This window comes from Pseudonaja textilis, chromosome 3 (genome assembly GCF_049901715.1).
Source record: "Pseudonaja textilis isolate UNSWEBS1 chromosome 3, rPseTex1.2, whole genome shotgun sequence".
Classification (NCBI taxonomy): Eukaryota; Metazoa; Chordata; class Lepidosauria; order Squamata; family Elapidae; genus Pseudonaja; species Pseudonaja textilis.
Window position 1 is genome coordinate 129,838,387 of NC_141992.1, and position 288,358 is coordinate 130,126,744.

At 39.7% G+C, this 288,358-nt stretch overlaps 3 protein-coding genes across 5 annotated transcripts; all 3 read right to left on the bottom strand.

Annotated features, from left to right (window-relative positions):
* Positions 1-5,544: 5,544 nt before the first annotated feature.
* On the bottom strand, positions 5,545-29,648 carry LOC113436595 (MARVEL domain-containing protein 3-like). Its single transcript, XM_026701082.2, has 4 exons — positions 29,285-29,648; positions 26,805-27,031; positions 23,813-23,973; positions 5,545-6,822 (listed from the first exon to the last, which is right to left on the bottom strand). The coding sequence occupies exons 2-4, from the start codon at positions 26,906-26,908 to the stop codon at positions 6,131-6,133; spliced, it is 957 nt and encodes a 318-aa protein (XP_026556867.1). The 5' UTR covers positions 26,909-27,031; positions 29,285-29,648; the 3' UTR covers positions 5,545-6,130.
* Positions 29,649-57,664: 28,016 nt separating this feature from the next.
* BCL2 (BCL2 apoptosis regulator) lies at positions 57,665-224,971 on the bottom strand. Of its 3 annotated transcripts, XR_003374113.2 has the most exons (5): positions 224,887-224,971; positions 224,201-224,510; positions 223,088-223,937; positions 62,430-62,655; positions 57,665-61,214 (listed from the first exon to the last, which is right to left on the bottom strand). XR_003374113.2 is itself a non-coding variant. In XM_026701083.2 (3 exons), the coding sequence occupies exons 2-3, from the start codon at positions 223,619-223,621 to the stop codon at positions 62,521-62,523; spliced, it is 669 nt and encodes a 222-aa protein (XP_026556868.1). In that variant the 5' UTR covers positions 223,622-223,937; positions 224,201-224,688; the 3' UTR covers positions 57,665-62,520. The 3 variants fall into 3 exon arrangements, 1 of the variants encoding a protein (XP_026556868.1); XR_003374112.2 differs by lacking the exon at positions 224,887-224,971 and having other exon boundaries at positions 61,955-62,655; positions 224,201-224,688; XM_026701083.2 differs by lacking the exon at positions 224,887-224,971 and having other exon boundaries at positions 57,665-62,655; positions 224,201-224,688.
* Positions 224,972-255,439: 30,468 nt separating this feature from the next.
* KDSR (3-ketodihydrosphingosine reductase) lies at positions 255,440-282,412 on the bottom strand. Its single transcript, XM_026701084.2, has 10 exons — positions 282,074-282,412; positions 275,459-275,548; positions 272,599-272,655; positions 269,275-269,340; positions 269,079-269,174; positions 266,855-267,046; positions 265,936-266,019; positions 257,998-258,081; positions 257,304-257,405; positions 255,440-256,597 (listed from the first exon to the last, which is right to left on the bottom strand). Exons 1-10 carry the CDS (start codon positions 282,197-282,199, stop codon positions 256,487-256,489), a joined length of 1,008 nt encoding a protein of 335 aa, XP_026556869.2. The 5' UTR covers positions 282,200-282,412; the 3' UTR covers positions 255,440-256,486.
* Between the last annotated feature and the right edge of the window lie 5,946 nt (positions 282,413-288,358).

A 288,358-nucleotide genomic window follows, 5' to 3' on the forward strand; every position in this document is an offset into this window, starting at 1 on the left:
GCTAGGAAACAAACTCCTCTGCATTTGGAACAGATTTCTTTTCAGGTGGGGAGGGGGAGTAGAACTTCACATCAGAGTGTGTTAATAATATGCGAAATACTAATGCTCTGATGGTCATTTCGAAAAATCCTTTCTTAGCATCTAGAAGCCAAGAGTGCCAAATTTCAAGTTTGTAGGCTTTACAGTTCTGGAGATTTTGTGAAGATGCATGAGTGATATTTCGCTTTATATCTATCTATCTATCTATCTATCTATCTATCTATCTATCTATCTATCTATCTATCTATCATTATCTATCTATGAAATATTTATATATATATATGTGTGTGTATGTATGGTATTCAGCTTTGTTCGGGTATTTATTTGTTCAGAATCTTATCTGCCATCTGCTTATCTGTGAACAGACGAACACAATACAGAAGCCTGATGATGGCAGGTGAGATTCTGCCAAAACGTTGCTACAACTTTAAAAGCACAACTATAATGACATGGGAAAATACCAGAACAAAGCTGAATACCATACATGTGAGTACCCGCGAAAACTTAAGAAAACAAATATCTCTATATATCATATACATATATGAAATATATAGATATATATCATATACATATATGAAATATATATATATATATATATATATATATATATATATATATATATATATAGAGAGAGAGAGAGAGAGAGAGAGAGAGAGAGAGAGAGAGAGACAGAGAGACAGAGATCATTGATTTGCCTAATGACCATGGTTAAAACGCTTGTAAATTCGGGTATGACTTAACAACCTTGGCTTGGAAATTCTGGACCAAATCGTGGTTGTTAAATCCCACCATCCCTGGTACCACCTGCTTTAATAGAAATGCAAAGCAAAAAGTTGAGGTAACTTTTTTGTATTCTACTGCACTAAAAAAAAAGAACCCACTGCTTTTCCCCTCTATTTGCACTTTTCCCCTTTTCTATTTTTTTTCTGATTTTTGTTTCTATTCATATTTGTTGTACCTTATCATAAAACTTAAATTTTGCAAAAAACAAAACAAAACCCAGTCCACTAATGTTGGAACTATTAATTTTTCATTCTGGAACTTTTCAAAGTTGATATATTTTGCACAATAATAAAAAAAAACCCTGCCTTGCCAAACATCATTCAGTTGAATGGCAACTTCCAGTAGCCCCAGCTGGAAATTGAATGGACTGGCCCAAGGTCACTCAGATGACTTTGTGCCTCAGGTAGAACTAGAACGCAGTTCTCTGAATTTCAGGCTTGGTGTCTTAACCCCTAAACTGAAGTAGTTCTCGCTGCAATCATCAAAAGTAAAATAATAAAACACAGTAGTTAACAACAGATAACTTTTTTATTAAGTAAATGTATATGCTCGATATCACTATTGGAGTGAATGTGGGCAATTTACAGAACGATACAAGTTCAATATAAAAACAGTTAAAATTAAGAATTTAATAGAGACTAAAACCAAGGAGAAGGATGTCACAGGATCTTGTCTGACAATGACCTCCAGCATAGACCATCCCCAACAGGAAAAGCCAAGTGTTAAGACCAGAAGGATGGCTGCAGATCTCATCTCTGGTGGCAGAATGTTTCAAAGAGCAGAGGCCACAAAGGAAAACCCTCTTGTCCTAGAGTAGACCCTGCAAGCCAAAATGTTCTCACCTAAGCTCCCCAAAATCATGAAGCAGACTCTTCATCCCAACCTTTTTATTTAGGCTAAAGTGAACTCCTCTCCAGCAAAGTCCCGGCAAACAGTCTTTCAAGAGATTTCACAACTACAGATCTTTATCAGGCTTGTAGAGTTGCCAGGCCGATATCTTCCAAGCACCATTCTGTAGCAGACAATACTTGGCAAGGAGTCAGGAACAGATCTTCACCTAAATGAAATGAACTAATTGTCTCCTGCAAACACCACTCTCCTTTCACTACTCTTTATTTCCTATGGGAGGGGCCATTCACCGTCCACCTGTGCCTTTACTCCTGAGTCGACCCTTGTTCCTTAACTGTTCCCTTCTGGCAGCTCTGCACATGCACACACTGGGAACAGGCTCCAGCTGTTCTTCTGCACCACTGATCTCCAATTCCAAAGGCAGCTGATAACTATCAGATGGCCCTGGCTCCATCTCTGCCTCTGACACAGAGCACTTGTCAGAGCCTTCCCCAGACTCCAGATCTGGCCCATGTTCCTCCCCAACCTCCTCACTGTCTGAATCTGCTGCCAGCTCTGCTGGCCGCTGGCGGGCTACAACACAAAAATTCCTTGACTGATCGTAGCAAGCTCCTTCCACTAGAGCAAGTGGCGAGGGCTGATACTATTGGGGAAAGATGTTCCTCAGATATTCTGAACCCATTTCATGAAGGGCTTTAATAACCAACACTTTTAATTGGACCTGAAAGTAAACTGGAAGCAAGCCATTGCAGCTCATGCAAAGCGGTGTTACTTGTGACATCGTAGGCCTTCCAGAACTGTCTGTGCCCACTGCATTCTGCACCAGTTGTAGCCTGCGAATACTCTTCAAACGTAGCCCATGTGGAGCATATTGCTGTTATCCAGCTGTTAACATAGAGATAACTGATGGTAAAATGAACTGTTGATCTCATTACATTAGCACTACGGTGGCTTGATTTGCTTTTAATAGGGATTAAATCATACACACAATTCAAAAGAATTTTGCTACGACAAGCTTTGTTTTGAAACTTAGCTAGTTTCCTGGGAGACAACCAGGGAAAGGAAGCAAGCAAACATTATAGAAGGCTCTCTAGAAGCCCTAATAAAGCAGAAGATGAAGCAAAGTCTTAACAGCTCCCACAAATTGAGGACAGGTTCTTTTTATAAATATGATTTTCCTGACTACCTTAGAGAACCACTGATGTAACAGGATAAATTATATTAGCCTTGCTAAAGGCCCTGCAGCATTGTGAACGTGTAATCAAAATGATCAAAGAAACGCTTCTAAATTTGATTTTGGGATTCTAGATCCATACTCTCTTGTTCAATGATTAATAATATAGGCGTCTCACCTCATAGACTGAAACAAAAAACTGAAATACCAAGTTTCCCCGAAAATAAGATCCTGCCTTATTTTATTTTATTTTTTGCCACCAAATAAGGCACCAGGTGTTATTTTCAGGGGATGTCGTCCATTGACTCAACTCACTTGCCCGCATTGCCCCTGGCCTCCTTTTTGCTGACAGGAACTTCTTCTGCAGCGCCAAAGCCGGCAAGGCTTTTCCTGAAGGCCACTGCAACCGATAACAGAGCTCCAGATCGATCTGGAGCTCTATTATTGGCTGCAGAAGTCTTCAGGAAAGTCTTGCCAGCTGCAGAAGAAATGGGCCGGCAAGGAAGGTGTCAGGGTGCGTGAGGCCTGGCTGCAACTGTCTGAAGCTAAGTAGTAGGGCAGCTCCATCCCCTCATCCCCACCTTAGCTTAATTTTTACCCGTGCCCCCTGGAGTGGGTGGGGTCTTAATTAGGGCTTATTTTGTGGGGAGGGCTTTTATTGGGCACACATGTAAAAATCAAGCTAGGACTTACTTTTGTGGTAGGTCGTATTTTGGGGGAAATGCAGTAATTAAAGCGTGCCCTTTACTCAATTCTGTTCTCTCGATCCTCCATGGCTAGGATTGCAAAGTACATAATCTTAGTTTCCCCACATGTGAAACAGTGCATGATCCTTACAGATGCAGCAAAACTTTCTTTGTGATCCTTAGACCTACAAGAGTCTCTGATGTTTAGTAGCAAACAGCAATGTTACAGTGGTTTTTGGGGGGGACATAATGTTCCTTGGATAAATAATACCCTCACCATAAAAACTGAATAATAATGAGACCATTGTTTCCTAATTTTCCTGCTTGGAACTGCTTCTAAAAGATGTCCTGCTGCATTGCAGCTTCACCTCAGACAGGCATCATAATTTAATGCAGTGGTTCCCAAACTTTTTCAGTCCACCCCTCCCTTTGTGCTACAAACTCATCCTTGGTGTCCCCCACCCAGGGGTGGGATTTAAATTTCTGTGGGCGTGGCTTAATTTGAGGGCATGGCTTGCTGGTCACATGACTGGATAGGTGTGGTTTGGTGGTCATGTGACTGGGTGGGCATGGCCAGGTGACTGGCAAACCAAATACAAGTGGTCCTCACTTAATGGTCAGTTGTTTAGCAAGTGTTCTAATTTATGACTGGCCTCCCCAGAGCTACTTGACCTGTTTTTGGAGTTTTGGCAGCCATGCACACACATATACACATACTCCCTTCCAACCCTGCTGGAGCAGGTCATTGGACTAGAATCGGCAAAGCATCTCTGATTAGATTCTAGTAGTGAATAAAATCTAATCAGAAATGTTTTGCCGATTCTTGTTGATTTGTTTTATTTTTATTTCTTTATTTTATGTTGCTGAATTGCTTTGACATGTGTGTCCCTTCTTGTGTACAACCCAGAAGGTTTTGTTATTCTTTGCAGCAAAAATTACCGACCTCTGGCTTTGCTTGACTTTTCAAACGTGCCACCACTGCTGCAGGTCCACCCCATTGAGCCCACTGCACCAGAAGGACCTGCCCAAGCAAGTCCGAGCAAAGCAGGGGACCAAGTCAATGGGGTGAGCCTGAGAGAGGGAAAGAGAGAGAGAGAAAAGAAAGAGAGAGAGAAAAAGAGAAGGAAGAAAAGAAAGAGAAAAAGAAAAGAAAAGAAAAGGGGACAGATGAAGAAAGAGGGAGGGATGGAAGGGACAGAAAGAAAAAGAAATAAAGAAGGAGGGAGGAGAAAGATAATGACATATCTATTCTAGTCCAATCACCTGCTCCAGCAGGGTTAGAAGGGAGTGTGTGTGTGTGTGCGTGTGTGTGTTCTCCTTGTAATTTACCAATACATTTTGGTTTTGCCTTTTTCAGAATTGGCACTTTAAAACATTGGGGAAAAGTAATTTTTAGGGTGGAGATCTGGTCCAATGGATCTTGTTTAAAGCCTCAACAAAATGTAAGAGCTTCCTAATAGTCTTGACCATGTTTCGTCCACAAAACCTTTAATAGAACCCAAAGATGTTTCAATGTGGAAAAGGGCCTCAGTCTAAACTAGGCCTCATTTCAATCTGATACATCATCTCTCTCTCTCTCTCTCTCTCTCTCCCTCCCTCCCTCTCAGACTGGCTTTGCTCTACTTTCCCAATGTGCCTGTGGGGCCGGCGCTTTGAACATGAATGGATAGATGGAGGGATGGATGGATAGAGAGAGAGACACAGAGAGAGACAGGTAGGTAGGTAGATAGATGGGTAGGTAGGTAGATAGATGTATAAGTTTCAGTGGGCCATGGGAGCCTTGTCAAAGCAATCAGTGCCAGCCCCAAATCTGTGTCAATTACTAGTGAGAACTGCACTTAACCCAATAACAAGCCTAGATCATATAGCTGGTGATTTGTCTCAAGCACTTGAAGAGCACAAAGGCAGGCAAGATGTACTATACCGATGAACTTAAACGATAGAGAACTAATGCCCAGATTTCCTATTCAATGAGGCACTGAGAAAGAAGACATTTCTGAATATAATAAAATTGATGGGTCAACACCATTAAGTTTCCATCTGGAGCCAGTAACTGATTTCTGGGCCATTTACAAGTATAATCAATACATACTTAAAAGAACTGATCTTCCACATATTCACTCTTTGCAATAATTATCTCCCTGTCTTGATGGTTAGATATCTTCAAGGCAAGTTAAGCTCTCAGCTGATTTCAGGCACACATCTAGATGGAATTTTAAGACAATGATACAGAAGAACTCTTAGTGAAAAAAAAAACATATATCCAGGCAAAAAACCCTGAAAATCATTTCTGCAATTCCTTCCCTTTTTCTGTAAAGATGGAAGTAAGTTCCTAGCTAGGAATAATATTTTTTAAAAACATATCTTTGATATTATATTATACAACTCTCCTCTGTGCAAAAAAAAAAATCTTTTTGGGGAGGGGGGTCTGGCTTTATTAAGATACCTGGTGTAGGTCAGGGGTGTCAAATTCGCGTTGTCACAGTGGCATCACATAAGGTATCACATTTTCCCCCCTTTCACCAAACCAGGTGTGGGCATGGCCAGCGTGTGATGCATCCGGCCAGTGGGCCGCAAGTTTGACTCCCCTGGTGTAAGATTACACAAGTGTGCCCACAGTCCTTTCGGTGGGTATGCTTTCTTTCTTCCTGTAGGGTTTGGGATGGTCGTCTTCCCTGTAGGTCCTCTCAAGGTTATAACGACTGTTGTCCCGCTGCTTTTGAAACAAGCGGACCTCCCGAATGGTGAGAATGCAGACCACCAAGCTTCCAAAATAGAGGCAAGCAGCCACCAGGCCGAAAAGGGCCACGGATGCATCCCCGCCTTGCACGCTGCAATTCGTTGAGGTGTAACCTCGCCTTGCGTATAGTCTTTCTCTCTTTAGGCACACATCCGTGGCGTTGACTTGAATGATGAAGTGGAGATAGAGGCCAACAGCCGCTATATAACCAAGGCAGGCGAGGATGTCGAAGAGACACTCGGCGGCAAGCAGTCCAAGGGAAAGGCGATGAAGAGGCTTTGCTCCACCAATGAGAAACAGAAGCGTTAGGCACATCATTGTCAGGCTGAAGGCTATCCCTCCATATACAGAAGGGGCTCTCATCTGGCTGTACTGCCTATCCAGCTCGGTCACCTCTTGGAGTTCAGTCCCCTGAAATGGACTATACATTGAGTCGAGGCTGAAAGAGCCTAGGCCGCCCAGAGAAGTGAGACCAGAGACCCCCGCCTGGGTTGCTCCTATGCAGATCAGCACCAAAATGTTGACAGTGACTTCGACAACCTGCAAGACACCTGCGGGAGGAAAAGAAGGAAAGAGATGGGGGAATGAACGCCGCCGTGAAGCCATTGGCTGTGGCTGTCATTCTGTAAAAATACAACAATATCGTATAATTGGGCAGTTTATTATTGCTACAGCTCTACCGTATTTCTCCTCCTGCAGAACTTCGAGGTGGGTACTTATAGATACAAGTATCTCCTATAACAGAAAGTTAATGGATTGAATAACTGCTACTGGCACTTACTGCTAAAGATCAAAGATGGAAGGATTTTATATTTGGCTGCTGTCTCCTTGTTTAGTAAAACTGCTACATACGCTGTAGAAATTGAGATGGCATGTCCTGGATACTAGGCTCATCTAAATAGACTCATTTGCGTGCTGTCCACTCACAGATACAATCTGCACTTTATTCTGTGAATAGAACAATACAGAACCACATAATAGGATCTCTTGGCCCTAACTGGGCTGAGCCCACATATTTTAACTTTTTTTTTTCAGATTAACTGTACTATAACATGTTACATATGTTGCTACAATTCAACAGATGAATTCTTGACAACTTCTTGGTTATGTGAGAGCTTCACACTCTCAGAGCAGTTCATCTGACAGGTTCATTCTCAAGTGACTCAATATCACACGTTTACTTCCCCAAAGTTCCAAAAATTTAAAGCTTTATATGTAACGTACAAAAGGATGAGGAAACATCAATATGTACGACAGAGAAAGTACTGCAAAGGGTGAAACTAATCTACCACTGAACAATAAACGAATGAAAAAGCAACACAAAATTGGTGAAATTGCCAGCTCATTAAAAGAAAAAGTCCTTTATAATTTGCTGAATCTCTATAGGACCACAGGAACAAAACCCAGGCAATTTACACACCTCTGACCTTAGAGGAGGAAAGTTAATGTGAGAAGGTTTCTTCATCCTAATCAGAGTAAGAATAGCTTCCAGAGGAAACTACCAGAGGAAACTATCCCAGTGTCAGACATTCTAGGGCAGTGATGGCTAACCTTTTCAGCACCAAGTGCCCAGTATCCCCAAAATGCAATATAGGGCATGCACCCAGCCCCTGTGCATGCGCACACCCCATGCATGTGGGTTACCCCCACATGCATGAGCATGTCCGCCCCTATGCCCTGCCCCTGCACATGCCCCCTGCCCCCACATATGTACCCCCCATGCATGTCTGCACGTCCCCCATACATACACCCCGCCCCACACACCAGAGGTGGTATTCAGCAGGTTCTGACCAGTGCTGGAGAACCAGTAGCAGAAAAGTTAAGTAGTTCAGAGAACTGGCAAATACCACCTCTGACTGGAGATTTTACAGTATCCTTCCCCTGCCATGCCCACCAAGCCATGCCTTCAGAACCAGTAGTAAAAAATACTGAATCCCACCACTGCCCCACACACGCCCAGCAGAGACCTGAAGACCAGCTGGCCGGTGGGGGGCATGTGCATGCATGCACAACGGAGCTGAGCTGGGACGATGGGTCACGTGCCCAGAGAGAGGGCCCTGCGTGCCACCTCTGGCACATGTGCCATAGGTTTGCCATCACGGTTCTAGGGGTAATAAGTGTGCAGATGAGAGCCAGAGAAAATATATTTTGGAAACGGCTGTGATTCAATGCAGACTTACGACCACAATTGAGCCCCAAATTTTTGTTGCTAAGTGAAACATTTGTTACATGAATTTTCTCCATTCGATGGCCTTGGGGGACACAGCTGTTAAGTGAATTATTGCAGTTGTCAAGTAAGTAACAGGGTTGTTAAGTGAATCTGGCTTCCCCATTGACCTGGTTTCTAGGAAGTTCAGAAAAGGGGATCACATGACCGCAGGATACTCAACCGTTACGAGTCAGTTGCCAAGCATCCGAATTTTGATCACTTGACTATGGAGATACTGCAATGGTTGTAAGTATGAAAAATGGTCATAAGTCAACTTTTTTCAGTGCCACTGAAACTTTGAACAGTGACTAAATGAACTAAATGACTAAATGTGGTCTTCTATCCCCACACATTGCTTCCTGGGAAGACTTACACAAGCCTTAGAACTGATATAAACTATACTTTCTACTTCCTCTCCACCCCGTCTACCTTTGTTTGCAAAGAGAAGCAAACAGAGAGAAGGAAGAGAAATATTTTTCTCCACACTCCCCAGGGCCTTGCAGAGTATGAATAGCTTGGAACTTCTTTATATTCAGTTATGCAGGAGATCTTTTATTAGGAATTGGAAATGCGTATGACCCATTGTCTGTTGGGAGTTTAATTGCGTACATTATGATCAAAGAGCACACATTTCAATATCACATGCAATAGCATCTTGCTTTCCATCTTGGGGCCACATCACATTCAGCTCCTATAATGACATACAACTTAACCAGTACACAATTCTGTTACTTATCAGATAAATTAACAGACTGAAATTCTATGGAATGTTTGCCATCTTTTCTCAGTTAGCTAGATGCAGCAGGGATAGTTACAATATTGTAACTACTATAAATCCACTAATGCAGGAGTGTAAAAATTATGTTCCTGGCGTCCCAAAGCACCTGCAAAAATCAATGCTAAATTTGAATTGTTGATGTGATAGAAAGGGAATTTATTAAATATACAGAGAATGGTTGTATTGAAGTAATTTAAATGTAATTTCATTCTGGGTTTTTTGTTTTTATCTCTCACTTTTGAAAATGCCAGCCCTCACTCACAACTTAAAGAAAGAGTGAGTTCTGAAACCCAAAAGAGATTGTAAGATTCTGGAATGAAACAATAACAAGATTAAAGAAGACACGAGCAGAAGCTCTTACCTACGGTAATAATTTCAAAACTGAAAAAAACATGACTAATTTTTAGTTTGCATAATTTGAAAAGGTTGGATGAATCTAAGCAAAATCAGCAACCAGTGAAAAAAAAAAGAGAAAAATAAACCTGAATAATTATACTACAAATTTATTACCCATTGTGCTTAAGACTAAGTATAAATTGAAGGCTGTAATAGCTGCAGAGATTACATTCTGGAAACTTTATGCAAACTCAGTTTAATGTAAGTGCACTCGAGGCCTTTCCCATTAAAACTACATAGAGCCACGCTTAAGAGTTAAGCACTGGGGCAGATTAAGCTAAGTGAAATGTCCTGCCATTATTATACCTCAATCAAAACTTAAAAGAGAGCGTGATTTCCAAATGATTTCTTTACTTTCTCTGGTAAGAAAAGCTTGTTAAACTGGTCTTGGATTTGATTAATTGCTGCTAAGCAAAGGTTAGCATTAATTTGCTTCTTTTTTAAAACCATCTTCTAGAGTGGCTACTTTTTAAAAGTTTTTCAACTTCAACAGTTGGATGGATTTTTTTTTGTTTAAAGTTAATGTTTTTTTTAATGTTCCATGCCAAGACACTGCATTTTTAAAAAAAACTATAATTGTGATATTTCTCCCTTCCTTCAATCTTCAGTATTGGTAGCGCTCAATTTAGGACTATAATTGAGTCCAGAAATTCTGTTGCTAAATGAAACATTTGTTAAGTGAGTTTACGACCTTTCTTTCTTGCCACAGTTATTAAGTGAATTGCTGTAGCTGTTAAATTACTCAAACTGCACTTTTGGCAGCTATAAGACACACATAATAGCAAGACAATATGATCTAATGATCTAAGTGCTAGAGCCCACTGTAACTACATAGCCAAAAAGGCATTAAGAGTTGTTAACCTAATCCTACATAGCTTTTTCTCTGCTAATATCACACTACTAACTAGAGCAGGGGTGGGCAAACTTTTTGGCTCGGGGGCCTCATTGACTTTTAAAATTGGACAGACGGGCTGGGTCAGCACAAGATATGATACATATAAAAAACTGCATTTGTTAACAGTACATATCAAACATAAACAGAAAAAAGATCCTTTTTTCTTATAAGTCCTATAAGATTTTATCCCATTATCCCAAACTCTTCTTGCTGGGGATCATGGGCACTGTAGTTGAGATGCTTTGAAAAGGCTTGGGGGGGGGTATCAATGCAGAAACCGCAAAATCCACCCCCTGTCAGTCAGTCAGACCCTACCTTGAACAGCGATCAAGAGAGGTTTTCTCCTGAGTAAGCACCCCTGGCGTAAACCCCGCGCGTTTTCACGGTTAGCATGGTCAAGCGGACACTCTCGCAAAACTGTTCGTGGCTGGAAACAGAGCCCAGTCCACGAAGGGTGGGAATTGTGGAAATCCGAGCGCAATTCTCTCCAACAGTCCGGATTGACAGCGAAAGATTCTTAAGAAAGAAGGGACAAAATGAACGTGCGGAGAACGGCATATGACATCATCGGAGCTGTCACTACACACGCACAAACATGTACACAAGAAATAACTAGGGTACCTTGGAGAGCCGGGCACCCCCAGATCTCCTCCCGAGCAGCCCTGCAAACACGCTCCCCAGCCAGCCACAGCAAGACCATTCCCCATTCCCCACCCCCCAACACCCCACTCCCTTTGGCATAAATAAAGGCAAGAGGTCGGTCGTCAGCCCTGGAGAACCGAGTAACACACCTCCCCTTGCAAAAAGGGGGAGACCCAAAACACACACGCGAGCCCCAGATGTCAGATACCACCGCACTGGTCCTGAATACGAGAAATCTGCCCAGCAAGCGCTGAAGCTGCTGCCCACCGCCCCGGGGTCAATGCTCTCCAGGGATGGAGAGGCAGTGCGCATCCACGCCCAGACGCCCCAAACTCTCCCTTTGCCAGCGTGGAAGGCAGGAAGCCAGCAAGGCAGGCAGACCCTGCAAGGCTCCCGAGCATGCTGCCCTGTCCATCAGTCTGTCCCCGCCCGTAGTCACCCGCGCCTGCCCGCTGCTCTGCGGTTGCCAGCGGGGTTTCCCTGTTGCCTTGGGCACGCACCAGCTCCTTGAAGGGCAGCTGGCGAGTCTCTCTCCGGCAGGTTGACTGTCCTCCGTTCCCCTCTGCTGTTGTCTGCCCCACTCAGCCACCAAGCTGTCGTCCGGCCCAGATCTGTTGTTTCCCGGCTCCCGCTTGGGTGCTCCAACCGGGCGCCCCAATCTTCGGCGGGCCAGATTAAAAAGACAAACGGGCCAGATGTGACCCGCGGGCCGTAGTTTGCCCACCCCTGAACTAGAGCATAGAAAACATTTGCTAGACCAATACTCGAATACAGTTCATCAGTCTGGAACCCACATTATGTACCTGATTTTAGCACAGTTGAGAAAGCCCAGAAATATTTCACAAGAAGTGTTCTCCGCTCCTCTACTCGTTGTAGAATACCTTATGCCACCAGACTTGAAATTCTAGACCTAGAAAGCTTTGAATTACACTGTCTCCAGTCTGATCTTAGTATATAAAATCATACATTGCAATGTCCTACTTGTCAGTGAATACTTCAGCTTCAACTATAACAACACAACAGCAAACAATAGATACAAACTCAAGGTTAACCGCACCAGACTTGATTGCAGGAAATACGACTTCAGCAACAGAGTGGTCAATGTCTGGACTACTCTACCTGACTCTGTGGTTTCTTCCCCAAACCCCAAAATCTTAGACTGTCTACTATTGACCTCACCCCTTTCCTAAGAGGTCTGTAGGGGGCATGCATAAGCGCACCAACGTGCCTACCGTCCCTGTCCTATTGTTTCTTTTATTTTTCTTATATGTACACATTTCATGTATTCATAACTGTGTATATACTTATACCTATTATCTTGTAAGCGATTGACAAATCAAAATAAATAAATAAATAAAATATTATTTTGCTGTAGACGAAAGAGTTTTTTATCTACTACCCAGCTCAGGATCCCATGTAGCTTTTTTGTCCTCTGCTGCTTGCCATCCTATTCCTTACTTTTTCCTTCAGTAAGTGTTCTTTCAAAAGGCCTGATTCCTTAACTGGGTAGCACAACAATAATCTGCAACCCTTGTCTGAATTTATTAATGTTTTTTTTGCCACCCATCTCATTATCCAAAGCAACTTTGGGCGGCTGAGTCATAGAGAATTTACCAGTCACTCTTTGTGCCTAGATGTAGAGCAGGGATCCACAAACTTGGCAACTTTAAGACTAAGCTGGCTGAGGAAATCTGGGAGTTAAAGTCCACAAGTCTTAAAGTTGCCAAGTTTGGAGACCTCTGATGTAGAGACACACAATTACAATTACAACTACAACTAAATGGTAGAACGGAAATCCTACTTTTTTTTTAACTCTCTGGAAGCCAAGAAACCACCAACTTTTCCTAAATGATTTATGTTAAAGGGAGTTACATTAAACTAGATGAATCTGGATCCACTCCCTATGTAAGCTGTACTCTTTCATACAATCCCTCCAAGCAAGTTAAAATGTTGAAAACTCCAAGACCTGATGCCAACTTCTATCAAAGGCTTCAGCTGTGGTAAAAAATTGCAGGGCTAAGAAAGTTCAAATAAGGCCTTGACACGACAATAGCAGCAATATTTAGCCCCACAGTGATTTTTATTAGTGCCAAAATGCATCCCTAGTTCAAAGAGGTCCATCAGTGATTCATGTGTGTTGAACTGCTTGTTGAAGATAGGCATGTTGAGCATTTAAAAAGAAACCTCTCAAAAGGCAGCATTTCTCAAACACCGTGGACTATTAAATTTTCAGAAAATGTGAGAGCCAGTTAAACAAACCCCTGCTCCGTTTTAAGAAATCAGGGTCCATCTGTTTTAGTACAATTATTATATAGGTAGTCCTCGACGTACAGCCACAAAATGAGTCCAAAATTTCTATTGCCAAGTGAGACAGTTGTTAAATGAGTTTTGTCCCATTTTACAATCTCTCATTCTTGCTACAGTTGTTAGGCGAGTCGTTGCAGTTGCTTAGTTCGTAACATGGTGGCTAAATGAACCTGGCCCGAATTGGGGGATAACACAGCCATCTCTTTCTTACCAAAGGCATGGAAACTTGAGGTTGAATTTGCTACCAGTTCTAGGCAAGCCACCTGAGGTGGAGCTGGATTTGGTGAGCATTTCTGGTCTGGCCAATTGGCAAATGAAAGGAGTTGTTTGTTTAAAACATTCCTGTAGTTGCCAACCTTATAACCAACTCTGGGGAGGGGTTTCCCTGATCAAGATGTAAAAAAAAGTACACAAAACCCGTAATACAACTATAAAACTAGGCACATTAAAAACAATAAAAACCTAGGCAGCAAGAGAAGGCAGAGCGTTATTGTGGGGGGTTTTTTGGAAGAAGGGCACTGATCAAAGCCAACAGGGACGTGATCTTGTTAACAATTGACTGGATAGACTTGACAGAATCAAGATGAGAAGGTCAGAAAGATTACTAGAGTCATCTAGGCAAAAAAAGATCTGCCCACATATATTGAAGAATGATGAGTACCATTGTTTTCCCATCTGGTGGCTGCGGGGTAGCAGGTTGGGGAAAGCTTGGGTAGAGCAGGGGTCCCCAACCACCGGTCCCCGGACCGGGACCGGTCCATGGAACAATTTCTACCGGGCTGCCGGTTTGCTAGGCGCCGCCATCTTGTTTTGATGAAAAAGTGCTTCCGGTGAGCTTTTCCGGGTAGAAAGCGGCGTTTGGGTGCTGAAAGAATCCTTGCGCCTTAGTTTCATCGAGGGGGGGGCGGCTTCGAACAAAACTGAGGCGTGAGGATTCTTTCAGCACGCATGGCAAGGTGGGCCGAGCGACTGTCCCGAAGCCGTCGCGAAGCTCATCGACACAGGTACAAAGGAGGAGTTGAAGGTGGCGGGGAGAAGTGGGGGATGGCTGGCTGGTCGGTCGCTTGGCTCACCTTGCCATGCGTGCCGATGCCGGTACCGGGCCGCAGATGATTTTGTGATGCCGGTACCGGGCCGCGGCACAAAAAAGGTTGAGGGCCACTGGGATAGAGGGAAGAAAGGAAAGAGAATAAAGATAACACCAAGTATATGATACAGAACGATGAGTGGTATTTAATTTAGCATGTCCATCAGAAGAATTAGCAAGCAATCCAATTTAAAACTGTTTTGCTTGCGTTTTGGCTACATGTAATCAGTGGTGGGATTCAAATTTTTTTACTACCGGTTCTGTGGGCATGGCTTGGTGGGCAAGGCAGAAGAAGGATACTGTAAAATCTCCATTCCCCTCCTCCCCCTCACTAACCTGCTTTCCAGCTCTATTTTCCTGTGCTGGGCAACAAAAGAAGACCCAGCCAATCAGATGGGACTTGGGAGGCAGAGAATAGATGGGGGGCGGGGCCAGTCAGAGGCAGTATTTGCCGGTTCTCTGAACTACTCAAAATTTCCGCTACCGGTTCTCCAGAACTGGTCAGAATCTGCTGAATACCACCTCTGATGTACATGTCCTCAGAAACAAACTATAATTAACAATGGGCTCATGTAGCAACTCAAAGGGCAAAAGGTAATTATTCAAAGAAAATCTAGATAGATAGATAGATAGATAGATAGATAGATAGATAGATAGATAGATAGATAGATAGATAGATAGATAGATAGATAGATATATCTACCTATCTATATACACACATACACACAGAGAAATGCAAACATAAACAAAAGTATTATAATTTGAATGGAACTATCTCACCAGAGTAAGGTCTATGATAAAATAATCCTTACCCTTACTCAGTTTGTGGTCCAGCAATCTTTTCTAGAAAGCAATCTTTCCTTTCCTTTCCTCTGATTATACTTAACCCCAACTTATACTAGATAAACTTTTCAAACAAGAGTTGCTTTTAATATAAGATTATCCTCTGCCAAATGAGCCACGTGGCTTATTATTGTGCAGCATATTGCCAGTTGATATGTCCAGGATATGTATGTGAACATGAACACAATAAACTGGCAAGTAAGCTACTAATGTCAGCATAAGCCCATCATGTCATCATGGCATTTTTAAACAGAAATCTTACCTAGGAACTTGGTAATACTGATAGTCTTCAACTTATGGCCACAATTCAGCCACAATTTTTTGTTGCTAAATGAGACATTTGTTAAGTTAGTTTTGCCCCATTTGTTAAGTGAATCTAGCTTCCCCATTGATTCTGCTTGTCAGAAGGTTGCAAAAGGTGATCAGTTGACCCCAGGACACTGCAACCGTCATAAATATGAATCAGTAGCCAAGCGTCAGAATTTTGATGCCATGGCCATGGGGAGGTTGCAATTGACAAAATGACGAATGATGAAAAAAACAAACAGTCATTAGTCAACTTTTTTCAGCGCCTTTATAACTTTGGACAGTCATTAAATGAACTGTTGCAAGTCTGTCCAGGTAGTCCTCGACGTACGACCACAATTAAAATTTACATTGCTAAGTGAGACATTGGTTAAGTGAGTTTTGCCCAGCTTTACGGCTTTTCTTGCCTCAGTTGTTAACTGAATCACTGCAGTGGTTAAATTAATAACACGGGTTGTGAAGGGGATCTGGCTTCCCCATTGACTTCACCCGTCAGAAGGTGGCAAAGAGGGATCATACGATCTTGGGACACTGCAACGGTCATAAATATGAACCAGTTGTCAAGCATCTGAATGCAAATCAGGTGGCTGTGGGGATGCTGCGACAGTCGTAAGTGTGAAAAACGGTCATCAGTCACTTTTTTCAGTGCCACTGTAACTCTGTAAGGTCACTATGTGAACTGCTTGTAAGTCGAGGGCTACCTGAACTCTGTAAATTAACTTCGTTCAGTCTCTAAAATATGGGACCACAACTTCTATGGCCGACAGCCAGCATCACCAGAGATGCTGCAAAGCAGAGGTGGTATTCAGCAGGTTCTGACCAGTTCTGGAGAACCGGTAGCGGAAATTTTGAGTAGTTTGGAGAACCGGCAAATACCGCCTCTGACTGGCCTCACCCCATCTGTTCTCTGCCTCCCAAGTCCCAGCTGATTGACTGGGTCATCTTTTGTTGCCCTGCACAGGAGAATAGAGCTGGAAAGCAGGTTAACGTGGGGGAGGGGAATGGAGATTTTGTAGTAACCTTCCCCTGCCATGCCTACCAAGCCAAGCCATGCCCACCAAACCACACCCACCAAACCACGCCGACAGAACCGGTAGTAAAAAAATTTGAATCCCACCACTGCTGCAACTGTACTGTAGACAACACATCCTGAGGGCACAGGTTGGAGAAGTCTGGTCCAAACAGTAGCACTTTCTGTCCTGGAATCCAAGAAGTTTGGCATCTGCTCAAGAGTTAAAGGCCGTTTGATTATTCCTTTCAAAACGGCGATTCAAGTCAGCTAGCTTCTACAAAGCCTGTCGGCGGGAATCAAGAGGCCAGCTAGCTGTCTGCTATTTTCCTGGCAACAAATATTGATAGCACTTAATTCCCAGAGGTGGCTCATGTACAAAAGCCTAGTCTCAGGGTAAGCTAAAGCAATCTTGTTAGATAAAGAAATTGGAAGAGGAGGAGGTAAAAGGCTTAAGTGGGAGAAGAGCTTCAAATGTGAAATAATTAGAATGGAGCTGAAGGTTATACAGCTGACTTAACAAGAATTAAATCCAAATTCTGCAGGAAAGGAACGGAAACATATGAAATGCTTAATATCGGTTTGGACTGGCATTTCTATTTTTGATCAGCGTAGGTGGAAGAAGGCATCCAAACGGCATATAAAGCTTCACAAACAGGAGAAGAACCTGTTAAAATGTTATTTAATTTGTTCAAGAAGAAAAGAGATCAGAGATGGATCAAAGCACGGATTCGTGTTCAGGTCACATTTCCCCAACTCTCTCTCCCTCTGCTTAAAATCGCTTAGATTACACTTCTATCATTTCACCCAGCAGGGACAAAAATGCTTTAATATTTGACCACCAGATAGAACAAAGAGTAAACAGTAAATTGTGTGTGTATGAGTAGCTTTGTATAAAGACTTTATTCTAATCAAAGGAAAACAGTATTTAAATTATCACGGTTTGTTCAATAGATATTCCACCCTATCTTATATACACTCCGATTACAACCACTCCCCAGATATACATAATATATACATACTTTTGTTTTATAATGAAAAGGTTATGTACTCTTTCTGGGTGTGAGAAGATTTTCCTTATGAAAAATAAAAATCTATGATAAGCCAATTGCAGCTAGAAAAATGGCTATAGATTGCAGGAAGAAGCCAATAAATAGGTTAGTTGGTTTCAGTCCTAAGTTACAACAGCATCATTTAACAGAAACACTTCCAAAATAAATTAAATCATCCCAAGTCTAAAACACACACATATGCACGCACACACATGATTACACAGGCGAGTTTATTACAAATTAGTGTATTCCAGTGGAGGGGGAGAAACCCATTTATAGCTGTTTTCTAATGTTCTTTGCTGATGAAATTCAATTTACTGACTTGCTAATTTGCAAATGACCTTGTTGAGAAAAGAAGGAAAGAGTGGAAATGAAGCACAGCCATGGTACTTTTATGAGAATTCAATTTAGACAATTGCTAAACTACAGTTCATCAAGATATTCAGTCAAATACATCATTAACAGGACCTACAAATCTTAAGTCAAAAGTAAAGATCTCTGCAGAAATCAAACCTATCTAAAGCATGCCACAAGAAGACAAGTGAATATGTGCATATTAATCCCATTGTCGGATAGCTGTACCCATCCATAGATGGCAACCTTCATTACTGTTTCAGGGGAAATATGAAGTCTGCCCAGCTTGCTGATTGAAAAATCAAAAGGGGAGTGAATAATTTAAGAGCAGCTGTTGCAAAGGAGATGTTGAGATAGAGCTGATTGAAGAAGGGACCACTAAGAGTACCATCTCAGTTTCTCTGGAGTTACTAAAGGTGTAACAGAAGCCTAATTCAACTGAAAAAAAAGTAATATCAATCTTTTAATCATAGTAAGGGCATGGAGAATCCATTTAAATTGTTCAGTTATCAAGTTCCATGTACTAGGTATGTAATCCAAGGGGATATTATCCTCTGAAAAATTTAGCTTTTGTTGCACAGACTCATTTTATATTCCCCAATTTCCTCCCCAAAATTATTAAGTGTAGGACACTGTAAAAATTTATGTTTTAAGGAAGACTGATATTGGAACATTGGAAAGTTAAATGTATGACCTCATTCAGTCAATGAATTGAAGACCTAATTATGCTTGCTGCTCATAAGTGGTTGCCTATAGACACAGATATAAATGGAAAAATATAAATAAATATAATATAATAAATATAATAAAATACAGGATCCTATAAAATACAATATCTTAAAAAAATACAATGGTTATAGAAGTGTATCAAAAATGTATATATACATATACTATTTATGTAATATTTACATTATAGGTATACCTTACGACTATAGTTTGAGACCAGAATTTCTAATGTTAAGTCAAGATGCTCACAAGGTGACGTCTCCACATGACTGGATTCAGTTTTACAATTGTTTTTACAGTAATTGTTAAATGAATCACAGGGTCATAAGTCCAAAGTTTGCAGACATTAATCAAATTGCATGATCTTAAATTGTACTCTGTCCTGAACTGTTGTTTTTTTTGCCAGAAACCAGGAATAAAAGTAGTAAATTGTGATCACGTGACTGTAGGATCTGGCAACCAGTTGTAAACATGAACCGGTTGCCAAGCACCCAAAATGCAGTCACATGACCACAAGGGGGTGATGCAGCATTTCCTGCTCTGATCCCCTTACTTCTAAGATCAATATCCTTATGCTATTTTCATTAAAAAAAAAACTTTTTCTGTATAAAAATGCATTTACATTTAAGCTTCTTGAATCTACTTCAAATCTTATTCCCGCCTCCCAAAGGGAGGGTGGGGGAAAAAATGTTCTTGTTTGACCCTCAGCTTTATGGAAAAGCTAAAACAAAACACCAGAGGCCATTTTTAACATTGAATTACAGAAAATCATCTTATTGTCCTTGAAAAAGAAAACTAATATGCAATCATACATGTGACTACTAAGAAGTTGTCCTCTTTGAGTTCAACAGAGCTTATTTTAAGGAATCTGATATTGATATGCAGTATTTGTAATACTTTGAAAGGTTTTCCTTTTCTTGCGGTGTTATTAAATTACTGAAAATATTCTTCGTTCCACCAATAGTACACCCTGAGGCTTGTACTCATTCTGTCAAGAACAGATTCGTTAAGTAAACAAAATTAGACCATTAAATATGGTTATTTTTGTTTAAATATGGTTTAAAAGATCACTCAAAATACAATATAGATATGGAGAGAGAGATCATATAATGTTTCAAAATGGTGTTTAAAAAAACCCCAGGAGATGTGAAAGACCATTTAATGAAATTCCTAGATCCGTTTCGATTTCTGAATATATCAGGGAAGAAGTTTGAAAAATGGTCAATTGTCTTTGGAGGGATCATATAATTCTTTATGAAGTAGTATATATTTATTAATCTGTTACTGGACTGTATCCATTAGGATCTTTACTACCATATAACTGAACACTAGATTAAAATACACAACACCAAGTCCCCAATGCTCCATTTTTTCATAAAGCTGAACAATGAGATCTGAAGAACTTTTATGCTCTCATTGTTGTGGACTCATAATTCACATCATTTATTGGACTATTGACAGCTGTAGTTCAGCAACATCTAAAACAGGAGCCCCAAGACTCTTCAGCTCATTGACTCTTTGTGAAGTTTCAGATTGTTCACTGACCCCCAAAACATTTATATGAAAATAATTCAATAAATATTACTTTAGCTAAAGGTACTTCAAATAACGACAACAACAGTAATGGATAGTTCCATCAACTCTTGGGTTGTATATTGACCTCTTTGGAGAAGTCTGATTTAAAAGATCACAGGTTTCCTACCCCTTTCTAAAAAATATAACAACATTTAATCATGTGCTCTTCTAGAAAGTATTATGTAGCTACTCTTAGTATATAGTAATTCAATACTACCTAAATCTATAGCTTCGATTACTCTTCTTGGATTCAATTTAGTTCTGTCTATGCTCGCATTATCTATACAAGCCTTCCTCTTTCTGGTAGAAATTTAATATACTTCTATTCACCCCAATCTTAACTTCTGACAATGAAACAGGCTAATCTAAGACATTTCATTCCCCATGATGGTAGAGAAAATTATTACATTCCCTCTCAAGGAAAATCACATTAAAAAAAGAAACCAAAACAATAAAGAGTAAACTATAACTGAGGATGCTGTTGGAGAGAACTCTCCAGAGTTCTAATTAGCCCAAAGTGGCAGAGTTATGCAAGCCAATATTTTTATGGAGAACTTGAGATCATCTAAGTGAGCCTTCCCAATATGTAATTTCAAAATGTAGTAATTGAATGAACAACCATGACTATACTAAACTTCCTCAGTTCCCCAGTCAGTATGGTCAAGGCCGATAATGACTAGATTTTGAAGTCACTTATTAGAAAGGTACATTTAGATGATTCCAAATTGTCTACAAAAATCATTGGCTTGTATAATTCTCAGGAACTCAGGAAATTTAAATGTCCCCTCAGGAGGGGCCCTAAGAGCAGCCTAAACTATCTATTTGCTTGATGCAAGATGGACATGATAGCATCTTTGCCAGATGGCCAATTAGATATCTCTAAGAGAAAAGAAATATGGGTAGTTCTCGACTTACAACCAAAATTGAGCCCAAAATTTATGTTGCTAAGTGAGGCATTCATTAAGTGAGCCTTGCCCCATTTTGCTTGTCAGAAGGGGCCCCAGGATACTGCAACTGTTCATCAATATGAACCGGTCGCCAAACACACACATTTTGATCACGTAACCATGGGGATTCTACAAAGGTCATAAGAGGGGAAAATGGTCGTACGTCGCTTTTTTCAGTGCTTTCGTAACTGTAACGGCCACTAAATGAACAGTTGTAAGTCAAGGACTACCTGTACTTCCTTCACAGCCGGTATCTGTTAACAAAGGAATGCTTGAAATCTCAACTTGCTTCTACTTAAGATGCTAGGAACATTGATGAAATAACCAAGAAAACGACAAATAGCTGAGATTCAACTGGCATGTGGGTGATGAATAGCACTCTAGAGAGGTAAAATTTCAAAAAAGCTTTTCTAATCTATAATAGTCTCTATATTAGATTATTCTTCTCCCAGAAATACATGCGATCCCCACTCTGCTTTAACTCTATAATTATCTGGGTTCCAACTAGCTGACAATGGTAATCCATCTCACGCTTTGCCTTGCTTTCTGTTTTTTTCTTTGTAGTTTTTTTTGGTTTTAATATTAATTTGCACTTCGTTTTTATCCTAAAGTCTCCTGAGCTTGCAATATTATAACCTGCAATATTCAGTTATATATTATTTTTATTTAAAAAGACAAATTGTGCTTTGCATGTTGAAAAACACCATCTTTATTTATGAAATGTATGTCTTGACTGTTGGGCCTTCATCATTAGCCAAGCTGTGATCAGTTTAACGGTAATTTCATCAAATTTGGTTGGTTCTGAAATCCAACCAGACAGACACAGACTTCAGAGAGTAACTAGAACTACAGAAAAAACAACTGCCTTCAATCGAGGACCTGTATACTGCACGAGTCAAAAAGAGGGCTGTGAAAATATTTACAGACCCCTCACATCCCGGACATAAACTGTTTCAACTCCTTCCCTCAAAATGACGCTATAGAGCACTGCACACCAGAACAACTAAGACACAAGGACAGTTTTTTCTCAAACGCCATCACTCTGCTAAACAAATAATTCCCTCAACACTGTCCAACAATTTACAAAGTCTGCATTACTATTACTATTAATCTTCTCATCACTCCTTATCACCAATCCCCCCCCACTTGTGATTGTATGACTGTAACTTTGTTGCTTATATACTAACAACTTTATTGACTTGTTTCCTGGTATGATTTGATTGCTTATTGTATCCTATAGCTATTATTAAGTATTGTACTTATGATTCTTGACTCTTGATGAATGTATCTTTTCTTTTATGTACACTGAGAGCATTTGCACCAAGACAAATTCTTTGTGTGTCCAATCACACTTGACCAATAAAGAATTAATTCATTCATTCTTTCTATCTATCTATCTATCTATCTATCTATCTATCTATCTATCTATCTATCTATCCATCCATCCATCCATCCATCCATCCACCCACCCACCCACCCACCCACCTATCTACTGTATCTATCTATCATCTATCTATCTCTGAGGTGTTATGTTTGGTGCCTTACAGTCAGAAAAGCAGGCTATAACTCAACAGCTGATGTGACAGAGACAACGAAAAGTAACCAAACCATGTTAATATTTCATGACTAGCCATGAACCCCACACACAGTTTTTACAACCGTTAAGACTGAGAGGAAAAAAAAAACCAGAAGTCAAGAAAAGAAAAAAAGGAAGAATCTCATGCCAGTTTAAGATCAGGGAAGAACATGAAATATATAATCATACTGCATTCCCAAATAAGAGACTAATAAAAAAAAATTGCCTATTAGCATTGCATCTCATGTGAAAATTTGCAGCTATTTTAGACCATTTGTTTATAAGACAATTTTTACTCCAGGATATAAATTTAAATGACGTTTCCTTCTGTTCTCTACTCTGCCTTTAAAAAGTTCAGGCGGTTTTCTTTCTCCTCCCTTCTGTCTTATTCTACAAAAGCTTGCCGTAATAGAAGATAGAATCTTTATAAGCCCCTTTGAATACAAGTTAATACGGGTAGCCCTCGACTTACAGCAGTTCATTTAGTGACCGTTCAAAGCCACAACATCACTGAAAAGAGTGACTTATGACCATTTTTAACACTTATGACCACTGCAGCATTCCCCCATGGTCATGTGATCAGACAGTTGGCAACCGACTCACGTTTATGATGGTTGCGGTGTCCCAGGACCATACGATTGCTTTTTGCAACCTTCAGACAAAAGAAGTCAAGGAGTAAACCACTTAATAACAGGGGCAAGAAAGGACGTAAAATGGGGGCAAAACTCACTTAATGAACGTCTCGCTCAACAACATAAATGTTGGGCTCAATTGTGGTTGTAAGTTGAGGCCTACCTGTAATGAAACGGATACAGGAAAAAAAAAAAGCCTTGCATTACCTCTGCGGGAGCACAGGTTTGAACATTGCTCCGAAAAAGTCTTTTTGGGAGGATAGTAGGGAGACGGGGGATTGTAGCTGTCCCTTGGTCCCAGGTGGTTTGGCTCTGGGTCTTCAAAAGCCGAGAAAGATCTGGAATGTTCCGTTGTTCCTTGCGACAACCTACGGACAGAAAGGAAATGTTATGATCTAGGCTTCCCCAACAGCAGGAAGCCAACTCCTCGCCCCCTTTTATTTCGTTTAAAGTGAATTCCTCTCCAGCAAAGTCCCAGCAAAAAGTCTTTCATGAGATTTCACAATTACAGACATTTATCAGGCTTGAAGAGCTGCCAGGTCGATATCTTTCGAATGTCACACTGTAGCAGACAATACTAGGCAAGAATGCAGGAACAGATCTTCACCCAAATGAACTAATTGTCCCCTGCAAACACCCCACTCCCCTTGCACTCCTCTTTTATTCCCTATGGGAGGGACCATTCACCTTCCACCTGTGGCTTTACTTCCTAGTCAACCCTTGTTCCTTAGCTGTTCCCTTCTCCTGGCAGCTCTGCTCATGTGCACACTGGGAACAGGCTCCAGCTGTTCTTCTGCCTCACTGATGTCCGACTCCGAAGGCAGCTGATAACTGTCAGATGGCCCTAGCTCCATCTCTTCCTCCGATGCAGACCACTTGTCAGAGCCTTCCCCAGACTCCAGGACTGGCCCATGTTCCTCCCTAGCCTCCTCACTGTCCAAATCTGCTGCCAGCTCTGCAGGCCACAACAGAAAACCTGGATGTCTCTGTGATAGATCAGCATGTTAGAACGATCAGCAATTTCCCCTCCTTTCAGCAATACACTGGCAGCATTCCTCCCAGTCAACTCCCTGAATATACTGGGAGATTATTTCAAAATTTGGAAATGACTCCACCAAATCTGTGACACAGGGCTACTGTCACAAACTTCTGTTTTCCTGCAGAGGGACAAACAAAATTGGAAGGCTATTTATGTGTTACCTCCGTTGGGAGGAAGTTGGTGTTTACCAGAGGATAAACTTACCCACGTTGTGGGGGATATTCCCTAGGAGATGTTAAGCAAACTTTTTATCCTAGGTCAAAGTTGAATCTGGGCAGGTTTATGGGTGAAACGTTATGGTGCATTAGAGATCTCTGCAAGAGGCTTCTTAAGTAGAGACAACATAGTGGTGGAATTAACGGAAATTTCTTTGGAGGAAATTAGGGAGCACCCATTTGTGCTCTGAAAGAACTGCTCCTTGGGAGAGTTCGTTTCTTGTGATCAATTGTGGGTCAGGGTTTGGGCGCTAAGGGATTTACAAGGTGTTCCTAATTGCTGTGCAGCCTTCATGGATATTTGACTAGCAAGAGCCTAAACTTCTTAGACATTGGACGATTTAATTATTTTGCAAGCTAAAAGAGATATTCTCAATGGCAGTAAAGATCAAAGACTCAGGGTGCCTTCTTTTTGAAATTAAGAAAAGCGGGGAAATCAGCTACCTTAAAAGGATTTCAATTTAAAAGCAAAAAGCTTAACAAGATCATGATCTAAGAAAGTTTCCAATGAACAAAGGGGACAGTGATTTAAAAAAACAAAAACAGAATGAATATTTTTTCCAACTGCCTTGGAAAACGGTAAAATTAATTAGACTAGCAGACTGGAGTTTTGTGGGAATGTTGATTATTTATTCTAAGGAGAATAGTAATTGGTTGATTTTACAAAATAAGATGAAGCTAATATGAGCTAACTTGTGAGACTGTAACTTCAGAAAATTGGGACTAAAATGTTAACGATAGAGAGAAGCAAAAGAGTACCAGTACTATAATTGGTGTACTTTCATTTTCCCACCATGGCAATGACAAGGAAAGTTGCCAAATTGGGGGAAAGGATGCAGGGGGTTCACTAGAGCAACTTACAGATAAGGACATTTCACCAGATTTATTACAGAAAATGGTTGAAGAATTTTGCATAAATGACTGCAATAATTAAAAAACAACAACAGGAAATGGAAGAATGATTTGCAGGTATAACAAAAAATATTGAAATAAAAAAAACCCTGAAAAATCTATAAGGCAACTGCCTGCAGACCTAAACTGTGTTACTGATAAAGTAGAAAGTAAGACAGAAATCATAAATAGAGAGTTGAAGATGGAGTTGGAAAATTTGGCGTTATTGGAGCGGAGAGAAAAAGTATGTTGCTTCAGATTTAAGATAATTCCACAAAAAATGGAGAGGATACCAGGGATATGTGATGTTTGTGTTTGTGTGTGTGTGTGTGTGTGTGTGTGATGTGTGTGTGTGTGTAAAATATATTTGCTGCCAAGACACACTTAACTTCCAAGCTCTTCCCCCTACTGGAGCTTCAAGTATCTATTGGTACCAATGTATAATTTTCTCTCCTAGATCTTAACTTCCATGAAGATGATGATTAGGGAAGGACCATGTTAGGTACGATTCTCTTACCACATCTTGCAAAGACCAAAATATTCCACTCTCTAAGCTGGACAATTAAGTTTAGGAGAAGGGAGGGGGAAACCCACCTTGCATTCATGTTTGCAAGTGTTTTTCTGTTTAAAGGCCTGTGGGAAGAACTTTTAAAGAGAAAGCTATCCCCTTCCCTGTGTAGTACATATCCTGAAATCGGATATGCTGTGAATTAAGCTTAGAAAAATCACTGGCACTGCCACTAATGGAAACTCCCACTCAAGCTTAAGTATAATGTCGGGGTACAGATTTCAAGACATCACTCCCCCCGCCCAGCTATACATGCAAAGCTATTCAGTTTAAAAAAGTATGCTTTGGCCCATTAAATGAGGTTTTTTTGGTTTGGGAAAACACTTTGCTCTTTCCCTATTCTTCCTGACAGGACATTATCAACACTGATCTACTACTTATCAGCAGTTTGGTTGGAAACCTTTAACAGGAGTAAATTGCATACAAATGAGAGGGGAAGAGAGAGCATTAAAACTGTTCCAGTCAAAGGATGATTTCTAAACTTACCTTCCACCTGAGGAATTTGGTGGCCTACTTCTCTTATCAAAATAATTGGGGTTCTCCCTGGGAATGTAGCCTCTGTCTTGATGAAATTTCCCAGAATGGGGCATCTTCTATTATGCTGAAGTTATCTACAAGTAGAGTTCGCTTCTGCTTCAATTTGATGAATGGCTAACATTCAGTCAACAATTTTGTTACTCGGTTAGAAACACAAAATAAGGCACGAAGATGATCTATAAAAAAAGAAAGTGACAGCAGTAGGTTTTAATACTTGCTATATAGTATAGGTGAGCATCCTTTCCCAATTCAACGCCATCCCAAAATTTTGGATAGCAGCTCCCCAAAATACATTCTTTGTCAATTTGGTCAATAACAATAGAATATTAGACCAAAACATTTAGAGGGCACCAGGTTGGGGAACAAAATGTACAGTGAGGTAGGGAGTTGCTAAACTTAAAAGATTGGAATTGCTAAACTAAACAATTCGATCAATTTATACCGCTATAAATCTCAAAAAGCAAAGGAATACAACAAATGGCAAAAATCAAAGGAACACAATCTTCAAATGTTGCTGTTTTAAGAGATCAGCAAAATTTATGGAATATAGTTAGTCCTCAACTTATAACCACAACTGAGCCCAAAATTTCCATTGCCAAGTGAGACGGTTTTAAGTCAGTTTTCCTCCATTTTATGACCTTTCGTGACACAAGTGTTAAGTGAATCACAGCAGTTGTTCAGTTAATGACACGATTGTTAAGTGAATCTGGCATCCCCACTGACTTTGCTTGTCAGAAAGTCACAAAAGGTTAATCACATGACCTCAAGGCACTTCAACCATCATAAATGAGTGTCAACTGCCAAGGGTCCTGAACTTTGACCATGGCGGTACTGCAATAGTTGTAAGCGTGAAAAACGGCCATAAGTCCCTTTTTTTCAATGCAGTTGTAACTTCAAACAGTCACTAAATGAATTGTTGTAAGTCGAGAACTATCGGTAGAGTGATCCTTATAACCTTGCGGGGGGGGGGAATCATTTAAAATGTTTTAAAATTACATCGTTTATAGGAAAATGGATTATTTTAGCAACGTCTGCTGTATCTCTTCTTGGGAAAGTATATTTCTCTTTAAGGAAGGATTTTAGTTCAGTCAGCTACACCCATCAACTGGTTCGCACATGCACAGTGCACCTTTCATTCCTCCTTTATTTCAGAGCTAATGTGTTAACTGTATCATGTTCAAGAAAAGGAGGAATCTCTGTTTCGGGCATATAGCTAACATGGAAATGACCAGACAATGCTACAGGCACACAGGGAGTGTGTGATAGTAATAGCGATTCCAATCTTCTGCATTGCAGCTCTGTCTATCTTTTTTATTTATCAAAATCCACAGAATTAGAGGCCACTCCGGGTCCCTGCTGCCTTAGGAATGGCTGGGTTTTACTCTATCTGGATTTTGATCCTTTAGATATCCATTAAAAATGAGCGTAGGCTCAGAAATAAATGTACTGACTGAACCAAGGCAGCTTATGATGTCAACGCTTCTGCTGAATTATCTTAGGTTTTACTCTAAATGTACTGTAAATTATGTTAGTTTTTAATGGACTGTACCCAGCTTTGGACTGTTTTATATTATGTTCACAATTTTATAAACGAATTGACAAAAACAGCCTAATCCCATAAGATTTATCTTCATTTTTGACTGTGTTGCCAAGAATGGTAAATCCAAGAGCATATTCAGGTATGACTTTGCAATGGGACAAAGCTGTCCATGTTCCTGATGTGGTCGAAATCCCATCTCTCATCAGCTCCAGCCAATAGTCAGAGATGATACCGTTTTAGCCCAACTGTGATACCACAAATTGCCATCTGAGATGCAGGACTACAATAGACCACAATAGATACATCCTCAACCTACGACCACATTTGAGACCAAAATTTTATGTTGCTAAGTGAAACATCCATTAAGTGAGTTTTGCCCCCCTTTACAACTTCTCTTGCCACATTTGCTAAGTGAATCACTGCAGTTGTTCAATTAGTAACACGGTTGTTAAGTGAATCTGGTTAATTTTTGCTCGTCAGAAGATTGCAAAAGGCAGATCGCACTGCAACCGTCATAAACGTGAGTCAGTTGCAAGGCATCTGAATGTGAATCCTGTGACCCTGGGGATGCCACAACGGGTCGCAAGCGTGAAAAACCAGTCTTATGTTGAGTCACTTCTGTTCAGTGGCGTTGTAACTTCAAACAGTCGCTAAGCGAGCTGTTGTAATAAGCTGAGGACTACTACCTGTAGCGGTTTAAAGGGATCGCATTCAAGCAGAACAAAAAGCCCCGTAAGTTTCTGGGGCGTTTTAAGAAGGGCTGTTTACAAATCCCAGATCTTCAAAGCCAAGGTGGGGAGGAGACTTACGTGAAGACAGCCAGCCTCCTTTACCACACAAAGATCCGAAGTTGTTTGTGTGCCCGATCGGCCTTAATTTCCCAACTCACCCCAGAGCTGCTGAAGGGCCTCGTCCCCACGTTCAGCAACGCGGCGCCGGAGTTCACGGGAACTTTTTCAGGGATCGGGCGCAGCTTTGGTCTCTTCCCAGCCGAGAAGCCTTCCGAAGGGAGCTCGGCGTTTCCTGGTTCCTGGGGGAAGGTGAAACTTCGCTTGGCCACGTACAGCCCGCCCTCCGAGCCTCGCCAACCTGCCGAGGTCGGGAAGGGTCAAGTTTCAGGCCGCGGCGACCGGAGTTTCGGAGTCGTTCAAAAGCAAATGGGAGCGACCTGCCCAACCTGAGGAGGCGGAGCGCGGCGGGCGGAGCGCCCGCAGGTGGCCGCTTCTCCGGGCTGCTGTGGCGAAAAGAGCCCCCGCGGAAGAGAAATAACGTCCCAAAGTGTCAAAGGGAGTGTGTGTCTGTGGGTGTGTTTCCCGTTGGCTTTCTTGGGAGAGAATGAAGGGCTTTTTTTGTTGGTGACAAGACGGGGCGGTATTAGGTGGTCCTCCACTTACGACCACAATTGAGCGCCCCCTCCCCATTTCTCTTGTTAAGTGAGACCTTTGGGAAGTGAATTTCGCCCCTTTTGACCTTTCTTAGCCTCCTTCGTTCAGTTAATCACTGGAGTCGATGACTTAGCAACATGGTTGTTCAGGGAATCTGACTTCCCCAGAAGGTTGGAAAAGTGGATTGCCTGACCTTGGGAAGCTGCAACGGTCATAAGTAGGAACCAGTTGCCATGCCCCTGAATTTTGGTTTCATGATCTTGGGGGATGCTGCAAAGGTTGTAACAATGAAAAACGGTCAGAAGTCACTTTTTTCAGAGCTGTTGTAACTTTGAATGGTCACTAAACAAATTGTTTGTGAGTCAAGGACTGCCTATATTGGTAATGTCTGGGAGAACCTGGTTGGAGGGCTCCTTAGGCTACCTGGCTGGCTGTACTCCTCCGTAAGGACCTAAGATTGATGGTTTGATCTGCAGAAGACTGGCTCAAGTTTCATATGATATAAAGGCTGTATTTTCTCAGCCCTTGGATCCCCGAATTAGCCCATATTCTGGGTCTGCACAATATGGTCAACTCAACGAAAAGATAAGCAAACATGTTAGGTCACAAAAATAAACCAAACAAGACTGCTACGTTTGGCAAATATAGTCATTATGTGTTAGGTTATATATATTTAAAGCGGTGTTTCTCAATCTTGGCAACTTAAAAGACTTGTGGACTTCAATTCCCACAATTCCTCAGCTATCAATCACAGCTGGCTAGGGAATTCTGGGGATTGAAGTCCATACATCTTAAAAGTTGCCAAGGTTGAAGAAACACTGAGACAAAGCATGAACATAGCCAAATTTGTTTTATCAAGCTTGTCCATTTTAACTGAATGCTTAGCTTATTGCCCCTTCTTATATGCATCAAAATCTACAAGATAGATACTTTTCTGTCTTTCCCAGGAATACAATTTACTGTTGAAATTATACTTATCTTTATTTTTTTTTAAATGTACAGAAGTAAAATCAATAAAGTCATCAAATATTTGTCATTTTCAGCAACTGAAACCCCAAAAGGATTGCGTTTTGTGGAGGTATTTCTTTGTATAAATATTGTTCTATGGGTTGAATTTATAAAGAGTTACAGCGCAGCAAAGATTGTTGTTCATAGGAAATACCAACGTTAATTATGTATGAAATTAACCATGTAAATAAATCTAGACATTGAACTGGTGTCTGTCAGCCGAATGGGGTTAGATGTGGAATGACAGCCTTCAGCTCAACCCCGAGGAAGGCTGAGTATTTTTGGGTTTAGGGGCTTTGGGTTCCGAGGGACTTAACCCTCTCAGGTTCTGGATGGACTGGTACTGTCCCAAAAAGTGTGCAAACTGAGGGTTCTCCTGAACTTAGGTTCCTGCTCAAGGAGCTGGTGACAGTTATGGCCAGGATACCCTTTGTGCTATATGCCACTTGCAACTATTCTTGAACCAGGAGGCTCCGTTCTCATTCATGGGCTGGTCACCTCCTGAATGGATTACTGAAATGTGCTCTACATGGGCCTGCTCTCGAACATCTGGAACTGCAGCTGGTGCAAATGTGACAGTGTGGGCAATCACGTGTGCTTTTCTCCATCAGCACATATTACACGTCTGCTCTGCAAGCTGCATTGGCTGCCATATGCTTCTGTAGTCAGTTCAAGGGGTTGGGGGTGAGATATAAAGCCCTACAGGGCACAGGGCAAGGATATTTATTTCAATTCAGAATAGAGATGGAAGGGACCTTGGAGGTCTTCTAGTCCAACCCCCTGTTCAAGCCATTTCAGACAAGTGGCTGTCCAATCTCTTTTTAAAAACCTCCAGTGATGAAGCACCCACAACTTCTGAAGGCAAGCTGCTCCACTGGTTAATTCTTCTCCCTGTTAGGAAGTTTCTCCTAAATTCCAGTTTGTTTCTCTCCTTGATTAGTTTCTTGTCTTCTGGTGCTTTAGAAAATAAGTTGACCCCCTGTCCCTCAAATACTTTGGAATATTGGGGAGCGGGGGGGGAATCACCTCTTTCTGTTTACATCTTTTTGTCCGGTCAGGTTTGGCATGAGAGGCGTGCTATGGGTCCTGTCTACAAAGCAGGGTGTCATCTGAGGGAACTTAGGAAGAGAGATCCCACCCTCTGAAATATCTTTTCCCCCAGAGGTTAGATCGACCCTGATCTTGTGGGTCTTCAGAAAGCTCTGAAGATGTGACATTGCCCTCACGCCTGGGGCTTTGAGGGCGATGAAGGATATTTACAATTCTTGTTCGAATGTGACGTTTCAATTGGATTTGCTGCTGTTTACGAATGCTTTTTGAGCTCTAATGTGGTTTTTATGGATCGGTTTGTTATGTGACTTATGTTTGTTTCGTATTGATTTGTTGAACCTTTGAAGCTGTTTTTACTATTGTGCTTCACTCAGAGTCACTTATGTGAGATGGTGGCTATATTGAATGAATGATTAAATAAATAAACCCAGTGTGTACATATTTGCCTATAGAACACTCCATAGAAAACATGGGTAGGTTTGCAATTGTTCGGATCCTCCTCAATCTCCTTTTAAAAGCAAATGCCAAAATTTAATTATATAAGTGAGAGTTCCATGAACAGACTCTTTACTGTTTGCATCCTTTTAAGAGTCACCCTAACCTGCCTCATGTATTGTGTGTGTGATTGTATATGTGGTTGTATGGTGCATGTGTGTGTGTGAGTGAGAGAGAGAGAGAGCATGCAGAGCAAAGCTTTTTGTCTTAGCCTGCACCTACTGATGCATTAATATAAAAATATAACTCTAAATTAAACAATCTGCTGAACTTCTCACTGTTCTAAATACAGGGAAAACATCAGTGTATTTTGAAATACAAGGAGGGGCAAAAACATAACACCTTTGCCAGGCAAAAGTAATCAGGAAAAATTAGAAGAAACAGGATAATCTATCATATCAAATATAAATGTATGTTCTGGGAAAATTATGAAGGATCAGCAGACATCTGGTCAAATTCAATCCGATGCTTAACCATTTTCTAAAACTGTAAATTTAAACGCTTCCCATCTCAGTGTTCCTCCGGAGAAACAACAGATCACCAGGTCACCATTGCAGCAACCTTTGGATTTTAAAAATGAGGGCAACAGAGGAGGTGCTTTCATGGTTCTTGGAAAAATGTAACTCCAAACAGTTGTAATAAGAGAGCAAGGGAGTCGGGGAACAATATAATAGATGATACCTTTCATTAGTACAATACCAAGCTGGAAATTACAGAAAATACTTTGGTTTGCCTCTTCCAAATTGCAGATGAAATTAACTACAAACTGAGATATAAATAAGGAAATAAATCCTGAATGTGAATGTATTCATGCCAAGAAAAGTTCAAGTAATCATAAAATCATAGGACTGGAAGGGATAAAATCTTCTCGTCTAACCTCTTTCATCCTACGGGACGAATCCTTATAGCACTCCAGACAAACGGTTGTCCTATCTTTTCTGGAAAACTTCCAATGATGGAGCACCCACAACTCTTATGAAGCAAGCTGTTCCACTGGTTAATCGTCCTCACTGTCAGTTGAGAGATTGGTCAATTTTCTCTGGTACTGAGTTATTACTAACAAGTTACACTCAAATTACACTGGACCAGATGTAACATTGTAGGGGACGTGATTAGACTCTGCCATCATGTTGCTAGAGAAGATTATGGAGACAAAATTAGTCTCTTGGTTTACCACAGCGCAAATATGTACCTGCATGTTTATATTTATATGTTGTGGTATAACTCATTGTTAGCAGGTTATTTTGACTTAGATCAAGGATGGGAAACCCCAGGAAAATCCCAAGTGTATTTAGATAAATTCAGAGAGAATTTTGAAGGATGGGTGAAAGAATGATTTGTCTCTCAGAGACCCCCTGTTCCTTATTGATAAAGAAAACTATCACAAAATGTGTTATAAGACTGCTGATTATTTATTTGGATGGTTTTAGCTGTCAAGGAGTTAAGTCTCCAAGGACTCTGCTCCTGAAATCCAACCAGCCACTGGTTAATACCAAACAGATACATAAAACTAATTATTGCAGCCTGCTGTAGAAAGTTAGCACCCACCCGTCTCCTAGAAGAAAGAAATAGTCTAGGAAATATTAAAAAGGCAGAATATTTCCCCTTCAAGAGAAATAGAAATCTTAAGGGACAGAGAAACTCAGCCCCAGCAGATATTTTGGTGACAGCTTATTTACAAGACAAAAGATCTTCAGCTCCAGGATGATAGGATTAGCCCTCACTCAAGATCCAAACCAGGACAAAGCCATTAAGCCATAATAGGAATTGCCCAAAGCCTCTTCATTACATCACCCAGCAAGATTCAACCAAGCTTGGGACTCAAGACAACCTACAAAGTTACCCCTGCATGGCCCCAGAATACCCTTCCCACAGGAAAGGGAAGCAAGCTCAAAGCCCAAGAGAGTTTCTCTCTCTCTCCCCCTCCCTCTCCTCCCCCTCCCCTTCCCTCTCATGTGCTCTATTACCCAGGACTTCAAACCATGTGGCCCTATCCACCATTAAACCATCTTTCCAAACAGCTTCCATGTTTCCATTGTCTTTCTTCCCACTTGGAACTGAACCCAGACGGACTTTTCTTCCAACTCTGCCGATGGCTTGTGATCAGCCTAGTTTCTCCTATATCATTTTACTTCACATGTTATCCAGGCAGATGACATAAAAAGTTTGCACTTGCTTAGCTGATAAGGAGCTGAGAATAGAGGCTAGTTTACATTCTCAGAAGAACTCTCACAGCCGAAGAGCAGGTGCAGGTGGCTAATCTCAGTACTGAGTGCTGGGCTGGCATTAGAAAGTGGGAGCTCTGGGAAAGAGACCTTCAGGGGGAAAAGAGTTGGAAATGGAAGTGGTGGCTTGCAGCTAAAGGACTGAAAGGGGCTTAGCTAGCCATTTGCTCTTGAACTTGGGTGTTGGTTTTAATAAAACCCAGGGAAACCCAGATTAGTTTGTACAAAGTGGGAAGGTTGCTGAGAAGAATAAAATGGGTGTTAGCTAAAGAAGTGGGAAGAGGAGGAGGAGGAAGGGTAGGTATGGGTATAGGAGTCATTGGGCATTTCTGTACAGCAGACCAGAAAACTCACCTTGGTTAGGTGTAAAAAAAGAGAATATTAAGGTTTGTCAAAAGCTAGCAGAGAAGGAGCTGCCTGGTAAAAGTAAATTGATCAGTTAGTTAACTCTAGTAGATGTTTTTGTATCGAGTAACATTTGCCAGGTAGACACATAGCTTAATTTTATCATATATTTATATTATAACATTCCGTAAGTGGTTTAGATCTAGCCAAAGAAATTCAGGAGGCACTTTTGCACAGCTGGAAGGAGAGAATAATTTGCAAGGAATGCAAAACTATTGGTGAGGCTTGGGGTTGGGAAAGTGATCATTCTGGTAAGGTGTAGCTGAAATGTCTTCTTGCTATTTCTGAACTACACAAAACTGGGGGGACGAAATGGACCGAGCAGAGTCAGAACAGGGAATAGCCATACAGGAGTCCCGATCACATAGAAGTTTATATACAAACAGCCGTTTAATACTCAGGCCTGTTGACTGCAATTATCCTTGCCGATGCAGAAACGTGCAGTATGGGGCATGACTAAAATACTTAAGAATTCTTAAGTATTAACAATTAAAGTAGAATTCCCATTCTTAAGAGGTTCTTAAAGGGAGTGTGCATAAGCGCACCAGCGTGCCTACCATCCCTGTCTTACTGACCCCATTTTTCTATATTTACTTCCTTTGTTCCTGTTTATATTCATACTTTTTATCTTGTACAATGCTTGATAAACAAATAAAATAATTAAAATAAAATAAAATAAGTAAATATATGCCTAATAGGTAGGCTGAGCAATGCAACTTTAATCCAGCGATAATGTGAATAACGTGGAACATTCTTCACACAAACTGCAATATTCAGACATGAAGAGGGTTATAGTGCAGCAGGCCTTCTCCCATTCCCTTATGGAATCAGAAATGGTATTCAGCAGGTTCCGACCAGTTCTGGAAAACCTGTAGTGGAAATTTTTGAGTAGTTTGGAGAACCGGCAAATACCACCTCTGACTGGAGATTTTACAGTGTCCTTCCCCTGCCATGCCCACTAAGCCACGCCCACGGAACCAGTAGTAAAAAAATGTTGAATCCCACCACTGTATGGAATGAACTATGGCTATTTTGGGTTTCCCCAAAGAACGGATGAAAATAGACGGACAGTCATGCATGCACTCAGTCTGTATGGTTCATGTGTTGCAAGCTTGATCTGATCTTCAAAGTCCTTCAAATTGTGTGCACTTATTCAATATTATGCTTTTAACCTCAGTAGAAATATTGTAAAGAAGATCCAATTGTGACATCTAGTGGCACCGTTTTGACATAGAACAATGAAACGTTTCTTTCTGTTTTTATTCACATGGAAATCAACACTAAGTGCTTTCTTATATGAAAAAGGCACGGCAAATTTAAAATCACAGAATAGTTTTTAGTCACTGGAGCTGATTCCAGCCCACAACCGTAAAACATCCTTTCACAAAATTCCAGGGAGGTTTGTGAATGTGTGTGAAATGACCAGATAACATACAGAATCCTAGTACGTTTTAGGTACTGGTGTTCAGAGTGTTTTCATTTATTTAACTTGCAATAATATTATTCTAACCTTACAAATGTTCATTTTAAGCTATATTAATATTTTAAAAATATCGGTGATGTTCAAGACCAGTCATGACTTAATTTGCCTCTGATTAGCAGTGAGAAAACAGCATTGCAAATAAGTGCTTTATATTCTTCAGAAGGTACAATTAGCTCTAATTTCTGTTTCTAGTGTCAACAGGGTCAAACCCTACGGGGGGGAAAAAAAGAGAGGGAACAAGTGGGCCAGTCCAAACATTAGACAGGGAGGTAGCTAACTTTGGTGACAGATACTGAATGGAGATGACAAGGTATTAGAGCAGCTGTCTCCAGCTCTTATGGCTTAGCAGCCTGGCGGGGTGGGGGAAACTGGCCCATGAAAGCAGTGGGCCAGCCTGTGTGTGTGCATACCCCACTTCCAAACCAGCCATGTCCTGTCAGTGGGCCGTGGGTCAGTAGTGGGGGATCCCTGTATTAAGAGGACAAAACTCAATGTACCTTACAGTCTGGCCAGTGCTTTTAATGCTCTTCAATGGTACTGTTGGAAGAATTATCCTTCTGGGTTCAGTTCCAAGCGGGGGGGGGAAAGACACTGGAAACATGGAGGCTGTTTGGAAAGACGGTTTAATGGTGGACAGGACCACATGGCTTGGAGCTCCAAAGTGAAAAGGGATGATCACATGCTTCAAGATGTTGGGTGAAAGAAAAGAAGAACCAAGATGCTGAGAGACCCTTATATACCCTCTGTTGGGCCCCACCTTAGTGTTTCCTGTTCCTGTGTAAAAAATGTATCCCATTGGTTGTCAGACTCCCAGGAACGGGGGTCTTAGCTAACTTTGTAGGCTTTGTCTGGACCACATGGCTTCCCCTGAGTGCTGGCTGATGCAATCTTCCCAGGCCAGGTGGTGAGATGGGTAGAAGCCTTTGTTATGTAGAATACTCTGGCCCAGGCCTTAATGGCTCATTAGCAAAGGTGTGTGTGTGGGGGGGTGAGTTTCTACTTTTAGGGGAACTATTCTGCCTTTTTAATATTTCCTAGGATATTTCATTTTTCTAGGAGAGGGGTGGGTGCTAACTTTGTATAGTACAAAGAGGGCACCATCCATTGTCAGAAATAAACTAAAATTCAGGCAGCAATTGTGTTTGGTTTATGGAATGGAAGAAAGGATACCACTTTGTCTCAGACAGAAAAATCACTCAACAGCTCTGAATGAGGAGATGCAGAATACTTTTGGTTATTCCTGGGGAAACTACACGAAGTACCTTTATATATACTGATATAGGACAAGGGAAAGAAATCTGTAAATTTTCCATTGCTTTGGACCAGGATTCCATATTTCCTTGATACTGGCTAAGTTGCTAAAGCTGTTAAGAACTGAAGTCGAGAAGTACTGCAGAATAACACGTGTCTGTAAGACAGGGTTCTTCAACTTGACAGCTTTAAGATGTGTGGACTTCAACTCCCAGAATTCCTCCTCCAGTCATTTTAGCTCAGGAATTCTGGGAGTTGAAGTCCACAAGTCTTAAACTTGTCAAGTTTGAAGGTCCTTGCTGTAAAATTTATGGCATAATTCAAATATGCTAATGCTAGTTTAGTGAACTAAGTAAATATATACTTGACTATAATATATATATGTGGATCTTTGGTTATTCGGGTTTTCTCCCGCGTAAGATTGGCAGTATCTAGGCAATGTTTCGATGAAGTCTCATTCATCATCTTCAGGCTTCTTTCTTCAGCTCTGTGCTTCTCAGAGTGATGTGAGATTGCAGCTGCTTCTTCCTTTTAACTGCTAGTGGGGGTGTGACTTGATTGGGTGGGGGCTTGGCTGTGTTCTGATTGGGTGGGGGTGTGTTCTCATTGGTAGGGGGTTTGGCTGTGTTCTGATTGGCTGGAGGCGTGTTCTGTTCAGGTGGGGGCTTGGTTGTGCTCAGGTTAGTCTTAGTTGCTGGGGGATTTGAGCTGGTGAGCTGTGATCTTGCTGTTTGGCTTCGAGTTCGTGGTCGTGCTGCATCTTCATAGTGGGTGTCGGTTTGCTTCATGAACACAGAACACAGAACACAGCCAAGCCCCCACCCAATCAAGTCACACCCCCACTAGCAGTTAAAAGGAAGAAGCAGCTGCAATCTCACATCACTCTGAGAAGCACAGAGCCGAAGAAAGAAGCCTGAAGATGATGAATGAGACTTCATCGAAACGTTGCCTAGATACTGCCAATCTTACGTGGGAGAAAACCCGAATAACCAAAGATCCATATATATTTCTGAGGTTCTCGCGGGTATTTGTATGTGGATCTTTGGTTGTTCGGGTTTTCTCCCGCGTAAGATTCGAAGTATCTAGGCAACGTTTCGATGAAGTCTCATTCATCATCTTCAGGCTTCTGTCTCCGGCTCTGTGCTTCTCAGAGTAATGGAGATTGCAGCTGCTTCCTCCTTTTAACTGCCAGTGGGGGTGGGACTTGATTGGGTGGGGGCTTGGCTGTGTTCTGATTGGGTGGGGTGTGTTCTCATTGGTAGGGGGTTTGGCTGTGTTCTGATTGGTTGGGGGGTTAGCCGTGTTCTGATTGGTTGGAGGCGTGTTCTGTTCAGGTGGGGGCTTGTGTGACTCAATCAAAAAAGAAGAAACGACCTCTTCCCTGGTCCAACACCTCAAAGCCACAGGACATGAAATTGATTTTAAAAATACCAGAACCATCGCCAAAACCGAACACTTCAACAGCAGAATAATCAGAGAAGCCATAGAGATGAAAAACGCCCATACAGCATGAACAAAGCGAGATGACACCTCCGCCTTCCAGCCATTTGGAAACCCGCCCTCATGAACAGGCAGTACCTAACATGGAGAAGGACACCAGACCCACACCCATGAGAGCCACACAAGATGCCACCACCACACTTCCATGTAGAAAACAGACTCACACCCACTCAGAAGATGAGACACGACCATGGACCAGAAGCTGCACTGCAGCTGCATCACTACCCACTTCAAACCCCTCCGAGCCATACATGAAGCAAACCGACAGCACACTATGAAGATGCAGCACGACCACGAACTCGAAGCCAAACAGCAAGATCACAGCTCACCAGCTCAAATCCCCAGCAACTAAGACTAACCTGAGCACAACCAAGCCCCCACCTGAACAGAACACGCCTCCAACCAATCAGAACACGTAACCCCCAACCAATCAGAACACAGCCAAACCCCCTACCAATGAGAACACACCCCCACCCAATCAGAACACAGCCAAGCCCCACCCAATCAAGTCCCACCCCACTGGCAGTTAAAAGGAGGAAGCAGCTGCAATCTCCATTACTCTGAGAAGCACAGAGCCGGAGACAGAAGCCTGAAGATGATGAATGAGACTTCATCGAACGTTGCCTAGATACTTGAATCTTACGCGGGAGAAAACCCGAACAACCAAAGATCCATATATATATATATATATATATATATATATATATATATATATATATATGTATATGTATATGTATATGTATATGTATATGTATATGTGTGTACACACACACACACACACACACACACACACACACATATATATATATATATATATATATATATATATATATATGGATCTTTGGTTGTTCGGGTTTTCTCCCGCGTAAGATTCAAGTATCTAGGCAACGTTTCGATGAAGTCTCATTCATCATCTTCAGGCTTCTGTCTCCGGCTCTGTGCATCTCAGAGTGATGTGAGATTGCAGCTGCTTCTTCCTTTAACTGCCAGTGGGGTGGGACCTGACTGGGTGGGGCTTGGCTGTGTTCTGACTGGGTGGGGTGTGTTCTCATTGGTAGGGGTTTGGCTGTGCTCTGATTGGTTGGGGTTAGCCGTGTTCTGATTGGTTGGAGGCGTGTTCTGTTCAGGTGGGGGCTTGGTTGTGCTCAGGTTAGTCTTAGTTGCTGGGGGATTCGAGCCGGTGAGCTGTGATCTTGCTGTTTGGCTTCGAGTTCGTGGTCGCGCTGCATCTTCATAGTGGGTGTCGGTTTGCTTCATGTATGGCTTGGAGGGGTCCGAAGTGGGTAGTGATGCAGCTGCCGTGCAGCTTCTGGTCCATGGTCGTGTCTCATCTTCTGAGTGGGTGTGAGTCTGTTTTCTACATGGAAGTGTGGTGGTGGCATCTTGTGTGGCTCTCATGGGTGTGGGTCTGGTGTCCTTCTTCATGTTAGGTACTCGTCTGTTCATGAGGGCGGGCTTCCAAATGGCTGGAAGGCGGGAGGTGTCATCTCGTTTGTTCATGCTGTGTGGGCGTTTTTCCATCTTTATGGCCTCTCTGATTATTCTGCTGTTGAAGTGTTCGGCCTTGGCGATAGTTCTGGTATTTTTAAAATCAATTTCATGTCCTGTGGCTTTGAGGTGTTGGACCAGGGACATGCCCATGGATAACTTCGTATAGTATCTTTTATCTTTCTCACCACTATCTCTTTGAAGATTATATCAACTCCTTCGGCATATATATAGTTTATAGTTTATAGTTTATATAATATATAAACTAGAAAGTGAACTCAGCTTGAGGGGAGCTTTACTTCAAAAAAATGATATCTTTGTTGGACAGCAACCATCCCAGATGGGAGGAAGGTTCAAGTAAGGAATCCGTCTAGGACCCTGGGCTCACTACATAAATGCAAGAAGGCTATATCTGAAACTACCCCCCATTTAAAAACCTTAGAGCTTTATATAGTCTTTCTCAGGCAAATATTGCCAGTTTGGAGAGATTCCTGTATTATAGGCAGTAATAATAAATTATCTACTTTGAACTTTCCTCCCCTAGGTCTGGTTGTTTGCATGAGACAATCTCAGAAGTCTAGAATAGATTAAAATTCTATTTGTGCATCTGAAATCCAGTGTATCTGTATTGTTTAAAAAAAAAAACCCTGGGTTAACACTGCTATGGTTCTTGGTTGATATTATTATGATTAATAACTTAGCATGGTTTTTAGTTATCAGTGAGCCCTAATGTTGGTTGCTTTGTTTTTAGCTTAATCAAACATCCAAATTACCCTTTAAGGATGAATATTGATTTCCATATAAATAAAAATACAAAGAAAGAAATGTTCATTGTTGCAATGTACCATATTAGCTGAGAGATATCAAAATTATACCCATGAGCAAATTTTGTATTCTCAGTGTGTGTTGTGGACATTCTTTTGAAATCGCCATGTTTTGGAGAAGTGACATGGCCAATTACAAAACAGATGTTTGCCAGTAGTTGAATTCTTTTTATTCTCAGTAAGTGGGCACATATCTAAACAAAATACTGACTGGAGCCAACCACTGTTTTGTTTTCTGGGAAAGCCTGTGGAATGCCTGGAAATAGCAAATGTTTCTTTTTTTAAAATAAAATAAAGAGAACGTTACAGACTTGACACTTTCCGTTGCTGTAGGTTGTCTTCAGATTTTTTAAAAAATAAAATAAAATAATAAAAACGTAAAATCAGATGAGGCAAACATTGAGGTACATATTGCCAGGTTGTTCTTCAAATCATATCTTTTTAAAAAATAACTTAGCTGTACGGATGAATAGAGAAAAGATATTGGCAAAGTAATAGTAATAATCAAAGCATCTTTACTTGACAAAAACGAAATCATTAGGCAAAATGCCACAGCAAATCATATCTGATTAAAAGGATAATCAATTATTTTACAAATCTACTCCTCCCGTTACCAGGTATACGTTCATGTTGTACCACTAGGAGGCGCCAACTGTGAAGGATTCCATTTTACTATAGGAAAAATTTCCCATTCTTTTATATGGTGGGTATCAGAGGGGTGTTCTGTGTGCAAAATATTCGCTTGTGATTAAAGTCTAAATAAAATCTAATCTATGATATATGATAGGAGATGCTCAGTGCAGAAAGTGATACAACAGGGACAAATATAGAAAGCGATCAAGGTGGAATGATTTGTTCTGTTTCTCTCCAATCTTTTTGTCCATGTAGTCTCAAACAAATACAAAATGATTCAATTAACATATATGCATAGTCATCATGCAAGCTGTTTTTTGATGAAACAATGTGGTTCAAAAAGTGCAAAAAGAATAAGAGATATTAATGAAAACAAAGATATGAAATTCATTTAAAAAATCAAAATGAAAGGAATAACGTTGACACTAACACCATATCTGTTCCACACCCTTCTATATTTCAAACTATCCATGCTTCCGACATGCCCATGGATAACTTCGTATGGTATCTTTTATCTTTCTCACCACTATCTCTTTGAAGATTATATCAACTCCTTCGGCAACAACTTTGTCTGTCTTTCCTTTCTTCTAGAACCATTTTATTCTTTCTTCACATATTTGTTTTGCAATGTGGACATTGTTTCTTCTCTGTGTGACCAAGCCACCCAACATACTTCTTTCAAAACTAAAGTGTTGAATCCGTGTTTATTTACTCTTGTCTTTTAATCATACTTATTAAGTAAATGATTTTCAGTACATATTCCTCTTGTTCCATATAACGAAGTGGGCAGAAACATATTCTTATCTACAGCCGTTACTGCCTCTTTTAACACATGTCTTATGCAGCAGTCACCCATAAGTAGTCCTCAGTTTATGTCCATTTGCTCAGCAACCATTCAAAATTATAGTGGTGCAGGAAAAATGGACATACAACTGGTCATCAAGGTTCTAGTCATCACAGAACCCCTTGATCAGACAATTGTGACTCAGGCAACTCATGGGGAGTTGCAGTCACAGGATCACTGTTTGCAGCTTATCCTGCTAGTTTCAAACAAGCAAAGTATGGGAAAGCTGGTTTGGAGTGTTGCAAGTTACTCCACTAAGTTACTCCCACTTTTTTCTCTTACTCACACACATACACATCGCTTGCAGGCAGCCTCCAATGGTTCCCTCAGGCCCTCCCCTGTCCTCTCTCAACTTCACTACACCCTCTCCTCCCTGTAACATCCCCATGGGATTCCCACCTCTTCCTGCTTAACAACACACATATCTTGAGCAGTGACGGTATTCAATTTTTTTTACTACTGGTTCTATGGGCATGGCTTGGTGGGCCTGGTGTGGCTTGGTAGGTGTGGTATGGCTTGTGGGCATGGCAGGGGAAGGATACTGTAAAATCCCCATTTCCACCCCACTCCAGGGGAAGTGTACTGCAGAATCTCCATTTCTATCCCATTCCAGGGGAAGGATACTATAAAATCTCCATTCCCTCCCTACCCCACTAACCTGCTTTCCAGCTCCGTTCTGCTGTGCAGGGCAACCAAAGAAGACCCAGCTGATCAGCTGGGACTTGGGAGGCAGAGAAGAGATGGGGGCAGGGCCAGTCAGAGGTGGGATTTGCCAGTTCTCCGAACTATTCAAAATTTCCACCACTGGTTCAGCAGAACCTGTCAGAACTGGCTGAACATTACATCTGCTCTTGAGGTTATTGTGGAAACTGGGGCTGCCTGGGATTTCCATTGGTAAGCAATGCAGTCAAGATGGCTTAACAACCGCCTCAACTTACTGATCAAAATTCTGGTTCTCTTTGCCATCGAAGTTCTGTGGATCCACAAGAAGCATTACAGCTGAAATACAAACAAATACTCGATCTGAACTGCTCAAAATTCTCCCCAGATGAAGGCAAGATCTTGAGATTACCCATATGTTCTCCATCTAGCTGTTTTTGGTGTGTAGTGCGCAGAATACTACATCTCTTGGGAGATGTAATGACAGGATTCTATCGTGCTGGGAGTGACAGGATTCTATCGTGCTCTCAGTCATTAATATCATCTTTTGGGGGGGACGACAACTTCTCTTTTTAATCACTCTGCAGCTTTTTTTTCTTCTAGTGCTTGTTAGGATTGAAAAACCTTCAGAACTGCAAGTTGGGTTTTCTCTTCTATCCATTTGGAAATAAATAAATGTATATGCTTGCGGTTTTGTAAGAGGTTTTTTTTAAAAAAATAATAATGTACAGCTATTGCAAAAGGATGATTTCAGAAATGTTTTTTAAAAAACAGATTAAGGTTGAGATGAATTTGAATTAAAGCAAGATTATGAAATCAATTTAGAAGAAGCTCTCCCATGGGAAAACTCTCTTTCCTTATATTGCAAACTAATAAAAAAAATACTTTGAAAGTTTGATATTAGAGGGAACCAGATGGCTACTTTAAAGGAAACACTTGACACTTAGGTAAAGATGTTTTTGCAGTATTTGACTCTATAATAGAACTAAAAGGTGTTATTGAAGAGGAAAAAAACCATTGATCAAAATCAAAGCCTTATTGAATAAAATTGACTCTAAGGTGGATTTAAAACTACAACTTAAAAGAAAGAGATGAAAATGTTGGATTTACTGTTAGAATTGGATTCTGACTTACTGTAATAACTGAACATGATATAGAGGTAACATATCAAAATAGTGATGTGGAATTTTTTTTTTGTATTGGACTATATCATTCTCAAAGATCCATCTCATCCTGGGCACTCATTTTTTTGAACCATTACCATCTGGCAGATGGTACAGGATAATAGAAACAAAGACAAATAGGCTGAAAAACAGCTTCTATCCCAGGGCAGTAACTCTATTGAATTGAAGTGCAATATTCATGCAGTATCAGGGGTTTTCAATTCAATGTATAGAATGAAGGTGTATATTTGTGTTTATTTTCATAGTCATGATGTTCACTGAAGATGGTATTTAATTTCGTTGTAGGAGGTGCAATGACAATAAAGTAAAGTAAACTAAACTATAAGGCATTTAAAGGACTTTAACAAAAATGACAATAATTTTGAGATGAGACAAAGAGACAATGGGAAAGTAGATGATGGTTAAAATAATGATTTGTTACTTCTGGTGATGCCTTATCATTCCCTTTTTGACTGGGATTGGGTGATGATTATGTTTAATTGGCTGCAATGGATGAATAGTTCAAGTTATTTTTTAAAGTTATTGTTAACTGGGATTGGATTTTAATTATTTGAAGAGAAGGACTAAGGGGATTTTTGTAATGGAAATGTAGGTATAAATCCCTACATTGTTATTTCTGTTAACCTTTTGCTGATTAATAAGTAGAAGATTTAGACATGGGTTTATAGAAATGGAATGAAGAAATACTCAGTTGCATTTTAAGAGGTAATGATAAGATGTTAATGACTGTAGATGCTGGAGATAAAGGGGGAAATTTCCTCTTTTAATCCCTCCCCCTTTTCACAGACACACAGACACACACACTGTATTTTGGTTTCTTTTTGTGGGGGATCTCTTTCTTTCTGTCTTCTTATACTTAAAAAAAAACAATTTTTAATTTTAAATAATCCTCTTCTTAACCTTATGGGTGGTGCTAGTCTTCCTCAGTCGTGGAGACCAAGGAATTTCTCCATAATATCTTAGCTCTTCCTAGCACTTCACTCTTCTAGAAAGTGAGCTCTGATAGTGTTTTTGGAATTTGTTTGGAGCCACACCGTCAGCTTAAGAGCCACAGCCCCAAGCCCTCCTATGACCACTGGGACCTTTGACTTTCCACTTCCTCTCTAGTTTCACTTTCAGGCCCTGGTATTTCTCCAACTTCTCATACTCCTCCTTCCTGATGTTGCTGTCACTTGGCACCACTACATCTATAACCACTACTGCCTTCTGGTCAACAGAACAGAAACAGAATAACAGGGCTGGAAAACATAATCACCGAACCGGTAGTAACACCTGTTGAATCCCACTCCTTCTATTCCAACTCCCTGCTCAGGCGGGAAAACCCTATACCCATTTCAGTTAAATGGTTGTCCAAATCTCTTCTTAAAAACCTCCAGTGTTGGAGCATTTACAATTTCTGGAGGTAAGTCTGATTAATTGTTCTAACTATCAGGAAATTTCTCCTCAATTCTAGGTTGCTTCTGTCTATCCATTGCTTCTTTGAATGCTTTGGAGAATGGGTTGATTCCCTCTTCTTAGTGGCAGTCCCTGAGATATTGGAACACTGCTATCATGTCACCTCTAATCTACCACAATGTCTGGTTGGTTAGCCAGGACCTATCCTGTCCATTTTTGAGTTCTCTCTGCACTATGTGGACCTCAGGTTCTGTCTATGGTGGTAGATCCTTTTCTCTATGAATCTGGTCTTAAAGCTTGTTCTTGGACTGTCATGATCAGTGCCTCAGTACTGCCTTTTAGTCCAGCCCTTTCCGGGCATTGGTAGGATTTCTGTCACCTCAGATACCTGAGGATCGTGCCAGAGCAAATCCTCTGCTTGATCTTCATGCTGTGTCTCATTCTCAGGCATTCTCTTAGCAGCTCAATTTTGGAGGCCGTTTTATTTCTCCGATATAATTCTTCATAAAATTATGGTAAACAAAATAGTAACCCAAGAACTACCTTTATTACCTTTCTATCAGAATTTACACCTCTTAAGATTTCTCCATTTTTTTTGTTTATCTTTATATTCTACCAAGATTTTAATTATTCATCATTTATGAATTATAATTTAGCTATAAATAACTAAATGCAAATATTGTTAAAATCTCTTAAAAGGCCTTGCTGAAAAGGAAGGCAATTTGACTCATTTCCTGAAAGCGTAGGGCTAAATGCAGCTCCCAAGGGAATGTGTTACATTGCTTGGGGACAGCCCAATGCAGTGTGTCAATCAAAAAACCAATTCATACTACTCTCCTTTGGATAAACAATAAAGGTAATCCTCAATTTACACTGAAAAAAGTGAGTTATGACTGTTTTTCACACTTATGACCATTGCAGCATCCCCATGGTCATGTGATCCAAAATTTTACAAGTTTTTGACATGCCAAGACCAAAAGATTGTCACTGCTGCAGAGCAAGCCCATCCCTTCAATCCCAGCCGTGTGTGTGTGTGTGTGTGTGTGTGTGTGTGTAGGTAGCCAAAATAACATCTTTCTGGGCTGCAGGCAGTTAGGGATGGTAGGAACAAGATAGTGAAAGTCACTCAGAAGGTTTTCCTTCTTGCTTTTTCATGTCAATGTAGCAATTACCACAGATAATTGGCTGACCCATTTTCAATCAGTAATAATTTGAATAATTTTACTCAAAGGAGGGATCACACACATTCATTTATCATTTTGCTGACAAACTTTGAGAATGATTGACTTAGGTCTCAATGGCATTAATTGACTATATTTACTTGAATTAAAAATAACACTGAATTTAACCCAATTTCCCCCTACTCACCACCCATCAACCAAAGGAAGAATGGATAGAAAAAGATATTTAAAAAATGACAAAAGTTCTATGCGATGCCCGGATCTTGTCGATCTGGGGTTTTCAACTTGATATCTGAAGATTATCTCTTTGAACATTTTTGTTTGTGACATCCTTTAATTATGGATACTTGCTAAAGGCCACATTCCAGTCAATAATGGGCGTGAGAATGACTCTTTTATCAACGTTGGGGTCTTTTTTTGCCATTAAATTTAAATTGACATCTACAGAATTATCAAATCTATCAATTTTACCCTTGAAGCTCTCTATAGGCTGAGGATGATTAAACATCCACCCATCAAGCTTCTCTGTGGCATTTTAAAAGTGGGTCTAGGCACCTCTTTTTTCCCACCCCTTGTCAGAGTGATTTGAGTCTCTATTGAAAAAGTTACAATGGAGAAGTTAGTTCCCATGTTCACTATTAAAATGGGATTGTTTCTGGGACAAAAGGACTGAGTGATTTTTGCCCGTTAACTCAGCAGCAGCTCGAGATGTTTCCAGAAGGTTGGACAGAGAGATACATACAAGGTGATAGTTTAATAGTTTGCTTAGGTCTTAATGGGCCCGCTGCAGCTTCTGTTTATTTTCTGTTTTCAGTTTCCCACTGTGGGATGATTTAATAAGCCAAATGCTTATCCAGTACAATAGGCGTCAGACCATGGGCAGCATAGAGTTCCTTGCTTCTGTTATTTTCTGTAATAAATCAGACAACATATTACTCACCGTTATTTTAATTAAGAACCTGTATTTTCAAATATTTTCCGCAAGGAGGGCATGTCAGTTGTGTGACTTCAATGCAAAAAAGGTTGTGGAAATCACAACAGTGCCCCCTCCCCCCAGCCATTCCTTCTCCTATTAGATGGCATTTTTGGTGGTCTCTGAACAATAACTCACATGATCCCTTTGATTGGCCGTGCTGCATAGGGCTGAAATGAATTTTTTTGGCAATTTGTTAAAAATATACATTTCTGAACCGTATTTCTCCCTCAAATTACAGGACAGATCAAGTCCTTGGTTTGTGTTGTTGTATACACACAGTACGGTTTTTCATGGAGATAGTGTGTGTGTTATGCTAGCCTGAACTACTATCCCAAACATTTCTCCTCTTGCCATTGTGGAAATAAGCTATACCTGTTGATTCATTCAGCATCTGAACACGGAAATATAGACACTTGGTTGTGTATACATTGTAGAGGTTTTAGCTTTTGGCTGACCTTAGCACTGCGTTTACAAAACAGTATATTCCTATGCCTGTTGGAAAATGTGCATCACCATGAATTTATGACATAAAGTTCATTCCCAGTTCCAAGCTCAAGTAAGGAATTCCAAAGGTTTTTCCTACAGTTCCCTACTTCCCCCATAACTATATCAATAATCATTCCATAAGTCTTGGATATGTTGCTTTGGTTTATGCACATAGTTCCAAAACAAGGGAGAGGGAAAAAAAAAAGACCTTTAGCATTCAACTCTTGACATTTTTGAGCGCTTAGGGACATTTTTGTCTGCTGTAAAGAGTTCTTTTTCAGATGCAACTTGGAATCGTAAGTGGTGCACCTGTCAAGTGAGGCTCAGCTGCCTTTACGCTTGGAACCCTGATGGTGGAATGCTTTCCCTAAAGAGGAACATTTGGTACTTCCATCGCTGTCTTTCCACCATCAGGTTTCCCCAGGCATTTAAATACCCATAATCTACTTAGATTGCAGTGTTGAATTATTTTAGTTTTTTGTGCTTTCTATTGCTGAACGCCCCTCTTTTATTTTTCTCATAGTTCTATAACTGGCATAACGATCCTTATTAGATAGCTCAGTGATGGCAACCCTTTTTGTTGTGGTGTGAAAGAGTGCATGCGCGCAATAGCACACTTGCGTGTGTGCCGGCACCCACAATGCAATGCACCATGCTTCCCTACGCATGCAATACTCCCACCCACCCCTTACCTGCACTGTGCATGCACGCACCTCCCAACTGATTATCGGCCCATTTGAGGCTGTTTTCGCCCTCCTGGAGTCTCAAGAGAAACCTCTAGAACCTCGGGAGGCTGAAAACGGGCCTGTTTCGGCACTTCCGGTATTTCTGGAAGGCCCATTTTTCAGCCTCCCAAGGCTGCAGAGGTTTTCCTTGAGCCTCCGGGAGGGCAAAAACAGCCTCAAACAGGCTGAAAATCAAGGGAGGTGTGCACATGTGCAGTGCAGGTAAGTTTGGCTGGGGCTTGTGTGCCCGGACAAATGGCTCTGCATGCCATCAGTGGCACGCATGCCATAGGTTCGCCATCATGGAGATAGCTCATATGCAGACATAAGATTTCCCTTCTGCATACAGGTAGTCCTTGACTTACAACAGTTCCTTTAGTGCACGTTTGAAGTTACAACTGAAAAAAGCGACTTAGGACTACTGCAGCATCCCCATAGTCCTGTGATCAAAATTCAAATTCCTGGTAACCGACTCATAGTTATGACCATTGCTGTATCCAAAGGTCAGGTGATCCCCTTTTGCGATAAGCAAAGTCAATGGGGAAGCCAGATTCACTTAACAACCGGGTTACTAACTCAACAACTTCAGTGATTCGCTTAACAACTGTGGCAAAAAAAGGTTGTAAAATAGGGCAAAATTCAGTGAACTGTTTCACTTAGCAACAGACATATTGGGCTCAATTGTGGTTGTAAGTCAAGGACTACCTCCATACAGTACTACTGTTTTGAGGCCTGTTTTCTTGTTCGCTATCTCCACCAACTTGCAGATATATCGTTTCATAGTTTGATTATTTTTCCCTGTTTTCTTGCAAAGTATTATCTTCATTGCATTTTTTTTAAAAAAAGACCTGGTTCCCACCAAATATAGCTTCTGAGTCGTATACAAGTTCTAGTCTTTCCAATGTGCGTGTTTCATCTAGAGATCAAAGAAGCCATTATCTGTCTTCCAGTCATCTCCTTTATGTCTATATTCAGAGAGTTCTCAACATGAAGAGTTAATTCCTAGGCACTTAACTGTGAAGTTATGATCCAAGGCAGGATTATACTGGCTGCTGGGTCTATCATTAGTCTCCTACGGCGATGGAAAACTGGAGGATCTTAACTGGAGCAACATTTCTTTAGTGAATCGTGTGATCCAAATGTTTTAAGAGTAGACTTGCTGAAAAAAAAGAGAGTAGTTTCTCTAGACAATGTTTTTTTTTCTCTGTGTGTTGATACTTGTGACCAGGTGTGGTCATCTGCCCAAGCTGTGCCATGGCCACCACGTGGTAGGGAAAGCTAGGAGAGCGACCGGGACAAGCGGGTGACCCGGTTCGGGGGCGTGGCCAGCCAGGGGTTGCCACCAGTTCTGCAACACATGCCAAATCACCGCTACCGGTTCTCCCGAATAGGTGTGAACCAGTTGAATACCACCTCTGGCGTGGGCAACCAATGAACACTGACTGTTTAGAGTTGAGCCATGGATTTAACTAGGGCAGTGATGGCAAACCTTTTTGTTGTGGTGTGCCGAAAGCACGCATGCGCGCAATAGCACACACGTGTAGGTGCCAGCACCCACAATGCAATGCACTCCGCCCCCTGCACATGCACCCCCACCCCCTTACCTGCACTTTGTATGCACGCACCTCCCAAATGATTTTTGCCCCGTTTGAGGCTGTTTTCACCCTCCTGGAGGCTTGAGGGAAGCTTTTGGAGCCTCAGGAGGCTGAAAATGGTCCCGTTTCGCCACTTCCGGTATTTTTGGAAGGCCTATTTTTCAGCCTCTCGAGGCTGCAGGTGCTTCCCACGAGCCTCCGGGAGAGTGAAAACAGCCTCAAACAGCCCAAAAATCAGCGGGGAGGTGTGCGTATGTGCAGCACAGGTAAATTTGGCTGGGGCTTGCGTGCCCGCACAAATGGCTCTGCGTGCCACACGGAACGCAGATTTGCCATCACGGAACTAGGGCATGCCATTTCACAACTGATTTTTCTGCACACTCCTACTCTACCCTTCTTTAGTAACACCAAGTTTAATGAAGTCCTTGTAGACTGGATGGGAGGAGAATATCGACAGACATTTATTTATGGATGGGCAACAACAGAATGCCTCTTCCATCCCACTCTCAAAAAAATTTATCGTGAGCATTTCTGCCTTTGGCAAATGCATTAGAGCAATCAAATTAGCCTAGGCAGAAAATGGCTTTCTAAGAGAATGCACTTTCTTAATAATTGCAGGTACAAATATAGATATCTAGAAAGAGAGACAGACAATATATTTTTTGATTAGCTTCCGTCTCAGGGATTGGACGGAATCCTTTTCTGTTCACAAGTGGCTGGCTGCCAAGTCGGTTATCTGACTCGATGAAAAACTCTGGCTCCCCCCCCCCCCCAAATCTGAACGATGTCTGCTTTTGCACAAACCCATTAAATGCAGCTGTACTTAAAATGTATAACAGCATTGGTTTAAAAACAGTCTGAAGTTAATAACAGGTCTCTCCTCTTCCCTCTGATCTCTTTGATTATAGCTGCAATACACTCACATCTTGTGAAGTGTTTTCGTTCCTCTCTCTGGCAGCCCCACCATCTTTTTCCTCCTTCTTTTTCTTCTCTGAAAGCTGTCCTGCTTACTGTCAAATCTACAAACCATTATGGCACTTCAGATAATTTTCCTTCCTTTAGCTAAAATGCAAAAAAAAGGGGGGGGTTGGTGGTGGTTTCTTTGGGGGTGGGAAAAGTACATCTCACTCATTGCAAAAGCCAAGTATCTCTGGGTATTTACATGAGCTCTGGCTGCTCCTAATGTTTGATATTCCCAGATGTTTTCAGATGCTACCACACGTTCACCCAATCTCTTCAAATCCGAAGAACATCCATTCATTTTTCAGCTTCACATACATTTCTATAAATCCCAGCTAGATTTTCCCTGGGCTCATCTGCAAATCTTGCCTGCCCTGGCACAAAGATACCCAACTAACCATTTGTTTAAGAAGTGACAAGTTGAAGCTGCACTGCCTAGTCCATTGCAACAGTGCGCTTCCTCCATCATTTCTTACTCTGCATCAAATGCAGTCTGCATGGGGTACTTCGTTATGTAGTAGGCAATTATTTTATTTCAACGACTAATTGATAGAACCAGTCAACTAATGCAACATGTGAGCCAAAGGGTAAACATGGATATGCAACTGAATTATCAGGGATTCCAACACAGAATTTGTCCAGTAGGTTGCAGAAAAATATAATCAATTATTTTAAGTGTAAGCAGTTTACCATTTTTTTTCTAACTTGGTAAACTATTTCTCCACCCCTGATCATTTCATTCTTCTGTTCTGACCCCAAGTTTTATAATGGGATTCAATTTTTTTTAAACTATCGGTTCTGTGGGTGTGGCATGGCTTGGTGGGCGTGGCTTGGTGGGCATGGCAGGGGAAGGATACTGCAAAATCCCATTCCCTCCCCACCCCACTAACCTGCTTTCCAGCTCCGTTCTCCTGTGCAGGCCAGCAAAATAAGACCCAGCTGATCATCTGGGACTTGGGAGGCAGAGTATAGATGGGCCAGTCAGAGGTGGTATTTGTGGGTTCTCCGAACTACTCAAAATTTCCGCTACCGGTTCTCCAGCACTGGTCAGAACCTTCTGAATACCACCTCTGGTTATTACAGTGCCTTTATGCATGTATAACTCCAGTGCAACTATTACATGGAAAACAGACCTCGAAAAGCTTCATAAGAATGTTGTTGGAAATCTCAGACATAACATATGGTGCATGTACATCTTTCTCAGTTCAAGCCATGTTTAAATGTTTAAAGTCAAAGAGATTTTGTTATAGTCGTAGATGGGAGAAGCATTTGTGTTTTGTTAAAAATTGAACTGAACAATGGAAAGTGCATGGGAGCTTCCAAAGGGAGGGAACTTTTTATCTAATGTTCCTTCGGAGACAAAACAGCTGTTTCTGCAAATTCAGAACATTGAAAAATCAAGAAAACCCATCTTGTAAAATTCAGGAACTTGGACAGGAGGAAGTCAGTAATGAGGAGAGGATGTTAAGAAGGGAGAGAAACCTTCACCTGCTTTATCCATACACATTGAGGGAATTCAATGTTAAAGACTCCAGATGTTGAGCAAAATATGGATTCAGAGGAACTTCCCGCCTGTTTCCCTCAGTTACATCCATTTGCAGGCTCACGAGAGAGCAGTTTGATTTTCTGCCAATCCCAGTTTTTTTGCATAACTGTAAATGGAAAATGATTATGGAGTCAAAGTTCCTATCAAACAATTATTAAGATGAGAGACATCATTGTCTGCCTGGTAAAATTCACGGGGGTTGATCATTTGGGAGTTTAAAATATGAAGTATTTCTTGGTCCAGAATTTTGATAGTTATTTAAAAGTGTAGCTTTGTGTTTAGGATAAAAAGACTAAGGAATACCTAGGGAAGTTTCAGCATTCAGCAGGACCAGCTGGAGACGGAGGGCTTAAGCAGCAATTTCTGCAGACTGGGGAGAAGTAGAGGAATCAGAGATATACATATATACCAGAGGTGGTATTCAGCAGGTTCTGACCAGTTCTGGAGAACCGGTAGCAGAAATTTTGAGTAGTTCGGAGAACCGGCAAATACCAATTCTGACTGGAGATTTTACAGTATCCTTCCCCGCCACGCCCACCAAGCCACACCCAAGAACCGGTAGTAAAAAATTTTGAATCCCATCACTGATATATACTGGATGCCCTTGTGCACCCCAACTCTGCTGTCATTGGGTGCAATAGACAAAGGTGTCCCATCCTTAATGCTGAAGTAAGATGAGGAATTGAAGTTCGCTTATCTTACCTGGCATAAGATGTGTTTGAATGGCCTTGTGTTATGATCTTCAACTAAGGAGAAATTCAAGAGGGCTCAGTTGCTTTAAATGTAGAAAGCACCGTATTTATTTTGCCAACTCCAACTAAAAGGTTCCCCAGTCAGAAAAATAACACTGAGCAACCTCAGTTTTCATCAGCCTTGTGCTCTCTAAATATATTGTGAGTACATCTCACACAGTACATTGCCAACCCGTATAATTGTTGAGAATTCTAAGGAATTTTCCTTTAACCTATTTGAATGACATCTGGATGAGATAGGTGGAAAGACAATTTGATCTTGGCTATGGATGTTTCTTCTAGTCAAGCAAGAATGTGGGAATGGAAATTGCCTCAAAAGCCTAGTCAACAGGAAAGATGGTTCTTTTTAGATAGGATATATGAACATCTTTTTTTTTCTAAGCTATTTAACACAGATACGACTAATTGGAGGGCAGACTCTATTAAAGCCATAATGAGAATTTCATTGCAAATGATTTTGCTCTATAACTTTTTAGCAATCTGGGCCTAGTATCAGCTCTTGCATAATTGGATAGCCGCCAAGACCATTATAAACAGTGTCAGGCTAGGCATCCTATAATCATATGGCTTTCTTCCAGTGTAGCCTAATGATCTACTTTGGGTCTCAAATCATAGTTAACTGGAACCTTTAAGCAAATGGCATCTACTCTGGAATCAAAAGGCCCCAAAGAAGGCAATGTTCTAAGGTTTTCTTCAGTCTGAAATTGGCCATAAGTGATTTCAAGGATTAATTATTACATAGAACACTGACATCATTTAAGAGTTTCCATATGACTTCTAGTGCAAACAGAGGAAAATATACTGTGAGATTCCCTAAAAAAAGAATTTGCTCTGATAGACTTCTCCAAGTGGATCTCTAGAACTAGATAACTCTTCTATACTTGTGAAGCTACAGTTGACTTTTTTTTAATGGTCATCCCAATTCTGGCTCACTCAGTAGCAATTTCAGTTGCATTTGTGGTCAGCAAAAGCTACATGTTTATCTTCAAGTAGAATGCCATTATTTTATTTAAAATCTATAATTTATCTCTCTGTTACTAATTAGATTGCATTCATGATGTAACTGTCCTATAATAAATGATTTTGTAATCTAAACGGCAGAAAAAAATGCAGGATATAATTAAATCAATAAATTACCCTGTTCGAGCATTGTTGACTTTGTGAATATTACAAAATCAAACTATCACCCAAACTAACTGACTTTGCTTATTGGACTTATATACCATGTACCACAGTGCTTTACTACTCTGGGTAGTTTATATCTAAGAGAGAGCAGTCTTCCTCATCAACCTTCCAGATTAGTTGGGTACTGAAGACTTAAAACATCAAAAAGGCAGCAGACTGAGGAAGTCTGCTGTATGCAGTTATAAATTATATGTATCATATCTTAAACTGATCCATATAATTAGAGGCTAAACTGACTGAAAGCACATGTGATCTGTTTCTTACAATTTTAGATGAATGTTATTGCCAAGCGGAAATTGTTATCTTAGTTGTAAGTATCAAACAACAAAACTTCTTGTTAACTGGGGGAGGGGAAATATCACCATCAACCAATGTGCTTTTCTAATCAAAAATAGCTGGCTCCAGAAAAAGCTGTATGGCTGCTTGATTTCTGATGAAATATTTAAAGTTATTTCAATAAATGCAAATAATCAAGCTGATATACAATAACCCAAAACCGATTGGATCCGTATACATGTAGCCCTTGACGTATGACTATAATTGAGCCTGGAATTGTGGCCATTAAATTGTGCCAGTCATTAAGTGAGTCATCATATGACTGCAACCAATTTTGTCCTTTTGGGGGGGGGGTGTTGTTAAGTGAACATGGCAGTCATTAAGCAAATACATGTTCTGCAATCGGTGGGTTTTGTCGGATGTTTACTGCCAGTTTCTGGCAAAATTCTTTGCAGAAAGCTGGTAATTAGCATCCCCTTAGAGTTGCTTCAACAACCCTCAAAAACAGGGCTATCAAACTCACGGCCCGTACAGCAGATGTGTTGTGTGCTGGCCATGCCCATGTCCAGTTCAGCGAAGGGGGAAAAAGTCATGTGATGCCACCGTGATGACACAAGTTTGACACCCCCGCTTTAAAAGGATGCAAATTACCAGCTGTCTCTAAGGAATATAAATCCTTCCATTCCTCACTATCCTGTCAGAGCTGAAGAAGCTCCTTGGATGAGAAGCGAAATGTCTTCAAAAGAAAAAACAAACAAGGAAGTCCAGTTGCCTCCTGAAAAAGCACCTTTGGGATACAGTTGGATGACTTAAGCACTCCCATCCTAAGCTATGGCGACAATACTGCTGAGTGGATGAATACTGTAATCAAAAGACTCCAGTGCAAATCTCAGCCTTCCCATGAGCCCATAATTTAGGCTGGAAAGAATGTCTGTCAACACAATTCTATTCAACCCTTCAGAAGTTCAGTTCAACATGACTTTTACATCAGCAAGCGGACATAAGACTAGAGGCTGAATTTCTGTTTTCCAGACACAATGAGAAATACTCCACAAGATGAGATGAGAGGGAAATGGGATGAACATTGCAAAGCAGAGGTGGGATTCTACCAGTTCGCACCTATTCGCTAGAACCGGTTGTTAACATTCTAAGCAGTTTGGAGAACCGGTTGTTAGAAGAAATTACTGGCCTAATCCTGTAAGGAAGGCAGGAAGGAAACATTCTGGTGTTGCTTATAGAAACTGCCTCTCCGTTAACCCTTATTACATTCTTGGTAGGACTAGACTTCCTGTCTCAGGAATGTCTCTGGAGTTTTTTCCCCCTCCTTTAATGGTACTTTGTTTCTATGGAGTGACAATTCAAAGTTACAATGGCACTGAAAAAAGTGACATGACCAGTTTTCACCCTTACGACTGTTGCAGCATCTCCACAGTCATGAGAGGCCAGGCGAAGAGATGCGTGCCTCGATGTGAGTGATATTGAGTTGGCCACACCCAGCCAAAAACATGACCACCAAGCCATGTCCACCCAGTCACATGACCACCAAGCCATGCCCACCACCTAAGCCACACCCACAGAACCGGTTCTTAAAAATTTGAATCCCACCCGTTGCAAAGCGTAAGCAGATGAAAATATCGAAATGTTACATCATCTTCAGCTCTAAAAGCTGTGTTTTGCAGGATTTTCCTCTTAAATTAAAACAAAGTACCAAAGAAAAACAGGAAGGATTATCAATCATGGTGAAACAACTGAGAAGATAGGCAAAATCAAGCTTTTATGTACATTTAACATCTCTAAAATACGTTCAACTTGAATAGTACAGTATATTAACAATCCTTATAGCCAGTGCAGCCACAGTATTATACAATTTGCAGCAATCAAGGGGTGAGAAGGGGGGTACACACTACTGGCCATCTATTAAAGACAGAGACTATTGACAGACATTCGGACTCCTCAGGTATGTAGACACTTACGATACCAAGAAGCCCAAGGGGACAAAAACAATAGGGAAACATCCAGCAGTAGCTTCAATTTACATGCTAGCAATGTGAAGCAGTTCTGAAAAACTATCTCAGCATTGGGCAATACAAGAAAATGAACTTTGTTCCAATAATTACTATTTTCTAGCAGCATAGCCATTCCTAGCTCCGATAGCGTTCTATTTTGACAATGTAAACGTTTCATTCAAAAACACTCTGTTCTTACAGGATGGTGCTTGAGGCCTGTAGTTCAATCTGGAAATTGAGAAGAGAATGTGCTGAGAAGGCTCCATGCTCTCTTGTCCCATAAGCCATTACGCTGAGGTGCTCGCGCACAACCTCTTTTGGAGGAACGTCATTATTCTGCCCTCGCCAACAGAACAGGACTCCATGCTGGCTGAGGAATTCTGAGAGTTGAAGTCTACCAGTCTTAAAAGTTGGCAATTTTTGGAGAGGCCCCTGCTATAGATGATGGATATCCCCATATTTCTATTCTAGCCACACCAATCAAGCCATTTCTTGAAAGGGTGGACACATCAAAGTATTTCACTTGGCTCATTTATAATGACTTTTTTGCATATGAGGTGAGGCACTACACCAGATCTGGAGTTCTTACTACCGCCCAATAGTGAGAATGGTAGGGCAGTAACTTGTTACTATTGCTTAGATCCATCTCATTCCTTGCCTCATGTTTTTCCATGACATATTTGAAAGCATGCAGCTTCTGATACAGCAATGACCACACATTATTTTTTGTCATTCTCTTCAACAGCATTCTAAGACTTGCCCTAGGGGTGATATTAAGGAACCTAGTTCAAACATACATGTTTATTACTATTCTGACTGTGACGTGCATCACAAATTAATCGTATTCATATTTTCCGGTACCAGGAGAGTTCTGACACTGAAGGGACAGTCTGATCTTATGCACAATTTTCTGTCAGTTAGGTTGGGTGAGCTAGTCTCAGCTTAGGATATGTGAACCAGTTCTTTGGTAAAACATTAAGCCTGGTGAATCACTGCACCTTGGAGTTTCAAGGACCTGAAGCTTGTTTGTGGAATGCAAACTTGCAAAGGCACAGCTTTTGTGGGCATTCCTTCTCTACACCAAATATTTTAGCTGAAGGCTAATTGGAAAAAAACATTGTGTGGTTTTCTTAGATGTTTTTGACTCTTTGGACATTTCAGTCGTTTTTAGGCACACTTCCAATGCCTGCAATCCTACAGAATCTAAATGCACCTGACTTATACAGAATTGCTATTTATAAATCTACAATTTTAATATATGTTAATAAACATTTTTAGGTTTAGCAAAGCTAAATAAAGTGAAGCCATAACACACATTGCCCAGTATCTAGAATTCAATCACATGTCTCTATATGTTTCTTTCTGCTATGAAATGAAAGCGCTTATTTCACGGATGCTCTTGAAATGCTGGATGCAAAGGCCATAATTGTATATAGTAGCTATAGCCACGTTAACATGCATAAAAACTCTGGGCTCAGCCTACCAGAAAGTTCTCATGTGCATACTCCATTGGCAGGAGAAGAAGCAGAGAAAAAGTGGCTTTCTGATGGACTTGGGCCATTTACTTTTTAAAGCAGCTTTGAAAACATGGTATGAACTATAGCAACCTTCCCCAACCATGGTATTTTTCAGATGTGATGGGGCTTCAATTCCCAGAATTCCCTTTGATTATGGGGGATCCAAGGTTGGGGAAGACTGAACCACATTTTAAGTTTAAAAGTACTACTTTTTTGAGACCAGCCTTTCCAGCTTGGTGCCCAACTATTGTTTTGGGACTACAACTACAATCACTAAGCAGCACACCAATGGCAGCTGGTTATTATTTCTTTATTAAACTTACATGCTGGCTTTCCAGTCAGTAAGAACTCTGAAGGTGATTATGGTATCTAACCCATGTTAGCAAGTACCAGGTTAGAGAAGGCTGACCTCCTTAGTTTTTGTTTTTTTTGCATATAATGCCACAAAATCAAGTTAATTCACTTCTTACATATGTTGTATCTGTTAATTATTTTGCTACATTCTTTTGAGTTCAAAGCTTTTGATGACTGTACTTCAGTCCTGACATTTTATCACTGAATTAATATTATTTCATAACTTCTACTACTTTACAGTTTTACAGACATTTTTTTAAAAAATGGAAAGGAAAGCTTTAAAAAAATAAACAAGATAAAAAATTCATTCACGTCAAATATGTCCATCTCATTTAATTTAACCTTTTGATCCTTTCAGTCTTTGATTTTCATCCTGGAATCTATTATGCCCCTCATGTAACAGCTCACTCGCAAATCTGAAATACGTTGCCTAGGATCCAAGGGACAAATTATAAGTTGCTATCTTTGAACTTGATGAGTCCTTCCTCTGCAACATCCCAGACACCTTTGCAAGCATAATCAAAGCATTGCAGAAATTCTCCAGTGTTGAACCCAACAGCAAAATCCGGAACAACTACAGAAGTCTAGCTGTGCACACACACTGCTTTTCACTGTGGCCAGTTATTTAATCTGCTGATATAAATGGACAGCTTGCAGTTTCGTTAAGATGGAACAATGGACCTCTGGAACGAGTACCACACCTGCTTTTGTCAGGGTGACAACCAGATCTGAATGTAATCATCCTGAAAATTTTCCTTCTTCAGGGACTAAGTCCAGCTCAGGCAGTCCAACAAATCGCCATCGATGCTGCTGTTAAACAACTTCATGAACAGAGTCCGCTGAATTCTTGGTTACATTCGTAGATATTGCCAGCTTTTTATTTTGAGGGTTTAAGGGTATAATGCCCAGTAAACCTCCACACACACACATACACACTCGGGAAGGCTCAGGATCTTTGACGTCACCACTGCTTCATTTATTTGCCTTCTGTTATCTGAGCCTAATTTGAACCAAGGGCCAGAAGGAGAAGTCAAGATAAGGGGAGGCAGCTACAGCTTCTTTTTGCTTCATTGGTACTTGGTATTCTTTGGATAGTAGATGAATTCACAGGAACAGTAAACAAGTGACAGGTGCTCAAGACGGTTGGGGTGGGAAACCTTCAACGTAAACCTGGGTTGATGCCTGATGGTGTTGAGTTAAGGTGCCAGCAGCTCTGCCTATAAGCCACCTAGGTATTTATAATCAAAGAACCCAAGTGTATGTGTTTCATATTCATTTTGCTTAAAGTTATTGTAACGAATTTTCCATTCCCTTTCCTTTCCAGATTTCCATGCAAAAACACTTGGCATCCCAAAGGGTTGAATGTCTATGAGTCATACCAGATGGAGGCGTTGGACCATTTCTTTATCTTCTTTTCTTTTCGAAGACATCTGAAGGAACAAATAGTGTGCATCACTTCTGAGGCAAATACACTTCCAATCTGGGACAGGCCCAGGGCTAAGAAGGCAATTTGGGTGCTAATTTTGATACAAAGAGGAAGTCATACCTAATCTCCGCCAGCTGATCACTTCTCCTGGCCAAATGAACCTTGAGCCTGTTTTTGACTTTTGAGATGTTACTAATTAAAGAAAATTGCATTTAAGACCCTAAGAAAAATTAACCAAGGAAGGCAGGCTCTATTGTGAGCCAACCCTCGCTCCACTGGGAATGTGAGCCATGGCTGATTTTGAGGCTCCAGTTCTGCAAGGCAGGCACAGGCACTTTCGGTTTTCCTGATAATTGCACGAAAAACGGCAATTTTTCAGATGAAATATTAAATGAAACTGTTTCTGCCCATTCCAACGTATTTCATTTCAGCCTTCTAAATCACAGTTTGAGGACCCACAAATAGCTTCCTTGCAATGGCCAATTGTGGTATGTAATGGCACAGCACTCGTGTAACAAAATACTGCATGAATCACTATTTCCAGCTGTTGCTCTGCTGGGCATTTTTCCAAAAACAGCTGTCGGCTGTAGGGGCAGAGGGTTGAACCATATGGTCTTATTACTGGCCTGAATCTGGCATTGTTTCTCATTCTGAATAAGTACCATGCCGAACCACCAAATCATTGTCTGCTCATCCTGTTGCCTTTTTAAGTCACCCTATTCATAAGCAGCTCTGAAATCTTACCTACAAAATTATGCCACTGTATCATCACTCTTCCTAAGGGTCACGTATGTCTCCATACCTACAGCTCTTCAGCCTATTGTGATAAAATAGTCTGTGGAATGATACTTTCCAAGGAAGCCGAAGATCTTTGGAATCTTCATTAAAAAATATACAATGCTTGTGTTCCAGAATTTTAGGAAAATAGCGGGTTAAATGTAAAATACTTTTAATAAATAACTCCTCTGCAATGTAAAAAATAAATGAATATTCCCTTTGGCAGTAATAGCAGATATATATATTATATGTGTGTATGTGTGTGCGCGTACATTTATGTATACACACAAATATGTGTGTGTGCTTGCCCGCTCATGTGCATGCATAAATATATGCACACACGTGTGTCTGTGTACATCCAAACACACCTGAACACATATATAGAAAGATACTTGGCTCATAAAATAATAGCATTATTTGACAAGGGGGGAGGGAAAAACACCTCATATTATTTTCTTCTTTCAACACTCTTTTTTCAGTTTCTGAAATCAAGGTTTCCCATTAGTCCATCACGAATTGGATGAAGTTGAAAGTCACTTATGTCCCAGGTAAGCCCCCAGCGTGATGCAGGCGCCCACCACTGCCAGACTAAGGATCGTCTTCAGAGGCAGCCATGACAAATCAAACAAAGGCCTAATGTTGTTGCTGTACAGCTCCACAAAGGCATCCTGTGTAAAAGAAAAGGGTAGGGAAAATGATGAGAAACATAGGAGAGTGCTTGCTTATAAAACATGAACAAGCATAGTTAATCTTTGCAACCATTAAAACCAAACCAGCCCACAAAACAAGTATCAAAAGTGACCCGTTCATTCTCATTCTGGGGAATCTGTTCATTTGTGGAAGAAGCTCCTACTAGGTACATCAAAAGAATCACTGGCCTTTCATCTAAGACTGAGCCACTGGCATTCATAACTGTCAATCAATAAAATAAGGGCCAGTGTGTATAAACTGTACAGATGCAGAGAGATAACAAGACGTCCATAACAAAGAACATTTATTGGTTCATCAGGTATCCTCATAACTCACGTTTGTGATGAAGTTCTTCTTTAATGACCAATCCCTTTGTATATCTGCCTTGTAGTAAAAGATGGTTATCTCCCAACCCATCTTGTAACGATAGAAAGAAGGTGCCATGAGTAAGAGAGTTCAGGCAAGAGTGAGGAAAACCTCCCCCAACCCTTCGAGGGTCAATTTAGTGACCAATCAGGATTACAGATGTGGCCACGTGACATGAACTACATTTCCCAGGATACCTTTAACTACATTTACCATGATGCATTCCCTTAAGGGGACAGCTCATAATTCCTAAGTAATTATTCAATTCCCATAGACTGGCTGGGACAGCACAGTCTAGTGGTTAAGGCACTAGCTAGAAACCAGGAGACCATTAATACTAGTCTTGACTTAAGTAAGTGCATCTTGGGCCAGTGGGTTGGTAATCTTGGGCCAGTCACACTCTCTCAGCCCTAGGAAAGAGGCAACGGAAACCACTTCTGAAATTTTATCAAGATTACTGCAGGGACTTATCCAGGCAGTTGCTTGGTATCTAATATCTGGAATGGAGAAGGGGAAGAAGAGGAGGAAGAAGAGGAAGAGGAGGAGGAGGAGGAGGAGGAGAAGAAGGAGGAGGAGGAGGAGGAGGAAGAAGTTAAGAGTGTTGATCTGAGGAAGCTTTTGTGTTGTATATTGTATTACAGGTAGTCCTTGGCTTACAACCATTCATTTAGTGACCATTCAAAATTACAAAGAAATTGGAAAGAAACAGTGATTTATGACCGTTTTTCACATTTAAGACTGTTGCAGCATCTCCCTGGTCATGTGATCAAAATTCAGATGCTTGGCAACTGGTTCATATTTACAACAGTTACAGTGCACAGTGAAGAAGAAGAATTAATCTATTAGATTTGGATGCTTCCATTGGACAATGAAGCTGGCATGATAATCTGGTTAAATTTTAGCTTCCAATGTTTATTCCACAAAAATTCTCTGAACCAAACATTTCTTCTATATTGTATAGCTTTTCTAAACTTCCCACCCTCCCAGGTAGGTTTTCTGGAATCACCTCTTTTTCCAAGTCACGCTTGTTATCCAACAGCAAATGCCTTCTTGAAACCAGACGTTCTTATTTGCTGCTATTGCTACCAAAATTGTATTATATCTACCCAAATGGATACAGAAATGCAAGGTTGTCTTTGGGAATTAAATCCAACAACTATTTCCCACATCCGAGTTCTGGTTTAGACCTCTGAACAGCGTTGCTGCTCAGGTAATCCAAGGAGCTTTGACAATGTGCTTTACCAGCAAGGTAATAAATACAAATGATGAGAATAAATCTTCTCTCCACTTCAGCTGCTCAACTCCTTCTCCTCTGCCCACTCTCCTGATTGAGAGAAACATCAATCGCTTTTAGAAGTGACAGCTGTTCTAAAGATGAGCATGTTACAAGTTTCATCAACTCTGCTAAATGCCTAAGCAAGCCATTATTCTTGCTGGCACATTTAACAGCAGACACAAGATGGCGCATCATCCTTCTTATGCCATGCCACTCAAAAGCTAGTGAATTAAAATCTGAAGGAGAAATGCTGCCATAAAGAAACAGTCAATTTTTAAAATTTATCTTCCCAAAAGGGGAAACAAATAACAAGCAGGCTAGCTTGCATTCTGGTTTTTTGGGGGGGAGGAAAAAGAAACCACTACATAAATGACTTTTGTGATCACCTTATAAGCAACTGCATCCTCTTTGTGGATGACGTAAAACTATTCAACACCACCTACAATGCTATTGTCCTTCAAAGCAATTATGTGATGATTATGATTATGTGTCTGAATGGTCAAACAAATGGCAACTCCAAATCTCGACTAACGAATATTCTGTCCTACACATTGGTACAAAAAAAATCAGTACACCAAATACAAACTAGGCAGATATGACTTTGTTGATGATACTCACTCTGTCAAGGACTTTGGAGTTCTCATATCAAATGACCTAAGCGCCAGAGCTCACTGTAACAGCATTGCCAAAAAGGCATTAAGAGTTGCAAATCTAATCTTACGAAGCTTCTCCTCCGGAAATATCGAATTGCTAACTAGAGCATACAAAACTTTTGCGAGACAAATACTTGAATACAGCTCATCAGTCTGGAATCCACACTGCATATTGAACATTAATACAATCGAGTGAGTCCAGAAGTATTTCACGAGAAGAGTACTATACTCCTCTACTCGCAACAGAATACCCTATATCACCAGGCTCAAGATTTTGGGCTTGGACAGCCTTGAACTATGCCACCTACGGTTAGACTTAAGCGTAGCACACAAAATTATCTGCTATGATGTCCTACCAGTCAATGACTACTTCAGCTTCAACCACAACAATACAAGAGCACACAACAGATACAAACTCAATGTAAACCACTTCAAACTCGATTGCAGAAAGTACGACTTCAGCAACAGAGTGGTCAATGCCTGGAATGCACTACCTGACTCTGTAGTTACATCCTCAAATCCTCACTCCTTTAACCTCAAACTATCCACTATTGACCTCACCCCATTCCTAAGGGGCATGCATAAGTGCACCATCGTGCCTACCATCCCTGTCCTATTGTCCCCATTTATTTGTACCTATTTCTTGTATTCTTACTCATGTTTATACCTATATCTATTATCTTGTAAGCGATTGACAAATCAAATAAATAAATAAATTAAAATTATATCTTTCATACCAGGAATAGGAGCCCTTAATACCCCTAAAATGAACTGAAATCAAAAGTACCTACATATCCTTGTTTGTAGCATCTATGTGTAATCTCTCATTAGCAATTTTTAAATAAAAGAATTCTACCAATGACAGTACAAAGTTAAATACCTTTTTTTCTCTACGTTTGCTTTTGAAGGCATCAAGAAACAGAATGGGCAAAGGTTTAGTATTCTAAAACAACACTATATTTTATATATTGTCAAGGGCATTCCTGTACCTTTTAAAGCTTGAGGGCTGATTATGATAGAGATGTGCAATCCAAGCTATATGCTTGCTGACAAGTAACAGGATTCAAGCCACAAGTACCATACTATCCAAACTGTCCAAACCAAATTCCAGCTTCTCCTTAGCCGACAGTCTACAGGTTTACTGTGCTATTAATTATCTAGAAGATTCATCCTGGATCTAACTGAATGCAATTATGGTATGGTGCAAAGTGGGAGATTCTTATAGGATTTACTATGTAATTATTTTCATCTATGATGTTGATGTTCTGATGTCTAAATAATGAACAAGCCGTGCAGCCTTGTGATAAAGATGTGTATAAATGTCATTGTGTACCCTAGTTGCTGTTGTATAGAACAGCCTTTTTGTGCTTTTGATTACATTTTTGACTCCTGGTAGTTGGTTGTCTGCACTTTTCTTGGCAAGGTTGCTTGGGATTGGTTGCCTTTTTCCTAGGGCTGAGAGAGAGTGACTGGACCAGGTCAACCAATTGGCTCTAAGGTGAGCATAGACTAGATTTCACAGCCTTCTGGTTTCTAGCTTTTGCCTGAACCAAATTGTCCCTCTATAGCTTCTTTACTACTTAAAAAAACTGTGAAACTCTGAATTTATTCTTCCAAGGTGCATCAGAAATCCATGAATGTTGTGTCTATCTATAACCTTTTTAAAGCAGCTGCATCTCTTCCTGGGAAGTACTTAGGAACTCAATCATTATACATATAGGTGAGCTACCACAGACCACAACTTTCACATCGATTCATAACATTTTTCATTTAGTTGGTTCTAGCCATGAAAAACTTCTTTTAATTTCCTGGTACTCCTGCTTTCCTGAAATCAGTAGAAGCTAGCTACCCCATTTCATGGTTCTACTTATTACAAAGTCAAATCCAATAAAAGGACTTTTAAATGGGGACCCCAGAACTACTGTATGTGCTGTATGTTCTTCTACAGAGTCCTAATTCTTTGCAGAGAAATTAAGGTATTCCTTTTTCAAGCTGCCTTTTGTTTCCTGCTTATAATCTTGGCCTGATGTTTTCCTACACTTTTTCCAGTTTACTGGTTCACATATGCAAGTTATTTATAAGGCTAAGACTAGAGTAAGTGTTCATTAATCAAATGATGTTTCAAGATCTTCCGCTTTAATCATGAGGCTTGTTCATGATGTTTGGTCAAACCTAGTGAACAAGCTTCATGATTAAAGCGGGAGATCCTGAATTCAAGTCCCACTTTAGCCATAAAAGTCAAATGGGTGACCAGTCACACCCTCTCACCCCAACCCATCTCATAGGGTTGTTGTTGTGGAAAAACTAGGAGGAGGAAGGTGTGTTGGATATGTTTTCCGCCTTGAGTTATTTGTAAAAATTAATAAATATATACCCCACTTCTATTATTTTTACATTTACATTTAATTGCATTTTACATTTATTATATTATTATTTATATATCTGTGTATGGGCGAGTGGGTGGGTGTACTTGCAGGAGTGGGATTCTACCAGTTTGTACCTATTCTGAAGAACCGGTTGTTAACATTCTAAGCAGTTCAGAGAACTGGTTGTTAAAAGAAATTACTGGCTTAATCCTGTGAGGAAGGCAGGAAGGAAACATTCTGGTGTTGCTTACAGAAACTGCCTCTCCATTAACCTTTATTACATTCTTGGCAGGACTAGACTTCCTGTCTCTGGAACTTCTTTGGAGTTTTTTTCCCCTCCTTTGCTAGTACTTTGCTTGTGTGGAGTGACCATTCAAAGGTACAATGGCACTGAAAAAAGTGACATGACTATTTTTCACAATTACAACTGTTGCAGCACCCCACAGTCATGAGAGGCCAGGCGAGGAGATGCGTGCCTCGATGTGAGTGATATTGAGTTGGCCACATCCAGCCACTAACATGACCACCAAGCCACGCCCACCAACTAAGCCACATCCACAGAACCGGTTGTTAAAAATTTTGAATCCCACCCCTGTGTACTTGCCTCATTGATGCTAATTTAATTAAAGAAATGCTTTAAAATGTGAAATTATTGCCTTGCTCTTCTGGACTCTGCAATTTGTGCGTTGTGATGCAGCATAAATTGTTTTATTGGGTTGACACAGAGTCAGTTTGACTGATGGAAATCCATCTTATCTATACCTTCCCCCTTCTTCATATCCAAACCACATCCACACGCTCTGGATTTGACGAGGAAAAGGCGATTAGGGGGTGAGGGTGGATTGTACTCATAGCACCTGCTAGCTCTTTCTTAAATCAAATTCTTCTGTGTTAGGATTGTGCTGCAGCTGTGTGAACTTTGCAGGAGGACCCTGCTTCTTTAAGGAACTGATGAGAGGTGCTGAGGAAGCAACCCTCCCCCCAATGCTGCAAGTCACCTTTTCTTAATTCAGTCTGGATTGCTGCATAGCTCTTAATCATTTGACCAGTCAGCCTATTTTCTATCCAGTGGCTCTGTTGCTGGGTTGCAAAATGGATTGAGTTCTCTGCATAATCTGGCTAACAGATGCCTCATATTACATCCCTTTCCTGAATCATTAATATTGATACCCTAATGTACAATATGGAGTACAAGCAAATTGTGCAGAACTTCAATGCCCTTGCTGCAGACTTTTCCCCATTGATGATTTTATTTAGCACTTTGTTCCAATCAGGAAGTGGAAGATCTTGATGAAGAAGAAAAGCCAGGCTGATTTTACGGTTCAAATGAATTCGCAGCGAGGGGACAAAAGCATTAACTCCCGGATTCCTACTTCAATGAGAACTCATTACAGCATTGATTTTAATATTTTTGTGATACCTCTGTGCCCCATTAATCGCAATCACAAACGTGTGGTTTGTACCTAGCCTGAAGGCATGCACACCAAAGATGCACTGTGTATTGACACAAAGAGTGTGTCAAAGCTCAGAATTCTGGCAATGTATAAGAAACATCAGCAGAAAATACACAATGGGAAATTGCTGTTCCTACTGACAATAAAAACATCAATGTCTACATTATGGCTGCTGCTGCTCCATATATTTGGAAGTAAATATTTTATGGGTCCTTCCTTTCCTCTTTGGTGCTTTCTCAAACATCCTGATTAGACTTATTTCCGAAACTTGTTTGAACAGCCTGTCACTATTTGTTTAAGTCTGAAACCTGATTTAAACAAACATTCCCACTTACAGTATTTTATGCTTTACACCAACAGACAGAAGTCAGAAGCGGAGAAAGGTGATTTGGGAAGGGAAGCTGCAAAACCTCCAGCATCTAAAGTCAAGTAAATTCTAATCTGTTATTGTTTCATTATGCTTCTTTCATTATTCTTAGGCTGGTCATAAAAAAAACCACTTCCTATCAAATGACATTACTGGTCCCTTTTACTTTAAAATAACTCTTGCTACGCCTGGCACTGGCCTTAAGGCTTTCCAATCTCATTTCTTGGAGATCCCAGGGAATCAACATCAGGTGATCTGTCTATCAAAGATAGGCTATACATTAGTAGAGTGGTATTATGTAGATTTTGGATGATTTGCAGTAACTGGAAGAATTCATTATTCATAATTGCATAAGAGTGACAGCAACCCCTTGTCTATGGCTGCCCAAATGTTAAAACTGTTAAATAAAATGTGGAATAAATAATAGTAGATTTTTAAGTGGAAGAACCAAACAAATTTATGGGGTCAAATATTCATTTGTACCAAGAGTAATGGTTCTTGGGGTTTTAATAATAATAATAATAATAAAAGAATGAAATGGAATTGACAGTGAAGTGTACCCCTGCCACTCTGCATACACGCTACAATCTTTTCCAACAAGGACTAATGCCATTACAGAAGCATTACCACAAGGATTAATGCCACTGTTATAATGTGAGACGCAAACGTGTCAAGTGAAAGCAACATCAGCTTGATTCATAGTACAGATATTCGGCTGAATGCTGCAGAATCAGTAAAGTCTTATTAAATTCAATGGAGCTAATCCCCAAATAAGCCTAGTGTCTTAGATGTCTTTATTGTGTTCACAGAATACATTTAACTGATTCAGATAAAGACATTGTGCCTAACATATTTGATCAGTATTAACTCTGGTTATTTGGGGGGGGGGGTTACTACATTGCGCAAATTTAGCCATGTTTTGGTAGTTTATGGTTCAATGATTGTGTGAACTCTCAAAATGAGTTAATTTAGCAGCTAGATTAAGTGTGTTGCCAGAATACCACTGCAAACAGTTTATAACAGTGCTATGTTAATTGGGTATCTGTGATCTAGGCAGGACTGGACTTTTGGAGATTAGAGGTGAGAAGTGAACATTCAGCCTTTTCTTTTATAATAACCAGTCCAATCCAAAAGTACGAAGGAATTCCTAGAAGATTCACATTCAGATAAATCAGCCATCAACTTACACACTGAGATAAAGTAGATTTACATACCATTCAAAAGAGACAATAAAAAAGCTAAGAAGGAAACAAAAGACCAGAACACACCATTTCCAGTAATCTACCTCCAGATAAGCAAGGATTAACACCAGACAAACTATCAAGCAGAAAATAGTACATGAATCAACTACCGAAAGAGAAAATCACATCCCACTAACACTGACAGAGCAAGCTACTGTATATAAACAGGGAGCCAAACCACACTTACTAGTACTGATGTTTTTACCTAGTCAGGTAATGAAATGTCTGCAACCAAACAAACAAGCTCAGAGCACAAAGGGCTCCACTTTATAATCAACCCATCCAGTTGCAAGGGAAGTGGAATGGACCTAAAAGTAACCTTGCTAGAAATCCCACCATCCCTTTCTTCATAACATGTTGCAAACTATGATTCTATGCCATTTATTAAAGGCTCTTAAGTTCATTGAAAGGGCTACTGCATTCCTAAGACCAAATTTAAATAACAATCGCAAAAGAATCTCCATTATTTGCACAAGCTCTTTCATATACAATCACAAATTAATGTGTTCTTATTACAAAGGGCCTGTACCTGAATATGTCAAAGACCTTGGATAAGCGCATGATGATTTTTACTAAGCGGGTACGGTACATAGTTACAGTAGATGGCAGTATCTAGCCAAAGTTGGTTAGCTTAAAAAAAAGTTAGTCTGCCCTGATTTGTACTTGGATGGGAAACCATCAGGAAATCCTAGGACTCTGGACTGGGTTGGAAAGTGGTGTGGTGGCCTAGAGGTGGAGCTCTTGCCTCACGATCAGGAGGCTGTGAGTTCGATCCTAGGTAGAGGCTAATATTTGGAACAGACTCTCCTGCTCAAGTAGGAGGTTGGACCAGATGACCTCCAAGGTCCCTTCTAACTCTATGTTACTCTGTTCTATTCTAAATCCCAGAAGGCACATAACGGCGAATGGCTGCTTTTTGTTGCTTAGAAAACAGCACAGACTTGCTTCCTTAGGAGTTGAGCTTAAATCAAGTGAGACTGCATTTACTAAATGTCTTTAGGACTGAAGTTCTGTGTTAAAAATGTGGAGCGTATCCTCTATGTGTAGTTTAGCCCCTGACATTTCTAGCTAATGCTACCTCAATGGACCAATCTCAGTTTCATACCTTCTCTTATGACTGGTGCTCAGATTGCTACCACAGGCTAAAATGCAGCTAGACTCCCAGTTTGCAAAGCCTCAGCCTATTAGCTGCACTTCAGTGCTCTGTTACAGATCCGCACCAAACATAAAACTGGAGACGGAGTTAAATAAATGGTTTCCTTGGTGCTGCAGTTTGCATTTATGAGTGGGTGTTGGGCAGAGTTTTACACCCAGAGGAAGCTGACTTCCTTTTTTTTTCTTTTCTTTTCTACCTGAATCAAACAGATGGTGAGGAAGTGATTTTATTTCCCTCATTATCACTGGTCTAACAGGATATCCTTTTTGACCACACTGTGCTGAATGAAGAGCTGGCAAGCCTTCCAAGGCTTGATGGAACACAACCGCTCACTCGCTTGCCTTGTAACGCTTTCTTGCTGCCTGCTCTATGATTCACAAGCAAACACACTACTCATGCCAACTTTCCCATAAGGATCGGGTGATACTACCCTTACGTTCACACCCATGAGTCCAAATGGGTGAATGAGGGTGTAATGTGATCCATGGGGCTAGACTGTGTGAGAAGGAGAAAGAAAACCCTTCCTTCCCAGATCATACATTCCTGCAGAAAAAAGCTGATTTGTACATTGGTTCTCCTTACACTCCTGTGAATATATCTGTCTATTTCATATTGCTTGTCTGGCTGGTCTTGAATTGCTTTATAACAGGAGTCTCCAACGTTTTGGATCTCAGAGACCGCCAGAATCATAATTTTAAATCCTGCGGACCACTATTATGAATTTTGATTGATGGTGGCTTGCTGACGTTAGTGGGAAAGTCGGTCCCATATTCCAGAGCTGCAGTAGACACAGGACTGACCCTCTGGTCATCCCGAAGCAGCGGCTCCTCCACCCGGGTGCACCGGCCTGCCATGGACTGGAGGAGCTGCTCCAGCTCTTCAAGTCTTGTGATTACTGCAGCTCTGGAATATGGGATCGACTTTCCCACCAATGTCAGCAAGCCATCCCAGGGCAGGTTTCCCTCCCCCGCCACTGGTCTTACCTTCCAGTTCCAGCTTGCATGGCTCTACTCAAGATAAGGTTTGCACTCAGCAGAAGGGTGGGGGCCAGCAGGTGGGTGGGCCATGTGGGTGGTGCAGCCGTGTGTTCCGACGCAGCCTGGATTAATTGCTTTGGGGGAGTGCGTTGGGGGGGACATTTCTCTGCAGGTCACCAACATTTTCTCATGGTCCACCAGTGGTCCCCAGCCCACCGGTTGGCGACCACTGTTTTATAACACAGAGCTGCATTTAAAAAGTACAGGTCGTCCTCGACTTAACAACCACAATTGAGCCCAAAATTCAGGTTGTTAACATTTGTTAAGTGAGTTTCCTCCCCGTTTTACAACTTTTCTTGCCACAGTGAACCACCGCCGCTGTTAATTCAGTAACATGGTTGTTCGAGGAATCTGGTTTCCCCGCTGGCTTTGCTTGTCAGAAGGCCGTAAAAGGGAATCACATAACCCCGGAACACAGCAATGGTCATAAATATGAACCAGTTACCAAGCCTCTGAATTTTGATCACATGACTACAGGGATGCTGCAATGTTGTAAGTGTGAAAAACAATCAGAAGTCCCTTTTTTCAGTACCGTTGGAACTTTGAATGGTCACTAAATGAACTGTTGTAAGTCGAGGACTACTTCTATAAGACTCTGTGTCAACTCATAAGATAACATGCTCAATTGTTTTTGCTTTACACAGGTCACCTTCAAGAAGTGAGAGGAGCCGAATGTCAACTCATAAAACATTCCTATGCCTGCTTTAGTAGTTGTCATTAAAAAAAGGAGAGGGAGGAAGGAAATCTGGAAGAGCAGTGCAGGAGTTTGAAAGTGAAAATACATTCCAACTCTTATCTTGAAAATATTGTAACTAAAGTAAACTAAAGCTTTTGCCCTCAAATATATTTAATTGGAGAACGTGAATGATGACACCCAGCCCATGAACGTGCTCAACTGTAGAATCTAGTTTATGAGACACGCAGGGGGGAGGGGGGAAACAGGGACACAGGTGACTGTAAATTATGTATGCCAGAGTTGGCTTCATACAGGGCAGTGCCAGTATGTTGCCTCTAATAAATCTTTTGAAGTTTTTTGAAGTTTGGCTCGAGAATCATGATTTAATTGGAGCGATTGCTGGAATCCTGACATTCTGTGAGTAATCTGTGGACTCAGAAGAGCAGTGCACAAATGGCCCAGGAAGGTGATTTCATACCATACCAAACTATTTTATCTACACAGATGAAAACAGATTTTTAAAATATTTCAGAATGTGGACATTCAACATAAAATACAGGGAGTCTTCAACTTACAACAGTTCACTTAGTGACTGTTCAAAGTTACGACACTGAAAAAAGGGTCTTATGACCTTTTTTCAGACTTATGATCATTGTAGCACCTCCATGGGTCATGTGATTTACATTCAGATGTTTGACAACTGATTCACATTTATGACGATGGCAGTGTCCCGGGAGTCTGTGATCCACTTTTGCAAACTTCTGACAAGCAAAGTCAATCAGGAAACCAGATCCACTTAACTGGGTTACTAATTTAACAACTGCAGTGATTCACTTAGCAAATGTGGAAGAAAAGTCGTAAAAGGGGGCACAACTCACTTAAACAATTTTCTCACTTAGCGATGTAAATGTTGGGCTCAGTTGCGATAGTTGCTAGCAAATTTAAGCAACAAAACATTTTCTTGCTTTGAACGTTTTTTTAATAAAAGTGAAATACGGGGAGTCTTTGACTCATTCATTTAACTGATGTTACAGTGGCACTGAAAAAAGTGATTTACAACCAGTTCTTGCACTTACAACCATCACAGCATCCACGCGGTCACGTGATCAAAATTTGGGCCCTGGGCACAACTGGCATCCGTTAACGATGCTTGCCCGATCATAGGGTCACATGATCACCATCTCCAAACCACCCCAGCTGGCTTCCAGCAAGCAAAGTTCAATGCAGAATTCGTTTTTAACAACCACACAGTTCATTAATAACTGCCACGATTTACTTAACAAGCAGGGCAAATAAAAGTTTAAATTGAAACGAAATAAAATCGGTCGCCGCTCACTTGACAACTGCTTGCTTGCCGACAGAAATTCTGATCCTAATTGTGGTCGTAAGTCGAGGACTACCCTCACCGGTCCACATGGCATCCACAGGGAAAGGTATAAAACTGGCAAAAGATGTTTTTCGCCACCACAATGGGGTCCAAACTGTGCCTCTTTTGTAGGCGTGTCAGTGTCCCGTGTCTCTATACCAGTAATGGCGAACCTTTTCAGCACCAAGTGCCCAAACTGGAATGTACGTGCATGCACATGCATGTGTGTGTGCCGAGCACTGGAAACCCAAAGACCAGCTGGCCGGTGTGTGCATGCCTCTTTTTTGGCCCTTTTGGGCCATTTGGGGGGCTGTTTTCAGGCTATTTTTCAGGTTGTTTTGGGCCATTTTCTGGTGCTCCATCACCCGCAAAGACCAGCTGACCAGAAACCAGAAGAGCAGCTGGCGACAGAGCGTGTGCCCACAGAGAGACCTCTATGTGCCATCTCTGGCATGCATGCCATAGATTCGCCATCATGGCTGTTAGGAATTTGTCCACCAATTAGTTGGGTTGGCAATATATAAATCAACAATGTATGTTTGTAGCTTTAAGACAAAATCACTGTATTGATTCATACTATATTCCGATTGGTTGATTATATTGCAAATTATCATAGGAGGGAGCTAGTGATCATAGCTTGCTCTCTCTGACATTCTGTCTCTTTGACATTGCTATCTAAAGTTCTCTGTTGTATTTATGCTGTGCTTATACTTTGATATTTTTGTTTACTGTAAATGACAAAGGCAACCGGAAAGAAGACTTTGTAGCTGGATATTCTTTGGACTGTAAAACGTATATGACCTGGACCGTTTGTTCAACTGTGCTATTTCTTAAAGTAAACTTTAACTCAATTCAGTGTATCTGTGTGTGGCTGAATAATTATTCATAACTCCTCTCATAAACGTTTCCATGTGCATATCCTTGTTACTCAAGGGTTATTCTGTACATATCATAACAACGGCTATATACAAAGGGGCCGGGCTTCTTCAATCACATTGTGGTTTTTGCCAGTTTTATAAAAACCACCTACAAAAGAGGCATAGCTTGACCCCATTGTAGTGGCTATCACCTGACCTTTCATTTTATTTATTTATTTGTCAACAGGTTACAAGATAATAAACATAAGTATAAATACAGGAAATGGGTACGAATAATTGGGGATAACAGAACAGGGATGGTAGGAACAATTGTGCGCTGATGCACGCCCCTCACAGACCTCTTAGGAAAGGGGTGAGGTCAATAGTGGTTAGTTTGAGGGAAAAGGAGCGTGGATTGGGGGATGTGACAACAGAGTCAGGTAATGTGTTCCAGGCATTGACCACTCTTGTTGCTGAAGTTGTACTTTCTGCAATCAAGTTTGGTATGCTGTACATTGAGTTTGTATCTGTTGTGTGCTCTTGTATTGTTGTAGTTGAAGGTGAAAAAGTCATTGATTGGTAGTACATTAAAGCAGATTATTTTATAAACTATGCTTATGTCAAACTGTAAGCTGCGTAGTTCTAGGTTGTCCAAATTCAAAACCTGAAGCCTGGAGGTGTAGGGTATTCTGTTGTGAACAGAGGAGTGTACCTTCCTTTATCACATCCTCTACAGACATTGGTGCCAATCCGTGTAACTGGAAAGTCCTCTGTTGAACAACTCTGTGCCTCCAGCACAAGAAGTTGGAGGACAGCCCTTTGATAAGTTTCTACCTTTAGGCTTCATGTGCAAGATGCCATAGGAGACAGGGTAAGAAATTCAGAAATGTCTATGGTTTCTGATTACATAACTCCAGGGAACTTGCGTTGCCGTTGTTCCGTGGAAGCAACATTATATAACACTTCAGGGCTACTAGATGAGAGCAAGGAACCTGCACTGTTTGGAGAGGCTGAAATTTCTTGATTATGAGTGGTGGGCAGGGGGTGAATATCCTTCTGATAGTCTGAGAACACCACCCCCCACTAACACGCACACACTCTGGTCTGATGCTGGCTAAACCAAGCCCGCCTGGGAAACGTTACAGCAATTAGTCTTGGCGTCTCCAACTTAATTCACTTACACACTGTTTTGCAATATCGGAGAGACAGCTCCCGTGGGGGGAGAAGCGTTCTTTTCCCCCCCCACCCCTTTTTGTTTCCTTTCTTGGAAAAGCCACCTCAAAAATGAGATTATATATCTGACACTAGGATAGCAGCTGCAACAGTATTAAGAAATCAGCAGTTAATCATGGTTGTCTAGGATGAAAATCCACTTGGTGGGGTCAACGTTAACCCCAAAAATTTAACAGCAGCAACACACACACACACACACACACACACACACACACACACACACAAAGCAATGCACACACACATACGCATAAACACAGAATGAATAAATACATGTTATTACAATTCTGTTTTGCATGGGATCGCAGAAAGATAACAATTTCCAGATCAATGCTAAACTACAGGTATGACTATTATGACTATTGCAGTATCCCTCTGGTCAGTGATCAAAACTTGGATGTTTGGCAATTGGTTCATATTTATATTTATGACCTAGGGTCATGTGATCACCTTTTGCAATCTTCTGACAAGCAAACTCAATGAGGAAGCCAGTTTCATCTAACAACCATGGTAGTCACTTAACAACTATGGAAAGGAAGGTCATAAAATGTGGTAAAATTCACTTAATGAATGTCCCACTTAGCAACAGAAATTTGGGGGTCAATTGTGGTTGTAGGTTGAGGATTACCTGTATTGACTTGGCAGGGTTTTTTTTCCCCCCCAGATGTAAAACTGCAGGTAAGAATTTTTCTTCTCTTGAATAAATTCTTGCTTCTTACGTTTTTAGAAAATGCCAGCACTTACCACCTTCAAATGATCATAAAAATAGTAAATTTGCAGAGCAATTTAAGAAATGAGAACTGAAAGTCTCTATTAAGTCAAATGTCTCCAAAGTAGTTTGGGTTCATAGTTGCTGTCAGCAGGCTGCTGCTGCAGCAAGAATGGGGTTTATTCATTAAATATATTCAAGGTTTATTGCTGGCCACTGCCCATAACTGCAGACCGTTTACTATCTAAGACAAAGCTAGAATAAAATTTTGAAAGCTCCCCGCCCTGAGTTTTAGTAGCATAGGCAGAAAATTATTTTTTTAAAACTACTGGATGCATAATTAAAGATCCAATGAAAAATAATTCCACTCTCCCTTTTTTGCTTTCAAAAATTAGACAAGATCATGAGATAGTCCTTCCAAACTTGTTTGACAAGCGAATTCTAGTTATCTGAAAAAGTTTCGTCTCATTCCAATAATTTGCCATACAGAAGAAAAACATAAACTTGATATCCCTGTTAAATTTCTGGAACCAATTAATGTAGAATGACATTAATGTAAATAAGTCAACAGCAATAGGGCATTAAAAATAATAATAAAAAAGCAATCACAATAGTGTTGTATTCCTAATAAAAATGGCTGAGATTGAGCAATAAAAAATAATGTAGAATGGAACAGATCTAGTCAGAGGGGGCAGTATTATTAACAGACAGAGAAGAATCTGTGACTTGAGTCATTCCTTACCACTTACTTCTCAGCATATTCTACTATATTGTACCTTCCTTAACAGGCCAGTCCCAACCATGCCCCATCCTTAAACACCTAAATAATCCATTTACCTACACCAGGCCATAAACTCATTTAAAACTCCAATTCATCACATCATTTTTCCCTATTAATACTACCCTGCCACTGGACCTCCAAAACATTTTATTCGCTGTACCACAGAAGAAAACAGAAAACATATGAACATGGAAATCTCAATACAATTAAGGGATATATAAATGAAAATCCTAATACTGAACATTGTGTACCCTAACGTGTCATTCTGTTTTTGTCTGCTCTTTTTAAAAACGTATTTAATTACATATTCCCTATTAACATTTAGAATTGTAACCAAACTATTTTTCTTTATAAAAATATTTTCTTAGGAGAGGACTATGGCTTAATTGCCTTGCATATGAAGAGTCCCAAATTCAATTTCCAGGCAGGGTTAGGAAAACATTCCAGTCCAAAACTATAAAAAGCAACTGCAAATAATTGCAGAATGAACTAGACTGGCCCCTGATTGGATTTTTTAAAAGGCTGCTTTCAGTAACACCGGGAAGAATCTCTCATTAATTGCTGATGTCTTATAAAACACAATTCAAAGAGCTGATCTTTCTTCTTCTTCCTAGAGATCTTCCCTGCTGGCCACAATGCATCTCTAAGCAATACTTTACCTTGCAACAAATCCTATCTACATTTAAGCAACAGCACAATGCATTGAACCTTAAAGAGCTTATAGATGGGTGGAGACACAGCCAAATATCTCGGCTTACTCAAATGAAGCTATTCTAAGATAAGGAAGGAGTTCTACTGCTACTATACCTAGTTTTGCTACTCCACCTAACAGGGCTGTGTGTGGAAATCATTGCAGGCAGCCCATACCGACAGAAATGAAATAATAAGAGCAATGTATTGGATGATAGTCATCAACAGTATGTGGCTATCCCGGGGCTTTTTCAGCAAATCTGCTGCCCATAGACACTATAGAGCAGTGATGGCTAACCTTTTCATCATCACATGCCAAAAGCATGTGTGTGTGTGTATATGTGCCTGCACCCGTAATGCAATGCACGTGTGACCGCTGCCACCTGTGCGTGAATACCCCGTGCATGCACCACATGCCTCTGCACAAGCGCACACAATCCCCCGCACACCCCGCCCCCTGCACATACACGCAGATCTCCCCCTGTGTCTCCTCCCGCGCATGCGCGGCAGATACCTGACAATCAGCTGGCTGGTGGGGGTCACACACGCATGCGCAGTGGAACTGTTCCAGGCGACAGCTTGTGTGGCAGCAGAAATGGCTCTGTGTGCCAATTCTGACACGCATGCCATAGGTTTGCCATCAAAGCTATAGAGCATAGATAGATAGATAGATAAATTTATTGTCATTGTACTCAGAAACCTGAGAACAATGAAATAAGGTGCTCTTCCGCAACATACAACTGAACAACACCAAAAAAACATATACAAATAACAATGTAAAACAAATTAAAACAATAACAGTTAAAAACTGTACAACCAGGATATATATATGTTAAGACTCATAACTCTACATTTAACCTGATCACAGCACTTGGGTAAAAGCTATGTTTAAATCTATAGAGCATGTCATTTCCCTATCAACATTTAATTGGGGAATCTGGTTGTTTTACTGAAGAGTGCGGAACACGGTATCCATTTTTCATTCATAAGGGGAGAAATATTACAGTATTCAGCCTTGGTTTCTGGCACAAATGTCATGGGAACAGTTCCTGGGATTCGCCCCCAGTATCCAAGGCTGGGGAGCAACCAAAAACAATTGTACGAACACACTCTTGTTTTCTTTTCACTCAAGGACAGAACTTATCTTGTGGCTAGATTCTTGACCACTCTTCTGTGACTTATATCATAACCACACTTCCAGAGGCCTTGTTTACTGACACCCCAGACATAAAATAAAATTACAGCATAGGTTGATTAGAGAAACTCCTTGAACTTCTCTTCTGTTGTGGTTTATGAACATGATTTCCAGCTATCGGTTGCAGCTATCGGTTTCAACTTAGAAGAAAAAGATATGTGGAATTATTAAACACAAAGCATCTGTGTTACAAGCATTATGACTGTTTTTTAAAAATGGTTAGTAGAAATACATACCATTTCACCAAAACAATTCTAACAATCTACTTTACAATTATTCTCTTTTCTCTCTCTCTCTCTCTCCTCTCTTCTACCATTGTTCTGACTGCCAGCTTTTGGGAATACGAACCTGCCTTTTTTAAAACTTATCTTATTTGGCAATGTACCACACATCGCACTGGGGCTGTATAAATGAATAACAACAGCAGATGGAATGCCATCAGACACTGTAAACAGAATACAGATCAACATCCTGTAATAATAGACTGTGGTGCATATGGAAACTGAAAACTCTGCATTTGTTATTCAAATGGCCCCATCAATTATTTGCATTTATATTTGTAATCCACCGGGTATGACTGTTATATTTATTCATATGGTACCTTCTAAGACAACTGAAGACTGGCTTGCAAAAGTGAGCAATGAATTATTCCTCTGCATTTATGGGTTAGCAAGAACATAGATTGCTCTTCAGTGTTGGCTGACTTTTACTTTTGGAAGAACGAACTCTTTAGAATTGTCCCCCATTTTAATAGTATTGCAGCAAATCAGCTAAAACATCACCAAGCTTCTATCAGAGTCTGAATTTAACATTAAATCATAGCTCCTTTTTATCTCTGGATGTAATATTAAACTCTATCTACTGCTATGTGAAAAGTCTTGGGGTTGGGTGGTTTTTTTTTTTTTTTTTTGCACTCTGTTTCAGCTTTCAGTTAATGCCACTTGCTTTTTTGTTCAAACCTGGGAAAAATCAAGTTAATTGTAATTTCAGTTGTCTGAATAAGCATGTTTAAAATGGAAAATTAAACTATAGATCCCAGTTCAGATAAAATTAGGTTTGAACAATAGCATCAAGATTGTAGCCCACAATGGCAGAATCATATCTACTGCTGACAGAGGCACCCAACTGTGCTTGTCTTTGCTAGCTTTCTTTGCTGTTCTCTCTCTCACACACACAAACATACACAGTCAGGGACACACAGTCAGTGTGTCCAGTTTGCACCTATTCGCTAGAACTGGTTGTTAACATTCTTAGCAGTTCAGAGAACCGGTTGTTAGAAGAAATTACTGGTCTAATCCTGTAAGGAAGGCAGGAAGGAAACATTCTGGTGTTGCTTACAGAAAGTGCCTCTCCGTTAACCCTTTTTACATTCTTGGCAGGAATAGACTTCCTGTCTCAGGAATGTCTCTGGAGTTTTTTTTTCCCTTCTTTGCTGGTACTTTGCTTGTGTGGAGTGACAATTCAAAGTTACAATGGCCCTGAAAAAAGTGACTTATAACCATTTTTCACACTTACAACTATTGCAGCATCCCCACAGTCACGAGAGACCAGGCGAGGAGATCTGTGCCTCGATGTGATGTTGAGTCGGCCATGCCCAGCCAAATAAGATGACCACGAAGCCACGCACAGCCAGTCACATGACCACCAAGCCACACCCACCACCTAAGCCATGCCCACAGAACCAGTTGTTAAAAAAATTGAATCCCACCCCTGCACACAGTCACATCCCATTGATACTACACACAGAGTTATCACTTCAGATTGTTAAGAACAAGTTGGAGCAGTGACTCTCTATTGAGTCAACTTTACGTGGCACTCATTTTTTGTACTATTAGAGCGTAGGCCAAGATCTGGCCCTGCAGCTTTGGACTATAACCCTGATGCTATTATTCAGTTTTGCTCTTGGTCGAAAAAAGATGGTGTATTCCTATAGTTTCATACTAAATCTCAACCACAAAAGAAGAATGTCCACAACAGGCATCTACGTATCAATGCTTTACATTTCAGCAAAAGTTAACATTAATATTGTATATTTATACACCTACCTTCCAATACAGCTAGTGATAAATCAGGTATTTCATGTGTACTTTTACTGACCTTACTTAAATCTGGATCTTTTTCTAATTAAAATAGCACACCTCTTTGCTCCGAGTCAGAAACAGTAAAAGGCAAAGCATTGATATGTAGATGCAAAGCTACCTTGAAAATACGCCTCAACAAGGAACAGATTAAGACATCTCAATTTTTAGTTCAATGGACATTAAAAGTAGAATATCCGGAAAAAGTATTTGAAAGTGCATGTGTCAAAACAGAACTAGAGATGACTTGAAAAAGAACTGATGCAGTTCCCATCTTCAAAAAAAAGGGGGGAAAAACAGATCCAGGAAAGAGACTAATCAGCCTAACATCAATACTTGGGAAAATCATGGAAAAGATAATAAAAAACAGATCTGCAAACATTTAGAAACAAAGTTAAAACTAGAGGTTTGTTAAAAACAGATCATGCCAAAGCAATCCTATTTCATTACTTGACAAAGTGACTAAATTAGTAGAACAGAGAAATGCTGTGGTCATAGTATACTTAGACTTCAGTAAGGCATTCAACAAAGTAGACCACAACCTACTTCTTGGTAAGCTAGAAAAATGTGGGATAGACAGCACCAGATGGATTTGCAATTGGCTGACAAACCATACTCAACAAGTAGGTCTTAATGATACTATATCTACATGAAGGGAAGTGGGGTACCACAAGGCTCCGTCTTAGCCCAGTAATCTTCAATATCTTCATAAATTACTTAGACGAGGGAATAGAAGGGGAACTCATCAAATTTGCAGGTGACACTAAGCTGGCAGGAATAGCCAACACCGCAGAAGACAAGCTCAATATCCCAAAGGATTTTGACAGACTTGAACAATGGGCACTATCAAAAAAAAAAGACATTTAATGTGGAGAAAAGCAAGGTTTTACACTTAGGCAGGAAAAACCAAATGTACAAATAGAGATTAGCTAAACCTGGCCCCCAAACAGTAGAGGAATCTTGAGAGTCCTAGTGGACGATCACTTAAATATGAGCCAGCAATGTGCGTCAGCAGTCAAAAAAGTTAATACAATCCTTGGTTGCATAATCAGAAGCATGGAATCAAAATTACATGAAGTATTAGTACTACTTTAAAAACCTTGGTAAGACCACATCTGAAATACTGCATCCAGTTTTGGTCACCACATTACAAAAAAGATGTTGAGACTTTGGAAAAAGTGCAGAGAAGAGAAAGTAAGATGATTTAGCCTGGAGACTAAAATATATGAAGAATGATATATGAAGAACAAGAAAAGAAGGACTAGGGGTGATACGATAACAGTGTTCCATATTCGAGGGACTGCCACAAAGAAGGGGGGTGAACTTATTTTCCAAACCATCAAAGGGCAAGACAAGAAATAATAGATGGAAACTAATCAAGGAGAGAAGCAGCCTGGAATAAAGGAGAAATTTACTAACGGAGAAAACAATTCACCAATGGAACAACTTGCCTTCAGAAGTTGTGGTTGCTTCATCATCTGAGGTTTTTAAGAAGAGACTGGATAGTCACTTATCTGAAATGGTATAGGATCTCCTACTTCTGCTTCTGATTTTTAGAGTGGGTGAAAATGGAGCATGTTCACCAATGCTACATGTACAGGTCTCCTGTTCTCTAAGTAAAGACTGGATATAAAAACAGTCTTGTACAAGAATAAATGCTATTGTTCATAGTAAAAGATAACGTATCTGTTTCTGGTTTTTTTGATGGATTGGTAGACTTACATATTACTGGAAAAAAGCCCAAGTATGCATATCACAATCATGTCCTTAGAGGAACAAATAAGGATATGTGTAGCAGAATTTAAACCTGCCATTTTGATCTTCCAGCTAAATTTGATTATCTTGGCAAGAGAACATGGTGTAATTTATCTTATTTGTTTGGCTTCCACCACTGTGAATAAAATGTTAGTATTAGATATCAGATCAAAAAGAGGGCAAGACGCAAAAAAACAAAAATAGGATATAAACCAGAAATTAAAGCAGCAATATATATCAAGATAGTTTCAGAAGTAGTTTCTGCGTAACATGAACCCATGCAATTTTATAGTTTAGAGGTTTTTCATCAAGAAAACTTCGTGTACTAAAACCTTCAAGTCTGCCCAGATAAATCCTTTATATGATTGTAGCTGACAACCTTTGATTCTTCTTATATAAAATATTATCTGACAGCCCTTAGTAACTTTAATAATAGGTAGACAGGCAGGGTATGTGTCACTTGTAATGGGCATTAATCCACTGCAGCTGAAAGATACCGAAATCTATAATATATTATATATCATTTAAATGCATATACACCCTGAATATTTGCATCTCAAAAACAACTAGTACATCTGATACCTATGGGGTCAAGCCAATTTGAATCAAGATATCAAAAAGAAAAACTATTTTCTAAACATGCCATATTTTCATCATCTTGACATCACTTTATGATGGGCAGGTTGTAAGAAATATTTTATGTATGTAACCAGAGAGAGAGAGAGAGAGAGAGAGAGAGAAATGGCAAGATACAGAAGAAACAGACATAATGTAAAAGGTATGTTCTATTGCTGGGTTTTTCTGTCACATCTGTGCTAACTATCAGAAGTGAAGTCTCACATTTTAAGATTACTTTTGTGTTTAGCTAGTCATGGGAAAAAGAATGCTGGATTAAATGGATCTTGGTCTGATTTGGCAAGGCAATTTTCTATGTTTCTTTTTGCTCAGCGCTATTTGATTACAATGCCAAATTTGCTCTTTGCAGCTTGACATTGAACATTCCAAGGAATTAACTAATGTGATTCAGATTTCACAACAACAGAAAACTATTTATGACCTCAGATTGACAACAATATAATGGGAATTCAGAAATCTAATTAGACAACAAAGAGTACCTTAAAAGGAGGGGGAAAGGGGATTTGCCTGGCAGCATTGTTTTACAGAAATAAGAACAAAAGAAGTGCCTGTTTTGCCAAGCCTTTCCCTCCATTCGGTATTAATTGTAAAACGAAAATGTAGTACATTGCACTCATTCTTTGCAGCTAATTAACCATTCACAACTATGATTATATCACAGTATACACCTGTAGAGAAAGAAAGCACAAAAATCCATGGCTAAAAATGTAGAATATCATAGAGGCCGAAGGAGGTTTGGTGCAAGTGTTCTAAGAGTCTTGGAATACTGGATAATCTTAGGGAAATATTTTTATCATGTTTAAGGTGAGGGTTGAAAAATTTCATGCTTACATATTAGCTTATGATTCCCAACCTAAGTCTCATAATACAGAATTTGGTTCTCAACACTCCATCTAGATAGAGGGCCATTATGTCTGGGGCTGATTCATGGCATACCCAAAGTACAGGTGAAGTAATAATTGTTTCTTTCCATAGGGAAAACTGGGAGTATCTCTGTACAAGTGGAATTTGGGATCTCTCAACACTTTCACCCTTGATGCTTGCAAATGCCTGGCTATAAATCTGGTGCAAAGGCCATACAAAAGTTTATAATGTAAACATTAATTACATTAATTTTAGTGACACAAACTACCAGCATCAACAATGTAAGTTTTAACCTATTGAATCATTTATATGTTGCCAATAATGGTGGGGGGGAGGAGCATTCTAACCGCACAAATGCAAAATAATTGTAATACAGTATAGGTAGGAATGAGTAAACTAAGGGCAGAATAAAGGAATCCTTTTGCGGACTTTACTCCACTAGTATAGCCAACTTTACGGGATGGCACTCATCTCTGTTTCAAGGCCATTGAGACAGCGCTATATGAAGACATTTCCGTAGCCAGCTGTCAGCTTTGGAAGCCATATTAGTACCAGAGTTTTTCTGGAATGCTGACACCAGTGTGATGTCACGGAGCACTGTTACTTTCCCACCAAAAAGATACCTATTTATTTACTCACATTTGCTTGTTTTTGAACTGCTAGGTTGGCAGGAGCTGGGGAGAGGAGGGGAACTCATCCCATGGCATGATGCACGGGTCTTGAACTCTGGTTGCTGGCTTTCCAGCTTATAAGCCCCGCGCCTTTAACCAATGAGTCACTGCACTATCCAAGGACAGCATACTCACACATTTTGTTTTATATGACAAGTGAACAATAAAACCAAAATCCTTTGTTACTTTTTCTTTTCTCAAATGTAACTAACTATAAGAAATCAAGACAATATAGGCTAGGTCTTCCAGGAACAAGAAAGCCTAGATCCATGATGGCGAGCCCTCTCTGTGGGCATGCATGCTGGCCAGCTGGTCTTCACAGGTGCCAAAGCACTGGAAAATGCCCCCCCAAACGGCCAAAAAACAGGCCATTTTGGGGCCTTTTCCAGGCCAAAAACATCCTGAAAACCGGCCTGAAAATGGCCAAAAACAAGCCAAAAACGACAAAAAACCAGGCATGCGTGCACTGGCCAGCTGGTTGGTCTTCAGGTTTTTGGTGCTCTGGCATGTGCACCTGCATGCGAATGCACCAGCGGTGGGATTCAAAAAATTTTTTTACTACCGGTTCTGTGGGCATGGCTTGGTGGGTGTGGCTTGGCTTGGTGGGTGTGGCAGAAGGTTACTGCAAAATCCCATTCCCTTCTCACCCCACTAACCTGCTTTCCAGCTCCGTTCTCTTGTGCAGAGCAACAAAGGAAGACCCAGCCGATCAGCTGGGATTTGGGAGGCAGATAATAGATGGGGGCGGGTCCAGTCAGAGGTGGTATTTGCTGGTTCTCTGAACTACTCCAAATTTCCGCTACCGGTTCTCCAGAACTGGTCAGAACCTGCTGAATACCACCTCTGGAATGCACGCGCATTCCAGTGTGGGCACTTGGTACCAAAAGGGTTCACTATTACTGGCTTAGATTAACAAAATAAACCACATTGTAGAGTTCTAGGGCAAGCTGATTATGTAAACAGGTAATTGCACTCAGGGGTTGCTAAGTGTGGGACAATTTAAAAGTATTCTTTCATTTCTTCCTAATCATAAAATATCATGTAGCAGACCCACAAGTAAATCGCAATATACAAACAAACAAACAAAAAAAACCCCCACAAACACAAACATCCCAATTATCTTTTTTTAAAGTGAGAAAGCTATACAAAAGTTTCCAGGTTAAGTTTGTCTCGGGAGAAGATGAGCTACCCACCACCAAGAAGGTTCTACCCACCCTTTCTTAGAAAATAGTGTTGGCTTTTGTTTATTACCTTGAAACAGGAGTGTCTGGCAAAGATACATAAAGGGAAGACTGGCAAATAAAAAGAACAGAGGTGTAAAAACGCTTTGCCTAAATGTCGTGTTGAAGAAACTTTGCTGAAATAGATAATGTTGGAAGTGGGGGAGGGAGTAAGAGCTGGACGATTGTAGGCTATGATGGGAAGGAGAAGACAGAAGCCAAACAGTCCTCCAGGGGCCCATTAATAGTGAGTGCTGAAGTTTAGGAATTTTTTTTTTCTAATTTCTAATCAGATCCGAACTACCATGAACATACCCACTGACACTGACAGGGCAAGCCACTTGCATATAAGCAGAGAGCAAACTCCACTCCCATCTAGTAATGATGATGTTACCTATAGTTGGGTAATGAAACATCTGCAAGAAAACAATCAACTTCAGAGAGCACCAAGGACCTCTCAGACTTGACCCAATGGTTCCAGGATAAGAATATTAATTTTCAGAAGTGTCTTTGAGATTTCTGAGATGATATACATCAGGGATATCAAACTCGATTTCACTGAGGGCTGCATCAGGGTTGTGTTTGACCTTGGGGGCTGGGTGGGTATGGCCAGGGTGGGCGTGGCCACCTCGACGTCACTCGTGTTGGGGGTGCCTGTGGTGGCCCGAGCACTCTGCCAGCGAAAACGGAGCTCGGGAGGCTGCGATGGCTTCCTGCAACGTTTTCACTAGTAGAGGCACTGTGGACAGGTCTTTCATTGTTTCCAGGGCGGCCCAGCGGGCCGGATCTAAGCACCTTGCGGGTCGGATCTGGCCCATGGACTTGGAGTTTGACACTCTTGATGTACACAAAGTGTTTTCACTGATCAACAGAGGCATATTAAAGCTAAGCATCTCTACAGCCTATTTCAAAACAAAGCCCAGATGTGAGGAACGTGTACGTATTTAAGAAGTAATATGTCCTTTAACATCAAGATGATGCTGTCCTCAGCAATGCTTTGTCTCAGAATTGAAAGAGCCACAAGATGTATCTGTTTAACCTGGATTTATGATTGAGGTCAAGAAGGAGGGCAGTGTTTTTGAATAAACAGTGGGGATAATAGGTGGCCACTGCCTGCCTACAGACATGGATTGTTCTTATTGTTTTACTTTGATACACATGTCCAGATGGATGTTCTTTTAATTTAGAAAATAAATGTCTGCCGTATGAAGGCAATCAAATTTAAAACTGCCTAATGTTGTGATATTCTTTATACTGAAACTGTATATTATTTGAAAGTGCGTGTGTGTGTGTGTGTGTGTGTGTGTGTGTGTGTGTGTGTGTAGATAGATAGATAGATATTCCTTCCAAAGATTAATACTTATAAAGCACCAATTTAATAGAAATGCTACACAACATGCTAATATATTTCCCGTCAGGAGTGGGACTCAACAGGATAACAGTGGCTGCATTATGCCCATGACATTTTAAGAGATGCCATAAATTAAAAAATGAGATGCAATGTGCCCATGAAAATATATTTCATCAGGGCAACCCTCAATAAAATGTTGCAGTGTGAACTGTTCCTATTCAGGGTTCCCCCAACATTCATTCGTTGTCTCCTTTTGCTATCTTTCTCAAGAAAACTAAGCCTTTCTCATCCAACAAACATGTTCGGATCTAGCTGAATGGTTTGAGGGGAGGTTATTTGCCCTTATATTTATGTTCCTCTGTGCTTTGAAGTTCCCTTAGTTTTGCTATGGTTCTATTTTGGATGTTGTCCTCTTGGCACCATTCAACTGACTTCATTTAGACCAAAACAGGAATCCACTGTATTCTGTACAGGTAAACATTTGACTCATTTCTTGTTAACCATATTAATTACTGTTTTAAATTGTAGTCTGGGATGGCTACAGTTGTTAACATTTTTTATTGGTTCTCCTGTGTATGATCAAGAGAGGTTCAGTAGTGAACAGACAGTAGTGAATGATACTATCAAAAAGATTTAAATCTTTTATTTATTCATTTCTAATATCAAAACACAGAAACTGGATTTTTCTTTTCTGATTCAGTGGCAATTTTGTCTGTAGCTTGATACTTTCCTTTAGTTTAGCAAAAGAAAGAAACAAAAAAAGAGAAAAAGAGGGAAAAACCCTAGTTACAGATCATCGCAATGAATCCTTTGTTTGTGCAGAACAATCTGATAATATACAAGTATAATTTTAAAAAACCCTTGTTATACGTTCATAAACTATAATTTATGAAAAAGGGTATTTCCAAGTGTGTCACCACTACCCTTTTTACTGCCTTTTCTAGTTTCAAGAGGAATTATTTTAAAAGGCTGATTTGTCATAAAAAATGAAACTCTCTGAACTAATTTGCAAATTTCTACAGAGTGGCCTAGGGGATTCCCATATCTGTACACACACACAAAAAAATTTTTTTTTTTCATGAAGCAATAGACACCTCCCTCCCTCCCCTTGCCCAAACAAACTTTTCAAACTATTAAATAAAAATATGTGCACTTGCTTATGTTCCTGCTATTTTACTGTATTCAATATGCTTAGGCTGTTTTCAATTGCCTCAGCCATACTGATATGATTTATGGCTGAACTTATTTTAACTGGTATATATATCAATATATGTTATACATATCTATATATAACATAAGCCAAGGCTTGGATCTCTGAGGCTTTTGCATATTTATGTGGAAAGGTTTGGTGGCTGAGAATTTTAAGAAAATCAGCTGCGTTTTTTTTTCCTTTTAGAATTCAGTATAGTATTAGTACACCTTTGTACTAATGCCAAATCCTTCAGATAATCAATCTGTCTGTAAAGTTAAAGTTACATTTCAGAACAGCCTTGCAAATCAACAATATGGTTTTAAAAAAGCTATAGGTCCTGGATTTTGAAAGGAAACTTTGCAGATGTCACTGCATTTGTGACAAGGAAACTAAAAACAGACTGGATCTTATCAACCAAACAGGATGAAGTCAGACTGAGGATTCTTCCATCATATCTGCAGGATATTTTTGGCAAATGAGAAGAAAGATTTGGTTCTATTCTGGATGCTTACATGCAGTCCTTCACTGATAGTTCACTTGGGATGTTCAGTAGACTATAATGATTTATAGAGATACTACAATCATGGAGACACGGTAAATGCAGTGAAAGCTGGAAGGATGAAATAATCCTGTTCTCATAAACTAAGCTTTTAGACATTCAGGAGACAGATTTACATCAGCTGCAGAATACTTCCAGCTTTTATATAAAATTATGTTTGCCACAGCACTGTTGCATGGAGCAAAGGGAGAGGGGAGACATTCACACATGATGTTAAGCCATGTTTTAAATTATTGCTTGTTGAGCAACCCAAAATAGCCTAGTTCAAAAATCACACTAAGCCAAAATCAGATGAAACGATCAATGTGAGTAGCAGAATAATTTCCCTCAATTTTTCCTAGTAGCCCTCAATATACAGTATTATTGGTATTAACTGTGACAGTCTTAGGGAAGCGAAAGTTGAAATTTAAAGAAGCAGGATAGGAAGAGTATTGATCAGTGGTGGGATTCAATTTTTTTTTACTACTGGTTATGTGGGCGTGGCTTGGTGGGCGTGGCAGGGGAAGGATACTGCAAAATCTCCATTCCCAACCCAACCCACTAACCTGCTTTCCAGCTCCGTTCTCCTGTGCAGGGCAACAAAAGAAGACCAAGCCAATCAGCTAGGACTCGGGAGGCAGACAATTAGATGGGGGCAGGACCAGTCAGAGGTGGCATTTGCCGGTTCTCCAAACTACTCAAAATTTCCTCTACCAGTTCTCCAGAACTGATCAGAACCTGCTGAATACCACCTCTGGTATTGACGCTTTTGAATTTTGGTGTTGGAGAAAGTTTCCTGGCTAAGAAAAAAAAAAAAAGATGGATGATAGAACAAGGGTTCTCACTTGAGGCACAACTGACCAGATTCAAATTATTCTATGTTATACAAAGACACGGTTCTCTAGAAAAGGCTGCAGTGTTGGGAAAGGTAGAAGAAAAGAGCAGAAGAATATGAGTACAGGTAGTCCTCGACTTACAACTGTTCATTTAGAGACAGTTCAAAGTTACAAAGCCACTGGAAAAAAAAAATGACCATTTTTCACACTTATGACCTTTGCAGCATCCCTATGGTCAACGTGGTTCTCATTTGGATGTTTGGCAACTGCTTCATATTTATGACGGTTGCAGTGTCCAGGGGTTGCTTGATCCCCTTTTGCGACCTTCTGACAAGCAAATTCAATGGGGAAGCCAGATTCGCTTAACAACCATGCTACTAATTTCACAATTGCAGTGATTCGGGTAACAAATGTGGCACGGAAAGTCGTAGAATGGGGCAAAACTCACTTAACAAATTTCTCACTTAGCAACATAAATTCCAGGCTCAGTTTTGGTCATAAACTGGGGACTGCCTGTAACAGCAAAGTGAATGGAATCAGTTACAGAAGCAATGAATACTATCGCTGAGAGATATGATAAAATAACTTAGGGAATAGGTTGCCAATGCCTTGGAGAACATCTATTTGTGTAGTTGTTATGAGTTGAAGACATCTTGAAGGCACATTTGTTTGTCTCTCTCTCTCTATCTATCTATCTATCTATCTATCTATCTATCTATCTATCTATCTATCTATCTATCTATCTTCTGTCTGTGTCTGTCTGTCTTTCTCTATCTTATCTATCTGTCTCTGTCTTTCTTTCTTTCTTCCTTTCTTCCTTTCTTTCTTTCTTTCCTTCCTTCCTTCCTCTCCCTCTCTCTCCTGTCTATCTGTCTGTCCGTCTTTCTCTTATCTCTCTCTCTGTCTCTCTCTCTCTGTCTGTCTCTCCACTACATAAACATTCATTTGGTTTAATGGTGAAGGCATCAGGTTAGGAGCCAGGATGTTCCCACCTTCAGCACAAAGACATCTGGGTGATCCTGGATCAGTCAGTCCCTCTCAACTCTCAGATGCAGACAGTGGCAAACAGCTTACCTGTAGCCACATCTGACTCAAAGGCAAAAAAACACCCCAAAATCAAATCAAAACCATAACAACGCCATTCTTCATATAACCTTTATGAATATCTCTCTATTTCTCAGGTTCTTTTTTGTTAATGCCTTTCTCTTATGGCAATACACACAGATACACACACTGCCAGATCCGTCATCATACTTCAGCATTTGAAAATCTGTTCTAAAGTACTGTAACATTAAAATTAGTGGTTTCCACTTTGGGAAGATGAAGGCGTCTGAGGTTTGGTAGCATTACTTTTCAGTAACAACACTTGGCCCTCTGGAATGATTTCCTGGTAGATGTTAGGTGACCTTCCACTTTGGCTATCCATTAGATGAAAGTGGAGCTCTTCTAGGGATTATCTGGCATGCTCTCTGGGTTGTACATTGATGGCTGCTGCGCTATTGCTCCGTATTGGAGGCTCCAATTTTGTATTGATTTTGATGTTACTTGCTTTGAGCTGCTGTGGGTCCTTCAGGATCTGAATATGATAAGCAACCAAGCAAACAAGCATTTTCTACATTTATTTCTGTAGCCTATTTGCATCCTTCAATCACACTAAACTTTGTAGCATTTGTGGATTAATCCTTATGGATATGAAACCATTCCCTGTAGCTGTTGTGGTCTGCCAGCAGAGCTGGCGGCAGACTACGATAGGGAGGATGTTGGGAAGGAACATGGGCCAGTCCTGGAGTCTGTGGAATGCTCTGAAGGGTGCTCTGCATCGGAGAAAGAGATGGGGCCAGGGTCGTCTGACAGATATCAGCTGCCTTTGGAGTCAGAGATCAGTGGGGCAGAAGAACAGCTGGCGCCTGTTCCCAGTGTGCACATGCGCAGAGCTGCCAGAAGAAGGGAACAATTAAGGAACAAGGGTCGACTCGGGAATAAAGGCTCAGGTGGATGGTGAATGGATTATTCCATAGGGAATAAAGAGGAGTGAAAGGGGAGTGGTGTTTGCAGGAGACAATTGGTTCAATTCATTAGAGTGAAGTTTTGTTGCTGACTTCTTGCCAAGTAATTGCTGCACCATCAGTGGTTTACATAAAGAGAACACAAAACCTATCCCCCCACCTTTGGGAAAAGTCCTTTGTATATAGCTCCCGTAAGACACAGATAAAGCAGAGCAGCCTTTTACAACTTGGTGACCTTCATATGCAGGCAGTCCTCGACTTACAACAGTTTGTTTAGTGACCATTCAAAATTACAACGGCACTGAAAAATGTGACTGATGGCCATTTTTCACAGTTATGACCTTTGCACCACCCCCATGGTCACATGATCAAAATTCAGACCCTTGGCAACTGATTCATATTTACGTTGGTTGCAGTGTTTCATGCAATCACCTTTTGCAACCTTCTGACAAGCAACCTCAATGGGGAAGCCACTTAATAATAACCGTGTTATTAATTTAATAACTGCAATGATTCATTTAACAAATGTGGCAAAAAAAGATCATAGATTGGGGCAAAATTCACTTAACAACTGTCTCACTTAGCAACAGAAATTCTGGGCTCCTCTGTGGTCGTAAGTCGAGGGCTGCCTGTATTTTGGATTGCAATTCCATAAAATCCCAGCTAACAGGAGCTTTCATGCATACGAAAACCTTGAGGACTGGAAGAGTGCTAGTAGTTAGTTCCAGCCAAGAATAGGTATCAAGCAAGACAGCTTCCTGTGCGCATTTATGAGATCAACTCCAATGATGCAGCAATACTGAACTGGTGTTGAAGAAAAGTTAAGACTGAGGGCATGAGCAAGAAACAGGTGAGCTGAAGAAGAAAAAAATGAAAATAAACAAACTCTAGTTACCATCTCAGCAAAACCAAACGCCTTGCTCACACTTCCTAGCCTACTTGGTGAAAACAGGCCCTCAGAACGTCTCCGATCATAACAATGTGGTTTTTTAATGTGTTGTTCTGAAAGGTCACCCCCCCCTCCGCCCCTGAGCATTGAAAGCACAGAGGATATGTTGAATCATACCTATTGTTCCTGATCTCATTTGCATTTGGTGAAATCCCTGCTTGGGGCTGATTTAGTAAGTCAGTCCTGCGCTGATATTTCCCCAGGCGAAACGTGATTTCTAAATGTAGTTTCTGTGCTTCTCTAAAACAAACACTTGTTCTATTCTGTCCACATTTTAACTCTGAAGGTTTGTATGCTTTCATCTAACATCCCTGGTAGGACCTTTATTTTTATTTTTTATTATTATTATTTATTACTTCCTTCAAGGAAATGTAACAGATAATCCGTAGCGATCAATGGCTATGGAAATTTTCAGTCATCCAGGTCGTGGTTGTCGCAAAGATGCTTTTTCAACAGTCAACTGGAATTTCTGGTTTTTCTTTGAAGATGTTTTGCTTCTCATCTAAGAAGCTTCCTCAGCTCTACAGTGATCGATATTAATCAAAAGCATTGGAGGAATGAACGTTGGTTGCATCCTTTTAGCAGGACTCTGAACAGGGCCGCGAGAGAATTATTAAATGCTGGAACAAGACGAATATGGCCACCCCCCATCTACACATTAAGTTAATATCTCCCCTCCCTCTCTCCATCCCTCTGTGGATTTCACGTTACTCTCTGCACTGACATCACGTGACTCCTAACCAACTGAGAGACTTGTTAAAAAAGGGGGGGGGACTGCCAGGGCAGTGAAGCAGATCGGGAAGCGGGGGGGGGGTGAGAATGAAGTACAGAGAAGCGGCATTGGAGTCCACGCAGCCCACAAGTAGATTTTTTTTTCCGACTAGGAGAAGAATGATTCATTCTATTCTATATGAATGAAAGAAAAGCTGCCCTCAACCCCCGCCCCCGCTTTATCCTCCTGCATTTTAAAGCCACCTCTCTTGCCAGTTACCGTTTGGCACGGCTGGCGCGCACAGATCCTCTGACTGAGCTGACAGTGGCGCCTCCTTCCTTTTGGCGTGAAGGATTTTGACAGGGTTCATTCTTCAAGAACTAGGGAGAAGGGGAGAAAGAGGGAGGACAAGGGTGCTGCCGCTGCTGCACAGGAAGAACACACCTTCCTTCCTTCCTTCCTTGCAGTTTGCCCTCTGATGAGTTGATTTGATCCAGCTTTGGAGTGTTTTGCTGCGAGTCACCCCCACTGTCCCCCACCATCCACCCCCGCGTCCAGGTTGACACACCGTCCCGCTGTTTTTCTTTTTAAAAAATTGGTTCTGTAAAAAATTTTTTAAAAGTCCCCCCCCCCCGTCCTCAAACCTGGCTCTGATTACAGGTAGTTCTTGACTTATGACCATTTGTTTATCAACTGTTTGAAGTTATGATAATGCTGAGAAAAAAGTGACTTTGGATGGTCCTTGCACTTATGACTGTCACAGCATTCCCACAGTCACATGACCAAAATTCAGGCACTTGGCATCCAGCGGGTATTTATTAGGGTTGTAGTGTCCTGGAGACACACGATTGTCATTTGTAACCTTACTAGAGAGTGTAAAACAAGCAAACTCAACAGGAGAAGCTGGAATTCACTTAAGGACTGCATGAATTATCATCAGTTCATCCATAACAAGTTCTGAACAGAGAAAGGCTCAATGTCCTTCAAGGATTATAGTTGGCTACTGGAGATCCTCTGTGGTCCTCAACTTATGACCACAATTGTGGTCCAAAATTTCTGTTGGTAAGTGAAACATTTTTTCCATTTTTTACAATTTTTCTTGCCACAGTTGTTAAGGGGATCACTGCCGTTGTTAAATTAGTCAAACTGCTGTCACTGGCTTCCCCATTGACTTTGCGCGTCAGAAGGAGATCACATGACTCCGGGATACTGCAACCATCACAAATACGGGACAATTGCTAAGCGTCTGGATTTTGATCACATGACTATGGGGAAGTTGCAACTGCTGTTGGCGTGAAAAATGGTCATAAGTCACTTTCTTCAGTTTCTGAATGGTCACTGAACGAAATGCTGTTAAGTCAAGGACCACCTGTATTTAAGCTGCTCTTGCATAAGAGGCTAAGATCTCTCATCAATTAGTAACTGATTAAAATATAGGAAAGAAGGGTAGGAATAAATAGGCAATTTACTGAAAGATGTGCAAAGTCAGTTCTTTCATGGATGAGTTTTAGGATAAACATGAATATGTGTGCAAGCACACACACACACACACACACAATGCAGTTATTATAAATTTGTTGTATTTATTCAGGATGATATCACCAATAAGGGAAGGTGAAAAGCTTCAAAGGATCTCTAGGAATTGCCTGAATGAGCTGCAACTGCTTTTCAAAACAATATCAAAGGCAAATTCTATGTTTGGCATCATTAGGAAGGAAACTGAAAATAAACCTACAGATATGCCTTTTTATTGTCCATGGTGAAAGCACAAAACTACTGTGTCCAGTTTTAGACACGGCACCTTGCAAAGAATGCAGTCCTCAGCTTATGAAAACAGAATTTCTGTTGCTAGGCAAACCAGTTGTTAAGTGAGTTGCACCCAGGTTTATTAGCTTTTTTGCTGCGGTTGTGGAGTGCGGGGTATGTGTGCTGCACGCCCTGCCCTGTGCTCTGTTTTTTGCCTTTCTGGGCCCCAGAGAAGCCTTCTGGGAGCAAAAACGCTCAGGAGGCCCAAAACACCCAGGAGGCCCAAAAACTGGGTGGGGGGAGGCTGCAAAAAAAGCCATGCCCACCCAGTCACATGGCCACACCCATCTAGCCACACCCACCTAGCCACACCCACATAACTGATTGTTACAAAATTTGAATCCCAGCCCTGATTGAAATACATAAAATTATGCACAGATAACACAAGTAGGAAGTTCTTTCCCCTCCTGCAAAGTGCCAGAATACAGGGCCATCCACTGAAGCAAAATTGGAAATAAGGACAAGGAAATGCTTATTCAAACAGTGCATAGTTATACATTGTGGAATTTACTACCAGTTGTTGGAGCAATTTTAGCCAAAGAGGATGGTTTGAAGAGGGGACTGTATAGTTTCTTGAAGGACATGTTAACCGTCGCAACTAATTTCTAAGGCTATTTACCTTTTCCTGAATCATAAGTAGTATAATAGTCCTTGACTTAGGACCATCATTGAGCCCAAATTTTCTGTTGTTAAACAAGACACTTGTTAAGTGAGCTTTGCTCCATTTTACATCCTTTCTTGTCATAGTTGTTAAGTGAATCACTGCAGTTGATAAGCTAGTAACCCAGTTTTTAAGTGAATCTGGCTTCCCCATTGACTTTGCTTGTCAGAAGTTTCCAAAAGATGATCACATGATCATAAATATCAACCTATTTGCCAAGCATCTGAAATTTGATCACATAACCATGTGCAAAGGTTGTAACTGTGAAAAAAGGCTGTAAGTCTCATTTTTCAGTGCTGTAGTAACTTTTGAACTGTCACTAAATAAACTGTTGTAAGTCGAAGACTACCTGTATACTAAATACTGGCTTTTAAGAAACAAAAGTGGACATTGTATAGTGCAAAAGGCAAAATTAAATGAACTCGAGTCCGTCTTTCCATGTTCTCATCTTCAAGGCATTTTCTAAGGATTATTTTTACTTTGGCCTGCGCTAGTGACTGTGAGAAGTTTCCTGATCACAGGTTGAAAATGTTTTTATATTATGGTTAAAATATTTTGTTAAGTTGTGTCATAGGCCACCAAGGATGTCTGAGATCAAACACAAGAATGGCACATCAATACTTTAAACAAAACAATGTTCAGTAGGACTCCAATTTTCTGGAATAATTTAGTATAAAAATATCGTACATTTCTCATGTGTTTCACATATGTAGATGAATAAGCCTTGTAGTAGTTTTTGTGATATCAGCTAAATCTTCCCCCTAGTATTATTGGTGTATGGATTAGGGAACTTTCTCAAAGAGAACACTGTGATTAGGAAAGCCCAACATATTTGATATATTGAAAAAGGATTCAGATAAAACAAAATATACGTTAATTTTCAGGATAACGTGTGCGTTGGTATACACAGATTTGTAGGAATGAGAAGCCAACACAATTGTAAGTATCTTGTTAGAAGGGAAGTTCATTCCTACAAGAATAGGAGTGAGACAACAGTTTATTGGATCCACATGTGGTTTAGCTACTTAAAATGCTATATTATGTTGAAGGGAGGAAGTGCCATTGTTAACAATATTCAATCCAGTCAGCTGGACTCAATAAAAGAAATTAAAGGAAAATCCCAACCTAGGCAATGCTTTTTAATTGAATCAAATCTTTACACATGAAAAGAATTCTGGCCAAACTCGTTCAGGATGTAGCCAGAGAATTCTAAGGTCATTCAACTAATCCAACAAAGCTGGTACTTTCCTAGACACTATAGATCTAAGTACAGCACAAGATTTTTTCCTTATCCAATATTTTAAATAATTTATATGAATCACAACCAGCCTAAAACCTGGTCATTTGCCTGGTCATATTTGTTTGCCCACAACAAACATGTCGTGCTTTCCTAATCACAGTGTTCTCTTTGAGCAATTTCCCTAATGACATATGCTGTCATGTGTTAATACCATGAATCCATATGGATTATCTCATTCACTTCATCTCAGCCTAGATTTATTCTGCACAGTGATAGCTAGGTTTCTTTTAAATATGGGATCCAATTCTATAGATATGTTACAGTTATAAGGACAATTCTTATTTTGTTCCATGTGTCTATATCTGAACAATCCTAAATAATGTATTGATTCTTTATGTAAAATGAAAACCAAAGATATTGCTGTTCTGATAATTGTCTCTGTTAATTTTTTTTTTGGAATTGGTTTAGAGCTGCCTTCAGCGACCTTTCCCATTCGATTGAAAAAGATAGTTTAGGAATAGAAAATTTCTAGATAATTACATTTTTTAAAACTTGAGATGGAGAAAGGAAGAAACACTAGTAGGGTAACGTAACAAATCATATCCATCCACCTTAAGAAACAAGTACTTTCTCAAAGTCCTGGATGTATTCCAAGAACTATTTCAAAATATATCTCTAATTGTAATTTTTAATGTGATAGAATGGGGAAATTATTGAATATGGGGAGAAGTAACTGCATTAGGAAACTCATGGAAATGAAAATTTGACTTTGAAGAAGCAGGACAGACTGTTGACACTTTTGAACTGTGAGGTTGGAGAAAAACAATGCACAGCCAAAAGCAAACAAACGGACCACAGAACAAATAGTTCCAGACTTCAAATTTAAGGTACAAATTGCCTGCCACAAATTATTATACCATGGATACATTATGCAAAGACCAAGTCTCTGGAGAAGTCTATAATGCTGGGAAAGGTGGAAGGAAAGGAAGAAGATGAGCAGAAGATGAGTTATCCTAGAGAAGCTCCTTTTTGCTGGCTGAGGAACTCTGGGAGTTGAAGTCCACAAGTCTTAAAGTTGCCAAGGTTGGAGGCTGGTTTTAGATGGTTGCTAAGAATTAATGTTGGTTTGATAGTATAAAATCAATCAAAATCCCATTAACAATATTTCCCTAATTCAATTAATTGCTAATTAAGTATAATTATTGGGGGGAAAACTTTCTTCTAGCCATATCCACTGGGGGCATGTAACTAGTCACCCAAAGACCAAATGGAAGTCTAATTTTCTCTGTAAAACAAATAACTGACTAGGGAGAGGAAAACAGAGATGGATATAAACCACAGAATATTTACCTTTTACCAGATCAGAATCTTTGTCAATCTAACCCAATATTTGTCTACCATGAATGGCTTTCTGGAGTTCTCAGGGATTTGGTCATTTATCTGCATTTTTAAGGGGAAAAAATGGGAATTGGCTTCTGTTCATTAGAAGATGCCAAATTCAGCCATAATATCTTGTTTAAAAAAAACAAACAAGTAACACATAATGGGAAAATGCATAATGGATCTGGCAATTAGAGAAAAAAAATAAACATAATCACCGATATCTCTCGAAATCTTTCAAATGTGTTTGAATTTCAAATCCCCCCCCTCCAAAATGTCACATCGTTCTTAATTGTGTCTTCCCCACCCCCTGTGCTGTCCACATCCTAATTTGTACATATTTGGTGAAGAAACTTCTACACTCATCTTCTAGTGTTATTTATATATTTTTCCTGGGGATAACCTTTTCATAAGGTAATCACCCTACTGATGTAACGGAGATAAGGTTTTGATGTCTAGTGAAATAGGCCTTTGCTCTTCTACGGGAAATAAAAAGAATTCAGTCCAGGTGTCAAAAAAGGTTTTAAATATCCTACTGATGTTTTTGCAGTTATTGGATCTATTCAGTTCCTGTACACTGACAGTGTGAATGAAAGAGATTCATTGCTGAACAAACAAGGCTGAGATTACAGGAACTGATCAGTGTGTTAAGACAGGATGGAAGGAGAATACCGAAGCATTCTCTGCCTTTTGTCAATGTCAGAGAGATGAATCTATTAGGAAGGTGGGATAAAACAAGAATAGGGGAGAGAGACCAAAATGGTATATTAATATTCTGCCTTAATTTAGATTCTGCCGTTAGGTTTTGTTAAAGAGAACACAGCTTGAGCTGGAAAAACTGTGATTTCTTTTATGCTTATCCTAAGCCATCAATTCAGTTGCAAGCTTTAGGAATAAACATTCCATAGCACTTGTTCTTCTGGGACATGTATAATGAATGAATGTGGATGTGGGAGAAGAGAATGAGCTCAGTGAAATAAGCCCTGGTCTCAGTATATATGAATTTGCCTGACCAACATTATGCATCAACAAACCTCTGCAAGCAATGTATATACACTGCTATGTCTTTCCCCCCCCCCCCACAAAATGGGGGGAAAATAGGGGGCGTGCATAAGCGTACCAACATGCCTATTGTCCCTGTCCTATTGTTTCTTTTATTTTTTATTTTTCTTATATGTATCCATGTATTCATAATTATGTTTTTACTTATACCTATTATCTTGTAAGCAATTGCCCAAAATAAATAAACAAACAAACAAACAAACAAATACATACATACATACACACATACAAAATTCAGCATGCATCTACTCTGGAATAGCTAGAGCAGCCTTTTACAACTCAAGGTCCTCCAGATATATAGCATTATACTGTATATCCTCCTCATTCTAAAAATACAACTGGAATAAAAACATGTGATGGGAGCCATAGGCCAATTCATCCAGACTGGAGAAGGATGAATTAAAGAATAATTTTGAACATGGCCCAATCGAACATGAGATGGCCAGGGGAAGAGCAACAGACCAATTCAGGCACAAGTTCCACCAAAAAGTAAGATTAAAGCAAATGTTCTCTATTACGAAACACAGTTCCTATGAAAATGGTCTTCTTTTGATCATCCAACCAACAAGCCCTCATTAAAGAGGATAAGGTTGACAATGAATGGGATCTTTATACCTATCCGTAGAGGGAAAGCTAGGACACAATTTGGTTACAAACCAGCCTTTGAGGAAGAAGCTCGTTATGCTATTAGGCTGTACTGAATTGCCTTTTCTATTTTATTTGAGGCAAGCAGCTAATCAGGTTAAAATAATAGAAGAGAGCCTGTTTTGAGCAGAAACTGGAAATTAGATTTTACCTGAACATTCAGTATTCTTTACTTGGCTTCATTTGTCAGTTTCTTTTAGCTAATCTAAACAAGCTTTTCCTGTTCCTTGTGTTGTGTATATAAAATAGAAAACTGTTTTTCAAGAAAGCTTAGGTCATGGAAGGAAATATATAAAACTTTTGAGTTAATACACTTAAAAAAAACACATCTCGCAAATAAAAAATACAAAACAAAAAAAAATTATTTGTACCTGTTTAAAAGAAAAGTAATAGCATTCAACATAGAGTTCTCTATATTAAAATGAATTAAGGCAACAGTCCAATGTTTCTTTTATGCGAGGCCTATTGCATCTGGGCTACCAATTAAATTATCCCTAAATGACTGCAAAGAGATATAAAAATTTCCCTTTTCTATCTGCTGCCCAGACACATTTTTACAGAAAATTAATGTTGAATAAAATTTTGTGAGGCCCTAAAATCTCATGAGATAATTGTGTCTTTTCCTTTGAAATCCTTGATATTTGAGACAAGAATTCCAAATGTAAAAGTCCATATTTTTCAAGATTTGGTATATTTAAACACACATACACACACATACACACTGCAGAAATCATTGTCAACGAATTTATATAGTACCAGTAGTTCCTTACGACAGACTGGGAACCAATGAATTAAATGGTTTATGATGATTCAAGGAAAACATCTGCAGTAATTAACTTGAGCTGCTGAGATATTTCAGACAGAAAGTTTGCCCTTTACCAGGTGCTCAAAGCCTAGAACTAGCAATATGAAAATATATAGTAAACGCAGATCTATTTTGTGGTCTTGGCACATACCGAAAAAATTATGAGTCAGTCCTTCTGCCTCCAATTATATACATTAGATACAGACCTGATTTCATTTTGCATTCTGATTTTAAATGTTTAGCCAGGTCTAAATGATACTAATATTTTCCATGGCAACCATTAGATTAGGCCAATATTCTTTGGAAAGGAAGGAAGGAACTAAATAAATCCAATAGTTACTTGCAGTTAAATAGCTCCAACAACTGAAGGTTAAAGAAAAGCATTAAGCATCATGACTATTAGGAAATTTGACAACACCATTATTTCTCAGCAATCCAGATCAAAGGATTCTAACTATACCTGTGGTTCTTTGAATCTACATTTGGATAATTGTACCGTGATACAATATGATTCACATAAACACTCAGGACAAAATTATTAAGCTCAGTGAAAAATGCAATTTCTGCACATGTTCAGAACTGTGTTGGGGAATGTATAACTTTGTAGAACAGGTGTAATGACAACAGTTAGGATGAAACTGTTATATTTTATTTTGCAGTTACAAAGCCCTGAATTTAGAAAGACAACTTTTTCTGCTGTTCTTTTAAGGATTTCATTCCCAGTAAGGGATCGATCTATCTATCTATCTATCTATCTATCTATCTATCTATCTATCTATCTATCTATCTATCTATCTATCTATCTATCTATCTATCCATCCATCCATCCATCCATCCATCCATCCATCCAGGTATCCATCCATCCATCCATCCGATAACTGCTTGAAATTGTCTGTTTTGAAGCAATATCTCAACAAAGAAATGTAATACTTTATAGTTATCCAATACAGGTAGGCCTTGACTAATGACCACAACTGAGGCCAACATTTCTGTTGCTAAGCAAGACAGTTGTTAAGTGAATTTTGCCTATTTTACAACTTTTCTTGCCACAGTTCTTCAGTGAATCAGTGCAGGTATTAAGTTAGTAACACGGTTGTTAAGTGAATCTGGTGTTCCCCATTGACTTTGCTTGTCAGAAGGTCACAAAAGGGAATCACATGACCCTGGGACATTGCAACTGTCATAAATATGAGTCAGTTGCCAGCATCGGAATTTTGATCATGTGATCATGCAGATGCTGTAATGACTGTAAGTGTGAAAAATTGTCACCATTCCTCAGTGCTACTGTAATTTTGAAAGGTCACTAAATGAACTGATGTAAGTCAAGGACTATCTGTATATGGATTTTCTTTTACAATGTGCAATACCCTTATGTAAGTTTCTTAGGAATTTGATATTAAACAGCAATAGGGTATTTCTCTGAACATTTGTTCAGAAGTAAAAGCGCAATTAATAAAAAAAATTATTTCTTTATTAGATTTGTGTATCATATATAATAAACAGTATGTAGTATACTGCCTAATAAGAGTGTTCAAATGACTGGTAATGACTGGCTGTGGGGCTTTGCCCTCAACAACTTTCTTATATGGAAAGGCAAGGCCAGATTAGACTAGAGTTAACAGAAGACGTAAGGTTCGCAGTGGCTCATGTGGTTAGGACACTGAGTCAGAAAACTATTGAGAAGTTGACAACTCGACAGTTTGAAACTTGAGAGTGAGCCATGTGATGGAATGAGCTCCCGTCAATTCATCCCAACTCCTGATAATGTGGTAGTTCAAAAGCATACAAATAGCAATAGCACTTAGACTTATATATGCTTCACAGTGCTTTACAGCTCTCTCTAAGCGGTTTACAGAGTCAGCCTGTTGCCCCCCAAAATCTGGCTCCTCGTTTTACCCACCTTGGAAGGATAGAAGACTGAGTCAACCTTGAACCAGTGAGACTTGAATTGCCCAACTGCAGGCAGCTACCAGGCAGCAGAAGTAACCGCAGTACTGCATTCTAACCACTTCTCCACCATGGCTCATGCAAGTAGATAAATAGGTACCACTTCGGTGGGAAGGTAACAGGGACATGAAAGCCCCTTGGGGCATCCCCTGGGCAACAGTGGCGTCACTGGCTAATCCTTTCAACCCGGAAGTGCCTTGGTAGATGCTTCTAATACAAACTCAGCAGCAACAGAAGGAAGTCATAACCAACTCAACTGGAAGGGTTAACTAGCAAATAACTATTGTGTCATTCCCAAGAATGAGAAATAAAGAAGAGATGTTAAAAATATTATGGACTTCCATTGTTAGATCTGGATTTAAATATGTGAAGTTCTCTTTAATTGTTTTCATATATTCAGAAATAAGATTCAGTCTGGTTTTTTTGAATTGATGAGAGCTATTGAGCTTAAAAATGTGTTTTAGCTATTAATTCCATGTTTAAACTCAAAATCAATGTTGATGAAACTATGCTTTTCATCAAGTCTGGAGTACCAATTTCTACTCAACCATGAAACTCAGTGAATTTGAGACAATTATTACCTTTCAATCCACTCTATTCATGCTGTTGGCTTGATGATAAAATGGAGAGAAAAAATGAATCAAAAGGATTGAATGAAAGGTAATGCATTCTCTTCCTCAACTAGTTTAAACAGAGATATTTTAATAAATGAAACAGCAAAATAATCCTTGAAATGAGGTCTTTTGTTATCTGTATTTACTGCTCCATTAATCGCTACCATTTGCTACACATTACTGCCAACTCCAGCAACTTCTTAACGCTACTACAAAATAGCTGCACACTTTGACTTTTCAACCAGATCCTGATCATCCTTCTTTGCAAACTTTTCTCATGTGAAACTTATTGATGATTGTCACAAGTCTTCATCCTTTATCACAGGGGTCCCCAACCCATGGGCCATGGCCCACTATCAGGCCATGAGTTGTTTAGAACCAGGCTTCCCAAAGTGGTGAGTGAGTGTGCGCATCTCCACTTGCACGAGCAGTGGGGGAACGTGTGTGCACGCTCCATTTGTGTGCATGCTAGCCACTCGCGCAAATGGAGTGGTGCATGGTTGCTTTCCTGCTGTTCTCATAGAACCATCCTCTCTTCCCCCCCCCACCCCCGGCAAAGCTGGAAAGGTTGGGGAACTCTGCTTTATCATACATATATATGTATCACTCTTTGCAGTTCACCACATTTACGGTTTTTTTGGCTCAACAATGCACAGTATTCATTGTCCTCTTCTAATCTAAACAACCTGCAGTGAGAGTGAATTTCAATTGGAAAGTCTCCTTTGATGATCAAAATTAACTATAGTGCTTTATTTAAAGCACACTGACGAATACTCACCGAAGGCTTCCATTTCACAACAGTAGCAATACAACCTCTTCTACAGCAACTTCCCACATACTGAGGTAAAAGAACAGATACTTAAGAACAAGTCAGAACTTCGAACGCATCAGTATTGCCATCTGTTGTCAGCTTGTACCGTTGGAGGCATTACTTACCATTTAAGCTGTGCAGATGGATTTAATCTCCCAAACCTTACTGAAACAATAATGTAATAATTGTCAGAGTTTAAACTCTGCAACTACTGCAGATGTGGGAACAATAGGAACATACTAAGTAATAGTGTCAACCTCCCTTTTTCAGGCTGATAAGTTAGGAAGGGCCCTTTTGAGTTTCTTTCTTTGACCATCATGCAACTAAAAGCTGCGCCCTCTCTTATTTGATCATAATCTAAGTAGCATGTCCCATATCTTCCCCCAAGATACTTCTGTATTTCTGTATCTCTGCTCTAAAAGTAAACTTTTAATATGACAGAACAAGCTATGCTTCTAATTTGGATTGAGAAAAATAATGAACCCCAAGTATATGTCAATGAGGAAGTGCTTCTATCATTAATATAGAAAGGGAATATGACTTAAGAAACAGTAAATCACTTAATTAAAGGGTATATTAACATGTCACACAGAGATATTTAGAAATGAGTGATCCCTAAAGCTCAGCCTCATTTAGTTTTTTCTTGTTTTCACTCATACATTCATTTTCTCCAATGTCCACATATGTTTTATTTTAAAAAAAAACTCAATAAAAATTCATATGCATTTTCATTGGTGCTCTTGGTTTTTGAAAATGAAACAGGTGGTGCCATATCAAAAAAAAAAGAGAGAGAAAAAAAAATAGGCATAAAACCAATCCTAAACTATTTTTGAAAACATCAAATAAAATGGTTTGCTCACTTGGAGAGGACTATCTTGGGATTCGCTTCTTACAAGACATATACAAAAAGACGAGAAGGTCAAAGAACAAGATGCACACCCAGAAGACGGAGAGGCAACATCAAAGGCACACCACAACACTACAACATCAAATAACAATAGTTGAGGCCACCAGAAGAGCAAGAACCAGAACGTTCTATCTCTCTCAACATTCAAAGCGGTAAAATAAGAGATACAGAAGGTGGTGCCATATCAAAAATTGGTATCGAATGGCACCTTCAGGGCTCTCCAACCTTAGCAACTTTAAGACTTGTGGACTTCAACTCCCAGAATTCTTTGCTGGCTGAGAAATTCTGGGAGTTGAAGTCCACAAGTCTTAAAGTTGCCAAGGTTGGACAACCTTAAGCACCTTGAGTTCCAGAAACAGAGTTCTGTCTCTACTAATCCATTTCTACTCAAAATTCTCCATCCCTTCCATCTCTACTCAAAACCCTTAATCCCTGGTGTAAAAAAACATATTAGCCTATTTTATTAAGGACTTGTTTACAGGGTCCAGACAAGTCTACATTCCATTTATAACCATTTCTACCTTACATCCATTTTTTTAATCCATTAAAAAGAAAAAGGTTGTTGCTATTTACAGCAGTGATTACTTCAAAGTCCATTTACTATTCCCAACATGTGCAGTGGGATCATAAAATGTGGAAAGAATAATAATTTTCACTATAACTGTATCTATAATGATGTCCTATTGCTTACTTAGCTAAAAATGCTGAAAAAGTGCTGAAATGCATACCCACCCCATTGTAATCCATATTTATTCAGCATAAATGGGTCCAGAGCTTGAATTAGTAGGGGTGCAGGCTGGTCTGAGCCAGCTTTTAATGAGATATCACTGCTCATTATTTTGCACATAATCAGAACAAGCGTAATCTAGCTTCAGTAGCAGGAGGGTATTTCTCAAATTCCTTTAATAGAGCTTTTTTTTTTTTTTTGCTGAACTTCTGTTTACCTCTGAGATACATTATCAAAACTCTATTTGTATCTCCCATAAGGCCATGAGGCAAATTAAAAGGAAAACTGAGAAAAGCACTATGTAAACCAAAAAGCAAGGCTATTGTATTGAGTGAAAATCAGCAATAAAATTACAATGATTTGAAAAATAACGGCAACAAAGAAATTTAAGTATGGCAGTAATTTTCTGCAAATATAAACGCTGGAGGAGAACGGTATTAATCCTTCTAGCAAATGTCAGACAAAATTAAGCCAAAGTTAAATAATTAAACTGGCTGTCTGAAATGTTATTGAATGATGGATGATTTTATATACATGACATAGACTGTTATAACACCAAATGCTAAAATTGTCAGATCTGATTTCAATATTGTGGTTATCTAATTTTTTTTTTTTAAAAAAAGTACACTTTCCAAACGTTTTCCAATTTGTCTGGAGGAGCTTGGTAATATGGATAAATTTCCTACATGAACAACATGGATAACATACAAGTAAACGGATTTGATGAAAGAAAAAATGCACCAACCGAACAAATCAGTCAGTAAATTATTATCCAGTCAATAATCAACGTAACTGCGCGCTATTCTGCTTCTGGGTATCTTAAAGGCACATTCTAAATAAACATAAGCCTCGGAATTTAATAAAGATCTTGGAAGCACAGTACATTTAGCTATGGATCTTCTTTTCCCAGTTTATTACACTCCAGAGGAGTGGATTACTTCTTCCATAGTTCATTGACAATGTGGAAATTTATTGGAATACAGGTAGTCCTCGATTTACAACAGTTTATTTGGTGATCGTTCGAGGTTATGACGACACTGAAAAAAATGACTTATGACCATTTTTCACACTTATGACTGGTGCAGCATCCCCATGGTTATCTGATCAAAATTCAGATGCTTGGCAGTTGACTCACAGTTATGACGGTTGCAGTTTCCCCAGGCCATGTGATCATCTTTCGCGACCTTCTGATGAGCAAAGTCAATGGGGAAGTCAGATTCACTTAACAACCGGTTAAGAACTGCAGTGATTCACTTAACAACTATGGCAAGAAAGGTCGTAAAATGGGGCAAATTTCACTTCACAAATGTCTCACTTAGCAACAGAAAGTTTGGGCTGTAAGTCAAGGAGTACCTGTAATATCTCTCTTCATATTAGTAATACCTAAAAGTTATTCTAATAAAGAGGCTATGGAACTGCTCAGACAAATACAATGCAGAGAGCATCGCCAAGCTCTGCACAGATGTTCTTTTAAACTAACAAATTAAGTCTTTCAGTTTGATACTCTGAGCAACACTGAACTGTCTGCCTAATTCATTTTCCACAGTGCCTCTGATAAAGCCATAGGCTGGAATACTGGAGGGAAACAGTGGCTGAATTTAATACAGGTAATCCCCATCTTACAATAGTTTGTTCAGTGACTGTTCAGTGCAGTTTAAACCATGGAAACAGTCAGTATTTTGGCTTCAGATCTGAAATGGTCCACATCCCTATTAGCAAGCAGTCATGATTGGAATTTTTTTCAGATCAACAATACAAGAAGAGAAAGAAAAACAATCAGTGGACCAATTACATGGGATTAATATAAACTGAATAAAAATACGAGTTCTAAGATACTGACACCTGCCCAAAGTTTCAAAAAACAAAATTGCTACATGTTAAAATCTAGAATGAATAATTATTAGACTACTGAAATAATGAAATGCTAAAATGCTATGCTAGTTCTAGAGCATTGCCATATTTTTTCTTCCTAACTTCATGAATTAATTGGGCAATATAACTTACCCAGCCAAAAAAAACGGTGATGTGATGTTAAGTTTATGATACTCAAGTAAATGTCAGACATAAGAATTTCCAGGAAAATTAGAGATTATAGGGCTACAATATCCTCATAGACATCTTCATGAAAAGAATAGTATAAAAGGATGTATAATATAAATATCAGGTCAAGGATAACTCACTGCAGCCAATTCACTACAGTTTTAATGAGCTGCTCTAAAGATCTTATAACATTACAAGATCTTTAGAGTTGTTCATTAAAGAAGTGAAGATCTTGATTTCAGCCATTCTATTTATGGAACTTTTGGTCACCACTCAACTGCCCATCAAGAATCCTCTGTCCCAGATGGATTTATTCATAGTTCAGCAATTAAGCCTGAACTAGGTGAATTATAAAACAGTATTAACAATTCTTTACACTCCATTGTCTTAATATCAGATAGAAGTTTACAAGTAAGATATGTTGTCATCTCTTGATACTGGCCTCCTAATTAAAAGTAATGTTATTAAATTCCACATTTCAATCCAGACTTTAAAAGAGTTCAATAGTAATGGTAGAATCAAATTAAGTTAAGTATATTGGATAATTTAATTACTTGAAGCCTCGAGAAGGTTTATTCAACTTGATGTCCTCCAGAAGTTTGAGATTAAGTCTTAGAATTCCCAGCCAAGATATTTAGAAAGTTCCTGCTTGGAGGCAGATGGTCTGAAGTTTTCCACCATGCTTTACTAGGTCTTACTCTGTGGACAAGAGTAAGCAAAGGAAAGTGCCATAAAAATAGAAAAAAATCTATGATATATTATTTTTAATTTGTATGATATTATCAGGTTTTATTGGTATGAAAGAAGGCATATCTGTTTAATTTTGATTAGTTTCCATAGAAAATTACTGTAAACAAATTTAATGCAATGAAACCAATGTTCTCCAAAACTTAACTAGATACAGGTGAAATCTGTGCAAATTACAAGAAAAGAAATGATTTTATATGGTTTAAAAAGAGGGAATAAGGAGAGAAGAATGGCAAATTCTACAAGATAGGAGTTGCACTGCACTTACTATGATCACAAATCCCATGTTTCCATAATTTGAACCTCAAATTATTTTAATTTTGACCCTCGTACACATTTTTCAAAAAGGCAGGCTTACCTCACACAATAGCAATTAACACTCAATGTGAGTACATCTTGGAAAAAAAATATGTTTTACTGCTTTTATTGCCAAAATCTAATATAGGCTTTTACATTTGTTTGGATAGATTCACTTTTTGCCTTTCTCTAGGGGTGGTCTGGGCATTTCTTCTATGTTGTTTCATCTCCCAGAGTTCCTTGGAAAACCACAGAACCCCGAGATCAACAATGGAGAGATTGCATAAGAACAATGTAATCCACAGCTCTCGATTCCCTATTCTAGGAGGCATCGGAGGCCTTTCTCAAGTTGCCCACCACATCCACAAGTCCAATCTCCTTCACAAATCCACCAGGAACCATGACTTCATATACTGCTCATCTACATGGAACATAATTGGTAGGATTTGAATCATGCTTTTAGGTCTTCCTGATCCTAAATAATGTTCCTGTACACTCATGGTCTTTGCACAATAAAAGTCTGTACACAGAAACACATGGATATCTCTGGGAACTGAACAGGTAGCGTGCTCAAAGTCAGTTGGTGAAAATGCACAGAGGAGCTCAACTGCCATCCTCAAATTCTCCAAGACAAAAAGTGGCCGCTATATATTTGTGGCACTCAAACTATTCAAAGGCAAGCCAATAGCACAACTTTATAGTGCCCAGCTGGGTCTCTTATCCAACTCTGCACCATTAGAACTTGTTTAATCAAAATGTTTGAAGTTGATCCTTCAAGTCCCAAAATGTATTTCTAATGTCACCCTGAGATTTGAGACCGTCTTCATGTAAGTGGAGAACAGACTCTGTATGATCACACTTAAGGGGCTGTCACAAAGAATAGGGTATTGACTTATTTTCTAGGGCACCAGAGGGCAGGACAAGAAGTAATGGGTAGAAGCGTGTCAAAGAAAAATACAACCTAGAAGTAAGGCTAAATTTTCAGACAGTTAGGTCAATTAATCAATGGAATAGCTTGCCTCCTGGGGTTAAGCTGCTCCATTACTGGAGATTTTCAAAAATAGACTGAACAACCATTTGATTGGGATGATAAATCTCTCCTGCCTTGAACAGGGGGGTGGGCTAGAAGATCTCCAAGGTCCCTTCCAGCCCTATGATTCTATGAATTCCCATTCAAAGTGCTGGGGAAGTCTGGTATCTAGTAGAGCAGGGGTCTCCAAACTTGGCAACTTTAAGACATGTGGACTTCAACTCCCAGAATTCTCCAGCCAGCTGGCTGGAGAATTCTGGGACTTGAAGTCCATAAGTCTTAAAGTTGCCAAGTTTGGGGACCTCTGTAGTAGAAGCTAAACTGCTACCTATCCCTCTCAGAAATAGAGGAGGGGCTGTTTTTAGCTTGCAGCGATACCTATGCTTTCCTAGAAGTAAATTCCATGGCATCTCATGGGGTCTTTCTCCTAAGGAGATCTGTATAGGCTGACATTATTGTTGGAGAAAGTTGTTGCCTAGGTTATATAACATCCTATGTGGGAACCAGTAGTGATTCCAGATGTTACTGATCCATAATTTCAGCAGTCCCAGCCAGCAAAGCTATTGGAACAACATTGCACAGCGTCAGGTCCCACATCGAAACCTCAGGTTTTCCAGTCAGATCAGTCTTTTAAAATATCATAGATTAAGAAGCAAAAAACAAAAACAAAAAAGGAAGTTAAGTCATAAAGGAGAGATTACATCAAACACAGTCAGCAGGAGTAAATAATATATACAGATATACAGAAGATGACATTACAGATGGCATTCATCCCATTTATAATAGGGAAGACCAAACCTGAAATATTTTTTGCTGTAATGAAGCCATAGTCTATTTCAACATAGCATAGCAACAGTAAATAACACTTCCATTCCACAATGGTTTACAGCACTCTCTGACAACATTGGCATATTGCCCCCAACAATCTGAGTCCACATTTATCCACCTCAGAAGGAGGTGGATGGAAGCCTGTGTCTACCTTGAGTCAGTCAGGATTCTGGCAGTGGGTAGAGTCAACCTGCAATACTGCATTCTAACCACTGCACCACACAAACAAGATAAGCTTCTGGTTTATTGGTACAAATTACAGATCATCTGATTCTTTATCAACCCTCTTTTACTATTGTAAAGTCCAAGTCACACTTATTTAAAGACTGCCAGACAAACAATTCACAGGGCTGTGAGTCAGAATATGGACACTATTGATATTATAGCTATAAAACTGTAAAATTAGTCAGAAACTTTCTACAGAAGCAATGTTCCAAACAGACTGTGGTCCAGACTTTTTTTAAAAAAAACTGTAATCATCTTATGTATCTTTGTTTTTTTTCTTCTTTTGTTATTTTTATGAAAGCAATAAAAATACATAGGAAAAACTCTCCTTTCCAATCAAGTCCAAAATATTTAAAGAACATCAGGGTGAAGAAGATTGCCTTACAGAAATTTGGTGGTCCTTGAGCCGTTGGATTATTTAATTATTCAATTACAAGGTTCAATGAGGAGAGTGAATTAAGGCATTAATGACACATTAAAAAACAAACAAACCCAAAACTACTCTATATTTTAGTACTGAGATGGAATGTTCCATTTAATAAATTGTTGTCTCAGCTTTCCCATAGCATTACTCATATATCTGCTAGGAGGTGCTGGATTACCTTCTCCTCATTCTTTCCTTAAGGTTAATTTCTCAAGAACAAATTAGATGTGAACATAATAGGCATATTTGTTCAAACTTCTAACATCTTTATTCATAAATAAAGAGACTGGCGGCTGTTCATACATGAATTTCTTTCATGCAATAGTACCAGGCCTTTCCTTTTCCGCTTGGCTTTATTTGTGAGTAAAAATAACATAATGAATGAAAATGGTTGCTACCAATAATTATATGTTATCAATCTATGTACAGTATGGAATGTAGCTGTTTAGCTATATATGTGGGCTTGAATATTTTCTTATATTACATAACTTCCTCCAGATAGAAGCATCAGAGAAAGCAGACAGGCCAAATTACAGACATCCTAACTCAAAGAGACCAATCTTACATGAATCTGATTAACACAGGGTTAACTTGTGATCTTCTAAATATAGCCACATTTCAACTTCCATAACTGTAACAAGTGGCCATCTTAGCTGGGGCCAGTGAAAGTCAAGTAACATCTGTCTTTTTATATAGGATTTCCAGGCAGCATGCATAGCACTCTGGATGGTCTCTGAGCTTGCTCTTTTGCTGCAAGGTATTTCATTATCTGGTTAGGTAACATCGTCAGTACTAGGGAGTGTGGGTTTTGATCCCTGTTTATTAATTTTTTTATATACAGTAAGAAAAATGTTGGTGGGGTTAGGGTTAGGGACCCTGCAAGGCATCCTGTCCAAGAGGCTGCTCCGGAGCGACAAGTCTCACAAAGACTCATTTCTGGCGGAGTTTGGAGGAGAGAAAGAAAGACTTCTTCTGCTTCTGCTGCTTTCCTTGCATGAAGCTAAAAGTCTCTCTCTCTCTCTCTCTCTCTCTCTCTCTGTATGTGTGTGTGTGAGAATGGAGCTGGAGACAGTATCCTGCGATCCCAAATAAAGAATGATTGATTGGTAGGAAAACGGGGTGGGGAATTTTCCTGAAGACTTTTTGGGTGATTTTCCCAGGGTCTCTGGTCCGTGGGATTTAAAATTATGAGTTTGGTGGTTCCTGAGGTCCAAAAGGTTGGTGAACCCTTGGGCTAGAGTGAAGGAGTTGTCCAAAGTCCCCCAATGATCTTTTCTCCAGATACTGTATAGCTCTACCATATATAGTTTGCATTTTCTTCCAGACTGAACACCTGAGCTTAATATAGAAAGGGCTTCTCTGTTAAAAAAATCCCCACCTGAGTGATGAGTTTTGATGTGCACAAGATAACAAGCTATTTAGGGACTTCCGGTTAGAAGGGCTTCAGCGACAGACAGAAATCCGCGATCGTGCGCGGTTTCTGTCTGGGCTCACCGCTGTAGCGCCCCGAGCCGGTTGGTTTTGGGGCTAAGCCACCCTGTAGAGGTGGTGAAGAGGGGGGAGACTGCCAGCAGGGTCGAGGAGAGCCGCATCTCCCCTCCGCAGCTGGCCGTTACTCACTTTCCCCGAAGGCGGTTGTAGCGGAGGTCAGAAATGGCCACCACAAAGGAGAACTCGACCGGAAAAGAATGTGCAGGAGGAAGATAAGAAGTGAAAGTTTTGGCTGACTGGGTTAAATTGTAAAAGCAACAACTAAGGTACCCGGGAATTTAAACTTACAAAAAATAACATCACTCCCAAATAAAAGTCGGAAGCAGCGAAGGAAAGTGAAAAGGGAAAGGTTTGGCTTTTTTCTTCTTCTCTCTCCTTCCCTATACCGACAACTAAGAGACTTAAATAAGAAATCAGAAAAATCCGCTTTGACATCAATAGGCAATTAAGCTGAAAATAAAACAAAATGCCAAAGGGATAATAAAGATTTCTGGACATTAAAATTTTTCTTTTTCATAAGCAGGAAGGGAGAGAAAAAGAATAAGGGCAGGATCTGGAAGAGGAAGGAGACTGCCTGGAATTAAAAAGAATCTCCAGTAAAACTTCAACAAGATTTCTAAAAGATACATTTTAACTGAAACTTTGCAACTAAATAGTAACCCCAGGAAGGGAAAGTGGAAAAAAAAAGAGCAAAAAAGAAACAGCTTGCGTGTATTTGGATTATTTGGTGATCTTTGGATTCTTGGTTATTATATTTGAATGACTAAAATCAATCGGGTGGTTGTTTAAAAAATTATACAATGGCACTACTTCTGGGTGAATTGAAAATGGAACTTAAAAAGTATAAAGAAGATGCACAAGAAGGGAAGGGTTCTTTTGGCTTCGTTTTTCAATTCTTAGAAATGGAGATTTGGAACTATGAGAAACAACAAGAAATGACTGCAAAACAAGAAGACTGGGACAAAGAAGCCATCTTTAATGAACAAGCAATTTTATGTGGGGAAGAAAAAGGAAAGGGGGGAAAGAGAATGGAGAATTTAAGACTTAAAAAAACAACCAAAGAAAAGAAAAATAATTCGAAAAATAAGTATAATACTGGAAAGCAACAGAAAAGGGGAATACAGAAGAGAGAAATAGAGGTAGAGAGACAAGGGGGTAAAAAGAGGAGAGAGAAGAAGAGAGGGAAGAAGGAAAGGAAAAGAAGTTACAAAGGACCAGAGCAAGATATAGAGAAACAGGACCTATTTAGAGATAATGGGTGAAAATCTAACTGAAAAAGGGAGTCTGTAAAGGTACATAAGATTGTATTGTTATATTAGTAATAGAAATAACTTTAGAAAATTGGAAACAACGTATGATTAAAATGAGGGATAAAATAGTGTAATTTAGTGAAATGTTTGTGAATAAAATAAGTGAAATAAAATAAATGAGAAAATTGAATTAGGAAGAAACGGGAACATTTTAATTAGTTAATGTTTTATAAAATATAAGTGAAGGGGGGGGAATTAACTATGGAAAGCTTATAATTATTCCAATAGAAATATGATATTTAATTGAAAAGTAATGTTAAAGATGTTAAGACTTTATTGAATATTAATATTAGTGATAGAATTGAATTGGAATGGAATGTTGTTTTAATTATATTCATTTATAATTTTTTCTTTTTTTAAGAATACAGTGTGTATTTTAAGAATGTACCAAGCAGAATCCGAATGGAAGTTATGCATTATATTGAATGTTACAACTTTAGGGAAAAGATATAAAGGCGTCATACTCCAATCAGTAACTACAGGAGAAATTTTGTTTAATGAGGAAAGATAATAGATAATTGAAACAGGACAGACAAAAAATATAAATACAATGATTTGAATTGAGATGAGATAATTAAAATAAAATTGAGAAAAATAAAAGAGGGGAGAAGCTATGCAGAAAATGTAAAATAGTAATAAGATATGGAATAGAATATAAAAATGAGCATGAACCTGAATTTGTGTCTGTATGAAGAAATGTAACCCGGGATTATGCTACCTTCAAAAAAGATGTTTTATTTGTATTTTTTTTCTCTTTGTGAAAACTCAAATAAAATTTACAACAAAAAAAGATAACAAGCTATTTAAAATGATGGTCCCAGAGTCTTTTGTAGCTAGCTTATTATCTTGAGCGTAGGGAAATCATGACACTGTTCAGACACATACAGTTTCTGTTTCAGACATTTTTATTTCCTTTGGCTTTCTTTTTATTTTAAAAGCAGGAAGCCTCAATTGATGGGGCAGAATGATTCAATTCTTAGAACATAAATATATACCACTTGATTTAATTCTTAGAAGTAGACATGCACCACTACCGGTGTTCTTGGAGTTCAGAGTATAATATAAGACACATTTTCCCTGAAAACACTAGCTTAGAGTTATTAACACATTTTCCTTAGAGACAAAATAAAGTGCAGCAGGCATTCCAAGTCTACATGCAATTACCACTCTGAATTGCACAAAATATTCACTTTAAGTTGGAACACTCTTAAAGTGACTACTCTGCAGTGATATAACCAGGTTGTGGTTAGCATCTGATTGCACCTTACTGTGAAGAACTAGGGAAAGGCAAAAATTATTTGGAATTGTTTTCCAAAACCCAGAAAATTGATTTATACCACTATATTAAGAAAGCCAATATATGGAATTCAAAGATAGGAAGCAAATGGTCACAGTAGGCATAGGCGTGATAAATGAGAAGTAATTAAAACTTTCCACAGTCAAATTCAATTTACTCAAAGAATTTACGGTGATGAAGGATTAAATGAACAAAAGCATAGAGATTATTGAGTATTGAGTTGACTGATATTAAGACTTTAAACATTGGGGAGAATTACTTATTCTTCAACAACTCTGTTTCCCTTTTTGGGATGAGGTAGGATCTACAGGCAGACTGGGAAAAAAAACAACAGGCTGTATATGAAAATTCCTTGGACTATATGTTCTCTACCATGGACAATTAATTTTATATGCATCAGACCTGCATATTGTGTGGTAAAGCAACTACCTGTAGTTCATTTAAGAAATTTCCCATTCTATAATCACAGGTTCAAGCAAGGAACAACCACGAGATGCTTACTGAGCCATGTGGTCCATTGGATTGGTGGAGAATTACAGATTGCACAGAATTCTTCTATATAAAATGGACCATCAGAAAATTGGCTAAAATTGGTTTGACTTGAAAAAACAAAACAAATGAACACTGATGGGAAATGGTATTGCTCGAGATGCCAGCGTTTTGAGGAACAAGTCAAAGCCAGGAGGTTGGTTGATGCAATAGGCAGAAAAATGAAGATGTGATTTGCATCTTAGAAGTAAAGTTACATTTTCTATTCTTATCAGATTGAAAAGAAGCTACCTTTAAGAAATTGCTATGGACCTTTTCTGCATTATTATAACATTTTGGGGGGAGCAGACAGAGATCTACGTGGGAGCAATACATCATGTGTAAGCAGCTTTTTTTATATGGATGAATGGCATTTTTTTAAAAAAGGAATAAATTAAATATGTCTGTTGACAATTCACTGTGAACACTTACTGTAGCTGAAGATGGGGAGTAAACCTCATGTAGTCTATGGCACTTTTAAATATCTTTTAGAATTTGGCAATCCTAAATCCAAACATTTGATATTAAGCTTGACAAACGACATCCCATTCCTACAGGGCAGTTCAAATGTATATGTGCCATTATTTTTCTAGTTGCAAAGAAACAAAAACATTCTGTCAATATTAATTTATTGATATGAGCTAATTGCATCCGTTCTCTTTTATTTCCTACGAGACTCAACCCTCTAACCTACTCAGTGTTGTTTTATTTTAACATCAATTGATTTTGCAGGTTAAAAAGAAAGCTATTTATGTCAGGGTGTATTTTCAAAGATAAGTAAGCGATTTTAAAAACTGTCTAATGCAGACTGTGGTTTCAATTAGCCAGTTTACTTTTTAGTAAAAACAGTATGTGTGTGTGTGTGTGTGTGTGTGTGTGTGTGTATTTGCACGCGCACGCACATGTATGTGTAAAATTATTTTGTAATCTCCCAACAAAGCAAGACAAGCGGCAGAGAACATTTAGAAAATGAATGGGAGATTAAATGCCCCACTTATTGGAACTAGAACAAGGGAATAGCAGGTATTCAGATTTTTGCTGACTTAATAAATGAACGGGATTTATTATATTTTATTTAGCACCATAAACACATGGCATTCGTGCTCCCAAGTGAAAAGAGTGTCTGAGGGCCTCATTTACAGACCTAGAAGGACAAGTTAATCCCTTATCCTTGCTGCCAGTTTTAGCCATGCTAGCATTTTTCTTGGCACAGACTCAAATGTAATGTTGGTGTCATGTGTTTAAACGCCGCTTCAGTCAATATAATTTCTGTCCAGGTCACTTGCAGCGTGAATCGAGGGACTGTTTGGTCTTATTACCACCAAACAGTTATTTCAAACCAAAATCTACCAGCTGTCAAACTGCCAACAAAAGGCTTTTGCCTGAGATGTGAAGCAGGAAGAGACCATATTCTTAGAAAAGCATCGTTCTCAGTAACTGATAAACCGCAACAGCTACTGGGTTCACATTACTGTGCACATGAAACCACAAGAATAAGGTTTTTTTTTTTTAATATAATGCAGTATTGGAAAACATGCTCCTCCCCCCTTTCTTCCTCCTCCAACCCAGCCTCCATAAGGAAGGAAAGACCTATGTCCAGCAATAAATTCTTAAGCCCATATCCTCTTTCCCACCATTAATTATTCCAATAATGTGAGATTTAAATTCTTTGATGCCTTCATCATTTATTACCATCATTGCTGATCTTTTAACAACCATACTGATAAATTTCTCGGTGAAGGCAAATAGAGGGTTAGAGCATGTCAAAGTAGCTGCAGCAAGATTCATAGACCTGCTGGTAATGGAGGGCACAGAAGTCATTGTCATGATGGAATTTCTCATTGTAATACTAGGTATACTTCTGCATGCTAAACAGGAACACATGAACGCAACAGATAACAACACTGCTGTGAAAGAAAACCCCACAGTATGCCAATAGATCCCATGGTCCCTAAGATTCTTTAGAAGAGGAACAGAATAGAATTCTTTAATGGCCAAGTGTGACTGGACACACCAGAAATCTGTCTCTGGATCATAAGCTCTCAGTGTACAAACAAGCAACAAGCGATCAATCATGATCATAATCATAAAATACTATCATCATAAATCACATCATACCAGAATTTGATAGTCATAGGATACTATATCAGCAATCAATGTAAATCATAATAGGATCCTAAATAAATAATAATAACAAGTATGATGAGGGTAATCAAATGGAAAAGTCCATGATTACCAGTGTCAGCAATGTGATACATTTAAGTTTTCATGCAACATTGAAGCAAATCACAGGAGCAAGCAAAGTTATAGTTATACAGTATACATTGCCACTGTTAAGGAGGTATAATGCAAGGATGTAAGTTGCACTCCTATTTATTCCATGAAATATTTGAATGGGTCATTCTGAAGTTCATTAATTGAAGTTAAAGAATGGAAATGGAGGGACTCTGCCACTGAAAAAGTATTAACGTAGAATAGGGGCTTTCCTTCAGGCCCAACTGAAGCGTTGGGTGGTAGTGGACACAGCAAAGAAGTTCTGATTCCCTGCTTCTATTCCATTTGCCCGGACTGGCAGACCAAACCAGCAATGCATCTCCATCAAGGTGCTGGGGCAGGGAAATGAGAACTGTCAGAACTTGCTGAGAATGATTTTCATCATTCTTTGCAGGTAAAGTTGACCTGATGTACCTCAATTTGGACTGCAATATTGGGGCAGGTCATAAGAAAGTAACCATGGTAACCACTTGTCAGGTTCATTCCTTTCAGCTTGTAGATATGAAGGATGTATCCAGAATGTGCGGAGAAATAAGGGCCATTACTTGCTTACTCAACCCTTGCCCTTCCTGGCTAATTAAACCGGCTAGGTTGGGCTGGCCTTACGGTTAAGGGATGTGATCAATGCCTTCTCAAGCAAAGGATGTATTCCTGTATGCCTTAAGGAGACAATTATAAAATCTTTATTTTTTTTTTAAAAAAAACCTCTCTTACATTTGGTCTTGTCAGATTAGCAGGAGAGGCATTTCTCAAGATGCCCTACTACTACCTTGTACGTGAGAAAGGGTCTCCACTAGTGTGGCTCCCAGGAAGTACTTGGTTCCTACTCTCCCAGTTGGAAAGATGTTGATAAAAACAATTCTTTTCCACCAAAATTTGAACAGTTCACCCATTTATTTTAATGTTTGCTTTAGTCTGAATTCTAGTTCTGTTATTACTGTTTTGTTCATATTTTGCATCTTCTGTATTTTCTGACAATGGTATTTACCCATATTGATTAAATTTACTGCACTCCCAAACATGATTGCTTAAGCAAAATGATAAGGGATGTAGCAATTATATTACAGATATATGAATAAATCATGGAAAAACACAGGTTTCCATGATTCTGGTCACCATATTATAAAAAAAGATGTTGAGACTCTGAAAAGAGCGTAGATAAGAGCAACAAAAATGATTAGGGGGCTGGAGGCTAAAACATACGAAGAACAGTTACAGGAATTGGGTATGTGAAGTCTAACGAAAAGAAGGACCAGGGCAGGCATGATAGCAGTATTACAATACTTGAGGAGCTCCTACAAAGAAGAGAGGATCAACCTATTTTCAAAAGCACCAAAAGGCAAGATGAGAAACAATGGATGGAAACTAACCAAAGACAGAAGCAACCTAGAACTAAAGAGAACTTTCCAAACAGTGAGAGCAATCAACCAGTAGAACAACTTGCCTTCGGAAGTTGTTGGTGCTCCATTACTGGAGGCTTCCCAAAAGACACTGGACAATCATTTATCTGAAATGGTATAGGGTCTCCTGTTTGAGCAGGGGGTTAGACTAGAAGATCTCTAAGGTCCCTTCCGACTCTATTATTCTATGTTCTAAGATCCTTGCATGTGTAAAGTCTCACATTCCTTCTTTGTCATGATTTCTGGTTTTAAAACAATCGGATGTGAATAGCAGCTTCTGTCAAAACTTTGGGAAAAATGCTGTTAATTGAAGAAGCTAGCCTTCTTCAGACTGAGCTTGACCCAGGTAGCATGATGTTATAATCTATCCTGATTGGAGAACAGCACACTTGGGAAACTTAAGGTTCTTGAAAGAGATGCAAATATTCTGACATGGTATGAAATAGTTTTTCACGCATATGTGATGTATATACATATATAACGATTCCTTGAAAATTATACCTGCTGTTGAACAATATGTGAAAAAATAAACTAGAAAAACAAGCCTGGTTAAATAAATTAGAAACTATTAAAAACTGAAGCTGCAACAGCCATATTTTACTGTATCCAGAACCAATTTTTGCTTGAGCTGAGCAGTCGTTGATTTTAAAGGTAAGCCTTATGATACATTTCCACGTTTGTTGTTAGTCTCGTCACTCTAAATATATGTTTTCCTGTTTTTCCACCCATTACATAGCTAATTTTTAAATGTTCAAAATATTTTACTGGGAAATAGGTTTCTAATTCTGTACTGAAAACATCTAAGCCACGCTTTTACAAACCGTAACTCACCACTGTCAATATTGTCAAACCACGAATTGAGATGGCAACTGAGGAATTCCATATTGATTATGTATTATTGTTATTACGGTATACTGGACTCTTGGAAGAAAGTTTAAAATTTGACAGATACTAATCTACTATTGAACTATGCTCCAAAGATTTAGACTGGATTAATTTACCAAAAACTTTGAATAAACTGTACTTTGATGGTTGTGGAGAAGACACTTACTATATTCTAAGAAAGTGCTTATATATCGGATTAAAAATCTTGGTTCAATGAAATTTGCAACTCTTAGCCTTTGCTTCAATGGAGAATAAGATTGGATAATAAATTTCTTAATGGTCTAGGTTTATATTTAAAATCTGAATAATTTAGAGTTCTATATCAAAGGAAAAGTAAAGAATGCTTAAAATTTTGAATTATTTTTCTAGTTTTTTTTTTTAAAAAATAACTTTTCCTAAGGCTTGTTTAGGATTTTCCCTTTATGTATGTAATATTTTCTATAAGAGCATTATAGATTGCATATACAACATATACAATTGTTGTCAACTGTAAGGTCATTTTAAACTCAATAAAAATAATAAAAAATGGCACCTCAGGAGGATCCAAGAAACTTGGTTTTGCTTCCTCCTTGCACCATCCCCCCCACCAAATGTATGCATCTGGTGTTGCAGCAACATATACTATTAAGTGATATTTAATATGCTTGCTTACATGTGATAAACCTATTCTCAGAAGCTGCTCTTAAAAACTTTTTGTAACTTTAATCAGTGTCTACTAACACAACTTCAGAGACATGCGGTACTTTGAACTCAGAGAAGTTGCTAAATAGACTTTCAAAGAACTCTAATTGCTTCAATTTGATTTTAGGCCAAACGTCTTTGAGGTAACTAGTTTTAATTTTCCCAAAATGCAAACAAGGGGAACAATTCTACTTCTATCACAGTAATTTAATTTAAGGCAAAATTGGGGTCACTTTTTTGTTTTTTAAGTGTTGGGATCACGTATTGCTCTGCACTGAAGGAAAAATTCATTTGTTGCAAAAAAAAAAAAAGTAATTATAAATCCTTATTTAAATGACATAAAAATGTTCTACTTTGCCCTGAAAAAATACATGCTTTGGGATTGTTCATGATTGATTCTTTCCCCCACCCCAAACCTCTAGCTTAAATAGTGAATGGCAAGAGTTCTGAGTCTGAATAAACAGTTGTGGGAGGTGAATGTTCTGTGAGGCCCATGTAAAGGATGCAATCATTCTTCTTTCTTAGTCTGTTTGGTATTAAATCAAGTGAAACCAGCTCAATTACTATATGCGACATTCATTCCACCACTGGAAGATCAACATACAGCATATGCTTTCCAAAAGGAATGGAGAAAACACATATGCAGTCAGGAATTCTCCCAGCTTCTGCTGCTTAATTGTGTATAAAGTTCATTGACTTGCTGGTTACTGTCAGATGATCTTGCTAAAGTCTGTGGAAAAAAAATGTCAGGAATGCCGCGATCTGGGCAAAAACAAAGCCCACAGACTGCTTTAAATGAAATAAAATTCAGCCCGCCACCCAGAGGAGAAAAGTCACCAAATCAAGGGATGTGGGATCAAGTCTGGTTTAACTTCACTCAAATATTCCTAAAGCCAATATAATTTAAAAAAACAAACAAATCTATCCTTTCTAGAAACCAGCTTTTAAATTTGTAAAGTTACTTTTTTTTCTGTACAGGCTGCATTTAAAAAAAATGAAGGAAGGGTAGAGAGAGGCCATCTGAAGGATTAGAGAAAGACCATCAGAATCAGCCACATTCAAGGTTTTCTAAATGTAAAGATTCCCTTCACACCTATGTGCTAGTCATTTCCAGCTCTAGTGGTCGGTGCTCATCTCCATTACAAAGCCAAAGAGCCAGCGCTGTCCAAAGATGTCTCCGTGGTCGTGTGGCCAGCATGACTAAAATGGCGAAGGTGCACGGAACACTGTTGCCTTCCCACCAAAGTGGTCCCTATTTTTCTACTTGCATTTTTACATACTTTTGAATTGCTAGGTTGGCAGAAGCTGGGACGAGTAATGGGAGCTCACTCCATTACGCAATGCTCAGGATTCGAACAGCCGACCTTTCTGATCGACAAGCTCAGCGTCTTAGCCGCTGAGCCACTGCATCTCTGATGCCATTTTCTAGTGGTTACCTTATTGTAAGCTGGGAAGTGCTACTACAGTATATACAGCTGAATTCAGGAACAAATTCAGACTGATGGCTTTAAGCAAATGTTCATTCTTAACTTACTTTTAATCAGCAATGTGGAATAGATGGGTGTCAAAAAAATCCTACAACCTACGTGGTTGAATTTGTCTGCTGAGCAGTTCCTACTCCTATTGTGTCATCAATTGCTACAGCTTTATAACAACTACAATCGGTATAACCAGTGAGTCTTTTAATAAATAAGGACTGAGCTGTTCAATCAATTCTGTGTTATAGGGGGGAAAAAAATCAACATTATTCTTCCCCAGTCAAACCTATGACATAATTATTATCACTTTTACAACAAATGGGGTTTAAGTGAAGTTATGAATACTGCACGAAGAAATCATTCAGTATCAGAGGAAGTAAAACCGGACTGCTTACTAGAAGCACTAATAAAGAAGCTAAATAATACATAATGTAACAGTACGAATCAATGCAGAAGTCTCTAATTTTTAGATAAATTTAAACCAATCAAAAAAGAGGCCACCAGGAAAGCAAGATGACATGATAGTGTCCAATGGTTGGATTAAAATATTTTTACCACCGCTTCGGTGGGCATGGCTTGGTGGGCACGCTTTGCAAAAGTGCACACACTTTGCACGCGTGTGCGCACCAAATGTGCACTTTGTGCAGAGCATTTGCGCAGGCACAGAGGTGTTCTAACTCACCTGCACGATCCTGGTCACTTCAGCAGCTGCCACGTGGCACTCTGCTGAGCTGCGCAAAGCAGCCGCACTTCAAATTCAGAGGATAAAGATGAGTATGGGAGCCCAGGCGAGCGGGTGGGACCAACAGCAGAGTGGCGGAGAGAACCGCTTCGGTCTCTGCTGCTCATTGCTGCTACCAGCTTGACAGAACTGGGCCGAACTGGTAATATACCATCACTGATAGTATAACTAACAACAGAGCCACGAGTTTATACAAACTCAAAGAAGTAATTACAGATGATTCTGGTGAAATCATGTCAGTTAGGCCACAAAGAATAAGAATGATTGAATCATAGCAGTTACCTGCACCCCTATGTTTTAAAAACAGAATTGGAAGCTACTCTACTTGATTTGCATAATTACCAATACAGTAATATGAATACATGTCAGGTACCACAAGAGTTACCTGAATACAAATATAGATCTGAACACAATCTTGTGGTTTCTTTAGCAGGCATGTTGGCACAGCACTGAATATAAAGTTTTACAGACCTGGAGATTTTGGGCTACACTTGACTGCAAAATATAAATTTGGCATTGTACAACATGATTCCTGTTGATGATGTTGCATTTTACTTGGCGATATCCAATTACATTTGGAAAACGTTAACTTTTGTGATGAATATGAACAACTCTGTAGACTATATACAGCTTGTAAAATACTTTTTGCCTTGTGGTAGCAAAACTGTTCTTAAGGTACTATATTTGCCTAGAATCCAAGAACTATATTCTGGGCATCGGGAAATACCAGTCTTCACTCAATTTCTGTGTTCATTAGTATTGTGACAATCTTTGGGAAAGGATTTCAGAAATAATATGTCTCTCAGGAATAATACATCGCTCAGGAAGCTTTGCTGAACAGTAAATTCAAGATCTGATATATCAGTTTTTAAAAAGCTGATGACAGGTCAGGGAAAAGACCCTGTATTTGAGACCCTGAATAGTTCTGCAAATTAGAGAAGAAATGCTGAATCAAAGGATAAGCAGACTGATGTGATAATAAGGCAGCTCCCTTCATTTTACATGGCACACTGAATATTAATAGGGGTAACTGAAAAGAACTTCCATATCCAAACCATCTGAATGCTAGGTTTAATATTTTTTAGCGGCATCGCTACTGGTGCAACAGTCCAGAGGTTGACTACTGAATGTTTTTGGTCACATTATGCCACAACATTGTGTTATACTTTGTTGTGTCTGGTTCCAACCACGCTTTTAAAGGAATGCAACCATATATGTATTTTGCACCAACTGTCCAGTAAATTATTCCTTCATCCATTATATGGACATTACACTATTCTTACTCAGACAGGCTTACAATATTATCCCCCCAATATTAATGCATGATTTCAATGACCAACTACAGAAAGCCCAATGCTAGGCTGTTCATTATTTATTTCATAGCACATGTATTCATTCAACAAATGTTTTCTTCACCTGTTAGGAAATCCAGAGCACAGTGAATTCTACAATTCTACAATTAATCCTTGCCTGGTCCCCAAATCACTGAAAAGTCTGTATATACAACTACTGATTTTCATGGGCATCAGGATTCTTATATTGCAGGGGTGTCAAACTCGCGGTGTCACAGCAGCATCACCTAACTATCGGGACTTTTTTCCCCTTCGCTAAACTGGGCATGGGCGTGGCCAGTGCGTGATGCATCCAGTCTGTGGGCTGTGAGTTTGACAGCCCTGTTATACTGTATAGCTTGATTCATGTTGAAGCCAACACTTAGTTAATAAAAGCTTTTCTCCTACAGACATTGCAACAAGAGTGTGAATGTCCGGAGTGGGGGTGGGGAATTATGTCAGCAATGAAATACACACCATATTATAACAAGTAAGTGGAAGGATAGATGTCCTTATACTCATTGAGTTAAGTTAGCACCAGACTGCAACCCGCCTATATTTTTATGGCATTGTGGTTGCAATCCTAGGCTTTTCATTTGGTTCTCTATAAACATCCATATTAAAAATTTAGCACTGTTTTCATAGAAAATATACAGCTAGGCTATGAAAAGTTTTTTAACTGGGTCATTTTTAGTACTTATGTGACTCTATTCCCTGCTTTATTTCTTCTTTAATATTTAATTGCTTCTACAACGAGCAACTCTTTCAGAAAGTTGGAGGAACACTCGTTTCACAGAAGTCGCAATTTGTGAGGATGCAAGAAAATCTTTTAAAAGGCCATGGCATTCATATTACGTTGGCTGGGAGCACAGGAAATCATAATATGCCTTAAATGAAGCATGGAAATTCACACTTAAGACAAAGAGGTACTACATGCAACAGATTCATTATATTTGGTATATGATATAATAAAAAAACAGAAGTACGTCTGGATCACTCTGGACATAATCAGTGCAGGAACTTTTGGTTTTCTAGTATTGTTGGATGCAACCAGGTCATAGAAACTAAACTTCAACAACAACTACAGGTACATCATGTTGCCCAACCTTTCAATAAATCGGAAGCATAGAGTAAAAAAAAAGTTGAGTTCTTTTGAGTCATATCATTGTTCCATTGCAGCCAAACATTTGTTCCGATTGGCAATATCCAGAATTTCATAAAGAGGTATTTTCCTAGCATGCTCAAAATCTTCTTCACTTAAAAATGTGATCTATCACTAAGCCACAGACTCTCATAGTCTAGCACAGGGCTGAGCAGCCTCTGACCAAAAGGCAGCATGAAAAAACACATGTATGTGTGGACAATTCCTTTCCTTTTTAAGGACAGTGACGTTATGGCCCTTGAAATCCTTGGTAGCCAAAAACATGTTTTCAAACAGTATACTGCAATACACAAAAGGTTACTTATCCCTAGTTAAATTTTAAGATATCAGCTTGCTTGCTCCTTCTGCCTTCTCTTCCGTAAGCATGCATCAATGCAGTAGTTTAAATTAACCAGTTATTAGGACAGTTGGGTTAATTTAGAATATAAACTAATTTAGAAATCTTCAGATTTCTTATTGCTGGTATAATGTGGCTTGTCTTGAATATAATAATAAACTATCATTACATTATACTAAAGGCACCTTTAAGGGTGTCTGTTTGCTTCCCCACTTATACTTTTCTAGAGTGATTCAATCTCATTGGGTAGATACTATTTTAGTTTTGTTTCATCTGATCTCAGTGTATATTAGGGGGGAAAAAGAAGTTAACTTTATCCTGTTAATAAATGATAGTTTAAATTAATATATTAGTTTATTATGATGATTCATGATAATTTATTTATCATGCTGTATAACCTAGGGGTCTACAATAGGTTAAGTTGAGATGAATGTGCATTCACTTTTTTTCTGAAAAGCCCAAATTGTCATTTTCTTTAAAAGACACCCACCCTGTAAAGCAACTGATGTACCTGTTTAAAATCTTGGCATTCCAAACAAGATTTGTTACATATTATAATTTGTTAGAGGGAAAAACTGATATAATAGAAATTGCCAACCATAAGTCTCTTGAAATCTTCCCTTCAGACTCATTTATTCTTATGCTACCTCACTCCTGAGGCATCTGACAAAAGGAAACAGACAGAACTTTTAGGAGCACAAAAAAGCAACACCATATTGAAGAGCTTGAAAAGAAACTTTAGCTACTATGACTGCTCAAGGCACATACAAGTTAACCCTATTTCCTCATTCATGATGACTGAGCTAGTCCATGGCTAGTTTTCTCATATGGTTTAAGGGGAGCAATCTCTGAGCAGATCATCTTAACTTACTTAATCTAAATTAAGAAACAGAAATAAAACCATTAATCAGTGTTTGCTCTATGTTGTTCACCTCTGCATCAGGAAAATACATGTCTTCTGTCATCAGTCCAATCACAATGATTATATCATGTATGCATTATCTTGTTTATCTAGAATACCTGAAATAATAATAATTATTATTATTATTGTCCTAATCATCTCCTACAGCATAAATGTCCACGGGGAAGGCAAGAGAGACAACTAGAAGGAGCTGTGTCAAGACTTCTGCATATATTATGTAAATTATGTACTTGTATCATGATGCCTCAATGCAATGTACATAACTGCATTATTTACATTATTTTGCCATCATTTGGCCACTAATGGATCCTTGTTTTTGTAATTAGATCAACTACCAGGAAAGCAAAAATAATAACTGCAAAAAACAAAGGCTTTGATATTTTCTAGTATTTAGAATGCAGGCATGTAGTATAGGAAATCTAAAAACAAATGTCTGATAATTATGAAAATTATGTTATTCAGCACCCTAACAACTATATAACTGCCTCCAATTTCATTTGATATCCTTGCACTTTAAAACTGTGGTTGATTTCTTTATTTTGCAGCATTTTTTTCTGGCAGCAATCCAGGTTTTAAAGGAGTCTAGGATTGCAGATCTTATACCAGCTTCCTTCCTAGTCTGAAAAAGGACAGAGAACAATTTCACCCCCCCAAAAAAAGACATATTGCTGATACTGTGGAAATTAAAATATGGCATCTGACTTAGAATGTATGATAAAGCCATTCCTTTCCGAGGTCATTTTCCTATGACTGGAGTAAGCTGATCCTTAAAACAAAGGAAAAGAAAAAAGACTTCTGGTGTGTTTGAATATCTCCTCAGAATACCAACCCACAATTAACGTGTGAGAATAACAACAATATTTGGAATAATTGAGAATTGAAGAATGGGCTTTTCATCCTTTCCCTGGGCCTGGACATTAACACGTTAAAGATTCTTTTCTATTTTAAACTCATTGATCTTTTATGTTTGAAAGATAAATTGCACAGGAGTACATACACAAATGTCCCACCAATATCCTCACATCGAAGCAATTAAAACTTCTGAAGGAAAGAGAAACAATTAAGTATTTGTCAGAAGGAGTGTTAAGATTAATTGAGCAAATGAGACAGCAGAGCAACAAGACAGAGTGATTAAACTGAAAGCCTCCCTCTGTACCTTTGCACCAAGAATAAATGTGTTTAATCTTTCTCAACAAATGCAGTGGAAACAATGATAACAGACTTTAGCTATACTGGAAAACCTTACTGATTTTTCCCCTCTCAAAAGAACTGGTCAGAAAAGAAATATTATATTTTAAAATTTCCAATAACGTTAACGTTTCCAATACTAATATTAGGACAGGTAAAATGCTGCAGCTTACATGTATGTCAACCATTATTTCTTGCCACCAACTCTCTCTCCTTCCTGGAAATCGCAGGCAACTTTAAAAGAAGACAGCATCTACTACTCTTGGGGGGAAGAATAAGGAATAAGTTTTTCTACTCCAAAGGAGGGTAATTAGTAGTAAAAGTAAAGGTTCCCCTCTCACATACGTGCTAGTTGTTCCGGCTCTAGGGGGCAGTGCTCATCTCCGTTACAAAGCTAAAGAGCCAGCACTGTCCAAAGACGTCTCCGTGGTCACGTGGCTGGCATGATTAAATACAAAGGTGCATGGAACACTGTTACCTTCTCACTAAAGTGGTCCCTATTTTTCTACTTGCATTTTTACATGCTTTCGAACTGCTAGGTTTGAAGCTGGGACAAGTAACAGGAGCTCACTCCATTACACGGCACTAGGGTTTCGAACCACCAAACTGCCAACCTTTCTGATTGACAAGCTCAGCGTCTTAGCCACTGAGTCACCGCATCTCTGTTAGTAGTACCTTCCCTCAAAAAATGTCATGATAATTTCAGATGTTACATAGATAAGTTGTAGGGCTGGGATATTGCTCCGCTCAAAATAATCTAGGGGTGTCAAAATCATGTCATCATGGTGGCGTCATGAGACCTATATGGACTTTTCCCTCTTTGCTAAACTGGGAATGGGCATGGCCAGCATGTGACACATCCTGCCTGTGGGCTGGGAGTTTGACCGCCCTGATCTAGAATGTAAGGAAGATTTTGTGTCTCTTCAATGTATTTTAGGATGGAAATGGGATTGCCCTCAATCTCTGTTCGAATTCAGCTTGCGCTGCTAAGGATGCTACAAGAAACGAGAAAACCATCAAGATGAAGTTAAACTTTGCCTGTCTGCATTACATGGGTGCAAATTCTTGTCTCATATGCTATTACCTGCTTTCTTAAGGGGAACTTATATTTTTGCAGCAGTGAAAAAAAAACAGATAACCTTTTGAAACAAGTAGTAGTAGTAGTAGCAGTAGTAGTAGTAGTAGTAGTAGTAGTAAACGTACTGCTGTGGTATAATCTTCAGAGTTCTCATCTTGGCACCATTATGATAAGAACCATAAAAGGTTCTCCCAATATCTGGTCAACATTTAATTAAGGAAGCCTTTTACTGCTTTTACTGATACATTTACTGATTTACTCTGATTTCATATCATACCCATCACATATCTTGAAGTAATATTTTTGTAAATATGTAGTGAAACAGTACTTTAACCCTCTTACAGGGTCAGCCAAGAGTAAGATATCATCTATTACAGGGGTCTCCAACCTTGGCAACTTTAAGCCTGGAGGACTTCAACTCCCCCAGCCAGCAAAGCAAAGCTGGCTGGGGTATTCTGGGAGTTGAAGTCCTCCAGGCTTAAAGTTGCCAAGGTTGGAGACCCCTGATCTATTAGATCCTCCACCATCTTATCTATGATAAAACAGGCATAAAATACTGATGATAAATAGACTTATGGGATCAGACATTATCTGAACTACAGGCAGTCCTCGACTTACAACAGCCCACTTAGTGACCATTTGAAGTTACAAAGGCACTGAAACACATGACGTATGACCATTTTTCATACTTACGACCACTGCGGCTTCCCTTTGGTCATGTGATCAAAATTCAGATACTTGGCGACTGACTCATATTTATGATGATTGCAGTGTTCCCCCCCTGGGGTCATGCGATTTCCCCATTTGTTAGCTTCTGACAAGCACAATCAATGGAGAAGCCAGATTTATGTAACCAACCGTGTTACTAACTTAACTGCAGTGATTCACTTCACAGCTGTGACAAGAAAGGTAAAATGGGGCAAAATTCACTTAACAAATGTGTCAGCAACAGAAATTTTTGGCCCCATTGTAATCGTAAGTCAAGGACTACCTTGTGAATTTGATTTCAACTGTTAACTTGCCACCTTTCCCACAATCTCTTTCTAACAAAAGAAATGAAACGCTTTATTTTACTGTTGGTTTGATCTTAGCTTAAGTCCCCTACGTGCCTTTTCTTTTACTTTTTCTTTCTCTTTTTCTTAGTGTTACTGGTTTCTTTAAAATTCTATGTAAACTTATGACATGTGGTCACAATAATAAATTGATTGCCTGAATTCAGTCTCTTCCCCAGTTTTTTAAAAGGAAACTTAGATGTAGCTCGAACCAATCCATGTGTACTTGGAATTAAATCTTATTTTTTAAATGAAACTTACTATAATAAGCATACCTAGAACTGTGTTCTAAATCTTATAGGAAGTGATCTGGCAAACCACCAAAGGGAATATAAATGAAGAATGGTGTAATAAAATAAATAAGTAAATAACCTTCTCTGTAGAATGTGTCATAGAGAAATATATTTTCTCTCCCTCAGCAGACCAAATTCTGCAATGCAAAAATTAAGTAATGAGCCAAAAAGATTTGGATTATTCTCTTGGGTTGCATAAAAGAACACTATAGCTGCAAGCCGATACAGTTTAAGAGTTGTAGCATTTTTTTTATAAATAAACCAGCAGCTTGCTTTTATAATCAAGGCTGGAGGCAAGAAGTAAAGACATGCCAGTGTTAACAATACACTAATATGTTCCAGCAAAAGCACTGCCACAAACTTGACAAACAGCAAGTGATTTAACAGGGTAAGTGAACCAAGAAAGTTGCAACCATCTTCTACAGGGTGGCACAAAAGGACAGGATTGAAATGTAACAGTTCGTGTCTGTACTTGCAAACTCAACAATAAGCCTTCAAGCAAATATATTAGGTCTTCCTTTCTTGGCTTCCTCCACAGTTTGAATAGCAAACATCCCAGAGATAGCTTTGTTTCAGAACTTTTAGCAAGGATCCTGTAATTCAAGTCTTCATTATCCCTCACAGATCTGTTTCGAGACAAGTCTTTATATTCCTGTTTCTTCTTTTCCTTTTACTGTACAATGCAGGGAGAGAAAAAAAACAACAACCTTCCATTTCCCAAGTCAAAGACCAGGTCATAGCAGAAGCTGCAAATCTATTATATAATAGTAAATCTTCCTGCCTCCTTGCTTCAGAAAAACAGAAATTGAAAAATAAAACACTTGACTTAAGTCAATTTGTTTGAAGCAAATTAATAAAGAAATTAGCAAGGAGAGGAACTTTGGGTATTTATCTAGCTTTATTGCCAGCAGAAAATATTTCTCCAATTGCCTTAAGTCAAATCAATGTTCCCAGGTGCAGAGAATTCTGAAAAATTTATTCCCATGGGAAATGAGAAAGTGTTTTCTCCTTAGATCCCTTTCCCTTTAGATCTCATGGAGAGGGCCAGGGGACTCTCCAGAACAGTCTGGAAAAAACTCTATGGAAAAAAACCATAAAGACTTAGTCTGAAAGGAATATTCTGGATTCAAGTTTCAATGCAAAAAACCCAAATAATACAAGTTTTTGGGTTATACAATATTGGATTTTTGATTTGGAAATAACCATCATGGAGAGAGAGAAAAAAGGGATCTTACTATTCAGGGAATAAGAAGCAAATAGCACACATTCTTGTGGTCAGCCAGAAAAAATGTCTCTACTTATATAACATTGTCTAGTATTTCCCAGTCAATGAAACATAACTTTTATATGTAACAGTAGTTCCTAGGAGAAGCATTTCCATGTTGCAAAATGACCAAAGTTCCAAAAATAGTATGTTGTGAAAAAAAAAATTCCCCTAATTATCCATTTGGATAAGCTACAATAGAATTAAAAGTCACCTAAATAACATCATTCATTTTACAGTTTGGATTTCTGTTTTCCTTTTTTAACTCATAACAATAGTCTTTTCCTTTCTCTGTGCCATTTATAGAAACTTTCATTCTATCTGGATGAATTTTGTGAATTGTATAAATAGCTTTTTCTTGGCAAAATATTTAAAGAATATTTTTGCAGAAGGCAGACTATAATTATATGAAACAATAACAAAATGGTGTATATATCCATAGTTCCATAATTTCACTGGATCAATTTTGGTTCAGAGATGGTTATTTTAATATTGGTGTAGGAGGCATTTTAAGATCCAAATAATGGTAAATATATCAAAATAAAACAAATGCTATGAAAACATTTATATCCCTTTCATTCCTTGTGGAAGCTAAAAAGCTATCTTCAAAATTTACAAAAGTCAGAACAAGCGAGTGATCTATGTATACTTCCCCACTAATGACTTAATATCATTTGTTGTTGATTAACCATTTTTCTGACAAACTAAAAGTAATGAAGATAGATTTTAAATAATTTCAACAGCGGTTGGATAATGGAGTAAAGATGCTTTTGTGGGCAGTGGCCTAAGAAATTGAATGAGTGGCCCCCTCATTCAATTTAATAAAAAAAACCAGGGATTTTAAAAAGCAAGTTATCCAAATTATCGCCCTAGGTTGACAAAGCAAATGATAGCTTCACACACACACACACACACACACACACACACACTGCACACCAATATATAGAAACATCACATCTGCCACATACCACAAAAGCTTGCCACAATAATATTATCTTAATCATCAAGTAAAAAGAAAACACACTGATGTGTAACAATATTAGCTGAGAAGCTGTTTCCTCTTGTCTCATTCCAGCATACTTTTAATTCTGGGATGAGACAACTGAAAATTGTCCCCCCCTGCTACTTATGCAAACTCAGCAAACTCAGAAATTAGATGCAGGTAATTGCTTCAATATTTAGAAGAATAGGGTTTAATGTTGTCCATGTTTTTAAAATTGCCTGTCACATAGCTATGATCCAATACAATGTATTCTTCCATTCTTTTATCATCTAAACTCAACCCAAGTGTGTCTACTAAGAAGAAAAAGTGACAATTTTGAAAGGCACTGTTTTGAATGTTCTTAGCATAGTAATTAGAGTTTTGTGGCTTTGGTTAGCTCAAGGGTCCCTAACCCCCAGGCCATGGACCAGTATTGGTCCATGGCCTGTTAGGAACCAGGTCACAATGCTGGAAGTGAGTGGCGGGTGAGCGAGAAAGCTTCATTTGTGGTTGCAGCCGCTCCACACAAGCATCACTGCCTCAGCTCTTCCTCAGAATATCAGTCAGTAGATTCTCATAGAACCATGAACCATATTATAAACTCGGTATGTGAGGGATCTAGGTTGTGCACTCTTCCTCCCACCTCACCCCACTCATCTTCCATAAAACACATCCCCAAAAGGTGGGTGACTGCTGGATTAGCTTATGTGCATGTTTCTTGTTAGACTGGGAGCTATATATATTTGCTAAGAAATACATAATTTCAAATTAGGTAGTGCAGCAGAAAGAAGGGATGTTGCTGCTACTGGATTAAGATGGATGGGATGAGGGATGAAGTCTTAAAGTAAAACAATAATTACTTAAACCTGTGGTTCTGGCCTTAAAACAATGCTCCAAAGCATATCTCCAAATCAATCCTGTAATACTTTCAAGAAAGAAAAAATCTTTGGGATGGCCTGCACTGTCCCAGATTTGAATATGATTGAAAATGTGTGGTGTGATATCAAACAAGTAGTGCATACAAGGAGATCTAAGAATATTTCTGAGCTAGAAGAGTTCTGCAAAGAAGAATGGAAAATTGTTTAAAAGCAAGAATAGGAAGACTTGTAACAAGTTACAAGAAAAATTTGGAAGCTGTTGTTTCTTTTAAAGGATTATAAAGGACTGAATGAACCTGCCTTATACACTATGTTCTTAATTTGATTCCATAAATGGCTACAAATACGTGGTATGTATGTATTAAAATTTACAGAAAGATGTCACTGAGTTTCTTACCATGAAAAGACTGAATCAGTTTCTCTTTGTTTTCAAATTCACTAAAACATACAATTTGTCCAGGAGTGTTTAATTTTTGGTATGCGAATTTAATTCCCACATCAGCTGTGATTTGAAGATTGGGAACAAAATACATATTTTAAAAAAACAGGAACTGATTTTTTTTAAAAAAAGAAGTGTCTAATGTAAGTATTTTTGAATTATGACCTGTAATTATGAGTCAACAATATTATCCCTGATGAAGAAATACAGTAAGTTCAAGTAAAAAATAGTTCTGCATTTAAGGCACAAATTGAAAGTGTTGTCATGAAGGAAAAACATCCTGGCATTCTTTGTGTGTTTTCTTGGGACCCTATACTTAAAACTCAGGAGTAAAAGCTTAATTCTTCCAACATATTCTATCTGAAGTATCAATAATCTTTTTTTTTAATTAGATATTTTGTTTTGGGTATGTGTATGTATGTGTATGTGCACCTTTGAGTCAGTTCTGTTTTGTGGCAATTAACCAGGCAAGTTCCTGCAACATTTTCAGAAGTGCCTTTTTCCCATTGCTGAGAGACAAAGATTATCCCCAAAGTCTCCCAATATTTCGCCAGTGTCTAACCTTGTCGGTATTCATTTTCTGGGAAATAAAAGGGGCGTTGGTCCTACCTGAACGCTTCTTCTCGGGGAGCCGAAGGGAGAATCCAGGATGGGTAGTCTCTAGTCTCCTAGTTCTGCAGACCGAGTTGAAAACCTGAGGACACCCCCCCCTGGTAACGGTCCCCAGTTCTGAATGACGTTGAAGCGAATTCAGCTGCTCCTTGTCTTCAAACAGATAGTTCATTGATACTGCAAAAAAAAAGGGACATTTCCTCCCTATTCCGACCAGACAGAATACAGGGTAGGACTGGATTCTCCCTTCGGCTCCCCAAGAAGAAGTGTTCAGGTAGGACCAACGCCCCTTCTCCACTGAGCTGAAGGGAGAATCCAGGATGGGCCATACCAAAGCTGGCTGATGGCTGTCCTATGGGTGGGATCTGGATTCGTCGGAAGTCACCATCTCTACATGCATACCCTGCAGGACTCGTCTTCCAAAGGACGCCTCCGCTGAGGCAAAGGAGTCAATTTTGTAATGTCTTATGAATGAAGTCACCGATGACCAGGTTGCAGCTCTACAAATGTCCAGAATCGATGCTTGCGTTGCCCAGGCTGCGGTGGTCATTGCACTTCTGGTTGAGTGCGCTGTGATCCTTCTGGGTACAGGAAGGCTCTGAAACTCATAGGCCTTTGCAATGTAGGCTCTGAGCCAGCGATCTACTGTGGAAGGTGTCACCCTGCGACCTAAAGTTGACGACTGAAAGGAAACAAACAGGGCTTCCGTCCTCCTAAGAGAAGAAGTTCTTTTAATGTAAATACGGATGGCCCTCCTAATGTCCAAGGTGTGCCGTTATCTCTCCAGTGCACGGGTAGGCTCAGGACAGAAATTAGGCAAAATCAACTCATGTGAACGATGGAATAAGGAGTTCATCTTGGGCAGGAAGGTAGGGTCCAACCGCAGAACCACCCTGTCTGCATGGAATACGCACAGATCCTTCCTGATGGATAAGGCTGCCAACTCCAAAATACGCCTGGCCGAGGTAATGGCCACCAAGAATGACACCTTGCACGTGAGAAGGCGAAGGCAGACTTTACGTAAGGGTTCAAATGGGGGAGAAGTCAGTGCCTGCAGGACCTTAGGCAAATCCCAGGTGGGGTAGCAGTGGACCACCGGTGGCCTCAAATTTGTGGCTCCCCTAAGGAAGGCTTTCACCCTAGGGTGTTGGGCCAGAGAAGTAGAGCCCTTGACCGAAATCACCGAGGCCAAGGCAGCCACCTGTCTCTTCAAGGTATTGAGGGTGAGACCTTTGTCCAATCCGTCCTGCAGGAACTCTTAATACCTTTACAACAGAAATCCCAGTGGGTTCCAATTGGTGACAAGCACACCAACTGCAGAAAATGTTCCACGTTGCGTTATATATCTTGGTCATGGAAGGTCTTCTGGCCACCTGGAGGGTCTGAATTACCTTTGTGGAAAACTTCTCCCGTTTCAGGATTCCCTGCTCAAGCGCCAGACGGTTAACCGAAACCAGGCTGTATCTGGGTGCTCGATCGTGCCCTGGCTGAGGGAGATCTTGTGCAGGGGAAGTCTCCAGGGTCTGGCAACTGACAGGCCCACCAGGTCAGCGAACCAAGGACACCTGGGCCAGTAAGGGGCTACCAACAGAACTTCCACCCTTTCTATCAGTACTTTCCTGATTGCCCCCGGAATCATGGGAAGGGGGGAAGGCATACAATAGTCCCTGGGGTCACCTGTACTAGAGAGCGTTGACCCCTTCTGCTCCTTGGGCAGGGAATCGAGCAAAGAACCTTGGGAGGTGCGTGTTCCCTGGTGATGCAAAGAAACCCAGAATCAGGTGGCCGAAGCGTTCCGTCATCTCCTGGACTGGGATGCAGTCGCCATTCTGACTGGTCGACTATGGCCCTGCTCAACCAGTCTGCCTGCATGTTGGATACTCCCGAGATATGTTCTGCTCATAGGGACAAGAGGTTTCTCTCCGCCCACCTGCACAATTGAGTTGCTTCCTGCATTAGAGATCTGGAGTGTGTGCCCCCCTGCCAGTTTATGTCAGCCTTGGTAGCCACAGTGTCCGTGAGGAGAAGCACGTCTCCCTACCACCTCTTGCCTTAGATCCTTGAGCGCTAAGCGGGCAGCCCTGAGCTCTAGCCAATTTATGTTGTGGGCGAGCTCCTCTCATGACCACCTCCCCTTGGGTGACCTGGGCTCCCAAATGGGCCCCCAAACCATAGACACTGGCATCAGTGGTGATGGTAATCCTCTGGGCTTCCCTGTACAAGCATCCCTGATCCATGGCTTGGGACTGCCACTAATGGAGGGAACGAAGAACTGGCAAGGGGACGTGAACCCTCCTTGGAGAGTCGCCCCTGCTTGCCCTCTGGTAAGGGAGCAGGAACCACTGAAGGGTTCCGGCATGGAAGCGGGCCCATGGGACAATCCCGATGCGCAATATCATTTTGCTAAGGAGTTGAGACAGCAAGATGATAGGCGCCTCTCTGGAAGACGGGATCAGCGACGTGCCTTCCCTGATACTGTCTCAACGTTCCTGTGAGAGAAAAACCTGTCCGGCCAAAGTGTCTATAATAGCCCCCAAATGCAAGAGCCGAGTCGATGGTACTAGGTGGCATTTGTCCAGGTTTATCGAGAACCCGTGCTCTCCAAGAATCCTGATTGTCAACATCAGATCCTCCTCCGCCTGGGATCTGGAAGAAGATGCTATCAGGATGTCCTCCAAATAGCATTGGGTCCTTATGGGTAAGGCTCTGAGGTGTGCCGCTACTGCTGCCAAGAGCTTAAGTCCAAGGGGCTGATGACAGGCTGAAAGGGAGAGCCCTGTATTTAAAATGGCGGCCACCATAGCAAAACCAAAGGGAATTGACAGTGGTTGGGGTGTATGGTCACATGGAGGTAGGCCTCTGTCAAGTCTACTGAGGCCAAAAAATCTCCCTCCTGCAGTCCCTCTAGAATGGAGTGGACCTCTTGAACCTTTGGTAGATTAGATGTCTGTTGAGCCCTTTCAGGTTGAGGATTGCTTGCCATCCCCCTGAGGCCTTTGGAATCACAAACAACATTGAATAGAAACCCTGTCTCTCCTGGTCCACCAGAACCGGCTGGATGCCTGAATGTCCAGCAGATGGTGGATCGTTGATTCCATGAGATCCCTCTTTGAGGGGTCCCTGGAGACGGGACAGCTCACAAAGGCTCTTGGGGAGGAGGAGAGAAACTCTAGAGAGAGACCCGACCATAAAGTTGACAGGATCCAAACATCCATCATGGTCTGTTCCCACTTCTGCCAGAACAGTCCCAGATAGCCCCCTATAGGGGATGAGGCTCGGGCATCACTTATTGCACCTGAAGGGTCTGTTGGAACCCCTAAAGGACCTTCTGCCCTCTTGCCTCTGACGCCCTCTGGCAGCAAAGGCCTGTCTATCGGCCTGAGAGGAGGATCTCTGGAAAAAGGGCCTACTTTGATGGGGAAAGCCTGCCCCAGCCTCCCCCTGTTTAAAGGAGGGCTTCCTGTAGTAGGGATGAGACCTGTAATCAAAGCGCCTCCCCTGGGAGGGCAGAATCTTTTGCTTGTCCCTGGTTTCCATCAAAAAGGGATCCAGGACTTCCCCAAAAGGCCTCTCTCCCTTAAAGGGAGCCAACGCCAGCTTCCATTTGGTTCTGACGTCCATCTGCCAATATCTTAGCCAGAGAAGCCTGCGTGCTGTTATGGAAGAGGCCATGGCTCTGGAAGAAAATTTGGCTGACGTGAGGGTGGCATCAGCAGTCAATTGAGCCACAGCTATAATTTTATTCAGGTCCTGATGCACCCTGAGATCCTCAGGTGGGATTCTGTCCTGTAGCTGCCTCAAATAGGCCTGAGTAAAAAAAGATGTGGTCATAGATGTTCTGATGGCCCAGGAGTTGGCTTGATGAGCTCTCCGGAGCTCCATCTCCTCCTTCTAGTCCTCTGTCTTTAAAACGTCCTCCACATCAGGTGGGATGACAGATGAGGAAGCTAGGGCTACCACTGGGCCATCTACCTTTGGCACTTCTATAATGTCCAAAAAGTCTTTGTCCACATTAAATAAGGTAGACTCAGACCCACTGGGGTGACTTTTCTGGAAGGAGGTCCCTCTCGGAGCCATAAATTTGGCTGCTTTCTGAAGGGGAGGCCGAGCGCTCTCTGAAGTGGACCAGCTGTTCTGCAGAAGCCTGCCCCTGCCCCTGCAGGACTCCTCTGCTAGTTTCCAAATAAGACAGCTGGTGCAGCTGGTTGACCTCTGCCTGCAATTCCTGTCTTATTGTCTGGGAGATCCAGGCTATCATGAAGGATGGCATTTCTTGCATCTGGGTCTCCTCCGGTCGTAAGCCAGCTGCTGTAGGTGTAAAAGTGGCTGCAGGCACAGGTCTGGCTCCACTGGAGACTTGGTCTGCAGGTGCTGCCATCAAGATCCCCTGAGGTGGCTCAGAAAAATTGTGAGAGGTCTCAGTCCTGATTTGGAGGGTACCCTGCAATCATGGATACTTGAGCCCCCAGGAGACCAGGCAGTCATATACTGCCTTTCTGCCAGTTGGTCTGGCTGCCTGTCATCTTCAGGAGGCAAAGTTTGAGGGGTGGCTCTGTATTCAGCCATCCTGGAATCTCTCACTGCCCTGTCAAACTGTTTGTCTATGGCTTTTTGTCTACACCTGGCCTGTCTATGCTCAGCCCTAAAGAATCTCTTAGGGGCTAGAGCCCTGGTTCTAATCCTAGCTGCTGCCTCCAGACCAGCAGACCTGGGCTTAGGAGATCCCTTTACAGCCTTCTCTCTACCCTGCTGAGGAACTGACAATTCTTGATCAGCTCCCTTGGTGGCCATCTTTGAACCCACCAAAAACAACTGTCACTTGACAGGGGTAGAGAAAGGGAGAAAGAAGCAAAAATAAATAAATAAATAAAATAAAAAATATTCAGCCTAAGCTGTCAGCTACAGCCTCAGTAGCTGTCCACCACTTCAGGAGGCTAGTGCGACCCAAAGTGGTGAGCTCAGCCCAGCTCCGCAATTCAAAAGCCAAGTCAAGGAATAAAAGTTGAAAAATACGGCTTCTTCTTTGAATTGCACAAGCCCTGACAGGTCAGAAGCTTGCGAGTCTGGGGCTGGCTGCACCGCAATTATCAGGCAGACTCAAGTGTCTCGCAGCTGCCACAGTGCTCTGGGGACTGGATGGGGGGGGTCAGGATTTAATCCTGATGGCCAGAACCCCCACAAGGGACAATCCTGAAGACAAACTGCAAGACTGTCCCCAAACAAAATAAATGGCCGCTGCCGCCAAAAAGGGACAGAAGCGCTTAGCGGCAGCTGTGGCTCGTCCCAGGCAAGGGAAATTGGATTGTGAGAAGGCAAGTTAAATAAGACACCAACTCCCACCCCAGCCCGGGCCACATGGGCTCTCAGGGTCAGCTCCACTCAAATTTTGGCAGAAAACAAAACAAAAACCACTCCACCAGCAAGGAAAGTCAAAAAAATTAAAATAAGCAAAAAACCGCGAACCAGAAAAAAGGCCCAAAAAAATGAAAGTGCTAAACCGGCAAGCCGGCTAGCTGTCAAACCTGATCTAAGCCTCTCTGCAAAAAAAAGCTTAATCCAGGGGGTGAATATTCTTCTACAATCCTAACTATTCAGAGCCCTTAAAGGGTGGTCTAAACACGCTGAGACTGAGTGAAGAACTGGGAACCGTTACCGGGGGGGTGTCCTCAGTTTTTCAACTCGGTCTGCAGAGCTAGGAGACTAGAGTCTACCCATCCTGGATTCTCCCTTCGGCTCACTGGAGAAGGAAAGGAGGCGTAGGAGATGACCAGGCTGAGCCCAAGGGAGGGGTCACTGACATCATCAGTCATGAGTCCCTTTGCACACACCAGTAATCTAAATCCAGTCTACCCTGACTTCCTGTGACTCTTATCTACCGCCAATTAAATTGGACTGCTAGTAATTCAGATTCTTGTACAGAACTTAAGCTTGCAATAAATTCTTATACTCATTTAAACTGCCTGGATTTTCTGATTTCCCTGGTACTTGATAGGAGGGAAGACATGCAAGATTCTGTTAATATAACCTTACAATAAAGATAAATTAATATTCACTCTTGGGCTTCTTGTATGGACTACCTGGAAGGGCTTGACATATGATAAGGAAGACAGATGGATGGTGGTAGCAATTCTCAATTATGTTTACTGAAATAACAGGAAATCTGCCAGCCATTCCTGCATTCTTCTGTTCGATCGGTAACTCAATCTCACTTTCAGAATGCAATTCCATTGTACTATATTGCTTTAGCTTAGAGGGGCTGGATCTGTACTATTGACCTGAGATACTGCTAAATTTGTTTAACAGTCTCCTCATCTCTCCTTCCTGTAAGGAACTGTGGGAATTACAATGTTGTAGAGTTGCTGAGAGTTCTCAACCTTCTGCTAGGTTTACAATTCTCCAGGTTCCAAGGCAAGGTAGGGGGGAATCAAGAGTCTTTTAAAGTGGTTTAAATTTGTAGTGTAGAATTTCCCCAGTCTCTATGCAGCTAAGTGTCTGTTAATAAGGAACATATGGAAGTATTTTATTAAAATGTGAAATATATGTCTAGAAAGAGAAGGAAAGGGACTTATAAGGTAAGTTTGAGATTAGTTCTATGTTACATTATGTGTGACCAACAGCCCTCACTAATTTTTGTAATTTTTATGTACAGGTGAAACTCAAAAAATTAGAATATCGTGCAAAAGTTCATTTATTTCAGTAATGCAACTTAAAAGGTGAACCTAATATATGAGATAGACTCATTACATGCAAAGCAAGATAGTTCAAGCCGTGATGTGTCATAATTGAGATGATTATGGCTTACAGCTCATGAAAACCCCAAATCCACAATCTCAGAAAATTAGAATAGTACATGCAATCAATTAAACAAGGATTGTACATAGAACAATATTGGACCGCTGAAAAGTATACGCATGCATATGTACTCAGTACATGGTTTGGGCCCCTTTTGCAGCAGTTACTGCCTCAATGTAGCATGGCATGGAAGCTATCAGCCTGTGGCACTGCTGAGGTGTTAAGGAAGACCAGGATGCTTCAATAGTGGCCTTCAGCTCTTCTGCATTGTTCGGTCTCATTTCTCTCATCTTTCTCTTGGCAACGCCCCATAGATTCTCTATGGCAGTGGCCCCCAACCTTTTTTGTGCCATGGCCCGGTACCGGCATCACAAAATGATCCGCGGCCCGTACCAGCTTCAGCACGCATGACAAGGCAAGGCGAGCTGAGCGACCGGCTAGCCAGCCGTCCCCCGCTTGTCCCCACCACCTTCAACTCCTCCTTTGTACCTTTGTCGATGGGCTTCGGGACGGTCGCTTGGCTCGCCTTGCCTTGGGTGCTGAAAGAATCCTCCCACCTTAGTTTCGTTCAAAGCCGCCCCCCCCCTTCGATGAAACTAAGGCATGAGGATTCCTTCAGGACCCAAACGCCGCTTTCCAACCGGAAAAGGACTTTCTCATCGAAACAAGATGGCGGGGCCCAGCAAACCGGTGGCCCAGTAGAAAATGTTCCACGGACTGTTACCGGTCCGGGGCCCGGTGGTTGGGGACCCCTGCTCTATGGGGTTCAGGTCACATTAGTCCCACAGTCATTGAACCAGGTTTTAGTGCTTTTGGCAGTATGGGCAGGTGCCAAGTCCTGCTGGAAAATGAAGTCAGTATCCCCATAAAGCTCATCTGTGGAAGCAAGCATGAAGTGCTCCAAAATCTCCTGGTAGACGGCTGTGTTGACCGGGGATTTAATGAAGCACAGTGGACCAACACCAGCAGATGACATGGCTCCCCAAATTAACACAGACTGTGGAAACTTCACACTGGACTTCAAGCATTGTGTGCCTCTCCATTCTTCCTCCAGACTCTGGGTTCTTGGTTGCCAAATGAGATGCAAAAGTTGCTCTCATCAGAAAAGAGGACTTTGGACCACTGAGCAACAGACCAGGTCTGTTTTTCTTTAGCCCAGGTAAGACACTTCTGAGGTTGTTTGTTGTTCAGGAGTGGCTTGACAAGAGGAATACAACATTTGAAGCCCATGTCCAGGATTCGTCTGTGCGTGGTGGCTCTTGATGCACTGACTCCAGCCTCAGTCCACTCCTTGTGAAAGTCCCCAACACTTTTGAATGGGCTTTTCCTGACAATCCTCTCCAGGTTGCAGTCATCCCTGCTGCTTGTACACCTTTTTCTTCCACACTTTTCCCTTCCACATAACTTTCTATTAATGTGCTTTGATACAGCACTTTGGGAACATCCAACTTCTTTTGCAATTACCTTTTGAGGCTTTCTCTCCTTATGGAGAGTGTCAATGATGGTTTTCTGCACAACTATCAGGTCAGCAGTTTTTCCCATGATTGTGATTTGAGCCTAGAATATTGAACCTTTTCACAATATTCTAATTTTCTGAGATTGTGGATTTGGGGTTTTCATGAACTGTAAGCCATAATCAACTCAATTATGACACCTCACGGCTTGAACTATCTTGCTTTGCAAGTAATGAGTCTATCTCATATATTAGGTTCACCTTTTAAGTTGCATTACTGAAATAAATGAACTTTTGCACGATATTCTAATTTTTCGAGTTTCACCTGTATTATGTTAAATTATCGGTACATTCCAATTTTAGATAGGTATGTCTGGGTGAGTGTGTGTATGTGTGTGTGTGTACATACATACATACATGATTCTGGATTATCAGAACTGACTATAAGAGATGTTTGAACTGAACAATGAGCAATGAATAATGTAGCAATGAGCTGCATCTGCACATATTGCTGGTCTTCTCGTGTTGCAACCATGTATGCATGTTTGCACTAGAAACATAGGGTGGGCTGCATATGCTCTACTTTGGTCACAGTATGGATCAAGGAAGGGACCTAGAAGGGACTACTTGTCAAAATGTGCCTTCAATAGGGATGTTTTGGAGGAATCTGAAACTATTTCTCTGTTCTTCTTGATCTGCCTATTGTCTTGGGTTGAAGAGTAGACATCCCTATTACAATTTAGATACTGTTGAGTTATTTTAATTAATACTCATGCATATTTGGAAAACAAAAGACATAGCCAATGTGATGTCAATGAGAAAGAAGACTGAAGGCCAGAATATGGGAATATGACTATCATCAATTCCTTTCTTATACACAGCTTCAAATCCCAATTTCTTCATATTGGATTTTAGGACATTGTGCCCCTGTCACCAGTTTAAATTACAAAGGATCAAAATGTGTTGTGTTACGAATTACAATTTAGCCTACAACTGGTTCACACATGGCCCTATAATACAATTTCTAATTACAATATCTAGATTAAACTTAACATTGATAGATTCAGACATAGCATAAAGCCATAAGGGCTAAATTTTCAATCTCACCAAGCCACAAACAAATATGATGCTTTAGTACTATGACTGAATTCATATTTTCAAATTGAAATCTCTTTACTTTTCACAAATAGGCAAACTTTGTACAAATATCTATCTGCCTACAAATGCACATCACCTTTCAAACAGTTAAGAAGTAGTAGAACTCTAGATCCTTACCTTATAGGAAGATGGGTTGAATTTCATATGTTAAAGGATTTAATATATTTACTAGAACAATACAAAAGGAATTTTCCCACTGCTCAGAAGCAAATGATATGTGCCTTCTAGTGCTTTGGGGTCAACCCATTTTCCAAAGCACCAGAAGGCAAGATAAGAAGCAATGGATGGAAACTAATCAAGGAGGGAAGCAATCCGGAATTAAGGAGAAATTTTCTGACAGTGAGAACAATCAACCAGTGGAACAGCTTGCCTTCAGAAGTTGCGGGAGCTTCATCACTGGAGGCTTTCAAGAACAAACTGAATAGTCATTTGCCTAGAATGCTATAGGGCAGAGGTCCCCAAACTGGCTGAGGGATTCTGGGAGTTGAAGTCCACAAGTCTTAAAGTTGCCAAGTTTGGCGATCCTTGGTGTGGGGTCTTCTGCTTGAGCAGGGGAAGACTTCTAAGGTCCCTTGCAACTCAGTTATTCTGGTATTCTGTGTCACGGTATCAATATGAACATCGCATGACTCATCACAGCCATGTTATTTGCGTGATGACATCATGACTCATGTCATTTTGACATCGTGGCTCGATAGAAATGGTGCCGCCATTGCTGAATTTAAATATCATGCACTTATCCTTGAATTAGCAAAATAAAAAATATTATGCTAGCATGAAAATTACGATTGCATTTCTGTAACATCCTTTGTAGCCAATACATATGTCAGAACGCAGAGGTCTCAGTGAAGTTGAAATCTTTACTCACTCCATTAGAAAAGAAAAGGAACAAAGACAAGCCCCTCTCTCTTAACAGGCCCTAAGTAGTTCTTTGCCATTAATTTAAGTATCTTCTCTGAACAATTACAAACATTGAGAGATATCAGGTATAAACACTAACGACTCTTAAAGGAACTTTTGCTGCTGGGTTCCCATCAATCCTTGTTTTGCCTGTGTGCACTCCCTCCCAACAAACTCCAATCATTAGACTTCTCTCAAGTGTCTCTCCATACCTTGAGGCTGTTTTTGAATAATGTCAGACTAAGGAGGAGAATACTACTTCAACCCTAAAGCTATTTAAACTATTGTCTCATTTGTGGGCTGGAGAAAAGATCAAACTAGTGTCATGGGGACACAATAGAAAAGGGTTGCTGCCAGGAATGTTTGTGCTATGATTTAGCGCAAGTAGGGAAAGACTCTATCGCTTAAGAAATGGAGACCTGATGCTCTATAGTCCAAAGGAGCAAAACTCAATATTAAACTTTTCCCCTCACCTCTGCCAAATTTTCAAAGACACGCATGGCCTACAGTCATTTTATGTGAAAGCAGTTACAACATTTGTTTCATATCTATGTTGTAGCCCTTGTAAATGATGGGTTCCATTGCTCAATACTAAGAGCTTTTCAACAAGGAAAAGTGTTCTCTAATTTATGGTTCCAGTCTCCTTGGAAGTATTCAAAATACTGTCTATTGGAATTTTTCCAGCGCCGGATTTTCTTTATCACAGATGGGCTAGATGGCTGCAAAAAAATCTCCTTCTAACTTAAGATTCTATTCATGTTATTGCATCTTGATGTTATCAAATAGCCTTCTGTCTTATGTCAGAAGAAGGTTCATAAATTAGCATTATTTGGGTTCACAGAGCCTAGTTAAAGGATGCAACCTACATTATTAAAACATAGACATTGTTATCTGATGAGAGTTGATGTTTCATAGGCTTGTGGGCAGAATGATTGAAGCATTCTGTAGCTTATGTAAGTCCAATATCTTTTCAGCACTCCAGAAATAACATCCATATTGATTAGCAACAGATAACAATGTTCTGTGGCAAGATGTTGTTGACTATATAAGCTGCTTCTTGTGTGCATCTTAATGGTTTTATTGATGTAACAAGCATTTCAGAAAGAAATAACTAGCACCACATCTATCTCACCCAGACAGTGTATTTTTCAGGAAAATATCAGGATATGCAAAGCTGAACTTCACACACCACTTTGTATGCTACTAGTAGTCTACTAGGATGACACAAATTATACTCAAAGATCAGATAAGCATCTTCTAGATGGGCTAGTTGAAATATGACAAAAGGAATAAGAAGAGAACACATCTTAATAAAATAAATAACACCTATGACAATAGTTTTATTCTGCAACCATATATACTGTATTTATTTGTATTTTTTAATTGTTCTAAATTTTTTTATGATTTACATCACTCAGAGTCACTTATTGAGATGGGTGGCTATAGAAAGCAAACAAATAAATATTACATAAATAGGATGACATAGAAGAGAATTTGGGGTGCTTTAAGTTGGCTCAACTAAATGATTCACCAGACAAAGAATTACTTTCAGTTTTCAATTATAAAACTGCACATAAAAGTATGTAAAATAATAAAAATACACATTATTAATTAATGTAATTTTAATTTAATTATTCTGGATTTTCTTTTTATGTAAACAGCCCTGACATAAACATCTTAAACAAATGCACAGGAAACTATACAGACTAATGATCCAGCTAAATCAAGCATTATAAAACTAAAAGTTATATGAAAACAAATTGATTTCTGACCTAAGTATCTTATTTATTAAATATAATGATAGGTTACATAATGACAGAATTTAAAAGTTAAACAACAAAAACTGCCAAGTCTATAATTTATTGAATATATAAAAATAACCTTTCTACAAATTTGTTTTGTTCCTTTAAATAAATGAATAAATTCAAATCTAATTTATTGTTAAGATCAAAGATCAGAAACACTAAAAGAAGTTTTTAAAAGAGGATAAAATTGAGGAAATGAAATTAATAAAACAAGATTGGAAAATGTACCACATTTTTTACTGCCACCACATAAATTTTGGCTCCTATGTTAGTAATAGCACAGTTGGAATCTGGTGGAAAATTGATGCAGTATTCTTCTATCTTTCCTGGGATGTGTTGTGGCAGAGGAGAATGAGCAAGTGTATGAATGAATGAATGAGTGAATTAATGAATAAACAAACAAATGTATGTATGTATGTGGTGGTCATCACTACAACTGCTAATGGTGAATTGTGTATAAATGTAGTTATGTCAGCCCAATTGACGTATCTGTAACTTCTTGCAGTCTTGGTTTTTCTTAATGCAAAAATACTTATAAGGGGAAAAATTAGGTTTAAAATAGTGGGCCCCAAACCTAAAAAAAAACAAAAAACCAGAGGCCAATTGATTGAGATGCACTATGGTTTATTGAGCAGACGTGGCAAAGGTTGAAGGAAGTAAATGAACATTTATATCAATGTTTTCTCAACTGGGTCATTTACAATAGCTTTGCTAATTGGGGAATTCTGGAATCTGAAGTTTATATAACAAGCCAGCAAAGATAATGAAGAGAAACTGGGAGTCTCTGCAAGGGTATTCCAAACAATGAAACTATTTGTATTTCTGTTTATTATAAATAACATTAATCGCTTGTTAGCTATTGAGTTTACTCCAAGACGTGTAAGCACACATAATACATTGTTGAAAGATTAAGTTCTGTTGGTTGTGTTCCAGTTCAGAATATCATCCTGTTTCCAGTAGAATAACTGTTCTATATTGGTTTCGCATTATAGATTTCGGTCAGGCCTTTAAAGACATTATATCATTTAGTACTTCCACGCCTGCTTTTGGGGAGGGGACTCTTTTTCTTCCCATAGTATGATTATGTATATATATGGTGTTAAAGTCAAGCCATATGCAAGCCCCAAGAAATCCTACATATGTGAATCCAAATTTAACCAAGGAGGAGAAAAACACTTCAGATTTTTATTTGGTGAACTTTATTGGAACATTCTCTTCATCTTGAAGAGAATCTGGATTTAGTTACATTGCTGCTGACTCCCACATGTCTTCTTATTGTTAAGATGATCCTTCCCTTATTTGATACTTTTTAAAAAATGAAGATCACCTTTTGCTATAGATGTGAGACATCAAACCAGTGGTGCGATTCAAATTTTTTTTACTACCGATTGTGTGGGCGTGGCTTGGTGGGCATAGCGTGTCTTTGTGGGTATGGCAGGGGAAGGATCAGTGGTGGGATTCAAATTTTTTTGCAACCGGTTCTGTGGGTGTGGCTGGGTGGGCATGACAGGGGAAGGCTACTGTAAAATCTCCAGTCAGAGGTGGCATTTGCCGGTTCTCTGAACTGGTCAGAACCTGCTGAATAACCACCTCTGCGATGGATACTATAAAACCTCCATTCCCACCCTTCTCCAGGGAAAGGATACTGCAAAATCCCATTCCCTCCCTACCCCACTATCCTGCTTCCCAGTTCTGTTCTCTTGTGCAGGGCGGGCAACAAAAGAAGACCCAGCCAATCAGCTGGGACTCAGGAGGCAGAGAATAGATGGGGGCTGGGCCAGTCAGAGGTGATATTTGCCAGTTCTCAAATTCTCTGCTCCAGAACTGGTCAGAACCTGCTGAATACCACCTCTGCATCAAATGCTTGGGCTTCAGGTGTTCTAGCAGAGATAGATTACAAGATGTGTTTGTTATGCCTTGAAATTGCTTTATGGCAGCTGCCCCAAATGTTTTGGACACCAGGGGTCAGTTCCATGGAGAGAGGCTTTTCCACGGCTCAGAGTGATTTCATGTGCTGCCTGCATTCTCCTCCATGCTGCATCGAGAGCCCAGGATGGGTTGACTCCTTCCTATGACATCATTTAGCTGAGTATGTACTAAGATATAAAAGCCAGCCCCCGGAACAGACCCCAGCTTTTGACTCAGCTCCTTTCAGTCAGTAGCTGTGTCTCTGAAAGTTTCTGTTCGATAACACTCACCAGTGATCTTCAGTGCCGTATTTCCTCGTTTCAAGCAGCCCCCAGGATCTGGGCAGCTGCTCTTCCAGGAGAGCAGGGCTCTCTCTCTCTCTCCTGCAAGGTTGGGAAGTTCAAGTTGGGCAGTGTCTGTAGACCTCCCCCACACCTGCAGTTTGAGCGGTCTTAAAAAGCCGATAACAGCTTCAGCCAGCTGAGGTTCTGTAGATAGCACTCACCAGCGATCTTCAGTACCTTTTTTCCTTGCTTCAGCAACTCCCAGGGTCTGGGCAGCTGCTCTTCCAGGAGAGCAGGGCTCTCTCTCTCCGGCAGTGTTGGGAGCAGCATTGCCAGAGTGCTGTTCAGGCAAGTTGGGCAGCATCTGTAGACCTCCCCCACGCCTGTGGTTTGAGCAGTCGTAAAAAGCGATCGGCAAACCGATACCAGCATCAGCCAGCTGATCGTGTGGCCAGAGGCTGCCCTTTCCTTTGCTGACTTCACTCGGGGCTCTTTATAGCCTAAGAAGAAATTCTTCGATCTCGGAGCCTGTTTCCCATAATCAGTGGCCATCTTGGATTGAAGCCTTCCACCATGAGGTGAGCAGCCATTTTGTAAGCCCAGGGGCCAATTTATACCTTAAGGGGCTTAATACAAAAAAATTACAAACAGTTTCTTTCCATCATAAGAGCCTTTATTCTTCAAATGGAGCAAGATAAGGGTCAGGCAGAGTTCCCCACCACCAGTGGAACAGTCTCTTAAGCCAATAAGAGAAAAAGTTGTAGGCAACGCACTCAATCAGTCCAGAGGGAGGTGGTTCTTAGATTCCTTCAGCATGATCTGGAGAAAGGTTTGGCCCCCAACACCCTACGCAAGCAGGTTGAGGCCCTCTCCTCGGTTCTTTCATGGGGTTCGCTTCCTTCCTTATCCCATCACCCTTCAGTCAGGTTTTCGAAAGGGGCTTCCAACCTGCACCCTCCGGTGGTTCACAGGTATCCTTCCTGGGATCTTCATGTGGTCCTTTATGCCTTTACAAAGCCCCCTTTTGAACCCCTTAGAACATTGTCTCTCTGTTTCCTGACTCTGAAGGTAGTGTTCCCCGTTTCCATCACTTCAGCCAGGCGGGTATCCGAGATCGCTGCTCTTTCCATCAGACAGGACCTTTGTTCCTTTCACGATGATAGGGTTGTCCTCAGTCTGGACCCCTCATTTATTCCAAGGGTTAATACCTGTTTCACAGGTCCCAGGACATTTTGTTGCCTGGCTTCTGCCCCCTCCCGCACCATGACTTAGAGCAGCAGTGGCACTCGCTAGACATAGGTAGGGCTCTTAGAATATACATTAAGCGCACTTCCTCCTTCAGGAAGTCTGAAGCCATTTTGTTTCCTTTTCCCTTCTCACTTGGGGCACAAGGCCTCTTCTCTTACTATTCGCAGGTGGGTCAGGTTTTGCATTGAGCAGACCTACAAAGCTGCGGCCCTTCCGATTCCTTGAGGTCTGATGGTGCACTCTACCAGAAACGCGGCCACTTCGGCTGCCTGGGCAACCCAAGCACCCTTGGAGGAGATCTGTCCTGCAGCCATCAGATACTACCGTCTGGACGTCTTTGCCTCGGCAACTGCAGCCTTTGGCAGATGGGTGCTTCAATGAGTGGTTCAACAGTCAGTGTGATGAGCTGGACGAGGACCCACCCGTGGACATGCAAGCTTTGGTATGTCCCATCCTGGGCTCTCGATGCAGCATGGAGGAGAATGGATGTTGGTAGAAGTTACCCTGAATGCCCTTTCTATCTATGCTGCGAGAGAGCCCAGCCCCTCCCTTGATTCATCCGGAGAGGGTAAGTCATATTTCTGTATTCATTTCTGCTTTCAGAGACACCTTTCAGTCTGTCAAGTATCTTCGCCAAAGCTGGGGTCTCTTCCGGGGACTGGGTTTTATATCTTAGACTCAGCTAAATGATGTCATAGGAAGAAGTCAGCCCATCCTGGGCTCTCTCGCAGCATAGATAGAAAGGGTGTTCAGGGAAACTTCTACCAACGCCCATCCCGTGTCCAGGGCTTCGCTTCTTTGCGCAGTGTGGTTACTGGCATGCTATGGGCCAGTGCTGGTCCACCAACCAGGGATTGGAGACCCCTGCTTTAGGGTTTCTTCTGGTCTGATTTTATTTGCAAAGAGCAATGCTACATAATTAGCTTACTTTTCTAGATTAGTTTCTTATGTGGGTGCCTACCTTTATGTAAAATTAGGCTTTTGCATCATTAGCGTAGATACAGTTATCTCAAGTGCCATTGAAACTAATATTTGATGCCTCCTTTCTTGTAGAAATCATATTTTGATTGCAATCCTTCAAAATGTTCATCTACACATTCAAACAGCTTTATATAGGCAGTCCTCAACTTACGACCACAATGGAACCCAAAATTTATGCTGCTGAGTGAGAAATTTTTTAAGTGAGTTTTGCTCCATTTTACGACTTTTCTTGTCACATTTGTTAAGTGAGTCACTGAAGTTGTTAAATTAGTAACATGGTTGTTAAGTGAGTCTGCCTTCCCCACTGACTTTGCTCATGAGAAGGTTGCAAAAAGTGATCATGGGACATTGCAACCATCATAAATAGGAATCAGCTGTCAAGCATCCAAATGTAAATCACATGACCATGGGGATGCTGCAAAGGTCATAAGTGTGAAAAATGGTCATGAATCACTTTTTGCAGTGTCGTTGCAACTTCGAGTGGTCACTAAGTGAATTGTTGTAAGTTGAGGACTGCCTACATTTATATATCTGCAAGTCATGTTTTGCTTACGCACTCTAACAATAGCAATACAATAGCACTTGACTTATACACCGCTTTACCGTGCTTTACAGCCCTCTCTAAGCGGTTCACAGAGTCCGCATATTTCCCCCAACAATTTGAATCCTCATTTTACCCACCTTGGAAGGATGGAAGGTTGAGGCAACCTTGAGCCTGGTGGGATTCAATCTGCCAAACTGCAGCGAGCCAGCAGGCAGCAGAAGTACTACACTCTAACCACTGCACCACTGTGGCTCAAACAACATTTTTAACAAACATCCAAATAAACCTTGATGCTGTAAGCTTTATGTTTACAGCACAAACTACTTTCCAAGTTATACAATGAAAAGCAACAGATGCAAATTTCATATTTTATTGCACTGAAGCGTTAAATATCTATGGAACCTCATGTACACCATGATATAAACCAGAGTTCCGCAATCTTTCCGGCATTGCAGACCAGTGTTGTGGGGGGAGAGAGAGGATGGTTCCGTGCATGGGGCGGGCAAGCACACGTGTGTCCCCACAGCTCCATTTGCATGAGCGCCTGCTGCGTGCATGAGTGGGGATGCCTGTGCACTTGCCTGCCACTCCTGTGACCCGGTTCCAAAAGGCTCAAGCCCCGGTAGTAGGTTGTGGCCTGGAGGTTGGAGACCCCTGATATAAACAATGAATTGAGGTAGCTATGGCAGCCAACCGTTACCTGGTGACTTTAAGGAGAGTGAGATTTTAGTACTATCATGAAGATCTATAAGTGGTCACTAAGCATTGAAAATTGTTTGCTGGCACATAACCAATCAGATATACTATTAGCTACTATACCTATCACACCCAGCCATTAAAGTCAATATCAGGAGGGCATCAAATTAGGGAAGGGTAGATTAAAGTTCTATATTTTAAATAAGGAAAGTTTTTAAATGTTAATAAATGAACAGCTGAAAAGATTTACATAGCAGTGTTTCTCAAAATGAAATACTAAGTGAAGTAATTCCTAAAGAATAGTGAGGGACAGTGAAAGGATAGGAAATCTGCCACTGTCGGCCAAACTGAAGGTGGGTTTTTGCCAAAAACTCTATCCAGCTGTTGTTTTTGTTTTCATGATTTTTTTTTTCCATGTCTTATTCCAACGGGGAAGGCATATTCTTATTAACTCCAAGTTGGCATAAGTAATGGCTATTTTTGTACCAAAAAAGGAGAATATTTGTAGCTCAGGATTACAATGAGGGGGTCCTTGGTGCTCTCAGAGCTCGGCTGTTTTCTTGCAGATGTTTCATTACCCAAACTAGATAACATCATCAGTGCTAGCAAGGAGTGGGGTTTGTTATATTTATATTCTAGTGGCTTGTCCTGTCAGTGTTGGTAGGATAATCTTAGAGGATCTTTACTGTTTACTGTTGGCTTATTTGACAGTTCCTTGATTGGGGTATTGTTTTACTTGATAGTTGGTCTGATGTTAATCTTGGAGTTAATCAAGTTAATCTGGGTGCTGATTGCTGGTGGTGAGGTATATAGGTCTTTTAGTTCCATTTTTGGCTTGTTCATTGTCTCTTTTGCATCATCTATATCTATAGATATTGTTTATGTCTATGTGTCTATTGATGGGATGCTAATTTTTCAGAATGCCAGGAGTCCGCAAATTCCCTAGTTTTTTTGGACTTGGCTTGGTCTAGGATGGTTACAATTTCCCATACATAAAGAACATCTCAGAAACCACTGACAACCACATGGAATCAGTGTAGCACACAAGCCAACTGAAGCCTTTCAAAGCATCCTAACAAACCAGAAGCCCCAGAATTAAAAAACAAAAACAAGACAAAACAGGAGTCATCTACAACACACAGTGTAATGACTGCAACAACCACTGGGAAGGATAAACAGGCAGAAGACTGGCAGAACACATCCATGAACACCAACTAGCAGCCAGAAGACATTATGAAAGCTCTTCAATTTCACATACAGAGAGAGTTAACTATAGTTTCAATTGGGAAATGTGACCATCCTAGACAAGACAAGCCCAAAAAATGCTAGGGAATTTCCAGAAACCTGGCACTCTGGCTAATTAGCCATCAATAGAACATAGACATAAATAATATCTATAGATTATGCAAAAAAGACAATCAACAAGTCTAAAGGGAGCAAAAAGACCTGAGCATCTCTCTCTACCAGCAATGACCTCTCAAATGAGCACAGATTAACTCCAAGATTAACATCAGACCAACAATCAAGTAAACAATGCCCCAAACAAGAAATTGCCAATAAGTCAATATTAAACAGCCCAACCAAAGAACCTCTAAGACTATCCCCACCTAACACTGACAGGGATATACATATATATAAACACTGACAGCCACTGGAATATAAACTGAGAGCAAACCCACTCCTTACTACTACTACTGATGGTGTTATCTAGTTTAAGTAATGAAACATCTGCAAGAAAAACAACCAAGCTCTGAAAGCTCCAAAGCCTTCTTTTATGGGGGCTTATCATAAAATGAATCTGTTTGAATTCTAAGACCATAGATTATCTTCAACCCTATCCCTACAAAGCTGGTTCGAAGCCTATTACTGATACTGTCAGCTACAGATATGCATCTGGAAAACTTTTCATACACAGATCAGGAGCTCCCAGAGCAACAGAGTGACAGTTCTGCATTCTAATAACCCCCCAGTTAGGGGATTGTGGGTCTATTTTTATTATACCGTAATATAAATTCATAGGAAGTATTAATCTGTTGTAAGATGGGAAGGGTTTCCTTTGGAATTCATCTGGAGTAAATACAAATTACTTATCCCCAAAGGAACCCACTCATCCTCACATGATTTAAAGAAACACCTTATCTGAGGAACAAAATACAATTGTCATTATTGGATATATTTCTTCTCTATACCATGGATGGGAAAAAGGTGTCAGAAAAATTGCAATAATAATAAAATAAACCCTCCCATTTATGGCATGTTTGTAACTCACCAGATAGCTATACCTTTGGGATACATAATTTAGACTGCAAGTATAGTACATAGACATTTCTATGTGGTCCACAAGGATTAAGCTTGAATTTTAACTTTATTGAGCAGGGAGTTGGATGAAATAATCATGTCCAACAGTATGATTCCATGATTTCAGTAAAAAGTTATAGTACATATTTCAATTAAACTTTTCCACTGAGATTAAGATATCTTTAAAGTTTCTACTTTGGTAGTATCAATATAGCAATGATGTTCTCTATAAAATTAACACTAGTACCATTGACGTGAAAATCAAAATGGGACCACATTTTGATAAATCTTATTCCAAAGTATCCAAGTATTTTATGTTTGTGTCTCCTCCCTTTTCTTTCTTTCTTTCTTTCTTTCTTTCTTTCTTTCTTTCTTTCTTTCTTTCTTTCTTTCTCTCTCTCTCTCTCTCTCTCTCTCTCTCTCTTTCTGTATGTAGGTAGTTCCTAGCTCAACAAAGATAGAGTTCTTTCAGTAATAATGGAATTTACATACATAGAAACAAAACGAAAAATGGAAGCCAAGAGTAGAATACCCTTGGCCTGAGAGAACTGAAAATAACACCTCCTTAAGACATAAGTACTCCAGAACAATCAAACAGCAGCTAGTCAACTGAAGTATCCAGGGTTTTATTCAGAAAAGTTTGGTTCCTAGAATTCCTTTGATCATGAAGCCAGGGATCAGAGGCCTCTATATTCTACCCTTGATACCATCCTCTTGATACAAACAGTAAAAACCACACTGATATGGAAGAAAATACATTTAAGATTCATTGATGCTGGTGGAAAATTTCCTCCTAAACTTAAATATTCCTCACAGAATTTAATGAGGATGTCAGAATACCTAGTAGAATGTACCCATGTAAATGGAATCCACAAATAAGACTATAAAGTACAAAACCCACATTATGTCATTTCTAAATAGTCACCTCATTGTTTTGGCTGTAAATAGTCAGATTTCATTTGCTATGGACCTTCTTTTCTTTTTTCTTTTTTTGCTAAATTACCAACTCTCTATTGGAAGCTCAGCTTTTTTCATCACATGTACATTTTTTTATATTGCCATAGTACTTGGATTCCATAACTCTCTTTTTTTTGCATTGTTTTGTTTTAAATTACCACATTTCCATGGAAAGATACAAAGATCCAAAGTTATGGAATTCCTCCCACACTTCCTTCCTTTAGCCAGCAGGAGCAAACAAGGGAACATGACTGAATGCCACTGTACATCACCCTATCCATATGATTTGTTTCACAATTCTGGCCTTTATGCTCTCGGTATCTGTGCCTTTTCTGTGATGTACCCTGCAACACCATTTTTCCTCATCTCAGTTTTATTGTGTCTCTTTCTTTTCCCTTTATTGCTTCCATTTATTTTTTCTTCCAGACCTATTGCATTAGTAAAGCTTATTTTTTAGAGGCCATATTATTCTGGATCACTATTGTTCATCATTTGCAGCTCTGAGTCCTTTCTACCATTTTCTTAAACTCATCTGTTGAACCAAATTTGGTCTGTTTAATAATGATGTAAACATCAAGGACAACAAAGTTGATGTTTTTTATATTCTGAATTAATTTGGCATTTAAAAAAAAATAACCATGTGGGAGCAGCCTCGGACAAAAAACCTAATTGATAAGAGGTATATTTCACAAATGAATATATAATTGTCTCCATAATATATTATTCAATTGTATTTGCATTTCCTCTTCCAGTATTATATGCACAGCTGCCACTTCCTTCAGACAGTGGCTTGGGCCTAGAACAACATTTTACCACAAAACAGATCCATTCCCTTATTTGTTCTCTGCATCATCTCCTGCACAGGAATTCACATAACAGAAACCACAGTGCCAAATCTTCCCTGCTACAGACAATCACGATGTGTCTGTGGATGACCAGTTCTTCACTGATGTTACTGCATGGCTTTCGGAGGGCAAAGCTTGCTCACTACTGCTTCTGTTTCATCCAATTGTGGTCATAGATATCAATTGGGCAAACCAGAGAAAGTGATCCTATGCCCTCTGTCATCCCTCCCGGGTAAATCAGGCAGGAAACACAACTGAAGATGAACTGTCCTGCTTTATTGTAAGACTGTGTCAACAGAAACTTGCAAGTCTGAAAGTACAAATGTCCCATTGCCACTTTTAACTGCTTGATTCATTAGGACAGGTCCTTCCTAGGTTTCTTTGAACCAGTGATAGAATTCCATTTTTTTTTACTACCGCTTCTGTGGGCATAGTTTAGTGGGCGTGGCAGGGGAAGGATACTGTAAAATCTCCATTCCCTCCCCACCCCATTAACCTGCTTTCCAGCTCCGTTTTCCTGTGCAGGGCAACCAAAGAAGACCCAGCCAATCAGCTGGGACTCGGTAGGCAGAAAATAGATGAAGGCAGGGCCAGTCAGAGGTGGTATTTGCCGGTTCTCTGAACTACTCAAAATTTCCGCTACCGGTTCTCCAGAACTGATCAGAACCTGCTGAATACCACACCTCTGCTTTGGGGTCTCCTGTCTCTTTTGTTTCCTAGGCAGCATCCCTTCCCCCTCATTCCTCAAGGTAACTACACATTCTATAAAAGAAGACTGGGGAAAGGCCATTATATGTCAATTTTTAAAGAGTGGTCTAGGATGTCGTCTTACGTTCATAACTGTTTTGGATTAGCTAGTGAGAATACCCTTAAACCTAAAATTAAGAAGCAGATGGAAAACCAGTTTTCACACATACCAATATGGCTTTAGCAAAGGTATCAGTTGTCTCATTAAGTTTTCAAAAGATTTCAGCTGTGCAAATAGTTACACAGGTCAACACTCGGAAAGAAACAAAAGTACAAAAATTCAAAGTAAGTACGTATGATTTGGATGATATTAATATCAGATCATGAGAAAATAGCTAGTATGAAAGCACCTGAATATATTAGTAATGTCAGCAGTGGGTCACTTTTCAATATTAGTCCACAATCCCTGTATTTGTTATGAGGAAAATAAATTATAATAAAAGCTAGGTATGTTCCAGGACCAGCATCTCAGCTTTTGAGAATCTGACATCGAATAAAGTACCCATGTGTTTCTATGTTGGTAACTAGGGATACTATATTTACTTTAACTGATTACCATTATGGTTTACATATTGTGATTATGTAAAATGGAACATTACTTTAGTATTCTATTCTATTACACATTCTTATGCAATACAAGAATGCTATGGGAAATTTGCAGATGAAGATCAATGTATGCCTCTCCTTAAATTCCACCAATGAGGCTGAGGGACTTCATAAGAAAAGTCACAGCACTATAGTGGCTAGCATAGAAAGTGGCATTGGTTCAAAACCTGAACTAATTAAAACCTTTCCATTCTGTCTGATGATATTCCTGTTTTACCTTTTAAAGTAATTTATAAGACATAAATTTAACTAGGATTGACTTAAGTTATGGAAGGGGTCAAGCTGTTTTTCAAAGCACCCAAAGGCCAGACAAGGAATAATGGATGGAAACTGATCAAGGAGAGATTCAACCTAAAAATAAGGAGAAATTTTCTGATAGTGAGGACAAACAACCAATGGAACAACTTGCCTTCACAAGTTGTGGGAGCTTCATCACTGGAGGCTTTCAAGAAGAAATTGGACTGCCATTTGTCAGTAATGGTGTAGGGTCTCCTGCTTGGGGAGGGGGTTGGTCTAGATGACCTACAAGGTCCCTTCCAACTCTGTTAATCTGTTAAAGTTCCACTTTTTCTTCAGATAGTCCAGAGCACCAAACCTGTTTTTTTCTATTTAGTTTTTACATCGAGCTTGTAAAATCGAGAAATAGCATTGGACTTCAGATAAACTTTACATACATGAAGGAATTATAATTCAACCCTGCAAACATTTTATAGTACTGTAACTAAAAACTGGAAATGGGCTCTATACAGTGTGAAGCATTAAATAAAGACCGAAGGAAGCTTGAGCAACTGCATGAGAGGGTGTTGGAGTTAACCAAGTCACAAAACTTTAATTTTAAATAAAAGAGCACCAAGTAATTACATTTTTAAACTAATTTCAGTGCCCAGTATATAAGGCAGCTTCATTCCTCAGTGATTATTGCCAGAAAAGATAAATTTGGCATCCTTTTCATGTCTGCTTCTGTCTGCTTCCAGAAACCTGTACTATAATCAGTCAGCTAGGCAGGTTATTAGAAGATAAGTACATTTTCTTCACTTCTGGTCAAACAATATTCCCACTGAGTTACTGCTACTAACTAAAAAACATTCTCATTTGATATGAAGTAAATTGTATTATCTATTAGACTATTAAACACACATACTTAAAAGCTCCTCTTGAAAACACAACATAACGTCTTTCTGAACGCACACAATCTATGGGTGAAATTATATTTTTAAGTTTCAATGAAATTTATATAACTATTCTTAGATAAAAAATATATAACAGTCATCTGATCATGTCTTAGTATATCAGGAACAGGTGTTGCAACCTGGTCACATCTGGGATACTCTATGTATAACAAAACACCTATCATATTACACCAACACTCACTGATTTTAATGCCCTTACTTAGCAATGGTGTTATGTTCAATACTTACGGGAAAATTTTAGCCAGGGATTACAGAGAGAAAACAAAACAGAGACTCCTTCAAACTGATCCCACTTTCATATGGCAGTGTCCTTGGTCATGTGAGTTGGGGCAACAATATATGGGCTGCCATTGTTGCTATTCCTCCTCTTCTTCCTTTTATTTTTTATTTTCTAGTCTACTCTAGTATTTCCCAGTCATCCTCCATCTATTAATCAGGTACACAAATACATATATAAACACATCTTACTAGGGATTGTAGATTACTGTATATCTCAACATGGCGAATCTTTTTCTAAAGTCTTCTTCAAAATATAGTCTTAGTAGATTAATTTCTGAGGAATTATAGCCTAACACTGTAATGTCTAACAGTTAATGAATGAGCCATGGTGACGCAGTGGTTAGAGTGCAGTAGTGCAAGCTACTTCTGCTGACTGCTGGCTGCCTACAATTTGGCAGTTCAAATCTCACTAGGCTCAAGGTTGACTCTGCCTTCCATCCTTCGAAGGTTGGTAAAATGAGGAGCCAGATTGTTGGGGACAATATGCTGACTCTGTAAACCGCTTAGAGAGGGCTGTAAAGCAGAATATAAGCCTAAGTGCTACTGATATTGCTAATTAGATCTTATATAATATATGAAAATGATAACTTTTGACTTAATCTGCTTTTGGGTATTAACATTCCAGGCTAATGGTTTTTTTAAATTGGTGGTAGGATATTTAACTAAGAGAACTACTTGCTAGTAATTAATTCTACCTAGTTTATGAAATGGCAAGTGAATGCATCTGCTCTGTAAGCAAACAATGGAATGTTCACCCATCAATACAGGTATCATCCTCAACAGAGCGAAGCAACTGGATTACAGGTAATCCTTAATTTAAGAGCATAATGGACCCTAAAGTTTCCATCATGACAGTTGTAACTTAAGGCACCCATGTGATCAGACCTGATTTTATTATTTTTTTGTGGTGGTTATTAAGTGAACACCACAATCATTAAATGAATCAATGTATCCCTATGTGTATGCCAGTTTCCAAGTACAGTCATGTGGGATATGTTGGAACTTTGGAATTGGGACATAAGTAGCTTTTAGGAGGGTCAGTCATAAACTTTGACCAGTTGTTAAACAAGGATAAGCTATTAATAGTGGATTCTGATGAGTGCTCACTAGTAGCAGTTTCCTAGATTATGTTTCATGTGGGTTTTTTTCAATAAATAAATAACTAATAGTGATCTGGCTAACTTTTAGTCTCTGCTGTTGAGGTCAAGAATGCAATATTATGAATGCTTACAAAAAAATTTTTTTCAATACAACCCACGAAAATCCACTAAAGGGCCCCTGGTACATTAGAATTTCTGTTTGTGGAAGAGACTTGAATTTACAACACAACTATCTAAGTATAAAATTTTCTGTAAATTTTTTACAGAAAAAAAAACATCTAGAGTTCCATAGTTGCTTAGTGAATGAAAAAGGATATAAGAACAGGAGACAATCTGAAGCTGATTTCACAAACATTTTCCTGAATTGGATCTGCTGTAGAACATTTTTCTTACTTTTGTCCCTCAGGCAGGGAGAAAAGGACAATGGAGCAATTTACAAGACTATTTTAATGTGTGGATTCCAAAATGAGAACTCCAAGAATCAACATGTTAATGGACTCTGACTTGCAAAACCTGGAAAAGCTCCTATTAGTACTCAACTGTATTCTATGGAATTGCAAGCTTTTCTTTTCTTATTTTCCCTGTTTTTCTTTTTAATTTGGAAAACTGCTCTCACCACTAAATGTTTTCCAATATAATGCAATTATTATATTGCAAACTATAAATATTTTTGTGCATGACATCAATGCTGTATGTTTTCCACTAGCAGTTAGATCTTTTTAAATAGGATGAAGCCTTTGATACTTGGAAAACACATTCAATCTCTTTCAGTGTATTCCTCTTTTCTAACAATAGACCATTTATTTTTTGTTGCTTATTGTCCTTGAAAATTGGCCTCTTAACAAATCAGATTATCCTGATAAAAGGAAATAAAGCATCTAAAAACCATTATGAAACATTTTTAGATATATTTTTACATATATATTTTTACAATTTTACATAAAATTTTACATTTCCAGGTCAGAATGGCAAGGAAGTTTAATCAGAAGGGAGAGAAAAGTAGTGATTCTTTTTAAAAAAATAGCAATTGTTACTCTGAACCAAAATTATTACTTCTGTGAGATGCTAATTATAAATAAAATAAAATGTTTCCTATACCTTTGTGGCCAAGTGTTCTAAGTTCCACATGAATGGCGGCAGATTAATGTGTCACCAGACTTATGTGACAACTTCTGTCGTGAAAACTGCATTGTTTTCCAGAAACAATTCAAGGTGCCATCCGCCACCTATAAAACTCTATATGCACATGGCTAGGTTATCTGCAGGACCGCCTTCCCCTAAGGACATCAGGTTGGATAAGGTGGGCACAGGGTGAGCACATGTTGGGGGTCTAGGACAACTCACTGCGGCCAATCCACCATCGCCAACTTGCCATGGCCATGGTCAAGTCGCTGCAACCAACTTGCTGCAGCCAACTCATTGCAAGACAACTTGTTACAGGACAACAGTTACGCTAATATCAAAGAAATGGCAGAATGAAATCATTTTTTAAAAAGGGATGCAAAAGGAGGGATAAAAGGAAATGTGAATGACAAACATTAGCATATTTGTAATTATTTTAAATAATTATGTTGAATTGTTCTGCAACGGGTTGTCCAAGGATGAGTTGGCTGTGGTGAGATGGCCATGGCAAAATGGCCACAGCAAGTTGTTCCATTCTGCACCCTTGGCCCTTTCCCGTAAATATTGCCATCTGATGGAAGCTAGCAGGTATGCCTTTTCAGCGGCAGCCCTTATCCTATGAAACACCTTGCCCTTTGAAATTCGGCAGGCATCTACTCTCCTAGATTTCTGTAAAGTTTTTTTTATATAGTTTTTTTATACATGTTTCTATTAATGTACATAAGTGCTTTTTGAACAGTATATTGTCTAGGTCAGGGGTCGCTAACCTTTTAGACCTCAGGGACTACCAAACTCATAATTTTAAATCTCGCAGACCAGAGACAATCTGCGGGAAATCTGGGAAAATCCTCCAAAAAGTCTGCAGGAAAATTCCCCACCCTGTTTTTTTACTGATCAATTGTTCTTTATTTGGGATCGCAGGATACCCTCTCCAGCTCTCAGTGGAAAAGAGAGAGAGAGAGAGAGAGAGAGAGAGAGAGAGAGAGAGAGAGAGAGAGGGTGGTGCAGCCTTGTTTTCCCGCACAGCCTGGATTAATTGCTTTGGTGGCTGCTTTGGAGGTGACATTTCTCTGCGGACCACCAAAATTTTCTCACAGGCCACCAGTGGTCCCCGGCCCACTGGTTAGCGACTACTAGTCTAGGTCAATTGCTTATACAATAATGTTTTCCTGTCTCCTAATTTCTACTATTATCCAACCATTTATAAAACAAATCCCATATTTGAAAATATTCTGTATCTTCCTTCTCTTTTATCTTTAATGTCAGTCTATCCATTTCTGCGCAATCTAATATTTTTTTAATTACATCTTCTTCTTTTGGTGTTTCCTCATTTTTCCAATACTGTGCAAATACAATTCCTGCTGCCGTCAGAATATGCAATATTAAATACAAATTCCCCTTATTATATTTTTCTGGCACTATACCTAACAAAAATATTTCTGGCTTATAATCTGTATGCAGTTTTAACATTTTTTCTAACCATGTGTGTATTTTTATCTAATAATTCTTAGCTTTCACACATGTCCACCACATATGATAGTATGTACCTGGTGTTTGATTACATTTCAAGCCTTTGGCGGATATGTTTTTAAACATCTTTGCTTATCTTGCCGGTGGTAAGTGTCACCTGTAAAACATTTTATATAGATTTTCCTTATAAGTAGTTGCCATTGTCAACTTATAGCTTCTCTCCCAGAGTTTTTGCCAATTGTCTAAATCTATGATATGTCCAAATTTTTTTGCCCATGCTATCGTTGTTTCTTTTACCTGTTCGTCTTCCATTTTTAAATGTAATAGAAAGTTATGAGGACCTGACTTTTCTTCCAAGCACTCAGCTAAGTTTAGATGGCTATACATCAGAAGTTTGACTTGGCATCGGTGTTTAGTTTTATAGTTTTAATAGTTTTTATGCTATTTTAACTTTTTATTGGGAGCGGCGCAGAATTAATTATAAGAAGGATGGCTATATAAATCTTATAAATAAATGTGGTTTTCCCTCATATTCTTATAAGAATCATATGAATGTAGTGATGACCAATGAGTCAATATAGCCACTGAAGAGCTTGATCGGCTTAGCTTCAATACAATCTCTCTCTCTCACTCTCTCATTCTCTCATCATTAACTTCAAGAGGTGTTGCATCATCTCTTACATGTCCCCCCCACCCAATGAATGAAAAATGTACATGAGTAAGGACATAGTGGATTGTTCCAATGGTGCTTTTTCAAGAGGCAACTGGACTTTCTGGTTCTTCTTTGAAGACGTTTTGCTTCTCATCCAAGAAGCTTCTTCAGCTCGTACTGGATAATGGGAAAACCATCAAAGAAACTTTTCAAAGAAAAACAAGATAGTCCAGTTGCCTCTTGAAAAAGCATCTTGGGGACAACTGTGACCTGGATGACTGAGAATCTCCATAGAGACACAGTGGATTGTTCCTGAGAACATATGGGGAAACCGATGTTGTATTGCTTAAGTTCTAAGTGGGAGAAAAAAACTTCGATACAACAAAAAGTATAATATTTTGGTACTTTCCTAGACACATAATAGCAGAAGAATCTAACAAGAAATTATGTCAATGGTAGGAAATAAAAAAATAAATGAAGAAAAGTCCCAATTAAAGTACCAGTAAAATATATGCTCTATGACCACACAGCCATACCAGGGGATGTCCCATAACAAATATATATCTGCAATTTTTGAGTGTTGCTTTGAAGTTACAGCACATCATTTATCACACTGAACACCAACATGCATGAAAAAATGAACAAATTAAGAGCCAAAGTGAATCAGTGAGAAAAAGGGTGTTGAAATAAGAATGTAACCTTTTTATATTAAATCCACTATTGCAGATAACTTCATTTTGATAGAACTTTGAAAAATATGCACATATATCTGCTACATAAGCTATTATTAATTAGTTCGTTAATTTTTTTCTCTCCTGGTTGGAATCAACAAGTTTATTACTCTTTACAGCCTTGGATGAGAATGGAAAACATTTTGTAGGAAGTGTTGTTCCGGTTTCCTCTCTCAAAAACAGATTTCAAAAGCTTCATTTTAAACCGGTGGCCAAATTACATTAATGCATGAAATAGTATCTAAGAGGTTTTAATAGTTCCAGGAAAACTAGATGACAAAAGCTGTTATGGAATAGGCAGATGTACCACACTGATAAATTATTTAATCTTTTTATTTTTGAATTCTGAAGAGGTTAGGTAGTTTAAACAGTTTGGCACACCTATATTTTCCACAAATAAATTTAAAGTAGTATACTAAATGACAGTGATTAATCTGGCCAGAAGCAATATTCAACAATATCCTGGGGTTCTATTTATTGGTGTTGTGATTAATTTATGATAGGACATTCAAGCCCAAACAAAATGCTGTTATTTTCAGGAAAAGAGGCAAAAACATTACTCATTCAGAGTCCTGCTTCTTGAGGTACATGGAGTAGCCACTGGAGCAATAGAAATTCCTCACCTTTGCTCTACATGGAAAGATTTAAAAATAAGTTGCTCCCCTTTATATTTTTAGTACATGCTGTATGTATCTGGCTAACAATGGAGGTATGAATATGAGAGTAAGGCTCCATGGTCTTCAAGACATAATTCCTTTTCCATACAAATTTACACTGAATACCCTAATAACACTATGAGCCTATGATTCCCCAGCCAGGCATTCTTCTATAGGCTGTAACCAGGGCTATAGGGTGGAACCTACAATCACTATGTATGTGCATGGGATAGATCGGGAAGATAATATCTTATTAAAACCACAGGGCGGGAGATAATCAGAGGCTAGAGTTTCTGACATGCCACATAGGTAAGCAAAGAAAATCAAATCAACCTGATTCGAAGAATCAAAATTGGATTCATGTATGAATCTGCCTGTGAAATCTATTAAAGAGATTTGAGCTCAAGCAGCGCTTCAGCAAGAGTTCCCCTGAATGGGGAAATGTCACCCTCCAATCTTCTAAAACTGTAGCATCACAAATTTGAACTGCACTGTACTGCCAAGAAAACAAATTCTTGACTATTGCGGGAACATGGCACTGCCACATTATGGTTGCATTGGTACAACTATGGGTGGATGAGCTCACAGCAGAAAGGTAACAGCTAGTTCTCAATGTTAAGAGAAACTATCAGTGGGATAGCTTTTATGAATCTGGTGCCTTCTAGATGTGTCACCTACAAATTTCATGGTCTGTAGGTTCAATTATAAGAAAGTACCACATGGGAAAAAACTTCACTTAAAATTTCTAATAAGCTTATCATGTCATAAAATAAATATTCATACTAGGTACCCACATGTTTGTTTTAACACTGTTAACAGTCATACTACCAATATATTATGCTTGGTACAGTGGAACTTCATACCAGGTCTAACTGCTGTGGAAGGAAAAGTTAATGGTTAAATTATTGCTTGATGTAAGAAGATAAGTTGTGACATGCTGAACAGAATTTAAAACGGGACCGTTCTTTATTTGTGGCTTGCATACACAACCGCCAGGTTTTCTGTGGAGAATTTACAGATTCAGTTCTCCAGAATTAGGTGGAATAGCCAATAAAATTATACTGAAAAACTATTTCGGTAACCGTGAGTTTCAGTTTCAAGGCTGAAAAATGCTGAAGTCAAGTCAGCGCTGCGGCAGTCCAGCAGAACTCCCCAATCCAAGTTACTACAATATGGTATTTGTGTAAACAGACAAAATTCTGATCCTATAGCACAAACAAGGTTTTCTGTGGTCTGACCAGCAATGAAGTGTAAACACCTGTTGGGTGTTGAGTTGCTAGCACAAAGAGCAGGAGTCAGGCAACTCTTGCGTACAAAATTGCTGGAACAGAAGGGGAAGGCCAGGAAAGTGAGGTGTGTACACTTATACATGCAGTTGGCGACAGAAGAAGTTGTGTGAATTTTTGAAGTTGAAGAGAAAGATGTTGAAGCACGGTCAGATAGCCTGAGATAAGGAAACTCCCAATAATATGAATATTATTATTGCTTCTATTATTATTAACTTCTGATATTATAGTTATTTAAGTTATTCTGAAAGTTTATTACATTATTTTATATTGTTTTTATTTTTGATTCCTTGCTTTCATGTCTCTTCAAACTATAAATCACTCAGAATAACTCTTGAGAATTGTGTAGTCATATAAACATAATACAATATCTCGAATCGGGATGCTGCCCAGAGAAAACCTAGATTGGGAGCATGTAGTAGGAAGCAGATGCTGAAGTCGCTTTCAGTAACTAGGGAACTAGGACAGACTGGTTTATGCATCTTTCTATTTAGACTCATGTAACTCTACAGCCTTCCACCTAGCTATGAGTAATGAGGTATTCATTGTGTCAGATCTTGGAAGTAATTATAATCTTTTTTTGTTTTTGCATAGTGTGATGTCTTTCCACTGAGGCTGGGCTAGTCCATCACGTGATCTGGCATCACATGTCCTTTGCAGAAGATGATCTTCAGATACGCCCTGATCAGGGGTGGGATGCTACCGGTTCTGCCCGGCTCTACAGAACTGGTAGCTCTGAAGAGCAGCAGACATTGAACCGGTTCTGTGTCTGCTGTTCTTTGGCCCACCCACCCACCCGGGCTCTCACCTGTCCTTTATTTCCTGCTTTTTCAACCTCACCTGCTTTGCGTGGTACAGCTGAAGTTGAAAAAGCAGTAAAAAAGTGCCTTTTCAAACACTGTGCACCCACACGTAGCACGTATCAGCTGTCCGGGCAGCACAGCTTATGATGTTTTACATGCACGCAAAGTGCACATGTGCGCACAAAATGTAATCACCGAACCGATAGTTACACCGGTTGAATCCCACCCCTGGCCCTGATCTGTTAGTATCCAGAGCAGGGGTCTCCAACCTTAGCAACTTTAAGATTTGTGGACTTCAACTCCCAGAATTGCTCGGCCAGCTTTGCTTTTTCTGGGAGTTGAAGTCCACAAGTCTTAAAAGTTGCTAAGGTTGGAGACCCCTGATCTAGAGGCTGATTCTGCCATTTTGGGCATTACAGATTCAATGTAAGTGATGCAGCAGAAATCTGCCTTAAGTTACAAATTATTTCATCCTCACTCCTGGAAATGGCTTTATTTTTTAATACCTCCTTATTGAAAGGCCTTAAGGTAGAAGAAGATGCATTTAGGTTCTACTCAAAACTTCCCATAAAAATTTTGGTTTGCCACTGTGCAAACAGAAGCAACATGGGGTTTTGGTTCGATCCTATCAGAGCTTCAAGTTTGGTAGGTTCAAGAAACAGGAGCAACCTGGATTTCAGAAATGTTTTTTACTCTTTGTAGAGATTTTCAGTCATTCAGGTCACAGTTGTCCCAAAGGCGCTTTTTCAGGAGGCAACTGGACTTTCTTCTTGTTGTTTTGAAGAAGTTTCACTTCTCATCCAAGAAACTTCTTCAGCCTCCTGAGAAAGCACCTTTGGGATGTTCTTTACTGTTATAAAATGGGATATAATAATCCTTGAAAGCCTGTCCAGACTTCTTTCTACCCATCTTATATTAAATTTTTTCATACTTTCCATTTTCTCGGTATTGAATGGTCTCCTTTACTGGTTCACTGCTTCTTTCCCATTCCCACCTCCCAAAAGTAGATATCTATTTTTTCACCATTCCAGAATTGCTCTTCAAGCACTCTTAATTAAAAAGTTCCCAAAGCCAATATCTTTCATCTGTGCTGTTTAATCTGCCTATTGATACCTGCAAACTCAAAATGGGTTCAGCATTGAATCATTCTTCCTTATATTCCAGCTAGAAAGCCTATCTAACACCATTACTGGAAACCTTTTTTATTTGTACCTTAAGGCTTTTTCAGAGAGAGCACCCATTTATTTATAAAGTGTCTTCCTCAAGAAAGCTTACCAGGTTTTATGCCAGGTGAAAATGTCTTTCTATTCGATATAATTTCTAATTATCACAAGCATGACTCATTCTTTATAGAAATAAATATCAGCATTTCATAACTATTTTAACATTCAAATTTTATGGGTAAGATTCAAGTATCATTTTATTACAAGCTTGCTCCAGAAATCTACTTATAGCTAACAAAACAAAGACACGTTTTTGTTAACTATAAATGAAACAAGCCAGGATTTTAAGTCCTGGGGGAAGGAAGAAAATTGCTATTGATCTTAATTATTAAATTTGATTATTTTTATGTTATGCAAGAAAAATATACTTAAGTAGTTTCATGTGCAAATTACAAAAGGCCATTCAACTGAGAGCGATCCATATACTTTGTACAGAACAATATATAGTTCTCCTTATTGTTTTGAAGTTCGCAGCTTAGAATTTATCCAATTATATATCTATTGTGTGACAGGCCAGGCGTGAGGGATTCCATTTACAGGAAACATTTCTGAGATCACAAACACTCTAGGCTAAATGCAAACATTGGAGCAGATGGTAACTGATTCAGTAGGACTGTGCCTTGGGGTGCTAGAAGGGGAAAAGTTTGGAAAGTAAACTCTGCTGAAAAAAATAATCTTATTATTATATAACAGAAAAAACACAACTTCACCAGTCCAGTGAGTGGGTAGGAATTCAGTTATATAACAGCACATCACATGGTTCTATTGGTCTATTTTTAGAAGGAAGAAGAAGAAGAGCAGTAAATGAAAACTATCTAAATATATGGTTAACATTTTACTCTTTTAAGGTATTATTGTAGAATTAAATCCCAACAATTTTCTATAATTTAAATTATTACGAAGCTAGTCCATGCAGTGTGGTTTTCATGGAGGAAGTTGAAATGTAAGCACAAGCAAACTATGTGTTTTATTTTTATAGACTGTATAAATGTTCCAAGATAGAATTATTAAATTAAGAAAGTACAAGATGTGGATATAAAATCAACCTGTGTATCTCCCCAACTTAACTTATTTTGCTTATTTAATAAATCATTTCTCAAAATGAATATTTATAAACTTTTAAAAATAGTTCTCAGAGATTTCAGCTGGCATTTTATCTTGACATCAAACTGGACTCCGATTCTGACCCAGGCATTCATAAGGCTCTGTTCAGAAATATATACTGGTATATTAGTTTTAATGAGTTCTATAGAAACCAAGAATATAATCTAAAACTGTAAACATTGGTCATAGTCCAATAGGTATTTAAGAAACTGGCAAAATCCATTTTTCTACAAACAGCTTGACAAAAAGAACATGATAGTATCTCTTTTTAGTGACTTATCTAAGGATACTTTTCTATAGAACAAATACTGTTCAGGAAAATCAAAGCTTCAATTAGCACTGAAGCATTAATTTTCCGCAAGAGCTATTTTCAGATAAGCAGTTCCTAAATGCATTCTATCCTTTTCTCCTAAATAGATTTTTTTTTGAGGTAGTAAGGAAATAAAGAGGAACATACAAAAGTACATAAATAAAAGATGGACCTCCCCCCCCACCCCAATTTCTATAAATAAGGCAGGTTTTATATACTTATATGGCAATTGCCTCTCCCGGAAGCACTTTTATGACACCTGTCAATATTACATGATTTATTACTGATAGGTTTTAAGCCTTTGGTAAAGGCAAATAAAATGTAGCAAAAACTGGGTTGCAAAACAGAAATATCTATGAATCCATCTTTACAAGAAGTGCCTTCATACTAATTAAATACATCATCATCTCTAATCATGTCATCCTTTGAATATTTAATAAGAAGGACCTGTTGGATAGATGTCTCTGTAGATGACCACAGACTACATAGATTATTTCTGTAACTAATTTTATCTGAAGCATAAATCATTGAACATCTACATGCAGAGGTTATCATCAGTCGAGTCCACGCTGCCAATAGCTAAAATCAATAGATTTGGAAATGAGCAACTGTAATCGAATGTAATCCCCCCCCCCAAATTCAAGCTTCAAATTCTCAATATAATTCTAAATTATTTTAAGCTTTCCTGCTCAAAATTCCAGACAAGTAATTGCATAAAGGTAGTCCTTAACTTAGACCATAATTGAACCCAAAATTTATGTTGCTAAGTGTGATGACCCAGGGCGTGGCACAAAGGCAACACAGTCAAGAAGAGTCTCTTTAGTACCTCCAATTTTGCTCCCAATGTCCAGGTTACCTTCGGCTGGAGAAAAACTCTCCCAAGAACAGTCCTGAAGTAGAGGAAATTCAGTCCCCCCCAAAAGTACAAACTGTAAATAAAAGTCCACACAAACCACTGCAATCATTAACTTGACAACGCAGGGGAAGGAATTGCAGACTTGAAAGGCCAGCAAAACACAGAGTTGGGAAGGCGCCAGGAACCCAGATAAGCCTCGAGAAAACCAGATCATTGATGATTTGCTCTCAACAGTTTGCTGTGCGCAATTTCCCTTTATAAGCACTGTGTTCCCAGCTGCAGCTAATGAAGGGAATCAGGACCCTTTCCTCCCCTGTAAGCCACGCAACTCACGTTGTTCCTTTCTCTGTCCCTCCCTGCGTGCCCTAGGATGAAGACAGGGTGGCCCTGGGTCTTCCTCTGAATTCCCTCTACCTTGCACTACCTCTCCCCTGCTCTGCCCAGCTGGGCTTTGCCCTTCCCCAGTTTCTTCCACAGCCAATGAAGCCACACTCCCACTCCCTGACAGCTGCTCGACCTCCCACTCGGAATCAGATTCCAACAGGGACATGACAGTAAGTCAGAAATGTGTTAAGTGAGTTTTGCCCCATTTTATCACTTTTCTTGCCACATTGGTTAAAATCACTGTAGTTGTTAAATTAGTAGCACAGTTATTAAATTAATCTGGTTTCCCCATTGACTGTGCCTGTCAGAAGGTTGGAGAAGGGGATCACATGACCCTGGGACACTGCAACCGTCATAAATGTGAGTAGGTTGTGAAACATCCAAATGTAAATCATGTGATCATGGGGATGCCACAAATGGTTCTAAGTGTGAAAAATGGTCCTAAGTTGTTGTAACTTCGAAAGGTCATTAAGTGATCTGCTGTAAGTCAAGGACTACTTGTATTACAGATAGTCCATGAGTTACAACAGTTCATTTAGTGATCAAAAAAGGCGACTTAGAAGTTTGTCACACTTATGACAGTTGCATCATCCCTGTGCTCACTTGACCAAAATTCAAATACTGGCAACTGATTCATTTTTATGAGGATTACAGTGTTCAGGGTTCAGGGGGTCCCCTTTTGCAAACTTTTGACAAGCAAAGTCAATGGGGAAGCCAGACTCGTTTAACAACCATGTCACTAATGTAACAACTGCAGGGATTCACTCAACAACTGTGGCAAGAAAGGTCGTAAAATGGGGCAAAATTCACTTAACAAACGTCTCACTTCGCAACAAATTTCGGTTTCAGTTGCGGTCATAAGTTGAGGACTACCTGCATTTGGAAGTCATTGAAAACTGTATCATGTTGGTGCAGTGGCTGGAATGCAATATTGCAGGCTAATTCTGCCGACTGCCAGCAGTTCGAATCTCACCAGGCTCAAGGTTGACTCAGCCTTCCATCCTTCTGAGGTTGGTAAAATGAAGACCCAGATTGTTGGGGGAAATATGCTGACTCTGTAAACCACTTAGAGAGGGCTGTAACGGATTATGAAGTGGCATATAAGTTTAAATCCTATTGCTATTGTTATTCACAAATGAGCATTATAACTGTTTTTTTTAAATACTTGGGTAACAAAAGTAAATTGAAAATTCATCACATTTATAAAACTATTGACCATGTGCTCATGAATAGGAGTAATTCACTTTTTATTTAATTCGTTATTCAGCCTTTTATGTCATTTCAACCAAGTCTACGTCTTACTGTAATTGATATCCTTTAAATAGTTTGGAGATGTCATAAATGAATGAAATCCAAATCTGGAAAACAAAGGTTGGCAAATGTTCCTCTTTGCTTGTTTTTCTACAAAACAAACTTTCAAAAACACTCCAGATCTCTAGCAGCTTTCCTACCTCCACTTTCACCTCTTATGAAATTAGAATAGCAGAACCAGATCAGTTGGATTTTTCTTTCTTTTTTTTCGAATAAGAGAAATGTCCAATGAGAAGCAAACTATGAAACTTCCATCTGTATGCTCTAACACAGCTTTGGATGTGCAATGCACGGAAGCTAATAGATAAATATAAATATGTATATGGCATTCAGCTTTGACGGCAGATGAGATTCTGCTGAAACGTCGCTACAACTTTAAAAGCACAACTACTATGACGTGGGAAAATACCCGAGCAAAGCCGAATGCCATACATGTAAGTACCTGCGAAAACTTAAGAATGAACATATATATATATGTTGTGATTGGAAGGACTAATCCTGTTAGGAACTTTGAATCTGATGACTGTTAGATCGTGGATTGACGTCAGAACCAGGAAACGTTAATCTGATGGGCAAGCCAGTTAATTAGCACGTTACTGCAAAGAGCTCTGTCTGTTTGAATTTCAAAGGGGAGTCCTAACAGTTTTGCTTGCAGTTTTGAATGAGGACGTTACTGCAAAGAGCTCTGTCTGTTTGAATTTCAAAGGGGAGTCCTAACAGTTTTGCCTGCAGTTTTGAATGAGGACGTTACTGCAAAGAGCTCTGTCTGTTTGAATTTCGAAGAGGAGTCCTAACAGTTCCTGTCAGCAGTGATAATAAATATTTTGAATGAGGACACATTTGATTTGCAGGACCGGCCTGAACCTTCAACCTCCTCTGCTTCTCAATCAGGTTATCAGCCGGGAACGGCTGACAATGAGGAACTTATGGAGACTTCAGGTGAAGATAATAATTTAGATGATTTCTGGGTGGATGTCAGAAGCAGGCGTCTCCTTACGAGAAGAAACCAACGGGAGCACAGGAGGAGGGCAGATCAGTAATTAGACTAATTAGCTGCTGCTCTATAAAGGGAGAGAGATGACTTTGCACTTTTGTCCGGAACAAAGTGTTTGTTTGCAAGGAGAACCGAAGATTTTGGCTTGGAGGATTTAAACCTGAAATATCTTGTTGGGACTTGGATTTATTTCGTTGGAACTATTAACTTGGACTATCTTGTGGAGGCTATCTACAGCTGTAATCAGTGAAGATTCCTGTTTGCTGCCTTTATTTGCGAGGACTGCTGCTTTCAGCCTTATCTGTTTATTTTGGAAGGTGGGACATAACATGTATGTATGTATGTATGTATGTATGTATGTATAAATTTTGTAAATTACTTATCCATTCCCCCCCCCTCCAGCTAATCTAATGTGGTTATAAGCAAATCTGTCATTTCCATATTTATGATTCATTATTCAAAGCTGGTAGTTTTTTCTATGGAGTATTTTTTCATGATTCACTCCTTCCATGATCTCTAAAAAGGATAGAAAACATAGTTAAAACTATCTTGATAACTTATCGCTGTAATAACAGCTGCAATTTAAATGGTGATATAAATCTTGGAGCTTTGATACATTGAAATAGTTTTCATGTTTTGAGTTCTAATTGATATAAATACCAGTTACAAATAAAGAAGGTTAAAAAATAGCCAGCTGTAAATTCAAGAAGGGCTTTTCCCACTGCATATATATCTCAGGGTTTTGATCAGGTAAAATATTTATCATCATACAGTAGGAGGGAAAGTTCCAGGTGCTAAAATAAATTATGATGATCAATACATTTAAATGATACCTCACATCTACTTAAAAAACACAGACAAAAAATCCCTGTTTTGTTAAGTTACTAGGATTATGTGTTTGCAATGCATCATGTTGATCTCAGCTGAATTTCCAGCACATTTGCTTCTGGTAAATGTGTATTTTCATTTATTATCACCTGCCTATATTTGTAATGGTGGTAATGATCAAAACATTTTGGTTCAGGTGTGATAGAACTTAGGCAAGCAGAAATATTTCAGACAGTCGTTAGCTAGCCTGCTCAGAGAGGAAAGAGATAGAAAGGTATAAAAGCACTTGCAGCTATATCATACACCTTCAAGAAAAAGATTGGGAGCACAAACTATTTTTTGCTGAGCTGATATACAAGTCAGAAAATGCCTAAGAAACAGCAACATATCCTGGACAAGGATAGAAAACCTGATATCCTTCAAATGATGTGGACTATGGTGGCAAGATGGGCAACTAAACAAACAAATATTTTCCATTATCCATTTCTGGCAGTTTTCTTGCTGAAAATTGTGGCAATTGTATTGAGAACATACTTAAAAAGCACCACATTGAGAAAATATGCAGTAAATCATAGCATGGTCAGGTCAGGATTAAATACAGTTCATGAGCCTAAGTCAAGACAATTAACTGTATTTCAATATGACTTGTTAAATGAACCACAAGCTGAGGGTAGACAACTAGTGTAGACTACAAAGTCTATTGATTAAGGCCAATTATCTGTGGGGGATACTGGAAGAAATAGTTCAACAATATCTGAGTGCCACAAATTGTCTATGCCTGTACTTAGTCATAACCTGTGGTTAACAAACCACAATGGCTGGATTCACACAACAAGCTAAGCTCTAAAACAGAGCACATTATAGTTTAGCAAATTTGTCAATCCAGTCTAAAACAGATCCAACTGCTCTTCTCACAGCTGCAAGAAATATAGAGAAATTAGAATGTGAATCTGAGGTTTGCCTAAGATTGTTCTTCAATGATAAACTAGACCCGTGATGGCGAACCTATGGCACGTGGGCCAGAGGGGACACACAGAGCCCTCTCTCTGGGCCCACGACCCCTCGCCCCAGCTTAGCTCCACTGTGCATGCACACGTGTGCCTCCTGCTGGCCAGCTGGTCTTCGGGTCCCTGCTGTGCATGCGTGGGGCTCATGTGTGGATGCATGGAGGTGGGGTGCCGGTGCAGGGGTCACATGAGCATGTGCATGGCACCTGCAAGGGGGCCGTGTTGCATTTTGGGGATGCATGTGCACTTTGGTCATTTGGTGCCGAAAAGGTTAGCCATCACTGAACTAGACCCTGTAAACGTTCACCTGGCTGACCACCCAAGTATATATACTTGGATGGTCAGCTAGTTGACCACTCGCATATATTATAGAGACCACACATGTCTCTATGATATATCTGTCAATATCCGTCTATGCCTGTCTGTCTGTCTGTCTCTCCATTCATCCATCCATCTGTTCATTTCTATATCAGTAGTTCAATATCTATATATCAACTTTAATCTAGAACCTCAGGTGCCTATGGATCTCCCTTTATTTTATACCTAAACCATAGCCTATCGGATGTATTGGGCTGAGAGTGATTAAGCTCAAAGTCACATACTGAGTTTCTGTGACTGAGGATATGCACATTGCCTTGAGTTATTTATAAAAATAGTAAAGGTGAGATTAAAAAAAACAAACAAATAAATATCAATCTAACTACTTCTTTGAAGATCAGACATCCTTTATCCTGAATCAAATAAATTACACTCAGGTGTTAGCCACACAAAGTATTTGTCAGAACTAAAACTGCATTACTAGTTAACTGTAATGGCTTAAATTTCCCTTGGTGTTTTGCACATATACATTTTTTTGTTTCTCTGATAGAAAACGTTGTAAATCAGACTTGACAGATTTTTTAAGACTGTTACAAAGCATATATAACTGAGATCTGACAAGTTATGAACTTCAGATTTAAGCAAAAGTGCATTCAAGGGCAAGAGCATTTTTATGACAACCATCGAAGTACAGCTTTTGGTTACATTCTCAAACATAGGTCCAATAAACTATTTGTAGTTTACTGAACAAGCCAAAATTGGTCAGGGTTGTACAATATTAAATATTGTAACCCAAAGACCATGATTTCTGAATAAAATGTTATTTTCTTCCCTATAAAAATCAAATGTATCAAATTGCTTTAAATGCTGGGGAGAAAAATCACATATTGTTTTTACTATAATTGGAATTCCACACATGGAAGAACTTCAAAGGTTCCAGATAATTACTCTCAAATTGGCTCCATATTCAACATCATCTTCATTCCAGTATTTTTCTGAAATTAATAAATATGTCCAATAGCATACTTTAAAATCAAAAACATTAAAACCATCAAATTGATGATCCTCAAAATTATTTCAAGAAAATTATTGATAAATCTGTATTTGGATTAGCAACTTCTGGACTATAATTTGCATCAAATATGATTCTCCAAATTAGAAATTGATTTGTTCAAGTGAATCTGTTTATTATTTAGAACAAAAACAAGGATAGAATGGGGCAATTTTTAATCTGAAGCTTACCTAGCTTCGATAGAAAATAGATATGGGCCATTTTTAAAATTTTGGGAGGAAAAAAACACCTTTCCTATTCCATATACTAAAACAATGACATTTTAGAGTTTTTGAAAAGCTCTGTCATATATAGGATTATCCCTATGAAGATCATATATTAAAATATATTCAAGTGAACCACCTTCAGCTTACCTACAAAAGGTGAACCTCATATGTTATATCTCTCAACATGTCTTTGCTACAAGGCACCACATAAAAGTGATAGAGTGATAGGTTTTCTCACTTGCCTTCCCCTAAAATTACAGGAGGCATCTGGCATGGGTTTTGCTATAGTTCTGGTCTTGGGAAGTGGCTGAAAGATGTCAAATAATTTGGCTGGAAAACAGTTAAGTTTAGCTCAGAAAAAAAGGAGCATTGAATGGTCCTTGCTGTTCTGGTTGTTTTCTTGCAGACATTTCATTTCCCAAACAAAGTACCGTATTTATCGGCGTATAACACGCACTTTTTCCCCCTGAAAATAGGGGGCAAATGATGTATGCGTGTTATACGCCGATGTCCAGGGAGCGGAATCCTCTTTAAGGGATCCCGTTCCCAATAGTGCCTAGCGGCGGCGCAGCGTCGTGACGTGATGTCAGCGCTGCGCCCGCCGCATATTTTTTTCCTGAAATTTCCCTCTTAAAGGGAATGCGTGTTATACGCCTGTGCGTGTTATACGCCGATAAATACGGTAACAATTACCTAGTCTGGCCAATGGCCAATATCTGCAAGAAAACAACCAAGTTCAGAGAACAACAAGACTCATTTCAACCCTGAACTACAAAAAGTAGTACATTTGTAAAAAAATATTGATGTGCTCTAGGATCAGACATTTATTCATTTTTTGAAACTTGATTCTCACATAATCTTTTTAAATGTAGACTGAGATACCCTCCACCAAATAAATAATAAGCATGGGCACAATCCATACAATAAATGTAACTTTTATGGTTTCATATGTTTTATGCTATGGAGCCCAGCATATGTTTAAAATGGAATGGTGAAGGTGTCTTCTAAAATCTACTTCTTGATGTACTTAATATTATCTGGCAGTGTTACATTAATTATGGAATTCATAACTTATTCCTTAAAGTCAATGAAACTAATATTAAATGTATCAACATTTTCAAAACATGACAAATCCTTCTCTCATGTAACTGTAATGTCACAAACACCCTCCTTATAAATATAAACACTGCATTATTTTCCATTTCCTAATTCTCAATAAATGTTTTCTCCAACTGTACAATAAGTGGTATAACTTCTTTAGATGAAGAAAGAATTGAAGAATCTCTACAACACTAGGACGATGATAAGAGTATCAAATGGATTACCTATCTGATTCATATCTCATTCTTTTTCTAAGGACTTTGCCAAATAGAGATTGGGGAGGTGTTCAACCTTTTTCCAAGTTGATTTTGTTCTGCTCCGAGTAAAAACCCACATGTTAGCTAACTTTTCAGCTGAACCTTAAATGAGAATTTTGCAAATGATAATTATCTTCAAGTGCACATTTGACTCGCAAAAACAATCTAGGGATAGAGAAACAATTCTGCAGTCAGAATTCCTCATCTACAGCAAATTGTTAAAAAAAGAAAAGCTTTCTTTCTGAATAGGCATGTATATGCTTGCACCATGTAAGGCATTCCGCGATAGATGGGATGATCATAAATCTAGATACATTTATAAAATCCTAGCTGTCTAAAAATAGATTTGATTATTTTTTTGGAGATACACCAGACAACTTCAGTTGCACATGGAAAACAGATCAGTCAAGCTCACCTAACTTTTAAAAGCTAAGCAGACTGGGAATGGTGAATACTTGGATGGGGGACCATCATGAAATTCTAGCACAGAGTTTCTCAACCTTGCGGACTTTAAGACGTGTGGGCTTCAACTTCCATATTCTCCATATGACATCTTAAAGTCAGCAAGTTTGAGAAGTACTAATATAGGGTAAGCCTTGTTGCAAAAAGGCAATGACAAATCAGTTCTGTACTGTCAGTTCTGTCACATTTTCCATAACTTTGAACCATTGTTAAATGAGAAGTTGTAAGTTGAAAACCTGTATATCCTTTATTTAAACATAGCTTTTTATATCCTCTGACTCAAAAAAAAAAGTCAAGATAAAATTGTAAAAAACACTGGCCATTTTGCAGAAAAAATAATTTCATCTATGAAATATCCATTACTTTTCTGGAAACGCCGTTCTATTTGTCCAGAATAAATAAATGATATTCCTTTACCATTACAAAAATGTCATGCGAAAGGATAACAGTGTTTCTTTATTATTATTACTCGTATTAGTTATATGTGGAATTTAATATCTTATGACATCATCACTGATCAAATTTCCTCCTTCAGATGGTGCCATCTCCTTTGAGTATCTTGATATCCAGTGCAGCACAATGAAGTTATTTCAGAAAAGATCCCAGGAGAACTAACTGAAACATGGCATGGAAAGAAAAAAGAATTTCCAATTCCTGTAAACACTGGCAAGAACATTCTCTGTCAAATGTGGAATAAAAAAATCCGGAGATACAATTTTTTCCCCCCTCCTCTTATTCCTCCTTTGGGACATAAAACATGCCAGTTTAAAAGAAAAAGCATATCTCTTGTTTTTCTAGATCTTTTTTCTCTCAAATCACCTATGAATAATATTCAAAAGGAAATTTAAAAAAGGTGGGAAGAGAAGAATAATTGTTTTTAGTCATTGTCTTAGGGTGGAAAATAGCGGTCTTTATTGGCACAAATATCAACTTTTAAACTCCACGTTAAAAGCTCTGTTGGCAGAAGTCATTCCTATATTGTTGCAAAATGAGGTTCTTATAATGTTTAGAGTTACATTTCAACAATCCCTCAGAACTGCATTCATATTTTGTATTTTCCACAGAAAAAGGAGTGATCTTATTTTGCTACAGCAGGGCTGTCAAACTCGCAGCACATGGGCCAGATGCATCATCCCACCTATGCCCAGTTTAGCGAAGGGGGAAAAAGTCACGATACATGATGATGCCATGAGGATGCGAGTTTAACACTCCTGTGCTGCTATATTATTATATTTTATAGATTCAAAATATTTTGTCCAATGTTCTTCTAAAAGATCTGTTCAAGCAGGTTTTTCAATAACTAAAAGCATGACATAGATCTACCTTGACATACCTAACCATGTCTAGCTCTCTATTGGTCAAATAAAATGTGACATTTTACCTAATTTGGGACTAAATGGGCACGTCAAAGAAATTAAATCTGCCAAAGATCTTAAGCAACATTCTAAGATACCATTTATGACTTCAGAACTCTGATAAAAATGTTCTTCCTTACTTGATCCAGGAGTAATTAAAATTAAACAAAAAAGTAACAAAATATAATGCATGGAGTCCTTGCTGCTCTCTGAATTTGATTGTTTGTCAACATATATTAATTAAACAGACTTTAATTAAACAGATCATCAATTATCATCTATAGTTCCTTGATTAGGTGTTTTTTCTGATTGAATGATTGCTTGGTATTAATTCTTGCTTCTATGGATGTTGGTTGCAGGAGAGGAACTGTTTTAGTCTTTTTATTTCTTCCTTAGATTTTTTTAATTCTCTCTTTTAAACGTAGAGTAAATGTGGCTTATCTCAATGTTTTTGTTCAGATAAAAACTGATTTGTCTGATTCCTGATTTTCAGGAATTCCCTAGTGTTTTTGGATTTAGTTTGGTCTAGGGTGCTCAATTTCCCAGTTGAAACTATGGTTGAGTCTCTGTGTGTTCCAAGATTAAGGAATTTTCATAGTACCTTCTGATTATTTGTTGGTCGGGATTATTTATAGATTCTTTCATTAATTCTAGATCTATGGACATGCTATGTCATCTAATGAAACCATAATTTCATCTTCTTCTATTTTTAGGTAGGTCTTTGATTTTCTGGAGGCACTGTAATGGGGAGTTGATAAAATATTCATTTCCCTCCGTGAGATGTCCATGCTTTTTGTAAGCACAATATATATTTGAACGTATTTTTAAATTTAAGACAGTATACTGTGTCTTTATCTATGCCTATGTCTATCCCTACTCTATTTCTATAGCTTCAAAATCATGTCACCAAACTTCAATAGCATAACTGTTCTCTTTTAATTAAACAAAGCAGAAATGCAGATATGTTAATGCACTCATTCTGATGGATAATCCCACAAAATCCTAGTAGTAGATGCAAATTTATTAAAATAGTTATATACCTTACTGAATTATAAATCTGCACAGCAGCTAACTTTTTCATAATTCGCAATGCAAATGAAAAAAATATATAAATCAAGAAAATACTCCTCACCCCTGTTAATTAAGCAGGCTGGGGACAAGCAAAACACTCAGGAGAAAAGTTTGCATCTCCTCCCTCTTTGAAACTTCACCTGAAAGAAACCACATTTACTGGTGCTTTAATGCTAAGAAAAATTGAACATTTTATTCCTGAGCTTAGTACTTGAGAAGCAGAAAGGGCGTTGGTACTTACCTGATACGCCCGTTCTCTGTGAGCTGTGAAGAGCATCCAGAAGTGGAGGTGCTTCAGTCTCTTCTGGAAAGGCTGGGCTTAAAACTCTGGTACGCTACTCCTCCTCCATCGGACACCTCCTCAGCATCCCCCAGTTTTGCGAAGACTGAGTGCCAAAGTCCGGGACTCATTACCTAATCTAGATCCCTGACCGGAAGGGAACCCCACCAGACGGAAAGAAATGGGTGGGGCTGGATGCTCTTCACAGCTCACAGAGAACGGGCGTATCAGGTAAATACCAACGCCCTTTCTCCCATGAGCTGTTCAGAGCATCCAGAAGTAGAACATACTAAAGCTTGGCTTGTCCTTAGGGAGGGATTCTGTCTGGATTGAAATCCACTCCTAAACTCTATGGACCATCTGCAGGACTCTTCTGCCAAATGAAGCGTCCGCTGAGATGTAGACATCAATTTTATAATTTCTGACAAAGGGCGATGGTGAAGCCCAAGTCGCCGCTCTGCAGATTTTGTCTATGGAAGCCCGAGTGGCCCATGCTGCTGATGTTGCCGCACTCCTTGTTGAGTGGGCTGTAATGCCCTTAAGAACTGAGATGGACTGGCATTCGTAACTTTTAGCTATGGTGGCTCTCAACCATCTACCAATGGTCGACGACACCCTGTGTCCTAAAGTGGATGGGTTGAAGGGTAGGAATAGAGCCTCAGATTTTCGAAATGCCACCATGTGGTCTAGATAGATGCTTAACGCCCTTCAAACGTCAAGTTGATGCCATTGATGCTCCAGTCTATGAGATGGTTTCGGACAAAAATTTGGAAACACCAACTCCTGCACTCTGTGGAAGGCTGAATTTACTTTAGGGATGAACGATGGATCTAATCTGAGAACCACTCTGTCCACATGAAACACGCACAGGTCCTTTCTCATCGACAATGCTGCCAACTCAGAAATCCTCCTTGCTGATGTGATCGCAATTAAGAAGACCACCTTATATGTCAGGAATTTGAGACTAGTGGTTCTTAAAGGCTCGAATAGGCCAGTTGTAAGTGCGGTGAACACCTTGTTGACCTCCCAAGTGGGATAGCGGTGAATTACAGAAGGTCGTAAGTTTGCAGCACCCTTAAGAAAGCTGCAGACATGTGGATGGTGCGCTATGGAACGAAGGTCACCCCAGGATATCACCGAGGCTAAGGCTGCCACCTGTCTGCGTAAACTATTTGGACATAGGCCCTTGGTCAACCCCTCCTGTAAAAAGTCCAATAATTGTCCTATTGATGGGGCAGTTGGGTTGATCTTAGGCCCCCAGCACCAGTGACAGAAAGCAGACCACGTGGCCTCGTATATATGATTTGTAGAGGACCGTCTGGATGCTTGTATGGTGGCAATGGCATCCTCTGAAATCTGTTGGGTTCTTAAACGGTTCCGCTCAACCTCCATACGGCTAGGTTGAGCCATTGTGGGTCCGGGTGAAGTACTGGCCCTTGGGAGAGGGAAACCATCAATAGTGGAATTTTCCAAGGTTGTTCTCTCGACAGGTTTTGTAAGTCCGCAAACCACGTTCGCCTGGGCCAGTAAGGGGCGACCAATATCAATTCCGCTCGTTCCTCCAATAACTTCTGGATCAACCTGGGTATTACCGGGAGTGGAGGAAACGCACATAGAAGTCCAGGAGGCCACTGACATCGCAGAGCGTTGATGGCCTCCGCCCCCTGAGTCGGGTACCTTGAAATATACCGGGGCAATTGGGTGTTGAGGGGAGAGGCAAATAGGTCAATCACCGGTTGCCCAAACCTCCGCACTGCTTCCTGGAAGAGAGACAGGTGTAGGCGCCACTCTGCCTGATCTATCGAGCCTGCTGAGCCAGTCCGCTTGTGTGTTTAAGGCCCCTGCTATGTGCTCTGCCTTGAGCGACAACAGATTGGCCTCGGCCCACTTGAACAACTTGGCCATCTCCAGCATCAGAAGTTTGGAGTGAGTACCTCCCCGTCTGTTTACGTGGGCCTTGGTTGTGATATTGTCTGTCAAGACCAGAACGTGGTGTGATTGGAAAAGGGGTAGAAAACTGCATAAAACCAGATGAACTGCTTGCAGCTCCAACAGGTTGATGCTTTGTGATTGTTCGGAAATAGTCTAAATTCCCTGTGCAGTGTGGGATTGGAAGTGAGCTCCCCATCCTACCGGGCTGGCATCGGTTGTGATCGTTGCCCTGCAAGTTTCCTTGAAAGGACGCCCCATGTTTATCGTGTTTTCCGACCACCAGCGGAGCGATCGGAGAACATTGTGCAGTACCTTTATCCGGATGATGGAAGTGGCTCTTCTGGATCGCTGGAAAGGTAGCAGGAACCATTGCAGATCTCTAGAATAGAATTGAGCCCAAGGCACAATGGAAATACAAGAAATCAGTTTCCCCAACAGTTGAGACAGAACTGCCAGGGAAACCCTCTTTAAGGCTCTGATCTCTCTGGCCAAAGACTGGATACTATTCAACCTGTCCTGAGAGAGAAAAACCTTGCCCTCCACAGTATCTATCACTGCCTCTAAATGAACTAACCTAGTAGAAGGGATCAAATGGCTTTTATCCCAATTTATGGAAAAGCCGTGACCTTGAAGGGTCTCCAGAGTAATCTTGGTATCCAAATTTGCTTGATGTCTGGAAGATGACAAAATTAAAATATCATCCAGATAACATTGTAAATGAATAGATTTGATCCTGAAGGAGGCAGCCAAAGCTGCTAGGACCTTGGTAAAAGTCCTAGGGGCCGAAGCCAGACAGAATGGTAGGGCGATATATTCATAGTGCCGATCACAATAGCAAAATCTAAGGTATTTGTAGTGAGCAGGTCTAATTGGTATATGTAGATAAACCTCTGTCAGATCTATAGAGGTCAGGACATCGTTCTCTCTGATGCTGAGCAGAATGGACTGGAGAGTAGTCATCTTGAATTTTCGATAAATGATCTGTTCAGATGTTTGAGGTCCAGAATTGCCCTCCAGCCCCCCAAACTCTTAGAGAGTACAATAGAGAGTAACAATAGAGTAACAGCCTTGACCCCGTTGTTCAGATGGGACCTCTCTAATGGCCCGACTATGCAGAAGATGATTGATAGCCTCCTGCATCAACGCTCTCTTAATGGGGTCCTTGGACCTAGGGCTCCTAATGAAAAAGTTTGGAGGGGAGGATTGAAACTCTAGAGCCAAACCAAACCTAACAGAGTCCCTGACCCACGCATCAGAGGTTGAGCTGTCCCATTGATCAGCAAACAATTTTAGCCACCCTCCAATGGGAGCTGCTGTCAAGGACTCACTTGGGGTGACGAAAAAATCGGCATCCAGTACCTCTGGGGTTTCTTCTGTTTTGGCCTCTCCGCTGACCTGTCGGAAGATTCCGACCTACCCTGTCTAAAACTGGGTCTGTAGCTTGATGTTCTTTGCGATCTGGGAACTTATGGGTCTTGATAGTAGGTCCGAAAGGAACCCTTTCGAAACGACTGGGGCGTTCTGTTTTCAGACCTCTGAAAAAGAGGGGGAAGCACTTTTTTCTTGTTTCTATTCTCAATAAGCAGGGACTCCAAGACACTGCCAAATAATTTATCCCCCGATATTGGGGCTGATGCCAGCTTGCATTTATGCTGGTATCCGCCTGCCAATGTCTGAGCCATAGCAGTCTCCGTGCTGAACGTGAGATGCTATAGCTCTAGATGAGAATTTGACTGCATTAAATGTGGCATCGGCGGAGAATTCTGCCGCTGCAATAATCTTAACAATGTCCTGGTGGGCTCTGACATTTGACACCGGCAATATGTCCCTCAAGTGGAAGAGCCATCATAGGGAGGACCATGTAAAAAAGGACGCAGCTGTAGCTGCCCTAATGGCCCAGGCATCAGAAACATACGCCCTATGGAGTGCCAACTCTGTTCTCTTTTCCTCTGGTCTCAGGGCTTCCTCGGCCTCGTTGGGAAAGGTTGAAAAGAGGCCAGTGCCACAATGGGCTCATCCACCTCTGGTGTTTTGAGAAAATTTGAAAACTCTGGTGCCAAATTATAATATCGTTTATCGAACCCTGTTGGGGCTGGGTAGGATGCTGCTGATGCCCATTGATTTTGTACTAATTCAGCAAACATATGAGGGACAGGAATAGTTTCTGCCTCATTAGCCGGTTGTGAGAATATTAGATCCTCGGATTCGTCCTGAGACCCTGTTGACAATGGATGAGGGCTTGATGTGCCTAGTTTAGCGGTGTTCTTTGCCTTGAACAGTAAAGATTTAAAGAGGTGCAGACGAAAAAGGCCAGAAAAGGTAGGTTGGTCCCGAATGAGGCCTTCATCATCCAACATTCCTTGTTCTAGTGGGTCAGCCTCTGACAACCCCAAGTCCCTCTGATGGATTGACTCCACCTCCATGGGAACATCCTGGTCATCTAATTCCACCTTCTCCCGAAGACTCTGGACTGGTATGTCAGGGATATTGGGGAATACCTGAGTTTGATGATGTCCAATATATGCAAAGGATCGAGCAGACAGGGATCCCGCTTCCGAAGTAGCCGAAAAGTGTCTGGTCCAGATGGATTGCTGAACTCCAGCCACAATGCCCTTTTGTATGGCCATCTCCATCCATTGCCTCATTTCGATGGGAATAGTCTCAGGTAATCCCTCCTCCTGCGGCTGTAGGGGTGAAGGTTGCCTCGGGGATTCGCCGGGCAGTGCTCATTGGAGGAGATATGCCTATGGGAGGCTGCCCAGAAATACCCTGTCTGGGCTGGGTGGATAAGTCCAAGGGCCCCAACAATGTACTTGGGTCCTGATCCGATTGTTGTGTCATAGCCGACTTGTCCGCCTCCCTGGCCTGTTTCTGCCACTGCCTTTCCAAGGCTTGGTGCTGTCTATGGGCATCCTTATCCGCCGCCTTAGAGGCCTTTTTGGGGCCCACTGACTTATCTCGGGACTTATTTGTCTTGGAGCGGAAGACGTTGTCACCTTCCATTGTGGAGGACTGAATCTCGTGTCTCTAACTTTATTATTATTATTATTATTATTATTATTATTATTATTATTATTATTTGTACTTAGGGGTGGTGCCTACCCCTGTGGTTGAAAGTAGAGCGCTTCTCCAGGAGTGTAAGTCTATATATATATATATATACTTCTATATACAAACACACACACACACATATATATATACATATGCCTATATTTGTTTTCTTAAGTTTTCGCGGGTACTTACATGTATGGCATTCAGCTTTGTTGGGTATTTTCCCACATCATTGTAGTTGTGCTTTTAAAGTTGTAGCAACGTTTCGGCAGAATCTCATCTGCCATCATCAGGCTTCTTCTTCCCAGACGGACACAACCAGAAGCCTGATGATGGCAGATGAGATTCTGCTGAAACGTTGCTACAACTTTAAAAGCACAACTACAATGACGTGGGAAAATACCCAAACAAAGCTGAATGCCATATATGCCTATCTCTATATATAAGCCCGTATATATGGGAAACAGTATCTAAGGATCCCCAGCAACCCCCCAAGAGCTCCAAGCAAGAAATATTCAGGATCCCTGGTCCCCAACAAGGGAAACCAGCTATACAGGTCCTGGATGGATCCTTTCTTGTCAAAAACGTCCCGCTGTTTGAAATGGCACTTGAGGCTTTGCTCCAATGTAACGATCCAAAAGCAATTGCAAGAGGGGAAAAAAAAAAATCCTGTTTAAGGATTAGCCTGCTTATCCAACGCCAGCAGGCTAAAAGAGAAATAATCCCAGGAAAGTGGAGTGGGAAAGTACTTGCCCCGGTCCCCAAGGGAAACCAGCGGGGAATGGCGCCTGTAATATTTTGGCACGAACTTGAAGCCACCCGTTTAAAAAGGCGGGAAGGCAGAATCTCCGGTGTTAAATGCCTGAGCAGTTTAACGAGCCGCTGCTGCTGACTCCAAAATGTCAGACAAATGATCCTGTAAGGAGAAGTGAGCTGCGGCTGCGAGCATTCCGGCAAGATCGCAAAGATAAGACGATCGGGAAATTAGATAGGCTAATTGCCTGCGAAGTGGCTGTCTCAGACTGCCTGCAAAGTGGCAGGCTCCGCCAGTCACAAAGAGCTGCTCTCAACTGATCAGGGGGATAACCTAATAGAGCCACAAGCCTTGAAATAGCCAGATTAATAGGGGGGAAAATTTGCAAGCCGAATTAACCCAAGAGCAAACCTGAATCTTGACTAGCTGAATCAGAAACCGTTCCAGTCAGGGAGTGCACAACCTCTTACCACGAAGGCTGAGCTAAAACTCGGGGACACTGAGGAGGTGTCCCGTGGAGGAGGAGGAGCGTCCTAGAGTTTTAAGCCCAGCCTTCCCAGAAGAGACTGAAGCACCTCCACTTCTGGATGCTCTGAACAGCTCATGGGAGAAATATGTGTGCACAAGTGGTCTCCTTACCTGGGTTTGACCATTTAAGTAATTGTCTGTCTGCCTAGCTATGTATTTAAAGACTTTCAAGACTGCTTTCAAGAAGCCAAATTCAGCTACAATTGGAAACTTTGCTATAGCTTCTTTCTCATTTTGAATGATGCCAAAAAGACTCGTAAGAAGTCCATGTATCCTAGGGAAGCAAAGGCTATAGGATGGCCCTTTATTTTGAGTCTTTTCTGACGAGATTCCCCTGATCTGAGCTCAAACTAAACATTTGATAGGAAATTAAAACCCAAACCGTGAACTCCTATTCACTATCCTCTGAGTAAGCCAACTGAGCTTATTATCCAACCCACTGCAATTTAAACAGAATCTCAATAGTTTGCCCTACAATAGGTTCCCCACCAGAAAATATGAGTTATATTCATATAGATCAGGTGACTCTATCTCAAGATGGAGAAAATAACCAGAAGAGGGGATTTACAGAGTTTTGATGTTATGGCTAGAGTCTTCAAGTTCTCAAACCCAAAAAATATTATATACATTTCATGAGCAATGTCTTTCAACAACAATGACAATAGCAATACATATTTTATGTGCAAATTTTATTTCTGTTCAAAACCATCATCTGTAAGTACACGTCTTGCTCATTGCCCCAACAGCATAGGGCAGTGGTGGCTAACCTTTTTGGGCTCCTGTGCCAAAAATTGTGTGCGCGCTTACACGCTCGTGTGCCAGCACTCAGAAGGCAATCCCCGTCACCCCCCACCCCCACCCCCTTACCTGCACTGCGCCTCACAGCTGATTTTTGGCCAGTTTGAGGCCTTTTTCGGCCTCCCAGAGGCTTGAGGAAGGCTTTTGCAGGCTAAAAACTAGCCCCGTTTTGTCACTTCCGGTATTTTCAGAAAAAATATGACAAAACGGGGCTAGTTTTCGGCCTGCAAAGACTGCAGAAGCCTTCTTCAAGCCTCTGGGAGGCCAAAAAAGGCCTCAAACAGGCTGAAAATCAGCTGTGAGGCGCACACATGCACAATGAGGTAAGTTTGCCCGCAGATCACATGCTGGCACAAATGGCTCTGCATGCCACAGTTTGCCATCACAGGCATAGGGGAAGCCATCACAAAGCCATCACAGAGACAGAATAGGACTCTTGCCTTGGGCAGGTGGCTGGACTAGAAGACCTCCAAGGTTCCTTCCATCCCTATGATTCTATGTACTAATCTACTGCTAAACTAAGAACCCTCTCTTATTAGACTTCTGATTATAGACTTTTGATTATTTGTACAGCCTTAAACTGATCTGGAAGTCTATTTAAGACTTGAAACAAAAAAAACCTACAGCATTTATTAAAATCTCAGGAAACTACATTAAATAAATCCTAACTTGGCTGTACTTTTTTGCTCTGGTTAAAAAAAAAAGTGACTCACTGGCTACTGTGAAAAATTTATGTGTGATGACAAAAAAATGCATTTAAGATTGAAAACTACAAAGGCAGCCTGAATCATTTGGATAAACTGGGCTGCTATTTAGAGAGGCATGGAGAAAATTAATCATTTAAGTACTGGAGTGCTACTATACAAAACATTGTCATCTTTAGACATGCACAGTCAAGAAATGACTAATTAGTTCAACTCAATTTGAAAAATGTAACTGTACTTTTCCAGCCCACAAACACTTGCCTTATGACCTTTAAGCCTTTCCCAGTTAATTCTATTCCTGCTTTCTCTTTAGGCTCTCTATGAGATTTTTTTTTAGTCCTCCTCACCCCATTCCTCAATTACTTAGCAAGTGTATGAATAGCTATGTTTGTGTTCTGTTTATCTCCTACACAATCTGATTCCAATTAGTTTTTTTTCTGTGGGCCAAAGGTACAGCAGGCACAGAAGCACAGTTTGCTATAAATACAATTCTGCTTTAAGTGTAATACATTTATTAATAACCTAATCTATGATAGTCCAAGGTTCCAAATGTAACACACTAAATTTATTACTTGGCAGCTCCATCTTTATTTTTATCTGGTTTCTTAAAATCACAGCTACAAACACCTCCGTGATTAAAAAGGACAGCTCACATTAACTTTTTACTCAACTTTTTTTGAAGTTAATTGAATTTCACCTAGCAAAAAAAGGTGGAAGGAACAATTCATTTTTCAGCTGGTTTATTCTCAAATTCTTCTGAAACTAACTGGAAAGGATACAGCACTTGGTTTTCCATTAAGACAAAATCAATTCACCGTTTGGAGATCACTTCAGGCCTAATCCACAATTCTTTGCAAATAAGAGGAACAGTTCATGTTGATTTAGTAGATGGTGACTGGGCTAATAAGAACAAATTCCTTACTAGGAAAATCCATAGCTCATTGTTTTTATTACTTGTACAAGCTGCTGCTTCATGGTTTCTGGTTTTCATTTTCATTCAAACCAGTCTAAAATGAGAAAATAGCCTCTCAATTTTGCTGAGCCAGTGGTTGCAGCAATACCTCTCACAGTACTTTGACAGGAGGGAGAACTTTTTCTGTGCCATGTTTCTCCTTTGCCTAGGAATATCTACAGCCTTTTTAATTAGTTATCCTCATGTTTAATTGAACATCCCTTCATTTTGCGAACAAGGCAGGTGACCACATGCTGAGGATTTATGCTTCTTTCCACTAAAGCGTATTTCAGTTTTTCTGTGACAATGTGATTATCAGAGATTAAAAAGGAACAAATTTCATTTATTTCCATGTAAAATTACAATATGTTCTACTTTGCTTCCATCAGCTCAAGGCAGAGGCTTCCATCTCTAGCTTTTCCCCACAACAAACAACCTTTTGAGCTACGTTGGGACAAGATTGGTCCAAAGTCATCTAGTGAAATTTCATGAGCCATGGTGGGTGCAGTGGTCAGAATGCAGTATTGCAGGCTAATTCAGTGCTCACTGCCAGTCAGTTTTGACTGGCTCAAGGTTGACTCAGCCTTCCATCCTTCCGAAGTCAGTAAAATGAGGTCCCAGACTGTTGGGGGCAATTTGCTGACTGTAAATTGCTTAGAGAAGGCTGTAAAGGACTATGAAGTGGCATATAAGTCTAAGTGCTGTTGCTATTGCTATGACTGAGAATGAACTTAAACTTGAGTTCTTCCTTGTCTCAGTTTAAACATCATAATTCTAATGACAACAATTTACCAGCACATTATAAATGAATTTAAATAAATACAATCAAAAGGTGCAGCATTAGCAATGTTATCTTCTTCCCCTCAACTTCTCATTCTGGGCAAATTTTAAACCTATTTAAAAGTAACTTCATCAGGAATCCTGACACCCATAGTTCAACAGAGGTAAGAAACCTCTCAAAGATATGTCACAATATCCGTCACCAAATTACAATTCCTACAACTCACTGCAGGAAACCATGTCAAATCTGACTAAAAAAAAACCCTCATCTTTTATCTTGAAGGATACAGTACTAATAATCTAATCTCTGTAGTTCAAAGATTGGAGGTAGGCAACCAGAATACTTCAAATACTGATGACCCGCACTGATCAATCAGAATGTTTGTCAATGTAGGTCGTCTGTATTTAAACCATTCTGGCCCTCCGCCTCCAACTTTTAGCTCAACAATTTTTGTTTATTTAACTGGACTATTCCTACACATCCGTGGACTGACACCAGGCAGCAGCATGCCAGCAACCAGGCCGCACAAACAAGCGAAGCCCCACCAATGGTATGCAGGCAGCACATGAAACCATACCCCCTCTGGCCCACGGGAAACCTTTCTCCATTGAACCAATCCCTGGTCCCCAAAAGGTTGGAGGCTGCTGCTCTAGAGTTCTGAAAACAAATTAGTTACTATAACAAACAAGTCACAAAAATAAGTTGGGTAGGCTTGCCATCAGTCTATACTCCAAATGTGGCAATAAATCTCCACACCCGAGAAATTCAAATCCACATTCAGTAACTAGTTGATAGCCGAAACTTCACAGAGTGGGCATAGCTAAACATGATATTGTAAACATGAAGGAATTATGAATGTGCAGAAGGTCTGCCTAGTGCAAAATGGACGTGCAGAAGGTCTGCCTAGTGCAAAATGCAAAACCCAATCTCCAATCTTTAGGATTTAAATTCTACACCTTTCCTCCTGTCTTTATGAGTCATTGGAAATTTGATTGTTCCCTATATAGCCTCAAGAATGTGGAATGCCTGCTTAAAATTCACAAAATGTTTTCAACCTTAAAACTGTTGAGTCTCAATTCACCAGTTTCAGACTTTTATCATCACCCTATTTTCTTCTTCTCCCACTTTGGACCTGAAAGTGTTCTCTGTATATCTTCTTTTCCCACCTCTAGTTATGGGCAATTTTTCTACAGTATTTCTTATTCTTATCAGTATTTCAGAAAGCAGATAAGTTTTTCTTCAACATTCTCTATCCTTTCTTTATCCCACCTGGAGATCTTGAAAAGAGGAAATCCCCTATCTTCTTTGGCTATAATCAGAAGTTTCTGTTCTAATCTGGCCTTTCTATCTCTGACATCAGAAATCAGGGAGGAGGAGGTTGTTTCCATCTCCTCTAGTCTTCATCAAGAGCATGTGAAGGGCAAGTACCTCATCTGCTGCTTATCATAATCAGTCTGTGTCCAAGTAACCATTCAAATGAATTGAATATTCCAGTCTGCTGCTCTTGCACTTGGAGACCAAAGTCAGATTCTTTCCCACAAAAGACTGGGTAGTAGTGGGAGCAGACAAGACAGGGTGCATTCTCAACGTGTCTCGGAACTGCAAATGAAAGGCTACAGTATTGACCTATGCCAGTATGAGAAACGACCCAATACATTTGGTATCCAGCTTTGCAGATGCCGTACACAGGGTAAACATTGGTGGAAAGTCACCAGCATTGGTAGGCCTTTCTCGTCAGCAGAATACAGATTTGATTAAGTGGGGCAATGAATCTCTCCTCTGGCCCCAGATGTCTCAGAAAGCAGACAAGTTTTGGGATGGGGTTCTGAAAGTGAACAGAATATTCTGGTTTACTGTAAATTCTGAAATGGGGCAACTTGATGTGGCCAACTAGCCGCAGCTAACTCAGCAGAGCCAACATGCCATGGGACAACTTGCTCTGGCCAACCTACTGCAAGACAACTCGCTGTGGAACAATTCAATTCAATTCAAGTATTTAAAATTATTTTTAAAATTATTATTCTTTTTAATGATTCTATTTCCAGTTTCTTCGATATTAGTGTAACTCTTTATCATGTGGTGAGCTGACCGTGCTGAGTTGTCTCGAGTTGGTTGCACTCAGTTGTTCTAGATGGCAAACCTATGGTATGTATGCTGGAAGTGGCACGCAGAGCCATTTCTCCAGGCACACCAGCTGTTGCCTGTTGCTCTTCTGGGTTCCAGCATGTGCATGTGCGCTGGCCAGCTGGTCTTCACATGCGCAGGAGCAACGGAAATCAGAAGATATGCATGCCAGGGAACTGGTCTTCCGGTTTCCGGTGCTCCCGCGTGCACACGCATGCTCCTGTTTTGGCACTTGGTGCCAAAAAGGTTTGGCAACACTGTCCTAGACCCATAAATTCCTCTGCAATTTAATTTAGCAAAAATGCATGCTTTCTGCATCTGTTCCAAGAACTCAAAAATGAGAGAAAGAGGTGAGTGGTTCCTAACTGTTAGATTGTGGATAAAGCCTTTCTATAAATTCCCAACAATAAAACCTCACAGGCAGAGTAGCTACCCAAAACCCAAATACAATAGCTTCATAATTTCTTCAGGAATAAATTCTGCAAATAAATAAGACAGTGGCCTTTTGTAGAAATTCAGGTCCAAAAATAAGACCCGAAATAAGTTCAGTCACCAAATCAGTGATTATGGGAACATGGTGGAAATATCACTGTTTGCCCCTTTTCAAACATATAAATGTACTGTAGTATTACAGTACCAGACAAAGTAAGAATGAATTGCTACTACAGGTTGAAGGGCAGTGGGGCTTCAGGTTCTGAAGGCTGCAGGTTTTCTGTGCCAGGAAATGAAAGATTTTGTTAAGTAGTTCCCAGTGAATATGTGGACCATGACTCTGACACCATTCCATTTCCAAGACTATTAGAAAATGTAATGACAACTGTAAACATATTGTAAATATTATTTAATGGTACTATTTAAATACTTTTTAAAATATTAAATGAAAATATTGTATGTTTAAATGTAATTATAAATATTGTAAGTGACTATTGGTAAAATGTAGACTAAAATGTTTCACAGACTTCTAATAATTGCTGATGATGAGTAAGAGAGATTTTGAGTGTTAACTGCTAGACATAAATAATCTCAAGTTATCAGAGGACTGAATAGCCTAAGTGAACAGAGCACATGTGCATGTGATAGAGGGTTCAATGAAATTGCTATGGGGCAGAATCTACTACAACCTACCATTGTATTTCTGAGTCCATTTAGGTTTGTTGAGTAACAGGGATTAACAAATGCCAAGGTACAGTTTATCTCATTTTGGGGGCTCTATTTAATGTCCAAGTGCTTCTGTCTCTGAGCCAATGGTGTCTATGATAGATTCATTTTTGAACAGGTCAAATTGTAAGGACATTTGCTTGCAAAGTGCCCCTTTTCCCACAGACATGACACTAATTTGATGCTTCAGAAGGGAAGCACCTTAAGAATCTCCACATGTAATGTGTCCAGGTTCTCCATTATACCCAGATAGGTTTTGTATGTGTTGAGTAGCTTTTTGCAGTTGCTTTGGTTTACTTTCTGGAGTTTTTGATGTCTGGGCAAAGTGGGGAAGATGGGACAAAGATGGTTTTGGCATTTTCCTCTTCCATCTCAGTGGAGTCAGTTAATGTCATTTTAGCTGCACCTTTCTCAGGCTGATGTGAACTGGCAGTTTTTATGAATAAAGGAAAAATGCTTGCGTGAAATCCAAAGCAATTTTTCCACATTATTTTTGAGATATGCATAGTTCTAATTCAGGTACTATATTGGTACACATTGAATCTAAAACTGTGAAAAATTTAGTACACGTTCGATTTCAGACCTCAGAAGGAAGCTGCAAAGTCCTATTAGGTGCATTCATGTTTTAATTAGGAAACAACAACAGTCTGCTGTTTAATTGCTTGATAACTTGCAACGTTTTCTCACGTGATCAATTCATTAAAATTCCAATTAATCAAAGATATGGCATTTATTACAAGTAAAGTAATAAAAAGGGGAAACAGCAACCCAATCTAATTTTCCTTCTTTCATAAACATATGTACAAACTCCTATTATAACAAATCAAGAGTACTGCTTTATTTCAAATGAATTTAATCAGTCATTAACTATAACTGACATACAGGTTACTCTGGACAGAAATACTCAAATGGATATTAAAAATGCTTGCATTTATTTTTGTTGTCACCATATAGAATAGATTGTAAGTGAAGCAGCCCATAAACTTCACATGTGTATGTACATACATACACATTTGTCATCAAGGAATGGGCCAAAAGATGTTTGCCAATTTGGTTGTAGTTATTATAATTAAATGTGGTACAATCAGTTATTAAACCTAAGAGGTGATTGCTTTTTTCATACTGGCACATGGCACATTGGATGAGTTTATTTAATCAAACGCCAAATTTTGATGTTTGTAATGCACTAATGCTTCCTTTGTTAATAGGACACATGTAGAATAGGACACATTAATAGGACACATGGAGAACAGAGTAGAATAAGAGTTGGAAAGGACCTTGGAGGTCTTCTAGTCCAACCCCCTGCTTAGGCAGGAAACCCTACACCACTTCAGACAAATGGTTATCCAATCTCTTCTTAAAAACTTCGTGTTGGAGCATTTACAACTTTTGAAGGCAAGTTGTTCCACTGATTAATTGTTCTGTCAGGAAATTCCTCCTTAGTTCTTAGTTGCTTCTCTCCTTGATTAGTTTCCACTCACTGCTTCTTGTCCTACCCTCAGGTGCTTTGGAGAATAGCTTGACTCCCTCTTCTTTGTGGCAGCCCCTGAGATATTGGAACACTGCTATCATGTCACCCCTAGTTCTTCTTTTCATCAGACTAGACATATCCGGTTCCAGCAACCGTTCTTTATATGTTTTAGCCTCCAATCCCCTAATCATCTTTGTTGCTCTTCTCTGCACTCTTTCTGGAGTCTTGACATCTTTTTATATGGTGGCGACCAAAACTGGATGCGGTATTCCAAGTGTGGCCTTACCAAGGTGGTATTGCTTCTATCCCTCTGTTTATGCAGCCTAGAACTGGGTTGGCTTTTTTGGCAGCTGCAGCATACTACTGGCTCATGTTTAAATGATTGTCCACTAGAATTCTAAGATCCCTCTCACAGTTACTATATTGAGCAAGGTACCACATATATTGTACCTGTGCATTTTCTTTTTCTTTCCTAAATGTAGATTCTTACTTTCTTCACCATTGAATTTCATTTTGTTAGAGAGCGCCCAATGTTCAAGTCTGTCAAGATCTTTCTGTATCTTAAGCCTATCTTCTCAAGTGTGGGCTATTCCTGCCAGCTTGGTGTCGTCTGCAAATTTGATCCCCATCTATCTCCTCATCCAAATTATTGATGAAGATTTGGAAGAGTGCTGGGCCTAAAACAGAGCCTTGGGGTACCCCATTCCATACTTCCCTCCATGTAGAGCTCTAATAATAATTTATAGCTCTATCAATAATTCAATAGCAAAGATAGGCAAAGACACAACATTTCAAAGAGGAGAATACTTTTTCATGAACAGCATGTATGTGTGACAATTATGTGGGGTTTTCCCCCTTCAGTTGCTTTTGTCTGTTAATTCAACTTTTTTCTTGTAAATTCTGTATTTTAATATATATCATTTTGCTTTTAAAAGCTGATTAAAATTTAAGGAAATAATAGATGAGCAGTGAATTAATTTAAATATAATCAAATTGCAATGTTTATTTTAAGAACTTTTCTTGTATTTTACAATACAACCCTCAGAAGTCTCTGTCACATAACCAATAGGAAATTTTAGTCCAAAACATCTGGAGGACGCCAGATTGCCTAACTCTAATAACTTTTATCTGATAATAGCTACTGGGATGTTGCCAACAGAGGAAAAAACAGTCATATATATGTTACTAACCAAGATTTGAAATTTGATCTAACATAGGTTTATCCGCACAGCAATCCTTATTGTGATCATAGAAGTGCAATGTGGTACTTCTATATACCCTTCTATAATATCTATATACCCAGAACCCTGTTACTGATGAAATGTTTTGGTTTTCTTTGGCAATGTAGTTATGTTTTGTTTTGCTTTCCAGAAAATCCCTCCTGTAAGTACAGATTGGCTTCAGGCTGGCACAGCTAATAGTTCCAGAGAATCAAAGACTATTTGATATGCTAGATGCAAACCATACAGTAGAGCCTCTGGTTGGCTTCTGGTAGCCTGCAGATGATTAGTAATACTAGTTGTCCTCGACTTACGACCACAAATGAGACTATCATTAAGTGAGACATTTGTTAAGTGGATTTTGCCCCATTTTATGACCTTTCTCACCACAGTTGTTAAGTGAATCCCTGTAGCTGAAAAGTTAGTAACCTGATTGTTAAGTGAATCTGGCTTCCCCATTGACTTTGCTTGTCAGAAAGCTGTCAAAGCTGATCACATGACCTTGGGACACAGCAACCGTCATAAGTTTGAACCAGTTGCCAAGCATCTGAATTTTGACCATACGATCATTGGGAGTACTTCAAAGGTGGTAACTGAAAAATGGTCCCAAGTCACATTTTTCAGTACCGTTATAACTTTGAACAGTTGCACACTAAGTTGTAACCTTGTTGTAAGTTGAGGACTACCTGCACCCACTGTTCATGTCAACCATACAAAGGTAGAGCAAACTACGAAACAGAGAGGATCTGAATCTACTTTTATTAGAAGAGCTTTAGTAACAAAATCTTGCAAGCCTGGGAGACTGAGGCATTTTTGTTAAGGCATTTTCTTGGCCTCGTTTATCTGATCGTTGCCTTGGGAATGGATCTTCCCTCTGTTCTTCAAGGATCAACCTCTGTGCTCACTATGCCACCTGACTAGGTTACAACATCATGCATCTTCATATGACTGGTTGCTGAGCAATAATATAATGAAGATTCACAACTCTTATTAAACAGATTCCTTGGCAAAAAAATTCCAAAATTGTATTGGTTGCTGAAAACCTAATTAGCTTTCTCTCCTCAATTTAAGTTTTTCGGGTAAAGCTCATTTTCAGTCTGCATTTCAGCATAGTATGAAAACATAGTCCTTTTTTTTTGTTCCCCATCCTCCAATGTTTGTAAATTAAACAAAATGGAAATAATATTGCTGGCTAGGTTGAGATGACAAATGGTGCCTTTGTTTATGAAGAGTGCAAAGTATAAAAATAGACATCAGAATATTGTGAACAACAACCCATTGGGACTCTCTGTACAGTGGAAAGAACACAGAGGGTGGAACTAAAATAAGATTATTAACTACTTAAGAAAAACAGCCTCGTTAACAAGTAAAATAAAAAAAAATCTCTCTACTAATGGAACTGGTATTTCTCCTCATTCCAAAACATAAACCTTAATTTTTAAAAAATGTGTGCTATTTTCAATCCGAAGAATAAAACCAACCATTCTATCCCTTGTGTATTTTTGGATCCCACAATTCATCTTACAGGTATTCAAGAATGATTTATCTATTAAAATTCTTGCTCTAAAAAAAACACCAATAAGTTGCTTATAATTAATTGCATGAACAATAGAACTGAGCTTTCAAGCTATGCACTGAGAGTTTCTTTATATCTAATTGCTTGGAAGTCTTCCAAACTATTGAGCATTCCAGTGCATAACTGATTCCATAATTCAATAAAACAAGAATGCTCAGATGAAAAATATTGTTGTCGAAGATGGTTGAACTACATGAATTCACTACTTAGGTAAATTCAGGTCTACAGAAATACCCTCCCGATAATCACAGTGCCATTTCCTCACTGTTGAGCTGATATGCTTCCTACTCTATTGCTGAGTCAGCAGAAAGCTATACCAGTATGAAATGCGTTCTCCCCATTGCTAATCCTAATCTCCCTTTAATGCTTTTGTTCCAAGTCATTGCCATTCCAAAATGGGGGGGGTGGGGGGGAAACAGACTTTATACATTGTGAGCCTGCCTTCCCTATCAAATGATATTTGACATTTCCCTATCAAATGATATTTGACAAGGGTTTGATTTGGATTTCAAAAGTTCAGAAACATTTTTTTCCTGAGTTCATTCCATTTGACTCTTTGGATTTCTCTTTTAACCCATCTAAGACTGCCATTTTCCCTCTAATGGATAACATTTATTATACTAAGCACAATTGCTCCAAAGATTATGGATCACATTTGATTTAGATAATGAAGCAGAGTAGGGTAATTCAAAACAGGTTTTTATATTGCCATACTAGGAAAAAATGGCTTCAACCTTTACAGTTCCAATTTTAGACTTCCATAAAATTCCAGTTACAAGAAATCTAGTCTTCTCCAAAGGACAGCAATGTATAAAAACTAGCATTTCCATAAACTGTATATGTAATTCTATTTTTGACTAATAGCAAGAATATTATACTTATTTGTGTTTTCCCATGCTAAATTATGGGAGAAGCGTTAAATTTTTTTCCTAATTTCACTCAGATGCAGACAATGTGTTGGACCTGACTATTTCTATGTATCTCAGACTCAAACACTGAGTCATTTTTGGAGCAAGTTCAGATTGGAGAAATTGCCCCCATCAAGGACCATGGTTAATTTGTATTGACAACAAAAGGAAATATAAAACTGATTTTGCGCCTTTCCAAAAGTACCTGATATCTGCAGTATGTATCAACCAGAAGAAAGAAAGGTTGTCTATTTCAAAGATGCAAAAAATGTGACATGAGGAGAGTTGTCATAGCTTTGCTTAGAGCAGGGTTCCCCAAACTTGGCAAGTTTAAGACTTGTGGACTTCGACTCCCAGAATTCTCCAGCCAGCATAGCTTAGCTGGCTGGAGAATTCTGGGAGTCAAAATCCACAAGTCTTAAACTTGCCAAGTTTGGAGACCTCTGGCTTAGAGAATGAAATAGGTATCTTAAAACCAATGCAGTAATCTTTCCAAAGTAGCCTTGGTCCCATCTGATTTGGAATACACATGCCACACAAAACCTGCTGTGACCGTCAAACCAACAGAAGTTGTACCCTTTGTACCACAGAATAATATTTATTTCATTGCCATCCCATTAGAGGAGTGATTCAAGTGTTGAAGAAAAGCTTGTGCTCTTTCCGATTCCCTAGCTTCCTCCTGTCACCAAGAAGCAGTTCTGTTCCTGCATCAAGTAGCAAGAACAATTCAGATATCTAATTGTGCAACAGAAAATATTACAATAATTTAGCACAATAGGAGAACAGAATGCTTCAATACTGTACTAGGGGGACTACAAAAACATGCAATATTGCTTGTTATAAAGAAAGCAACAGAAAGATTTTTATATATGAACCTGCTGCAGAAATATGACATTATTCTTTTTTTTTCCATTTTATCTACTTATTGGTTAAACTTCACAGCTCCTGTAACAAGTGGATGGTAGGCCATGTCTTCACCCCCCCCCCCAAAACAAGAGGTAATAACTCATCCAGAAGTGCATTCAGCCTTCAGTAATCTATTGCGTCTAGTATCTTCTGACTTGGGAAAGATAATTCTGTCTGGAATATATCATCCCTACCTACAGTATATTTATCTGTTTCTCAGAATATGTTATAGTGAATAGCTGTTTTACTGGACTAACTAGGAGAGCGGTATCTATTATTCATGAAGCTATGTTTATGATGCCATCATGCAAATAATAAAAATAACATCATTTGCTCCAATTTGCATCTTTTACATCTGTTGCACTGTGATATGTGTAGGACACTGGTTCTTTATACAGAGATCTGGTAGATCAAGATTTTATTTTGTTTAATAATCTTGTTTCAGTTGCCTAACACGGTTCTTTGTATCACAATACAAAAAGAATGCTGAGGAACTGGAAAAAGGACATAGAAGAACAACAGAGATGATAAGGAGCTTGAAGGCTAAATCTTACAGTTAAAGCAGGGGTCTTCAAACTTGACAGTTTTAATATTTGTGGACTTCAACTCCCAGAATTCCTCCTCTAGTCATGTTAGCTCAGGAATTCTGGGAGTTGAAGTCCACAAATATTAAAACTGTCAAGTTTGAAGGCCCTTGAGTTAAAGGAACTTAGTATGTTTAACTTAAAGAAGATAAGTCTAAGGGAAGACACGTTAGCAGTCTTCTTATACAAGAAGGGATTCATAGGGAAGAGAGAACATATTTATTCTCTTCAGCACCTAAGGGTAAACTAGAACCAATAGGTAGAAATCCCAAAGGTCCTTTTTCAAAAGGCAACTGGACTGTTGTTTCCCTTGAGAAGATGATGTTTTGCTTCTCATCCAAGAAGCTTCATCGGTTCTGGGATGGTGGTGGGGCAATAGAAGGATTAGTTCTGACAGGAATTTGGGCGAGGGGGAGTTGGGAGGATCATATTTCTTTGCAGTCATCTGGTCATTAGCACCCTCCTGAGAGCTCTTGAGGAAACCTGGGGATTTATGTGTGCTCTCAAGAGTACAAATGGGGCCAAATCTTATTGGAACTGCCTAAAGGACTAGATTGTAGAAAGGAGATAGGTGGTGTCTTATCCCTCCCCCTCTGTTGAGAGAGGGCTGCTCAGTGTTAACAAAAATGGCCTCTTTTACACTCTTTCAAATCGATGGTCGTCTCTATCCAGAATGTGGACTTTGCTGTCTTTGAAAAAGTGGTCTTTGTCTTTCAAATGCAGATGGACTGCAGAATCTTGCCCGGATGGATTTGCTCTCCTATCCTCCTAGCTCTTGTCTACAATGCAATCTTTTCAACACTTCCAAGAAGATTCCACTCCCATTTGCATTCTGATTCATGTGACCCTGAGGGCACAGATAAACCTCCAAGTGGCCTTAAGAGCTCTCAGGGAGAGTGCTAACAACCAGATGACTGCAAAGAAATATGATCCTTCCAACTCCCCCCTGCCCCTTCCATCGCTGCCACCATCCTCCCAGAACCAATTAAGCTTTTTGGATGAGAATAGGTGTTGGCTTACCAGAATGCACTTTCTTAGCATACCTTGGGTTAATCCACACATATAGGTTGAATCTGCCTTTCTGCCCAGAGACTGAATCATCAATCTTTGCCATATCTCTTCCTGTCAGGGCAGGAAGCCCCCTAGCCCGTCATGTTGAAGGTGCGGCCATTTGGTGATCTTCCTGTGTTGTTGGCTCTGCCTCCCAACTAGACACTAGACCAGAAAGTTGCCAGGGTGGGAGTGGATTATCCAAGGCATGTTGAGAAACTGTGTTCAGGTAAGCCAATGCCTATTCTCCAGCATGCGTTTGGGATAATCCACACATATGGGACGTACCAAAGCTGGCAGTCCCTATCAGTGGGAAGAAGTCTGGTCCTGTGCACTCCCGTCTGTATACACTCGCTGTAGCACTCTTCTTCCAAAGGCTGCCTCAGCTGAGGAGTATTGTCCAGTCTGTAGGGCTTTAGGAATGGACATGGGGAGGACCATGGCTTGCAGATTTCCTCAAGTGAGGCCTGGGTTGCCCAGGCAGCTGTGGTACCTGTGCTTCTGGTCAAGTGAGCTGTTACCCATCTGGGTGTTGGAAGAGCCTGGGTCTCATAGGCCTTGGCTATTCAAGCCCTGATCCAGCGGCTTATAGTTGAAGAGGAGACCTTAGTGCCCATTGAAGATGGCTGAAATGAAACGAACAGGGCCTCAGTTTTATGATACGTTGATGAACATTTGATGTTCCTGTGAAGAGCCCTCCAAACATCCAATTTGTACATCTGTGCTCTCTGTCATGTGAAGGAGCAGGGCAAAAGTCGGGAAGAACGACTTCCTGAGCCCTGTGGAAATGAGAATTTACCTTTGGGATGAAAGAGGAGATGAGACACAGACAACCCTGTTGTCGTGGAAGGTACAGAGGTCTTCCCTGATAGAAAGAGCTGCCAATTCTGATATATGCCGTGCCAATGTGATGGCCACTAAGAAGGCAACTTTGAGTGTTAAGAACTGCAGGCATATAGATTGAAGAGGTTCAAACGGGTCCTGATTAAAGGCTTGTAATATTGTAGACAGGTTCCAAAAAGGATATCTGTGGACTGTTGGAGGTTTAAGATTGATAGCTCTTTTGAGGAAGAAGCGGATGACCAGATGATGAACTAAGGAATTCCTCTTCCCGTAGTGCAACATGGTGGATAGGGCTGCTACCTGCCTGCGTAGCATACTAGGAGAGAAACCTTTGTCAAGTCCTGTTTGTAGTCAGGTCCGTGCCCTTCTTGGTGCACCATTGATGGAACACTTTCCAGGTAGAGTCATATATTCTGTTTGTAGAAGGCCTTCTGGAGGCTTGTATTGTTTTGATGACATTTCTGGAAAAGTTTCCCTCCTCAGGATCCTCTCCTCAAGTGCCAGACAGTCAATTGGAGCCACTGAGGCTCCAGGTGTTCCAAGACCCCCTGGCTGAGAGATATCCTGCCCTGAGGGATCCTCCAAGGGCGGGACACTGACAGGCTCACTCGATCCGCATACCATGACCGTCTGGGCCAGTGAGGAGTGATGAGGAGGATTTCTGCCTGTTCTAGAAGTATTTTCCTTATCACCCCAGGTATGAGGGGAAGAGGAGGGAATGTGTAAAGGAGACCCATGGACCAGCAGCTGCGAAGGGCATTTACCCCTTCTGTGCCTGGCGAAGGAAATCTAAAGTAGAATTGGGGAAATTGAGTGTTCGTTGGAGAGGCAAAGAGGTCGACTGGCCTCCTGAATCTCTGAGCTATGTCCTGGAATGGATCTGGATGGAGACGCCACTTGGAGTTGTCCACCCTGGTTCTGCTTAGGTAATCTGCTGGGACATTTGCTATCCCCGGGATATGCCTTGATTGACAATAGGTGAGCCTCTGCACAGGTTCCCAGTTGCTGCATTTCAGACATGAGGGATCTGGGATGGATCCCTCCCTGATGATTGATGTGTGCATTGGCCGCCACATTGTCTGTAAGGATCAGTACATGTTGGCTGGTCACTGTCTTTGGAAGTGTTTGAGAGTTAAGTGAATGGCTCTCAGTTCTAACCAGGTTATGTTGTATTGAAGGGCCACTGTGGACCATTGACTCTGTGCAAGCTGTGACTGTAGATGCCCTCCCCAACAGACTTGCATCTGAAGTGACCGTTATGCGATTGGGTTCTTTGAATAGGAATCCCTTGGTGATTGCTGGGGAAACCCACCACCTGAGGGATCTGAGGATATCCAACTGGAGTCGGACCTTGACGTTAGAGGTGCTGGTGCCTGCCCTCTGAAATGGTAGGAGAAACCATTGGAGAGGCCTGGTGTGCAATCGGGTCCATGGTACTATGACTATGCACAAGATTAATTTCCCCAGAAGCTGGGAAAGCACCACTAAGGGAGCTGCTTGCTCTGCTGTGACCTGTGCCACCAAGGACTTGATGCTGTCCTGACGCTCCTGGGATAAACATACTTCACATAGATTTGTGTCTATCACCACATTCAGATGAAGGAGGCAGGTGGAAGGTATTAGCTGGCTTTTCTGGAAATTGATTGAAAATCCGTGGTCCTGTAGAACTTGAATTGTGTAAGTCAAGTCTGATTTGGTTTGTTGGCTGGAGCGGACTGGATTAGGATGTCATCAGATAGCACCAGAATTGTTCTAAGGTGCATGGCCAGTGCTGCCAGCACTTTTGTGAAGGTCCTGGGGGCCAATGACAGTCCAAATGGCTAGGCCTTGTATTGATAATGGCCCCCCGCATAATAGAACCTGAGAAACCTCTGATGGGAGGGGTAGATGGGGGCGTGGAGGTAGGCCTGTCAGATCGATGGACATTAGATCGCTGCCCCTTACACTCTCCAAGATGGACTGCAGAAATTGCATCTTGAATCTCTTGTATTCTAAATGAGCATTGAGCTTTTTGAGATCCAGGATCACTCTGCACCCCCCCACCCCCCCGGAAGACTTGGGAACTACAAATAGAATGGAATAAAACCTGTGCTCCCTCTGGTCCTCTGGTATCGGCTTGATGGCCTGGATGTCCAGCCAATGCTGGACCACCGTGTTCATGAGCTTTCTCCTTACGTGGTTCTTGGAGGTTGGGCAATAGGTAAAGGTCCTCGAAGAAGTGAACAGAAAATCCAGAGCGAGACCGAATCACACTATTTTCAGGACCCAAGAATCGGATGTGAGGGTCTCCCATTGGTCTGCAGATAGAGCCAGATGGCCGCCAATGGGAGGAAGGGTCTGGCAGTAATTTGGATCGATGGTAGGGACAACCTCCTGTGCCACAAAACAACCCTTTAGATTAAAACTGTTGTTTGTTATCTTGAAATCCCAATCTATCTGCAAATCGATCTGGCTTGGGCTGGTAGGACCTTTGGAATTACGAGAATTCCTGGCTGAGTCTGAGGAGCGAAATGGCTGTCTATGGGTGTAGGGAGAAGCCCTCCTATCAGCCCTCCTGGTAAGAGAGGAGAACACATTTCTCTTGTCTTTATTCTCGTGTGGAGGCAGAGGCCACTTTCCATTTGGTTCTAGCATCTGCTTGCCATTGTCGTAGGCACAGCAGATGACGAGAAGTGAAGTTGGAGGCCAGGGCGCTGGAGGAGAATCGGGCTGCATGCAGGGAGGAGTCAGCTGCAAATTCAGCAGCCGCCACCAGTTTGTTGATGTCCTGATGCATTCTGATTTGCTCAGGGGGAATCCTAGCCTGTAATTGGTAAAGCCAGAGAAGGGATGTCTTAGTGAAAAAGGAGGTGGCTGCAGCTGCTTTAACTGCCCAGGCATTGGCCTGGTGTGTTCTGTGGAAATTCTGTTTCACCTTTTTGCCTTCTGTCTTAAGGGCCTCTGCTATGTCAACTGATATTGCAGAGGGAGAAACCAAGGACACCAACGTTTCATCCAGAGGGGGAAGCTGAAGTGATTTGGAGAGGAGAGGAGCCATACTGAAAAAAAAAATTATGATTGCCCCCTGGAGTGGGGAAGGATTCAGGCTGTGCCCATTGTCTCTGAACTGTGTCCAAGAATAACTTGGAACAAGGAATCTCCTGTTGGAGAATTGTAGGTTCAGAAAAACCCTGCTGATGGGCTCCTGAGTATCAGGTGAAGCAGTTGGTATAATGGGCAGAGGATCAATTTGGGCAGTGGTCTTAGCCTTGTGGAAGAGGGATTTAAACAGTCCTGAGCTAAACAGACCTGTGAATGGGGGTGGATCAGGTGACAGGTCTTCATCTGATGAGAACCCCTGCTCCCCCCGAATTTCCTCCTTCCTCCCAGATGCCCTGCTTCTGATGGAGTGGGCTGGAGAAGCCTCCTTCTGGTGCCTGGAAAAAACCATGGAGGCCTGGTATTGCACTGGCTGCAATGGCTGAGGATCAGATTTTGGGGAAGAAGAATGGCTCCTTCCCCTCAGGGAGGAGGCTACCCCATGAGAAATGGCCTGAGCAATAAGGGCCTTAAGATCCTCTGATAATTCAGGGGCCACCCTATCTGCTGAGCGCATCCCAGTTGCAGCTAGAGTAAAAGTAGCCTCAGGTGTTCCAGTCCTGTCTCTGATCTCAAAACTGCAGGATAAGGAAGCATGCAATCAAAAGGAAATCTCTGAGTTTGGATTTCCTCAGTAGGAAGGATAAATCCCTGCTCCCTATCTCCCTCTGGTAACCAAGCCCACCAGTTGATAGTTCAGGGGGGATGCAGAAAATGGAGCATCCAGAAGTTCCAATTGCTGCCTGCCTATTTACGATGATTTGGATACTTTGAGGGAGTTTTTGCAAACCTTTGGGAGAATCCACACTTTAAACTGCTGCTTTCTGCTGAAACTGTTGGAGCCAACCTTTGCCACGTCTCTATAGGGCCAAGACTGATCGTGACTGGGGCTAAGGGGCTTCCTGCCCCGAGAGGAAGAGGTGTGGCAAAGACTGATGACTCAGTCTCTGGGCAGAAAGGCAGATTCAACCCATATATGTGGATTATCCCAAAGGCATGCTGGAGAAGTGAAAGTCATCTTCTTCCTCAAGGGAAAAAAATAGTCCAGTTGCCTTTAAAAAAGCACCTTTAAGACAACTATAACCTGGATGACTGAGAATCTCCACAGACAATATTTGTATGAGCCAAACTTGGAATAAGGAGGAATTTCCTGATTGTGAGACCTATTAAGCGATAGAACACCTGCCTGTTGAACCTGTGAATGCTCCATCACTGGAGGTTTTCAATCAAAAATTGGACAGCCATTTGTCCTTAATGGTGTGAGGATTCTTGAAATAGCCAGGAAGTTTGACTCAAAGGCTTTCAAAGTCCCTTCCAAGTCTATGTCCTGTTAAATTTGAAAAAAATACCTTGTTATTATAGTTATTTTTCTGGCTTTCCTCAGTGGAAATCAAAAATTTCAATCCTATAAATAAGTTAAATGAGGCAATGATACTAGTTCCCACTAAGTCCAGGAGAGATGTTCTAAAGCCATCTTTTTTTCTAAAATTCTCATTATCATTAAAATAGCATTTCAATTTTATTTCAAATTAAGTAAAAAGAAAGAAGATTATGATTCCATGTATAAAATACTTACTGTTTCACAGGTATCAATCAAATAATACGATCTGAATATGAACCACTGTCTTTGCATTTAAAAATTGGTTTAAACTTTAGATAGCTATTGAAATATGCAGATAATCAGTTACTTGTTCTTCATCTAACTTAAGTTTTTGCTTCTTTGGGAGTTAAAATAGTGAAATTGGCTTGAATTCTTTTTAGTATTGTAACATTGACATTCCCACAATCTTTTAAATGTAAGTTGATTTAATTGAATTGAAACCAGTATAATTTGTCTCTCTGAATTCAGTAATCTGTCATAGTGAGTTTCAATGTTTAATTAATATAGTAGCAGCCCCAAATGAATAATAACACATAATAGTCAAAACAGATATTTCCAAAATAAAAAATCACCTGGCACTGCTTCACATTTGAATCTACTGGCTTATTATACACATACATATATATATTACCTACCCTCAAATCTTTCTAATAAGGTTGCGGGTTTTTTTAATTTAAAAAAAAATAAGCTGGCTGAATTATTTAACTTGTCCCACCAGCCTTAATGGATGAATTACTTAACTAGCTTAAATGGGAAATATAAGCCTATGCATAGATTGTCCCTATTAATATGTTTAATTTCAGCTTGTTATTTGTTGTGGAAGTATTATACAAATCACTCAAATTTAAAAATCATTTAGTACAGTGTTTAGCGTACATGGCTTATATTTATAATGACCCTAGGTTCAATATCTTGGGTCTGGAGCTATTGAGAGTCAGGTAATGAGTTTGAATGAGGCTAGAAACTAGGAGACAGTCTGTTCTCGTTCCACCTTAGGTACAAAGCCATCTGGGGTATCTTGGGCTAGCCACTTTCTGCCAGCTCTAGTAAGGAGACAATGGCAAACCTCTTTTGAAAAACCTTGCCAAGAAATTGCAGAAACTTTTCCAAGAAGTCTTCAAGAATCCAATACAACTGGGGTGGGTGGGTGGAATGAATAGTTTTGACACAGTCTAAGCAGCACTTTTCTATATTCCTAGAAAAAATGATTTATCTAGCACACCTCCAAATGAGTATGATTAAAGTAAAAATAGAATGGATCTATAATGCTAATCATAGTATTACTTCAACAATACTGCTAAACCAGTACTCATTTGGAAGGAAAAATGAATTTGCAGGGCATTTAAAAAAAATTGTCAAGCAATGCCATTTTCAAAAACCATTTTTTAGATTATTAATGAAGTCAAAAAATAGAGCATGGTAAAACTCCTAACAACTCATCATCAACATTTGAATATGCCAAATATTCATAGATGATATTCAGCTTCGGAAGAAAAGACTTACCATGCTGAAAAACTCAGTCTATCATTTTGCTAGACACAGAATGAAAAACACAGTGCTAAAATGGCTCTGAAAAACAGTATCTGTGTTACCAAAAAGCTCAACTCAGTTCTCATAATACTGTTTGGTCACAGTGCTGCAGAACCAGCATTTGCTGCATGAAGATTATAAATGATGCATAAACCCTATTTTCCAGTTTGTGTGGGAAAGAAGAGAGATGTATAGTAGACCACAAACATCAAAAGAAGGAGTTTATCACTCAAGTTGAATAACTGATTGGTCATTTAGGAATTAAATTCTTGGCCAGAAAATGAAATCTTATGGCTGCTCAAGGCTCCATACATAATAACCAAGCCCCTCTGCCATTTGGTATGATTGAATTATTTATCTGAGTACAACTGTTTCTTGAATAATAGCTTACAACAAGCTGAGAGTGACTAGCCCTATCTCTTTCTCTAATAAGAAATATTTATTGTGTTGTCAAATAAGGCAATTTAATCTCACTATTAATAATGTTCTTTGCAACCATTTGCAGCACAAGCTTCCATCCACACCTTTCTTTATTCTTCCCAAAATATGTTTTCTCAAATATGATTCTTCTTTTCTATGAGCTAGTATTACACCATCACTGTGTATGCAAACACTTGCAAAGTTATCTTTTATTTACTCCATTCTTATCTGGATGGAAATTATGACTTACAAGTCTAATATTTAAATTCCACAGATCATCCAAAGCCCACTAAAAAGTTCCCATCGTATTTAATAAGCTGAAAATTACTAGGTGAATGAGAAAGGTGCAATTACAGAATCTCAGTAAGGCTTTAAAACTCCACACAGTTCATCTCTGAAACAACAAAGACACCTCTATTTGCTGTCATGATTAAAAATGCATTCAACTGAATCGTGGGATGGCTGAACTTCAGGTCCAGAGAGACACTAAGATAAAAATGTTGAAACAGAGTGGGCCAATGCACAATGTCTCTGTATGTGCATGTGATTATCAAGCTAAAATTGAACACAGGGGTGGGTGGGGGGAGAGAGAAGGGGGAAAATGGATGGTGCATGCAGCTGCAATTTCTTATGGTATTCTCTGACCATTGACATTTAGGAGACTGGAACTGCGTCATGACTAGAAAGCACAACAGAGAGTTGGAAAGCACATTAGGCAAGCAGTCAACTGGAACAAAAGAGAACTGCAATTTAGCAATAGCAGAATAAAAGCATGTAAAAACAAGCCAAACATAAAGTCAGCAGGGTAAGCATATGACTCTAAAATCATTTTTTCAACAGAGTTTTGTACTCCCACTCTCTTTAACAAACACATACAAATCACAATGCCTTGTGATTGTAAAACTGCAGCGTTGTTAAAGCATGGTTCTTTCTGACTACAAAAAAAAAAAAATCCTAAGTTTAAGTCTCTGGTATTCTCAGGTAGGACTAAAATTCCTGTTCTTAACCACTGCCAGAATTGACATGACAATACTAGATAAGCGAACAGTCTGATTTGGCGTAAGGCAAGAATCATAAACAACCAAAATTTATTCATCCAGGACTTAACTGGATAAATTACAGAGATTCATGTGTGATATTAAAATTCGATGTTTATATTCTTCATGAGCAGGAGGACCCTGCAGTTCTTCTCAAGGAGATTAAAATTTTTCATAGATTTTTCAGAGTCCTAGGGCAGAAAAGGGGATTTGTATTGTTGTATCTTTCACACTCTGTAGATTTCTAGAATCTGTTCTCTTCACCCTAACATCAATACCACTCAATATTCTACAAGCTATGGATATTGAAGGTGTATGGAAAGGAGGTTGCCAAATATTTACAAATTTGTGTTAAGTGGAATTTTAATAGAAGCTTGGTATTGAGAAAAAAAAACAGAAATGGAACATAACCCTAGTTCTTTAAAGGGCATGAGAAGAACAGCAGATTGGGAGAGATTCCTGCAGGAAATCAAAAACCCAAAAATCCTGGGTGATACAAGATTTTTCAATAATAAACACTTCTCCTACCTGAACACATTCACTAGTATTAGTCACTAGAACTGAATTATTAGAACACAGGGGACATTTGGTCTCTCTGCTTTCTTATACAATTTTAAAATTATGAATAGCTTTTTATCTTAAAAGTTCACAGAGTAAACAGCCAACTGTTTTATAACTGTAGAAGAGAGCATATTATAAGCAGGGGTGGGATTCTACCAGTTCACACCTATTTGCTAGAACAGGTTGCTAACATTCTAAGCAGTTCAGAGAACCGGTTGTTAGAAGAAATTACTGGCCTAATCCTGTAAGGAAGGCAGGAAGGAAACATTCTGGTGTTGCTTACAGAAACTGCCTCTCCATTAACCCTTATTACATACTTGGCAGGACTAGACTTCCTGCCTCAGGAACTTCTCTGGAATTTCCCCCCCCCCCTCCTTTGCTGGTACTTTGCTTGTGTGGAGTGACCATTCAAAGTTACAATGGCACTGAAAAAAGTGACTTATGACCATTTTTCACACTTATGACTGTTGCTGCATCCGCACAGTCATGAGAGGCCAGCCATGGAGATGCGTGCCTCAATGTGAGTGATATTGAGTTGGCTACACCCAGCCAATAACATGACCACTAAGCCATGTCCACCCAGTCAAATGACCACCAAGCCACACCTACCACCTAAGCCACACCCACAGAACCAGTTGTCAAAAATTTGAGTCCCACCCGATTATAAGTATACAAGAGTTAATTCTAACAGTAGAAAAGGAGACAGAAGTTTATTTAAATATTATGTCCACTGTTTATGGGCTAAAGGACCAACTGACACCAAGGATGTGCCATGGTTTCTACCATATTGAGTATATGACCCTTGAAGTTTAACTGCTGGAAAACATTTTCATTTCAGCCTATAATTTTGCAAATCAATTCATGGGTTCTTACTTGTAGTATCATATCACACGCTGGAAAAATGTTGTGATGTCCACTCAATTCAAATTTACTACAAAACCCAGTTTCTTCATATAAAGAATATGTATATTTATAGTAAGATCATAAACAAATGACTGATATGTGGCAAATAATGAAAGAATTGGAACCGAAGAATGGGAACCGAAGTAAAGAATGGAACTTGGATAAAAAAGGACATGGATGGAAAAAGCTAAATCAACTACAGGAAGAGGAAGCTTAAGTCTTTTATGAAAATGTATTAGAAGGTATCTTAATCTTCCAGCAAAATGAATATAAATTAAATAAGGAAAAATGATGCAGAAGCTCTCTGAAATAAAGAAATATTATATTACCAAAATAGGCATGGGGAATAATAGTAACAAAATATGAAAAAGATGCTTGCAATACCATATAAAAATCATATGAGAAGGCACATGATTTCTATAGAACAATTTTGATGTAAATAAAATTGTTTTTTAAATTGGTGAAAAGCAGTAGACTTTACACAAGCAAACTATACAAGAGTGAACAGATTTAAAAATAAAAGTAGCAGAAGTATTTGGGAAGAAAATAAAATGGATGAATGTTGAAAGAAATATTTTATAGGTTTGAATGGACATGGAAGACATAATCCAACAAAAAATAATGAAAAGGAAGCCATAAATGTGGTGAGACTTTGAAGAACAATAAGAACGAATAGATAGTGAAGAAAATAAAGATGACGTAATTATCAAAATGTTAAAATGTGAATGTGGTAATATTATTGGTCCCTAAGAGCAAAAGAAAGGGACATGTGTGAATGCAAAAATAATAGGAGTTGAATTATGGACATGGACATGGTTGTGCTATTATTGAGCTGAAAGATGATTGATGAATGGGGTAAGAACAGCATGCTTGGGAATAAATTTTATGCATACAGATCAGTGCCACAATGAGCTAGGAGTAAAACAATTTAAACAATTAAATAAAGGCATTTTCTGCTTTTATAACTCTTCACTGTATATTGAATATAAAACTAAAGTTTTTTTTTAAAAAAAGTCATTAGAAGTGTATTGATTGGGGATATTTTAAAAATAGAAGACTACATATGAATTAGTCAATGGACATGATAGAAGTAAGACTGGATTGCAAGGATAGAAAAGTATAGACAGCTGTAGTGAATAATGTTGGGAGTAAACTAGGTTTAGATTTCCTTTCCTTGTACTTTTATCTTCTGCCTTTAATTTATTTTGCTTACCACAGCATACACTTTTTCTTCACTTTGCATAATGTTGCGTACTTTGAAAGGGAACAGCATTTTGGTATGTATGTGTGTGTATATGCATAAATATTATTTTATCAACAGAGTCAAAATACTACGTTGCGGACAATCAAATCTGCAGTTTAAAGTTCTAAATATAGAAACAAGTAAATATTTCAAAATTTTTCCTTGTTTTAAAGATGCTTCTCATCCTCTGTTACATAAGACCCAACAAGTTACATAATGGATTCAGAAGGATTTAGGGAAAGAGATAAAGATACAATCTGTTTCTAATAATTTGAGATTACAACCACAAATTAACCAATTAGCTTCTGGTATCTGGGCACCCCCAGATATATGTGAAGAGAGAAATAGGTAAATATATAAAATACCCTATGACTATTATTAAGTGTTGTACCTGATGATTCTTGACTCTTGATGAATGTATCATTTCTTTTATGTATACTGAGAGCATCTGCACCAAGACAAATTCCTTGTGTGTCCAATCACACTTGGCCAATAAAGAATTCTAATTCTAATTTGGCCAAACTGATTATCAATGGGGAATCACTAATACTGTATAACTTTCGCAGCTCAAAAATAGTTTTTGTTTAAACCAGGTGAAAGGCATGCTAGTTTAAATACTGTCTTGATAAGCCTGAATTCATCAAACATATCTGGTCTCCCCTTCAACAGTCTTCCAGGAAAAAAACAAACAGAAAAGCAAAAAACAAATTAAAAACCATGTTTTCAAAGAAATTCACAGCCAGTTGAACACGTACAACACAACAAGTGCCACTTACCAGAGGCACGAAGAAACAAAATATTACTTAAAACTGTGAGCACAAACTGAAGGAGAGTCCCAAAACAAGATGAAAAGGCACATCTACATCAAGTAATCGTAAAGATTAAAGATTATTTAAAAATAACCTTAAAGATTTATTTTCTTTTGAGGATTTCAGCAGCTGTTGGAAGACCTAGGGATCTTATTTACTCTGTTCAGCATCACAGAATGCTTTTAATAAAGCTCTTGCTAAGTTCTCCTAAGTGTAAAGGACCTGCAACAAAAGCTGTAGAATGCAGTGCTTCCACTTTTCCTTTGTAAGGCTGCAACAGGTCAGGATGGGTGTTACTCCTCTTCAGCTGCTAAGGACTGAGTCTGTGTAAAAGGCTTATTAGCCTAGCTCCGCCCACTCTGGGTTACTCCTCCCCAGTTCTACTCAGTCTTTGGCTGAAGAAGGATGCAACAATGGCTTCTCCTGCCTTTGGATACTTTATTTCCAAAGGCAGCCATGCAAGGGAAATTCTTTCTCACCACAGGAAAAAAAAAAGCCTCCAAAAAAGCCTTCCTCTTTAAATCAGGTGGCTCCGCTTCTCAGCTGGCTATCCTCTGGAGCAGCCTGCATGGGCCGAGGGGGCCCTGAATATTTTAAAAAGTAAAAGTGAGTTTTTCTTAGGAGAATATCTATGTGTGCACAATTATTGGGCAACTATTAGTGTGCATAATTATTATGCGACTAAATGAAAAATGAAAATTTTCCCATCTCACTCATTTATTTTCATCTGTTAAAGTGAGAATAAACAAACAACTCAAAGTTTACAAATAAACATTTCTGACAGCTTAAAAAAAAATCAGTGACCAATATAGCCACCCTTCTTTTCAGTAACAGTCATAAGCCTTCCGTTCATGGAGTTTGTCAGTTTCTTGATCTGTTGACGATCAACTTTTTGTGCAGCAGCAACCACAGTCTCCCAGACACTGTTCAGAAAGATGTACTGTTTTCTTTCACCATAAATCTCCCATTTAAGAAGAATCAACGGGTTCTTAATAGGGTTTAGGTCTGGTGAGGAATGGGGGCATGTCATTATTCTTTCCTTTTTAAAGCCTTTACTGGCTAGCCACACAGTGGAGTATTTTGAAGATGCGATGGAGCATTGTCCTGCATAAAAATCATGGTGGCCTTGAAAGATGCAGACTTTTTCCTGTACCGCTACTTGAATACAATGTCTTCTAAAAACTGGCAGGAGGCTTGGGAGTTGATTTTGAGTCCATCTTCAACCCAAAAATGTCCAACTAGTTCATCTTTAATAATACCAGCCCATACCAGTACCCCACTCCCATCCATGTGGTCCATCAAGAGTCACTCTCACCTCATCAATCCATAAAACCTTTGAAAAATCTATCTTCAGATCTTGTTCAGTGGTAGTCAGGTTTCAGCCTTTCTTACTTTGGCCATGCCTCTCAGCACTGAATACCTTGTTCTTCTGAGCACTCCAGGTAGGTTGCAGTTCTGGAATATGACAGCACTGGAGGATAATGGATTCCTGGTAGCTTCATGTTCGATTCTTCTCAAATCTTTGGCAGTTAATGTGCGTCTTTTTTCTCAACACGTTTCTTGAGACCCTGTTGACTATTTGCAACAAAAGTTTGATGGTTCTGTGATTGTGCCCCAATATCTTAGCAATTTCAAGAGTGCTGCATCCCTCTGAAAGACTTTTTACAATGTTTGACTTTTCAAAGTCAGTTAAATCTCATTTTTAGCCCATTTTGCCTGAGGAAAAGAAGCTGCCTAATAATTATGCACACCTTGATCTCTTTACACCACACCCTCCCTCCCTCATTACACAAATACACATCATCTGATATGCTTATGCCAACTCAGCATGCAAGTTTATACAGCTTGGAGGTGGAAAAATGCATTAAAAATGATGATATGGTCAAAATACTCACTTGCCTAATAATTGTGCACAGGGTGTATTTCATTCTTTCTATTTATTTTTTTTTTCGATTTCTTTCTATTCCACTCCACCTCCAAATAATTAATGACCATATTGTGGAAACTCACTTAATTTTTTTCTACAGGAAGTTTTTTTGGCATGTATTCCTTTTGAAATTTTTCTCTTCTTTGAAAAATTTCAGGATACTTCAGGATTCCTCATACTTCCCTCAACCCTGGGACCTTTGACACATGTGGACTTCAACTCCTATGCTGGCTGGAGAATTCTGAGAGTTGAAGTCCACACGTTTTAAAGTCCCAGGGTTGAGATACACTGCTCTGGAGTATAGATTTTTTCACTCTTGTTACATCAGGAACAGTTCGCTGAGAACTGAAATCACTATTATATATTTGTATAGACAAAAGCAAGAAACTGTTGAAGTGTGAAGTGTTTCTTGGTTGAGATTCTGGCATCTCCCCATCCCTATTCCCTATCCCTTCCGATTTTCTCTGTTTTATGTCAACAAACCATCAGAATTCTATGGTGAACAAGCACTTTTTTGTTCTTTTTTCCCCTCTCCTCATAATGATAATAATTATCGCAGAAGAGAATTATTTTTCCTAATGACTTCTTTAATTCTATCAGCCTTCACATTCCTTGAACTCTGCCAATACCTCCCTCTTGTGTATAAGTGATGCATTTTGACTCCATACATATAGACATGCACATGGACATTGAAAATAGCAGATATGGTAAACTCATAAAAAGAACCAATTAATACTGTTATTCGATAAATGTTTAATGAGCAATTAGTCCCTTGTACTCAGCACAGCCAGGAAGAGCACTCTAAGACTTTCCAAAATACAGCTCCAGTGTGTATTATTAGATGAACATCCTCCAGTTAAAAAACATTTAAAGGGCTATGTAATGGAAGCAAAAACAAGATTTCTCTGATGAGCTGCTAATGCAAAATCTAAAATGTAATCTTTTTGGCACATCTGAACCCTACAAAAAAGAGCCATATGCTAGGCTGTAACCAAGCATTCCTAATATGCAATCTATCTAGTATCTCCACACTTGACTTGTCAAACGATGACTCTTCCAAGAAAAATATAAACTCGATGTTAATCATACTCCGTATCTACCAAAGTCAAATTTCTAATGTATAAATGGCTGATCAGCCTTCATCACTTCTAGAAAGAGTAATTCTCTAGAAGAGGGAGTGGACGAAAGGGGGAAATCACAGACACTACCAATTAGCATCAAATGATACAACTGGAAAACATTTATTTTACTCAATGCAGGAAAACCTACTTATTACCAGCTTTAAAGCAAGACAGTTAATACTCAGTTTCTACTGCTACTAATGGCTTTTTGCAAAATTAATACTGTGGTATTTTAAATTGGCATACAAATAATTTGGGTTCTCTTGTGCCACCCAGAAAGCAAGTTATGTGTTTTTGTTTCATCTGGTGATAGTAGCTAGTTTTGGGGTAGAAGAAAAGCTGTTCTCTAGGAGAACAAGTATTTCCAAAGTTAAAGATAAGACATGCCAGGTATAGAAATTCTGTTAATTTAGTTTAAAGGAAGGCAATTCTGAAATATAATACATGTGTTAATAATATAACATATCACATGTGTTAATAATATTCCCCTATCTTTCATGATATGGCCATCAAATTCATGATATGGCCATTGCAAAGCATTTGATGACTAAGATATAAATGTGTCAATGTGTCAACCTGAAAATGGTATTTTAGCACAGGATCTGTAATAGTGCTGTTAAAATGATGACATGCGAAACATGGCATCATTGCACAATTATTAGATAGACTGTCTAAATAGTTAAACACAGTCACTCCAAACAATTATTTATTTCTGACAGATGGTGAAGAAAATGAAAGAGTTGGGGATACAATTAGAAGTGCACTGGTAAAGATTAAGGCTATATTTGACACACAGGAATAAGCTCTTGTTGAAGCTTATGCCATAGCAGTAGAAGAAGCAAAAGATTTATTTTTCTCTCAACCTACTGCTTCAGCACAATGTCATCTGGCTAAGTGAACCACTTCTAGCATTCTGAACCCTGCATAGACTATAGGTGAATCTTCAGCAGCTCAATGTCAATTGTTTGTGTTATACTTTGAAAGTTACATGGCTCTTGCTTTCACAAATTTAAGTTTCCAAGTAAAGGATAAATTTTGAGAGGATACTTGATTGTGCACTTTTAATAAATGATAATAGAATTTTTGCTGCTTTAGAAATGTGGTTAAATTGGCTGGGGTGACCAACTTGCTTGGATTTCCTCTACCTGGCTGTTAATGTGTGGTATAGTGTTGGGTTAGAACTAGGAAAGCCCAAATTCAAATCTACTATCAGACATGAATATTCGTTGGATGACCTTGGGCCAGTCTTGGTCTAATCTGGTCCCAGGCTGATGTAGGGGGGGGGAAATTGGAGGTGGGCGTACCATGTACTCTATCTTGAACTTCAAGAGCAAAGGTGAAAAATAAATCTAAGATATAAGCAAATTAATGAAGTTGCCAAAGATTACTTGACTGTGTTAGTGGACATTGTGGATGATTCTTGAAGGAGACCTTTCTCACCTTTAATAAAAAAAAGTGCAGTTAAAGCTTATGTTAAATTATTTTGGAAAATAATTAGTCACATTTTGCATTTTTCAGGAAGATCTAAAGGTAATAGTAACTGTCCAACTATCTATTTCTTTCTAATTTAGAAAAAAAATGTATAGGAAAAAATGATGAGTTGTGGTGGCGCAGCTGTGGTTAAAATACAGTACTGCGGACTAATTCTGCTGACTTCCAGGTGTTTGATCCTAAGTGCTCAAGGTTGACTCAGCCTTCCATCCTTCTGAGATCGGTAAAATGAGAACCCAGAGTGTTGGGGGCAAAATGCTAACACTGTAAACTGCTTAGAGAAAGCTGTAAAACACTATGAAGCGGTATGTAAGTCTAAGTGCTATTGCTATACTTTGTTGATTATGCTGGCCCTTTTGATGATATTCAATACTGTTGATCAGGTCTCCTTCTAAGGCACTTAGCTAGATTAGAACTTTGAAGAATTGCTCTGAAGCAAGTTCACTATTTTCTGATACAGCTGAGGCACTCTAACTCAGATTTGGACTTCAAAACCATTCTAAGAGGTAATACGATAGTTTGTCTCATCACATGAGAATGACACCCAGCTCTATATATTTTCAACTCATGTCCAGGAATATGGAAATCTTGAAGGAGTGACTAGAAAAAAAACCCCTATAGATTAGTTATTCATTAGCAAATGACTATGAGATGTTAAACTGGTCAGAACATGGGTAAGAGAGTCTTCTGCAGTAGAATCTTCTACCACAAGAATGGTCTTTCAAGAGGATTTACATTGTCTTGTTTCTCTCCTTGCCTTTTGTTGAGCAATAAGGATATTTAGATTTGGTTTGATGTTTCTTAACTCTCAGCTTACTTTTGTTAAGTTCTTTAAAGTACCGTATGGCTCTGTTTTTAGGTTCTGTATGTATGCAAGCTCTTGAAATTCAAATACTATATCTAATATTTGCACTGGGTTTTCCAACTAAAAGTACATGACATGCATCTGCTTATAGGTAAGTATCTATTTATTCTCTCCTAAACAATGCAGGCAACACTAGGTATAGGATTAGGCTGCTAGTCCTGTCATGTTATATTCCTTGTATAAATACAGATAATGAAAAAGATACTATGTTGATTCAAAATGACAACCCAAGGAATTTCAAAATGGACAGTTATTCTATTTTATAGCATGTGATGAGGATATGATTGATTTGAGCAATATAAAGGCTTCACTTTCTAGACCCAATTGACTCAATAAATATGTCTTTGGTATTTTTGTTCTCTATTGGTTTATAACTTGTCTTCTAATTTCTTCAAACATCCCAATTTCTTTCATAACAAGAGAAAAACAAGAAGAGAAAAATGACATATACTCTTAATTCAACATTGCTATTCTTTTTAGGATTCCCTAAATTTTTTGAGGAGGAAATGGGTTGATTATAAAATCCAAGTAAAATCACCTTTGTACTCCTCTTCTGCCCATGTTTCTAATTCTACTTTGATTATAATATAATTCATTTTATCATGCAGACTTTCTACTTGTGCACTGAATCTAACTAAAACCTATCAGCTTAATATGAAAATCCAAGATGATAAAATGTCATAGTTAACAAGACAATATTTATCTGTACAAAAATATTTAGTTTATATTGTAACAGGTGGGAAAAGGTACCATTATTTTCAACAAAATTGTTCTTTTCTGAATCCACATACTTCTAAAGTAAATCAAGTAGCATTTTATCGCACTAAAAAAAGTACTATTAGACTCATAGTGTTTAGACACCATAGACAAACACAGCTCTCTTCCCACAATGGAGAATTAAAATATTCTAAAAACTATCACAATAAACAATCAAGCGACTAATTAAAGGAAAGGCACCTGAATATTTGTCAAATAACATCATACTAAAAATAAATGAAAATGTTTGTTGTATCTTTGCTATCCCAGACATATTTCCAAATTTCTTGTATAAGCTGTTTTATATCAGCTTAAATGCTTAAGGTGATTCTTAATAAGGACTCCAAACTTAGGAAAAGTTCATAAATAGTTGAAGTATTGCGAAATACCTATATTTTCCAGAATTCCATCTTTGTGCAAGTGAAAGTCTGAAATCCATCACAAACATGAAGGTTTTACAATGCTATGTCCTGACAATCCACATGTCCTGACAGGGTTTGGAGGGTTTTTTGCTTTTTTTCAGTCTAAGCCAGGGATGTCAAACTGGTGGCCCACGTGAAGGCCACGCCCACCCCAGCTCCACAAAGGCAAAAAAATGTCATGATACATCACAATATGTCACGTGACACGATCGGTTTTGATACCTGTGGTCTAAGTTTTTTTTTTTTAATTTCTGCACATGCCATGATTGGCTGTTGCATTGCTAACTTTTCTCTCCCCTGCTTCACTTGTGACCTCATTTACCAGCAACTTTCACAACAACCAGTGAATGACATCAGTGACTAAATGTTGATTAAAACAAGATAGGGAGTACTCCCCTCTGAGCAGAGATAGCACAGCTCAATACAGCCAACAGTTAACCAAAAGGAACTGCATGTCCATATTGCAGAAACATGTTTCTACACTGACCTTGATAGGACAATTAATTGTTCATTCAAAGTAAGCAGGATGGTGAAAAGAGGTGTACTTTGTTATCCTGAAACAATCATGCTGGTAACAGAAGGTCAAAAGTATGGTAAATTTCAATAACTACTCAATGGTAACAGGCTGTTGCATTTGGTCTGCAAGAATTGAATTGCTTGAAACCATTGTACACAGATTAATACCAATGACGCTCCCAAACAGAAAATACTAGTCATGCAAGCAACACTTGATTCTACTGCAAATATGTCAGTGAAGTGAACCTGAACTAGTGAGATTACTACATTTTGAAAAGCAAACACAGTGAAAGAACACAACCAGCCACGTACCCAGCCTCCATTGTCCTGGATCCAATTATGCAGGTGCCTGTTCATGTATTCAGTCATCCATTCAGCAATACTGTCCACCAGAGGTGACATCTCCCGACTGACACTTTCCACACACAGCATGCCACCAAATTCAAAGAATGCCACAATCCTTCCCCAATTTACTCCATCTCGGAACAGCTCTTCCACAACAGCCATGAAATGACTTCTGGCAGTCACTGGAGTCAAGTGCAGTTGTCCAGACATCTGGGTAAAGTCCCTTTGATACCTCCGGGAAAACTCATCACCAGCTTGGCATAGTGTGGAATAAACAACTTGGGGTACAGGATGTTCTTCAGTGGCAGCCAAGTTACTAACAGCAGCAGAAGGCAGAGGCACCAGTCCTCCAAGGGCAGGAAAGGTCCCAACAGCAGGAGAAACGTTTTCTCTGTCTCCACTGGCAACCCAGTCATATCCTTTCTGTGACAGCTTGTAATGGATGTACCTCAGCACTATCTCCCGGTTACTGTAATCTCTTATCCCAGGATGAGCCATCATTTACAACAGAGTGCTGGGAGGGGAATAAAAAGAAAGACAAAATGTCCCCCTCCCCACCCAAAAATTAAAGCAGCCAGTAATAATGAGTGCCAGTGTTATATGGAATCCAGTTGCTTTGCTGTGTGTAGTTCCATTTGTGGAGGTGAGGTGAAGTCTTTAGATCTCAAATGTATCTCTGTCTTCCCAGCGTCTCTTCTTTCGTATATGATAGGGGATGAAGACCAGATTTAAAATGAAGCCAATATTGTATTCCACATGTAATACTTATCATAACATTAATGTTCAGAATCCTTCCTTCCCTTGGGTTGAAAAACATCTAAAAAGAAAAAAGAAAATCAAATACCCTTTTTCAAAATCAGGTGCTTTCTCCCCCTCCATTCTAGATGCTGATCTAGAATAGGGAAGAAGATGCCGGCTGTGCATACATTTCAATTCTCCTCCCGCCCCCTTCAAAATGATTTACAGATTAGAGCAATTTCCAATGCAAATTCATGTAAAGCACGTTTAACAAAACTCTTTTATTTTTTTTTCCATAAAGAAAAGTGAACATAAAGTAAATTCCCTGTAGAAAATACTTACTTGAATTAGAAATGTTCTTTGCTGTCAAATGTCCTTACAGGAGAAAAAGCAAAGAAAAAACTTCACCAGTCTCTTAAAATATTAAATAGGAGGATTTTTTTTTTGATGATTCCAAAAGAAAAAGAAAAAAAATAAAGAAGCAAAAGAGGCCTTCAGCTCCTGTTGAATTAGTTTGATTTCCAAAAATATTTCTTGGATTTCTGTTTGGATGACATTTCCAAAGATGTGTCAGAGCTCACAAATCCCGGTTCTGAAACTTCAGAAAAGGAGACCAAGCCAAAACAGAGGCAGCAGGGGGTAAAAATAAATTCTGAAAAGCATCAGAGAAATGCATTTTTTCAGTTTAGGCTCTGGAATTAAGTAAGGGTGCTCCAGTGCCATCGATTTTTCATCACCAACGTAGTTTCATTCAGACCACGGATCTTGAACCCAATACACCTAAACCACCATCACCCATCATCATTACCATTCTCTGAAATTTATACCACCACCACCACCCCACACCCTCCTTCCCTTGCTTAACTCCAGGAGACAGACAGACCCTCATCCATAATTGGGAAGAAGCCAAATAAGTCTCAGGCCACCCAAAAAAAAAAAAAAAAGCAAAGAGAAGAGGTGTCTGAAGTATTAATTGATCCTAATTATTCCCCCCTCCCCCCACCCTCCCTCCCCGGTGCCCTTGGTACCCCGGGCAGCCTCGCAAAGCTTCCTAGTCACGAGGCGCCTCCTCCTTCTCCAGCGTCGGCTCCAGATTGGATGTGCTGCGTTCGGCGCGGAGGCTCCAGCTGCCGATGGGGAGGTCTCGGCGGCGGGGGAAGGCATAGTCAATGCGGCCGCACACGGGGGGGAGGAGACAGAGGAGGGGAGCTCCCAACGCTTCAGGCTCGGCAAATGGGGCAGCCTTTCTTCTAGCCCCACCTCGCTCTTCATTCAAGAAAAGGGGGGGGAGAGGAAAGACGCAGAGGGAGGGCGCCAACTCTCCCCTTTTTCGCCGCCGCCGCCGCCGCTGCTGCAAGCCCCGGTCGAGGCTCGCACGGTTGCGCGGCTGACCTGCCTCCTCCCCCCGCGCCCCCGGCTTGGAATTGCATGCTTCTCCGCCAGGGCTTCAGGCTCTGATGGCCCTCGCGGGGGTGGTCCACGACGGGGAAGGACGGATTGGGGAAAGGGAAAAAAAAGACAGTTCCCCTTGGTTGCTTTTTCATTCATGTTTATGGTTGGGATGGGTCGATTTTGAAGCGGTCCTGGGAGAGGAAGGAGACCTTGCATTCCAAAGCGCCTTTTTTGGAGTTGTAACGAGCCGGGCCATCGCTGCGGCAGCTCAAGGACGCTTTAAAGATCTCCGAAGAAGAAACTGAGGCCGAGAAAGAAGCACAACTTGTCGGAGACCACCCAGTTGGCTTCCTAGCGGGAGCTGCAAAATGCAACCCATCCCCAGCTTTGCACACACACACAAAATGTTGGACTCGAAAGCGGGTGGGGTGGTAGGGTGGGGGAATAATATGCTGTGTAACGTCCCAACTGCCAAAAAATATCATCCAGGTTGGGTTGTTTTTTTTTAGACACTAAGTTTAGGAATTGTTCCCCCCCCCCCCCGCACCTCCCACCCCATTAAACAGCGATTGTGAACTATTAGTGCAAATGTAGCTGCGTCTGCAAAGCGGAGGGAGGGAGGGGGCGTCTCTGCCCTTCATAGTTCCTAATCCGTTTGAGGCAGGTATTTTCCCGCAGTAGAACCGATTGCCCCCCCCCTTCTCTTCTGCAGGGGTCTCCCAGCAAAAGTTGTCCCAAGAACACCAGAGCGGGGGTGCAAAGAGGTCGCCATTCGCCCAGACACTCGTATTGGGGGGTGGGGGAGGAAATATTATTTGTATCAACAGGGTGCCACCTACCGTTCAGCCTGAATGCCTTCCTCAGGTTGGAATTTGTCCTTTAATCTGCTCGGTTTTATTCCCGCCTTTTCTTGAAGGGACTTATGGAAAAGATGTGTGTGTGTATATACATACTGTCAGGGTGTGGGTGAGAAGACCTGGGCAGTCTTCGTCTGGTGGAAGGCGCCCGACCTAGCACTCTAGTTCTGTTCTGGGTTTTGTGGTTAAAATTTTGTGGTCTAGCCTAGGGCATTTTATGCACCTTACACCTCGACTCTTAAAAGCATTTTCTAGTACTAAAAATAACAAGGGTTGTTAAACTCCTGTTCTTATTGCTGCTCAGTTCTTCTGACTTCCCCCTCATATTGTTGGAAATAAATTGGTGCATGTTCTCAGATAATTATCTGGAAATAACATTAAAGTCTCTTATAATTTAGGACGGCAATGGCAAACGTAGGATGTGTGTTAAAGGTAAAAACACACTGGCATTTTGGATGATACACCAGTGCTCATCAACAACCAACTATTCTTGAAAGTTTGCCCCATTTTGCCCAATTTTTGGAGGCATGAGAGGTTCTGCGTTGCCTCAAGACGTTAGTGCAAGAGGGTTGTGCTTTTGCACATCCTCCCAAAAATGCATAAGAATGGAGTGCGCTTTCACTTGGATTTGGGAGGCTGCAGAAGAGCATTCTCTGAAGCTGCCCCAAGAACAAAGCTCTAGTGTGACCGGGAGCAGCCTTGGGTAGGCCAAAAGGTCTTTTTGTCAACAGAAAGACAACATCACCTGAAGGTAAGCAGAACACAGCAGATCCTGAGGACTGCTGGGCAATCATGCTATTCCCCAAAGCTTGCGTACCTTTTTGAATGGCTGCTCTGACATTAGTCCTTCAGGCTCAGCCTCTGAGCTGTCGCAGAGTGCTGATGTTCAAGGTGGGCTTGATGGGGATTGAGATAGAGAATTGCTTCTCTTTGGGTGGGGGGAAGGTGTGGCACACAAGCAGAGTCAAGTTAGGCCTTTTCCAAATGTTTTAAAAAAGATTTTATTGATTTTTCTGTTTACATTTTTCTGATTTTTATTGATTTTTCTGTTTACATTTTGTTACCATGTTTCTCACAAAATAAGGCCGGGCCTTATTTTATTTTATTTTTGACCCCCGAAAAAACAGCTAGGCCTTCTTTTCGGGGGTGACTTAATTTCCCCCACCTAGAGTGGCCCATACGCAGGTACCTTGCTGCGAAGCCGCTTCTATCGGCCGACGAAAGCTCCCGAAGGCAGAGTCCCCAGCCACTTCAGGGCGTGGCGTGGCTGCCTATATCCTCTCACCTTTAGGCAGTCTCTTTCAGGCGATGGAAGCTCCCCAAGTGCAGTCACCAGCCACTTTGATCAGCCGGTAGAAGCAGCCTCGGGGCGAGCGCACACACACACTGCCCTCGCCGCGAGGCCGCTTCTACTGGCAAATTGAAATGGCTGGTGACTGCACTTGGGGAGCTTCCATTGCCTGAAACAGACTGCCTAAAGGCGAGGGGACAGGGGCAGCCACGCCCCGAAGCGGCTGGGGACTCTGCCTTTGGGGAGCTTTCGTCGGGCCGATAGAAGCGGCCTCGCAGCAAGGGGAGTGTGTGTGTGTGTGCTCGTCCTGAGGCCGCTTCTACTGGCCGATCGAAGTGGCTGGTGACTGCACTTGGGGAGCTACCATCGCCCGAAAGAGACTGCCTAAAGGTGAGGGGACACGGGCAGCCACGCCACGCCCTGAAGCGGCTGGGGACTCTGCCTTCGGGGAGCGTCTATTGGCTATCGGGGTATTCTAGCCAAGGCTACCTGCAGGGCACTCCTAAAGGCAAGTTTTCTCCCCACCCACCCTCGCCCTTTCTCCCCATTTCTCTTCACCTTGTGTAGTTCTAACAAACGATGTGAGAAATGGCGGGGAAATGCATGGTTTAAATAGGCCTAAATTTTGGGGGCGGGGCTTAATTTTACCTCATGCCTAGAAATCATGTTGGGCCTTCCTATTGGTGTAGGCCGTATTGTTGGAGAAATACGGTAGTGTTTAATGAACACTGTGTTGTCCGGGTTATTTAATTTGCTTAACAATACAGATTACATTCTTAACCTCCACCTCTTTTTTCCAACCACTGGTAAAATAAAGTCCATGTGCGATAACATTCTGTGTCATCTTTCAAGTTTAAACTTCAGCGTAAGACTATTCATTTCTGCAAAGTCTAGTATGTTCCTATCTTTTTGTCTCATGGTATTTGTTCATTTTTCCAATATTGTGCAAATATAATCATTGCTGCTGTTAAAATGTGCAATATTAAATATATACTTTGCTTATCAAGTTTTTCTGATGTTATACCTAATAAAAACAGTTCAGGTTGGGCCTTTTCCAAATTTTGACACAGGGAGCCCAAAAGGTTTGCCACCACTGATTTAAGGTGCGAAATGCTCTTCTAAATATTACTAGCTCGGTTAATAACACACTATTAGATGGCCTAATATACAGATAAACCACTCTCCTTTTTTGGCACTGGTTAGAAAAAACAGAAATGTATATTAGGCCATCTAACTGTTCCAAATAGGTTTTGGAGTTTTCAAGCATCAAGCCAAATGAAGAAAACATGGTAAAAAAGACTGCTTGTAGGATCTGAGTTATCACAAACTGCTCAGTCCATAGGAAACCTAAAATGCAAATTGGTTCTTCATGGAGAAAACATCCTAGAAAATACTTCAAAAAGCTACAGCTGGCCAAGAGTATGTGGGCTGCTACATTCTAGACTTAATGAGGTTTCTGGATGCACTTCAAGGACAACCCCAAATTCCTCAAATTGGCTACAATTCCTACAATGTGCAGCACTGATCAAGCAATCTGAGATACATTTTATTGCTGTTAGTGCTGCTTAAGAGGGTCTCACCAGTTACTGAAAACAAGGATCTGCCATGCACAAATACGTAGCTTTGAGGATCATTTTCCTCAGTGAATCAATGAGTAGGAATAATTGTTCTCATTTAACTAGATTCTCTTTATATACTGTAGTTTCTCTTTATGCATGGTTTGGGTGGAGAACAGATCATTCTTTAGCTCATTTATGCAGAAATGTTGAAAATTTTAAAAAGTTCACAAACTTTTCAGCATCACCGTAAATAGCGGAAGAAAGATTAATTGCCAAACTGTTTAAAAACTAAAAAAAATAAGATACCTAGATTATGAAAAGGCATTTCTTAAATGCCGTTAAAAATATCCTCTGGGACTACTGGAAATCATAATAGTATGCATGCTAATTTTGCATAAATAAAAGTGGAGAGGCAATTAAGAGCATGCTACAACTTAAGGGAAATTTCTTGTTTCTTGATTTTACCTGTTTACCAGATGTTAATGGGTTTGAATAAAATAGATACTAATTGATAAAACCTTTAGATAAGTATAGAAAAAATTATGTTACCGTCTAGTGGCCATTCATATTTTTACACTTGGTTAAAATCAATCAATCAATTAATCATCAGAATAGAGCTGGAAGGGACCTTGGAGTCCAGTCCCTTTGCCATTTCAGATAGGGGGCTGTCCAATCTTTTCTTAAAAACCTCCAATGATAAAGCACCTACAACTTCTGAAGGCAAGCTGTTCCACTGGTTAATTGTCCTTACTGTTAGAAAATGTTTCATTAATATCAGGTTGCTTCTCTGCTCGATTAGCTTTCATCCATTGTTTCTTATCCTCCCTTTTGGTGCTTTGGAAAATAAGTTGACCGCCTCTTCCTTGTGGCAGCCCTTCAAATACTGGAATACTGCTATCATGTCACCCCTAATCCTTGTTTTCTTAGAGTGACCATACCCAATTCTTGCATCCGTTCTTCATATGTTTTTCTCTCCAGGCCCTTAATCATCTTGGTTGCTCTCTACTTTATACTTTTTCCAAAGCCTCAACATCTTTTTTTTGTAATGTGGTGACCAAAACTAGATGTAGTATTCCAGGTGTGCTCTTATTAAGGCTTTATAAAGTGATACTATACACACAAAACACACACACACACACAAAAGCAAAATACCACTCATGCATCATCACAAAATCTCCAGAACCACAAAGCCTACAAACTTGAAAATTGACACGTATGTTCCTCTTGGCTTCTAGGTGCTCACTAAGAAAGGATTTTTCAAAATGACCATCACAGCATTAGTATTTCGTACAGTATACTATTATTAACACGCTCTGTTGCTAAGGAGTTCTACTCGCCCTCCCACCTGAAATCTGTTCCAAATGCAAACACAAGCAGAGGAGAGGAGTTTCAGTTTCAGAGCAGCAACCACCTTTAGTACAGAATAGTTGAATTAAGCCACATCCAGGCTCCTTGCTGTCTCCTTGCTCACACAGAAAATACTGTTTCAGTTTCCAAACAGCCCTCAACTCTCATACACTGACAGGATGCTATATATACATACATACACAACCAGTGATTGTATTAGTTTTTTGGCTGCTGCCTCACTCTATAGGGTCATGTTTAAGTGATTGTCCACCAGGACTCCAAGGTCTCTCTCACAGTTACTGTTTTTGAGACAAGTTTTGCATAATCCAGACGTGTCAAACTCAAGGCCTGGGGGCCAGATTTGGCTCATGGGGTGCTTAGATCTTGCCTGTGGGGCTACCCTGGAAACAGTGAAGGACCGGCCCACTATGCCTCTGCCAGTGAAAATTTTCCATTTTCACTGGCAGAGGGTTGTAGGACGCTGTCACAGCTGAAAACAGAGCTTGGGAGTCTGTTTTTGCTGGCAGACCACTTGGGCCTCCACAGGCACCCCCGATATGAGTGAAATCAAGCTGGCCACGCCCACCCCAGTCCCCCAAGGTCAAACACAACCCTGATGCGGCCCTCAATGAAATCAAGTTTGACTAATCTGTACTTGTACCTTTGGTTTTTCCTGCTTATGTATAAAACCTTTCTCCACATTAAATTTCTTGTTGTTGGATAGGGCCTGTTGTCAATATTTTTTTTTGATCCTGAACTTGTCTTCTGGGGTGTTGGCTATTCTTGCCAGCTTGGTGTCGTCTGCAAATTTGATGAGCTTCCCTTCTATTCTCTCATCTAAGTAAGTCTACTGGGCCTAAGAAAGAACCTTGTGGTACTACATTCTCTCCATGTAGATATAGTAACATTAATGACTACTCGTTGAGTATGGTTTGTCAGTTACAAATCCACCTGGTAGTATTGTTGTCTATCCCACATTTTTCTAGTTTACCAAGAAGTAGGTTGTGGTCTACTTTGTCAAATGCCTTGCTAAAGTCTAAGTATACTATGTCCTCAGCATTTTTCTTGTCCACTAATTTAGTCACTTTGTCAAAGAATAAAATAAGATTGGTTTGGCATGATCTGTTTTTAACAAACCCGTGCTGGCTACTAGTTATAACTATTTGTTTCTAGATAGATGTTCACAGATATGTTTGTTGTTGTTGTTGTTGTTATTGTTGTTGTTGTTATTTTCAGTATTTTCCCTGATATTAATATTAGGCTGGTTGGTCTGTAGTTTCCTGGATCTGTTCCCCCCTTTATGAGAACTATATCAGCTCTTTTCCAATCCTCTGGTAGTTCTCCAGTGCTCCAGCATTTTTAAAGATATGGTACAATGGTTCCAAGATAGCATCTGCCAGTTCCTTTGGAACTCTGGGATATAATCCATCAGACCCTGGTGATTTATATTCATCAAGGTCCCATAGGTGTTTTCTTACACTTTTCTTGCTTATTTTAATTTTTATTTCTAGTCTATGTTTCTATTAAGGTTTTGATACGTTGGGCTATAGTTTCTTTTTGTGTGAAGACTGATGGATGGGTTAAGCAGCTCAGCTTTTTCTTCAGTGCCTGTTACTTCCTTGCCATCTTCTCTCTTTCGTGGACTGATTGTTTCCTTGGCTTTTTTCTTGTTATTCATAAGTTAAAAGAAACTTTTTTTAAATCTTTGACTTTTGTTGCAAGTCTCTGTTCATTCTGAGCCTTTGCTTTCTGACTTCATGAGAAGTCATTGGGCTATCTGCTGATATTCTCCCTCTTTCCATTTTTTGTACTTTTTGTCTTTCAGTTTATCTGAGATACCTTTGTGCAACCAAGCTGGTTTCTTCTTAGATTTCTTGTTTTTCTTTTTCAGTGGTATTGTGTTGGACTGGGCTTTTATTATATTTTTTAGAATTCATCATGCTTCTTGGGTTGTTTTTCCCTTTAGAATTTTTATCCATGGAATTTTTCTTAAGCTCTCTCTGTGTTTGTTAAAATTAGCTCTTTTAAAGTTTAAGACACTGGTTGGATTATATTCTATTGCTTGTGTTTGCATTATATTGAATTCCAATGTGACGTGGTCACTCTCATCCAAGGTTCTGGAAACTTCAACTCTCTCTATCACTTCTTTTCTATTAGTAAGAATTAGGTCCATTGTAGCTTTTCCTCTAGTTCCCTCCTCTATCTTTTGGATGATGAGCTAAGTTGGTTAGAAATCTGTTAGATTCCCACTTACTGCACAGTTTGTCTCCCAGTTGATACCAGGGTAGTTAAAGTCTCCTATTACTATTGAATCTAGATCTGAATTTATATTTCAATTATGGATTTACCACAAAACTAGACATTCAGAAATGTATGCAGGGTTGAAAACATGCACCAAAGTGACAAAAGCAGGGATACATCATAATGCAACTTCTTCTCCTTTCATCATGCAACATGACATACAGAATATACAAAAGGGTAGATAGAGGTTGCATTGGAATGGTGCAATACTTCTTTCTTCATTGGTGAAGACACCAATGTTGACATCTCTGGGGTGGAGTTCATCTAAACTATATGTGCTATATGTGTCCCCCTGCCCCCCCCCCAAAAAAAAAGAGGAAATGCATAATAAAAAAGAGTACCAAATTGCACAAAAACAGCTTATGTTGTTGAATAAGAATAGATGCAAATATTTTTAATCAAAGTCAAATTTATCTCACGGTGCAGGAAATTAGGAAGCATGCTTTGCCTGATGCTATCCATATGTTAATCTCTAAATAACAAGCCCTCTTCTGTATTGATTAGAACCAGGCAAGTTCTTCAAGTAGCACAGGTTTTTAGCCATTTGTATATGGAATTGCACCAGTTAATAAGAGCTTAGCTCCCAACAATAAGGAAAAAGAAGGTCTGCCTTTTAAAGTAAAGAAATATGCATCTTGTAACTCATAGTTATTGTTATTCATCAGTTAATGTACATTTTAAGTACTGTATATAGAAAATATAACAGTTTTCATTGCTTCTATAAAATAAGGGGAGAGAACTAACTGGCTGAAGCAGAATCTGCCTCTATAGAATTAAATCTTTTCTTAAACCTGAACCAAGTAAAATATCCAAATAATGAAAAATAATTAGAGGGACTATATAACTCTTCTTATATTTTTTTCTGAAAACTCACTTTGGTCCTTTTGGGGGAGGGGTGTAATTTAACTTTTACCATATAATTGGTATCTCTAAAATGCAGTCTTTCACATTCATGTGAAAGATGCGGAAATTAGAATTGTCTTTTTAAAAATATACATTTTGATTGTAGATATTTTAATTGGAATATGCTTTTTATAATTTTTTTCTTGGCTTTTCTTGGCTTGTAAAACAAAATTATAAGCCATTTTTTTTTATTCTTACAAACCGTTTTCAGATTTGTCCTTAATTTTTCTCTAAGAAAATATTTTATTTTATGCTATTTTTTAGCTCTTACGCTCAAGCTTATTATCCCAGACTTTTTGAAATGTGCTGCCAAGATACATGGTTACCTTTACCAAACTGGACACAACCATAAACTGCCAGCCTACTTTTTCTCATAGCTTTTGTTTCTCTATTATTTGGAAGAAAAAAAAAACAGAAGTAGAAGACACTTTTAAATAAAAGAATCTTCTTCATAATTTACTGCCCACTTTTTACTTAATCTCAAAAAACAGGATGCCAGTCATTATGGAACAGGAGTTTAATACAATAATACTCAAAAGAAAATGGAAGTCTCCACACTTCTAAACTTTTTTCTTCATTGTCTAATACAATACAAAAGGCTTCCAGTTCAAATTCAATCAAAAGAAAATGGGGGGAAAATCTATGAAATGCCAGATAACTTAAAGGAACTCTTTTGTTCACTCATTTTGCCAATAAAATACTTTGTCAATATTATAAGAATTAACTATTAAAAATATGATAGTAGTATTTCAGTATTTGAGAGGCTGCCACAAAGAAGAGAGGATCAAATTATTCTCCAAAGCAGCAGAGGGCAAGGAATAATGGATGGAAACTAATCAAAGAGAGAAACAGCCTGGAATAGGCATTGGCTTACCCGAACGCAGTTTCTCAGCATGCCTTGGCATAATCCACACATATGGGTTGAATCTGCCTTTCTGCCCAGAGACTGAGTCATAATCTTTGCCACACCTCTTCCTGTAGGGCAGGAAGCCCCCTAGACCCAGTCACGATGAAGGTGCGGCCATTTGATGATCTTCCTGTGGCGTTGGCTCTGCCTCCCACCTGGACACTGGACCAGACGGTTGCCAGGGTAGGAGTGGATTATCCCAAGGCATGTTGAGAAACTGCGTTCAGGTAAGCCAATGCCTATTCTCCAGCATGCCTTTGGGATAATCCACACCAAAGCTGGCAGTCCCTATGGGCGGGAAGAAGTCTGGTCCTGTGCACTCCTGTCTGTATGCACTTGCTGTAGCACTCTTCTTCCAAAGGCTGCCTCTACTGAGGCATGTGTGTCCAGTCTGTAGTGCTTTATAAATGGAGACAGGGAGGACCATGTAGCCACCCTGCAGATATCCTCAAGTGAGGCCTGCATTGCCCATGCAGCTGTGGTACCTGCGCTTCTGGTCAAGTGAGCTGTTACCCATCTGGGTGTTGGAAGAGCCTGGGTCTTGTAGGCCTTGGCTATACAAGCCCTGATTAAGTGGCCTATAGTTGAAGAGGAGACTTTTCAGCCCATTGATGATGGCTGAAACAGGGCCACAGTTTTACGATATGTTGATGTACATTTGATGTACCTACGTAGAGCCCTCCGAACATCCAATTTGTGCCATCTGTGCTCTCTGTCGTGTGAAGGAGCAGGGCAAAAGTCAGGAAGAACGACTTCCTGAGCCCTGTGGAAATGAGAGTTTACCTTTGGGATAAAGGAGGGATCGAGGTGCAGAACAACCCTGTTGTCGTGGAATGTACAGAAGTCTTCCCTGATGGAAAGAGCTGCCTATTCTGATATTGGCCGGGCCGATGTGATGGCCACAAAGAAGGAAACTTTGAGCATTAAGAACCACAGGCTTACAGATTGAAGAGGTTCAAATGGGTCCTGAATAAGGACTTGTAATACTGTAGACAGGTTCCAAGAAGAATATCTGTGGACTGGTGGAGGTTTTAAGATTAATAGCTCCTTTGAGGAAGGAGCAGACGACCGGATGATGCGCTAAGGAATTCCTCTTCCCATAGTGCAACACATTGGATAGGGCTGCTACCTGCCTGCATAGCATACTAGGAGAGAACCCTTTGTCGAGTCCTGTTTGTAAAAAGTCTAGGATCTGTAGCACTGAGGCTGCAGTCGGGTCTGTACCTTTCCTGGTGCAGTCGGGTCTGTACCCTTCTTGATGGAACGCTTTCCAGGTAGCATCGTATATTCTGTTTGTAGAAGGCCTCCTGGAGGCTTGTATTGTTTTGATGATATTTCTGGAAAAGTTTCCCTCCTCAGGATTCTCCTCTCAGGTGCCAGGCTGAGAGATATCCTGGCTGAGAGATATCCTGCCCTGAGGGATCCTCCAAGGGCGGGACACTGACAGGCTCACTCGATCCGCATACCATGACCGTCTGGGCCAATGGGGAGCGATGAGGATGATTTCTGCCTATTTTAGAAGTACTTTCCTTATCACCCCAGGTATGAGGGGAAGAGGAGGGAATGCGTAAAGGACACCCTTGGGACAGCGGCTATGAAGGGCGTTTACCCATTTTGCACCTGGCGATGGGAATCTAAAGTAGAATTGGGGAAGTTGGGTGTTCGTTGGAGTGGCAAAGAGGTTGACTGGCCTCCCGAATCTCTGAGCTATGTCCTGGAACAGATCTGGATGGAAACGTCATTCGGAGTTGTCCAACCTGGTCCTGCTTAAGTAATCTGCCTGGACATTTGCTATCAGCAAGATGTGTCTGCCTTGATTGACAATAGTTGAGCCTCCACCCAGGTTCCCAGTTGCTGCGTTTCAGACATGAGGGATCTGGAGTTGGTCTCTCCCTAGCAATTGATGTGTGCTTTGACTGCCACATTGTCCGTTAGGATCAGTACGTGTTGGCCAGTCATTGTGCTTTGGAAGTGTTTGAGAGCTAAGTGAATGGCTCTCAGTTCTAATCAGTTTATGTTGTGTTGAAGGTCCGCTGTGGACATTGACCCTGAATGAGCTGGGACTGTAGATAGCCCCCCTCCTAACAGTGCATATGAAGTGACTGTTATGCGATTGGGTTCTTTGAATAGGTATCCCTTGGTGATTGCTGGGGAAACCCACAACCTGAGGGATCTGAGGATATCCAACTGGAGTTGGACCTTGACGTTAGAGGTGCTGGTGCCTGCCCTCTGAAATGGTAGGAGAAACCATTGGAGAGGCCTGGCGTGCAATTGGGCCCATGGTACTATGGTTATGCATGAGATTAAGTTTTGGTTATGCATGAGATTAAGATTAAGTTTTCCAGAAGCTGAGAAAGCACCACCAAGGGAGCTGCTTGCTTCACTGTGACTTGTGAGATCAAGGACTTGATGCTGGCCTGACGCTTCTGGAATAAATATACTTTGCATAGATTTGTGTCTATCACCGCGCCCAGATGAAGAAGATGGGTAGAAGTTATTAGCTGGCTTTTTTGGAAATTGATTAAAAATCCATGGTCCTGTAGAACCTGGATTGTGTAAATCAGGTCTGATTTGGCTTGTTGGCTAAAGCTTGACTGGATTAGGAATAGGATGTCATGCCAGCAGTTTTGTGAAGGTCCTGGAGGCCGATGACAGTCTGAATGGCAGGGCCTTGTATTGATAATAGAACCCGAGAAACCTCCAATGGGAGGGGTAGATGGAGATGTAGGAGGTAGGACTCTGTCAGATTGATGGACGTTAGGAGATCACACACACACACACCCTTATGCTCTCCAAGATGGACTGCAGAGATTGCATCTTGAATCTCTTGTATTCTAAATGAGCACTGAGCTTTTTGAGATCCAGGATTGCTCTCCACACTCCCGAGGACTTGGGAAGTACAAATAGAATGGAATAAAAACTGTACCCCCTCTGGTCCTCTGGTATTGGCTCAATGGCCCGGGTGTCCAGCAAATGCTGGACCACCGTGTCCATGAGCTTTCTCCTTATGTGGTTCTTGGAGGTTGGGCAATGGATATAAATCCTTGGAGGAGTGGACAGAAAATCCAGGGTGAGACCAAATCACACTGTTTTCAGGACCCAGGAATCAGATGTGATGGTCTCCCATCGGTCTGCAATTAGGACCAGACGGCCGCCAATGGGAGGAAGGGTCTGGCAGTCATTTGGATCAATGGAGGGACAACCTCCTGTGCCATGAAAAGGCTGTTTAGATTTAAACTGTTGTTTGTTTCTATCTCGAAATCCCGATCTATCTGTGGGTCGATCTGATCTGGGCTGGTAGGACCTTTGGAGGGGGTATACCTCTCCTGGTCAGCTTGCTTCTGAGCTCTGGAGAGCTGCTTTTCCAGTGCTCTTTGCCTCCTTTCATCTGCTCTTGTGGGCTTTCTGGAATAAAGAGCCTTTGCCTTTATCTTGTTGGCAGCCTCCTTATTTGCAGATCTGGCCTTCCTGGGACTCTGCTTGGATCATTTTGCGGTTCTGTGGGTGTGGCTTAGGTGCTGGGCGTGCCTTGGTGGTCATGTGACTGGGTGGACATAGCTTGATGGTCATGTTATTGGCTGGATGTGTCCAACTCAATATCACATCGAGGTACACATCTCCTCGCCTGGCTTCTCATGACTGTGGGGATGCAGCAACAGTCCTAAGTGTGAAAAATGGTCATAAGTCACTTTTTTCAGTGCCATTGTAACTTTAGATGGTCACTCCACACAAGCAAAGTACCAGCAAAGGAGGGGAGAAAAACTCCAGAGAAGTTCCAGAGACAGGAAGTCTAGTCCTACCAAGAATGTAATAAAGGTTAACGGAATGGCAGTTTCTGTAAGCAACACCAGAATGTTTCCTTCCTGCCTTCCTTACAGAATTAGGCCAGTAATTTCTTCTAACAACTAGTTCTCTGAACTGCTTAGAATGTTAATAACCGGTTCTCGTGAATAGGTGCGAACTGGTAGAATCCCATTCCTGGTCTAGGGGGCTTTCTTCCCCGACAGGAAGAGGTGTGGCAAAGATTGATGACTCAGTCTCTTGGCAGAAAGGCAGATTCAACCCATATGTGTGGATTATCCGAAAGGCATGCTGGAGAATTAAGGAGAAACTTCTTAACAGTGAGGACAATTAACCAGTGGAACAGTTGCCTTCAGCATGAGTGCTTCATCACTGGAGGTTTTTAAGAAGCGACTGAACAGTCACTTGTCTGAGATTGTAAAGTCCCTTCCAGCTTCTCTTCTCTTCTCTTTTCTCTTCTCTAGAAAAAGAGAGAAGAAAGTGTGTTTGTTATTATTTGTGAAGAGGAATGCACTTTAATGTATTTTTCTTCATTACTGATGTATAATATTAACCTTTTTTGTTCTCTTGGGTAATGTGGTATGTATTACAACTACCTTTAAATCCAAATGAAGTAGCTATATTTCATGGAAACTTGAAGACAGAATAAATGTAAACATAGACTTTAATCAGCAATTTTGCATCTGGTTAGTATTGCTATTGTTCATACTTTTCAAAGAGTTTGATTAGAATTTTATCTTTCCATAGCATGTTTTCCCATTGCCTTATGTATATTATAAAATTCTTAAAGTTATTGGGTAGATCAGTTCTCTCTCTTATTTTTTACTCTTGAAATATATTTCCTGCAAAAAAGCATGCTTATTCTCAAATACAATCTAAAGATATCTAATGAATATGCGTGAAATCATTACTTCCCTGATCTAGAATTATTTAGCTATGCTGCTATGAATTAATTTTAAGATTTTCCCAGCGGCAAAGGAAATACTTTCAACGAAATGTAGCTACTTTCATCTTTGTCAGATGCTGTTTAATGAATTCAAGGAACCTGTTTAGTCATTTAAAATTCCTTGGGAGCAGGCGTCTTGTATTAAGTTAAGTGGAATTAATATTTTAATTCCACTGATACAAGACATGTCAATTGACATAACTGACTTTTTCTGTTTTTAATTGATTCATTTCTTTGTCTGTACTTGCTATAAATCCTTAGGATAGACCAAAAAGAAGAAGTGACTAAAACTCCCTCTTTTAAATCTAAACTTCAGTATCCTTAGACCAGGGGTGTCAAACTCAATTTCATTGAGGGCCATATCAGGGTTGTGTTTGACCTTTGGAGGCCAGGGAGGGCGTGGCCAGCTTGACGTCACTCGTGTCAGGGGCACCTGTGGTGGCTCAAGCGCTGTGCCAGTGAAAATAGATTCCCAAGCTCCATTTTTGCCTGCAACAGTCTCCTGCAACCCTCTGCCAGTAAAAACAGCTCAGGAGGGCTGACCATGTTCCTTGCAAGCTCTGTTTTCTCTGGCAGAGGCACCACAGGCCGGTCCTTCTTTGTTAGCAGGGTGACTCTGCGGGCGAGATCTAAACACTCCACAGGTCAGTTCCGGGCCCTGGGCCTTGAGTTTGACACCCCTGGCTTAGACAAACCATAGCCTGCTGATTCAGAAGGCATCCTGATCTAATCAACCTTTACTTTCAGGAACAGAATTTCTGTTCTCCCATGAGCTGTTCAGAGCATCCAGTAGTGGGAGATGCTTCAGTCTCTTCATGTATAGGCTGGGCTTAATTTGTGGGCTGCTCCTCCTCCTCCACGGGACTCCTCCCAAGCATCCCCCAGTTTTGGCTCAGCCTCGTTGAGAATAGGCAGTGTTTTTGTTTCTTCCTTGGCTGAAAGAGGAGAATACATTAAAATTCCCGTTTGGAGATAGCTAATTCTTTCCTTAAGGCTCCACTAGCCTCTAGAGAGCTGATGGGCTATCGACGATTGTCTTTTCCATCTGGCCATCAGAGCTCGCTCTCATCGGGAAGCGCTCTCGACGCTCTCCCAACCACAAGATACAACCCTTGCCATACCGATAGCCACACCATTATGATCATAGCAGTTTTGCTACAAACGGCGCATTTTTTTTGCTCTAACAGCCCGAGTCGTATCACTTTCTCCCTGAGAATTCCACTTTGGGGTGGGGGTATAACCGCCCATTTTTGCCCTTCACCGCTGCCTAAGTGTAAGTGGGAAGCCTTTTGAGATGAATCCCTCACACGGCAGGAGATTGCTGCTGGATTTAATGTGTGCACCAAAAGTTAACAGCTGGATACCATTGCACTTGTCCGCACTGAGTTCAAATCATTACCAGGCCATGTGAGGCAGTTTCTCTGAGTAGAGGTTTATATTTAGGAACCCAGGGTAATTCAGAACCCTCAGTTACTCATATTCAAGGCCATCTGTTAAATATAATTAGTTGGGTTAACCCTCACAGCCCAAACTATTCTAGCAACACAACAGCAAGCACCAAGGCCTATGTCTGCCTGTGCAGAGCAGCTGTTGTAGGCCAGTAATTTCAGCTCTTTTTTCTTGTTCTGGCCTATTAGGAGTTCTCAAATTTGGTTATTGGAATTTCAATAAGTTAGCTGTACTACTGGCAATCCAAAGATACATATATTATAATGTATATATAAAGATTGATATAGTATAATTAATAATAATAAATCAATAATCATAATCAAATTTATTATTAAGATACGACTCATAGAACTACAAAAAAAGGGGGGGGGGATTTTGTTATCAGGGTACCCTGTCCATTTCTGGATCAGGCCCCTGGGTGTGCCAACCACCCATACAGTATAACACTGATTAACGGGCATACTGTAAATTCTCAATTGCAATGGCAAGCGGTAGTAGTTCTAGGGCATCAACCTCAAAGGCCATGTCTAAATCCTAGAACCAAATCAAAACAGTCTAAGGGAACTTCCAAGGCCACGGAAAAAGGCACCAAGAGGCACCAAAATGCATTGGAAAGCATATGAAAAAGTGCACACAGGAGGCTGAAAGGATCTCACAAACTTCTTCACTCCCTAGACCAACACTGGCTAGTAGTCCCCTCCTCCTCCCCTGGATCTCTCCCTCTCATCCAGGTGCAGTACGGCTCTTCAGGGTCCACCTAGTATTCCAACGGTGGCACCAGCCACATGAAGGGCCTCTGAGGCCACGTTTACTCCAACAGCGGCTGGTCTTCATCAGGAGGAAGTCCTCCCAGATGAAATTCCTGAGAGGATGAGAGCATGGATGGAACTGGCTATCCACCAAGGAATCACAGCAAGGGTGCAAAGCACAGTTCTGGCCAGACAACATCCTGCGGCCTTTGATTATGAGTCACAATTATTAAGGTCGCTAGGCAGGATGATACTCGGGTACACCCTCAGGGGCAGTTTTCTATAGTTCAAAACATTCCAGGAGCTACATGATGAGGAAAGTTGACCAAATGGAACATATTGAATCAAGGTCTGTACACGACAGCGACTCAGCCCTGTCAGAGGCAGATCCCCTAGAAATGGGCATGTCAGAGGATGAGGCTCTTGTTCCCAATCAGCCAACATTTACAGGTTTATTCTGTCCACAATTGTTTAAATCACTATTATTAAAGGCCAAAAACACTGCATGACTGGACAAATTGGCTCCCTCGGCCATACCAACTCCTTTGCAGGAGGAGTCAGAGGATTTAATTTTCTCCCAACTGGTAGCCAAGGTGGATGTAATCCCAGTCCCACACATGTTCTCAGACCTGGTGCAGAAGCAGTGGCCTTCTGCAGCGGTGTATCCCACCCCCACAGGATACAACAGATTTTTTTTCAATCTGGCACCCGATTTCTCTAATTTACTGAACACTCCAGAGGTGGATGAACTGGTAGTAGGTTTAATGTCCCCATATTCTATTCCCAGTGAAGCAGAGGAGGCGCTAAAGCTGGAGGACAAATGAGCTGAGTTGGCTCTATGCAAAGCCCATCAGTCTGATGCGTGGGCCATAAGAGTGGCCACGGCCACATCCTTTTTTACACGATCCTCACTTAGATGGCTCTGTCACCTAAGGGAATACATACTGAACTCTAATATAAGGACGCATCAGAATATTGGCAAACTAATCACAGTTGCAGAATTCTATGCGGACGCAACATTCAATGCGGTTAAGTTTTCATCTAGAGCCATAGCATCCCAAGTTACAGCTTGGCGCTTGCTATGGTTAAAACATTGGCAGGTTGACACTAAGAATAAATGGAAGCTTGCCTCATCTCCCATTTTGGGGGACAGATTGTTTGGCTCTGCTCTCGATCCACTACTAATTGAGACCAGGAATAAGAAAAAGATACCCCCTTCTCTTTTTCGGAAATCAGATACCAGAAACACAGTCCTTTCGTAAAGGATCTTTTTGTCCCTTCTATCAAGGACCATATTCAGCAAGATCTCAGAGGCCCTCTAATTTCAGGCCAGGACAACAGTCAGACAGACCCTACTTTGGGCATAGAAATAGGAGGGGAGGACAAGCCAAGAGACCTTTTCAAGGGGCAGAAAACTGGTCATTCCGTGCCCCAAATAGAACCATTAACTCTGCTCCCATTGATGGATGCCTTAAATTATTCATGGACCAATGGGACTCTTCAACATCTGATGCCTGGGTCAGAGACACTGTCAGATTTGGCCTAGCTCTAGAATTCCAATCCACTCCCCCAGATTTCTTCATGTCGTGCCCTCTTTCTAGAGATCTGGTTAAACTGATTCTTGTGGAAACAGCTATCCGCCATCTACTAGAAATATGAGCCACTCAACCAGTGGCTCCTAATCAATGAGGGCGAGGTTTTTACTCACATCTTTTTGTTGTTCCAAAGAGTTTGGGGGCAGGGGCAGAGAATAATTTTAGATATAAAATGACTCAATCATTTCTTGGTATATCACAAGTTTAAAATGAACACCTTGCAATCTATTTTACTAGGCATCAGACAGGGTGATGTCCTTACATCAATAGATTTGATGGAGGCATATTTACATATTCCAGTTAGACCATCCCATGGTTAATTTCTACGGTTCTGTTACAATAACCACCATTTTGAATATGTTGCCCTTTCCTTTGGACTGGCCTCCACACCCAGGATCTTTACAAAGGTCCTCACAGCATTGTCCGCCTATCTCAGAGGTATTCCTGTACGACTTCAGTGCTACCTTGATGACATATTACTTTTGTCAGCTTCCATCCATCAAGCAGTTAGTGACACTCAAATTACATTGCAGACACTGGAACAACACGGTTTCTCAATAAATTGGACAAAGAGTCATTTAACTCCATCAACTCGATTGGTCCACTTTGGGGCAATTATAGACACTGTTGAAGGAAAGGTTTTCCTGTCACCAGACAGACAAAACAGCATACAACAATTAGCTATAGATATCAGAATGCTCAAGAGGGTACCCTTGGTCATTCTATCCAAATTATTAGGCAAAATGATTTCATGCATACCTATTATTCCCTGGGCTTGGCTCCACACTAGAACTCTGCAGTGGTTCCTGCGTCCGTACCAGTGGTCAAGAAGAAGCAACTCCAAATACAAGGTCACGGTACCGTCAAAGGTCCTCATATCCCTCCACTGGTGGACCAGGCCAATCATCAACAAAGTCTGCCAGTTCATAGAGCCCCACAGACGTGCCACCACAACAGATGCCTGCCTGTTTGGATGGGGAGCACACTATCAGTCTCTCACAGCCCAAGGCTGTTGGTCCTCCATAGAACAGTCGTGCAGCATAAACTTGCTGGAGCTCAGAGCAGTTCATCTGGCTCTTCGCAGATTCCTCCCACAGATTCGGAACCACCATGTCCTGATCCTGACTGACAACGTGACAACAAAGGCCCACATAAACAAGCGGGGGGCATGCATTTGAAACAACTCATGCGGGAAGTGGAGCGATTGTGTCTTTGGACAAAGAGCAACCTGCTCTCCATCCGGGCGGAGCACATATCGGGTCTGTCAAATACCCAGGCAGACTGGCTAAACAGGGCTATGGTCGATCAATTGGAGTGGCGCCTGCACCCGAGCATGTTTCAAGAGGCAGTTTGGATATTTGGTCAGCCGGTAATAGACTTGTTCGCTTCCCCTTTCAATTCTCAGATTCATTTCCAGATACCCTTCACAAGGAGTGGAGAACATCAATGCGCTCTGCTGCCGCTGGCCTCCAGGTCTTCTATATGCATTCCCTCCACTTCCTGTGATTGCCAAGGTCATCCAGAAGCTTCTGGAAGAGAGAGCGGAACTCTTGCTGGTGGCACCATACTGGCCCAGGCTGCTGTGGTTTGCAGATCTTCGGGATCTGTCCTCAGCAGAACCATGGAGAATTCTGCTGGACAGAGTCTTGCTCACCCAGGGCCCTCTTCAACATCTGGACCCTCAATGGCTACACCTTGCCATATGGAGGTTGAGTGGAGACGTCTGAAAAGCAAGAAGTTCTCTAACAAAGTCATTGCCGCCATCGAAGCGGCCAGGCGCCCCTCAACGACTCGCATATACAATGCCACATGGACTAGTTTTTGTAAATGGTGTGTTAAATCTCGCATCGCTCCCACCTCTCCATCAATGGCACAAATACTGGTGTTTTTACAAGAAGGACTGGACAACAGTCTCTCACTAAGTACCTTGAGAAGACAGGGAGCGGCCCTGGCCTCAGTCGTCACTTGTGGAGACCTACCGTCTATTTCTCTTCACCCACGCATACGGAGTTTTCTTCATGGCGCCGCAAACTTATGCCCTCCGGTGGTTCACCATTATCCAATTTGGGACCTTAACAAGGTTCTCGCCGCACTCATGAAGTGTCCCTTAGAGCCCCTGAAGGCTATGAGTTTCCATTTTCTAACGTACAAAGTAATTTTTCTAGTAGCAATAACATCTGCTCATCGTATTTCGGAACTGGCAGCCTTATGGATCAGACAAGATCTCTGCATTTTTTCATTCAAGCAGAGTGGTCCTTTGTCCAGACCCTACGTTCATACCAAAAATTAATTCAGCTTTTCACAGGGGACAAGAACTGATACTCCCTAACTTTTGTCCGAAGCCAACTGTTGGGATTCAAAGAGCTGACCAGTTTATCTACTGAGGTGAATCCCGACACATTGTCTTGATTGGGGAGTGCAAGTTCGATCCTGCCGTTTGCAATATATCAGCTTGATCAGCGTCACTTGCGTATGAGGATCCCACCCCAGTTCGACTTGTCTCATGTCAGCACGAACGTACAGCAGGGATGGGGTGAAAGAGAGTTTGTCACTCCAACTCCTCTTATTACCCGAAATGAAACACAATCATTGGGGAAATTAAAGCACAACCTGGGAATTGAAACCACATTCTGTTTGGTAATTAGTGGCATTTAGAATTGCAGGGTGGAGGCGTGTAAGACTAATGGGGAGGGCGGATGTTAGTTAGCTGCATGGGGGGGCGGTGCTTGATAAATTTTGCTGAGAGACGAATGATCTCAGCGCTGACTTTATCCGGGATATCCGTTGTTGCCGTGTTTGAAGGAAAATGAGCAAAAATAAACCTACCTATTCACAATGAATTCTGTGAGTAACAGAGTTTATTGCTAGAATTCCTACGTGTACAAACGAAGGCTAACAGAAAGTCAGCGCTCACACCTTTATTCTTAAACAAACAAACCTACTTCACTGTTGACAATGGCAGAAGGCACAGATCCCGAATGGATGGTGGAGGAAGGCGCAGAAGTGGCTGCAGATACTGGGGGAGAGGGCAATGGAATACAAATGGGGAAAATGGAGAGAGAGGACGTGCCATTGATAGTACCACCTGTAGTAAAACCTAAAACAACTAAGGTGCAATTAAGCGACCCAAACCCCTGGAAAGGGGAAAGAATATAGGCAAAGGGAACGTCCAATGGATTGGAAAGTGAAACGTTGGTCTGGGTCTGGTGAAAGTCAATGGGCATTTCCAGAAAGTGACACATGAGAAATATTAAGGATGCAATTCGGAGAGGTAACTTTAAAGGGAACAAAGGAGCGGGGGACCTTGGTTCGGAAACAAGTATTATAGTCTGAAAAGTACCCTTTATATGCATCCAGTCCATTAGGATTTCAGAAGTTTGAAGTTGGAAGTGGATTGGACAGATCAGACTTACGTTCTAGGAGAATGGAGGACAGAAACGTAGGGGATGATGGATATTCTCTGAAATCTCAGTCAGTAGAACCACGGGACCTGGATTATGGAGCACGTTGGGGAGGTCACGTACCAGGGAGGTGGGGGCCTCTCCTCTAACAGCCACATTTGATAGGAACGCAAATGAAGTGGCTATTTTCTTAAGCCAAGTATTAAACCATTTTGATTTATACTCCCATTGTTATCTCTCAAATTGGTCAATGGTAGTGGCCGTTACTGGAGTGTTAAGTGGGAGAAGCATACAAATGGGCATCTGATCTATATCGCCATAGAGTGGAGGAGTTGGGGGATATAGGACAATTTTTGGAAGCATTAAGAAATCAATTTGAAGATACAGCTGCAGACAAGAAAGCAGAGGAGGATTTGTTAATAATAAAACGAAAAGGGAGAACAGCATGGGAATATGTAAATGATTTTTGACAAGTGGCTAGTAAACTCCCGTCGTTACCAGAGAGTTTATTAATTCATATATTTAAAGAAGGAATGGACGCTAAATTGCATCAGGCTTGTTTATATAGAGGTTCGTACACTACATTGACTGATTGGTATCATGTGGTGATTGAATTAGATGATGGTTTGCGTCGTTTGAAGCCAAGACTGGAAGGATTAATACAACCATGAAAAGTTATAAACGCAAGTCCAAAACCACAATCCAGAATAATGTCAACACAAAATAACAGGAGAATATTTAAATGTTTTTGCTGTGATAGACCAGGGCATCGGGCTGTGGATTGTCCAGTTAAACCTATGGCAGTCAAGGATCTGTGATCTACTTCAGAAATGAATAGCACTAAACTAAGTAGATGAGAGTGGTATGACCAAGACAAGGCAAGGGGAGTAGTGGGGAATTCATTGGATATTCCAGGGGAAGATGAAAGGTCTGCTATGCAACCCACTACGTTGGGAGAAGCTGATATGGATAACAAGATGCCAGATGACCCAATGGTAAGTGAACCCATTCATCCTTTTATTTTACCTGTGGGCTTATGGAATAAGCGGACTGATCAAGGAATTAAGGTGGGAATTAAGGTGAATTAATTGATAGATTCAGGGTGCACAAGATGTTTAATAACTCAAGCAGTAGTTGATAAATTACATTTAAGAGTTATCAAATTAGGTGTCCCTATTAAATTTGAACAGGTGGATGGATCTATATTGGGTGGGGCTCCAGAAACTCATAGAACTGAATATATTAAAATGGTGATGGGGGAGCACTGGGAATAGATTTCTTTTGTGGTGGTTCCTCACATGAGCGAAGCAGTAATTCTGGGACTAGCTTGGCTTGATAAATGGGAACCCTCTATACACTGGGAAGGTGGTTATCGTAAATTACGTCTAGCTATTGGTCCTAATCCACCATGCCATGATGATGGCCCTCCTTGCCTTTCAAATAATACAAATCAAATAAGAGAGGGAACACTTACTGAAAAACCCTAACCACTTGAGTATGAAGACTTAGCAGATGTATTCAAGGAAGATGGGACTGATTCCTTACCACCCCATCGACCTATGGATTGTGGCATCAAATTGATCCCAGGAGTGGCATTACCCAAACCACGAATGTACTCAATGACCCAAAAGAAATTGGAGGAAATGAGAAAATACATTGATAAAATTTTAAAAAGAGGATTTATCACTCCAGGAAGATCCCATATGGCAGCACCCATGTTATTCCGAGACAAAAAAAAGATGGAGGGTTGCGTTTATGTGTGGACTATCGAGGGTTGAACGCCATCTGTGTAGAACCATTGTATCTATTTCCATTAATGAAGGACTTGCCACACTAACCAAAGGATGGATATTCATGAAACTAGACTTAAGAGAAGCCTATTATAGAGTAAGAATTCGAGAAGGGGATGAATGGAAAACCATGTTTAATTGCCCTCTAGATAGTTACTACTATAATGTTATGCCATTCGGATTGCAAGGAGCTCCAGCAATATTCATGCAATTGATAAATTAAGTGTTACATGAACATTTGTATAAAGGTGTTTTAGTTTATTTGGATGATATTTTAATCTATTCTAATTCTAAGCAAGAACGTATTAAATTAGTCAGGCAGGTGCTTAAAAAATTATTGGATGCCCAACTTTATGTGAAATTATCAAAATGTGAATTTCACACTAAACAATTAGATTATTTGGGATATCGTATTTCAGAACGAGGAGTGGAAATGGATCCCCAAAAAGTGGAAGCGGTATTAAAATGGCAAGCTCCAAAAACCAGGAAACAACTACAAAGTTTCTTGGGATTTGCAAACTTTTACAATTTATTCCATGTTTTGCTAACATCACTATACCACTGACGGATTTATTATGAACTAAATCCATTGGTATTGCAAATCCAAAACCAAGTACTATGTTAAAGTGGACTGACCAATGCCAAACAGCGTTTGATAACCTAAAACATCTGTTTGCAAAAGAGCCAGTATTGAAACACCCAGATACAACTCTACCATTTATCATTCAAGTGGATTCCAGCAATGTAGCGGTAGGAGCTGTTTTATTGCAAAGAAATAAAGAAGGTAATTTACAACCATGTGCGTATATGTCTAGGAAATTTAGTCCAGCTGAACAAAATTGGGCGATTTTGCAGAAGGAAGCCTTTGCAGTCCACTGGGTGCTACTCAACTGGAGACATTTACTAGAAGGAAGCTGACAACCATTTGAGGTGTGGACCGATCATAAGAATTTAGAAGCACTCCAAAATCCACGAAGGTTGTCGCCAAAGCAAGTTCACTGGGCAATTTTTAAAAAACGGTTTAACTTCACATTAAAATACGTCCCGTCAGGGAGAAACTTTATGGTGGATGCTTTGTCAAGGCTTCCTCAGTATAATAGTGTACGAGAAAATGTAATCCAACCATTGATACCAACTATTAATAGAATGGAATCTTTACAATCCACAATACTTAAAACTGACTTACCTACAATATTAGCAGAAGACGAATGGTTAATAAATAATAAAAATCAAATAGAAATGAGAGATGGGATCGCTTGGCAAGGAACTAATATATATGTACAGAACACATTAAGATCAATAGTATTAAAAAAATCTCATGACGTTAAACAGGCAGGACATTATGGGTTCCTAAAAACATTACATTTAGCAAAATGGCAGTTTTGGTGGCCAGGCAAGAGATCACATATAGAGAATTATGTGAAATCCTGTCCTGTATGTATAATAAATAAAAATAAAATTGGGAAGCCAGTAGGATTATTACAAACAGTGTTTGAACTGACGAAACCCTGGCAAGACATTGGAATGGACTTTATAGTTGATCTACTGGATAGCCATTGCTACACAGTGATATGGACGGTTATTGATCTGTTCTTCAAACAAGCACATTTTGTCCCATGTAAAGGAATACCATCCGCTAAGAAATTAGCCGAATTATTTATAAAACATGTATCGGTTACATGGAGTACCACGAAAAATAATATCCAATAGGGGAGTTCACATCAAAATTCTGGCGGGAGTTTATTCATTTGATTGGCTCAACACAAGGATTAAGTACAGCGTATCACCCAGCCACCAATGGAGTGGTTGAAAGAGCAAACACCGCCATCAAACAATATCTTCGTTGCTACGTTAACTATCAACGAAGTGATTGGGCAGATCTGATTCCATATGCTGAAATAGCATATAACAATAGGGTACATAGCAGTACTGGCCATTCCCCTTTCCAAATAGTAAGTGGTATGGAATTTGTACCCATACCCGAACAAGGACGCATCTTAGCTAAACTTTTCAATTAACTTTTTAGTTTGCAGTGATGTGAGTGTGTTTTGTACATCTGAGTAGTTTTCTGTCCCAGCAGAGATATTTCTTGACTTGCAAGTTGATGTCCCAGAGTTAGTAAAGATGTTGACAAAGCTATATATTTCAGTAAGACAACCCTTCTTAGTTGGCTACTAGAAACATAAAAATATGTTGTGTTCACTGAATATACTGTATGTCACTTAAAACTCATATTAGGATCGGGGAATTGATTATGGCAGAACATTCAATCACTCAGAAGTCTCAATATTATCTTATAATGTATATTGAGCTCTCTCTACCAAAGAAACACAGATTTTACCAAAAAACTGTCACCAGTACAAGAGTTATTCTGCCTCAACTGCAAAAAACAGCATAGCTGAATTTTCTCCATCACTTTACTACTGTATAAAAATTACCTGGATTTCTGAATTACCAAATCTAACTGCAGTCAGTGCTTAAAATGTGGCTGGGTTCCAAAATTCAGCATCAAATTTTGTCCACTTGTGGTACTTGTTTTCTAAAATAAAAGCTATTTTTTTTAATTTTATGAGCAACGAAATACTAAGGAAAGGCAGAATATATAAAAATGCCCAGTGCATCTTACCTATGAGATTCCCTGATGTGACTTTATAATTCAATCACAATTCAATTCTTAGCATCACTGCAGAAAAAAAAAAATTAAGAGGAGACAGTGCACCTAACCATGGGGTGTGGCTTGTGGAGTTGTATCTGCCAATTGTTCACTATTGTGAGTAAACTAAAAACCCTACATAGGAGAGTGTCATTTTCTTTTTTCTACAAAATAAAAGCGAGGAAGTGGATTCCCTTAACGGAGAATCACAACTTGGGGACGAAAATAATTCCATCATATAAAATATTAGCTCTGTACCCTTGCTTCACTACGAAACTATGTGATTGGGCTGTTTTTGAGGAGGAAAAAAATCTGCCTCTGCCTATCATCATCCATTGATATTCATCTGGCTAGCGTCCTGTCAGTGTGTTAGAGAGTTGAGGGCTGTTTGGAAACTGAAATCGTATCCTGTGTGAGCAAGGAAGAGATAGTAAGGAGCCTGAGTGTGGCTTATCTCAACTGTTCTGTACTAAAGCTGCTTGGCACTGTGAAATTGAAACTCCTCTCCTTTGCTTGTGTTTTGCATTTGGAAGAGGTTTCTTTTCAGGTGGGGTGGGGGAGTAGAACTCCTTAGCATCAGAGCATGTTAATAATAATATACCAAATACTAATGCTCTGATGGACATTTCAAAAAATCCTTTCTTAGTAAGCACCTAGAAGCCAAGAGGAACATACGTGCCAAATTTCAAGTTTGTAGGTTTTACAGTTCTAGAGATTTTGTGATGATGCGTGAGTGGTATTTCACTTTTATATATTTTTTTTCCTACCAAAATTCAACTCCCTTCAATTACTGGCTATCAAATAATTGGAAGGGTTGATTTCCAGCAAGAAAAATGGCTTAAAGATATTTTATACCAACTGCTATGCAAAGAATGTTTCAATGCCTTCTAAAAAAAAATTTGTGATTAGTATCATAACATGTTAAATCATGAGAAAAGTATGACCACAACAGGATATAGCTCACATTAATCAATTAATTACATTGTATTGCTCCCAGAGAGACCTGTCCTAGCAGTTTACTTTTGGTCAGCAATCCAGAAGACTTCTCCACCCATTTATCACCATACTACTTGGGATTCTAAGATGGGATCTAATGCAGTTCAACCTCCTCTGTCTGCTTAGCTCTGTGAACAAGGCCCATAAATTCCTTCCCTGTATTTTTTCATGGCAGACACAAGAGAGGAGCCCTGCAGCTGCCCCCACTTCCTCTCAGAATTTCATTTAAAAAATCTCTTTAGAAATAAGGAAAATATTCTAAGTCCTTACTACTATGACAACCATTAATAAAAACACATTTACACAGCAGGATCAGAACAAGTTGAACCAGTTTCAAAGAAAGGCGCAGAAGAATGTAGTTTTTTATTTTTTTTTAAATAAAATACAAAATATTAAAATGTGTAATAACTCTGTCACAGCAAAAAGCTAATCCACTAATGGATTTTAGCTGTATTCAACATTAACACTGAAAGTGCATAACGTTTTTCACAGTATACATTTATATATGACCTATTGTCTCCTTTATTATTAACTCTATTTTTTATAAAATATGAGCCATAATTTTGAGTAAGGTTAAAGCCAGATAGAACTATTTAGGGGGAAATCTGAAAATAACGAAGCTTTTTTTGGTTTAGGTTGAAGAAAAGGAGTAACTGATTTTAGGTCAACAGTGAAGAAGCTAATCCATCCATAAATGAGCTTATAAAAAACTCATCAGTTTCAGCAAGTTGCTCCTATGGAGAAATGGAAATGTGTCTTGCTTCTCAAACTGTTTGTGATATTTCTAACATCGTTTACAGCAGGGGTCCCCAACCACTGGGCCGCGGACCGGTACCGGTCCGTGGATCATTTGGTACCAGGCCGCAAAGAAAATAAAAATAAAATAAAAATGGCGGCTTTCTTCGCCTTCGGTGAATGCTGCTGGGATCAGGGATCAAGGACACAAATGAAAGACGGGGAGGGAGGAAGCAACCAAAGCCTGTCCTGCTCTCCGGCTCAGCGGCTTTGGTTTCCTCCCACCTCGTTCCTCTCTCGATCACTCTCTCGCTCCTCCACCAACCCAGGAAGAAACTGCTTCAAAGAAGCCAGTAGGGTGGCTTTTCCTGTTGGCGCAGCTCCTCCGAAGCGCCCGTTCACCCCCACCCTGCCGCCCAAGGTTCAAACCAGTGCTCCGTTCTGCCTGCCTGCCTTTGTTTCTGGTTGTTTTGGAGTAGCTTTGACTGAGAATAATAACTATTCGCCTCTTTTACTCAGCCGAAGCTGCTCCGAAACAACCAGAAATGAAGGCAGGCAGGCAGAACGGAGCACTGGATTGAACTATGGGCGGAGTGGGGGTGAACGGTGCTTTGAGGAGCTGCGCCAACAGGAAAGCTACACCCTGCCGGCTTCTTTGAAGCAGTTTCTTCCTGGGCTGGTGGAGGAGTGAGAGCACGACTGAGAGAGGAACGAGGCAGACATCTGAGGGATGAGGCTGAGGGAGGCAGGGCTGAGAGGCGGGGCTTCTCAGCCATCCTGCAGCGACTTGTCCTGAGCCGCGGAGACAGCTGCGGGCCACCGCCGCCCAGCGCTCAGTTTTGAAGGCGCTCCTCAGCCCGGCGCAGTTCCTCAATCTGCAGCTGAAACCCTCCGTTTTAAATGTCCCAATAGAAGAAAATATATGTCGCTCAGGGTTGCAATGAGGAGGCATTGGCGCTCCCTGAACTTGGTGGTTTGCTGGCAGATGTTTTATTACCCGACTAGGTAACAACATCAGATGTTATCTAGTCAGGTAATGAAACGTCTGCAAGCAAACCACCAAACTCGGACTCCTCCCCCTCCCCTACTCCTTGAAAAAGTGTCTCCCCCCCCCCCTGGTCCTTGAAAAAGTGTTTCTGCGTGAAACTGGTCCCTGGTACAAAAAAGGTTGGGGACCACTGTTTTACAGAACCGAAAATTCAATGCTGAATTAAGTGCCTTATTTACCAGTTTCTGTGGTCTTCTATAGCTACTTGCACCAACTCTGGCATATGGTCAGTATAGCAATCAGGTTAACAGGTTCTAACTTAACAGTTCCAATTAAAACATTCTAAAAAATATAGAGGTAATCCCCAGGGTTTAGCAAACATTTGAAATTATGTGAAAAGCGCCACCTAGCGTTTGCGAACAAGGCCCCAAACTACGAATCTTGTAGCACCATGGCAGTTGTTCGCCCTTACAAATAATTGCAGAGGCCCTGCTACATTTGCTTGGCATGTTGCCAGCCAAAATGGAGCTTCTGAAAGGAAATCCACCCCACAGAAGCCCCATTCGGTAGTCCATAGGCCTTGCACAGCCTATTGCTGGCTGAAATGGAGCTTCTGAGAGGAGGATCCACCCCTTTGAAGCCCCATTCGGCCCCCAACCCGTTGCAGGCCTCCGACACTCCATTCAGCCCTCCATGGGCCTCCCACAACCAACTGCAAGCTGAAATGGAGCTTCCGGGGGCATAGCCCCCCATGGCCTTCCCCTCCTGAAATACCCTCATGTGCACTTAACGAGCCTTGCATTTGATTAGCAAGTGTGTGGGTGAAAGGAGGGAGTGATCTCTTTCAAGGTATGATTCACTCCCATGAATCCTCGGGTTACGAATGGAATGGGCAGGCTCCATTACATTTGTAACTTGAGTGGCTTTCCTGCCAGCATACAGATTATCTGAAACTTATGGGAGTGAAATTTGAAGTTTCAAATTTATGAGACAGTAAGAGTATAAGGCTTATGAAGACCATGATTATACTATCTCCATCCTTTCAAATTAGCAACTCAAGTTAGCCAAATACACAAGTCCTTGTATCTGGACAATAAATTTCCAGATACACACCCAGAATTTTGTGCCTGTGTACAAAAACAAAACAAATCTGAGTATGTTTGAGTTGCTGTGTAATTGAATTGGGATAATGATTTAAAAATTAAAATTTAGAAGACTCAGTAATGAACTTGAACAGCAAACTGAATTGTCATGGCCCACAAGACTTTCTCCAAGTAACATTTAAAAGGTGAGTTCTTCGTCTCCAACCCTCCCTTTATTTTTATCATATGTTTAACATAACAACGGAAGGCTTTTGGATCATATAAACTTTTATCTGTTAAGCAAGTAACAAACATACCAAGATACTTGGAAATGACAGATGTAGCAAAAATTATTTATGAAACTGTTAAAATCAATGAACAATCGGCACCAATGAAATTGTACGCAACAAAACAAGTTCAATAAAGCAGGGGTCCCCAACCCCCCGTCCGTAGACCAGTATTGGCTTGTGGAGCGTTGAGTATCAGGTTATGTAAGCAGCGGGTGAGCACACAATGCTTCATTTGTACACGTGTGGAATTAGATTGTGTATGTAAAACCACGCCTTTGCCACCAACGCCACTGTCACTGCCACTGCCAGTCTGGAAAGGTTGGAGATTGTTGCACTAAAGGCTGTTTTTAAAATATTAAATGTTGACATCCTATGTTTAAAAAGATAATGTTGCAAGTGTTTATGTTACCACACAAGATTAACCTGAGCGTTTTCTTGTGCAATGTTTAAGAGTATCAAGCATACAACTTAAAAATCTCCATTTGTATTATACAATGTAAGCCCACCTGAGTTGGCAAAGAATAAGCATGAATTAAATTACAGACAATGTTTATAATTGTACCAACACTTTACATCTGTTTTATTTATAGTCAAGGCATAAGGCATGAACAGAAAAAAAAAACACACATCCCAATTTCTCAGCAAGTCATGGGTCCTTCATTTTTCCCGAAGATTTGTTACAGTTAAAATATTCTTCATTGCTCCCATACAGGGAACGTTGGAACATATTAATACAATTCTGCCATCCAGGTACAGTGCTTAATAAAACAGAATGAATACTTCACAAAACTATGCACTCCAGAGCAGAAATTACCATATTTTATTAGGCCAGGTCCCAAGAACTCATGGAAAGAAACCTACCAATTTTTGACTGGTATACTAAATCCAATGGAACAGTCCTATGAAAGCTTAGTTCTCCAATTTAATATAGTCTTCTTCACATAACTATAATTTAAATTGTAAAAAAAAAGTTTTTGTTTATTTAAAGTGTCAGTATGGGCAGACAACTGCATGACTTTTGGAAGCTACAAAATAAGGATTAGATCTGAGGCAGTTGAGCTGTGTTCTACATCACAGAAACATGTTAACTGTATCTTAGATTTGGTCAGGCAATCTTACATTCTCCAAGGCTTTGAGGGGATGGGGAAGGGAGGGGCAACGGCCGATAATGGCAATCATCTGTGAGAATTGTAGTCCTTGATAACTGAAAGAAACCAAGTTGTTTACTACAGTTCTGGATTAAATTTACCATTGAACAAAACCTTGCTAAAGGATTTGTTCAATGCTAAAACATTGTATTTGTGCAGAATTACCAGCAAAAAGAGCACACCGAAGTTTTACTCTTTCATAAATTCATTTCTAAGGCAACATCTATTATTTCAAATAACAGAAAATAAAAACAGCAGTCTTCTTCATTAGCACTTTTCCTGGAATGATTCATTTGTCTCCTTCTTTCACCACTGAAGATTACCATCACTTCAGCATATATATATATATATATCTGTGAGGCATAGTCAGACCATACAACTGCGGTCCTATTTAACTACAAATTGTCCGCCTTTTTCATCAGGATTCAGTTCAAAGCATGATTCTACTTCAGTCTGTCTTTTCAGATTTCTCTTTTTCTATCATGCAACGGCGAACAATGCTGTCAAAACCTGCTGTAAAAAACAGACTGGCCAAGCGAAAAATGCCTATGAGCATAACCTGTGAGAGAAAGAATCACATTTAATTCAATGTTTTATTTTTTTAAAATGCAAAAATCACCTACTTTATTATATGCAAAGGAAATATGCAATTAGACATCTTTTGCCTAATATGCATTTCACAATTCTTACGGATTAAATCAGGTGTAGAGAAATGAAAGTCCAAGAGCTTAATTTAAATCCCCAAAAGATTATATCAAATAATCCCTATATGTCCCTGCATGACTCTTTCACTTATTGCCTTTGTTCTCTTGTTTGGATAAAAATACTTGGCTAACGTACTTGGTTCTGTCCTGTACTTGTTAGTTTATGCAGCAGGACACTGGGATGGATGGCACAATTCTTAAGTGGAGAGGAGAAACCTTAGCCTACCAGACCAAATATTCTACTTTCTTGAATTGAGTGATGGTGTTGCTATTAAAAAAAAAAAACCTCAACTACGGATGAGTACATATTTTATAAATATGAATTTAATTCAATCAAGAATAAATGGTGTGCCTTATCTTTCACTGTAAGCTATGAATTACTACTTGAAAAGGAAGAAAGATTCAAATTAGAGAAAAGCAAAAGGAAGTTTCATGGAACTTTATGAAAAAGATCAACCCTAACCCTATAAATACTGGATTTACCCCATCATTAACTTCGACCATTACAAAGCATCACAATAATTCCAAAACAATGTTTCTATCTTGATTTTTGTTTCTTACCGACTCTAGGAGTTCAACGAAGGAAGAAACTGGGGCCATTCCACTAGTCAATATTGTCAGCATGTGACCAATAGCACCAGCAGAACTAGTAAATTTTCCTTGCTGTGGGAAATCATAAAACCAAACAAAACACCAATAGATTATCAAAACAATTCCATCAAAATGATTTATTTTTTAAAAGACTTCAAACAATATAGTGTTAATTTCATGTGAACAACTACGTATTACCTTTATGGGAGCATTTCTATAAAGTAAAATGGTATTGTGTAAACATAATCAAGGAAAGTGGATTTATCAGAATAAGCAATTAAGAATGAAGTAAAAATGGAAAGCCTGTTAACTGTAAACTACTATAAAACATGGAAGAACGAACTTTGGGTGAAAAATAAAATAAAATATATACAACAAATAATGCCGCCCCAACTTGATTCTTCTTTTTAAATTTGTATATATCCATTTTATATATCCATTTTGATACCCTTTGGAACAGAGTTTTTTAATTAACAATGTAAAGTGCTACATTTCTGATGCTATTCAATATTATAGTATTAAAATCTTTAATTTTGATACTAAGAGAGAAAAGTTACTATGTATGGAATCAATTTTCTGAAAAGTATAATTGTTTTATTTTTCTCCAACTAATAATCCACCCATGTTTGCTTCTCAACCAGGAAAAATGCAGTATTTTACTTACAACAGCATCCTTAACAATAATTTTGGCAACATAGTCAGGTTGGCAGATTGATGACGCTTCTGAAATAAGCTTGGTTTCTAACACCTTAAATAAAAATACAAAGATCATATGTATATAAAAGATAAATGTATTGACAAATCTAGCCATAAAAAATACCCATCTGAAATCTTTCTGCTAAATAAAACAGATGCATCAAGAATGATACAACAATCTTAAGCCCTAAAATATATTATTTGTTTTTTGTTGATCCTGAGAGTAAAACTAAAAATAATGAAGTGTTTTATAATGCCCACTGACTCAGCAAGCTTTTTATTTCTTTTTTTAAAAGAACTTTTATGTTTGATGATATTTTATTAAATATTACAATTAAAACATAAACTAATATAACTTAAAAAAAATAAAATACACAAAAAAGAAATTACAGAAAAAGAAAAATAGAAAAAAACAGCTGGTATATATGTGTATGTATGTAAGTCTCTTTTGTAAATGCAATATAGAAAAGTTAATCTATGTCACTCTTTGGTTTATTACTTGTATATTCTGATTGATTGTTAAGACATCAACTGGTTTCATTTGTAAATCCAGTGTAACATTTTTTTGCATATCACTCTTGTGGTCCGATATTTTAAAAAACACATTTGAATCTCAATCTTGCACAATAAAACCTGTTCCTCTTCTGTAACATTTTTAAATTCCGTTTTTATGGTAGAAGACAATCTTAAAAGTTATGAGCGCACTGTTTCCAAATATCCTTGAATTCTTCCAAAGTTAAAAGTATTTTGCTTCAATCTGTTTCTGGATTTCTTCTTCTTTTAATTATTAATTTTAGTTGGTTTTTTAAATTCCCTTTAGACTCCAACCTTCAAAATCTTTTCTTTTTTAATCAACAGCATTTTCCCATGCGGAAGATTTCTTATACCTAACTTCAAAATCTTCATTTGTTTATAGAATTGTAAACAATCCACAGGAAGAATGCTTTTCAAAACCTTATTTCAAATCCATTTGGATCCCTAGTCTGTTTGTAACTTTCCAAATTCTAATCACCCCTTTGTTATTTATTCCGAATTTTTTTCTCACTCCTTAAGCTTGTATTTAATTAATTTTATTATTTTTTTGCTAAGGATTCATGGAAATGTACCTGGTGCTTTAAAACCTCAATCCCAATAGCTGAAAAGCAGTTAACAAGCAATTTCTGAAAGTGATTAGTATGTGGAAGTGTGTGAACCTAGTGTCCTTTCCAAGGCACCAAACATGGTTTGAGGAAAAAGATGAGTCATCTCCAATAGCTCTAAATCCTCTTGAGCAGATGTCCCCAACCCCTGGTCTGTGGACTGGCATCAGTCTGCAGCATGCCAGAAACTGGGCCGGGCAAACAAGCGAAGCCCTATCCGCTGGATGCAGGCATCACGTAAAACCACGACCCCCTCCGGTCCGTGGAAAAGCCCCTCTCCATGGAATTGGTCCCTGGTGCCCAAAAGGTTGGGGGCCATTGCTATAGAGATAGCAAGACAGTTGAAGAAACAAGAAACAACTGTATGGAACATTTGTGGCTGATTGCAAGTTCTTGATCAGAGGAATTACAGGTAGTCCTTGATTTACAGTATGACTGTAATAGAGTCTGGCCTTTACGGTCATTAGTCATGAAAATTGTAAAATGAGTTACCCATGTGATGGACTGATTTCACAATCTTTTTGTGCAGCAGTCATTAAGCAAAATACCATGGTTGTTAAGCAAGCCCACTGTTTGCTATTGTCTCCTGTAGATGATGGTTCCTTCACGTCTTCCTCAGAGGCCTTGAGGGAGTAAGACAGCATTCCCGGCACATCCGGTAGTGCAGACCCTGAACTGCCGACAGAACATGCCTCGGCTGGGGAGAGCTCGCAAGCCAATGAGGAAGAGGAGGAGCTACCGGCCTTAGTAGATGCTGGAATATACAGGACAGAGAGGCGGAGATCTGCCAGATTGATGGGGGAAAGGCCCTGCTCCTCTTAATGGGCTACACTGGGAGGGGCTATTTAGCACAGCCGGCAGAGGGAAGCATTGCTGGAAGCAATATGCATGGGGCGTGGTGAGTTGATTGGTTGTGTTTCTGGAACCCTGCAGCTCATGGATGTAATTCAGTTGTGGAGAGTGTTTCTATTTCAAACAGATGGTTATCTGTTGGGTGGACTAACTGGCCATTGCCTGAAAGGTTAGTGTGGAGCTTGTTCATGACTGGCTTCGTTGAAAACAACCTCATGAACTCCTGGCTTGGACAATTCCCATGATTTCTCCTTGCAAGCCCTGAATCTGGACCACCAGACTTGTTGACAAACCTCATGGAGGCCCCGGACCTTGGAGGAGTTTTGGGCTATTTCTTTTTGGAACCTACCCAGGCAAAACCTTTATTTCCAAGATTGTTTTAGGTTTGGATGTAAGTTTGATTTGCTCTTGGTTATCTACTTGGTTGAGAGCCAATTACTGTGCTAAGCTTGCAGCTGGAGGTTAACTGAAAACCTGAAGTTGGGGGAACAGACAGAATAAAGCTCCGCACACCAAATCTGACTCTGTGGGTGAGTGAGGGCAGCAGAGCTATGGGGCATTTTTACTGAAATTGGAAGCAAATAGTACTTTTGGGCAAAAACATCTGCAAATGGCTGTAAGTGTGAGCTGGTTGCCAAATGTCCAAATGCAGTAATGGGACTGCGGAAATGGGGAGGGGGAGATCCACTGTAACATTTAATATTCACTAAGTGAGCAGTAATAACTGGAGGACTCCTTATATAAAAAGCCAGTCTACTTGCCAGCTCTTCATTCCACTATAATCATTGACTCTCCTGTTCTCCATTTCTTTCCTGAAAGTCCCATGCAGTGAACTTTCAAAACTCAGCAGAACTCAAGTTGTCCTCTCCCTTTTCATGAAAAGCAGTTTGCATTAACTTTCCTTATGCCCATAGAAAACTCCCTCTCATTTAATTAAAGTTGACTGTGGTTTTCTTTGCAATGTAAATAGAATTTGGCGTGCTGTAATAACACCCACTTCAGTTTTCTTCTTACAGATCCTATCACACACATTTCAAAAGTTATGTAAGTTAGGATCTCGGTTGCCAAACAGAAATCAGAGTAACTCAGAGATGAGGTAGAGAATGAGCCAGACACATGATCGTGCTTCAAGTCTTGAAAAGCACAATCTATTATATAACTGGATACTTGAACATGCATGTACATGCATTCACACGCACACAGATCTGTGCTCAGCTTCCAGTGTAGAAGTGTAAGATGGAGGGAGGGAACAGAAATAGCAATCGTGGGCAGCTGGATTGTGAAGGAAAAAAAAATCGATTCCCCCCACCCCTTCCCCCTTTATTTCCAATATAACTGCTTGGAGACTAATGGAATATGGCAGTATATACATAGTGCTAGCAAATAAATCTAAATAAGAAAATGTATGGAACTTCAAAAACTGCATCTCCCCTTCAAATTCTTAAACCTATCTTACTTTTTAGCAGACCTGAAAGAAAGAAAAGTGGAAGAGTGAGAGGAGTTCAAGACATATACCGTAGCTAACCAGGCAGGTTAGACTGTTTCTTTAAATGTTTCATTCTCAAAAGGCGTTTTGTCAGTTTGCAGTTGGACGCACCAATCACCATCCAAGTGAACAAAGTGCCTGCATACTATGAAGCAGCTACTGTGAGAAGCAATAGGATGGGCTGCAAGCAAGAAAGCTAGTAAGAGCTAAGGTGCTGATAAAAATGTTGGTTGATTAGCCCTTCAGAATGATGGAGGAAGCTGGATTCTCAGGCCTTCTCTTTCTGGGGGCCTTATTCCAATCCCCTGCATTCCATCTTTAGCAGGCAGAACATGCCTCCTGGATACAGGCAGTCATCAACGTATGACCACAGTTGAGTCTAAAATTGTTGCTGCTAAGCGAGACATTTGTTAAGTGAGTTTTACCCCATTTTACAATCTTTCTTGTTACAAAAGGTGAAGACATGACCCCGGGACAATGCAACCGTCATGAGTCAGTTGTCAAATGTCTGAATTGTGGTCAGGCGACCACAGGGATGCTATAATGGTGGTAAATGTGAAAAATGGTCCTAACTCACTTTTTCTCAATGCCGTTGTAGATTTGAATAGTCACCAGATGAACTGTTTAAGCCAAGGACTACTTGCATTGAAGCACAGGTAGTCCTTGACTTACAACAGTTCATTCAGTGACCATTCAAAGTTACAATGGCTCTGAAGAAAGTGTCTTATGACCATTTCTCACACTTAGGACCACTGTAGCATCCCCATGGTCACGGGATTTACATTCAAATGCTTGGCAACTGACTCACCTTTATGATGGTGACATCAATGTCCTGATGTCATGGATCAACCTCTGCAGTCTTCCTGCAAATAAAGTCAATGGGAAACCAGATTGACTTAACAACCATGTTATTAGTTTAACAACTGCAAGGATTCAGTTCACAAATGTGACAAGAAAAGTCCCAACATGGGGAAAAATCCACTTAACAAATTTTTCACTTAGGAACAAAAATTTTGGGCTTAATTTTGCTTGTTAAGTCAAGGACAACCTGCATATAGAAGCAAAATACTATATCCCACTAATCTGAACTTTCTTACCCTACACCAACTATATTGTTACTGCAGCATGATTAGACATTGCAAGCATGATAGGTTTGGCTAGGCTCAATATGTTAAAAAATAATCTACCTGTGTACATGCGTCATATGAAATCAATAAAGAGCAGTGTTGAGGCTACAATGTGTTGAGGCTACAATATTGTGAGGCAATCCACTTAAACTCAGAAAGCTGGCCTGACTGTGGTCTCGTTTCCACTGGGTGGAGTGGGGGATACTGAGGAGACATTTACTGCCTTAGTACTTCCCTTTGCTGCAGAGCTTGGATGCAGAAAGTGCTTCTTGTCCTTCCGTTTCATTTTGTTATTGTTTTTCCTTTCCCTCATTTGTGTAGCTCTGGGAGAAGAGAGAATGATATGCCTGCGCTAGAAGTCTCTGCTAGAAATCTTTGTAGGTCATCATCACTTGATTAGCAATCTCTATTCACTGGATGCAATACTGTTGAAGACCATTACAACATATTTTTACTTGAAGTCAAAAGAGTCATCAAACTATATGTACCAATAACAACTCCCAAAACCAGAAAAAAAACAGATTACCCATAACAATAAGGAAGCTTCAATTCAAAAAAAGATCACTTTGGCGGAAAAACAAATCTGGTCACATTGCCAACTTCAAAAGCTAACACAAAAATTTATGCCACCAGATAAAGACTGAATGCACCAATTATCACCTTAAACAAGAGAAAAACCTTCTATGCACCAATTCTACCCGTGCTTTCTACAATTTTATAAACAACAAGCTAAAAGACTCAAGATCCATCCCACCCCTGAAAAGACCTAATGGTAAAGACTACAACAACGACACCATTAAATCCAACCTCTTTAACACATTCTTTGGCTCAGTATTTGTAAACAGCAATGCATCATGCCCAGTATTTCCTAGTCGAACCACAGACAACTACAATGATCTAATACATATCGATTTTACAGAAGACAATGTTGAAAAAGCACTACACAATCTAAAACCATCTCTATCTATTGGACCAGATGGAATATGTGCCTACTTCTTAAAAAAGCTATCCACTGCCATAGCCAAACCTTTAAGCATAATCTTTGAAAAATCTTTCAGGACCAGCTCCTTGCCAAACCTATGGTCACAAGCCACGGTCATCCCCATCTTCAAAAAGGGAGACCCCAGCCTAGTTGAAAATTACAGACCAATTCCCTCATGCTGCGTCACCTGTAAAGCCATGGAATCAATTATTAACCAATCCATTATCCTCCACTTTTAGAGACAAACTCTCTAAAATTACTCTCTAATAAACAATTTGGTTTCAGAAAAAACTATCCTGTAATCTGCAACTCTTACACTGTAAAAACATATGGACTACACAACTCGATCAGGGCAAAGCAATAGATACATAGACTTCTGTAAAGCCTTCAATTCAGTGGTACACGACAAACTACTATTAAAACTAAAATCTTACGGTATCTCTGGACAACTGCATAACTGGATAGAAGCATTTCTGTCAAACAGATAACAAATGGTCAAAATTGGGAGCGTCTTATCAAATTCTGTACGTGTCAACAGTGGTGTCCCCCAAGGCAGTGTTTTAGGACCAACTCTCTTCATACTCCACATAAATGACCTCTATGATCATATTAAGAGAACTGCTTTCTCTTCCCTGATGATGTAAAGCTATTCAACACCACAGACAATACTGCTACCCTTCAAAAAGACCTTGATTATGTATCAGAATGGTCAAACAAATGGCAACTTCAAATCTCAACAAATACATGCCCTGTCTTACATATTGGCAAAAAAAAAATCAGAAAATAAAATACAAGCTGAATAGTCAAGACCTTGTTGATGATCCAAACTCCATCAAGGACCTTGGAATACTCATCTCTAATGATTTAAGTGCTAGAGCCCACTGTAACTACATAGCCAAAAAGGCATTAAGAGTTGTTAACCTAATCCTACATAGCTTTTTCTCTGGTAATATCACACTACTAACTAGGGCATACAAAATATTTGCTAGACCAATGCTCGAATATAGCTCATCAGTCTGGAACCCACTTCACATATCTGATATTAACATAGTTGAGAAAGTCCAGAAATATTTCACAAGAAGAGTTCTCCACTCCTCTACTCGTTGCAGAATACCTTATGCCACCAGACTTGAAATTCTAGACCTAGAAAACCTAGAACTACGCTGTCTTCGGTCCTATCTTAGTATAGTCTATAAAATCATACATTGCAATGTCCTACCTGTCAATGAATATTTCAGCTTCAACCATAACAACCATAACAAGAGCACACAATAGATACAAACTCAAGGTTAACCGCACCAAACTTGATTGCAGGAAATATGACTTCAGCAACAGAGTGGTCAATGTCTGGAATACTGGACCTGACTCTGTGGTTTCTTTCCCAAACCCCAAAAACTTTAACCTCAGACTGTCTACTATTGACCTCACCTCTTTCCTAAGATGTCTGTAGGGGACGTGCATAAGTGCATCAACGTGCCTACCATCCTTGTCCTATTATTTCTTTCATTTTTCTTATATGTATTCATTTCATATATTCATAACTATGTTTATCCTTATAATTATTATCTTGTAAGCGATTGACAAAACAAATAAATAAAATAAAAATAGTTTCCCTTTTTTAAAAAATGTAAGTTTTATTCATTTTTAAATTTGCTTCACTTTTCTGTAAGTTTTTGTTGCTCTTAAATATGGCTATAGTGGCTTCTGATTTTGTGATTATTATATATTATCTTCAGTTTTAGTTTTTCTTATCTAAATTTATTTTTTAAAATAATACGAAGCTTCAATTAGAATATTGTTTATAACTAAATACAATCATATATTTTCTTTTTAAAAATACATAGGCTTTTGTAAATCAAGAATGTTAAAGGGTCAAGAATTAGATATAGAAGAAATATTTTTTTTACAAAACTTCTAAAAGGTAGGATTTTTTTTTTTTTTGCAAGAAACTCATTTTTTCTGATGAAAAATATTTTGGGTTAGATTTTGGAACAGAGATACACATTCAAATTCATGGTAGGACAGATACTTGCAGTTATTATACAGTTGTGGTACTAATAATGGGGAAAATTGGAATGTTCACTGTCTAATTAGAGATAAACCCAAGATTTAATATAATCATTTTGCAAATGTTTTTACTTGCAAGTAAACCAAATACCTGTGGATACAGGATTTTACTTTTGTTGTAGATCAGAATCAAATAAATACTGTGGTCAACGTTGTGTACATAATAAGAGTTGTTATGAAACATAAAATGAGTTTGGATGAAACATGTTGATGTGTATATCTGGAATTTGATTGAAAGAAACTAAGAAGTTACCTTGTTCTGACATTCTTCTGCAAAGCCAGGTGTGTCTGTATCTGGAGGATAGGCAATGGTCACATATATATTATATGGCTTTACCTGTTGAGAAAAACACTCAGTTTATGTTATAGTTGTCTGAGGGTTCCATGCTAATTAATCTTACCTAAAAATAGACGATGAGATGCAAGAAAAGGCATAACTTGCCCTATAGTTGCCAAGTTATACTCCATAAGTACTGCTCAGCCTGCACTCTGTATAACTATTTCATAATTTATTCTAATAGATATTTGTTGTTACCAATTAAATCAAGATGCAAGTAAGATATATTACTGGGGCTATATAACATATAAATCCCAGTAAAATCTGGGATATTTACTGCAAGTTACAAAATAAAACAGTAAAACTATGAACTTAAGAGTTGAACATGAACTATAATTTCAACCTTCCAATGTTCTGCTTGTGTTTTTTAAAGATGTCAAATTGTATTATTTTATCATAAGAAGTGATGCTGAGTTATGAGGATATAGTTATTCATTTATATGCTACAAAAAGGGAAAAAAAACTTACTTTTGAACCTGGACATATCTATTTGAATACATCTACACAACACAGAAAGTTTATTTTCATGCCATTAACAACAATTACTTTGGAAAAGTATCATTATTCTGTTGCCAGACTGATACAACTACCATTGCCATAGAATGCATAGAATGCAAGAGATGTAATTTATCAATATGGTGTTAAATGAATTACATGGTATTTGAGAAATATTTAATAAATAGGAGAGTTGCTGACTTTGTAAAGATCAGAGAGGGGCTTAGAGAGAACCACAGAGCACTAAAAAGCAGTATACAAGTCTAAGTGCTACTGCTATAACAATTTAGGACTATTATCTTTAAGTACCATAGATATTGGTGGTGAAAGATAATCATACCTCCATAAGTAAAGATTCAGCTAATCCTCTAAGAGCATATTTTGTTGCAGAATAAGCTGAATATCCATAAACACCAACTTGTCCAGCCTGAGATGAGACAAACACAATCCTCCCCTTTCTTCTCTCCTTCATTTTACCAACCACCGCACGAGTTGGGTAAACACTACCCAGATAGTTGATAGCCATTAATTGCTGTAGATAAACATACATTAGTGTCAGCTGCTTTCATAACAAAATAAACACAGGTTGCATTAATGTATAGGTAGATTAAAACAGGTATGGTGCTAGCCTGTAACTTCACATTTAGGTTTTAGCAAATTTAATCCAAATTACATAGTAGCATAATCCAATGCAAAACCTATAATAAAAAACTTACAAAATATTGCTCCATGCAATGTGCTGAGTTTATAAACTTATAAAATACTCCATGGGGTGTGTTGCCCTCAGTTCTATAGCCACTTTGATATCAAATGTGATATATGTTCTTGGGTTTTCTGCCAAGAGGAAGAAGCTTTCAAGAAAGCACTTGAAAGTATAGCTCTGGAAAGCCACTATTAGTCAGTTTCCCATGTTTATTAGTACAGATATAAGCAACCTAACTTCATTCCTAACAATAGGTATTTCATTACCAATTGAAGCAATGAGAAACTACTATAAAACTATTCAGTATCTACCTGGCCTCCTCTTCTAAAAATGACACTGTTATATATTCTCTTAATTAATACCCCACACGTCCACAAAACATTTTCAACAATTGGTTCCGTGTTGCAACACTTTACACATAAAAGTATTCAAGAATATTTATTAGGTTATAATGTAAGTAGGAAAGATTCAATATAAGTAGTAACAATAGAACAAATCTCAGGTATACTTTATATCAGGCGTGTCCAACCTTTTGATTTGCCGAGGCTGTACAGAGTAAAGAGGAATTGTCTTGGGCCAGATAGAAAAATATACCATATAGTTCAGGGTTCCCCAACCCCAGGGCGTGGCCCACTACCTGGCCTTGAGTCTTATGGAACCACGCCACAGAAATGATGGGCGACCACACGTGCATGCACATCCCCACCTGCACAAGCAGTGGGCAACCGCACGTGTATCACCACCTGCGTTAGTGTATCATGCCCCTATCAGAATCTGATTCAGAGGGGGAGACCGAGCAGCTGACAGGGAGTTGGAGTGTCACTCCACTGGCTGTGAAAGACACTGGGGAAGGGCAAAGGCCGGCTGGGCAAAGCAGGGGAGAGGTAAAGCAAGGAAGAGGGAATTCAGAGGAAGATCCAGGCCCATCCCCTCTTCATCCTAGGGCACGCAGGGAGGAACGGAGAAGGGAGCAATATGAGTTGCATGGCTTATGGGGGAGGAAAGGGCCCTGATTCCCTTCTATAGCTGCAGCTGAGAATGTCCTGTTTAAAAAGGGAAGTTGCGCATAGCAAAGTTGTTGGGAGCAAATTGTGAATTATCTGGTATCGAGACTTATCTGGGTTCCTGGCATTTTCCCAACTCTGTGTGTTTTGCTAGCCTTTCAAGTCTGCAATTCCTTCTCCTGCCCAGTCAAGTTAATTACTGTAGCGTGGTTTGTGTGGATTTTTATTTACAGTTTGTATGTACTTTGTTTTTGGACTGAATTTCCTCCACTTCAAGACTGTTCTTGGGAGAGTTTTTTCTCTAGCCGAAGGTAACCTGGACATTAGGAGCAACATTGGAGGTACTAAAGGGACTTTTCTTACTTATGTGACTGTGTTGCCTTTGTGCCATGCCTTGGGTTATCACACAGTGGGTGACCGTGTGCACATCCCCGCTCCCATGAGCAACCATGCGCGTGCCTGCTGCTCACACAAATGGAGCTGCATGCGCATGGGACCATCCTCTCTCTCCCTCTCCCGTCAGACTGCAAAGCCAAAAAGGTTGGAGAACTCTGATATAGTTAACGTATATAAATGCACAACATCATGTTAAAAGTTTACAATTGTATAGGGCTAATGTATACTAGCTAATAATCCAGGGCCACATGCTATCCTCCACAGGCCACAGTTGGATATGCCTGCTTTATATAGATTAACATTCAATGTTTTATTTTGTATAATTTTAGTACAGATGCATTTATATAAGTTGTCCTTTAAAAGTTTTAATTTTTAGTAACTTCACTTAGACATAAGATATAAATAATCAATCTAATGCAACAGAAAAGGATTTATTTAAGACTTAAGCTAGGACTGCTTACCTCAAACCTATGGATATCGATTTCTTCAAACCTTCCAGTTATTGATGTTCCAGCACAATTAACAAGCATGTCAACAGGACCCAACCTTTCTTGAGCCTAAGAGATATTGGTGTCACAAATTATATGCTACTATTAGAATAGAATATCTCTATCATAACATAAAAATGAGCTTTATAAAAGCCAGCAGTTCCCTTACTTGTTTAAGCGACTTCTCCACATCTGCATAACCTTTAGAAACATCAAGAGAAATAGAACATACAACCTATATGAGAAAAAAAATGAAGAATTATATAACCTCATTCAACTGAATGTAATGTTGAATGTAATGGTTGATTTCATAATTTACAACCATTTTAAATTACTATTTTATTTGTTTTGAATTATTTCTACCTTCCCAAATGCTGTATTATGTAAGAATTTATAGAATTATTACTTGCATAAAAAAGCTTATAAAATATATATTTACCCTTTGTTACTATATATAAAATATGACTTTAAACAGTATGTTTGCTTATTATATTCGATTTTTATCCTGTCATTACTTAGCAGAGCTGGAAGGGACCTTGTAGGTCTTCTAGTTTGACTCCCTGCTCAGGCAGGAAACCTGTACCATTGTGGACAAATGCACAGCTATAATATAGATGGTACTTGGCTCAACTATGAGAGGAATCTTGGGAGTCCTAGTGGACAATCATTTAAACATGAGCCAGCAGAGTGAGGCAGAAACCACACAGCCCTAGTCTGCATTAATAGAGGGATAGAATCAAGATCATGTGACTTGCTAATACCACTTTATAATGCCTTGGTAAGACCACACTTGGAATATTGCATCCACTTTTGGTCGCTATGATGTAAAAAAAGATGTCGAGGCTCTAGAAAGAGTGCAGAGAAGAGCGACAAAGACAATTAGGGGACTGGAGACTAAAACATGAAGAACGGTTGCAGGAATTGGGCATATCTACTTGATGAAAAGAAGGACTGGGGTGACATGATAGCAGTGTTCCAATATCTCAGGGGCTGCCACAAAGAAGAGGGAATCAAGCTATTCTCCAATGCACCTGAGGGTAGGACAAGAAGCAGTGGGTGGAAACTAATCAAGGAGAACTGAGGAGAAAATTCCTGATAGTTAGAACAATTTATCCGTGGAATAACTTTCTTCCCGAAGTTATGGGTGCTTCAACACTAGAAGTTTTCATACACAATATTCCTTCTCCTCCTACTTCCCCCATAGCAATTACGCAGTGAGGTTGTTTGGGCTGAGAGAGAGTAAAAGTCACCCAGCTAACTTGCATCCCTCAGATGGCAGGAGAACTGGTCTTCTGCTTCTAGGCAAGCACCTTAACCGTTACTATACAGTACACACCAAACTGACTTTCAAACAAACAGACTTTGAGGAAAACTACCATGTTTCTCCAACAATACGGCCTCCCCCAATAGGAAGTCCCAGCATGCTTTATAGGCATAAAATCAAATTAAGCCCCTCCCCCCAAATTAAGGCCTGTATTAAACATGCGAAATGGGGGGGAATGGCGGGGGGGCTGGCCATTAGGAAGTACTTTTGTTGCATACCCGGATATGGTGCTGCCTGCGTTGACCTCAGCGTTGGTGGGGCACTTCATATCAGGAGACCTTCCGCCACTGTTGGTTTCCCTTCTCCCCGTGCTGCCGCGGCGTTTAAAACAACGCCACGGCGTTTGGCACAGCCACGCGTGGCCAGCCAGGGCTCCTCCCTGAAACTGGAGCCCGACGGAGACACTCAGCTTCAGGCACTCCTGTTGCTGCCTTCGCCTTCGAAGGCAAAGCCAATTCTTTTAAAAATGACATCCTACTACCAGTACAACAAAGACTCCCCTGCCTATTTGTAGATAGCAAATAAATGTGTCACTGATGAGTCATAAACATTAACATTCATGCCTTGAGCACTACTAAAACTAAGTTGGCATCATCCTGAGTCCACCTCTCCTCGTTTGAAAAATGTGTAAGTCTGGTAGCAAGTACTGATACATAGTCAAGGTCTTTTTGTAGACTATTGCCCCCCTCCCCCCCCTCGGTGTATGCCTTCATCGTGTCCCACAGGGTTTGCAATGATGTATATTATTTTTTGTTTTTATCAAAAAATAGTGTCAATTCATTAGAAAGTTTTTGAATATATTGTTCCTCTAATAGTATCCGAGGGGTCAATGTCCATCTTTTTCTTTTCTTTTTCTGTCCTCTCCATATTACTTTAATGGGGAAACCTGTTCTCTTTAAAGAAAGTGTTTCTTTATTAAAATAGAAGCTGAGATCAGACTTTTCACTAGCTTGTGATATATTCTGCCATCTTGGTCATTAGTATGTTTTGCATTAAGGGACAATTTTGGATGTATCAGTCCTTATAGACACAAATATATCTCTGCTTTTAATTATTATACAGACAAGAGTTCATTAATTAGAAAAAGGAATAATCAGTATTTAATTCTGCATCTAATGAGCCCTGAATAAATAAGAATATATAATACCCTCTAATGACCTAAGTGCTAGAGCCCACTGTAACTACATAGCCAAAAAGGCGTTGAGTTGTTAACCTAATCTTACATAGCTTTTTCTCTGGTAATATTACACTAATAACTAGAGCATACAAAACATTTCAGCAAGAGTGGTCAATGTCTGGAATACTCTACCTGACTCTGTGGTTTCTTCCTCAAACCCCAAAAACTTTAACCTTAGACTGTCTACTGTTGACTTCACCCCTTTCCTAAGAGGTCTGTAGGGGGCGTGCATAAGCGCACCAACGTGCCTACAGTCCCTGTCCTATTGTTTCTTTTATTCTTTTTATTTTTCCTGTATGTATCCATGTATCCATAACTATGTTTTTACTTATACCTATTATCTTGTAAGCAATTGACAAAAATAAATAAATAAAATAAAAAACATCGCAAAAAGGAATAAGGAGACATGGGGCAACATAATACATTACAAGTAGAAATTGGAGATCTAGAAAAACAAATGCAAAAAAATCCGGGAAGCAATCAAATTAAAGAACAGTTGAATTTGGCCAAACACAAATTAAGCTTATTACAACAGGAGGACAACGCAAAGGTTTTCTGTCACCTACACAGTTGACTTGTGGTACTTATTATGGGTTATTCACTACAAAAATATAACATAGGTTAGCCTGTTTCTTCTGCCATGAATAATAGAATTATTATGGGAACTCCCTATGCCTTAAAGACATTGACTGAAGGATGCAAATCCTATTAGTTTCAGAAAATATACTGCTGGGAACTTTGAGATGTCTGTCTCAAAATAAATGTGTATTTCTACCTTCTGGCTGCTATATAATTTAGAACTTCCTTTCCTTAACAAACAAACTTCAGATTATCTATGAAATTATTTGCAAAGTACTTTAGTTTTACAACTCATGAGGAAACTATTACATCACATTTTATCTATAACATCTGATAGTTAGGATAGCAACAGGAGGAGGAGGAAGAGGGGTGGAGACAGGGGAATATTGTTAAAAGTGAAAGTGGACACTTACCTGCTTATCACTAACTGAAAATGTCTCAATTTCTTTCTTGGCCTCCAAGAGACGTTTCTGGAATTAAATAAGCACATCTTGGACTTGCGATTAAAATATTATGCTAAAGCATGGATCTCCAAACATGCTGGCTGGGGAATTCTGGGAGTTGAAGTTCAAAAGTCTTCAGTTGCCAAGTTTGAAGACCCCTGTGCTAAAGTATGGCATTATTTAAATTTTTATATTTTAAATTATTTTAAAAATTACCATCTAGCATTTAACAAATCTATACAACAGAGCCATGGTGGTGCAGTGGTTAGAGTGCAGTACTGCAGGCCAGTTCTGCTGCCTGCTGGCTGCCTGCAATTTGGCAGTTCAAATCTCATGAAGCTCAAGGTTGAATCAGCCTTCCATCCTTCCGAGATGGGTAAAATGAGGACCCAGATTGTTGAGGGCAATATACTAACTTTGTGAACTGCTTAGAGAGGCCTGTAAAGCACTGTAAAGTGGTATATGAGTCTAAACACTATTGCTATATATACATAATGTATTGCTCTATAACTATGTAGTTCTATAACTATGTAAGTAACTTCTTCAGCCAATTAGAACTAAATTAACCATTTAACTCCATTTTCAGAAGTTTGACTTGAGTTATGTCTCCATTCATGTGCAATACAAGCCCATCAATGTGTATTCAGAAGTTTCATTGTGTTCCATGAGACATATTAAGATGTACAGGTTTTGCAGTAGAATAACCTTTATTCTTAAGATCGCTACTTCCCAAGAAACAATCATTATCATAAGGTATCCACATGACACATCATTCCAATGACAACAGAAAGGTAGCAAAAATACAGGAAGTGGTAATTGTCCCTTTACTTATCATTAAGTCATTATTATAACTCATCCACATGTTCACGTTTGAGAAGGCACCTTCAGGGTAGGACAATGGACTTTGCACAAGGCGTGGTATGCTCTCAGCACTTCCTTAACTCAAATGTTTTCCTGGGGTCATGTGGCTACCTTCTTAGCCCAGGAAGAGATGCAGCTACTTTAAACAATGCCAAATAGGTCAGATGTACTGAGCATTCCTACTTTATTAGTCTGTAAATGGCACAATGTCACCAACACAGGACTATATGAAATCTATTAAGAGCTGGAATTCTAGCCAATACTGTTCAAAATTGTAAAAAAAAGTATTGTAACATCAAATACACACCAGTGCAGACAAAATTATTTTTGTATTTCATTTTAACGTTTTTAACTTAAAAATTAATATTTCATTTTCAGCTCTTAAATGGTTATATTTATTTATGCTTTTGTATTGTTGCTTGTTCTATTATTAGAGGTATGTTTTTAATTAAAATAAATGTGTGCTTCTTGATTCAATCATAAAATGCTGGAGATTGCAAATTTCAAAATAGAAAATTAAAAAGGTTTTTTAATATATAATGTACAGTAAGTATCTCCATACCAAACAGAGTCTACCTAATGTTTTCATTCAGCAGCTTCTTCCTACACTTTTTTTTCTAGCTGTTAATGAAAAGAAACAATGCCTCTATAGTGACAACTGCAGCAAGATCAACTGTTATGAGTCCTAGGCAGCCTTTGTTGAAGAGCTGGCCAAAAGGGAACATTGCCTTGACAACTTCACCTGAGCTTGTTTCTGAGGCCTATTTCTGTGAACATATTAGCTGCCTTGGTGTTGACTGAGATGAGGGATATGGCAACTACAGTACAAAAACTATGTTCTGGAATTGTGTAATTCTAGCCTAGAAATCAGAAGACTCTGAGTGCAACCGATAGTCCCATTCTAGGCATGAAAGTCAGCTTTGAGCCAGTCACTGGTCATTCTCTTAGTCCAATCTACCTCATGGGGTTGTTGTGGCGAAAATAGGAGAAAGGATTATTATATATGTTCACTACTACGAAGGCAGGATAAAAATCTAATAATCAATCAATCTTTGCCAGGAGGTTTCACTCTGCAAGGGGACATGGCCTTGGCTTTGGAACGGGTCACAATGTTCTTTGATGACTTACTATACAGAGACTAGATGCACTTATTCTGCCCACTCTATTGATATATTTCCATAGAGGTTGTTTGCTCATGCTGTTGTTCAACCTTGTAGAACTGTGGATACTTTCCAATAGGAATGGATACAATTTCTTTGAGTCTATGGCTAATGTCACTTTGTGCTTTGCAGCACCCTGAATGAGAAAGTCTTCTTAACGTACAGTAGAATTACAGAAGTAAAGTGGCTGATTTTGAATCATTTCACCCCCCTAAGTCTTGTGGGACTACAGTGAAAAACTGCAGTAGAAACCTACTGATCTCCATATGCAAAATAGAAGTTTGACAGTAGACAGTGGATTGGGACCAGGCACACATGAAAAAGTATACCAGCAGTACAAAAAACAGTAGCTCTGTGCCTTGTCCTCTGAATTGCTAAGTTCCATGTGCAAAGTTCCATGCACAAAGAAGTATAAGATATTGCTCTTTGTGCACTGAGAAACCATTCTATAATTAGCAATAGCACTTACTTATATACTGATTCGCAGTGGTTTACAGCCCTCTCTAAGCAGTTTATAGTGTTGCCCCCTGTTATTTGAATGGCTGACACCGATGTGATACTATCCTGATTTTCCTACATCTGACCAAAATTTACAAGAGTAATGTCTTTATTTAAAAAAAAAAAAACCATTAGAAATGCCACAAATTCAGCTATGGTTTGCTATTACTAATTTAATTTCTATTTTTTTCAGCCATCAGTGCTTGAATCCCAGAATGCATTTAATGAATGCCTTACAATCACTGTTGTTTAATAGCCTGTAATTAGCTTAAAACATGACAATTACTAAATAAACAAACTTAAAAATTTACCTCGTTTCTTGCAATGACTGTTACGAAAGCACCCTGCTTGAAGCATTCAATAGCAATGCTTTTCCCAATGCCACTGGAACCACCAGTTACCTTTAAGTAAAGAAGACATGGATTAAAGTCATGAAGTTAGTAATCTGTCATTGTATAGCTCTTAGAGATAAGAATTCCAAGTAGGGAGCCTCACACTTGCATCCACCAGCATTTTCCTTTCATATACAATGGGATATTTCTGGTCCATGACTAATACTATGAAGATGATAAACAATAACAGAAATGCTTGCAGGTTGTCCCCATGGATAATCAAGTTTATTTCAACGTATTTAATAGAATTGTGCATCTTAATCCACTATTAATATATCTGCATCCTAATCTACTATTCTGTTTATAAGTCATAATATGATATAGTCGGGGTATATTTGCACATCATTGCATTAAGGTATTTCTCTGTAACTATACTCACAACAAATTACAGATAGCAGATTGACATAAAGTTATGTCACCTCAAATTAGGAATCTAAAGTTCTTCTTTAAAATTTGTATTTATTGAGGATTTGATATAAAGTAAAAAAAGAAATCTAAATAAAAGTTCAGAAAATAAAAAAGAAGTGCAAGAAAATAAAAAGGGAAAGCGATAAAGTATGACTTTCAATCTTTTCTACAACACATATTAACAAACCTATGAACTACTCTCCCGCTCAACTCTACCAGAAAGCCCTTCAATCCCTTACAGGTAGATGCTGATTTTAAAACCACAATTGAACCCAAAATTTCTGTAGCTAAGGGAGACCATTAAGTGAGTTTTGCCCATTTTATACCCTTTCTTGCCACAGTTAAGTGAATAACTGCAGTTGTTAAGTTAGTAACACGGTTATTAAGTGAATTGACTTTGCTTGTCAAAAGGTAGCAAAGATGACCACATAATCCAGGACACTACAACCATCAAGAATGTGAACCAGTTTCTAAGCATATAAATTTTGATCACATAACCATGAGGATGCTGCAACTGTCGTAAGCATGAAAACAGCCCTCAGTCCCTTGTAACTTTGGTCACTAAACAAATGCTTGTAAATCTATACTATGTTTGGTTCAAGGTAGATTCAAGTCAATTAATATAATAGCTTACTAACTATAAATAAATATTCTAAAAGTAGGGAACAACTGGATATGTTTTCCTTCCTGTGGCATGCCTATCTTCCTGCTGACATACATCCTCTCTCTGAGATTATTTTTGAATACATACTTTATACTTGAAAACAATCTTACAGTCTAAAACCAATTAAAAATACCTCTAGAGACTAACCCCACCCCCCACTTTGTAAACAATATTGCACTATTTTAAAGATGAGATTATTTAAGCGTTATGTGCATCTTTATCATAAATTATTATTATTTAATTAAAAGTGTCATTATGTGCCTTTAATAATACATTTAAGTGTTATTACTTCGAACTGCTGCTTAGCAGTTAATTTTGCTATTCCTGAGAAATAGGATGCCAATCAGGACCACCATTTAATTGTCTAGAAGGCATATCTGCATATTTGTTGTGCAAATTCAAAAATCAGAAATGTTTAGTTCCTACCATGGCCGAAAAATTTATTGTGATTTATCTTTAAATGTTAAACCTACCTAAATGTAAAGTTATTCAATACAATTTTATAAATATGTTGTCTTACATTTTTCTTCTTGAAAGAACAATTATTTACAAGACCAAACAGAGGTTAAATGATTTCTTAATGCATCCAAAAGGGTACAAATTCTTATTCTGATTTTTTTTTTTTAAGGAAATGATGTAGGACAGATTAATAAAGGTTGATATTTCCTTTTAAAAATCTATACAGTTTGCAATTTGTATAATACTTTCATGTTAAATATACATTTAGCAGTACATTTTTCTCCATGTTATTTCTGAATATAAATTGGAAAAGATTTCATTTTCTGTACTTGTAAACTATGATGCAAAAATTGAACATTTTTTGAAAATTGTTTTTCAATTAAAATTAAGACAAAATAAACAAGGTGGCAACTTTAAAAAAATCAATGCCACATATTTTAAAATTAAAGGAACAAAAGCTCTGTTATAACATGGCAATTCTTTCTATAATGTCACAGAAATATAAACTCTCAATATCAAACTTTCAAGTTAGGCAACCTGTCATAAATTGAGGATTACCTGTATGCTAGGAAACTCTAAACTCTCTGTTATAAGGAGAGAAAATTACACAGGTTGCCTTGAGTTCCTGGAATAGACTGAGATATAAAAATAATAATAATAATAATCAGAAATAAAACCTCTGAGGGGTCCTTGGTCCTGTCTGAGCTTACTTGTTTTCTTGCAGATGTTTCATTATCCAAACTAGGTAACATCATCAGTGCTGGCCTAATAAAACCTCAATGGGTTATCAATCCATTGTACTGAAGACAATTCTATTAAGTAATTAACAGAAAAGGAAAACTGGAATCCCATACATCAATACAAATATATACAAGAATCCATCTGTGTACAGTTACCAAATTAAGAGAATTATCCCCCACTATACATCCTTTCCTGCCTACAGTTATTTTCCAAATTATCTATTAAATAATCCAGTTCAACAACAACAACAAAAATCCCAGGAGGGTAGATTTGAATTTTTAAAAAAGGAACAAAAGGCTTTTGGGGGGACGGGGGGTTAGTTGGAGAAATAAAGTTGGAACACAGTTACCTCATAAGGCAACACACTGATCAGCTTTTTATTTCTTAAAATTCGTTCTGCAGATGGCTATTCAGCCACCTACCAGTTTTCAGGACTCTTAAGAATATATTCTTAAGAATATTACTAGAATATATCCATTTTGATCCTGGCTTACAGAAACTTGTCCCAAAGGGCAACCCTAAGAAGGAATATTCAGAGTTGAACATTTCCTTTTCTCCATGAACTTTTGTAAGGCAAACAGGCAGACATTTCTTGCTATCCATAGAGTTAAATAATATCCCAAGCACTTAAAGATTTTGTTTATTTTCCGTTTGTTAAAATTATATGCTGCCCATCTCACTGTTGAGCAACTCTGGACAGGTTCAATAGATTTAATCACATACTGTACAATGAATGCAAATTAAAATCTGACAGCAAAACAATGACCACTTAGTGACTCATGGTTCCTTCATAAAAAACAACCACCAATAACACAAAGAAACACATGAATACCACATTGTATACAGTCTGGATTCATATTAACACAATAGTTTGGGAGATCTGATATTGTACAAGTAATTCTCGACTTACACCTGTTCATTTAGTGACTGTTCCAAATTACAACATCCCTGAAGAAAAATGACTTATGATGGTTCTCACACTTATGACCATTACAGTGATCCACCGTAATGACCCACTGGATCAGGTGATCAATATTTGGGCGTTTTGACAACAAGTATGTAAGGTTGCAGAGCTCCAGAATGCGGTGATGTGACCCCCATTTTCTACTTTCTCAGTCTGCTTCCAACAAGCAAAGTCAGTGGGGGAAGCCAGATTCGCTTAATGATTACTTGATTCACTTAAGAACTGCAGTGGTTCACAACTGTGGCCCAAAAAAAAAATGTGTAAAAGGGGACATGATTTACTTAATAACTGCCTTGCTTAACAATGGAAACTTTGGGCTCAATTGTCATAAGTTGAGGATTACCATTACGTCAGAATGAAATCCCTATGAAAAAAAATCTACAAACATTTTGTAATAATATCCAAGATTAATATAATGGACTTAAGTCTTTAAAGAACCTCATACTCAGACCAACTCTTAATGCCAATCTGATTTCTTGGTATTCTCAGTATTTATACCTAATAATCAGACAATTTATGCGATCAGCTAATTCTTGACCATTCTGTACATTGTTGTTACTTGTATTCACTAAGTTTTCTTCTAAGGTTTGAAACAGTGTCTGCATCTGGCCATCTTATTCCAAACATAAAAACTGACAAAGACTGTTCTCAACTGTCTGCCTAGTAGATCTTTTTAAAAAGCAAGTTATTTGGTGTGGGGTTGAGTTCTACGTTACTGTATACCTTCTTTTGCAAACTATATCCATCAGATAAATGCAAAAATATGTGTACATGTATTTTTGCATTACATGCATATTAATATGCTGATGAAGTTGCACGTTATAAGTTGGAAATCCAAACCAGTTTTTTAATTAAAAGCATAACAAAACCAAACGAACAAGACTCCATAGCACTAGTGGCTTTCAGTATAAAACATGCTTGGTTTTCATGAGAACTTGACTTCAGTGAATATATTACATAAAATTCTAGTAACCAAACTGAACTGAAACCTGAAAATTTTCACTTATTCCTGCTTTTTGCTTTTCTTATAAGTTTCAAATAAATGAAGAAATTAATTACCATGTAAGCTGAACTACAACATGGAGAATATTACTAGAGGAACAGAGCTAAAGATTGCATTCTATCATCTAATCTCCTACTGTGAGAACAAACTTGGCACATCCACAGCCCAAATGGTATCATTTAACAGCAAACTTCTTAATAACCCAAGAAAAGGGATTTGCATTGTGCTCACAGATGTCATATATTATCCTAATTGTTTAAAAATATATAGATTTTTAATAAAATGGCCAAAATCTTGTTAATTTTGATTACCTTTGAATGTTAATTTTCTTTTAAGGGACATCCATGTTATTGCATAACTTTATGTAATGATTTGAGAATTTGAGTATGAGTTACTATTGCATTTGTTCATTCCTTGCTTTAGTTTAAAAAATAACTTATTTTGAGGAAATGGAATTAGGGGGTTGTTCGCTATCAAGTATCTGTTGTTTTAAGGTAATCTTTATATATACAAAACAAGAAAATCCAGTTTGATTCCATCACACCTCCTTAGAGAAATAATAAAGTGGGTGTTACTGGTAAGAGTGTTGGTGTATGTCCATGTGGAAGTGTTGGTGTATGTCCAAGTGGTTTCAGATACTTACTATAAAAATATATTAAATGTCTACTAAATGTGGCAAATCAATGCAATAAGTATAAAGAATAGAATGCGAGAACAGAAATAAAATTGCAACATGAACTCTTGCAAGGATTTACCTCATTTATACCCATTGCTGTAGATTCTGACTTTTGTTTAGCTTATGGACATCATGTCTGAAAAACCGAAATTTTACGGTGCACTTTGAAAACTTTCTGAACCTATTAGAAATACCTGCTCTGCTTTATATACTACATTCACATAAATAAAAAGCCTACACATGCTGTTAAAACATGAATAATAAGTTTTTATACAGGTCCTTATCATTATGCATCCTTAGTATTCAGATTTCTCAAGTCTAAACATTTCACTTCTGTGATCTTTCCTCCAATCCACATATACATAAACATATCCAGGAAAAGGAGAAAGTAAAAATATATCTGAGAAAAGACTTTTGTATACTAAGATCTCATAAACTGCCTACACTAATACAGGTATTTTGTTTTGTGTTGTTCGGATGCATACACAATCCAGGAGAGTATCCTTGATTGTGGCAGGGAAAAATTCAATAAATTAATAAATTAACCTGTGGGAGGCAGATTCATGTGGAGGTCTAGACCATTCAGGTATTATTCCTCCTCACTTATATTACGTTTTAAATTTATTTAGGCCTCCCATAGAATAGTTGTATATAAAGTAGATTCTTCAACATGGTACCCTCCAGATATGCTGAGATTTCAAACTTCTGGTCAGCAAAGCAGTGCACCCACTTCTTTATGAAAAAGATTGTACAATAATATTGTTTATAAGACCCCCCCCCACTCCCCCAGTCCTTATTCAATTAAAAAAAGAAATGGTGAAGAGAAAAATGGTAAATGTCTACACAGGCCTGCAACATAAATTCACCCCAAGAATCAGACCTGGTAAAATAATCACAAAGTGTCCATGCAGCTTTGGCAAGTATAAGTCATTTGAAGTTCAACACCCACTTGTGACCTAATAAGATTAATTTGTTTTAAAGCATGTGTGACACTGTATTTAAGCTCACTGTTCAATATTAACATCTATACAGCTAAGGAATGCTTGGTTAGGATTTACAGCTTGCATTTCCTTCACAAAAGGCTTCCTTAATAATAAAAAAATAGCTCTTACAATTCTGAGTATTTATTACTGTAAAGTGAAAAGTTACAGAACGTAAAAGTGGGGACTCTTGAAAGAGGGGAGAGAGAATCAGAAAGACTCTGAAAACACATCAACATCCTTTTTCATTTCCAAATCGGTTCAATTCCCTCCCCCCTTAAGAATTGAATTCAAGGAATACCTGCAGTATTTCGCTTTAGGCTAAAAATATATCATTCACACCCTTCTCGACTTAATAAGTAAACCCAAACCATTCCAGAAACTATTTTTTGGAAGGCTAAATCTTGAAACCGATACTCACACCATAGGATTGTGGGCAGAGTTAAAACACAAAGAATAAGTAGGCATCTAATTCAGTAACCCAGGCTGGGGAGGGTAAGGAAAGAGAAGCGGGAAAAGGAAGCAGAGGGATTTAAGTCTCTGCCAGCAGAACCGCAAAATGTCATCTTTTCTTACCAGCCTCCCTTTTCCCTCCCCAAGTCCCCAAGTCATGCCGTCATCTCGGCTAGATTCTCTCACCACAACGTGAGCCCCGGACAACGACATTGGTTTGGGGTGGTTGAGCGGGGACACTAAGTAGAGCAGCAGCAGAAAGACCACGAAAGCGACCCCCATGCCCGCCACCAGGAGGACGGCGACCGACATCACTGCGCCCCGAACACCGCAGACTTGGCTGAAGCACGTCGCCAAAAAGAGCCGGGTCTCTACAACCCCGACACCGTGCCTCAAAGGTCCCGGTCCACCGAGTGATCCGGTTCAGCCAACCAAGGCTCCTTTGTCAAGGGAACAAACCCTGGGACGAGGCGGGGGGGGGGGCAGGGAGAAAAACTAGAGCTGCTCTCTCATTGGGAAGGAGACCGAAAGGAAGATCTGATTGGCTGTGTTTGTGGCGGCGGGAGGGGGGCGAGAAATAGGAACGGAACGCGATGACATATCCGCACGACGATTGGCGGACCTAACGAACTCGAAGGAGGCCGGGCTTGGGAAGGATTGGCGCGAGCGCGAGTGCGGGCGGGATGGAAGAAGACGGCGGCGGCAAGCGCCGCTGGAGTAGGTGGAGGAGAGGAGAAACGGCTAGAGAAAACCCGGCGACAGTGGCGCAGCCGAGCTTCAACATTGCAAATAGGGCGACGAAGCGACCCCTCGTCCTTTCTGTGCCTAAAAAAACAAAACATTCCTCCAAAACGAGACCCAATTTACAAATGCAAATATGCTCATAAGATCGTTGCTTTAAATAACACCACAAAACATTTTCCTCAAAGTGCTTTTTTTTTTCCAGGAGGCAACTGGACTTTCTTGGGTTTTTTTTTTTTTCCTTTGAGGACGTTTGGCTTCTCGTCCAAGAAACTTCTTCAGCTCTGACTGGATGGTGGGGAATGGAAGGATTTATTATTCCTTGCAGACAGCTGGTTAGAGCTGAAGAAAGCCAGTGCAGAAATACAAGAGATGATAATTTTGATGAAAATGTGGTCATCAATAATAAGGTAACGGAATGAAACAATACAATGTTGAATTGTCCCACAGTTAGTTGTCCTAGACCCACAGATATGGGTCTGTCTTGCAAATACAGATTCAGGAGGAAGCCATGACTATTGTTGAGGAAGGATAGGATATGCAATCCGTAAATAAATAAAAGGTGGAAATAATCCAAATGTCTTAAATATTGTACTTGCTTTGCCCTAGATGAAATATCAACCACTTACAATATTTATTGAAATAAGTCTGGTATGTGCCTAAGAAATCCAGTTTCACAAGCCTATATTCTCTATGACTCCATATTATTTTTGCCTTAGTGAACACATTTGGAATTTTGAAAACAAGTTGTGAGCATTCTTGCTAAATGACTCCTAGAGGCTAATTTGCTCAAATTATCTGCTAGAGGTTACAAACTTATACCAGAATTCTACTTCCTAGCCTCTTTCTACTACCCAGGTTTAAGCTTTGTATTTCTAGATAAGGGGACAAACAAGCAAAAGAGCACCGTACTGTTACATGATTATTTATATGTATAAACATATTTATATTTTTATAAGTGTTATGATCTACAGTACTTGGAGGTGAAATGAATTGGAAATAAAAACCGTGTTGGTCACTTTCAGCATTGCAGGATTTTAGTTTGGGGAATGGGATTGGGGTGGGAAAAGTTATTTATGCCAGAAAGCCTGTCAGGAATCAAGGAAATATTAATATCCCCAGATGCTAAGTTGGGGGCCCGGTTCTAAAATTTCTCACATATTTTATGTTGTATGTACTAAAGGTAGCCCCTGACTTACAACCATTCATTTAGTGACCATTTGAAATTACAACAGCACTGAAAAAAGTGATGCACGACTATTTTAACACAACCCATGGGCATGTGATCAAAATTCAGATACTTGGCAACTGGCATGTATTTAGTATGGTAGCAGTGTGCTGGGATCATGTGATCAACTTTTGCAACCTTCTCACAAGCAAAGTCAATGGGGAAGCCAGATTCACTAAATAACTGTGTTGCTAACTTAACACCTGCAATGATTCACTTAACAATTGTGGCAAGGAAGGTGGTAAAATGGCGCAAAACTCAACAACTGTCTTGCTTAGCAATGTAAATTGTGGGCTCAAATGTGATTGTAGATTGCAGTGTTGTGTGTTAACATCTAAACAGCTTGATGGCTATTAATAATACTATAATCCCCTCATGAATACCCCCTGTTATGGCTGAGGGGCTTGCCATGCTTGGATAAGATTGACTGCTATGCTAGTCATAATGTATTTTACCAGAAGGGCCGTCCATGCCAGACAGGTGTCATCAGAAGTTTCAGATTGATTGTATCCATCAACCCATTTAATATAGTGAGAGAACAGAAGAAGCAACATACCTGATTAGTTGGCACCAAAATCAGCAAGGATGTTAGTTTCTGGGCACTTATCGATAAAAGGGACCCAGGACCTATGACTGGGCAACTAGGGCTTAACCCTGTAGGTTTACTGAAAGAATAACAAACACAGAAAGTATATGGTTTTTGAAAAATGCACCATTATGGCTTGTCAATATTAATTAACAACAAAGCAGAGTTACTTAAAGCAAATGTTAGGACTTTGGAAAAGAATTTATCCAAATTCAAACATCATTGAACAACAATTAGCAATTCAAAGTAAATACTGTGAGAAACAAAAAATATAGGCTATTGATCTATCAGTAAGACCTCTGGATGATAGTGGGCTCCAGAATAAAGAGACATGAACCAAAGTTTTAGATAAGAAGATTTCAAAATGTACCAGAACTATTTGTAATCCTGCTGAGGCATTGCTAATTGTGAAGCATGGTTTTGCAAGAATGTAGCTTCATGTTATTTATGCAAGAATGTATTTGAACATAGAAGGACAAAGCTACAAGAAATAAAGAACTGAAAGCAGCTGATGGATAGAGGTTTGAGATGTACACGGGTATATGTGGAAACTGTCAGTAAGAAAGAAGTTGTGAAATGAGTGCAGAAAAGTATAAAAAGAATGTCTTGGGGTGAGTTCGGTGCCACTAGCTGTAGCTATTCCTTGCTGGATCTAGCTCTCGACCTCATTACAATGGGTTATTGATGTAACTAATGTTATGGTGGCTCTTCATGTTTCAAATTGATCATGAAATAAACCTCTGAATCTTAAACTAAGAATTATTGTTTGTGGTTTGTCTTGTCTTCCTCTTTATTTTTATGACAATATATTACCAGAAATAAAATATTTAGGCATGCAGAACTAAAGAGATTCAGAAAAAATATAAAAGTGGAAGACCCCCAAACAATAGTAGAAATAGTAGAAGAAACTCAGATAAGTAATTTAAATATAAATAGTTGATATGAACAACAGAAATGATAACTTAGTAGAACTAATAACAACACAACTAGTATAAGCCAATAAGGAAACAACAGACCTACTAATGAGAGCAGATGGCAGGAAAATCAAAGGTAGCAGAACTGCTTAATTCATTATTTGCATCTGTATTTATGCAAAAGGAAGAAAAAGCCCAACCTATCAAAAGCAGTATCGAGAGCTAGAACAAGTAAACAAGTCAAAATAGGCAAGGAATTAATAAGAGAATACCTATCCACCCTGGATGAATACAAATTACCTGAGCCAAATGGTTTACATCCCAGTTTTACATCTCAATATAAGTGGAGCTACAGAAGACATTTTTCATAGGAATACTTGGGGTTTAAATATAGTTTCAAAAACAGTCACTGCCCCTTTCTGGGTTCGCAATCTTTTTTTTAAATAAAAAGTTTTTTATTTTTATCACAACAACAAAAACAAACATAAAACCTTCTATCTGTTCCACAGTGTGTTAGTTGAGTACATATTTCTTCATGTACAAAATAATATCATACATATTTAACTTGCATATATTTATAATTGTTCTTGTCAATATTTTATATCACATTTGTCACTTATTCTATTATCCTTAACTTTTAAGTCCTTAACTTTCAATAATATATTTCAAGTTCATTTTCTTACTCTATCTAACTCATCTATTTATCAGTAACAATATGTTATACTATACTTTTATAATTCAATTCTTTATACTTCTATCCAAACATTCATAAAATAGATTCCAAATTTTATAATAGTCTTTTTCTTCTTGTTCTCTAATCACCATTGTTAATCTACTCATTTCTGCACATTCCATTATTTTCTTAATTATTTCCTCTTCTGTCGGAATTTTTTCATTTCTCCAATTTTGTGCAAATACAATCCTAGCTGCTGTTAAAATATTAATAAACAAATATGTTATTTCTTTGTTATAACTCTCAGGCAAAATTCCCAATAAAAATGTATTTGGTTTTAAGTCTATAGGTTGTTTTATCATCTTCTCCTCCAGCTTTGTTTTGAGTTCACCCTTTTCAATTAAAATTTCATCATATCTCTAATTATGTGTTCCTTTTTAAATAGCTGTGGATATGAAAAGGCTTCTAAAGTTGATAACCAGGCTGGTATTTTCAAATAATGATAGTCTCTTATCTTTTCCCATACTGCCAATAAAGCATCTCTAATATAATGTCTCCTAAAATATCCATGTGCCTTACTTTCTTTATACCATAAAAATGCATGTCAACTTAATTGTAAATCATGTCCTTCTAATGTTATTAATCCGGCATTTTTCAATACAATCCATTTCTTCACCCACATCAATATTGTTGCCTGATAGTATATGGGTTCACAATCTATCCAGCAACTCAATCTCCTTGATAGTTGCAAAATCCTACTATTATTAATTTTATCATGACAACTGGTTTCTGACCTGCCAACTATCTTCCTTTGATCTGCCAACTTAGTTGTTGACTTGCCAACTCCAGTAGGATCATCTAGATTACAACTGTCAAACTCACAGCCCGTGGGCCAGATGTTTACACGCGCCCTAACTGGAAATATGCTAAGTTTATTTAGCATTGTTTATTTCCTTTCAGCTGTGATGACGCGGGGCATGGCACAAGGACAACACAGTTTAATAAGCAAGAAGATTCCCTTTATTATCTCCAAATTTGCCCCCAATGTCCAGGTTACCTTCAGCTGGAGAAAAACTTCACAGGAACAGCCTTTAAATGGAGAAAATTCAGTCCAAAAACAAAGTACATACAAACTGTAACTAAAAATCCAAAAGTAATTAACTTGCAGTAATTAACTTGACAGGGCAGGAGAAGAAATTGCAGGCTTGAAAGCACAGCAAAACACACACAGTTGGGAAATTGCCAGGAACACAGATAAGCCTCGATGATACCAGATAAATTCATGATTTGTTCCCAACAGTTTGATGTGCACAACTTCCCTTTTTAAACATTGTGTTCTTAGCTGCAGCTAATGAAGGGAATCAGATCCCCTTCCTTCCCTGTAAACCACGCAACTCACGTTGCTCCCTTCTCCATTCCTCCCTGTGTGCCAAGCCGGACTTCGTGTGAGTCTTCCTCTGAATTCCCTCTCCCTTGCTCTACGTCTCCCCTGCTCTGCCCAGGTGGACTTTGCCCTTCCCCAGTTTCTTCCACAGCCAATGGAGCCACACTCCCACTCCCTGTCAGCTGTTTGGTCTCCCCCTCTGAATCAGATTCCAACAGGGGTATGACATCAGCTAACATTCTTATACAATTCCTTACATAAGTTCCCATCAGGGATTCTTAGGTTACACAGAGGATAAATATGGTGTTTCTATTGCTCTTTCTTTACAGGAATAATTCTCATTTCTCTCAGAGGGAGATCTAGATCAGGGTTGTCAAACTAGCATTGTCACAGCGGCGTCACGTGACATATCATGACTTTCCCCCCCTTTGCTAAACTGGGTGGGGGCATGGCTAGCATGTGTACACATCTGGCCCACGGGCTGTGAGTTTGACAGCCGTAATCTAGATGAACCTACTGGAGTACCACTTAAGCCAGCAATGTACTGCAGCTGCCCAAAAATCCAATGCATCCTAGGCTACATCAACAGACGGATAGAATCAAGATCAAAAGAAGTAATGATACCACTTTATATTGCACTACTGAGGTCACACTTGGAATATAATGTACAGTTCTGGTCACTACAATATAAAAAAAGATTCTGAGACTTATAGAGTATGGAATAACTTTATTCTCCTTAGAGCTGCTCGGAGCATCCAGAGATGGGTGGTGCTTCAGTCTCTGCTGTTGTAGGTTGAGCTTAATTTTGAGGAACGCTCCTCCTTCCACCCCGTGACTCCACCATAGCGTTCCCCAGTTTATGCTCAGCCTCGTGCGAGACTAGGCTGTGATTCGAAGTTCTCCTTGGATGTTTCAAGAAATCCTTAGTTTTCGCTCCTCTCAGGT

Excerpts from the sequence above, each read along its gene's own strand:
- LOC113436595 (XM_026701082.2), bottom strand. The coding sequence starts at position 26,908 with ATGCCCCATTCTGGGAAATTTCATCAAGACAGAGGCTACATTCCCAGG. Across the intron at positions 23,974-26,804 it reads CCAAATTCCTCAGGTGGAAG|GTTGTCGCAAGGAACAACGG; the intron begins GTAAGTTTAGAA and ends TTCTGTCCGTAG. Across the intron at positions 6,823-23,812 it reads AAACCTGTGCTCCCGCAGAG|GTGTCTTGCAGGTTGTCGAA; the intron begins GTAATGCAAGGC and ends TTCCTCCCGCAG.
- BCL2 (XM_026701083.2), bottom strand. The coding sequence starts at position 223,621 with ATGATGGCTCATCCTGGGATAAGAGATTACAGTAACCGGGAGATAGTG. Across the intron at positions 62,656-223,087 it reads TCCAGGACAATGGAGGCTGG|GATGCCTTTGTGGAGCTGTA; the intron begins GTACGTGGCTGG and ends TCTTTTACACAG.
- KDSR (XM_026701084.2), bottom strand. The coding sequence starts at position 282,199 with ATGTCGGTCGCCGTCCTCCTGGTGGCGGGCATGGGGGTCGCTTTCGTG. Across the intron at positions 269,175-269,274 it reads TGGAGAAGTCGCTTAAACAA|GCTCAAGAAAGGTTGGGTCC; the intron begins GTAAGGGAACTG and ends AATATCTCTTAG. Across the intron at positions 266,020-266,854 it reads CTGAATCTTTACTTATGGAG|GTAAAGCCATATAATATATA; the intron begins GTATGATTATCT and ends TTTTCTCAACAG.